Raw genomic sequence first — 260,361 nt, 5'->3', positions numbered from 1 at the left:
TCTATCTTACGAGTTGCCATGTCAGTCTTTTTTTATTAACATTTTATTATTTGATCCCAATGTTTTAGGATGCTTTTAAACTTTATTACTTCTCTTGTGGGCTTGTTTTTGGAATCTCAACCTTGTATGTTAAAACTAGGGTCACTGGCCAAGAACCAGTTCGTTAATTCTTTTATAAACATTCTGGTTTTAAATACCTGCTATCTAAACAGCAGTCAATCAGGAAAAGAATAAAAAGTCAATTAGGTCAATTATCCCTTTACTCAAATTCTAAATTTATACCTTCAGTTCTGATATTGGTTTTGTGTAATTATTTAAATCTTTGGCAACAGTTCTGATGAGTAGGAATGTTGATGTTGTCTTCCTTCCTTCCTTTCTTCTTCTCCTCCTCCTCCTCCTCCTCCTCCTCCTCCTCCTCCTCCTCCTCCTCCTCCTCCTCCTCCTTCTCCTCCTCCTCCTTCTTCTTCTTCTGCATTTCACATGGGTTTTCAAGATTTATTCTCCCAATGTCACTTATTGCATCAAAAGTTGGATATTCTGTTGCATAAAATACCACCCACCTAAGATAGTTATATTTCCACTTAAAATGACCAGATAAAGGAGTAGTTCATTGTAAAGCCCACATTCACTTTGAAATAAAAATTATGCCACCAGAGGGATATAAAGAACTGTAAATTGACTTTGGCACAGTAATAGTATCACTAGGCTGCCGAAGTATCACTAGGCTGGCCAGAGCTGGTGTTCAGGAGACTCTTCCTGTCCTGACTGTTGCTCCCACCCAGTGTTATCACTTCAGCTCCAGTCACCTCCACGAGGTGGGAAACTTGATCATCTAAAGAAGCCCCTCAGTTACTCACTGTCACATTATCTAATTCTAATCCCTACACAGCACTTATCACTCACTACTTGATATTTCCTTTGTTTTTTTGTTTTTTTTATTGCCCTCCTAGAATTTAAGTTTCAGAGACTTTATCTATCTTTTTTTTCCCTGCTGAATATCCAGCATTTAGAAGAGAGCCAGGAACACACCATATCCCATCGAATGTAAGATGACACCAACTGTAGGACACACCATAACTTTATGTATGCATACATTTTTTTGAACGCCACCATTTAAGCTATGGGACAATGCCTTCTCGTCACTGTAGACTTTTCATTTTAATTTATGAAAGAGCTCTTTTAGATTCCTTTAGAAAGAACATAAATTTATCATATATATTACTGTGCACTCTAAAAATGAGAATAGAAGCAAAATAAATTGGTTAAGCAATTGCGAAAACCACTTTTCACTCAGAGTCCAACTCTTCAGCATGGATTTTCAATGAACAGTTGACAATAAACATTATTTTCCACACAATGTCACTGTCCCATCAAGAGCATTGGTGAAGCAACATTTCTTAAAAGATTGCTCCATTATTGTCTCTGAGATCTTTCCCCAGATGGCGACATTCTCTCTGCAGGTTTTGATGTACACGGGCAGTCAATGTACAGCGACTCTTCTACTCACCCTGATTTCAGAGATGTCAAAATGTGAAAAATTACACATCTTAAAATCACAAAATTAGCGTTGTAGGTACTCAATAAATAAGTAATTGTTGAATGCTTGAAAAAATGACTGTTGTCAACTCTGTGTCCTAAGGCAAGCCATTTTATTTCTTTGAGCTTTATTTTTCTCATTCAGAAAACTAAAATGTTAGACTAGAAGTTTTCTAAATTTCTTTTTTTTTTTGCTAAAAGAAAAAAATTGTAGGTGCCTTGTAAATGGCTGAAGTTGTATAAATGTACGGCAGTATAATGTTAGTGAACTATTAAAAAAATACTTCGTCCAACCTACTTTTCAAGGGTCCAAGGTTTCAAGTCAAAAGGTGAGAATCCCACCCAGCTGTTCTGTCAGATAATTGGTGAGAGGTGCAAGCGCTCAGCTGAGAAGATACAAGTAATGTGAAGTGTGAGGATTTTTGCCACACTCAGCTGGCCTCTCTCTCTCTCCCCGGTTGTCGCTGATTACTAGACATCACAGGTAGCACTGCCATGAGAGAGAGAAAAACTAACCAGTGAGAGGATTTACAAACAGGAGGGAACATACGCTCAGCCTTCACACGATTCAGTTCCCAGGATGGAGAGAAGGATTACCTCTGGACTCTTTGCCCAAGTTAGAAAGCACTTGGAGACACCAAGCAGAGACCAGCTCCTGTTTGCAGCATGGTGGCCTTTCTTAGCCAACATGGGAACATCTGGCCTGGCTGCAGGTGAGCCTATGGGCAGAAGACAGAGAAAGGCAAGTGCCATGTGATTTCACTCATATGTGGAATTCAGTTAACAAACTGAACTACCAAGCAAAATAGAGACAGATTCATAGATAGAGAGCAGGTAGACGGCTTGGAGGGATTGAGCGAAAAAAAATAAAAAGAAGGGAGAAAACTCATGGACATGGACAAAACCGTGTGGTGATGGCTGTGGGAAGAGGGGCTAGTGGAAGAGGGCATGAGGGATTAAATGATGATGGGGAAAAACGAAACAAAACATAAGACAGGGCCCTGGCCAGGTAGTTCAGCTGGTGAGAGTGTCGTCCTGATACACTAGGGCTACAGGTTCAGTCAGGGCACATACAAGAATTATCCAATGGGAAAAAAAAATTCTTTTCTTTTTTTCTTTTAATTATTCCTCACCTGAGGATAATTTTCTACTTATTATCAGGTAGAGTGGGAGGGAGGGAGAGAGAGAGACAGAGAAAAACATTGATGTGATAGAGACACATCGACTGGTTGCATCCCGCATGACCCAATCAGGGCCGGGACAAACCGCACCAAGGTGTGTGCCCTTGACCGGAATTGAACACACTACTCATTGGTCCACAGGCCAATGCTCTAACCACTGACCCAACCTGGTGAGGGTTTTTTTTTTTTTCTTTAATGTTTCTATTGATTTTTTAGAGAGAGAGGAAGGGTGAGAGAGAGAAACATCGATGTGAGAGAGGAACATCATCAGCTGCCTCCTGCACGCCCCCTACTGGGGATCGAGCCTGAAATCCGGCATGTGCTCTGACTGAAAATTGAACTGGGACCTCTCAGTCCATGGGATGACACTCAATCCACTGAGCCACACTGGCCAGGTGAAAAAAAAAATTCTTGATTGTCAGGGCCCTGTATCTCCAGATGTGGCTCAGTTGCCACTTTGTAAATACAAAATCGCTCCTTTATAAACCTGAAGTCAATGCCTACAAATCCAGGGAGCACTTCCATGACCCACCAGTTAAGTTATATGTATGCACACCATCCAGCTAAAAATGGCTAGAGGCCCTGCCCAAGACTGCTGCCTACCCGTTAACCTCGATGGCCCGAAACCTGTTACGCATCTCACTGTGCTTCCAGAGGACTATATTGGATACAGTGACCTGCTGCACATCAGTGAAGAGAGTGAACTAGAATAAGAAAAGCCGGGATTGGTTTCTACTCTGTTTCTTCTATTACTGAAAGTATCTGACTCTCTTGTAAATAATTGCTTCCTGCTTTTTTTTCTTTCCATCGGTTATGAGATACTTTCCCAAAGCACCAAGGAAGAACCATGGAGTATATTACTAACTAAAATCACCACATACCTTTTTAAAGCCTGATCCTGGATCAAGTAAGTTATAGTTTGATGCCACAAGAAACATTTCATTTGGTTGCATGACACAGGGAGACGCTGTCTTTAAACTTCCTCACAGACTCGTTCAGGGACTTGGCATGATGCTGATGTTTCACACGGGTGTGGGAATCTTCTCTCCCCGACATAATTTGAATTTCTACTTCTAGGTCAGAATCAAAGAAGAAACAAGAAGAAGTCCATTTCAGGATTTAAAGACCACCGTATCCTGCCAATTATAAATGCATTACATTTACTAAAACTTGCTAAGTTCCCTGCCAATGTTTTGGTTAATGTGATAATCGAAGGTACATAGTTATTGGTATTTCTGCAGCCACTGAAAATGCAATACAATTATACAAAGAATATATTTTCTCCTTTGAAACAGCAAGGCCCAGAGGTTCAGACTAATGGCCACGCTCTTCCAGATATATTATCTATTATAAACTAGAACCCTACATTATGGAAAACTAATGACCTGTCACATTTTAAACCACAAGTATGCTGTTTTATATTAGGAGCATTTGGAACAATCTGGAACAGTCTTTCACTCCTGGTCAACTGTGTTTTTTTTTTTAAATAGTAAAAGCACTGAACATATTTTTGGTAAATTTTAAAACATAAGAAAAACAACAAATTAGGGAAATTTGACTAGCAAAGAATTTGACACAATTTATTCTAAGATGCATGATAAACAAGTAAAATGGAAGATGGGTATGGGATTTCTGTGCTGTATAAACTGTTAAAAGTCTTTATTACTTATGATTCTGTATAGGTGCTAGACCTGAAATAGAGGTACAGATGTGTCTCCTGATTCGGGAAATAAAAGACACCACTTGCCAGGTGCAGGCAACACTTAGAGAGGATCAGATGGGATGCTTTCATCAGATGCCTGCTCCCCACGTATGGAAGTTTCCCAAAGGATAATGGGTGGAATTATATGCCTGGAGGAGGCTCTTGGGTCACCCAGACCAGTTTATCCTTTGCTACAGGTTTTACGGAAAGATGGTCAGAACTGATCTTAAATATAAGTGTTCAAAAACCCCAGGAAATCCTAAAATGTTATCATATACAGAATAAATATAGAAAAAGGTTAAACAGCAGCAGCAATAACAACAACAACAAACGGGTACAACTGCAACAGTGATATCTAGAACACAGAACTGTCCCGCGCAAGCTCTTCCCATTAACCCCATCATTCTGCACTGATGTCTCATTATATTTAGAATGCAGTTAAAATCCTGCAATAGCCCTGGATGGTGTGGCTCGGTGGACTGAGCATCGCCCCATGAATGAAGAGCTTGCCGGTTCCATTCCCAGTCAGGGACATGCCTGGGTTGCAGGCTCCATCCCCAGTAGGGGACATGCAGGAGGCAGCTGATTGATTCATCAATGTTCTTCTCTCTTTCTCTCCCTTCCTCTCTCTCTCCCTTCCTCTCTCTCTAAAATCAATAAAAACATACTTTAAAAAAATCTTGCAATAGTCTATTAAGAATTGTCCCCGACACCCTCTCTGACATCGGCTGCTCACACTCTCCCCCAGTATTCCCAGCTTCCTCTGCTTCAACTACCAGAAGTCCCTCACAAAATAAGTATTTGATAAATATTTACACAACTCTACAAAAAATAGAAAAGTTATATATAAAATATGTTTGTATGCATGTTTATATTATTATTTAAATATTGAAGCTTTATAGTTTTTAAAATACCTTTACTTTTTCCCTTGGAGTCTCATCCTCTTTCCAGAAACTTTCCATCAGTTTCTATAAATTTTTAAAAACCTCTCATAACCTTGATATTAGATTATTAGGACATTAGCAGTTAGTAGAAATAATTGATAAAATAAACAAGTCAATCCATGTGGCTTGATGGGAGCATTAAACAAATAAATCAGTACAAAAACAAATGCATAAAGTGTGTTTTTTGCTTTCAGAAAAGATAAAAAAAAGTCAGTGGCTTCAGTTAGACTGAAAGTGAGAATTTTAGCACAGTCCTTCTGAAAGTGAGGTAGCAGAGAGCACAGATGTAGAAGGGAGTGACTCAGCTAGTCAAGATTCAATTAGTATAAGGTCAAGAAATTACATTAGGGGAAACCTAGTGAATCATTTATAATACCCTCAAACCAGAGCAAAAAATTTACACTTTCTTGGACTGGAAAATCTGTGGTGCCTGTAAGCCTTACTTATATGAAGGTGATGATAGCATATACCACTTAATGACATTAGAAAACCCAGGCTGGTGTGCTGTCAACAGGAAGAATAATTAACCCTGTTCAGATTTTGTTTCTGCTTCTGCCATGAATAGAAGTCATTTTCGAGGTCGAATGGAAACAGGTTAATGTGCTTCATCCTGGCTCCAGTTTCATCCTGCTGTGTGAGCCGGGTGTCGGCCACACCGGCCATGCTCATTGCTCAGCACTGAGCGTCCCCCTTCCTCACAGGTGATATGACAAAACATTACCAGAAAGTACTTATGTGTATTTTATGTTTCTCTGAAGTTGAGGTGTGGAAGTAAGTGGTTTAGTTTAAAAGCCAGATCGCTGTTTGAAGAACATTCAATGAAGAGACTATATGCAAACAGGAAGGAGGGTATACATCCTTCTCACCCTCCCTCCAAGTTTTTAAAAAGGCATTTGCCTGGCTCATCATGGGACTCATCTGCCGTGAGTAATTGTGTGGCAGATTTTATTTTTCAAAATCGACACTGTAATACTTCCAGTTCCACGTGCTCTTTAGAACTTTACCTTCTTCACCAAGAACTGGAGTATTTCTTTCCCACTTGAAATTAGAAATAGATTCAAAGAAGTAAAAAAAGTAGAAGAGATATTGCCCAACTTGTAAAAATACATCATAAAAAGGTGATATAGTCAGTTTCCACCCCCCGCCCCGCCACCTCCACTTTCTCTCTCGATACTCAGCCTGGAAACCAAGCCACAGTGTTTTGAAGACACTCTAATGGCCCATGTGAAGAGACCACAAAAAGAGGCTATCAACCCCAGACAGCCAGCATAACCCCCAGACGTTATGTGTTGATTCCAGATCTCAGTTTGTTATGCAGTCATTGATAACGGATACAGATTTCATGCTCTTTGCTCATTAACTTTCATTTTGGAAGCTTAGTGCAGTCAAATTCTACATCATTTGCTTTGAGCTTCTGAGTGTGCCACACACTCCACTTGGACTGCTCTTCTCTTCTTCTTCTAAGCAAATACATGTTCTTTATTTGTATTCCCTAACATAATTTAAAATCTGTGGGGACTAAGCTATTCTCTTTACTCTGCATATTCCTGTGCACAATGAACTCCTTTATACTGTATTTATTTTCATTCATGTGTGCTTTGTGTTTCTTTCTCTTTGTGTTTTCCCACAGGGCCAAGTCCTGAACAGTTAGTTCAATTGGAATTTACTTATAGGAAGGGCAGTGTGGGATGGTGGGTTAATAGCACTGGTTTAAGATCCAGACCACCCAAGTGAAGATAGTGGTTGGTCACTTACCAGCAGTGTACCCTTAATGTCTGTATCAAGCAGAGTCCTACCAGAGAAACAAAACCACTAGGATATATATCTCTATATATCTATATCTGTATCCGCATCTGTATCTGTATCTATGTCCATCTCTATATGTATCTACACACACACACACACACACACACACACACACACACACAGATTTATTTCAAGGAAATACCTAAGTGTGTGGTCTGGTTGGGCAAGTCTAAATAAAATCTGTTTTCTTGCCACATCAACTGACAAGATCCCAACCTTGGGCCTCTCTGGCTGTCCATACTTTTCTTGCAAATTGGTGCTGGAGCAATTTCAGCTGCACAGACAGCAATTCATTGGAGATCTCATCCTGTCTCTCCTTACCTATTCCTCTCTGCTCTGTCAGGAGGGGAATCCCTCCTCTCTTCTCACATTAGACTCTGTTTTTTCACCCTGAGTTTTAAGCCATGTCCATGTAGTTTCATCCTAAAACTCCTCCAAATCCTACTCTCTTTTATTTTCAAGCTTTCCTATCTACTTGCTCTTCATCTCAACATATAATATGTTCCCACTCTTCCCTATGTCAGTCTTTAGCTAGTGGGTCTTCCTTTGTCAAACAGACTTCTTCAGAAAATAGCCTATTTGGCTCTACTTTCTCACTTGCCATGCACTCTTTCATTCACTGAAGTCTGATGTCTGCCTCCGCTTTCCCTCTGAAACTGAGAAGCACAGAGAAATGAATGCTTTTCCTCAAAGTCCCACAGCTAGTAATGGCAAACTATCATTTCAATTTAAACTTTATCATCATTGCAATAAAGGCTGGGCAAAGCTCTATGGCTCCATTTCATCAATGTGAGTGATCACAGCTACCTCTGTTTTCATTTAATATTCTTTTCTATTGCTTTCTCTTTTACCACAAGAAAAAAACCAAAAAGGCAAGTGATACAACAGAACAAGCAAGTGCTTCTCCCCTGGGATACTGACTCTACACCCAAAAGGCAAAAAACAAGAAGTAACTGATGTTATTATAGGGGCATGAAGGAGGGGAGGGAGGAAGGAGGTGGCTGGCCTGGCGGGGGAGGGGGATGGACATGCAAGAGGTTGGAGGATTTCCAGGACATCTGTAGTTCTCCGGAATTAGTGGCCTTTCAGTTACCCCTAATTCCTTTAAATGAAAGACGTATGGTGGCTTCTATTCTACTTTAGGTCATTGGAAGCAGCTAAAACAGATTACTGTGAATGCTCAGCAGATGTAGAAAAAGAATCTTCTGATGGCCTTTTACTGGCTATATATAAAATACTGTCTTGTTGATACTCTTTGTGGTGGCCAAGGTGCTGTGATGTTTGTGTTTTTGGGTTATGAAAATAAAGAAGTTGGGAAATATTTGAGGAAATTAATAAGAGCACTTCCTAATTATTGAATACATTTTCATTCTTCAGAGCAAAATGTTTTTTTTAATTTATATATTTTTTATTGTTGAAAGTATTATAGATATCTCCCTTTTTTCCCCATTGACACCCTCCTTCCCGCTCCCACCCACCTACTACCTTCCTTAACATAGTGTCCATGTCCATTGGTTGTGCATATATGCATATAAGTTCTTTGGTTTATCTCTTCCCTCCCCTCCCAGCCCCCATCCCTCTGAGGTTTGTCAGTTTGTTCCCTATTTCCATGATTCTGGATCTCCTTTGATCAACAGCTTATTTTTTTCCTTATGTTCCATAAATAAGTGAGATCATGTGGTACTAGTCTTTCTCTGACTGGCTTATTTTCCTTAGCATAATATTCTCCAGGTCCCTTCAGGTTGTCTCAAAGGATAAGAGATCTTTCTTTCTTACAGCTGCATAGTGTTCCATTGTGTATATGTACCACAACATTTTTATCCATTCATCTACTGATGGGCACTTGGGCTGTTTCCAGATCTTAGCTACTGTAAATAGCACTGTTATGAACATACGGGTACATATATTCTTTCTGATTGGTGTTTCAGGATTCTTAGGATATATTCCAAGAAGTGGAATCACTGGGTCAAATGGCAGTTCCATTTTTAATTTTTTGAGGAAACACCCTATTGATTTCCAAAGTGGTTGCACTAGTCTGCATTCCCACCAGCAGTGTGCTAGAGTTCCTTTTCTCCACACCTTCACCAGCACTTGTTGTTTGAAAATTTATTGATGGCTTCAATTCTGGTAGGTGTGAGATGATATCTCATAGTCATTTTAATTTGCATCTCTCTGTTGACTAGAGATTTGAGCATTTTTTCATATGTCTCCTGGCCATTTGTATGTCCTGTTTGGAGAAGTGTCTATTCAGGTCCTCTGCTCATTTTTTTTTTTTTTTTTTTTTGCGGGGGGCCGGGGGTGGGGGGTGGTACGTGCCTCTAGCGGGAACCAAACCTAGGACTCTCTGGTTTGTAGGCCAGCGCTCAAACCACTGAGCAAAACCAGCCAGGGCCTCTGCTCATTTTTTAATTGAATTGTTTGTCTTCATTTTGTTGAGTTGCATGAGTACTCTATATATTTTGGAACATTAACCCCTTATCCAATGTATTGTTGGAAAATTTATTCTCTCATACAGTGAGTTCCGTCTTCATTTTGATGCTGGTTTCTTTTGCTGCACAGAAGCTTTTAAGTTTGATGTAGTCCCATTTATTAATTTTTTTGTTTGTTTGTTTCTCTTGCCCTAACTGATCTATCATAAAATTCCACTACATGTGATGTCTGAGATTTCTCTGCCTACATTTTCTTCCAGGGTTTTTATGGTTTCACGGGTTACATTTAAGTCTTTCATTCATTTTGAGTTTATTCTTGTGTGTGGTGTTAAGTTGGTGGTTTAGTTTCTTTCTTTCTTTCTTTCTTTCTTTCTTTCTTTCTTTCTTTCTTTCTTTCTTTCTTTCTTTCTTTCTTTCCTTCCCTCTCTCTCTCTCTCTCTCTCTCTCTCTCTCTCTCACATATATAGCAGTCCAATTTTCCCAGCACCATTTATTGAAGAGACTGTCTTTTCTCCATTGTATGCTCTTGCCTCCTTTGTCGAATATTAATTGTGCATAGTGGATCGATATCTGGGTTCTCTGTTCTGTTCCATTGATCTACATGTCTCTTCTTGTGCCAGTACCAGGCTGGTTTGATTACGATGACTTTGTAGTATAACTTGATATCTGGTATTGTGCTTCCTCCCACTCTGTTCTTCCTTTCCAAAATTGCTGTGGCTATTTGGGGGTCTTTTATGGTTCCATATAAACTTTTGGAGTATTTGTTCTATATCTGTGAAATATAGCATTGGTACTTTAATAGGGATTGCACTGAATCTGTAGATTGCTTTCGGTAGTATGAACATTTTAATGATGTTGATTTTTCTGATCCATGAACATGGTATATGTTTCCACTTTTTTACATCTTCTTCTATTTCTTTTTTTTTTTCCCATTTATCTTCAGATAGAGTGGGAGGGAGAGAAGAGGGAAGAGAGAGAGAGAAACATTGATGTGAGAGAGACACAGCAACTAGTTGCCACCCACATGACTCCAACTGGGGTGGGGACAAACTGCAACTGAGGTACGTGCCCTTAGCGGGAACTGAATCCAGGACTCTCTGGTCCGCAGGCTGACGCCCTAACTGCTGAGTCAAACTGGCCAGGGCCATTTTTTAATGTCCTGTAGTTTTCTGAGAGCACGTCTTTTACCTCCTTCGTTAAATTTATTTCTAAGTATTTTATTCTATTTTTAGTTGCAATAATAAATGGGATTTTTTGTTTTTGTTTTTTCCCCTTTCTGAGAATTCATTATTGGTGTATAAGAATGCCATCGATTTCTGGATGTTTATTTTGTATCCTGCTACTTTGCCAAATTCATTTATTAGATCTAGTAGATTTTTGATGGAGTCTTCAAAGTTTTCTATGTACAATGTCATGCCACCTGCAAATAATGACAGTTTCACTTCCTCCTTTCCTATTTGGATCCCTTTTATTTTTTCTTTATGTGTAATTGCTGTGGCTAAGACTTCCAATACTAAATTGAATAAGAGTATCAAAAGGGGGTTCTTATTCTTATAGAAAATGCTTTTAGTGTTTGCCCATTGAGTATGATGTTGGCTGTATGTTTTTTATATATGGCCTGTATTATGTCGGGATATAATCCCTCTATTACCTGATGAGTATTTTCATCAAAAATGGGTACTGGATTTTGTCAAATGCTTTTTCAGCATCTATTGATATAATCATACGGTTTTTATCTTTCATTTTGTTAATGTGGTGTATCACATTTATTGATTTGTGAATATTGTACCAGCCTTGCATCCCTGGGATGAATCCCACTTTGTCATGGTGAATAATATTTTTAATATATTACTGGATCCGATTTGCTAATATTTTGTTCAGGATTTTGGCATCTATGTTCATCAGGGATATTGGCCTGAATTTTCTTTCTTTGTAGTGTCTTTATCTGATTTTAGAATTAGGATTATGCTGGCCTCATAAAAAAAGTTTGGAAATCTTCCTTCTTCTTGAAATTTTTGGAATATTTGGAGGATAATAGGTGTTAATTCTTCTTTGAATGTTTGGTAAAACTCCCCGGTGAAGCCGACCAGACCCACGCTTTTATTTGCTGAGAGTTTATTGATTACATCTTCAATTTCCTTAGTTTTTATTGGTCTGCACAAGTTTTCTGTCTCTTTTTGGTTCAGTTTTGGGAGGCTGTGTGATTTTAGAAATTTGTCCATTTTGACTAGATTGTCCAAATTGTTGGGGTATAATTGTTCATATTGTTTTTAAACAATCCTTTGTATTTCTGTGGTGTCAGTTGTTATTTCTCCCCTTTAGTTTCTGATTTTGCTTATTTGGGTCCTCTCTCTTTGTTTCTTGGTGAGTCTGGCAAAGGTTCATCAATCTTGCTTATCTTTTCATAGAACTGGCTTTTTGTTTATTGATCTTTTGATTTGTTTTTGTTTTTAGTCTCTTTGTTGTTTATTTCTGCTCTGACTTTTACTCTTTCTTTCCTTCTTCTTGCTCTGGGTTTTTCTTTCTGGTTCTTTAAGTTGTAGGGTCAGATAGTCAATTAGAAAATTTTGTTGTTTCTTAAGGTAGATCTGTATAGCTATAAATGTCCCTCTCAGGACTGCTTTTGCTGCATCCATAAATTTTGTGTTCTTGTATGTTCATTTTTATTGATTTCCAGAAAGTTTTTAATTTCTTCCTTGATCTCCTTGGTGACCCATTCATTGTTTAAGAACATGCAATTTGGCCTCCATGTGTTTAAATGTTTTTGACTGCTTTTATTGTAATTAATTTCCAGTTTCAAGTCATTGTGATTTGAGAAGATGCTTGATATGATTTTAATCTTCTTGAACTTGTAGAGACTTAGTTTGTGTCCTAACATATGGTCTATCTTTGAGAATGTCCCATCTGCACTTGAGAAGAATGTGAATCCTGTAGTTTTGGGGTGCAATTCTCTGTAGGTATCTATTAAATCCATTTGGTCTAGTGCTTCATTTAAAGTATCTTTGTTAATTTTTTGTCTAGAGAACCTATTCAGTGATGTCAGTGGGGTGTTGAATCCCCTGCTATGATTGTACTGCTGTCAATTTCTCCTTTGAAGCCCTCCAGAAGTTTTAAAATATATTTTGGTGCTCCTATATTGGATATATATAGGTTCACCAAGGTTATATCTTCCTGTTGGATATATCATTTCAGTATTATGTAGTGGCCTTCTTTGTCTCTAGTTATGGCCTTCATTTTGAAGTCTATTTTTAACAGATATGAGTATTACTTCTCCTGCTTTTTTTTTCATTTCCATTTGCTTGGAAGATTTTTTTTTTCCCATCCTTTCACTTTCAACCTATGTAAGTTTTTGTTGTGATGTGGGTCTCTTATAAACAACATATATATGAGCCATGCTTTCTTTTTTTTTATTTAATTTTTTTTTATTTATTAATTTTTGTTACAGATGTTTTTCCTTTTTCTCCCACTGATCCCTCCTCCCCCTCCCTCCCTGCCCTTTCCCCAGTTTGTTGCCATGTCCACTGTTCATGCATACATGCATATAAGTTCTGTGGTTTATCTCTCTCCCACCACCCCCCTCTTTAGGGGATTGTCAGTCTGTACCCCACTTCTGCGTCTCTGGGACTACTCCATTCCTCAGACTGTTATGTTCATTATATTCCACAAATAAGTGAGATCATATGAAACTTGTCTTTCTCTGTTTGGCTTGTTTCACTTAGGATGATACTTTCAAGGTCCCTCCATGTAGTCTCAAAGGATAAGAGATCTTTCTTACAGTTGCGTAGTACTCCATTGTGTATATGTACCACCACTTTTTTATCCATTTGTTTACTGATGGACACTTGGGTTGTTTCCAGATCTTAGCAATTGTAATAGTGCTGCTACAAACATGGGGGTACATATATTCTTTCTGATTGGTGTTTTAGGCTTCTTAGGGTATATTCCTAGAAGTGGGATCACTGGGTCAAATGGAAGTTCAATTTTTAATTTTTTGAGGTAACACCATATTGTTTTCCATAGTGGCTGCACCATTCTGCATTCCCACCAGCAGTGCACTAGAGTCCCCTTTTCTCCACACCCTCACCAACACTTGTTTGATGATTTGTTGATGGCAGCCATTCTGACAGGTGTGAGGTGATACCTCAGAGCCATGCTTTCTTATCCTTTCAGCTACTCTGTGTCTTTTGATGAGAACATTTAATACATTTACATTTAAGGTTATTATTGATATGCACTTATTTATTGCCATTTCTATTTATTATGGCTATGTTTCTATTTATTATGTCTATTTTTTCTGCTTGTTACAGCAGTCCTATTAACATTTTTTGCATTGCTGATTTGGTGCTAATGCACTCCCTTAGCCTTTTTTTTTGCTTGGTAATCTCTTTACTTTATGTCCTATTTTGAACGATAGCCTTGCTGGATAGTATTGTCTTAGATTCAGATCCTTGTTTTTCATTACTTTGAAAACTTCATGCCATTCCCTTCTGGCCTGTAGTGCCTCTGTTGAGAAATCAGCTGAAAGCCTTATGAGGGGGCTCCTTTGTAGGTAACTTGTTGCTTGTCTCTTGGTGCCTTTAGGATTTTCTCTTTGTCTCTAATTTCTGACATTTTAATTATGATATGTCTTGGTGTGGGCCTATTTGGGTTCTTTTTACTTGGGGCTCTCTGTGCTTCTTAAACTCATATGCCTTTTTCCTTCACCAAATTCTGGAAACTTTCTGTCACTATTCCTTCGAATATATTCTCTAACCCTTGCTAATTTTCTTCTGGAAACTCCTATAATGCTGATGTTGTTATGTTTCATGTTTTCCCACAGTTCTCTAAACTGTTCCCCTGTTTTAAAATTGTTTTTTCTTTTTGGTTCTCTGATTGGTAATTTTTTTTTTTCTATCCTGTCTTCAAATTCATTGATCTGATACTCGGCTTTCTCTAATCTGTTGGTTATTCCTTCCAATGTGTTCTTTATTTCTGCTATGTCATTCTTAATTTTCACTTGGTGGTTTTCACTTTTAATTGGTTGATTTTTATTGTTTCTGTATCTTTACTCATGCTGTTGAGCTTCCTCATAATCATTACTCTAAACTTTACATCTGATGACTTGCTTAATTCCATTTCATTTATCCCTTCTTCTGTAGAATTCTCTTGTTCTTTCATTTGGGATTTATTTTTTTGTTTTACAATTTTGGCTGTCTCAGTGGGTTTTGGAGCCTGCCAAATTTTTCCTGAGGGTGTCAGTGTTCCGCTGATTGTGGCTCCTTCTGGTGGGTTTGGATGAGTATGGAAGGGATCATGCTAAATACCAATATCTAGTCTTACTTTCCTGGGTAGAGTTGCAGGCAAAGCAAAGTTTCAATGATCCTAGAGCTTTTACCTGCAGGCTATTAGTCTCAGTTACTTAATAAGCCTCAGGTTGTAGCCCTCAGCTCAATGAAAAATCCCTCAGGTGAACAGGGTAAGAGGTTTTCCCTGGGTTAAAGTTGTTTTGATAAGAAAGTGGTTTCTGCAGTGTGGGTTATTGCCTCAGCATAGGGGTCCAGAGCCACAGGGTGGTGTTAAATTCTGGATGGAGGAGCAGTTGCTTTTCCCCCAGATTAAAACTGCTCTGATGGGGCTACCTGACAGAGATGGCTACTAAAGCCATGGTGGGGTGATGCTTGGGGGCTCAGCATAGGAAGTAGTCTTCAGCTTTCACAGCTTAGTCCTTAGAGCCAGGACCCCAACACTGAGAGCCTGGTCCAAATTTTCAATCTTTTGGAGACACCCCCCCCCCACACACACACACACACCGCCTTGCTTGTTGGTATTCTCTAGCTGTTAATGAGCTTCAATTTGCATTTCTCTGGTTGGGTGGTGTTAAATTCCTGAGGGAAGTGCTGTTACTTCTCCCAGGGGCTCTGGGAAGGGGCTCTTTGAGTAATATTGCTACTGCCCCATGAGGGAGTGATTCAGCATAAAATTCCCAATAGCCTCCTTCCCATCTCTCTCTCCAGGGCCACTAACCTCTGACTCTCTTCACACAGTTCCCATCCAGTCCACCCTTCCTCTGCTGAAGCCCAAGATGAGTGGTTGTAACTGTAATTTAGTGCACTGACCCTTCAGGGAAGTGCTGGTATTCCCCACACCTCTCCCAGCCAGAAAAAAATCTCTGCTCTGGTGTTTATCTCTGCCAAGTATTATGTGGGCACCTTTACCTATTCCCACACTCTGTGCTGGGGAGCCTGCTTGGGGTTTTAACCCCTGACTGCTCTGTGGGCACTACTCCTTGCTAAGATAGCCCTCAGCTGCAGCCCACAGCTCCTACCAGGCTTGAGGTCCTCTTTATGTCCCTGGTTATAAGGGTTCTCTCCAGCTGCTCTTAAGTTGTTTTTCCTGATGACTTGTCTTTATTTTAGTTGTGATTCCAGTTTGGTCCTGGGAGACAGTCTGTGTAGCTTCCATTCACTTCACCACAACGATTTCACACAATTTCTCTTTTGTACATCCAAAAAACTTACATGGCCTTTTGGATTGAGATCCCACAGGACTATAGATCTTGTAAAATGTCAATTAACAAGAAATCTGTTTTCATATTTCAATAATAAACATCAAAAGACTCTGCTTGAGTACTTCTTATGACAAGAAACTTACTACTCAGAGGCAGCTTATTCTGTATTTTTTGTTTGTTTGTTTTTTTAGATAGAGTAGGAGGGAAGGACAGGGCAGAGAGAAAGAGAAACAATGTGAGAGAGACACATTGATTGGTTGCCTCCTGAATGACCCTGACCAGGTTTGGGATTGAACCCGCAACCCTGATACTTGCCCCTGACCAGGAATCGAATGCAAGACCCTTTGGTCCCTGGGCTGACACTCTAACTGCTGAGCCAAATCAGGCAGAGCAACTTATTCTATTTTAAAAGTACAACTCAAAGTATCAGAACATTGATATTAAGTAGGTGTCAGAAAATGTTTTTAAGATATATAAGTACAAAATATTCCTCATGGCTCGTGGCTGAGCAAATGTCTATCTAACAAAGGTATAGTGAGGATGTTGTTTTGGATTTTTATGGAGCAGTTTAAAGGACTTCTTGTCTCCTTCCTCTCTCCTCACAGCCAGCGTTTGACCCATGGTTGCTAAACACTTCTGCTCATCTGAGTCTAGGACCTGAATCTAGGGATATGCTTCAATGCAGTCAGCAACATCACCCTGCTGAGTTCTGGCACTGAGCAATTCTTCCCAAAGAATGTTCAGAATAGAAAACCTCTACAATTATATTTCCCGATTTTCTAACTGAAATTATTTTTTTCTTTTTAAATTTTGATAACATTGGTTAATAATGTTATATAAGTTTCAGGTGTACAAAAACAAACTTGTAGATACAGACAACAGATTGCTGGTTACCAGAGGGGAAGTGGGGTGAGAAGAGGGCTAAATGGGTAAAGGGGGTCAAATAGATGGAAGTAGTTTTTAGTTTTTCTGACATTTAGAGCCAGACTTCTAGCAAAAGAGAAGAATCATTTCAGAAATCCCATTAATAAATAGTGCTGGTAAACAAGCAAATTTGACCTTTTAATTGTAATACTGACACAAACAAGTTAAAATTCTAACTTATTTATATAGAGAGAAAATAGCCAAATTGATGTTCCCACCGAGACTCCAACAGAATGGACACTACTCAACACTTGTCTGGGAAAAGGGGCTAGAGAAGCAATTACTGGAGGTTAATTGTGTAATTTTGGATTTGAAAGTCATCCAAGATGTTAGTTAGCATTGTCCTAGAGTGGAAAGTTATAATATTACCAAATACTATAAGTAAAATTTCTTACAAGTGGTACTGGAAGAATATGTGTAGGAAGGAAACATCAATCTTTTTAGCAGTTTTTGTATGAGTGAAACAGATGAGCATTTGAAAGAGTGAAGTGATGTATTTTTCTTTCCTTCAGATCTTAATGTCCTGGGGCTTTCCACCTAACAAACCAGAGGGTTTCAGTGCTTCAGAGGATGGACAGAATAGCTATTTATTACATGAACACATTTAGGGCTCTTGTAAAAGCAGGCTTTTGAGAGGCAAGGCTTGTTGATGGAAAAAAGGATTTCTACATTTTCAAACTCCGTAAGATTGAGGGTCTGAAATTTATATGGTACTAAGGTTCACAGGAAGACAGAGAAGACAGGCTGTGATGTAGGAAGGCTGCTGTTTATGTAGGAAAGAACGAGAGATCTCCAGGGCTAAGTACAAAGAGAAAAGAAAGATGTGGTTAGATCTATGACCTCTTCCTCCCTGCTTCAGGTCAAACCCTGTTTTATTCTTAAAAACAAGAAAACGTCCTGGTATGTTTTTCTCCTCATTTCCCTGGGCACAGGCTGAGATTTCAAGTCCTGTCAGAGAAAACAACCAACAAGGAGCATCCCAGGTGACAGGTGAAAATGTTTGGGGGGTGGGGTGGGGGGGCTCTCCACAGAAGAGAGGAAGAGTCAGCTTTTCTTCGATCCAACCAAGACCAAGTTCAGTTCAAAACTGAAAAATATTAGATATCAGTGTTTTTATTTTTTGACAGTGTGATATTACAGAGAAATTATTCTTCTCTCACTGTTCAGCTCAATCATCATATATTCTTTTTAAAAATTAATTAATTTATTTTTTCATTTTTTTATGCTTTTTAAATTTATTTATTTTTGTCACAGATGTTTCTCTTTTTTCCCCATTGACACCTTCCTCCCCATCCCCCTCACCTCATCCCCAGCTTTGTTGTCCATGTCCATTGGTTATGTGTACATGCATATAAGCTCTGTGGTTTATCTCCTCCCTCCTCACGCACCCCCTCTTCTGACGTCTCTGGGTCTACCCTGTTCCTCAGACTGTTATGTTCATTATATTCCACAAATAAGTGAGATAATGTGATATTTGTCTTTCTCTGCTTGGCTTATTTCGTTTAGGATAATATTCTCCAGGTCCCTCCATGTCATCTTAAAGGCTAAGAGATCTTTCTTTCTTACAGCTGCATAATACTCCATTGTGTATATGTACCACCGCTTTTTTTTATCCATTTGTCTACTGATGGACACTTGGGCTGATTCCAGATTTTAGCTATTGTAAATAGTGCTACTATGAACATGGGGGTACATATATTCTTTCTGGTTGGTGCTTCAGGCTTCTTAGGGTATATTCCTGAAAGTGGGATCACTGGGTCAAATGGAAGTTCAATTTTTAATTTTTTGAGGTAACACCATATTGTTTTCCATGGTGGCTGCACCAGTCTGCATTCCCACCAGCAGTGCACTAGAGTCCCCTTTTCTCCACACTCTCACCAACACTTGTTGTTTGATGATTTGTTGATGGCGGCCATTCTGACAGGTGTGAGGTGATACCTCATTGTTGTTTTAATTTGAATCTCTCTGATGATTAGTGATGATGAGCATTTCTTCATATGTTTCTTAGCCATTTGTATGTCCTGTTTGGAGAGGTGTCTATTCAGTTCCTCTGCCCATTTTTTAATTGGATTCTTTGTCTTCCTTTTGTGGAGTTGTATGAGCACTCTATATGTATTGGAAATTAACCCCTTATCTGATATATCATTGGCAATTATGCTCTCCCATACAGTGGGTAGCCTTTTCGTTTTGATGATTGTATCTTTTGCTGTGCAGAAGCTTTTGAGTTTGATGTAGTCCCATGTGTTCATTTTCTCCTTTGTTTCTATTGCCTTAGGTGATGTGTCAGTAAAAATTCTGCTGCATATGATGTCTGATTTTGTGTATTTAAGTTCTCTTTGTTTCTTGGTGACTCTAGGTAAGGGTTCATCAATCTTGTTTATCTCTTCAAAGAACCAACTCTTTGTTTCATTGATCCTTTGAATTAATTTTTTGTCTCTTATGTCATTTATTTCTGCTCTGATCTTTACTATTTCCTTCCTTCTACTTGCTCCAGAGTTTTCTTTTTGTTTGCTTTCTATTTCTTAAAGTTGTGAGGTTAGATAGTCTATTAGAAATTTTTCTTGTTTCTTGAGGTAGGCTTGTAGTGCTATAAAATTCCCTCTCAGAACTGCTTTCGCTGCATCCCATAGATTTTGTGTTGTTGTGTGTTCATTTTCATTGGATTTTAGGAAGTTTTTACATTTCTTCCTTGATCTCCATGGTAATCCATTCATTGTTCAATAACATGTAATTTAGCGTCCATGTTTTCAAATGTCTTTGCATGTTCTTGTTGCAGTTGATTTCTAGTTTCATGCCATTGTGATGTGAGAAGATGCTTGATATGATATCAGTCTTCTTGAACTTGTAGAGACTTAGTTTGTGTCCTAACATGTGGTCTATCTTTGAGACTATCCCATGTGCACTTGAGAAGAATGTGAATTCTGTTCAGGATTTTGGCCTCTATGGTCATCAGAAATATTGGCCTGTAGTTTTCTTTCTTTGTAGTGTCTTTTTCTGGTTTTGGAATTAGAATTATGCTGGCTTCATAAAATGAGTTTGGAAGTCTTCCTTCTTGAATTTTTTGAAATAGTTAGAAGAGAATGGGTATTAGTTCTTCTTTGAATGTTCGGTAAAACTCCCCCGTGAAGCCATCTGGGCCTGGGCTTTTGTTTGCTGGGAGAGTGTTGATTACATCTTCAATTTCTTGTGTTGTTATTGGTCTGATCAAGTTTTCTATCTCTTCCTGATCCAGTTTTGGGAGACTATGTGTTTCTAGAAATTTGTCCATTTCGCTTAGATTGTCAAATTTGTTGCCATATAGTTGTTCATAGTAGTTGTTAATGATCTTTTGTATTTCCGTGGTGTCAGTTGTTACCTCTCCTCTTTCATTTCTGATTTTGGGTATTTGGGTTCTCTCTCTTTGTTTCTTGGTGAGTCTAGCTAAGGGTCCATCAATCTTGTTTATCTTTTCGAAAAACCAGCTCTTTGTTTCATTGATCCTTTGAATTGCTTTTTTTGGTCTCTATGTCGTTTATTTCGGCTCTGATCTTTACTATTTCCTTCCTTCTACTTGCTCTGGGGTTTTCTTTTTGTTTGCTCTCTAGTTCTTTAAGTTGTGAGGTTAGATAATCTATTAGAGATTTTTCTCTTTTTTTTGAGGTAGGCCTGTAGTGCTATGAACTTCCCTCTCAGAACTGCTTTCGCTGCATCCCATAGATTTTGTGTTGTTGTGTCTTCATTTTCATTGGTTTCTAGAAAGCTTTTGATTTATTCCTTGATCTCCTCGGTGACCCATTCATTGTTTAATAACATGCTATTTAGCTTCCATGTGTTCAAATGTCTTTGTATGTTCTTCTTGCAATTGATTTCTAGTTTCATGCCATTGTGATCTGAGAAGATGCTTGATATTATTTCAATCTTCTTGAACTTGTAGAGACTTAGTTTGTGCCCTAACATATAGTCTATCTTTGAGAATGTCCCAAGTGCACTTGAGAAGAATGTGAATTCTGAAGTTTTGGGGTGTAATTCTCTGTAGATATCTATTAAATCCATTTGGTCTAGTGCTTCATTTAGAGTCTCTGTTTCCTTGCTAATTTTTTGTCTAGAGGATCTATCCAGTGATGTCAACGGGGTATTGAAATCCCTTGCTATGATTGTATTGCTATCGGTTTCTCCTTTGAAGTCCTCCAGAAGTTTTTAAATACATTTTGGTGCTCCTATATTGGGTGCATATATGTTTATCAAGGTTATATCTTCCTGTGGGATAGATCCTTTCAATATTATGTAGTGGCCTTCTTTGTCTCTAGTTATGGCCTTCATTCTGAAATCTATTTTATCAGATATAAGTATTGCTACCCCAGCTTTTATTTATTATTTTTCCGTTTGCTTGAAAGATTTTTTTTCCATCCCTTCACTTTCAATCTATATGAGTCTTTTGTTGTGAGGTGGGTCTCTTATAAACAACATATAGATGAGTCATGCTTTCTTATCCAATCAGCTACTCTGTCTTTTTATGGGAGCATTCAATCCATTTACATTTAAGGTGATTATTGATTTGTACTTATTTATTGCCATTTTTGTTTAGTGTGGTTCTATTTTTCTTCCCATTTCTCCTGGTAATTACAGCAGTCCTTTTAACATTTCTTGCAGTGCTGGTTTGGTGCTAATGTATTCCCTTAGCCTTTTTTTTTGTCTGGGAAGCTCTTTATTTGACCTTCTATTTTGAATGATAGCCTTGCTGGGTAGAGTAGTCTTGGATTCAGATCCTTGTTTTTCATGACCTTGATTACTTCATGCCATTCCCTTCTGGCCTGTAGTGTTTCTTGTGAGAAGTCAGCTGAGAGCCTTATGGGGTTTCCTTTGTAGGTATCCTGTTGCTTACCTCTTGCTGCTTTTAGGATTCTCTCTTTGTCTCTATTTTTTGGCACTTTGATTACTATGTGTGTTGGTGTGGGCCTGTTTGAGTTCTTCTTACTTGGGGCTCTCTGTGCTTCTTGAACTTGAACGCCTTCTTCCTTCACCAAATTAGGGAAGTTTTCTGTCACTATTTATTTGAATATATTCTCTAACCCTTGCTTATTTTCTTCTTCTTTAGGGACTCCTATGATGCGAATATTATTCTGCTTCCAGTTGTCCCACAGTTCTCTTAAGCTGTCTTCCTGTTTTTTAATCGTTTTTTCCTTTTGGTTTTCTGATTGGTTGATTTTTTCTACCCTGTCTTCTAATTCACTGATCGGGTCCTCAGCTTCTCCTACTCTGCTTTTTAGACTTCCCAATGTGTTTTTCATTTCGATATGTCATTCTTCATTTTTTCTTGTTGGTTTTTCATTTCCAACTGGTTGATTTTCAACATTTCTATGTCTTTACTCATGGTGCTCATATCCTTACCCATGCTGTTGAGCTTCCTCAACATCATGGCTCTAAATTCTAGTTCTGTTAACTTGCTTAACTGCACCTCATTTATCTCATCTTTTGTAAAGGTCTCTTGTTCTTTCATTTGGCTTTTGTTTCTGTTTTTCACCATTTTGGCTATCACAGTGCACTTTGGAGTCTGCCAGATTTTTCCTGTGGGTGTTGGTGTTCTGCTGTGTGTGGCTCCCTCTCCTGGGTTTGGAGATGAGCCAGGGAGGCCCACTTTAAACACCACAGTCAAGTCTTAGCTTTTCTGGTTAGTGTTGCTAGCCCAGGGAATGATAGTTATCCTCTAGCTTTTTTCGCCTGGAGGCTATTAGTAGAGGTCACCTGAAGACTCTTGGTTTCTGAGTTGCCTGAAAAACTCCCTCAGGTGCTCAGTGTAAGAGGATTTCCCGAGGGTGGGACAGGTGCTGGTTGTTAATGGGCCTCAATTAACATTTCAATGGCCACCAGGTGGGGTTGAATCTCTGAGGGAGGGGCCGCCGCCTCTCCCCAGGGACCTGGGAAGGAGTAAAATGACCACAGACCTGCGTGTCTGCACTCAGCGAAAGCTCTTAGCACCCTTCAAAACCCGAGTGTCCCCACACAGTTCCAGTCCAGTCTGCCTTCCCTCTGCCAGAGCCCAAGGTGAGTGGGTGATGCCAATTTAGCCTCTGTCTAGACTCTGCATCGTGGAGCCACCTGGGACTTTTAACCCGAGGGTGCTGCTTCCAGCCAAGGGCAGCCGTGGCTGTAGCACCAGCCGAGGGTGTTGCACTCAGCAGAAGCCCCAGGACTGAGCTGCGGTAGCGGGACACTGCCGAGGTGGCAGCAGCTTCCAGCAGAGTCCCCTGGACCCAGCAAGTCCATTTGGCACCAGCCGAGGGCTTAGCACACAGAGTTCGCAGGGCTCAGCTGGGTCGCAGCCGAGGCAGCAGCAGCCTCCCGCCAAGTCCCCTGGTCCCAGCCAGTCCATGCGGCACCAGCCGAGGGCTTAGCTGGCAGCAGAGTTCACAGGACTCAGCCAGGGTTGCAGCCGAGGCGGCAGCAGCAACTTCCCGCCAAGCCCCCTGGTCTCCACCCAGGCCGCTGCGGACTGTGGGCCCCCAGCCCCCTCTGGCATCCTCACAAGCCTACCGAGATTGAATCGGTGTTCCTGGTTATGTGGTCCTCCAAGGTGTCTTTCGGTTGCCCCTTCCTGACGATTTGCCTTTATTTTCGTTGTAAATCCAGTTTGGTCCTGGGAGATGGTCTGTGTAGCTTCATTCACTCCGCCGCCATTTTTTCCTATCTGCCAAGTAAGTTCTTGTTTACTTTTTCATTTCATATAAGTGAGCTCCAGGCTCCACCACTCACACTGCTTTGTCAGCAGACAGGTGAATCCCAGATCACTGAGTCATGCTTTCTTATGCAATCAGGTATGCTGTGCCTTTTACCAGAGTTTCCAATACATTTACATTTAAGGTGATTATTAATATATGTTTATTTATTGCCATTTTTGTTTAGTGTGGTTATATATTTTTTCCTATTTCTTCTACTAATTATAGCAGTCCTTTTAACATTTCTTGCTGTGCTGGTTTGGTGCTAATGTATTCCCTTAGCCTTGTTTGTCTGGGAAACTCTTTATTTGACCTTCTATTTTGAATGATAGCCTTGCTGGGTAGAGTAGTCTTGGATTCAGATCCTTGTTTTTCATGACCTTGATTACTTCATGCCATTCCCTTCTGTCCTGTAGTGTTTCTTGTGAGAAGTCAGCTGAGAGCCTTATGGGGTTTCCTTTGTAGGTATCCTGTTGCTTACCTCTTGCTGCTTTTAGGATTCTCTCTTTGTCTCTATTTTTTGGCACTTTGATTACTATGTGTGTTGGTGTGGGCCTGTTTGAGTTCTTCTTACTTGGGGCTCTCTGTGCTTCTTGAACTTGAACGCCTTCGTCCTTCACCAAATTAGGGAAGTTTTCTGTCACTATTTATTTGAATATATTCTCTAACCCTTGCTTATTTTCTTCTTCTTCAGGGACTCCTATGATGCAAATATTATTAAGCTGTCTTCCTGTTTTTTAATTGTTTTTTCCTTTTGATTTTCTGATTGGTTGATTTTGTCTACCCTCTCTTCTAATTCACTGTTTCAGTCCGCAGCTTTCACTACTCTGCTATTTAGTCCTTCCAGTGTGTTCTTTATTTCTTCTATGTCATTCTTTAGTTCTTCTTGGTGGTTTTTTATTTCCAATTGGTTGATTTTCAATGTTTCTATGTCTTTACTCATGGTGTTGATGTCCTTACTCATGTTTTTGAGCTTCCTCAAGATCATGGCTCTGAATTCTACCTCTGGTGATTTGGTTAACTGCATTTCATTTACCTTGTCTTCAGTAGAGGTCTCTTGTTCTTTCATTTGGGATTTATTTCTTTGTTTCACCATTTGGCTATCTCAGTGGGTTTTGGAGCCTGCCAAATTTTCCTTGTGGGTGTTGGTGTTCTGTTGTTTGTGGCTTCCTCTACTGGGTTGGATGAGCATGGGAGGACCCACCTTAAATACCACTGTCAAGTCTTACTTTCCTGAGTGGATTTGCAAGCCCAGGAATGGTTCAGTTATCCTCTAGATTTTTGCCTGGAGGCTATTAGTCTTGGTTACTTGAAGAGCCTTGGGTTCTCAGTTGAATGAAAAACTCCCTCGGGTGTTCAGTGTCAGATTTCCTGAGGGTGGGGCAGATGCTGGTTGTTAATGAGCCTCAATTTGTATTTCAATGGCCCACCTGGTTGGGGTTGAATCTCTGAAAGAGGGGCCACAGCTTCTCCCCAGAGCCCTGGGAAGGAGTATAAGTTGGCCACTGTCCTGCGTGGCCACAACTCAGCAAAAGCTCTGAGCACCCTTCATATCCCGAGTGTCCCCATACAGTTTCAGTCCAGTCTGCCCTCCCTCTGCCAGAGCCCAAGGTGAGTGGCTGTGGCTATTTTAGCAGTCTGTCTCGGCTCTGCACTGTGGGGCCACTTGGGACTTTAACCTCGAGGGTGCCGCTCACAGCTAAGACCACTGCTGTCCGTAGGCTCCAAGTCCCTCTCTCATGCTTCCGCAATCCTACCAGGATTGATTCATTGTCTCTGGTTATATGGTCCTTGCAAGGTGCTTCTCTGTTGCTTCTTTCCAAAGATTTGTCTTTATTTTAGTTGTAATTCCAGTTTGGTCCTGGGAGATGGTCTGTGTATCTTCCATTGACTCCACTGCCATTTTGGAATCTATATTTTTAATCTTTAATCATTATTTGTATTATTATTTCATTTTCTTTGAATTATAGTGTCTGTTACTGGTTTCCAAGATCTTGTTTATGACTAAAGAGGTTAATCATTTTTCATGCACTGCCAATGAAATACCATGTTTTTTTCTTATTAGTTTGCTGTGCTATTTTATTTTTTGATTGTACTGAAGTTGTGTATTAAATATAGTCATGTTGTGCTTAAACACTAACAATAACAAAGACCAAATTCAGTTATCATAAAGGGATCAGCCCAAATCTGATTAGGAAAGATAAAAGACTACCAGTTTCCCTTCCTGTGGTTTCAGCATCAGGTACCAGAAAAAGGCCCAGTGTCTAGACAAGATGAGGAACAGCCTCACAGAGGTCAGGGACGGCCAGGAGCACCATGCTGTGCCCACGTCCAGAGCCCAACCCCAGAATCCTTTTCTCCTCACCTCCACACCCTGACACCCTCAGACAGGAGAGACAATCTCGTGAGTAATTACTGGAAATAAAGTTAAACCTAAATAGACTTCTACAACAGAAGGGGACCAAAGTTACCTTTAATTGGCATGTTTAAGTTCCTTTTTGCTTCAAGCCTTTACAGGAGAAGGCCTTCTTTATTTTCTAGAAATATAGAGAATGCTCCATCTTCTTTCTTATTTTCCTTGTCTGACAGTCTTGTAGGAATGCTGATTTCTCTACAACAACATTAAAAAAAAAATACCTCTAGAAGTATTTGCTAATGTTATTTGGTCCAGGCACTAACTCCCATTGAGTAAATTCTAATTCCAAAATGGATTTTGTATTTTACATATTATACCTGCATGATGAACATCACTGTATGCTTTCCAAGCCCTGTTTTCTTTTTCTCCTGGGCACACAGTTAAATTACATTCAAATTACATCTCAGCCTCTCCAGTAGTAAGGTGATATCATATGACTATTCTAGTTAATGGAATGTGGATGGAGGAATAGCTGCTACTCCCAGGCTTGGCCTCCAGAACTCCCTATATAGTCCATGTTGGTCTTTCCCTCACCTGTCAACGAGGGGTCTGTAAGTAATTATTTTTTTCATCAGTTTCCTCATGGCTATAGCTGAAGGCCATTTGTAATCCTAATAAGGACCACAAGGATCAGTACAGTGTAACATTGTTTTAGAAAGGGGAGAAGTCTTTGGGAAGTTAAATGGCCCAAGTGAGTGCCCCCCCCGGCATTTCTAACTGATAGCATTACTATCCATAAGCTGAGACCTGCACAAAATAGTAATGCCTTGGTCCATGAGTTTACAGCATAGCCATCACTAGGGGACAGGAATTTTTCTGCTCCATTTTAATCTTATGGCACCACCATGATATCTGCATTTGTTTGTTGACTGAAACATTATTGTGTAGCCTATGACTGTATTACTATTATTATTAACTTTAAAACATTTTTTTTTCTTTTACTCACAATGGAAAAGTCAAGTGCTAAAAATATTTTAATGAGAAGTGTTATGGAAAAGAACTCACAGTGTGAGGTTTCATAATCTAGTGGTCTTCACTTAGGGCAAGTACTGGAGGTGGTGTTTTTAGTGCCAGAGGTTTAAAGGTTTTTAGTGCCAGAGGTCAAGCCCGGTCTTGAAAATGGAATGTCTTCATTATCTCCTGCCACATAGTCCTCTCTGGAACCTGCATAATCACAGTAGCATTTGGAACTCCTTGGAATTTTTTTCCAGGTCAGCATTAGTGGTGCTACCTTTAATTTCCCCAAAACCCTCATTGGCTGACAAATGCCTTCAGTGTATTCCATTTCCTACTGAATTCATCTAAAGTAAAACAATAGATTAAATATCTCAAAATAATATTTAAATTAACCTTTTTCTCTGCTGATAGGAGTTGCAAGTATCTTCTGTGTTCATGATGACTGGCTCTCTTTGGTTCTAGAAATGATCCTACTGACCTGCCACCTGCAGAATCAGCCATTTGAGTAGCTTTCAAGTAACAGAGATTCATTGTTCTATTTGAGGGCAGTGTAGCCTGAAAACAAACAAGCAAAATTGGCCTATCAAAGGATTAAACACACAACTTTTGACCTCATTACTGCGACCTTAGTACCATTTTCTACTCAAAAGCATAATTCTGTCACAGATTCCGGGTACCTGCCACTGTAACAAATATGTTAATTAATTTTCTGTTTTGACAGGGTTCCACACAGCCTGCACTATGACTGCATCACACTGAGTTATATTTCCCTTTCTCCTCTTAGAATTGGTCATTCTGGGATTTTACATTTTACAAAAATAGGAATTTCCTATCAGATTTCTGGATGACTTAATATATGGTTATCCTACCAACTTCAATGACTGATATCTGCTGTGGCAAAACTAGTGACTCTATGATATATGGATGGATGCTGTTTCCTGAAGTGATTTGTTGATGTTTGTTTCCCCAGCAGATTTATGTTGTCTATCAAATCTTCCACCACCATCTGGTATAATTAATGACTTGTGCTACTTGCCTCTTGTAGCACAAAATCCATCACATGGCAGAAAATGCAGATGGGCATTCTATGAGATGAGCCAAGATTTTGAACACAAAGGCTTCCTCTGCCAGCTGAAAGCAAATCTATGAAAAGCCCTTGCCACCTGGAATGTTTCTTCTTCCTCATTCATTATCCCAGAACACAGGACAGAAGCTGGAATCCGACTATGACTGAAACTAAAGCTTCAGTTAGCAAGTGTGAGCCTAGCCCAAACCTATGTCACCATCCAGATGTTGACTTCAGACTTCATTCAGTACCTTTGTCTTCCTGTCCTTCATTCACAGCTCTTCCCTTTACTCAGCACTCTGTTCTGCCTTCTATCTCTTCCTTGACCTGAATCACTCTATTTTTCTTTCCACCTCTTTTTTGGTCAGAAGTAATACTTGCTCATGATAAAAACATTCATGCAATAGAAAAGTATTATAAAGCAAGAGTCTGATATGCAAAAAAGTAAACATTGTTAATAAGTTCTTTTATTTCCTTGCATAAATTTTCTATGCATAAATTATATATCTATCTATATCTATATCTATATCTATATCTATATCTATATCTATATCTATATCTATATCTATATCTATATCTATCTATATATCTTTGTTTACACAAAAGCAATCCAACTGTCCATACTATTTTGGATTTTTTCCTAATCAAAATAATGTTTCAACATCTTTTTGAATCAGTATATATAATTTCATCCCGTTTTTTTAATACAATGAAGGACATTTATTATGTTATGAACAAAAAGTCCTGAGAAAAGAAAGCGCCCAGACTCTGCTCAGCTATCATTTGCTTTCTCCTCCTGGTTACGAAATGGGCGTAGTAGGAGGAGGGATCATATTCTGACATGCCAAAGCACAGTATTAGAAGAAACTGTGTTCTTCCTGTCTCTGTACCAGGGAAGAAACCATCCCCACATGGCCTCTGGAAGGTTTCCCCTCACACATAATTGGCCAGAGCATATACCAAATGCCCATATCTAACCCAGTTACTGGCAGAGAAAGTGGGACCACAATGATTGCCTCAGATCAATTAAGATGTACCCTAGGAATGTTAAGAAATAGGGCATTCCTTTGGTCACACAGAAGGAGGTGAACATAATTGGAGTTCTCCTAACAGTGAAGAATGGGGAAATGGTTGTTGTGTAGGCAACTAACTATGTCAGTTATATTCTCTTCACTGTTTTTTCAAGACTGTCAGATATTCTTAGACATTTATTCCTTCATCTATATTTGAGAATCTGTCGTATTCTCTCTACATCCACCTAGATTTTGATTGGAACCACAAAGATTTCTAGATTATTTTTCTTTGTGTGTGTCTGTGTGTGTAAAAATACCTTTACAATCTTATGTTTTTTAGCCACAAACATGGTTATCTCTTTATTTGTTAAGGTCCTCCTTTAAATCCTTACTAGAGTTTAAAATTGTTCTTCATGACGTTCTATATATTTTTTGTTAGATTAGATCCTAGACATTTTTTAATAGTTTTGTTACTATTGTTCACAATATCATATTTCCTGATACATTATCTAGTTGTTTTTACTGTAGAGTAATATTGTTGATTTTATATGTTGCTCTTGTATCAAGTAAACTTACTGCAATTCCTTATTCTAATAAGATTATCTGTACCAATATTGGTTATTTTGTTTCTTTTTTTCCAATGCTTATGTCTATTTTTTCTTTTTCTTTTTCTTTTCTTTTTTTTGTCATTTTGTTATGTTGGCCAGGACTTGTAATAGTATTTCAAAGAATAGATGGGATATTAGATGGTGTCTTAGTTACAATTTTAAACAGAATGTATCTAAAATTTCTTTTTTTTATTTTTTATATTTTATTATTGAAAGTAATACAGATATCCCCCTTTTCTCTATTGACACCTCTTCCCACTCCCGCCCCCTTCCCACTTTCCCCAACCTAATGTCTGTGTCCATTGGTTGTGCATATATTCATATAAGTTCTTTGGTTTATCTCTTCCCACCCCTCCCAACCACATCCCTCTGAGGTTTGTTATGAAACCAGATGATTACTGTAGTTTTGCAGTAGGTAGCTTCTATTAAATTAAGGGTTTTTTTTCTTATTTTTTCTAAGAGAAACACATTTTTTGAACATCTGTATAGTATTTTTCTGCATGATACATCATAGTTTATTTAAGCAATCTCCTACTGAGAAATATTTTAGTTATTTGCAGAATTTTATTTTTTTCTGTTACAAAAAATGCTACAGTAAAAAAATCTTTGTAAGTATATGTGCCACAATTTTATAAGTATATGTGTAGGAAGACTTCTAGAAGCATAATTGCTGAAGTAGAAGAATGTGTTCTTTAATATTTTGTGATAAATGTAATTAAAGAGAGAAAGAGCTAAGTATTTATTCATCTTATTCTGCACACTATTTCAGGCTAACTAAAGAGACTTAGATGATGAGAATAAGTTGGTTTTATGGAAGACTTCAGATAAAAATATAGAGAAGGCAGTAGCTTTATAAATGCACCATTTTGCAACTTCTAAAGTAATAATCTACTTAAATAGGGATCATTAATGGATGTCAAACTTATCAAGAGGAAAGTTGATGTTATAACAGAAGGATCACACCACCACTGTCTGAAATTGTTAGTCTTAACATCAACACAGCTAAACAACCAGATTTAATAAAGTACACAGCACAACATGTTAAATATTATTGCAAGAAAGCTTGAACCTGAACCTTAGCAAGGTTATGTTATAGATCTAACTTCCAATTCAATGGGAGGAGGGAGAAGGAAAAAAGTTAAATAGCACCAGGGAGAAGCAATCAGACAAATCCAGCTGGGGACATTCTGCAGAGGAACTACCTCCTGAAGTGTAATTTTTTATTTCTTGTAATCTCTGTTTGGTAGTAGGATAATGTTGGTCTTATAAAATAAATTGAGATGTGTTCCTTCCTATTCTGTTTCATCCACAAGCCAATGACAAAAAGGATCACTTTGGTTGTGAATCTTGGGATGTATCTAGCATCCATAGCTCTACTGCTACCCTGCCCTTAGGATCAACAACAGAACACCATCCCCCCCAACTGGCAGCTCTTAGTGATAAATGGGTTGAATCACAGAATCCTCTCCTTGTTAAAGCTAAGTGAATTTCCTGGTTTGCTGATAGAAGTTCCCAACTTGAGAATGCAATGCAGTCTAGAAGTCTGCTCCATTTGATCAGTGGTTTGTAAAACCTTGGCTGAAGAAGCAAGGGTAAATTTGAACAATGCTCAAAATTCAGGGCAGTGTATCATATAGTAAGTACAACAAGAACCTTACCTTGCCAAGGTTTTTATATATAGTCAGACAGTGCTTTTTGGCAAATCCAATTATGGAAAATCATGTAGGAATTCCAAGGATAAATTGAAGTGGGTTATGTAGATGCCAAGCAGAAAAACCCAGTGTAGAGGCTGTCCTAGCCCAGCCCCTGGAAATAGCTAATTAGGTACATGAACCGAGTAGCATGAAGATGCTCATATTGTATGGAAAAACAACTGATTCCCTTGCCTCCTCCTAAAGTGGCTGATTGGGTAAAAGACTGTGCAATATATCGAGGAAAAAGAATCTCCTAAAAACGACTTTGGGTAAGAGTTTCTGAGTTAGCCCCAGCTGGCTTCAAATGGGTCCTGCCTGTAGTAGACATGTAATTTACTTTAGTTCACCAGGTTGTGCATTAATTGGTCTCCCAGAACAGAATTCATTGGACCAAGGTATACATTAATTGTCGGCAATGTACAAAACTGGACTGGAAAGAGTAACAATGCACAGACAGGTATCCCTAACCACATGCAGAATAAAGTTTGGTGGAGAACTGGGATCATGCAAATCCAATATGCAGATAAAAAAACAAGGTGGTACTTCAAACCATATTGCAATAGTTCTAGATGCACTGTTAAAACAGGCTTATAGATATTGGCATGGAATCACAAGGGGAAAGACCACCGTGGCCTGGAATGTTGTGGGGGAAAACAGAAATATACAGAAGAAACCTTCAAGGATGGGATTCAAAGATGGGTGAGATCTGTAGTATAGGCAAAGGAAGGGAGACAGAATTTGAAATGAAGCAAGCAAAAGAAGGGTAGGGACATGAGTAGAAGGACTTGGTTGGAAGCAATTGTTTGTATGGGGATATACGACTGAACATGATTTGCCTTCTCAGATTTTATACTACTTAAAAGCAGGCAACAATCAACTATGAATGATAGGCCATCTTTTAAAGCCAAACCACTATGATAGGTATAAAAATGTCCCTGTGAACAAGACAGACACAGTCCCAGTTCACACAGTGCTTACAGTATCCATCCTTTTCAGCACCTGTCAATCTTTTGTGTGTTAATGAAGATAACAGATAACCCTGTTTTCAGTGACTATGCCTACCCATAATTCTTGCTAGCACATCATAAAACAGACTTTTATGTTATACAAAGCGCCCATAGAACATGGAAAAAAAAGTTTAGCTAGACGAGTCTGTATTCCCAAATCCACAGTCTAAAGCAAAGAAATTCCTTCCTCTTCCACAACCAAAGACCTTTGCTCCTGTCAATAAAAATACTCAGAAGCAAACTTGGATTGACTCTCATTTCACTGGCCCAGGGTAGATTTATCACAGACCCAAATTCAAATAAACTCGTTCTGTACTTGATGAGGTCATCTATTTTATGAGACCCAGTGGAGGCTAAATGCACACTCCATCTGGCATAATATATTCATTGTTTTCTAAATGTCAGTATGTACATTACTTCACATTCTACCCACAATGGATAACAAAGTCACCTAATCTTTCTGGACCATGTTTCTCTCTTCTAACATCAGAGAACTGACAAAAGGAATTAAGAAAACTAACAGAAACAAGTGTATAGACAGACAACAGAATGGTGGCTACCAGAGGGAAAGGAATGTGGGAAGGATGAGGTGGGTCACGGGAGTCAAATATATGGTGAAAGATGGAAACTAGACTTTGGGTAGTGAGCACACAATACAATACACAGATGTCAAATTATAACCTTGCATATCCAAAAATTATACAATGTTACTAACCAGGGTTACCCCAATACATTTAGTTGAAAAAATAATAAAATAGTGTCCTAAATACTATCCTCCTTTTCCAGACACGAAAGGGCAGTCCCAGACCCAGGACATCTGCATACAGAAAAACAATGAAAAATTTTGTGAGATAGAAAGAATACAGAATTGCTGTGAAGAAACCTGACTCCTTTCCTTCTCAACTCTACATTCCAGAAACCTGTCCAAAGGTATCTCCCTTTTACTATTCATAGAAACAAATGAAACACATTAACTTAAGTGAGTCAGCCATCTGCCCTGGTCGGTTTGGCTCAGCAGTTAGAGCGTCGGCCTGCGGATCAGAGGGCCCCGGGTTTGGTTCCCACTAAGGGCACGTACCTCGGTTGCAGTTTGTCCCAGGCCCCGGCCTCGGTTGGGGTCGTGCAGGAGGCAGCCACTTGATGTGTCCCTTTCACATCGATGTTTCTCTCTCTTCCTCTCTCTCTCTTCCACTCTACCTGAGTAAAAATGAAAAAATGTCCTCGGGTGAGGATAAAAAAATTTTAAAAATAAAAAGTGAGTCAGCCATCTTTTCCTGCCTTATCTCCCAGATTAATAGATGTATAAGTAGTATAAAATCTGAGAAGGCAAATCATGCAAATCCAATATGCAGATAAAAACACAAGGTGGTACTTCAAACCATATTGCAATAGTTCTAGATGCACTGTTAAAACAGGCTTATAGATATTGGCATGGAATCACAAGGGGAAAGACCACCGTGGCCTGGAATGTTGTGGGGAAAACAGAAATATACAGAAGAAACCTTCAAGGATGGGATTCAAAGATGGGTGAGATCTGTAGTATAGGCAAAGGAAGGGAGACAGAATTTGAAATGAAGCAAGCAAAAGAAGGGTAGGGACATGAGTAGAAGGACTTGGTTGGAAGCAATTGTTTGTATGGGAATATACGACTGAACATAAGGATTGGTGAAATTGTGGTGTATCTTGCCTGCTAAGCTAGGGATTTTAGATACGTATATGTGGGTAACTGAGTCCTTTAAGTGCAAAATGGTATGGCTGAGAGTTTCTGAGAAAGATAAATATGTTAGTGGTACATAAGATGGATGAGTGAACAAATTGTAGGCAAGAAGTATGTTAGGAGACCAAAGGAAATCAGAAGCAGAATGGAGATGGTGACAAAAAGGTAAGATTTGGATTCTAAAGATACACCAAGAATTGGCAGAACTTAGCCCTGCGTAGAGGAAATAAATGTTTCCTTCTTTCTACCCATAATGTAGGGACTTAGGATTTTCTCACTTTAAAGTAATGATGAATATTTACATTCACAAAGCTAATCAATAATATATTCTTTTTAGTGTAAAGGATTAACACACTTTTACTAATCACTCTCTGCATATGTGGGAAGAACAATACCTCAAGCCCCTTTAGCGCTGCTGCTTAAGGTTACTCTATAAGGGAACTACCCATTTGTAAAGGGTTTTTCTCAAGATATTTTTAAGCAGGGCTTGAAAAAGAATAAAATGATGTAAAGTGTTTAACCTCTTCCTGCCTCAAATTGCTTCTTTGAAAAATTGAAGTAAAAACAGGTAGTGCCCCAGAGGGCTGCTGTGAGGATTGGAGAATTAAAACACGCTGTTCCATTGAGAGTCTCAGCAAGTATTTGCTTCCCTCCTCCTGCTCTTCTTCCTTCTGCTTAATGCATCTGACATAACCTCCTGTGAAATCATGGGCTATTGCTGTTCACCAAAGTACCCATTTCCTCCCTAACGTACTTTGCTAAAACTATATAGTTTCTAAATGAGTAACTATCTATTCACAGAATTTTGATATTCCAACCAGACCATGACCAGATTCTTGGATCACCTCAAAAATATATACCACATGAAGGGAAGCAATATTCTTCTTCTTTTTTTTTTTAATCCTCACCTGAGGACATTTTTTCCTTTTTTTTTTTTTGTTCAGATAGAGTGGGAGGGAGAGAGAAAGAGAGAAACATCGACGTGAAAGGGACACGTCGAGTGGCTGCCACCCACATGACCCAACCAGGGCCGGGGACAAATTGCAGCCGAGGTACATGCCCTTAGCTGGACCGCTGAGCCAAACTGGCCAGGGCAGCAATATTCTTCTTTATTTTTATACCACCGATCATGTCTTCCTCCATTCAATATTTTATTCTCTTACCTTCTGGGTCCCATACATTCCACCTCTGGGACCAATACTTTCCCAACTTGTTCACACATGAATTTTCTTATATCTGGACAACTGTATGCTGGGTATTTGTAGCTCAGTCTTGGGCCCTGTTCTCTCCTTCCTATGTTTTCCTCCATTAAACAATTTCATGTATGTCACCCACAACCTACAGGTCCATGATTTCTAAATATATATTATGCTCAAACCTCGCCTCTGTTCCAGATACAAATAGATTGCTTCTTAGGTGATATTTCGACCTGGATGTCTCAGAGACCCCTAAATCTGTATGTCCAAAACAAAACTCAGGTCCTCTGCTCATGTTTGCTGTCTCTAAGAATAGTACCTTTAATTATTTAGCCAGAAACTCTCAACACTCACATCTCCCTAATGTGTGTTTTCTCATTCTTTCTCTAAAGGCCATCAATCTTATCTCCTAAATGTTTCTCTTCAACCCTCCTTTCTTAATCTCTACTGTACGCTTTCCACACTTAATGATTTCCATGAATATCCTGTGGCTTCCCTTGCATGTTGTCTACTTTGTTCAGTAGGGCCTATAACATCTTTTTTTAAAAAATTATATTTTTTATTGATTTTAGAGGGAGAGGGAGAAAAATAGAGAAACATTGATGTGAGAGAGAAACACTGATCTGTTGCCTTCTGTATGTGCCCCAACCAGGGACCAAACCTACAACCCAGGTATGTACACTGACTGGAAATTGAACTGGCAACCTTTCGGTGCACAACCAGCTGAGTGGTTCAACCAGCTGAGCCACTCTGGCCAGACAGGGCCTTTAACACTTTAATCACAGTGATTTAAAATTCTCTGTTGGATCATATATTTTTGCTCTGTCTGGTTCTGATGCTTGCTTTGTCTCTTCAGACTTTTCCCTTCTATCATACAGTATGCCTTATACTTTTTTGTTGAAAGCCAGGCATGATGTTCCAGATCATAGGAAAGAGGTAAATAGGCCATTAGTGTGATGTTTTACGTCAGTTTGGCTGGGAGTTTGGTTGTTCGCATGAGCTGAAGTGCCAGAGGCTTCTAACTTCTCCAGTGCCCTTGTTTGGACTTATCTATCAACTTTAGTCTTTCCTAAGTATTTTTCCTCAGAGAATTTGTATCCTGTTGGTTTTTGTTTTTTTTTTTCAGCTGTAATCCACTGATACTATATTGGATCCCTATTAGTGTGGTGGCAAGTTGTGGGAGAGGTGGAGTAGTCACCGATCTTATGATTAAATTTCAGCTCTTTAGTGGGCCTGTGTCCCTGGGCTGTAACATTCACGATTGTTTCATACTTTTATTTCCCCAGCTTAAGTGAGACAGGGAGGCTCCTGGGGCTTGAAGTGGGATAAACGCCCTTCCTCCAAATGGGATAAGACAATTATAAGGTCTTTTTCCATAGACAGTAGGACTTCGTTAGGAAGACTCCTCTGGCCATATTTCACAATAGTTTCTTTTTCTCTACCCCTGCCAGAGCCCCAAGAGGATCTTGCTCCGTTTTTTACCCTGATAATCTGATGAGATTCATGGAGGTAAAACTCATAAAAGTGTGGTGTCCCAACGGACTGTGATGCCCAGAAGTTTCTCACTCTTGGGCTGGTCCTCTCTCAGCTTCTGCAAATTCTATTTTTATGAGTTCCAAACTACCACTGAACTGTTTCTTAGTTTATATCATCAGAATCATTTTCTGCTCCAGATAAACAGGTCTCAACCGTGACTCTGGATATGCCTATGTCTCCAGATCAGAGATGGTTGTTTGCCTTGTAACCTCAGCTGTTGATGTTCAGCTAGTTCAGCTTTCTTGTAAGATTGGAAGTTACAACTTTCAAGCTGTTTCTGAGCTGAAACCAGAAGTTATTTATTGTTCTTCTGATCTGATGTGCACCGGATTACCTAGAATTTCCTCTTGTCTCTCTCCTGCATGAAAGCCCTGGACTTTCAATCTCTAGCTTCCTCTTTCTTGGTAAACCTCTTATTTTAGTGGCATATAAACAACATTTTCTCAGGAAAAAGTCCATGGGTATACAGTTTTTAAGACTTTGCCTTTGAATGTGTCTATTCCACCTACATGTTTGAATCATGTTTTGGCTGGGCGAAGAATTTAAGGTTGGACAAAAATTTCCCTAAGAGTTTTGATGGTCTGTGTTGGAAACTCTTCAAATGTCTGGGGATCCTTGACTGCCCACTGCTATTTCAGAAGGAGGCATAATGAAGAGGCTAGCAGGGCTGTGTGAGTAGAGCTTCCTACTGCTGGGCTTCACTACAGGATGTTGGGCAGGGAGATGACTGTTTGATGGGAGACCTTCTGCACATATCAGAATCCGTAGGTCTTCTTTGTGTGTGTCAATTTCTCTAGAACCTCCTCCTTTTTTAAGGCAGGCTAGGGGATGAGATCTAGAGGCTTCACACCCTCCTTTTAGAGACTTTCAAACAAACTCTTCGTTCACTTCATCCATCATCTCTACCACCAGAGGCACCGGGTGCCTCTAACTTCTGATCCTTTCAGGAGCTCTGCAGTGCAAGTTAGCTTTATTCTTGTTAGTGTTAAATATAAAAACACTCAACTTCCAGATCTGAAGCCTTTTTAAAAGAATAGGTTTATCGAGCCATAAGACTCCCAGAAAAGGACCAGGTCCTGGAGCATGAAGTCTAAACCACCAGCAGCAGCACCAGGTGGAGAAGGCAACATGCCCACCATCCTGGAATTGATGAGCACCTTTATAATTATGTTTTTGGGAAGAAAGATGTAAATTGCTTTGAAAGAATTTACATCAACTATAGATAAGGGGCAGGGGGGAGAGGGGTGGCAAAAGGGTGAACCAGGGGCAGTTTTATGATAAAAGCACAGTCTTTAAAAAAGAAATATTTAGTACTTTTGATTATTTACAGGCTACAGTCCTGAAATTTAATGCATATGAAGGATGTGGTGGTTAGCTAATAGACTTATGGAGGTTGATTCAAAGCTCCAACATACATTCAGAAATGTGATCGGTCTTTTGTTACCTGCTGCACAGATATTAACTGGTTAATTCTTCCTGCCTTTTTCTCTCACTCTTCAGTGGTTGTACTTTAGTTTAGAACATCTCAAAATTTTCTTCTTGTCATTGGCTTCTGTCTATTCTACTCACCCAACACATACACCATCATTTGAAGGCCCAGAGTTTTCTCCACTCTGATACATTAGTTATCATCGTTTAATTGCTTACCTGCTTCTGAACTTTTTGACCTGTCAGTCAGCTTTTGTATTCCTTTTTTTTTCTCTTGTTCTTTTGAGTTTATGCCTCTTTATTTCTTTACTGTCCTTTTAGTGGGGTCACTAGAGGAAGTGGAGACAAGCAAATGAGTTTATTCAGATAAACTATCCTCATTCTGCAACACTGTTTGCTTTGGTGTTGTAACTGGTTGTGAAAATAGCATGTCTTTATGCTTTTCTCTCTCCATTCCAAGCTGTTCTGGCAAGAATTTGAGAGGAGAGTGAAGAAAGGGTGACATTAAAAATTTTGTTTATCTCAAATCATTGACAATTTTATCAATCTTTTAATAAGAGACTTCTATGTGACTATTAATGTTTGTTTTCACACCCGTTAGCATCCATGCTAACTTATAAATTGTGTGTTCCCTTTCCCTTCTGATCATTTTTCCACATCTTGTTTTCTCTGTGTTTCAATGAGAGGTGTTTCTTCTCCTCTCTTCTCCATTGTGTCGGTTCTATGGTGGTTCCGTCTCTTACACCAGCTTCCATTACAACTTGGTCGTCACAGATGTGCTGCCTATCAAGTTTACTTATGGTATAAAGTAGCTTTGCACATCATGTTTACTGGTTTACTAAATAAACATTTACAGAATTTTAAAGCTTGTTTAGTTCCTGAGCAAACCCTATATGTGTACTCAGATGCAGAAGTATAATACAACACCTAAACTATCTATTAAAAGTCTTATGAATAACTAGGTATCAGATAAAATATTTTATTTAAAACATTAAACCATGAGAGTTTATACTTTTTTTTTAAACAGCACTGCCTTAGCAACAGCCTGAATAAATTCGAGGCCCTCAAATGTATCAAGCAAACAATCAAGCAACAATTATTTGTTGAGTACCTATGCGCTCAAGCTCGAATTGGTACACTTGGAAGAATATGAATAAAATGTATAATATTGTATCTACTCTTCCCTCTGACATGTAGGCATGTCATGTGGAGTCCTCATTTGGATCAAAAACATAGGTTTGTCACTTGATATAAGAGACCAAATACTCTTACTGCCCTGTTGATTAGACAAAATTACACAAATTAGACAAAAAATGCTGGTAGCAGCCCTGGCTGGTTTGGCTCAGCAGTTAAAATGTTGGCCCTTGGACCAAAGGGTCATGGGTTCGATTCCTGATCAAGAGCATGTACCTGGGTTGCAAGTTTGATCCCTGGCCCAGGTAGGGGTCATGGGCAATCAATCAGTGTGTCTCTTTCACATTGATGTCTCTCTCTCCCTCCCCATCCCTCCCTTCCTCTCTGTCTAAAAAAAAAAAAATCAATGGAAAAAATATCATCAGGTGAGGATTAAAAAAACCAAAAATTCTAGTAACACAACATATCTAAATGTTTTCTCTGTCAGAACCAGCAAATACTATAGACATTCAGAACAGAAGATCAGCAAGGATAGGAGCAGAAATCACAAACATTTATCGAGTTCTTACCCCATAAAGCCTGTGTTTTTGTTGGTCTGGGAACCCACGGAGGGAGAAATGCCTGGCTAGTTGGGTTGGCCTTGAATGCTGCATTGGATTTGTGTGGAAGGGGAAAAAGCATCCCGTGGAAGGAAGAAGGTGTCCCCCAAAACAATGACAAAAGTGATGCCTATGTGACTCTGAAGGGGAAAGGCAATGGCTTGACTGGATTTGGTGTTCCTGCTAAGGATAAGCAGGGAATGAGGCATGAATTTAGGGTGGGGCAGCAGTTACCGAGGGTAAGAGAATTTTAGTTTTCAGAAGAAGGCTAAACAGCATATTCCATTACAGAAGTCTCTCAGTTTAAGGCACAACTTTGATGTATTTTTATAAGGTTAAATGAGGAAACATTTACATAGCCCCTCCATAACTGCAATATGTCTTATTTTTGGTTGTTGGATTATTTGTTATTTACTCTACAAGTATCCTTTGGACTTAGGGAAGAAAAGAAAATTGGAGGTGGTTTGTGTTTTATTTAAATTATAGAAACAAAGGAGGAAGATTATTTGTCCATAGCCCTGGCATCTATGCGGAAGGCTCCCCATATCTCTGTCTCTCTTCAATTTCCAGAACAGAAGAGGTTGGGTTGGTTACTTTGCAGGACTTTAGGTGATTTTCATTTCAAAGAATCTTTATCAGGCTCCATTGTGGTAAGAGGTAATTTTGGGACTTCAGGATCTCCCCTTTCTACTGGTTTACCTAAGAAAGAGATTTCTGGGTCATGCTTCAGGGTGGAGGACAGGGGGTTGTGGGGAAGGGGAAAAATTTCCCCTTCCTCTCTTGGTTCTTAAGACTGGCCCAACAATTAAAATGACATAAGGCAGATTGATGGGAGAAAAATCCAATTTAATACACTGGAATTCACATAAGCATGAAAATTCCAAAGACAATAAGGCAAAAATGAGCTATATATGTCATTCTAGACTAAGGAGAAGAAAGTAGGCGTCACAGGGAGATGAAAAATGTTAATTTTTAGTAAACAAATACTTCCTGGGACATGTAGAGGCAATGGGCCACAAAGGTTCATCCTCGTCTCCTGTACCTAGTTCAGATTAAACTATGTTATCTATGGTGGTGGTTACTACTGAAGCCCGCTACAGGCTTTCCAGCTTAAATTCTTTTAGCAGTTAGAGGAAGGTCAAAAGTTCTTCCTGTGCTGTGTGAGCCTTAAAATAATCAGCTTAAAATATACCCCAAAAAGGCATATTTTGTGGTTGCAAACTTCTGCTTTTCAGGGTTATGCTCCTAAAAGGGCAAGGTAGTGTTGGAAGAATGAGACTACGGTGGTGGTTCGTTTTGTGTGTGTATGTGAATAACTTTCTATCAACTTCTCACGTTTCATTTCTTTTCGGTGAAAGATGCTGGAGAAAGGCCGCATCGCAGTCAGTGTAGGTTGCACAGGGCACTGCAAACTGGTCCACTAAGCAAACGGAACTAAGGCCTTAGATTTTGGTTTCCTGATGACTAAGCCAACCCGGTTAGTAGGCAGCCGCCTTTCTTTGTCCTTGTACACTTTACGCTTGAGGAGATGCTTAAGCAAATGGCAATAAACAACCGCTAGGAGGTACCCGAGCTATGTGTGGGCAACCAAGGCAAGCATAAATGGCTAACATTGGGTCCCTCCGCTCCGCGGGTCCAGACGGGTGGCACTTTTCCAAGGTCGGGATGGCAATAGACCAGTGCGTGGAGCTAGAAAGACATCTAAAAACCAGGACCTTTAATCCAAAAGATGGAGTTGGCGAAGGCGCCTCCAAGATATTGTCACATCGGGAGGTCCCTGTGCTTGGGCACCAGCTGCCTACACATCTGGATGCAGTAGTGCCTTTCCCTGCAGGGCCGAGGCGAGGCGGAGGACCCCGTTGTGCACGCACCTCCTCGTGCGCGCGCGTTCGGGCCGAGAGCGTCGGTGTGTGTCTGTGTGTGTGTGCACGCGCGCGCTCACGGGTGTCGGTTGGAGCTGCGGCTCCGGGACCGGGTAACGGCGGTGGGACCCCAGGAAGGTAGAAATCTCCACCGGCCTTCTCTCGTCTCACCATGGGTTAACAATCAACCAGGTAGAGACAGACCAGGATGACTGCGGCAGGGTGACAGTTCCTGCACGCCGGCTGCGTGTGCCACGGTCAGGCTATCAGCCAGTCTCTTCCACACTGAGGGTGGTATATACATTTTTGGGGAGTGGGAGTGTTATTTTTTATTGTTCGCTTCTATCTTCAGAGAGCAAGGGCGGGAGAGAGGGGCGCGCGCTCAAGGCGAGCGTCGCGGATCTGAACGGGTCGAAGAAGGCAATTTTGCGAGTGGGGGAGGGAGGGGGACCTTGATTTCCACCAATCCCCGGGCGTTTGTCTGCGAAGTCGGAGCGCAGCGGAAGGCTGCAGCGCGCTGCTGAATTAACTGATGAGAGTGAGTTATTTTCTTCTCCGGGAGGGGTGGGAAGCGAGGGTCCTGGCGGACGCGGCGGAGAAGCTCGGGGCAGGATAGCGGTCCCGGGCCGCCGTGGAAATTTCCAAGGACTTGGCGCGGCGGAGAGCGCGTCCGGAGGGGTGCCTGGCGGCGCAGCTGCGAGGGAGGTGAGAGAAGCGGCTAAGGGCGCAGGAGCATCTCTCAAAAGGGGACGCCACGGGCCAAATGTCTGAGAGCGAGCCCAGCCGCTCCCCGGACCCACGCCGCGGGCGACAGTGATGCTGCAGAACCAGAGGGAGCGACTCGTCGCCGCCGCTCTCCGCGCTGGCGGAGAACCCAGCGCCCGCCTTCTTCAGGGGAAGCAACCGTGGCCATAGCTCGTGACTTGCCCCCTGAGCACTTACCCTGGAAAGAAATCCTTGAAAAAGTTGCATTAAAAACAAATCCTTGCTCTGACCTTTGGGGCCGTGAGGGCCGAAGAAGCGTTTGTGTGAGTGCAAGCAAGAAAGCGAAAGGTGTGTGTGCATGGGGGCCGCGGTGGGGGCACCCTCCGCTGCTACTTTGCCTAGCGCTGTGTGAGGCTCTGGGCTTCGCCCTCGGGACCCTGGGGCAGCGATGAGCCCCTGCTGGCGGGCCCGGCTACACATGTCCAGAGGGGCCATGGCTGTACTGGCGTGGAAGTTGCCGCGGAGCCGGCTGCCGGTGGGAGCCAGTGCCCTCTGCGTCGTGGTCCTCTGTTGGCTCTACATTTTCCCCGTCTACCGGCTGCCCAACGAGAAGGAGATCGTGCAGGGGGTGCTGCAACAGGGCACTGCGTGGAGGAGGAACGAGACGGCGGCCAGACTCTTCAGGTACTGCTGCCCTCGCGGCTCCTCCCCTCTCGTGTCCTTTCCTCCCAGGGCGCCCGAGGACACGGTTCCCCGCGAGGATCGCCTCGCAGAGGCATCCCTTCCATCCAGGCTTTCTTGTTCGACTCCCTTTTCTTTCCATTCCATTCCCAAGCTGGAGACTTTAGTCAGGAGCCCTTCCCATCCTTTACCTCAGGAAATGTGTGGACACCTGCTTTGTCCATGTAAAAAGCCTGTATGCATTTCTGCCCAAACCTGACATGTATTCAACGATATGGTGCGAAGGGTACCCCAGGTGAACTTTGTTCCTTGCACTTAATGAGAATCCATCTCTTGGGCTCTGCAGATCTCTGAAACTATAGAGAACTAGAAGCAGGTAGGTGATATCTTAATGAGGTTAGGTGAATGGTTGACAACATTAATCATCAATATGAGTGTAATGGCCAAGTCTTGGGCAGTGAAAATGTGCATACTCAACCAGGATCCAGTGGCTTTGTGCAGTATACCCATAACAAACACAGGGCACTTTCTAATGTCCGACCAAGAGCCGGGTACTGTGTTATATATTGAAGTCTCCACAACTTTTTAATAACAGCAATCAACCCTGCCTTACCAACTACAAACTCAGTCTTTAGGAGGATGAGATACTTCCCCAAGGTCGTGCACCTCCAGAAGTGTAGCTGCTGGGATTTTAATCACTAAAGCTCTAAAGCTTCCAGATCTTTCTCTTGGCTTAGACTGGGAAAGCCTTCTGAAGAATAAGAGATCGTTTTAGGAAGGGACTGGAAATCAGAAAACAAATGAAAACTATAACCAGGTTGGATCCAAGAACTATGAGGATCACTCAGAGGTTGTAGTTTTCCTTCCTCTCTGGGAATTTCAGTTTAGGTGTCTAAAAATAAGTTCTTGGCTGTAGAGGTTGTATGTGGATTGGAAGAAAGGGCAGAGTTGCTTCGTTTCCACTTCCTTGGGGGACACACTGGTGTTTCCACCACTGCCAGATGCCCCTTTCACCTTCAGTTCCCGGGCTTGTGATGCTGCGGTTGGCTCTTCCTGTGATTGTAGTGGTCTGGATGGGAAGTGCTTTCCTTTGCTCTGCATAGGATCTTTCAAGCAGTATATGGGCAGATGAGAGCCAATTTAAACATTTTCTTTACAGTTCCAAATGTTCAGAAACATCTATAAATTTGAAAAAACTTTCAAAACATATGGTTTTCCTCATAATCTCTCTCAGCTCTGCTCCTGGAAAAAAGAAGGTCAAAAAAATAATAGCCAAATTCCTTCAGGGAAGGCTGCTGAATTCTCCTTTAAATGGGGGCGGGCGGGGGGGGGGAAGAGGGGGGTGACTTTACTTTTCTCTTTTTAGAATTCTGCTTTTATTAAGGTTAAAATCACCCCACTCTCCTTAAAAGAATATAAGGACTAATCTCTCATCTGCACAGTATTGATTGTTGGGACTCAAAAGCACCCAAAAGGCATAGCATCCAGCAGTTGTCTCTAAAGACAGAAAGCACTTTTCATGTCAAGTAATATAAGGAAATGAGTTAGGAACTTCCCATTGGTTTGCAATGAAAGAGTCCTTTTTTTTTCTTTTCTCCCTCTCCCCCTCCCCCTCCCCTCCCTCTCCCTCTCCCCTTCCCCTCCCCTCCCCCTCCCTCTTCCCCTCCCTCCTCCTCCCCCCCTTCTCTCTCTCTCTCTCTCTCTCTCTCTCTCTCTCTCTCTGTATAGAAGGAGGAATAATGAAGCCCTGTTAGAAAATAGATTTCTTTTAGAGGACATAATGAAGTGGAAAATGCTTCATATGCTGAGACACAGGCTGATAGATTCTAAGACACATTTGTCCCTTGCTTGTCTGTAGCCTGGAGCAATCTTCAGTGTATTTGGCTGCCATTTGGTCTAGTCTCTATGTGTAAAGAATTACTTATTGAAATGCATACGGTATACAAACTGCCTAAACACTAATTCCTCAAAGTTAGTCCTGTAAAACAGTGTAAGATACACCGCTGTTTACTGAAAAGAGTTTGGGCTTCAGAGTAGAAGCCTGAATTTTTAGTCTGACTATGCCATGACTAGATAAACACAGAGGATCTTTGGCAAGTTACTCTATCTCTTAGAATCTCAGTTTCCTTATTTATAAATAATAACATCTACCTTGCAGGGTTGGTATAAGGTTTAAATAATAAAAGTGATGCTAAGTGAATGGTATAACCCAATCAGTGGTGTTATTATAATTGCTATAAATTACAATTTTCTGTATATGTTACAACATAATAAGAACAGCTTGCCAGCCCATATGAATTTGGAACGTTTCACCTGTCAAATTGTAGAGAAACTTTATTGGTCCATATTCTGCCCACTCTCCTTTACACCCCTCATACTTAAGCTAATAAATAAGGACAAGGAATGCCCTGGCTGGTTTGGCTCAGTGGTTGGAGCGTCAGCCTGCGGTCCAGTGACACCTGGGTTCGGTTCCCGCTAAGGGCACGTACCTTGGTTGCAGTTTGTCCCTGGCCCTGGTTGGGTCGTGTGGGTGGCAGCCATTCGATGTGTCCCTTTCACGTCGATGTTTCTCTCTCTCTTTCTCTTCCTCTCTCTCCCTCCCACTCTATCTGAACAAAAAATGGAAAAAATGTCCTCAGGTGAGGATAAAAAAACAAAATAAAATAAGGACAAGGAGTTTTAAAAGATAGGAAAAATATCATGGTCTGTTAAATAAAAAAAAAAATGTTTTACCTTCATGTTTATTATAACCCATTGTTTTTTGTTTTTTTAACCATCTGGGTTTTTATTGTGAGAGTAGTAGTGTATATTTGTTAAATATTAGATAGGTCAGACAGAATGTTCGAGGTGGTCTCTGTGCCCTCGGTTCTTGTCTTGCTTGTAGGAAGGAATTCAAACAAGAGAAAATACCAAATAGCAGCACAGCATGCAATAGTTTATTTGCAAGAAAAGGAAATATACTCAGATATAGTCTAAGTGGGCAGCTAAGCTAGTTGAAGTCAAACCAAGTGCTCCACTCACTTGGGCATTTGAAATTTTATACCTCAGAGCTGGGTTGTGTAAAAACAAAAAAAATATCTCCTCAGGTTTCAAGGCTGCCCTACCCAGATGTTAAGCTGTATATTAGACCATACCTTGGAGGAGGTTTCAAGTCTCCCCTTTCTAACTCTTGGGTCTGCTAATTCTTAGTTAATTCTTGTTTGTCACACCTTCCCCTTGATTTTTAGCCATCTGTCCCAGCTCATGTCTATCTAGCTACCTACTCTAACATTCCCCAGCTCAAGTAATATTGGCCAAATTTGTGTGGGAAGTTGAGGGATGATATTCTGGCTTCCGAATCTACTTGCAGAATTAGGATGTAGAGCTATATTGGCCCGATATCCCTTGCTCTCTGGGTGGGGTGGCTGGGTTGGAGTGGAGTGCAAGTGCTATGTAGCCTGGTCCAATGGATTTTGATATATAGACTGATAGCCTTGTTGAACCATTATTTGTAGATGCATTGCCTGTATCTGGGAGGAAATAGCCATTAATTTTCTTATTAGGCAGGGTCGAAAGGTGCAGATAAGTGTGAGTTATTAGTGGGCCTAACAAGGGTAAGAACCAAGTTAAATTGGGAAGTGCCTGCTTAATTTTATTCCAAATAGTATCTTCTATGCTTTCTTGACTAAAATCCTGTAACCAAGTAGCATGTTCTAAAATGGTCTGAACATCTGTTTCTATTTGTCCAGTTATATTGATGCAGAAACAGCATGAGGTGTTTGCTAGGGCACATACTCTTCCTTGGGAATCTAATAAGTAATATAATGCAATGTGGTTATCAATGACCATCTTGGCTAGCAAATTTATTGATTGAGATAATGATCTTAAGTCTCTGCCAATAGTGGTAGCAATAGTGGCCATTGAAGCATATATATATGCTGAGTGAATGGCATAAGCCAATCAATGTTGTTATAATTGTTATAAATTACAATTTTCTACTTCCAAGAACCGAGAGGAAGAAAGGGAGAGAGAGAGAAACATTGATGTGAGAGAGACACATCGACTGGTTGCATGACCCTGACCAGGGCTGGAGATGAACCGGAACTGAGGTATGTGCCCTTGACTGGAACTGAACCCATAGCTCATTGGTCCATGGGCCAACACTCTAACTGCTGAGTCAGTTATATTTTTGGCTGTAACAGCACTGTAGGTAATGCCCCTGGCTAGCCCAATTAGGCTTCCAATGAAGGCTGTTAGGCCTAGAACAAGTAAAACTATGGCCCTTTTGTACCTTTTGTGAGGATGATAAATCTAAACAGTTTGCTCAGGGGGCGTGGTGTAGCCTGTTGTCCATGTTCCTATGATTGTATATGGGTTAATGTATTGTTGAGCTATTCTAACTTGGGGTATTTTTCCTAGAAAAATAAGTCTTTTGGGTAAGTAAAGATATCCATTAGGATCATTAGGTTTAGTGAGATCTAGGGAGAAATGATTTAGCCAATTAGTGATTGACGTCAATGCCTGTGTATTGCAGCAGGATATTGGCTTCTTTTTCTCCCCTTATATGAGGGAAAAAAAGATTCTCTTCCAGTTTTGTATAATCTGTGCCTGCAAAGTTGTTTTGCAGATAGTGGAGCTATTGAGGGATTAGAGGGTACAGTTAGTAGCATTTGGTCCCGTTTTAAGAAAGGGATCCATTGCAAATACCTGCTCACGGTGTGTGTACCATTTCTATAGCAGTAGGTAGCGATTTGGTTTGTGTTACAATTATAGGAGGTTTAGTTCTCTGAGAAATTGCAAGTGAGGCCATCCTGGTCGCAGTTAAAAACATTTCTGTCTTCCTGATGGGAGAAATTCTTGTTAAGGTTTGTATGTATTATGGTAGTTAAGGACTGAAAACACCAAGGTGTTCCATTTGATTTTAGAGTAATTAAAAAAGTTGGATTGTGGCTAGACAAGTTAGCATGATAGAGGCTATGGGATAAGGTAATGCTAGAATTGGCCAGGAGTCCTGCTAGAGCATGCTCAGTCTCCACTCTGGGAGGCTGATGGCACATCAACAGGTTTCAGTTATATTGGAAACCTGTAAGGTTAGTCCTTAAGCAAATAACAAATAGTTGTTGTTTCTCCAGCCTGGGGACAGCACATGAGTAGAGGTTAGCGATAAGAATAGAAGTTTATTCATTGTGTATGACTGTAGAAAAGATCAAAACAAGCTTCAAATGACATGCCTTGAGGTGCACAGGTAAATGAGCCAATAAGGAGAAAAGTTATATTGAAAACCACTGACTCGAGGAAGAGCAATTCTGAGAAAGGCTTCCATGGGGAGAAAGGAGGCATTCTAAGACAATAAAAGAGTAAAAGGTGAATCCAAAAGAACATGAAGAAATTTGTTAGTAGCAATATAAATTGAGACATGGACTTAACTGGGTTTATGGGAACTATTGCCGCATTGGTTATCTGTAGGTCTTGAATGAGTCTGTATTTCCCATCCTTTTTCCTTATGGGTAGAACAGGAATATTACAAGGGGAATTACAAGGAATTAAGAGGCTATGTTTGAGGAATTTGTATATGGTTTCTTGTAAGTCCTCCCTCACCTCAGAGTTAATCAGATGTGTTTGTTTGTTTGTTTGTTTTATTCTCACGCAAGGACATTTTTGCATTTATCCTCAGATAGAGCAGGAGGGAGAAAGGGAGGAAGAGAGAGAGAGAATATTGCTGTGAGAGAGTCACATCGACTGGTTGCCACCCACACAACCCCAACCAGGCCCAGGGATGATCTGCAACCAAGGTACATGCCCTTAGTGGAAACAGAACCTGGGACTCTCTCATCCGCGGGCCGATGCTCTAACCGCTGAGCCAAACTGGCCAGGGCCAGATATTGTTTTTTATGGGGAAATTTTGTAGGATCTTATAATTTAATCATTGCAGGTTAGTATATTTTGCTTGTCCAGGGACACCCATTGCCCATATTTGAGCTTCAGTTCCCAAAAGCTTTCTGTGTCTAAAGCGATTCCCTCATTTGTTTTGTTAGCATCTAGTATCATTATTTGAATTGGATCTTCATGGCTGGAAAGATTATTTGAATTTGATCTTACTTAAGATGTCTCTCCCCAATCAGGGAGTGGGACATTCAGGTATTATAAGAAATGAATGCGCAAATATGGTGGATCCCCAAAGACAGTTCAAAGGAGGAGTAAAAGTGTCTTGGGGTTGGTTTTCCTCCACTTCCATTATCTGAGCAGCTTGTGAGGAGAATTTCCCGGAAATAGGAAGTTAGCCCAGAGTAGGCTGCTCCTGTATCAAGAAGAACATTAATGGGCTGACCTGCCACATCTAGGGTACCCTTGGCTCTATCCCGGTGGTACTGATGGTCTTGGTGGGAGCCGACAAAGATGGAAGGCCCCATCAGTTTAAAGCCACTAAGGAGGGAGAATACAACCTGGAGGTTTTCTGACCCTCGGGACAGTCCCCTTTTCAATAGCCAAATTTGTGACATATGGGGCAGGGCTTGTTTGAGCCTTCTTAGGGCATCCTCACTTCCAGTACCCAAGCTGCCCACATTTGTGGCAATTACCGGGAGAACCATTTTGGAGTTGTCCTTGGCCCGAGCCTTGATGGGGCTTTCCCTTCTGCGGCCGGGATCCCTCTCATGCAGCTAAAACTGTGCCTGCCTCTTCTCCTTACATCGTTCCTTTGTCTGGGCCCCCTCCTCTTCCTCTTGGTCGTGATTATAGAAGACCACATTGGCCATAGATTAAATATTGGCAAGTGGAGTGGAAGGACCCATGCCAATTTTTGTAATTTCCTCAGTATGTCAGTAGCTGATTGGGGGTATATATTTGTCTTGAGGACAATGGCTCCTCAGGCTCGGTGGGACCTAAATCAGTAAATTTAATAATTATCTCCCTGAGCTTTCCTAAGAAGGTGGTAGGGGTTTTCCTGTGGTCTCTGGTCAGTGGTAGCTAATTTGTTGTAGTAGGCAGGTTCTTTTAGGCTCTTGTGAGTCCATGAATTATATGATCCTGGTCCCATCTGCCCGACTGAGAATTATAGTCCCAGTTTGGATTGTTTGAGGGAACAGCCCTAGTTCCCCAGAGCTACTGGGGATTTTGAACATTTAGTTCATCAGCATATTCCTGTGCCATTTGATATGTGAATTCCCTTTAAGCTGAGGACATAGCTCCCAGTAGAAGAAAGCTTAGATGCCTCCAGGTTAAGTCAAAAGATATTGTAACCTTTCTCTATTCATTTATAAATTTGTCAGGATCATCAGGGAAACTGCCTACTTTGTCCTATATATTCATCAGGTCCTGTACAAGAAATGGAACCTGTACCCTAGTTCTACACCCTGCTGTCCTGCTGCCTCTTGCAATGGAAGGAGAACTTTAGGGGGGATTCCTGGGCATGTTGAGCCAGGACCTCTGAAGAGTAGGATGGTGTTGGTTCAGGGGACATTGCCTTCGAGACTTCTGGTGAGGTTCGTTCTTTCTCTAAGGGGGTTTTAGAACATGGGTCATTACAGCAAGCATGGCAGGATTTATCTTGCAGCCCTTGAATGAAGTTGGGTCATTCCTTAAGGCCACAAAGGCCTGGACATAAGAAACCTCTGTCCATTTGCCTTGTCAGTGATAGAACAGGTCAAATTGTAAGACGGCATTATTATTCAGGCTGCCATTCTCAGGCCATATCTCTTGATCCTCCGATTTGTATTGGGGCTAGCCATATTGCAGAAAAATACTAATTTCTTTCTCTTTAAAGTCTGGGGAGTCAAGTTTATTCCAGGTCTTTAAGGTGCATCCCAGGGACAAGTCTTGGGGAATAGAAGAAGTGTTCCTCATTTGTAAGAGAACAGAGGATAAAAGTGCTAGGGAATGTTTGGGCATCCCCTGACATATCCCTGCCTTGACCCTGTTGATGACTAAGTAGGCATCCGTAACTCCTAGCCTCCCTGGACCTTGGACTAGCCCGCCTTACCGCATGGTCTGCCTCCTGCCTCTTTCTCCTTAGGTACAGGAATCCTCCCTGTGCTTCCTATGGTGTTGTCGCCAGAGTCGCCAGCCCCTGTGGGACTTGTTCCTTTAGGACTCACCCCACTGTGTCTGATGTTGTTAAATTCCCACTTATTACATCTATAGCTCTGCCACTGCTCATGGCCTTTTAAAAAGATAAAGATAGTTCATCTAGCCAATTTACTCAGTGAAGGAATTCCCCCTATGTCTTGTGTCATTCTAAGATGGAAGAAAAAATTATGAAGCCTATCATGTTGATTGTATAAATGATCATAAATTTTCCATTCAAAATAGCTTTGTAGCCTCCCTGGAATCCTCTCTCCCAGATTCTACAGTTTTGTGCATGTTAACTATTAAAAGAGGTATGGAAATCCCCTTTCAGTGTTAAGAAAAATAGGAAGTCGGGACCCCAGGGTGTGTGCATATTTCCCTGAAGGTTAGAGAGGACATTCCTTGCTATGTCTATGAGGTTTTTCTAAACACCTAGAAAAATTTTTACAAGTGTTACAGTCAGGGATCAATCCTCTTTCTGGGAAGGAAAAGGAAAGTCCCTGATGTCATTTATGCCAGAGGTTGTGTCCTGCAGGCGTGAAGGTCAGGGGGCTCCATTGACAAGGCCCATAATAAGTGAATAAAAAGCCTCAGTATTAGGACCTCAACTTGCTCTCTTAGAGTTTTAGGCTGATGTAATTTTCAGGCACAAATAAAATGATGCTTATTAAGAGGTTCAGGCCAATGTGTCGCCCAACAGTGTCAGAGAATACATGTTAAAAGTGGAACCTCATCAGTGTTCTTAGGGAAGTGTCCTTAGAATCTCTCTGTCCCATGATGTTGTCTTCTAGCTCGTTGGCAGATGCAGAATTTGACATCTACATAGAGGGAGACAATAATGTAGATTCAGGAGCCCTGTCAGGTAGGCCCAGTGCATCAATTCATGTCAGTTCATATGAGCCAAAATGATATGCCAAGAATGTAGTCGTGAGGAAGTCATGACTGCGAGCATAGTGCTCAGGGCTCAGTGTTATGGGTCAAAGTGTGCTGCTTGCAGAGGGAGCTTCCTGAGACCATGGCACTGCTGGTCATCCCCACTCTTGTGTGTCTCAGTTTCTCTCGCTGGCTGTGTAGACCACCTGTGAAGACCTGTAGCACTTGGTGACCAGCCCTTATGTGGGCCCCCTGGATGGGTCAAAGTTTAATTAAAAATGTGTTCTAGAGTCCGTATGAGGCCCTTATCTGTCTCTAGGAAGACCCTTCATCACCTCCACAGAGACTCTCAGTCACCTGAGTGTCTGCTTGCACAGACCAGAGGGAGGGTGTGCCTCTCATCTTTGGCACCAGTTCATCACCAGGTGCTCATAATTACTTTGATTTTCTGCTCACAGTCATTTCTCCAAAATTAACTACTGCCTCACCCTACTGATCCTGGTCAAGAAGTGAAACCAAAATCAAAATCGCCCTCTTTCCAGCCTCGTGGCAGGAGGACTTACATTTGCGCAGTCCCAGCCACAGCACGGCACGGCACCAAGATGTGAGAGGTGGTCTCTGCGCCGCCCCTCCTCAGCCCCTGTGCTTCTAGGAAGGAATTCACACAAGAGACAGTACCAAATAGCAGCAAAACATGCAATAGTTTATTTGCAAGAAAAGAAAATACAGTCAGATACAGTCTGAGCAGGCAGCTTAGCTGGCTGAAGCTGAACCAAGTGCCCCCACTCATTTGGTCATTTGAAATATTTATTTTATACTCTGGAGTTGGGTTGTGCAAAAACAAACAAAAAATACCTCCTCAGGTTTCAAGGCTACCCCACCAGATGTTAGGATACCTGTGAGACCACATTCTGGAGGAGGTCTCAAGTCTCCCCCTTCCTCACTCTTGGGTCTACTAACTGTTAGTTAATTCTTGTTTGTCACATCTCCCATGTCTTCCTCTTGACCTTAACTCTGTATCTCAGCTAATGTTTATTTAGCTAACTACTCTAATAAGAAGGAAGTATTATGTTCAGGAGACCCTACTTTGGCAAACAGGTGTCTGCATTTTCCAGTTTGAAATATCTTTTGCACAAATACAAATATATGTACACAGATGTATAATATGCACTTAAGTGTGTGGATATCTCCACATTTATTCATAAACCATGGAATGATATCATGTGCAAGTATATATAGATATATACATACATACAAATGTGATCAATTGATCAATTTTAAATGAGTGACTGCTATGCATCAGATATGAGTTAGGGATCGTAGTGAATAGGATGGACAGATTGCTTTCTCTGAGACAGCTTTCCTCCTGCTAGGAGGGCGACTGATAAAAACAAATGAGTGAAGAAATGTGATGACTTAAAGTACTATTAAATGCTATGAGGACACAGGAAAGTGTTTTACTATGTTTATAAGCATTAGAATTTCCGATTATAGTGGCTCTCTGTGCTTCTATTTACTTTTGTGATTTTTCTTCTACCAGCTCACAACTTAAGTACTGACTTCTCAGAGGGGAACCTTGACAAATCTCATAGGAGAGGGCAGCCAGAGAGTAATAAACCTGCAAATAGGAAGTTTTCCTAATATCTTTAAGAAAGTTTCTATGCAACTCTTGTTGTTTCTGATGTAGTAGTCAAGTAGTGTGGGCCAATGCCCAACCAAAGTGGCATTGAGCTTTTCTGTTCTTTATCTATTTCATTTGCTTCTCAGACGTAAACCTCAGTTCAAAATTTATGTGTCAGGCGTTATTCTTGACACCTGACATGGTAACAACAACAAACACATTATGTGGCACTTATTATTTGTATGGCACTATGCTGAGTGCTTTAAATGTATTGTCTTCTTTAATTCTCCTAAGACTCTTGTACAAGTGGATACATTATGCATTTATAAAGATGAACATGCCCTGGTCCCTGTCATCAAGGGATTTGCTGCAATGCCATGGGACAGGCATACGTGTATCCAATGAACTAACCAACTGGAAGTAGGGCCAGCAAAGAGAAGCAACATGGCCAGTGAAAGACTTAGGGATTTGGGAGCTGTGAGAAGTGGTTGGAATTCTGGATGTATCCCTTTCTCATTGTGTGATCACTGGTAAGTTCAACTGAGAGCTTCAGTTTTCCCATGTGCAAAATGGGGTTTGCAATCACGTCATACAGATTTGTAGTGAAAATTACATGATAGCATACAGAAAGCGCCTACAATGATGCTCGCCACCTACCTCTGTTTATGGTAGTTATAATGATAGAAACAAACACCAGCAAAGTGTTGGGGAAATTTGTGGAATGTGGTGTTTAATTCTATCAGAAGGAGGGAAATCAGAGAGGAGGTGGTTCTTGCACTAAGTCTTGAAGGCTGGTAAATTGGGGTCGTGGTAGGAGGTGAGGGCAGAAGGATGCTCCAGGCAGAGACAATAGCAAAGGCCAGAGCAGGGAGGTGCAGACGTGCCTGGTGTGCTTCCTGTATGCAAAGTTAATAAGTGGCCCACGGAGAACACAGTAGAAGGATAGACTGGAAGGTGGGTGGAAGCCAGGTCATCATCTCTGAATGGTCTTAGGTGTGGCTCAGGGTAAAAGGGGTCAATATATGGTGATGGAAGATTTGATTTTGGGTGGTGAACACACAATGCAATATACTGATAATGTATTATAGAACTGTGCACTTAAAACCCAAATAGTTTTATTAACCAATATCATCCTAATACATTTAATAAAAAAATTAGTGAAACAAAAATAATTACCAATCCTTTACTTTGTGTGACGCAGTATGGTTAACCCATTAAATAAATTATTTTATTTAAAAAAAGAAAAAAGAAAAGAAATGAACAAACATTAAGTATCCATGGACACTGGCTGTGTGCCAGCTATCATCACTGTTATTGGTGGATTTGGGGACAAGGGTAACACACCAAAGTACTTTGAAAATCCTGTCTATTTCCTGGGTGGTAACCATTACTCTGAGCACCGTGTTTCTGTTTCCTTTCCCAAATTCTGAATGAAACACTATTATTCTAAGCAGCTCGAGAGTTGTGTGGCTTCTTTTCTGTCCCTGTTTCTTAATCTATAGATGCCAGAAGCTACAGGTATTTCCACAGTTGCCCTGGTGGCTGCAGAGGGCCCTGGAGGTCGAGGGGCTGAGATGTAAGTGTAGTCCTCTCTATATGTGGGATGTAAGCTTTAGAGTTGTTAAGTGGGGGGGTTTGTGGAATTTACTTTAAAATTAATTAAGAAAAAAGATGGTTTAATAGGTTGCGGTGCTTGAGACAATAAACTGCGATTACATTGTGGATTTACTAATGTGAAAAAACTTTATCAACAACAACCACAGTGACAAAAACAAATCATTCATATTTATTGGACACAAAATATACCAGGCCTGATTCTCTTAGCTCTTATATTTGTTATCTTTTGTTCCTACAGCGACTTAATACAGTAGATATTTTTATGTTCTTTGTTTTACAGATAAGGAAATTGAGGCTCAGTGAGATCCTTTAACAAAATGATAGGGTTGGCTTTGTAACCCAGAACTGTTTGATTCAAAGCCTTATGCCCCTTCCCTGGTAATTTTGGGTAAATGAAACTTTGCTATGTAACTTATATTTATATATCTATACCTAGATATAGATATAGATATAGATATATAGATATAGATCTTATGTTCTGGCCATGATTACTTCTCCAACATCATGTTTCAGCAGTTTTTCTCCTTATGCTCTATTAATATTGGTAGGGGTTATGGTTCCTGAAATAAACCAGGCTGTGTTGGTTTTCCTCATGTCATTCCCTCTGCCTGGAATGTTTTCCTTCAAGGCCACATCCCCCGCACTTCACCTCGCCAGGTCTCACGCACTTTTTGACCACGCAGTATAGAGGTTAAGAGCAAAAATTCTGTGGTTAGCTGTGCTCACCTCCTGATCCCACTGTGCGCAGTGTTCTTCAGCAAGTCAGCCTTCGTTGTCCATTTCCACATCTGTGAAATGTGGCTCCTTGAAGGATTGTTGTACATATTAGAATAGATAACACGTTAAAAATGCTTGAACTGTTTCTGGCATATAATTAGAGCTTAATCCATGTTCTCTCTCCTCAAGGCAATATCCCTTACGCCTTCCTTCCAACCCAGGCCGTGTTAGAAGCTTCTCCTTTCTTTCTCTTTCTTTTTTTAATGTTTTATAAAGATTATTACATTTCTTTTATTCATCCACAATATCTACTACTATGTGTCTACCACTAATACCATAAAAGATACTGCAACTATAATAGTGAACTTAGAATTCTTATTTTCGTGAAATTTATTGGCTAATGGGGGTGACATAATGAACATAAAAATATACAAATATGAAGTATCTGCTAGAGATAGGTGCATCTTTTATGCTGTATTAAAAGTACCAGTTTGTCTGCCTTTTCTATTGATTCATTCATATTTGCATTCCCAGAGCTGACCACGGTTCCTGGCACACTAATGTTTATTGAATTACTATGAGTGAATGTTTTAGGAGGGTGTGGGACCAGGTAGCCAGTCAGTCAGTTAACAGATACTTTAGTGAGGCCCAGCACTCTGCTTGGCGAGGTGGGGATCACAGGAGTCCCCGGCATCCTCTCTGTCCAGGAATTCTTCCCTTAGAGTGTTTCCTAGTCTCAGCACTGCTACATTTTGGGCTGGGAAATTCTTCCTTGTGTAGGGCTGTTCTGTACACTGTAGAATGTTTGGCAACATCCGTGGCCTCTGTCCACCAAATGAAATAACCACATATGTCTCCAGACTTAGCAGAATGTCTCCTGGGGGGCAAAATTGCTCTTGGCCAAGAAGCACTGCATTAGAGAATCAACACCAAACCAGTTGAGAGAGTTTTAAAAACTCAGAAAATATCATGCTATTAAGAGACAAATTTGGAAATGACAAAATATGAATGCTTTAACTACTGGAAAAGGAGTGAATGAATTGTACTTTGATTGATGGCCAAGTCTTGGTTAGGGAAGGGTAGCGAAATGGATGCATTTTGAGAGGTTTGCTCTAAGCAGCTGTCTCTGTTGAAAACGTGTGTGGGAGCCAGGTTGGGTTCTTATCAGTGCCCTCCTCAGACTCTGGTGAGGGGAGCCCAGCTTTGTGTGTTGAGGGCCCTCATTATACTCCTCCTGTGGTCTCATCCCTTCTTAAGAGGGCAGGGCATTAGTGGAGCCTTTGTAGACCCTAGAATTCCCTGCCCAAATGACCCAAACCCAGGTTCACAGCCTGCCTGCCTGCATGGGGCATTTCCCCCATCCTTCACCCTGGGGGCAGCCACCCCACTGCCCTGTGCACTCCGAGGCTCAAGGGATGGCCAAGGAACAGAATTTTGTGGGAAAGGAAGGCTGGGGAAGGAAGGTGGATTGGCAGGGGGGGTCACATGTACACTTGGTGGCAGTCTATCCCTGGGTTGCTATGTCTAGTACCAAACTTCCTGGAGTCTGAGAAGCCTAATTATGAATCTGGCATTCCAGCTTGTTATGCAGGTATATTTGGCCAAGGAAAAGGATAGGAGGATGGAACACATATTTTGCTTGTTGATTTGATTGCAACTTAAAAATATTCAGATACATATGTACCTTTGTCCTTTGCCTTGCAATGGGAATGTTTTTTTTGCAACTTGGGAGCCTATTACTCTTCATTTTGGAGAGGAGTGTTTAGGAAGCTAGTTGGATCGACTGGATAATTATATATGTCAGTGTAGAGTGTGGCCAGTTTGTCTTTTGACAAAGTTGTGAGTCATCTTGGAAGTGATGCTGTCTATATATAAATTAGTGCAGTCCCTTATTGGAGTTGATAGATCAATTAACAATACTTTCTAGTTTTTCATTCCATTTTGGTTCTGTTGGGAGCTGTGTGGCCTTGGGAGAGCTGCTTAACCTCTCTGTTTCATTATGTCATCTGAAAAATGGTGTAATATGCTAACCCACTTCACAGGGTTATAATGAGAATTAAGTGGAATAATTCGTGTAGAATCCATAGCCATCTGCACCTGACTGGGCGAGATGACAGGCAGGACGTTGATTCCCACCTAAAACGAGTTTGGACTTTTGGGCCTCAGAGAATCATGTTTTGATCCTAATTCTGTCGTTTATTAACTTTGTGGCCTTGAAAAATTTAGTTGGACTTTCTGGACCTTAGCGATGGATGGGCATTACTTACCTTGCAAGGATTAGGTGCTGAATAATTGGCAATTATTAAGCCACGGTGATAAGCAAAGCTGCTCCCTGGGACATATCCTGTGCCTATTACCTGTACCTTCAGTGATGGAATATATAACAGTGAAGCATGACCTTATGACACACCATCTTCTTCCATATGGTTAGCACTAGGATGTTATGAAGTGGCCAGCAGAATTTTAAGGAAGACAGCAGAGTCCAGCCATAAATCACCTATTCATTCACTCGTTCATCCATATTTACTGTGCCTGTTATGTGCTAGTTAGGTGCTGGGATACAGTGTTGAAAATAGACCATGGTTTCTGATTTTATAAAATTTACGGCCTAGTCTCGTGTCATTAATTAAGTCAGTAAGAAATTGAGTAATGTAGTGTTCCAAGGTTTATAATTTGTCTGTTTTAGATAACTATGCTGAGTTTCAAAGCTATTGATAAGTCCCCTTTCTGTCGGACTGCCTTGTAGCTATACCATTGTGTGAGAGGGAAGAAGCCAAGACCATAGGAGCTGTGTCACTCCTTTAATTAGGTGCCAGCAAGAAGCTGAGATGCATTCAGAGATACTGAGTTCTCCATTATTCAGGGCTTAAGTAACAGAGATTTACAAATGAGTGCAATGAGAAAGCACTTTTTTTTTTTTTATCCTCACCCGAGGACATTTTTCCACCTTTTGTTCAGGTAGAATGGGAGGGAGAGAGAGGAACAGAGAGAGAGAGAAACATCGACGTGAAAGGGACACATCGAGTGGCTGCCACCCGCACGACCAACCAGGGCCGGGGACAAACTGCAACCGAAGTACGTGCCCCTAGCGGGAACCGAACCCGGGTCTCTCCAGACCGCAGGCCGACGCTCTAACCGCTGAGCCAAACCAGCCAGGGCAAAAGCACTTTTTTTTTTAAGTGCCTGTTTCAATTATTGGTATAGCAAATAGATACCTGATTTTATGTTCCCTGCGCTTATTTAAAAATCCATAGTGTTTACTATTTGTCTGACTTTGGAAGTAGTAGATACTTACTGTAGAAAAATTTTAAATGTAGTAAAAAGGAGAAAAAAAGCACTCATAATTCTTCAGTGTGAACACTGTCTTTTGTGTGGATTCACAGCCATGTGTGTATTTCTCAGTTGTGTGTATTTTGTGTATTTGGTTGTATATCCTCGTTACATCTTTAATGTTATCTTGTATAGTTAAGTTATTTTTAACTTTTAAGTTTGTGATAAAATAAATTTACGGTTTTCATTTTAGAAAAAAAATATTTACAGCGAGTTAAAAAAGCGTTAATGTATTGGAACAAATAACTTCTTTCAAAAAGATCCTTAAAAAAGATATTGAAATTTGTATGTTAGATATTTTTTTCTTCAAAAAGTTCTCCATATATATTTGGTCAGTACTGAACATGAAAAACCAAACAGCCTCTTTAAAGAGTTCTGCTTTCTCAACGTTGTCATTTAAATGATAATGTTATGGAAAAGACTCAAGACAGAACACCAGAGGAAGCAAAAAGATTCCTTTATTTCTGTGGACCCAGAGGAGGCAGTCTCCAAAATCTGGGCCTGAGCTGCAGGGCATGCCTAGCTTTATAGCGGGCTGGGTGGACATTCTTTATTTTTATTTTTTTTTTTAATTTATTCATTTTTTCTTTTTCTTTTTATCTTTATTGTTGAAGGTATTACAGATGTTCCTCATTTTTCCCCCATTAACCCCCTCCTCCCCACTTCCACCGTCCTCCTGCCTTTTCCTACATTGTTGTCTTTGCCCATTGGTTATGCATATGTGCATATTGGTTCTTTGGTTTATTTCTTTCCACCCTCCAATCCCCCTTCCCTTTGAGGTTTGTCAGTCTAGCAATGAATTTGTACTTCTTAATCCCTTCACCTTTTTCACCCATTTCCCCAATCACCCTCCCATCTGGCAACCAACAAAATGTTCTCTATATCTATGAAAATATTTCTCTTCTACCTGTTCATTTTGTTTGTAGATTTCATTGTCAATAGATACGTATTCATTGCCATTTTGTTTGTTCATATATTTTATCTTTTTCTTCAAAAAGACCCTTCAACTTTTCATATAATAACAGTTTGGTGGTGATGAACTCCTTTAACTTTTTCTTGTCTGGGAAACTCTATATGGCCATCGATTCTCAATGACAGCCTTACAGGATAGAGTAATCTTGGTTGTAGGTTCTTGCTTTTAAACACTCTGAATGTTTCTTGCCAGTCCCTTCTGGCCTGCAAAGTTTCTTTTGAGAAATCAGCTGACAGTCTTATGGGAACTCCCTTGTAGGTAACTAACTGCTTTTCTCTTGCTGCTTTTAAGATTCTCTCTTTGTCTTGAACCTTTTACATTTTGATAATGATGTGTCTCGGTGTGGGCCTCTTGGGGTTCATCTTGTTTGGGACTCTCTGTGCTTCCTGGAATTATATGTCTGTTTCCTTCACCAAGTTAGGGAAGTTTTCTGCCATTATTGTTTCAAATAGGTTTTCAATTTTTTGTTCTCTCTCTTCTCTTTCTGGCACCCCCAAGATGTGAATGTTGGCATGCTTGAAGTTGTCCCAGAGGCTCCTTACATTATCCTCAATTTTGGGGATTCTTTTTCTTTTTGCTGTTCTGATTGGGTGTTTTTTGCTTCCTTGTGTTCCAAATCAATGGTTTGCTTCTTGGCTTTACCTACTCTACTATTGAATCTGTGTAAATTATTCTTTACTTCAGTTAGTGCCTCCTTCAATTCTGACTGTGCCTCCTTCATTTCTGACTGGTCCTTTTTTATGTTCTTGAGGCCCTCACTAAGTTCGCTGAGGTTCTCACTAATTTCACTGAGTATCCTTATAAGCAGTATTTTGAACTCAGCATCTGTTAGGTTGCCTATCTTAATTTTGCTTAGTTCTTTTCCTGTGGTTCTGTTCTGTTCTTTCATTTGTGACCTGTTTCTTTGTCTCCTCATTTTGGCTGCCTCCCTGTGTTTGTTTCTATGTGTTACTTCATGAGAGGTATGGGGCTAGCTGAGACCAGATACTGCTTGTTTGAAAGAATTTAGGAAAAACCTGAAGCAGGATCCAAGACAGACCAATCCTATGGTTAAGCAACTGGCAACAGCTTCAGGGTGGACCTGAAAGGTGGGTGGGTGGGACCTCAGGGAGTCTCCAGGGCGGGGCTACGAGTGTGAGCCAGGTTGTTGGAGTCCCAGATATGGCTTCTGTCTGCCACCCCAGGGAAGGGCTCATCAAAGGAACAAAGGCCTCTGACAGCACGTTTGTCCCTGAGAAAGCCCCCTCTCCAGCCCTCGCTCCAGTGCCAAACAGCTCAGTTCTTCCCTGTATGTCTCTGGTGCCCCTCGAGCTCCCTCCCCTCCAAGCTTAGAGGGAGAGAGTCCGATAAGTCCGTGCATGGGCCCTTTAAGGAGCTGTCTGGGGCTCCAGCTGTGTCAGCCTCCCTGAGCCTCAGTTCCTGCTGGTTTTTCCAGCCAGAAGTGATGGGGACTTCTCTTCCTGGCACTGGAACCCTGAGAGGGGCACCTGGTGTGGGACGGGGACCCCTCAGTCCTCAGGAAGGACCTTCCCAGCTGAGGTGTCCTCCTGATTTTTATCCGCCACACGTGGGTGTGGGACCAGCCCATTTGCCTCTGCCCTTCGTGCTTCTGCCCCTCCTACCAGTCTGGATGTGGCTGCTTCTTTAATTTCGTAGATGTAGGACTTTCATTCAGCTTGATTTCAGGCGGTTTTGAATGATGGTTGTTCTGTAGTTTAGTTGTAACTTTGATGTGGTTGTGGGAGGACGCGACACTGCGTTTACCTTGACCGGAAGTCTGTGCATACATCTTAAATGTTTATTTTTCCTTTATTTTCTTAGTATAAATTTCTAAAAGTAGTTTCTTGACAGTCTTTATTTTCCCTACCATCAGTTCTTAAATATGGTTTCTTTGGTTGTTAAGCAAAATCTTTGACTTTGGTTAAGGGCAGACTTGAGGTTTCCTCCATTTTAGTGTAAATAGTGATTATTGTATACATAGCAGACATACGACTGTTAACAGTAAGTGATGGAATTCCCCTTAGGGAATTTTCAAGAGGCCAAAGCAACTGAGAAAGATTCCCATACAACTGGATATGTATAGTGGTAGTCTCCCTCCTTGTGTATTGTGGAGACCTAGCTATGAAAAATTTACCTAGTACACTGGAACATGTGCTTTCATCTGTCACAATTATCTTCTCTGTTAACATGGTGTTTAATCTACATTTAAAAAGCAATGCCTTTATGGGATCATTTGCATCATTTTTCTAAGACTTCAACAATGAAATAAAACTGCAATTTAAGAAGAAAAAAATGAATTTTGCTTCATCATTATGAAACCAAGTGGCAGTGTTCAGGTCTGGGTTCATTGTCTTGCAAAATCGAAGAATGTGTTCATGGACAAAGGGGCAAGTGAAAGGAAAGTCTTATTTGAAAAACGGACAGACTCCCTGCAGCAGGGAAGGGACCCAAGTGGGTTGCTGGTGAGGCTCCTTTGTCTAGGGGTAGATATATGCCTTGCTAGCCTCCGATTGGTCCTTTCAAGAAATTCTGCCTTAGCAACATCCGTACATTTTAAAGTTTGTATTTTCCGCTTGACTGGATTTAGCCCTAGGTCATCTAGCTCTAAATTCACATTACACTTCTGGAAAAAGCATATGTAGGCATCACTGATTTAAAAAAGCTCACCCTTGAGAAATATCTGTAACAAAAATAAATTAATTAATGAAAATAAAAAATAAAAAAAGCTCACCCTATCAGGTGAATTGTGGTAGATTTGATTAGCAAAGATATACATTGTCCCATAACATTCCCTAGTTGGAAGTGGACAGGTTCTGACTTAGAAACAGACATTGATTAGCTACTCCTGACATTGCGCAGAAGCTTTACTCCCAGGGAAGAGACAACTGATTTAGATGTGGTTAAGAACAAATAAAGTAGCCCCAGGTATCTATAGGGGCCTTAGGGGTTTCCCTTTTTATGATAATTTCAACTTCTCCCAGACTATTAGTGAGGAGGAGGGGAAATGCCCTTAGAGTTTCCCTATGCTTGCTTTTGGTTCTTTTTCTAAATCCAGTTTGGTTTCCTATAATTCTTTTTAGGGTAACTGGGCTTTCTGCAATAGAAACACACTCTATAGTTATGCAGCAGAACTCATTCAGCAATCCTATTGCCTTGTTCCCATAAAAGAGTAGGTATATTAATTGGAATAGGTTAGAATTGCCAGTTCTACATTCTGTAACAGTAAATAAAATTTGTTTGCAAACCCAGAAAAAGGAACTATACAGTCAATCGCTGTTCCCCTCTTGCATTTTTTTTTGTTGTTGTTGTTGTTATGTGACTGACCTGTACTCTTTCCAGGAGCTTCTAGTTTGCATTTCTAGGAGGTTTCTGGCCTTGGAGGCACAATTTCCCATGTTGATTTTAATTTTATTTTGAGATCTGTGGAATCGGAATAAACCTCCAGATCTACTATATACAGGGTTGAGGTATGTATGCTGAGCTCCAAGTCATCTCAAACCTCCCCATGTGTCTCAGCCTTCCCTTCCCATGGTTCCATCCCTCACTGCCTAAACTGCCTCTATCTCCTCAGTAGGGTAGAGATTTCAAGGAAAAAGAAAATCATCTTAAATACAATAATTGCATTTTCTGACTCTGTTGTTTTAAGAGTTGTTTTCCTACTTACTGTAATTAAAAGTCTTGGGCTTAAGTCTGAAGCAGATCATAGCCCCCTGGGTGGAGGGTGAGGGTATGGTAAAAAGACAAAAAAAGCTCATGATGGTATTTTGTTGGGTTGGTTTGGGAAGGTAAAGTGTTGGTGATTGTGCTGACATAGACCTGTGTCATCTCTATCCAGTGTCCTTCTCCTCCCTTGCACCTGGTTAAGATCCCTCATCACAGTCTTACTAAGTTTCTAATATGTATTCGTTATATGAATAAAAACATTAGATTGTCAGACAGGCCTGCAGACAGCTGTCTGAACACCTTTCAGGAGTAGTTTCATTTATAGTCTCATACTGAAACTCATGTTATGCATATTCACTACCAATTCATTTATTTACTCCTTCATTCAGTCCTTTGTTTCACAAATATCTGTTCAGTGCCTTCAGTGTGCCAGGCACTGTTGCTAGGTGTGGTTAGCCAGGAGGACATGGCTTTCACTCACAGAAAATGTGAGCACACAGCACACATTATTTATAGGAGCAGCTATAGTCTCCAAAATGTCTCTCAACTCCTTTTTATGAAAGAAAAACAAGCCAAAGTTTAACTTCACACTGAGGATTTAGCTGTGTTTGTGTGCATTTAGTACAGTCCAGAGAGTCCCAAAGTGCCTCTGAGCCTTTCAGTGTTTGGCCTACATTGTGACTGTGAGGCCAGGTAGTATGTGGTATAACATCTTTTGACTCTGATTAACCTATGCAACATGTGAAATGCTAGAGGGGAAAAGCCCTTTAAAACACTGCTAAAAGTTACATGAGTCCATAGGGGAAAGCAAGGCTCAATTACCAGTAGAATAGAAGAGACCAAAGGCAGGCCGGCTTGGAAGGGGATTGCTGACTTTGTAAGCAACAGACCTCTACTCCATAATACAGCAAAGAAAAGGAGCAGGAGCTCCCCAGGAAAGGGAAGGGTGGGAAATAAGACATGGACACTGTGGACTGGAGTTAAAAACATGAAGTCATTTAATTTTTTCCTAGTAACTGCTCCAACTATGCCTTATCAAACCTACCTCTTTTCCCACATCCCTACTCCAGTTTGCTGACTCCAGTGGGTCTCTGATCAACCTGGCAGATGTCGGCAGTTTGCACCCACCTACATTATGGGGACAGTCTTATTCTGGTGTTTAGCTGTTTTCTTGATTTTAGAGCACAACGAAGACTCTTGGGTGTGCTCCTTCGGCACTGCCTGCATCCCCAGAAGCTCTGAGTGGAGGCGTGAAGAGCCACTGTTCCCAATCCTTTCTCCTGGTGATCGCAGCTCCTCAGGTGACGGTTGACAGGCTGCCCATGTCCTGTAAGAGTAAACTGTCCTGGTTCCTAAGCCTGGCAGGCAGCCTTCTAAGGTGGAGTACTACTAGTAAACACACGATCCTTGACATGCCAAAGGGATTTTCACATCCACTTCTCTCCAACTCGCCATCTGTTTCTAGTTCTGTTCTTTCTAAGTAGCACAGTGGATGATACAAGAATGAGATGCCCATTTCTCTTGATTGCAACCCTCAGGTCTTTATAGGTGATTGTTTTGGACTGTCCCCGACTGCCACTCCCCCCCTTGTTAGCAGAAAAGGAAAGCGCTTGTCTCCAGTCTCTGGGGGATGAACAAGCAACCGCCTCATGCACAAACGTGGCACACCTCAGGCTGCTCACACCTCCCTGTCCTTCCCCAGTGTGAATCACCTCTGTGGTGGCAGGGCTGGTTTTCTGGTCTGTTACTGGTTAGAAAACCTGTAGAGGTGGCTGGCTCTGACTGCTGGCAGCTTTCTGAATTTAAAAGATGAGGTACTTGGTCCATATTAGTCTCTGTTTTATCCATAACCATAATTCCAAGACAGAAGGAAAAAAAAACAAAAAACCTCACATTTTGTAATACATATCAGCTGTAGAAGTTTTGGACCCTTACAAAACTCAGTCATTGTATACTGCTTTTTAAAACATCCCTTTAGGCCCCAGAAATAGCAAAATGCTCAGCTGGGTCAGTTCAAGTTCATCTTGAGCAGGTGTTCAAGGTTTCTCATCACTAAAATGCATCTAAGCCCCCACTCCCTATTTTGGGGGCTTTAGCACAGATGTCTCCAACTGTTGCCCTGACATTTAGAGTCACTCTTCTACTGCAAATTCTTTCTCATTTCCCCTTTTTCCTGTTCGGGAAGCTTGGGGGCAAACCAGCAGGTGCTGACTAAACAGAGTCAAGCCAGGGGGTGACACCCCTCTGGGCAGGCATCTCAAGTCCTGATTCTTTTGGGTGTTGCCTCTTTTCATGGAAGGGAAGAATCCCCACTTCTCAACAGGTTCCTCTCTCCCAACTTTCTGTTTTTGTTGACCAGGGTTGGGGGCTGGACATGGTGGTTGTACTGGATTGCTGTCAGATTCCCTCCCACCCAAGCCCTGCTGGAGGCTGGCCACGTGTCCAGTGGCTCTTTCAACTCAGACTGTGCACTTGGCAGCCATGATTCCAGCTTCAGACTTAAACTGTAATTCTAGCATAATAGCCCACTGAGCATCCTGTTACAAAGGAAAGGACCTATAAAGAAGCCAAGTGATTGCTCCTGGTATATCAGATTTCAAGATTAATAACTTACAAGCAGTCCAAAAACATTTGCTTTGGATTTTTTTTTTTTTTTTTTATCCTCACCCGAGGACATTTGTGCATTTATCTTCAGATAGAGGGGGAAGGAGAGAGGGAGGAAGAGAGAGAGAAACATCAATGTGAGAGAGACACATCCACTGGCTGCCACCCACACAACCCCATGGGGCCAGGGACAAACTGCAACTGAGGTACGTGCACTTAGTGGGAACCGGACCCGGGACTCTCTGGTCCGTGGGACCATGCTCTAACTGCTGAGCCAAACCGCCAGGACTGCTTTGGATTTTTATTTTTATTTATTTATTTATTTTTATCCTCACTCGAGGACATTTTTCCATTTTTTGTTCAGATAGAGCAGGAGGGAGAGAGAGGAAGAGAGAGAGAGAGAGAAACATCGACGTGAAGGGACACATCGAGTGGCTGCCACCCGCACGACCAACCAGGGCCGGGGACAAACCGCAACCAAGGTACATGCCCTTAGCGGGAACCGAACCCGGGTCTCTCTGTACCGCAGGCCGACGCTCTAACCGCTGAGCCAAACCGGCCAGGGCTGCTTTGGATTTTTAAACTACAGATGCAATATGGAAAGTGAAGTTAATATTTAATTAGCATTTATTGGGCAGCTACTGTGTATAAGCACTGTGCTAGATGCTTTAGTGCTGAAAATATCAATCTAACCCTATATTTTATTGATTTTTTTAAACTATGTTTTTATTGATTTTTTTAGAGAGAGAGGAAGGGAGATAGAAACATCTGTGTACAATACATTAATTGGCTGCCTCCTGCACGCCCCCTACTGGGGATCGAGCCCCCAACCCTGGCACATGCCCTTGCTGGGAATTGAATGGGACCTCTCAGTCCACGGGACGATGCTCAGTCCACTGAGACACACTGACCAGGACTAACTCTAGATTTTAAAATCAGCTCCACCTTTCAGACAAAAATGATATTTCTAGTAGCATGGTTGTCATTTATTCTGTGTCCACCATATGCCAGGCGCGGTTTTTTTTTATTTTATTTTATTTATTTTTTATTTATCCTCACCGGAGGACATTTTTCCATTTTTTTGTACAGAGTGGGAGGGAGAGAGAGAGGGAAACATCGATGTGAAAGGGACACATCGAGTGGCTGCCACCCGCACGACCAACCAGGGCCGGGGACAAACTGCAACTGAGGTACATGCCCTTAGCGGGAACCGAACCCGGGTCTCCCCGGACCGCAGGTGGACGCTCTAACCACTGAGCCAAACCGGCCAGGGCCAGGTGCGGTTTTAATTACTTGACACAGTGTTATCATTTATTGTTCACCAATACTCTGTGAAGTAGATATTATTGTCCTTATTTCACAAAGAAATAGACTGTAATTATTTGCCTAAGGCTATTTAGACTGTAGGTGCCACTTATTTCTAGCATTGAATGAATGCTTACTGTGTGTCAGACCCTCTTTTAAATAATTTATGTATGTTAACATCATCACAGCAGCCCTATACCATAGTCCTTCTCTCTACCCCCAAACAACACAAATTTATTATTTTAAATTTCTGTAGGATAGAAGTCGAATGTAGGTCTCAGTTGGTTGAAATCAGAGTGCCAGCAGGCTGCATTTCTTTCTGGAGGCTCTAGAAAAAAATCTGTTCTCTGCCTCAGAGGGGTTGCTGGCAGAATTCACTTACTTGTGGTTGTATATTTCTTCCTTCCTTCTTGAAAGTTCCCAAGGGGAGGTTGGGTAATTTCTTTTTTTAAGACTTTATTATTATTATTTTTGAAAACAGTTTTAGATTCACAGCAGACTTGAGAGGAAGGTACAGAGATTTCCTATACAGTGTTTGCCCCTGCAACTACATAGCTACCCTCATTATCAACTTCTCCACCAAGGTGGCACATTTGTTACAATTGATGAATCTACACTGACACATTATAATCACCTAAAGTCCATAGTTAACATTAAGGTTCACTCTTGGTGTTGTACATCCTATGGGTTTGAACAAATGTATAATGGCATGTATCCATCATTTTTAGTATCATACAGAGTATTTTTATTACCCTAAAATTTCTTTGTTCTTTGCCTGTTTATTTCTCCCTGCTCCCTCAACTCCTGGCAACCCCTGATCTTTTTTACTGTCCTCATAGTTTTGTCTTTTTCAAAATGTCATTTATTTGGAATTTACAGATTGGCTTCTTTCACTTAGTAATATGCATTTGGGTTTCCTCCATGTCTTTTCATGGCTTGATAACTCATTTTTTTTTTTTTTTTTTTTACTACTGCGTAATCTTCCATCTTATGGATGTATCACAGTTTCTTTATCTGTTCACCTACTGAAGGACATCTTGGTTGCTTCCAAGTTTTGGCAATTTCGAAAAAAATCTGCTATAAACATTTGTGTGGACATGTGTTCAACTCTTTTGGGTAAATATCAATGAGCATGATTGCTGGATTGTATGGTAAGAGTATGTTTAATTTTGTAAGAAACCACCACACTGTCTTCTAAAGTAGCTATACCATTTTGCATTTCCACCAGCAATGAATGAGAGTTCCTGTCGCTCCCCCTCTTCACTAGCAATTTGGTGTTGTCAGTGTTCTGGATTTTGGCCCTTCTATAGATGTGTGGCGGTATCTCGTTTTAACTTGCATTTCCCTGATGACAAATGATATGAAGCATTTTTTTCATATGCTTATTTGCTACCTGGTGAGGTGATTGTAAGGTCTTTGGCTCATTTAAAAAAAATGAGGTATAATTGACATCTAACATTATATTAGTTTCAGTATATGTGTATATACTATGAAATGATCTTCATAGTAAGTCTAATTAACCTCCATCACCACATAGTTACAAAGTTTTCTTTCTTGTGATGAGATCTGTTAAGGTCTATTTTCTTAGCAACTTAGTTAATCATACAGTGCGATCAACTATAATTGTAGTCATCAGGCTGTACATTGTATCCTCAGGGCTTATTTATTTTAATACTGGTTGTTTGTAACTTTTACCACCTTCGCCCATATCACCCCCACCCTCTGCCTCTGCCAACCACCAATCTGTTCTCTGTATCTGTGAATTCAGTTTTTCCCCATGTTTAAATCGTGTTGTTTTCTTATTAAATTTTAAGAATTCTTTATATATTTTGGAGAACAGTCCTTTATCAGCCATGTCTACAGACTTTATATAGTCTGTCATTTGTCTTCTCATTCTCTTGACATTGTCTTTCACAGAGCAGAGTTTTAAATTTTAATGGAGTCTTACGGATCAATTATTTCTTTCATGGATTGTGCCTTTGATGTTGTATATAAAAAATTATACTTAAAGTCATCTAGATTATCTCCGTATGTTATCTTCTAGGAGTTTTATAGTTTTGCATTTTACATTCAGGCCTGTGATCCATTTGAGTTATTTTTTGTGAAGGGTGTAACGTTTGGGTTGAGATTTTTGCGTGTGTGTGTGTGTGAATCTCCAGATGTTCCAGCACCGTTTGTTGAAAGACTAAGACAGTTCTATTTTACTACTAGAAAAACTAAAACACAAAGAGCTTAAAGGACTTTGCTCAGAGTTATGCAGTTAGGAATTGGTCTCTCTGGCTCTGTGGCTCGTGGGATCTAGGGCTCTAGGCTCCTTCCTGTGCTGGGCTGCTCCTTTGTGACATTCAGGGCTTCACGCTACAGCCTGCTGCCTCCTTATCTGCAGTGTCTTAACACAAAGGAAATAATCTCAAATGGTAAAATTTCAGTCTGTGAAGGTGAATTAACACTTGCTGTATTTTACTATTGTTAGTATCCAAGGCTGTTTTAACCACTCACTCCTCAGTGATTCAGCAAATAAAGCGCTGAACTCAAGTCACAGGAGAGAGATCTCCTCACTCTCTGCCTACCGCCTCTGATTCATCCTAGTAGCTTAATTTTCATTTTTTTTTCTTTTTTTGCTCTCCTATCTAGCTGTCATAATTTGCTTGCTTAGTTCTCATTTATATTTGTGAGATGAATGCCAGGAAATGATACTAACTATGCTATGGTTCAGAGAATTAAAACCTGTACCAGTGGAGCCACCAATGCGTGGAGACTCGGGGTAGCTTGAAAAGGGAAGTTATTTTTTCTCTCTTCTCCAGTGCTGGAGTTCCAGGGGCTTCTCTTTTGTGGCCAGTCACTGTCTCTGACATGGAATTCATGTGATGATATGTTGAGTAATTCTGAAAGATAATCTAGATATCTAATGTATACGTCCTGCTTTTTTTGAGAACTCCTTATTCATGTAATGCATTTTCATTGTAAATGTTAAAACTTGATACAAGTGTGTATTAAGCAAATATACAAGTCTTCTCAATCTCATTTCTCAGGGGTAAACAATGTTAATGTTTTGGAGTGTATCCTTTCAGACATTTTCCTATTCAGAGGATAATTTATTATCCAAACTGGGATACTTGAGGTAAAATACTATCATTACTCCAGGACAACAGGCACAAACTAGGACTCTTAAACAAGCCAGAATGTATATAATCCTCCTGCTGTATGTGTGTTTTTCTATCTACATCTATAGAAACATCTAGATATTCTATCTATCTATCTATCTATCTATCTATCTATCTATCTATCTATCTATCACAGAGTTCTGGCCTCTAAGTTATCCCCATCTCCTATATCCATGTGTCATCCTGTCCATTTGAGTGTAGACAGGACTCAGTGACTCACTTCTAGAACAGAATGGAATACTGCCGAAGTGATGGGACGTCACTTCTGTGATTAGGTTTCAGAGACTGTGGCTTGCATCTGGGACACTCTCTTTCTCTCTCTGTTGGATCCCTTGCTCTGAGTGGAGCCAGCTGCCGTGTTGTGAGGAACCTTAGGCAGTTTATGGAACTGAGGTTAGGTACATGTAATGAGGAGCTGAGGTGTCTGGTCAGCAGTCAGCAAGAAACTGAGACCACGGACAACCATGGAGGTGGCCTGGGAGTGGATCCTCAGCTTTAGGTGACTGCAGCCTCAGCTGACAGCTTGTCTGCAACTTCATGAGAGACCCTGAGCCACAGTTGTCCAGCTAAGGCACTCCTGACCCTCAGAAACTACTGAGAAAATGTCTTTGTTGTTTGAAGTTGCTGGCTTTTGGAGTAATTTGTTATATAGTCACAAATAACACATATTTATTAAGTAATAATCAAATCATATTAAAATTGTCTTTTTCACCCACAACGTATCTGTCAGTAGTTACCTCATTTCTCATTTTAGTATGTGTAGCACAAAGCAATAATATCTCAAAGATGGAGAGAATATAAAATTCCATTTTGAGGCTGAACACGGTGTTTTACTTTTCCTTTTTTCTAAAAACCAAAACGACTTAACAAACATCCTGGAAATATGTTTTTCTTTTGCAGTTATCTCCAGAGGACAGCTTCCTAAAGAGAGTATTTCAGGGCCTTTCAGCATCATGAAGCAGCATGTTTAGTTCTAATTGACATTTACAGATTGTCTTCCAATTGAAGTCATCGTGACCAAGAGCACACGTGTTGGCTTTCCAGTGCTGAATATTATTAACTTCACAGTGTTTTGCTAGTATATAGGTGAAAAATGATAATTTTAATGACTGGTGAGATTGAACTTTATTTCTTTATTCCTGAGGACTTCCTACTTTCTTTTTGAGTTGTTTATCTCTCTCTCTCTCTTTTTTTTTTATCCTCACCTGAGGACACTTCTCCATTTTTTGTTCAGATAGAGTGGGAGGTAGAAAGAGAGAGAGAGAGAGAGAGAAACATCGATGTGAAAGGGACACACCGAGTGGTTGCCACCCACACAACCCAACCAGGGCCAGGGACAAACTGCAACCGAGGTACGTGCCCCCAGCGGGAACCGAACCGGGGTCTCTCTGAACCACAGGCCGACACTCTAACCGCTGAGCCAAACCGGCCAGGGCTTCCTTTTTGATGCCCAAAGTGTCCTATGTTTGTTAAAGGAATATACCTCTTTATCATATCTGGGGCATATATTTTTCCAATTTGTCTTTTGCTTTGCTTATGTTTAAGTTTAATTTTTTTCTGTAAAGACTTTAAAAATAACCAGGCAATCAACTTCATCACTTTTTTCCATGATGGTGTTTGAACCTTTTGTGTCATAATTCCTACAGCCCATCTGATATTTTTATGATTTAACTTTTTATGCATTTACATTTTAGATTTATCTGTGATTTATTTTAGTACAATTAGATAGAGATTACACATTTTCCCTATTTGTTCTAGTGTCATTATTCAAAAACCAAAACCAAAAACTTACCTTCCCCCAGTGATTTGAAATGCCAAGTTTATCCATGGTAGATAATCCCAAGTGTGGGTCTGTTTTCGGAAGTCTCACTTTTCTTCCAAAGCTTTGTCTCTTTAATTATATTCTACGGCCACACTGTCTCAATTACTGCAGCTTCATAGTAAATTTTAATATCTCATAAATCTATTCATTATTCCTTTGTCAGAAATTTCTTTGCAATCTTTTCATATTCTTCTTTTAGATGCATTTGAGATTGTTTTTCAAGTTCAAATGATTCCTGTTGATATTTTTATTAATTGATATATTAGTACAAAATTGAGAACTTCTGTTGGGGGATGATATATTTACTTATGTATACAATAGTTATTTTATTTCACTAAACAGCATTTAATTTTTTTGCTCACATTTTGTACATTTCTTATTGAGATTACTCCTAGATGTTTTATATGTTTTTGATGCTTCTTTTTTTATACCCAGTAGCATATTGTTTTCATAGTTGTTTTTGTGATTATCATTTATATATAGGAAAGTTATTAATCATTTTTATAACAAGCCACCTAATTTAAGTTTCCTCGGATACTTTTTTTGTTTGTTCAGTTTATCCTTTTGGATTTTCCAGATTTTCACTTGTATATTTATATATCTTATAAATAATAATAATTGTTCTCTTTTCTAGTATTTTATGTTCTTTAAGGGGCAAGCTTTTAGTGTTTCTTCAATTTATTTATTTTTTTAAAATATCTTTTCATTAATTTTTTAGAAAGAGAGGAAGGGAGAGAGAGATAGAGGCATCAGTGTGAGAAACATTGATTGGCTGCCTCCTGCATACCCCCTACTGGGGGTCGAGCCAGAAACCCAGGCATATGCCTTGGCCAGGAATCAAAACAGGACCTCTCAGTCCCTGGGATGATGCTCAATCTACTGAGCCACACCGGCCAGGCATTTCTTCAATTTATTAATGCTGGATTTTTTCTTCTCCTTCTCTCTCTCTCTTCAGCTGAATCTTACCCCTCATCAGTTTCTAGCTCTGTGACCCTCGGCAAGTTACTGACGTCAGAAGAAAGTGGAGCTTAGAGAGGTAGTGATGAGAACCAGGATGCAAACTCAGGAGTCTTTGACGTTAGGGCTCACCCTCTAAGCACTCTCTCTTATGGTTCAAACATGATTTTAGAAGCTTGCTTGTTTCCAATCTCTCTCTTCTTTTCCCTTGTCAGTCTGTCTATCTGTCTGTCTCTCTCCCTCCCTTTCTCTTATTTTAAATTTAATTTCTCCTTCCTACCCTCTCTTCTCCTCTTTCACCTGCCCCTCCCTCCCTCCCTCCCTCCCTCCCTCCCTCCCTCCCTTCCTCCCTCCTATCATCTCTTTCTTCCTCTCTTTTTCTCCCTTCTGCTCAGTCTCCCTGGCCTCTGCTTATTGTTTATTGATTCTCTAAATCTAGTTACCCAACCTCATCCCAGAATGCATCCTGCTTGAGTTATGGTGGTGGGAATCTGCAATGGATACAATAGGCATCCAGCTATACCATCATGGTGACTGGAAACAGGTATGGTAGACCTCTGACTGTAAGAATACTGGATTTCATCATAGAGCATTGCTGTCTGTGAAGGGATTATTATGTTGGGGGGGGGGGGGTTCCTGAATTGGTTTGTTTGTTTGCACTAAACACTTTCACCTCTTCCAGATTATTCCAAGTCCTTAATTCCTTCACTACTTCAAGAACTCTTGCTGCATATTCTCCTATTACTCCTCACTACCACAGGGTCTCCATTAGACAGGAAACACAGCTCACTGTGAGAGTCTTAAATCAAATGAATCTGGTTTCTGGAAATGTCATTATTTTATGAGGGAGCACAAGAGGGAGGGTAGGAAAATAGTTCAGATTTTTGTGGGGAAATGGAAAGCAAGGGGCAAAATAGAAGTTCTGTTCAGAAGACAGGACACAGTGATAGGTTTAACAATCCAGTGTGTGTTAATTTTGCTGTATTTTCTCTGCATGAATCTTCAGAGAAGGGTCGACTGCTCTAAACCCAGGTTTTAGTAAAGCACAAGTTTGTCATAGGTGGTTGCGATGGGATGGATAAGGAGTAGGGAAAAATGACAAAAATAGAAACATCTCACTTGCAAGTGATAGAATTTACAACTCTGCTTTGCACATCTTTTATTCAACAAATCATTGTTGAGCTCCTAGTATGATGATGACTTTGATGGGGGATACAAAGTAAGGGTAGGCATAGTTTACCTTCAGTGTTTGCACCCAGTGGGTCAGACAACTAAGTAAGTAATAGTGCTTGGGAATAGAAAAGAATGCTGAATTTGTTCCTAAAGGTTGAGGGGGAGTTGAATTGGCAATTCCTGGTAAGAGCACGAGAAATGGTTTGGGGTATCAAGTTGTCCTGAATGGTTGGTTTCAGCAGAACATGGAGTGTGAGAAATGAAAGAAAATCTTGGGCAGTTAGGATGAGATTTAATAAGAGTTTGAGAGCCACGGTAAGTTCTTGGGTATGGAAGTAACTTGGTAACTATGATAAGGAGCACGAACCTGGTAGTGGCATTGGGGCAGATTGGCAGAGGCAAGGACATGAATTAAAAGATAGTCCTGCCAAGAGCCGGATCCAGAGTACCCACAATGGGAAAAACATAGAATGGGCAAATCTAAGAGACTCAGCAGAACACTGTTCAGATTAAGAAATGATTTAGTAGGGCTGGGATGTGGAGGAATGTCACAGCCTCAGCTTGTTGATATGCTTGCCGTGCTTCGCCCAGCTTGCCTGGTGTCTGCAGGGCCTGAAGCTCACTGCCTCCCAAATGGCTAAGTAGTCCCAGGAGGCCATCAAGGTCTGCATCCTAGAAGAGATTCAGAAGCACAACCACAACGAGAGCACCTGCACTGCAAGGTGTATGATTTGGCTAAATTTTGGGAGGCACATTCTGGTGGAGAAGAAGCCTTCAAGGAACAAGTTAGAGGTGATGCTACTGAAAACTTTGAGGATGTTGGACACTCTACAGATGCTAGAGAATCCAAAGCAGATACATTGGGGAGCTTCGTCTGGATGACAGATCAAAGATAATTATGACTTCGGAAACTCATTACTACAGTTGACTCTAATTCCACCTGGTGGACCAGCTGGGTGATCCCAGCCTTCTCAGCCGTGGTCATGGCCCTGATGTATCATTTCTACATGATGGAAGAGTAAACACATCCTCAAAGCCAGTGCAAAAAAATACTTTGAATCAGGGAAAAACAAGCCAATGTTAACCACTCTAGTCACAGAAACCTTTACCTGAAAAGTAATTTTAGTAACACCTGTTCCCTTTTCTCCTACATTAGGAACAAATCAAACCCACAAGAACTGTTCTATTATCTCTACTCTTGAACTTTTGCAGTGTGCCTTTTTATTCATGAACTTTATTTTGATGTCCAATACATCTGGCTTTTCAAACATAAAAATGATTTAGTAGAGTTAATGAAAGAGAAAGAAGATACACAATAAATAAGGTTTGAGCCTCAAGTGCTACTATTCAAAACTGGACTGACAGGTAAATTTGACATTTATTTATTTACTCTTGTCCTGAGTCACATAATATGGGCTGGAATTGGGGTTTCTTCAGCCAATTGAGGCAGTTACCATTCTATTAAAAATTTTTTCCAGTTGTTAGATGGGAATCTTCATGCATTTCCATAACTCTTTCTTCAGTCCCATGTTGAATTGTCTTCAAGTGATCCTCCAGTAGATGCTTTAGTGAGTGAAAGTCAAAGCTATCACCATGATGGCATAAATACAGGAAGAGGAGAAAACCTGTATTAAGAGAAATACTGGCTGACTTCTTTCTTTTTGATAATACTGGGTAATTGTATTTGAGAGCTCTTTTATGACTAACGATCTACACTAAATGCTGGAACTAGAGAGCGGGGAGGAGGGAAGGCTCAACCAGATCCTCATTAGCCACTTTGTCAGTCCCTCTGTTCTGGCCCTTTGTGCAGTAAACTCTGGTGCACCTGGTGCACTTGAGCAGTGGGGGTTTGGATAGATGGGGGAGACAGGCTCCTGACATACTTATCCCCTTCTTTTATCTCTCCTCAGATAAACCAACTCAATGCTTTTAACAACCACAGAGTGCTTATTCCAAGTGATTCCTTGCCCTGCAACACACCCAAACATAGACACTCATAGTGGAGCAAATACAACCAAAATATTTTTTCAATAATCAGCCCATATGGCTGACCAGTCAGTGGTCAAATACCTGGCACCAGCAGATATACTCTATTTATACCTTGGTATTTTCTCATAGTACAAATTTATTTTCATTTAAAAAAAAAATATCCCTGCTGGTTTCTGTGCGGAAATAACTCTTCCAACATTTGTTCGGTGCTTTTTTATGTTTTCTTTGTTGACAAAACTCAAGTGTGTTTATTTGGCGGCTTTAATGCACTGACTTTTCTTGTCTTCCTATTTCACCTGTTTTTACTTTATGTTTACAATGAATTTTATATCAACAACAGCAACAATAATAATAATGATGGTAACGGCTAACTGAGAAATGTGACAGGTTTGATGCAATGGGATTTATATGTATGATCTTATTTAGTTGTCTCTGCCAACCTGAGGCAAATACTATTTTATCTCTATTTTCCATTTGAGAAAATAGGGCTTTGAGAGTTTATGAGAAACACCCATTCATCACTCATATGAAGTAAGAAATAGGGGCAGCACTCAAATTCGCAATAGCTTGTTTCCAAAGCCTACTAAGTATGAGCTAATATTATGCCAGCACATTTATGGATGGTTCATAGTTGAAATATAACTAACACAGATATGTCTCAAATGAAAGTTAGAAAATTATAGCATAAAATATTGTTAATGTAAATATTCATCTGTACATACCAAAGGGTTAGTCTAAAAATGCACAGGAAACTAAAAGTTTTAGTTTTTTTTGCTAAATTAATAAAAAAAAATATTTATTGTTTAGCGAAGTGTTTTGAATTTGCCTGTAATGACTACGTCCACACTTCTTAGGAATTCAAGTATAAAATTATTAAAATAAAAAAAAAATAATTTCTATGATGCCCCTATTCGGTTGGCATACCAAATGCCTTTTGCTTAATTCAGCAATGACTGAAGTACTTAATATTTACAAACAAGAGCAGTAGCAATACAAAATCACAGCCAATTCCCCCCAACACTAATGATGCGCTGCTAAGACATGTCTTTTCTTACAGTTGCGGGAATTTCAGAACCGCGTGTCAGGCACAAAGAAAGCTCTGTGATGCGGCCAAGTGTGGCGCGGCAGGCAGGCTTCTTTGTAGAATGTTGAATGAGACTCCTCGGTGAACTCTAAAAATGCGGTAATTCTAGTATCTGCATACTAACTTTTAATAATTCTTAAAAATTGAAGATTGCTAGTAGGTAGTCCTTTGTTACAAATAAAACTCAAGAGTCTGTGTGGAGACATGTTTTTATCTATTAGAAATCAGTAGGTGTCTTACTGTTTTCATCATTTCATGACCTTCACCAGCATCTGCTGGTTTAGTGTCCTGGCCAAAAGGGATGGGGGCAAAGAGTAGGAGGCGAGATTTTAAAAGTTGACTAGTTTTTATGTTTGTTTAAAGGAGAAGAAGGACTTATGAATGTTAACCCTTTACCTTTAGAGTATACACTGGAATTTATGGAGCAGTCCATCAAATCTTGATTTTGATTTAAGCACCCGTATGTCTGGTAGGTGGGATGGTTGCTAGCATCAGCATTTTACACACAAGCACCAGAGAAAGAAAGTGACTTGCTCAACATCAAACTTGCTAATTCCTCACCCTCCAGAATGTCCCTCTCCTATTTTTTGCCTCTGGGACAGTCTCAACATCTTCACCAGACATATAAAGTCCTTTATAACCTGGTCCCTGCCTACTGTCTGAATGTAATCTCCTTTGTAAACTATTGCGTGCTAAATGACCAGGTGTATTCTACCTTCTGACCATGTCCAGTACTGGTGGCTTTGTTAATCGTGCGCAGGGTTTTCCAAATTTAGGATTTAATGGGTTATAAAATTGCCCAATCAATTAATAAGTGGACAGTGTTGATAGTTTTTTATTTTGGAAAGTAAGGAAATTATAAAAGATAGCCATTTCATTAAAGGCTTTACATGTTAACAGCAAAATGTAGAAAGGACATAGTCTCAGGGGAAAAAGGCTACCCCAGAGTATGTGCAAAAGACATATGCTAAACTTTGACAATGAAGGTGAATGAGATGCAGTCTCTGTCTTCTACAATCTCATGGTCTGTGACCAGAAAGAACAGCAAATCAACAACCCCAGAACTGATATTGGTGCATGGAGGAGGATGTGCAGACCACCACCAAGCAGTGGTAACTGGAGGGGTGGGTAGTATGAGAGAGAACAGGTGATCCGAGATGGGAAAAGATTTTTAAGATCCATGTGCAAATTGAGAATTGAAAGACTTAAGAGGATTTGGTCAGATAGGCCAAAGGCCAGTGGCATGAGAGAATTCCTGTCCGAGAAAACTGTGTGTACAAAGACACAAAGTACCCAAACCCCACAGGCCAGTGTCCGTCCAGAAAAATCTCTTTCAACAGTCTGTGGCAAAAAGAGGAAAACACAGGCAATGAATGAGGTTTTTGTATTTTATTTTAATGAGCAGCCTTTTCTCCCTGAGATTATGTCCTTTCTACATTTTGCTGTTAACAGGTAAAGTCTTTAATGAAATGGCTTTTATAATTTTCTTACTTTCCAAAATAAAAAATTATCAACACTGTCCACTTATTAATTTATTAGGTAATTTTATAACCTATTAAATCCTAGGTGAATGGCTGAATGAGTGAATGAATGAAGGAAGGAATGAACGAGTAAATACTCGAGTGCCCCTTATGCCCTTTGTTTGTGTCTTGTATGTCTTCTGTGACCTGCAGTTTCAAGCACAGACAATTTATTCAAACAAATACACTTAACTGAATTGAATTAATTTATGAGTTTTGACCTCATCAGTGCTTCTATTTTTCTTTGTCAAGGAAAACTAATTATGTTCTCCATTATCAGAGTGTCTGGGAACAGTCTGCAGCTGCTGTCTGAAATACTGCCATGGACAATAATGCTTCTCTGGGCTCTTCTGGTCAGCCTGTGTTTTTATTTTTAGTCTGTTCACTTTTGGTTCACCATGTTGATTTTCACATTTTTATGGCAAAAGGAATGTTAAGACAGGCTAAAAAGTACATATGGAGAATAATCAGCATTTTGTTGTAGTCTGATCTTTCTAAACCCACAGAGGCATATGACATTTTGCCTTTCTAGTGTTGTTTCTTTAAAAAATATATGCATTTTTTTTGACCTTTAAGAAAATTTATCAAAACATCTTACCTGGAAAGAATAGCCACAGCTTTTCATAAGATTCAGTGGTGATACGAGCACCCTCACTTGGGGACATATAATTTCTAGGCAATATGAGTTATTGGTTCGAGCATTTTCCCAGCTCGCAAGACGGCGGTGACACCTGTTATTTCACCGACTTTAGCTCAGGCACAAGGGGACACACTTCCTTGCCTGTCTCACAGAGATGACCCGTAGACAAAATTGCTGAGGTTGTACAACCACAAAGCCCCAGGCAGCCTTCACTCTGGATTTAGGTCTACATCTTGGAAGAAAAGTTAGTTCCTCCTCCTGAAACTCCCTTTGCCTTTCGTAACATTCTCTTCTGTTAGGAAAGTAACTGGTTTTTTATGGTCAGAATAATAATAACCACAACTTATGAGCACTGCCTGTACTAGGTACTTTACACATCTCATTTACAATTCATTCATTTTTCATCAACCAATTTTGTCCCCATTTTATAAATGAGAAAGCTGAAAACCAGTGCTACGTGGTTTGGCCAAAGCCTCGCAGCAGTAAGTGGCAGAGCGAAGGTCATGTGAGCCCTAAGCCTCCGTTCTTCCCATTACACCAGGCTGCCTCCTCCTCAGGCAGCCTGGGCCACAGCTGTGTGGTTTTGTGTTGCTGTTTAACTCCTCTAAAGATAAATAAATACCTCACTTATGGGATTCTGTTGAGAACTAAATGGAGATAATGTATACAAAAGAGCCTGGCATAGTATCTTATGCATAGTAAGAAATGAGTATTTTTCTTAATTCTTTTCTCTTCCTCTGGTCCTCCTTTCTCCATTGACCCAATCCTACGCCCTCCCCCAGCTTTAGACGTCTCCTGACCGTCCATCTGAGGTCTGTTCTGTTTTGTATCTCTAGAGGAGACCTTATTAGTTCTCTTGGGTTAAATATAAGGAATGTGGGTGTGACTCAATCTTTCATTATTATTAGAGTAAAAAATGCTGAGAACCAAAGTTTGAGCCTCAGGGCATAATCACATTTAAGTGATGTGAGGATGAAGTGCTGTTTTGGCAGAAAAGAGAGGGGCAGTAAATAGAGCGGAGGTGGTTGGGCGGGTTGGCCCACTGCCATGGCTACCCCGGCAGAAGAGCTTATAAGAAGGAAGGACTTCGCCAACACTGTCAAATGCCAGAGCTGGCATGATGACTAAGAAATGCGGAAAGGCCATGCCATTTGATATGGTGATTTGGATGTATTTGAAGACCTTAGAGAAGGCAGTTGCAGGAAAGACCGTGCGCTGGAAGCAAGTGAAGAGGCTGACAAAGAAATAAAGGCAATAGTGCTTTAATATGTTTGGTTTGTAAAAGTCCTCGGAGAGATTTTTGATACCTTGAAGAGGTGGCATATTTGAAGGAATTTTTCTTTAGCTTACCACAAACAGAAGTAATTTCATGGACAGAAATTAAGGATTTAGTAAAGAAGACGACTTTGAGGATGCTGGAGGGCAGGGATCATTGATTGATAAATTTATATCAGTTTTGAAGCAAGCCTGAGAATATAACATCAAGGTCACAGGGAGAAAAAGTGGTTGTATTATTCTTTAACTTTTAATTTCTTCTTCATCCTTTTTAATATTTTTCAGATTTTCTATAATCATCTATTAATTTTTATTTTTAATAGCTCAAATTATTCAGATTTATAATATAAAGTAATACAAGTTCATGGAACTAAAAAGCTATAGAAACATAAAAGATGAAAAAAAATAAAAGTCCCTACATACCATAGTACCCCATATCCATTTTTAAAAAAAACCACCATCAAAGTTTTTCTTGGTAATCTTTCACACATATATATTTTGAATTGATATATAGTTGGCATATAATATTACATTAGTTTCTGGTGTACAACATAGTGATTTGACATTAAAATACCTTACAAAATGATCACTGCATTGAGTCTAGTAACCATCTGTCACCATACAAAATTGTTACAATATTATTGACTATTTCCTATGCCGTATTTTACATCCTTGTGACTTATTCTATTACTGGAAGTTTGTACCTCTTAATCCTCTTTATCCTTTTTATCCATTCTATCACCCCATCTCTTCTGGCAATCATGAGTTTATTCTTTGTGGTTTTGATTTGCACTTTTCTGATGTTTGTGATGTTGAGCATCTTTTCATATATCTTATAGCCATATATATGTCTTCTTTGGAAAAATGTCTGTTCAGGTCGTCTGCCTAATTTTTTAATCAGGTTGTTGTTGAGTTGTACAAGTTCTTTACATTTTGGATGTTAATCCCTTATCAGATATATCATATGTAAATGTCTTCTTTTCAGTAGGTTGCATTTTGTTTTAAAATCAGAAAACATTATCGAAAAGTCAGAGGTAAAGATGTTCAACTTGAAAATGATGCTATCACCTGGCATTTGGTTTTCTGACTCCTCTTGAAAGACTAATAAGATTATAAAAAGAAGAATATAAACAGGAATGAACTTGTAAGAATGAAGAGAATAGAAAGGAGACAATCGCCGACAGAAGACATCAACACAGTCTGAGGAGATGGAAAGCAGATGGCCCAGTGATGTCTGACTGGGAGAGGACAGAAATGGAGAACTTGAGTGCTGTGCAGCAGGGCAAGCCAGCAAGGAGCAGGCCAGTTCCCGCTGCAGAATTCCTGAAAGACTCGGCAAATAGAGGCGAGTGCTAATGAGACTAAAAACAGGAAAATGGTGTAGAAGTGCTCCAAATCTTCCCTACCCACTGACATAGGGAGTTGCCCTTGACCCTCTGTTAAAAGCCTGGAGATGAAACAGAGACTCTGGACTTGGGGCACGAGCTGAAGATGGGGGAATTAAGAGAAACATTGTGTTCTGACGAGTAAGACCTCGACCTTCGTTTTCACTTAGCTCCCAGGATGTTATCGACTAGGTTTATACCTTATCAAGACACTGAAAGGTTCCTCTCTGGGGAAACTGACCAGTCCAAGAGAAAAGGCTGTGGATACTGACACTTGGGGATCCTTCATTGAAAGGGCTGAGTCCCTGATGGGTCACACTCTGATGAGGCCCAGCAGTAGGTAATCCCTACTCAAACATAAAAAGCTTTCATTCAGCTGTCAGTACTTCATTCTTAAATGTAAAGGGACAGCTACGGATCTGTAAATATTTCTAGAAAGCCTCTAACATGAAATGAAAGACAGAGTTCAAAACAAACACACACACAAAACAGACAATGCAAGGAAGGAGAAAAATACGTAAGAAATGATTTAGTTAGATCGGAAAAAATGGTGGCGGAGTGAACGGAGCTACACAGACCGTCTCCCAGAACCAAACTGGAATTACAACTATAACACAGACAAATCGACGGGAAAAACCAACAGAAAAGCAGCTTGCGAGGACCATACAACGAGGGACACCGACTCGATCCCGGTAGGCTTGCGAAGGTGCGAGACGGGGCTGGGAGCCCACGGTCGGCAGCGGCCTTAGCTGGGAGCAGCGCCCTCGGGTCACACTCCCAGGCGGCCCCACAGCGCAGCCGGGACAGAGGCTGAAACAGCCACAGCCACTCACCTTGGGCTCCGGCGGAGGGAGGGCAGACAGGACTGGAACTGTGTCGGGACACTCGGGGTTTGGAGGGCGCTCAGAGCTTTGGCTGAGTGCAGCCACTCAGGACGGTGGCCACATTGCTCCTTCCCAGGGCTCTGAGGAGAGGCAGCAGCCCCTCCCTCGGAGATCCAACCCCACCCTGTGGGCCATTGAAGTGTTAATTGAGGCTCACTAACAACCAGCATCTGCCCCACCCTCGTGAAAGCCCCTTGGCTGAGCACCAGAGGGAGTTTTTCAATCAACTGACAACCCAAAGCTGATCAATTAACCTAGACTGCTAGCCTCCAGGCAAAAAGCTAGAGGATAACAGTACGTTTCCTGGGCTGGCAACTTTGACCAGGAAAGTAAGACTTGACAGTGGTGTTCAACGTGGGTCCTCCCTCGCTCATCTAAACACAGGAGAGGGAGCCACAAACAGCAGAACACCAACACCCACAGGGAGAACTTGACAGGCTCCAAAGCCCACAGTGATAGCCAAAATGGTGAAACACAGAAACAGAAGCCAAATGAAAGAGCAAGACACCTCCACCGAAGATGAGATCAATGTGGAGCAATTAGGCATGTTAACAGAGTTAGAATTCAGAGCCATGATCTTGAGGAAGCTGAACAGCATGAGTAAGGACATAGAGACACTGAAAATAAGCCAATTGGAAATTAAAAACCAACAAGAAGAGATAAAAAATGACATTTCCGAAATGAAAAACACATTGGAAGGTTTAAAAAGCAGAGTAGGGGAAGCTGAGGACCGGATCAGTGAATTAGAAGACAGGGTAGAAAAAATCAACCAATCAGAAAAACAAAAGGAAAAAACGATTAAAAAACAGGAAGACAGCTTAAGAGAACTATGGGACAACTGGAAACGTAATAATATTCGCATCATAGGAGTCCCCGAAGAAGAAGAAAAGGAGCAAGGGATAGAGAATATATTCAAAAAAATAGTGAGAGAAAACTTCCCTAATTTGGTGAAGGAAGAAGGCATTCAAGTTCAAGAAGCACAGAGAGTCCCAAGTAAGAAGAACCCAAACAGGCCCACACCAAGACACATAGTAATTAAAATGCCACAAATTAAAGACAAAGAGAGAATCCTAAAAGCAGCAAGAGATAAGCAACAGGTTACCTACAAAGGGAACCCCATAAGGCTCTCAGCTGACTTCTCACAAGAAACACTACAGGCCAGAAGAGAATGGCATGAAGTAATCAAAGTCATGAAAAACAAGAATCTGAATCCAAGACTACTCTACCCAGCAAGGCTATCATTCAAAATAGAAGATCAAATAAAGAGCTTCCCAAACAAAAAAGGCTAAGGGAATACATTAGCACCAAACCAGCACGGCAAGAAATGTTAAAAGGACTGCTGTAATTAGCAATAGAAATGGGAAGAAAAATAGAACCACACTAAACAAAAATGGCAATAAATAAGTACATATCAATAATCACCTTAAACGTAAATGGATTGAATGCTCCCATAAAGAGACACAGAGTAGCTGATTGGATAAGAAAGCATGACTCATCTATATGTTGTTTACAAGAGACCCACCTCTCAACAAAAGACTCACATAGGTTGAAAATGAAGGGATGGAAAAAAATTTTCCAAGCAAATGGAAAGCAAAAAAAAGCTGGGGTAGCAATTCTCATATCTGATAAAATAGATTTCAAAATGAAGACCATAACTAGAGACAAAGACGGCCACTACATAATATTGAAAGGATCTATCCAACAGGAAGATATAACCTTGATAAACATATATGCACCCAATATAGGAGCACCAAAATATATTAAAAATCTTCTGGAGGACTTCCAAGGAGAAATCGACAACAATACAATCATAGCAGGGGACTTCAACACCCCGTTGACAGCACTGGATAGATCCTCTAGGAAAAAAATTAGCAAGGAAACAGAGACTCTAAATGAAACACTAGACCAAATGGATTTAATAGATATCTACAGAGAATTACACCCCAAAACTACAGAATACACATTTTTCTCAAGTGCACATGGGACATTCTCAAAGATAGACCACATGATAGGACACAAACTAAATCTCTACAAGTTCAAGAAGATTGAAATCATATCAAGCATCTTCTCAGATCACAATGGCATGAAACTAGATATCAATTGCAATAAGAACATGCAAAGATATTTCAACACATGGAGGCTAAATAGCATGTTATTAAACAATGAATGGGTCACCGAGGAGATCAAGGAAGAAATTAAAAACTTCCTGGAAACCAATGAAAATGAACACACAACAACACAAAATCTATGGGATGCAGCGAAAGCAGTTCTGAGAGGGAAGTTCATAGCACTACAGGCCTACCTCAAAAAACAAGAAAAATTTCTAATTGACTGTCTAACCTCACAACTTAAAGAATTAGAAAGCAAACAAAAAGAAAACCCCAGAGCAAGTAGAAGGAAGGAAATAGTAAAGATCAGAGCAGAAATAAATGACATAGAGACCAAAAAAACAATTCAAAGGATCAATGAAACAAAGAGCTGTTTTTTCGAAAAGATAAACAAGATTGACGGACCCTTAGCTAGACTTACCAAGAAACAAAGAGAGAGAACCCAAATACACAAAATCAGAAATGAAAGAGGGGAAGTAACAACTAACACCACGGAAATACAAAAGATCGTTAACAACTACTATGAACAACTATATGGCAACAAATTCGACAATCTAAGCGAAATGGACAAATTCCTAGAAACACACAGTCTCCCAAAACTATCCCCGGAAGAGATAGAAAACTTGAACAGACCAATAACAACTAAGGAAATTGAAGAGGTAATCAAGACTCTCCCAGCAAACAAAAGCCCAGGCCCAGATGGTTTCACGGGGGAGTTTTACCGAACATTCAAAAAAGAACTAACACCCATTCTCCTCAAACTATTTCAAAAAATTCAAGAAGAAGGAAGACTTCCAAACACGTTCTATGAAGCCAGCATAATTCTAATTCCAAAACCAGAAAAAGACACTACGAAGAAAGAAAACTACAGGCCAATATCCCTGATGAACATAGACGCCAAAATCCTGAACAAAATATTAGCAAATCGGATCCAGAAATACATCAAAAAAATTATTCACCATGACCAAGTGGGATTCATTCCAGGGATGCAAGGCTGGTACAATATTCGCAAATCAATAAATGTGATACACCAAATAAACAAAATGAAGAATAAAAACCACATGATCATATCAATAGATGCTGAAAAAGCATTCGACAAAATCCAGCATCCATTTCTGATAAAAACGCTCCGCAATGTAGGAATAGAGGGATCATATCTCGACATAATAAAGGCCATATATGAAAGACCTACAGCCAACATCATACTCAATGGACAGAAACTAAAAACATTTCCATTAAGAACAGGAACAAGACAGGAATGTCCACTTTCGCCACTCTTATTTAACATTGTACTGGAAGTCTTAGCCACAGCAATCAGACATGAAGAAAAAATAAAAGGGATCCAAATTGGAAAGGAGGAAGTGAAACTGTCATTATTTGCAGATGACATGATATTGTACATAGAAAACCCTAAAGACTCCATCAAAAATCTATTAGACTTAATAAATGAATTTGGCAAAGTAGCAGGATACAAAATTAACGTCAAGAAATCTAGGGCATTCTTGTACATCAATGATGAACTCACAGAAAGAGAAACTGAAAAAACAATCCCATTTACCATCGCGCCAAAAAAATTACGATACCTAGGAATAAACTTAACCAAAGAAGTAAAGGACCTATTTGCAGAAAACTACAGGTCATTGAAAAAAGAAATAGAGGAAGATATAAAAAAGTGGAAGCACATACCCTGTTCATGGATTGGAAGAATTAACATAATTAAAATGTCCATACTCCCAAAGCAATCTATAGATTCAATGCAATCCCCATCAAAATACCAACGACATATTTCATAGAACAAGAACAAATACTTCAAAAGTTCATATGGAACCAAAAAAGACCGATAATAGCCACAGCAATCTTGAAAAAGAAGAACAAAGTAGGTGGGATCACAATACCAGATATCAGGTTATACTACAAAGCGACTGTAACCAAAACAGCCTGGTACTGGCACAAGAACAGGCATATAGACCAGTGGAACAGAACTGAAAACCCAGAAATGGACCCAAAGCAATACGCTCAATTAATATTTGACAAAGGTGGCAAGAGCATAATGTGGAGTATAGACAGCCTCTTTAATAAATGGTGTTGGGAAAATTGGACAGCTACATGCAAAAAAATGAAACTAGACCATCAACTTACACCATACACAAAAATAAACTCAAAATGGATAAAAGACTTAAATGTGACCCGTGAATCCATAAAAATTCTAGAAGAAAATGCAGGCAACAAAATTTCGGACATCATACGGAGCAGAATTTTCACTGATACATCACCTAAGGCAACAGAAATAAAGGAGAAAATGAACACATGGGACTACATCAAACTCAAAAGCTTCTGCACAGCAAAAGAAACAATCATCAAAATGGAAAGGCAACCCACTGTATGGGAGAACATCATTGCCAATGATGTATCAGATAAGGGGTTAATTTTCAATATATATAGAGTGCTCATACAACTCCACAAAAGGAAGACAAAGAACCCAATTAAAAAATGGGCAGAGGAGCTGAATAGACACCTCTCCAAACAGGACATACAAATGGCCAAGAGACATATGAAGAAATGCTCAACATCACTAATCATCAGAGAGATGCAAATTAAAACAACAATGAGGTATCACCTCACACCTGTCAGAATGGCCGCCATCAACAAATCATCAAACAACAAGTGTTGGCGAGGGTGTGGAGAAAAGGGGACTCTAATACACTGCTGGTGGGAATGCAGACTGGTGCAGCCGCTATGGAAAACAATATGGTGCTACCTCAAAAAATTAAAAATTGAACTTCCATTTGACCCAGTGATCCCACTGCTGGGAATATACCCTAAGAAGCCTGAAACACCAATCAGGAAGAATGTATGTACCCCCATGTTCATAGCAGCACTATTTACAATAGCTAAGATCTGGAAACAGCCCAAGTGTCCACCAGCAGACGAATGGATAAAAAAGCAGTGGTGCATATACACAATGGAGTACTATGCAGCGGTAAGAAAGAAAGATCTCTTATCCTTTGAGACTACATGGAGGGACCTGGAAAGTATTATCCTAAGTGAAAGAAGCCAAGCAGAAAAAGACAAATACCACATGATCTCACTTATATACGGAATATAATGAACATAACAGTCTGAGGAATACAGTAGACCCAGACACATGGAAGTAGGGCACAGACTGACATCCCTCAGAAGAGGGGATGGGGGGTGGGGGGGTGGGAAGAGATAAACCACAGAACTGATATGCATGTATGCATGACCAATGGACATGGACAACTAACCCCGGGACAGGGTGGAGGGGGGGGGTGCCAATGGGGTAAAAAGGTAAAATATCTGTAACAAAAAAATAAATAAAAATTCATAAAAAATAAATAAATAAATAAATAAATAAATAAATAAATAAATAAATAAGGAGCTACTTTGGGCTACACAAAAAAAAAAAAAAAATGATTTAGTTATGATCCTCACAAGAAAATGTAATGCATTCACGAAGGACAAGAAGCTGTGAAAATAAAAGTTTTTGAAGATATGAAAAAACTTTCTGATATTATAAATGTGGTAATGGAACTTTAAAGGTCAGTAGATGGATCTGTCAAATAATGTTTAGGAAATAATTCCCGAAAAGTAGAAAAGGAAAACGAAGTGCTAAACAATAGAAAAAAAGAAGTTCAGTTAGTAGGAATTTTAGAAAGAGAAATACTAAAGAAAGGGAGGGTAGAAGTTACTAACGAAAGAATAGAAGGCTGTTTCCAGCTGGCGGACTTGTTCCCTGTGTTAGGGACCACCAAGTGTCCAGCACCATGAATGCACAAAGACCTCTCCAAGGCATGTCACTGCAAAATGTCAGAATCCCTAATTTAAGACCTTAAAAGTTTTCAAAGATGAAAACTGATTATAGTCAAATGATTAGATTTAAGAGTGAAGCCAGATTTCCCAACAGAAACACTGAAAGTTAGAAAACAATGGACAATGCCTTCCAAATCTGAGACAAGTTCTTTCTAAACTAGAATTTTGTACTCAGCCAAACATTTAAGACTCAAAATATGTACTTTGCAGCCTTTCTTTCTTCTTCTTTTTTTTTTATCCTCACCCGAGGACATTTTTCCATTTTTTTGTACAGATAGAGTGGGAGGGAGAGAGCGGAAGAGAGAGAGAGAGAGAGAAACATCAATGTGAAAGGGACACATCGAGTGGCTGCCACCCGCACGACCAACCAGGGCCGGGGACAAACTGCAACCGAGGTACATGCCCTTAGCAGGAACCGAACCCGGGTCTCTCCGGACCACAGGCCGACGCTCTAACCACTGAGCCAAACTGGCCAGGGCGTACTTTGCAGCCTTTCTTACAAAGGAAATAGTGTATATGCTATACCCAAATGAGGAAGTATCAATAAAGAAAAAAACATGGATAAATGAAACTAGGTAATGCAGTACAGAAAAGAGGTGAAGGCAATTTCTAAGATGACAGGTGTTTGTGGAGGCTTGCAAGAGAGCCTCCCACGTTACAGCAGGAGGTAGAGAAATTGAACTGATTGATTCCTTGATGTGTTTGACTACCTTGAGAAAACTTTACAGTTCTTTGAAGAGGTAGAAAAGGAATTATCAAAAAGTATATGACAAATGAAGCAAATTTAAAAAGTTAGGCAATAACTAACTCCAGGAAGAGTAAATTTTATAAAGGCTACAGGAAAGGAAATGCAGTGATAACACACTGCATGACTCAGCTTTTAAACAATACTTAGAGACATCATATGATAAAAATAATTGCTTTAGCTCAAAGTTTTATGTAATTCTGCAGGGAATATGGGATGAAGAAAAGTCTGTTCATGTCTGTTCTGGGTAGGATTAGAAAGTGGTATCTTTACCTTTCATAGTAGTAAGATAGTACAAAAAATCGGAAAATAAAAACACCACTATTTAAATGATAATGAGAAATACAAAAACCATTGCCTTTTTGGTCTAGACACAGGGGTCAAGATATGAAAGGAAACTCTTGTTTGCGTTGACTTGTAGTAGTTTAAACTCTGTATCTGTTTTGCTTTGCTAAAAATCAAATATAAAAGAAATAAAAGCTGGTTTGACATCTTTTCTGAGGAACCCCATTAGTGTTTACTCTTTAATTCCGCAAACACTCCTAAAAATGTATCCCAGGAAAATAATCATGGATGTGTTCACAAATCTAAGCATGAGAATGTTTACCCCAGAGTTGTTTGCAGCATCAATAAATTATGAACAGACTGAATTGCCATTTCAAAGGTGCAAGCCTATCTTGTTTACTGCTGTATCTTCAGTTTCTAGAATTGTATTTGACACATACTATGTATGCAATAAATATTTGTTGAATATTTACTGACTAAGGAATTAATTGAATTAATGCATAGGAAAAATCTGTTAATAGTGGTTATTTCTGTGTGAAGAGATTATTGTGATATATATTTTTTCCCTATTTATCTAATTTGTATTTTTGAGAATTTCTAAAGTTAATATTTTAAAATTATAAATTTAAAAATAAAGTACACTGACATTGTACATTTTTTAAAATGTTTTTTATTAATTTTTTAGAGAGAGAGGAAGGAAGAGATAGAAACATCAATGTGAGACAGAAACATCAATAGATTGCCTCCTGCACGCCCCCTACTGGGGATTGAGCCCAAAACCCAGGCATGTGCCCCGACCAGGAATTGGACCAGGACCTCTTAGTCCCTGGGAAAACATTCAATCCACTGAGCCTCATCGGCTGAGCTAGGACATTGGCATTTTAAAAAGAACCATTAATAATGAGGAGAGGGTAGCAGTCTCTGGAATTGAGGCTGAGATAGTTTTCTAGCTGTACTGTATTTACCTCTGAACTTCCTAAAGACTCAGACCAGAGGGACACTTAATGAATGGGTTAAACTAATTTTTATTGTTTGATAAGTAGAAGTGTACATTTTTATGTAATTACAAAACCCTTTCCTGACACTAAATTCAAGAAAGAAGTTATCATGTAGATAAACAAGACTGTGGATACTTAATGAATATTATCTTCAACTTCATTTTTATGGAAAGCTGAATGCTATTCTTGATGTAGCTGTTTCTTTTACTGACCTTTAAGAAAAGCATAACTTTGTAATGTAACTTGGAGAAGGCATTTCTATAGGATGGTTAGTTAATTCAGAGACTTTTCAACTTTTATATAGGTTACAGTTTCAAAAGTTGTTTTTAAGTCTAAAATGACCAAAATAATTTCTAACCTTGCTTTCCCCCAATATATTTCCACCAAATAGAGTGTGAGGCTTTTTTTTTTTTAAACATGCTGTTCTGCTTTTTGTTCTATAGCCGATTAGATTCATTTCCCCAAATCATTAGGTTTTGTCTGCACCAAGGATTTTGAGGCAGCTAAGCGGTTCCCTTGATCTCGGGATTCCTCCCCAGCAGGTGCTCCAAACGCATTTGCCGCTGCCCCTCTAATGGGCAGACTCACAGTGGCTTTAGGGTAAGGGAGCATCCATGGCTCACTACACATTTTCATCAGTGGTACCTGTACCATCTCATTTGAATGTTTTCATGTCCTGCCATTACCCTGAATTATCATTGGGTGAATAGGCATTCGACAACTATTCTTTTTCTTTAGCAATAAGCTCAACGTTTTTGTGCTTCTCTTAGTCTTATTAGTCTCTGGGCACTGAATCCATCGTAGTAGGTTTATCTGGTCTCTAATTTTCAGCCTCTTCTAAACCTTCATTGAAAAACTTAAAAAAAAACAAAAACAACAAAACTCATTTCAACTGTCATTTTTCTTCTCTTTTGCTTGTCTCTTCATTTACTCTTTGCAGATGACTCACTTCATCAACACTTGCAGTAGCCTTTAGTTTCTCAAGACTTTCCATTTGGAAAAGTTGTCTCTACTTTTGTTTTCATTTCCAAGCCGACGCTTCTCGGAAACTGTTGCTGTCAATTCAATACCTCTGCACTTTTCCATCAGGATGGGGCTCCGTGATGTTTAGAAAGCAGTTCACAACTAAGTACACATGTAGCAAACGTAGTGACAGGTGAGGGAGGCTGGATGGACAAGATGAAATGTCTGCCTGGTTGTTTCCACAATATGTTGGTGGGAAGCTGAGCTGACATGTTCAACATGAAGGACAGCCCTGTTCTCATCTACGAAAGTTCATAGGGTGGACATTTAAAAATAGTTCCTTTATAGCCCTGGCCAGTTTGGCTCAGTGGTCAGAGCGTCGGTCTGCGGTCTAGAAAGACCCAGGTTCGGTTCCCGCTAAGGGCATGTACCTTGGTTGCAGTTTGTCCGCGGCCCTGGTTGGTTGTGCGGGTGGCAGCCACTCGATGTGTCCCTTTCATGTCGATGTTTCTCTCTCTCTCTCTCTCTCTCTCTCTCTCCCTCTCCCTCTCTATCCCTCCCACTCTATCTGTACAAAAAATGGAAAAATGTCCTCGGGTGGGGATAAAAAAAGAAAGTTCATAGGGTGGACATTTAAAAATAGTTCCTTTATTTAATGCAAATTGCTCACTTGCTCATGGTTTGACGGTATAGAAGAAAGAATATAATGCTCATTCCTTTAACCACGCATGTGATTGGAAATAGATTATAGTCCATTAGCGGTTGTTGACAACCCCAAATGCTGATATTCTGTTCTGAGTAAAGAGACACAGATATGTTTTAGACAAGCAGGTGGCACCGTTACTATTCTGTTAAGAAAATTGAGAATGTCTGGCTTGTGTTGTTACACAGAATCCCATTCTGTGGAAATGGGTCATAACTCAGAGCCAAAATTTTTCTCAGAAAATAATTTTGAATCTGTTTAAATACTGGAACAATTACAGAACTACCAAAAGTGTGTACCGTAAATCACGAAATTATGGTCTGGAAATTGGGGGGGCACAAATGCGGCTGTTCTGTGTCTGTCTAGTAGGTAGTGGAGCTGAGTTGGATCCAAGGAGCTTGACTCCTGGACTTCACCTTCTAAACTTTACCATGCCCCTGCTCATCTGAATGTCTGTGGGTCCAGCTCACCAGTTTAGAAAAACTGTGTAATTTGGAAAACACATAATGCAGTTTCTGTAATGTTTGTCTCCTCCTTTTATTTGCTTTGTCTTCCTCTAACTCCTGCTCATCTTTCACAGAAATAACCTCAGACCCTAGGTGTCCTTAGAACAGGGAAAGGAAAGATATTCCTGGACAGAGCTCTTAGTTTTGATGCACCGTGTCTTGGCCTCCCGTGCTGTTCAGGAGCACCATGATCGTGATGACATAGAGACATCTCGCTGCAGCCCACCCAGCTTGTGAACTTGTGCGCAGGATAAACAGCTCCCTTGTAAACCAGTGCAATTTGTAATTTGGTGTATCTGCCACTCGGGCACAAATTTGAAACTCAGTGGAGCAGGGGGGTTTCTGTGTGGACTGATGCTTCTGATTTGGACTTCATTTCCAGAACCTGGTGTTCTCATAGATGACTGCCCACCTATTTCTCTGAGTGGGTGCACCTGCCCCCTCCCTGTGCTCCTACCCAAGCCTCCCAAAGGGAATTTGTTGCATTCCCCCAAACCTGTGTTTTAGTTTCTGACCACTGGAAACATACTGTCCATAGTTGGTATGTATCCATTTAGCTGTTTTATTGTGATCCCGTGAATAGATCATGAGAAAAATAATTTTATTCATAAAGATTAAACATATATGATTTAAATGCTGTCTTTGTCTTTCAAATCCCTCCATTCTCCAAAAAAGAAAAAACCCCAAAGAGTTTGTGTAATGGGTTTTTTCATATGTAAGTATGATGTTAAATGATTATGGAGGGAGTCAGAATTAGAGAGCCTAATAGAGTAAAATTGCTCTAAGAGAGATGTGGTCGAGAGAGGGGTGTGGGGTGGTTGGAGGACATGATAGCATTGTGTCCAGGGAAGAGATGTCCACTGGGAGAGTCTGTGACGTTTCCGCCGTATAGTGACCCCACCACATTACAACCTCAGTAAAGTCCAAATGTCTCTGTATGATTTCTGGAGCGGGATTGATTCTCGAGGGCCTGTGGATGCTGCCACAAGAAGGCTGGTGATGAGCGCAGGTTCTTTTCCTTTCATCGGAGTAGAAGCACAGCACACAGCCCTACATGACCCTCTCCCCGAGACATCCGCCCCTCTCTACTCCAGCGTCACTGGCTTCCTCTGTCCTTTCAGGCATTTGCACTTGGCTGTTGGCTCCACCTGACTGCTCTTCTCCCAGATGTCCGTGCGGCTTGCTCACCTCCTGCTCTTTCCTAAACGGTCCTTACCCAGTGAGGACTTAGCCCCTGTTGAAAACTGTACCCTTGCCCCTACCCACATATTTGATTTATCTTGAGTCTCTGGCTTCTCCATTAGAATTTAAAAGAGCAAGGTATTTGCTGTCCATCCCCTCCTCTTCCCCTAACTCTAGTGCCCAGTACAGCACTGGGCACATAGAAAGTACCCAACAAATGCTTTTTGAGTGAATCAATCAATGAGCGCTGTCCAGAGGAGCCCAGTCACTTGCAGTAACTAAAACTGCAAACAGGTGATTCTCAAGGATAATATTAGAGTCATCCTAGCTATATAGACACATGAGCATAAGTAGGACGACTGAAGGTAGGCATTTATTAAAATCTTTCCTGGAAACATTTATGTTCTTCAATTCTAATAATCACGTATGCTTGTTAAGTACATTACAAAACAAATATGTCTGAGGGAAAACAAGATCATCCTTGAAATATTAGTGTTCTAAAAATGTCTCCTTTAAATCCGCTCTGCCTCTTGGAGGAGTGCAGACTGCACATGTACCTTTCTTTGGAGCATTTTTCTTTTATTATGCAGTCATTTCAAATGTGATAAATAAAATGCTGCCAAAGAAAACATTACTTGCTATCCTAAGTAGTACATAAGAGCTGCTTTTCTCTTTTTTTTATACTCCTGATAAATTATCCAGAAGATTAATCTTTGCAAAGACTTTTTATCTGTAGAAAACATTATTTTAACCAATAATCTAATGGAAGGACTTCTCACCATTCAAGAGAATTTTATAAAGAAGTCAAAGAAAGACAAATAACATATGATTTTACTTATATGTGGAGTCTAAAGAACAAAATAAATGAACAAAACGGAAACAGATGCATGGAGACAGAGATCAGACTGGTGGTTGCCAGAGGGAATGTGGGTGGGGGACTGGGTGAAAAAGGTGAAGGGATTAACAAGTACAAATTGCAATTACAAAATAGTCACAGGGATGTAAAGTACAGCATAGGGAATATGGTCAATAATATTGTAACAACTATGTACGGTGCCAGGTGGGTACTGGAAACATCGGGGGATCATGTTGTAAAGTATGATTGTCTGACCACTATGCTATACACCTGAAATGAATACACAATAAAATTGAATGTAAATGGTAATTGAAAAATAAAATAAATTAGATGAGTACAAATCTCTACCCTACACTGCATGTGTATTTTGAATCTTGTAAGTCAGTGATGTAAGCCGTTTGGGGGACCGTGCTGTGGATAGAAGGTGTTGCCTGTGCCACAGAGATGCTGCTGCCACCACTAGCCCCCGCCGCCTAGCCACGCACAAGAGCCTGTTCGCTTCAGGACCAATTCTGCAAGTTCTTGCTCTAGATTCTGGGCCCTCCATCAACAGCGACTTCTGACTTTGAAACTTCTTTCAAAACGGATCATTTAAGACACAGATTTCTTTAAGTCAGGGAGAGAATAATATTATGATGGCCCAGACGTTACCTTCCTCTGTTTTTTATCCTAAACCTGCCATTTAGAATAAGAAGCTTCTCTGATTTCATGTAGGCCACCATATTCTTCACTTAAAGAAATGCTCAAATCTCTACAATCATCAGAGAGAGGCAAATAAAAATGATTATGAGGTATCACCTCACACCTGTCAGAATGATAGCCATTAACAAATCCTCAACAACAAGCACTAGCGAGGGTGTGGAGAAAAGGGGACTCTAACACACTGCTGGTGGGAATGCAGACTGGTGCAGCCACTGTGAAAATCAATACGGTGTTTCCTCAACAATTAATGGAACTGCATTTGACTCAGTGATCCCACTTCTAGGAATATATCCTCAGAAGCCTGAAATACCAATCAGAAAGAATATATCAGCGCTATTTACAATAGCTAAGATCTGGAAACAGCCCAAGTATTTATCAATAGATGAGTGGCTAAAAAAAGTTGTGGTACATTTACACAATGGAACACTATGCAGCTGTAAGAAAGAAAGATCTCTTTTTTTTTTTTTTTTTTTTTAATCCTCACCCGAGGACATTTTTCCATTTTTTGTTCAGGTAGAGTGGGAGGGAGAGAGAGGAACAGAGAGAGAGAGAGAAACATCGATGTGAAAGGAACACATCGAGTGGCTGCCACCCGCACAACCGACCAGGGCCGGGGACAAACTGCAACCGAAGTACGCGCCCTTAGCGGGAACCGAACCCGGGTCTCTCAGGACCGCAAGTCGACGGTCTAACCGCTGAGCCAAACCAGCCAGGGCGAAAGAAAGATCTCTTATCCTTTGAGATGACATGGAGGGACCTGGAGAGTATTATGCTAAGCGAAATAAGCCAGTCAGAGAAAGACTAGTAACCACACGATCTCACTCATTTATAGAACATAATGAACAAAATAAGCTGTCAACCAAAAGAGATCCAGAATCATGGAAGTAGGGAATAGAATAACAAAACTCAGAGGGATGGGGAAGGGGGGTTTGGAATGGCAGGGGTGGAAAGAGATAAAGCCAAGAACTTATATGCATATATGCACAACCAATCAACACCGACATTAGGTTGGGGAAAGTGGGAAGGGGGCAGGAGTGGGAAGGGGGATCAATGGGAAAAAAGGGGGAACATCTATAATACAATCAACAATAAAATAAATAAATTACACCTTTATTTTAGTAGAAATGAAACCATGAATATGAAACATCTTTTAATCACTTGCAGATACAGCTTTTATCGAAGATGTAACAAAATATATAATTGAAAAATATCCTTCTAAGAATGAGGGCAGACCCCACTGACAGTTTATTTGTCCTGGGTCTGTTGAACATCCATGTAGTAAAGCATGAACGTGAAAAAGTGAAAGACAGTAATGGTATAACCTTGGGCATCTCGAGCAGAGCTGAGGGAATGCTGTGTTTCTAGTAGTCACAGTGGGTCAGCCTTCAGAAAACTTAATGTAGTGACTTTTCCAACTGGCTTTGTGAACTTGACAATTCAGATTTTCTGTTTCCTACTTGGTTCTACTGATTAGACTCTTTGTTATGGGGAAAAAATATATGTTGTAAAACTAACAACTTATTTGAAATGAAAGGGAAAGATAGAAATAAAATACATCTATTAAAAAAAAAAAAAAAGAAAAGCCCTCTTTTATTGGCCAACTGTTTAGCTTCTACTCTTAAAAGAGTGAACATATAATTTATCATTCAAATAGGGACATATTTGGAACTGGAAGGGGGCAACTATTAAAAATTATATCTAATAAAATGATAATAACTTAAGATTTTGTGAGGCGAACAGAGTCATATGGTTCCTAACTATTAAAGAGAATAAAATGAATGCTTATCAAGACCATACAATGTGCTTAGGCGCTTTATATGTCTTATTATCTCTATTTTAAAACCATCTCTGATGTGGAATGTGGGAACATTTTCAACAATAAATCTGAAGCTCTGATAGCATATAATAGTCTAAAAGGAATTTTACGAACTTGACTCAGGACAGTTTACAGTAAGTACTATTGATTTAGCTGTTTGGAGAAAGTGCAGTAGATACACATTTTGGCCAAAAGCCAAATGTTAAAATCACCAATTGACTGAAGTTACATATTAATGGAATAGAAAGAAGTTTTGGGAGACAAATTAAATCTGAAACCTTATCAACCATTGTAAAGTCAAATTTTGGAGGTTTGACAATATGGGAAGGAAATAATTTATCAGCACCATCAGCTAGTGGACTGTCCCTGTGGCCCCTGTTGCAGGTCTGTAATCCTAGCGGGATGCTTGCTTCAATCAGAATAATGTGTAATGCACAGTATAAGGAACTTGGGATTCGCCAGTCAGCAAATCTCAAAATCCTGGATCTGCTACCATGGGAAATGTTTACCAGTCTGTAGCAATTATTTTGACAATCTTTTGTTTTTTTGGTCTCCATAGACTAAAACTATAAGGAATTGACTTTGATTTGAATTTTGAATAGTGAGTACACACTGTGCATTGAGATTCTCTTGTTTCTCTAATACTTCCTCCTTTCCTTTCTATTTGTTATTTATTCTTTCATTAAACATGTATTAAACACCTGCTCTGTGTATCAGCCGCCATTTCAGGAGGTGGGGATGCAGAGGGACAAAAGTTTCTCTCTTCATGGAGTTTATATTCTGAGACTTGGAGAGACAGGCAATAAACAAAACTATGAATTAAACATATAACGTATAAATAGTGTTAAGTGCTATAGAGAAGAATAAAGCAGGTAAGAGGGATATGAGGAATTCTCTCTTAAGGCTGGATCATGATGATTTCTCATGGTGGTGTTTTTAAGAGCTTTTTTCCTCATGTATTTTTTGAGAGCAAATGTGACATTTAACTATTAATTCCTCATAAGATATAGAGAGTTCCCAACTAGGACATTTTCCCCTCTGAACATCTCACTATCTAAATGGAATTAAATAAAAAAAGTGAAGATAATTTTTAAAGGTTATTTTTTAAATATTTTGAGTGCTAGTACATCAAGTAATTCTATAAAGAATAGATTTATCATGTAATCTTAAGTTTTTTATTCTGCCTTATATTATTTAAGAAAAATTTTATAAACATTATTGGCAGAAAAATGTTATCTACCCCCCCCCCCCCCGCTAAACTGTATTCACTTCTTTCTATTTATTTAACAAATACTTGTAATGTACCACTTATGTACAATAGGACAGAGAGCCAGGCATAGTTCTAAGAACTTACAAATACTAATGCTTGGTTCTCTTAAGAATCCTATGAAGCAGGTGTACCATCTCAAGGATGAGGACTTGAGAGAGTTTAAGGAGCTTGTTCCAGTGTACATACTCAGGCAGCCTGGCTCCAGGGTCCATGCTCTTCATCAGGATACTACACTGCCCGAGATGCTTTCTTGGCCAGGCACATGGGTTAGAGTCTACTAGTTGACCATCACTTAGTAGAGTTCATCTACTCGACCTTTTCCTTTCAACAGATGTTTACAAATGGCTTCTTTATATGTTTCCTTTTCTTTAGCTTCCCTTTGTTTGACAAAACTCTTAATCTTATCTTTTATTTCTTCATACATATTAAGTACAATTATTTTTAAATTTCTGCCTGAAAACTTCATTATCTTTACCCCCGTTTTGCTCCTGTTGTCTATTGTTCCTCTTAGTTTGTAATCGTATTTTCTTGTCTCCTCGATATGTCTGGGTAGTTTTAACTATGTGCCGGACATTGCATCTGATAATTGAGAAGATGGTTGAAGATCAGGATGATGTTATCTTCGGGCAGCGAGGGGTATGACTGAATGATCTCAGTCCTGTCAGAGATTGAGATCATTCAAAGTGAGGCTTCAGTTCCTTCAAGGGCAGGTCTATTTCTGGTATTATCTATACTCCTAAGGTAAATGTGCCAACCAAAAGGCTAAGTGATTGTATCAGGGTGACATATCCTTGGCATTCTTTGAACTCCAGTTTTCATCCTCCCCGTTTCATAAGTCTTTTGGAAATTCTACTCAGCTTTTCAACCTTTCAGCTGCCTCTTCTAGAACCACAAGATGTCCTTGTCCTTAGGAATAAAGTGGTCCTAAATATGGGACTGCCTTCTCTGGGGTTTCTTTGTTCTCCTATGTCTTGACCTCAATTTTTTTTTACTTCTTGTTAGTCCTCAGATGCTCTCAAAGTGATTTTGTTTTGTCCAACTTTTCTAATTGTTTTTGATGGGATAGTTTGTCCAAATTACCTAGACTACCCTTAATAGGAACACTTTCATATAAACCGTATTCTAGGTGATGAACCAGAGAGTTCCTGCCATCAGAGACAGCCTACGAGAGAGACCGGCATGGAAATAGACAAAGTACAAATGGCATAGAGTAATAGGGCCATTTAATTTATTGGCTAAGACCATGGTCTCTGGAGTTAGATCAGGGTTTAAATCTGAGCTATACCACCAGGTGGCCTTGGTTAAGTTATTTATCTTACGATAAAGAGAATGGACTAGGTCGTGGAGGGCTCTGGGTGTCAGGATTCACAGTAGGCACTTGAGACCCAGGGAATGTTTTGGATATTTTTTTTTAGTTTTATTGAGAAATAATTTATATACATCACTGTATAAGTTTAAGGTATACAGCATGATGGAGTTTTTTGTTGTTGTTCCAATAAAACTTTATTTACAAAATCAGACAGCAGGCTATGGTCTGCCAACACTGCTAGTTTAAATTTGAGAGATAATTTAAAAACTTCAGGGGCATCTATTTTCCAGGAAGTGTTGTTCTAAAGAGATAGGAAGAAATATGTGGTGAAAGAATCTATCAACCTCCCCTTTTCCTTAAATGATAGTGAGTACCATTTCACATTTCTATAGCCCTTTAAACTTTTCAAGGCTTATTTAAGTCAAGTGTTATCTTTTGTATTTTTGTTTAAAAATGAACTATTTACATTTAATATTATTTTGTATTAGTTTCAGGTCTACTGCACAGTGGTTACATAATCATATACTTTACAAAGTATTCTCCCTGATATTTCTAGTACCCACCTGGCACCATACATAGTTGTTACAATATTATTGACTATATTTCTTATGCTACACTTTACATCCCCAGGACTGTTTTGTAACTACCAATTTGTACTTTTCAATCCCTTCACCTCTTTCACCCAGTCCCCCAATACTCCTCCTCTGTGGCAACTATTAGTCTGTTCTCTGTATATGAGTCTATTTCAGTTTTATTTGTTTGTTTATATTGTTATTTAGATTCCACATGTAAGTGAAATCATATGGTATTTGTTTTTCTGTTGCCTGATTTATTTCACTCAGCATAATATCCTCTGCAGTTGGTCTATGCTATTGTAAATGGTAAGATTTCATTCTTTTTTTATGGTTGAATAATATTCCATTGTATGTATGTACCACAGCTCTTTTATCCGGTCGTCTATTGATGGGCACTTGGGTTGCTTCTGTATCTTGGTTATTATAAATAATGCTGCAATGAACATAGGGGTGCATATATTCTATAAAATTAAGGTTTTGGGTTTTTAAAAATATATACCCAGAAGTGGAATTTCTTTTTCTGTGTCTGTTAAGATAAGATGATCATATGTTCTTTTCTTTCATTCTAATCAATGTGTATTACTTTGATTGATGTGCAAATGTTGAACCATCCTTGCATCCCAGGGAAAACTCCCACTTGACCATGGCAAATGATCCTTTAAATGTGCTCCTGAATTTGGTTTGATAGTGTTTTATTGAGAGTTTTCACATCTGTATTTATCAGGGCATCTGTAAAAGTCCTGTACTTTTCTTTTTTAGTAGTGTCTTCTTCTGGTTTTGGCATCAGGATAATATTGACTTCATAATATGAGTTTGGGGGTGTTCCCTGCTTTCTGATTTTTTTGGGAAGAGTATGAGAAGGATTAGTGTTTACTCATAGTTAAATGTTTGGTAAATTCACCAGGGAAGCCATCTGTTTCTGGGGTTTTCTTTGTTGGGAGGTTTTTGATTATTGATTTAATCTTCTTACTAGTAACTGGTCTATTTTGATTTTCCATTTCTTCCTGGTTTAGTCTTGGTAAATTGTATGTTTCTAAGAATTGGAGGGCCAAGTAGAAGAGTAGCCTGCACAGAAGGGTAAGGTGACTCAGGAGACCCTGGTGTTCCAGGCACTAAAGGAAGAGGAGACCTTCACAAAGGTTACAGTGCTCAGCTGTGTCGAACACTACTGAGAGTTCAAACACAATGAGAACTGACAGCCCCATGAGATTTACCAGTTATAAGGCAGGTTGCTTTGCTAGTGTCTGAAATCACATCACTCATTTTGTTTCTATATAGAAAGGTTTCCCATATGGCTCATGTAAAGTCTCTCATCACTGAACTTGACTGCCTGATTGTTAAATCACTGTAAAGATGTATTTCTGCTGCAGTTGAATATCTGTACAGTCTCTACAGCTAGCCACCTCCTAGAACTGGATGTTTAAATCAATCAATATATCTGCAGTTATGATTAGTTTTACCTTTGAACAGGTTTCACCTGCATCTGAGAGCTGATGTATTTTTCTTAAGCTTCTTTTTATTATTAAAAATTCTAGTCATGCATTCTGGTGGCTGGAAGAGTGAATTAATAGTAGTCTAATCACCCTGGAGACACAGATGCTTTTGTGAGTTGGCACTGAGGTAAGGCTGCACATCTCTGCGGGGATGACGAGTGAATGAGTCTGCTGCTCACTTAACCTGCTGTTCTTTTCTCTCTCTATTTTTCCTCCTAGGAAACAGATGGAAGACTGCTGTGACCCCGCCCATCTCTTTGCTATGACTAAAATGAATTCCCCCATGGGGAAGAGCATGTGGTATGATGGAGAGTTTTTATACTCATTCACCATTGACAATTCAACTTATTCTCTCTTCCCCCAGGTTAGTATAGAGTTTTTTGCCTTTCAATACAGTTTCTTATATGTCTTGATTTTATAGGAAAGATGTAATTGAATTTGCCCAACTAATCAGATGTACTTTTCATATTCTTTCTTCTCTTCTTAATTTTAAATGCTTTTTTAATAGTTGTCATTCTTTTGTGTATGAATCACATAATGTTTTGATGCAAGGAATCACATAATGTTTTGTGTGGGAATCACATAATGTTTTGATGCAAGGGAAGAAGTAGGATGCTATAGAGTAACGGTTTTCCTACCCTTTCTGATTTGAGTCATATGAACTAAAGGAAGCAAACAGAAGAAGACGCAAAGGCAGGGAATTGTGGGATTCCAGTGTTGTGAGCACTGGAACATTGTCTTCGGACTGATGTTGCTCTCAGAGAGTGGGGACCATATGGTCAGAGTTGTTAAGCCTTCTTGGAGTTGTTAAGCCTTCACCCTGTGGTTAGACTTACTGCTGTGAACTGGAGGCGTGATGGGTATGGAGAGAAAGAATTTGACCACTTTTGAAGTGGTCTAAAACAAGCTCTGCCCATTTAATATTTTTCTTCTTGATTTCTTGAGCATTAAAACAAATGTTTTACTAAAGTATATCTATGTAACAAGTAGGGGAAAGGGGAATCTTTCTTCCTGGGGAGCCCTCATTGGAGAGGGGCTGGATCTTAGGTGAAATTGCCATTAGGGAGAAATGGAGAAATGAATCTTGGCCTCCCGGGGTCTTCTAGCCACCCTTGATTAGGCCCAGATGGTTGTGTAGAAAGAAGTCATGGTCAGAGCTGGAAAATGGGACTGAACCTCTCATGTATCTGTAATAACAGCAAAGAGTCTTCACAGGGGGGATCCTGTGAAGCTGAGGTATAGGCTCCCCTGGATCCAAAGCCACACTCTCTATGAAGTAGCCCATATTTTCTATTTCGTCCTTAGGTGTTTTAGTCTAATTTAATTGTTCTAGAGTGTAATAATGAGTTCTTTTTAATTTTTTTTTCAATTAGAAATAAAAGGTTTAATTGTTGCTAGCATTTATGTGCTATTTGTTTGCCCTTGGGAGGCTTTCTTGTGTTAAAGGAAATAATTAAGAGTCATAATCACTGGGGGGGGGGGGGGGTGCGCACCTGAAACTAATATAATGTTGTACATCAACTGTAATTTAAAAATTAACAAAAAAAAGTCATAAAATGTGGGGTTGAGTTCTGTCTCCATTTGTTACTAAGTAAATGCCTTGCTAAGTCACCTAACTCTTCTGAGACTCGGCCTTCTCATCTGTACAATTGGGACAGCAGCCCCCTGTCCTGCCACCTCTCAGCTGTGGTCAGGATTAATGTAGACAGTTTATGTGCATGTACTTTGTAAGCTACAAAGCATTATAGAAATGTTAGGTATTAATGTTGTTCTGGTTCATATATGACATCTTCAGGTGGGGGAATGAAGAATATAATTATTTAAGTCAAGGTTTAAGGCAAGACAGAAATCTTCCTAGGTATTTTTCACAGAAAGATCTTTCATATCGGGAATTAAGCACTTAAAAAGCATTAGAAGAATAAAGATGCGGGAGTCGAGAGGTGGCGCCTGGAATTGCTTAGTTCAGGAACCTACAGCTCTAACTGTGGCTTAGGAATTAGAAAGCACCAGCTGCCGTTGCCATTCCTGAGGCCTAAACTGCCAAAACGATAGAAACAGGGCCAGGAAGGTGGGTTCCAATCCACACCATCCTTCCAAATCTTTCTCAAGTGCATCTAATAGATAAGCTTAATTTCCATCTGGAACAGTAGTTGCTTAGCAGTCCAGGAGAGGCAGCTTTAAATCAAGCCTCAGCAGGGAGCTAGAAGAAGGGGAGAATAAAGGGTGCGCAAGCCAATCCACAGTAACCTCTTTGTTCAAAACCTGATATCAACTTGCTATGAAATGAAGGGAGACAAGGAAGCAATCGCTTTAACAGCTCATCAAGTAGAAAATAATTTAAAGAAATCCCAAGTAGGCTTTGTATACATGAAGGCTTTCAGCCATATGAACTGACTTCTAACTTTGCGCTGGAAAACAGATTTGAAGAAAAGAGACAGTTCAAGAACTGCAAACTAATTTCCCATCTTATCTGTCATTTGTAGCAGTAGGATAGTAGCAAACATTTCCTATTTCAAAAGCATGCACAGAATTCTGTGCCTCTTTATGCCAGTAGAAAGAACGAGGAACTATTTCTTAATGATAAAGAAAAAAATGCTTTTTTCTTAGAAAGCAGAAATTATTACATCACTGTGTGTGTACTCACTGAACCAGTTTAACAAGGACATTTTTGCATTTATCTTCGGACAGAGCAGGAGGGAGAGAGGAGGGGAAGAGAGAGACAGAGAAACGTCAATGTGAGAGAGACACATTGAGTGGTTGCCACCCATACAACCCCAACTGGGCTGGGGACAAACTGCAACCAAGGTGCGTGCCCTTAGCAGGAATGAACCCGGGCCTCTCTGGTCTGCAGGCTGAAGCTTCTAATCGCTGAGTCAAACCAGCCAGGGCAACAAGTAGCTTTTTAAAAATAGTTGCGTGTTTATTTTTCTCCTGAGATTCTGAAAAGACAAGTTAATTTATAGAAATCTGGGAAAATCAGTTTGTATCCACAAAAACACCTCATCATTATTTCTTAGGGAGATATTTCTAGCTTATCAGGAAGCTAAGTGGCCAGTTCATTGACATGCTTCCTTCCACTCTCTGTGGGAAGAACACTGTGAGGGGCTCAGTGTTGTCCGTTGAACAGTGTCCCTCCTTACCTTGAGTTTCAGCAAAATTGGGCCATATCACTCATTCTCCAAATCAGATGTGTAATTTTATATTACACCTTTAATGACATATTTCAATAAACTTAATTATATATAACACTTCTCCCCTAAAAGCTCAACGTATGTTAGCTGTCATTGTTATTGTTTTTATTCCTTTGTCTATTTCTATCCACTGTTTTGCTGATGTTGTTGCCAACATGCAGTAGGAGATGCTCTGTGTGCTGCGGAAAGGCAGCAGGTCCTGAGTCAGCACTGGAGGGTCCAGGACCGTCCTATTGAGATGCTACACTGAGTCTCCTGAATTACAATTAATAGCTCTTATTTAGACCTCCCATAACTTCCCATAGCTTTGTTATCCAATGTATTCAATTTTGCCTCGTATGAAGTTATGTATATAATAACATATTACAATTTTCTTAAAGTCCTTCTCTGCTGGTCTCAATATCTTGTGCGCTTTTGAAGAACAAGAACAAGTTTTCATTTCTGTGCCTAGTGCAGTGCCTCCCACTCAAATAGAAGTTCATTTCCAGCTGCTCATTTGCCAAGGGCTCCCTCTTATGTCTCACCTGGGCTGGACCCCTGCAGTGCCCTCGCCTGAACCGCAGGAGACCAAGCAGAGCATGTTGATGCAGCTGTTTTCAAATGGCTCTACAACTATATGTTGATGAAATAATTGATGAATCTTATTAGGCGTGAAGGGTGGAATTTTAACCCTCAGCTAGGTTTTCTAGAATATTTTTTCTGTGTTTGAAGGGTGATGGTCTTTTCACTTTGAGACTCTCCCCATGCCCTGGGTTGTGGTAAGTTCCTTACTTCTTTGCCAAGAACTGTCCCTTTTAAGCCTACATGGTTTCGTGTTTGTAGATTTTACTGAATATAGTTGTCCCTCACCACTTCACACTTCGACTTTGGCGGTTTTACTGTATCGTGGTTTTTTTTCAAATATATTCATTAAAAAGTTGATCGAGTGAAAATGATACAGCACGCCCTCGGTTGTCTGAGTCAATTATATATCCCTTTATTACAATTAAAATTAAAATTACTGTATGTATGGACTGTAGGCCTATGGATTCGGGCACTCCAAGACTCCTCCAACGTCAGGTGCAACCGCTAGAGTCTGGAATGGATTGACCACGATAAACAAGGGATGACTCTAAATGCTATTTTGGCCTAAATCATTTATGCTCAGAAAGAGCATAAATTTTCTTAGAAATGAACGAGGGTGGAGCAGGAATGTTAGAAACCACAAGTGTGCTGGTATAATTTGAAAAATATTTCCTTTTGGTATAATAAAAACATGGTTGGCTCATCATTCTCCTACATTGTGCTGAATAGTCATGTGATATAAATCACAAACTAGACTAGTCATTTTCCCTCAGAATAGCCACCCAAGGCCATAAGTAAAGAATCACAAAACATCAGCCCTGGCGGTTCGGCTCAGCGGTTAGAGCGTCGGCCTGCAGACCAGAGAGGCCCGGGTTCTGTTTCTGCTGAGGGCACATACCTCAGTTGCAGTTTGTCCCCGGCCCTGTTTGGGGTTGTGTGGGTGGCAACCACTCGATGTGTCTCTCTCACATTGATGTTTCTCTCTCTCTCTTCCTCCCTCTCTCCCTTCCACTCTATCTGAAGATAAATGCAAAAAAAATGTCCTCGGATGAGAATAAAAAAAAAAATAATAATAATCATGAAACATCATTAATGCATCCCAAATGGACACTCATTTCCAGCTCCTGTGGTCGCCAGAAACTCCCTGACATGGTTCCAGTCAGCCTGGACCCACAGTGCGCTTGACCCTTAAAAAAAACCAAGCAGGACGTTTTGAAGTAGTTTATTCAAAGTGGCTTTGTTATGAGCATACACATTCCCCCTCCCCCTCATCAGAGAAGTGTGCTTAACAGAACCCTCTGAGCTTCTGGATATGCCTGAATTTCATAGCATTTTTTTTTTTCCCAGGAAAATTTGGATCATACTATGTAATCTATAGCATTTGGTAGCTTGTGTTTTAATTTATTATTGTTGTAATAATTTTCCCAAACACATATCTTTTTGATTAGAAGGAAACTAAGGAATATGTAATACAGAAGAAGAAGAAGAAGAAGAAGAAGAAGGAGAAGGAGAAGGAGAAGGAGAAGGAGAAGGAGAAGGAGAAGGAGAAGGAGAAGGAGAAGGAGAAGGAGAAGGAGAAGGAGAAGGAGAAGGAGAAGGAGAAGGAGAAGGAGAAGGAGAAGGAGAAGGAGAAGGAGAAGGAGAAGGAGAAGGAGAAGGAGAAGGAGAAGGAGAAGAAAGAAGAAAGAAGAAAGAAGAAGAAAAAGAAAGAAGAAGGAAGAAGAAGAAGAAAAAGAAAGAAGAAGGAAGGAAGGAAGGAAGGAAGGAAAGAAAGAAAGAAAGAAAGAAAGAAAGAAAGAAAGAAAGAAAGAAAGAAAGAAAGAAAGAAAGAAAAGAAGAGAAGAGAAAAGAAGGAAACTAAGGGGACTAATGTTTGTTAAAGATGGTTAACGAATGGTCTACCTGACACAGGGGCTTCACCAAATAGGTGCTTATTTATTTCAAGCAGTAACAAATTAGGAAGTGGGCATTTTAGGGCTGGGTGGTAACTACACACTGTGCCATCAAGCTTCTAGACTCCTACCTTTCTGCTCAAATATCCTTAGCTGATGGCCAAGGAACCTCTGGTTTGGGTCCAAGATTCTAGTAGGAAGAGGGAGGAAACAGAAGAGGAAATATGACAGACTCCTAGTGATGTGTTATTGGTCAGGACTGAACCACATGGACCCATCTACCTGCAAGGGAGGCTGGGACTTTCAGTATTTCCACCCTAGGCAAATGCACTATGTGAGTCGACCTGTACTATCTGGCTTGGTTTCTTCACATGTTACTCACTCTATCCTTACAACAGGTCTGTGTAGTTATCATTATTGTCTTCATCACATGGATGAAATTGAGACTGAGAAGGGTTCAATAACTTACTGAAGGTTCTAGAGCAGGAAGGTAGAAGGGTTGGGATATGAAACCTGGACTGTATGATTTCAAAACTTTTATTGTTATTTTGTTAAGGATGTGTGTTCTAGTGGACCAGTTGTTTACTTTTATCACTCAGCCATCTTGAAACCATTTTAAGGTTTTTCACTTCTCTTATGTGACTATACTTAGAAGAGATGGAGACATTTCTTTTGTACCTATTTGAGAGGAAGAAACATAGAGTGTAGATATGCAGGCTGTAGGATCCTCTACAACGTATAGTTTCCCTTTATATGAGATTCCTAGTGATCCACATTACAAGGACAAATAAGACCCATTACATCATTTTGATTTCTTTTTCTTTTCAGCATCTTTATTTTTTAAAGTTAATCATATATTTTTGTTATAGATGTTTCTCCTTTTCCCCCTCAGACACCCTCCTCCCTATCCTGTCCCCCACCCCCACCCTGTGAACATTGTTGTCTATGTCCATTGGTTATACATAATTGCATATAAGTTCTTTGGTTTATCTCATCCTCCCACCCCTGCCCCTCTCCTCTGAAGTTTGTCAGTCTGAACCATACTCCTTTCTATGTCTCTGGGTCCATTTTGTTCATCAGCTTTTTTTGTTCATTATATTCCACAAATAAGTGAGAGCATGTAGTATTTGTCTTTCTCTGATTGGCTTATTTCACTTAGCATAATTCTCTCCAGGTCCTTCCATGTCATCACAAAAGATACAAGATCTTTCTTTCTTACAGCTGCATAGTGTTCCATTGTGTATATATACCACAGCTTTTTTATCCTCTCATCTACTGATGAACACTTGGGCTGTTTCCAGATCTTAGCAATTGTAAATAGTGCTGCTAGGAACATAGAAGTACAGATATTCTTCCTGATTGGTGTTTCAGGTTTCTTATGATGTATTCCTAAAAGTGGAATCACTGGGTCAAATGGCTGTGCTATAAATTTCCCTCTCAGGACTGCTTTTGCTGCATCCCATAGATTTTGTATTGGTGTGTGTTCATTTTCATTGGTTTCTAGGAATTTTTTAATTTTTTCCTAAATCTCCCTGGTAACACACTTGTTGTTTAATAACATGCTATTTCGCCTCCATGTGTTTAAATGTTTTTGTGTGTTTTTGTTGTAATTGATTTCTAGTTTCATGCCATTATTATCTGAGAAAATGCTTGATTTGATTTCAGTCTTCTTGAACTTGTAGAGACTTAGTTTGTGTCCTAACATGTGGTCTATCTTTGACAATGTCCCATGTGCACTTGAAAAGAATGTGAATTCTGCAGTTTTAGGGTGTAATTCTCTGTAGATATCTATTAAATTTATTTGATCTAGTGCATCATTTAGAGTCTCTGTATCCTTGCTAATTTTTTGTCTAGAGGATCTATCCAGTGATGTCAGTGGGGTGTTGAAGTCCCCTGCTCTGATCATATTGCTGTCGATTTCTCCTTCATAGTCCTCCAGAAGTTTTTAAATATATTTTTATGCTCCTCCTATATTGGGTGCATATATGTTTACCAAGGTTATATCTTCCTGTTGGATAGATTGTTTCAATATTATGTAGTGGCCTTCTTTGTCTTTATTTATAGCTTCATTTTGAAGTCTATTTTATTGGATATGAGTATTGCTACCCCAGCTCTTTTGCCCTTTCATTTGCTTGGAAGATTTTTTTCATCCCTTCACTTTTAACCTTCGTGAGTCTTTTGTTGTGAGGTGGGTCTCTTGTAAACAACATATGTACGAGTCATGCTTCTTATCCAATCAGCTACTCTGTGTCTTTTGATTGGAGTGTTCAGTCCATTTACATTTAAGATTATTATTGATATGTACTTATTTATTGCCATTTTTGTTTATTGTGGTTATATTTTTCTTCTTATTTCTTCTGCTAATTACAACAGTTCTTTTAACATTTCTTGCAGTGCTAGTTTGGTGCTAATATATTCCTTTAGCCTTTTTTTTTTGCCTGGGAAGCTCTTTATTTGACCTTCTATTTTGAATGATAGCCTTGCTGGATAGAGTAGTCTTGAATTCATATCCTTGTTTTTCATTATCTTGATTACTTCATGCCATTCCCTTCTGGCCTGTAGTGTTTCTGTTGAGAAGTCAGATGATAGCCATATGGGGGTTGCTTTGTAGGTAACCTGTTGCTTATCTCTTGCTGCCTTTAGGATTCTCTCTTTGTCTTTAATTTTTGCCATTTTAATTAATATTTGTCTTGATGTGAGCCTGTTTGGGTTCTTCTTACTTGGGGCTCTCTGTGCTTCTTGAACTTATATACCTTTTTTCTTCACCAAGTTAGGGAAGTTTTCTGTCACTATTTCTTCAAATATATTCTCTAATACTTGCTCATTTTCTTCTTCTTCTGGAATTTCTATGATGTTGATGTTATTATGTTTCATATTGTCCTACAGTTCTCTTAGGCTGTCTTCCTGTTTTTTAATTGTTTTTTCTTTTTGGTTCTCTGATTGGTTGATTTTTTTTCTATCCTGTTGGTTATTCCTTTCAATGTGTTCTTTATTTCTGCTATGTCATTCTTCATTTCCAACTGGTTGGTTTTCAATGCTTGTATATCTTTACTCATGCTGTTGAGCTTCCTGATGATGATTACTCTGAACTCTTCCTCTGATATTTTGCTCAATTCCCTTTCACTTAGTTCATCTTCTGTTGAATTATCTTGTTTTTCATTTGGGATTTATTTCTTTGTTTCACCATTTTGGCTGTCTTAGTGGGTTTTGAAGCCTGCCAAATTTGCCCTGTGGGTATTGGTGTCCCGCTGGTTGTGGCTCCCTCTACTGGGTTTGGATGAATGTGAGAGGACCCATGTTAAATGCCACTGTCAAGTTTTACTTTCCTGGGTAGATTTGCAAGCCCAGGAAAGGTTCAGTTATTCTCTAGCTTTTTGCATGAAATCTATAGGCCTCAGTTACTTGATGAGCCTTGGGTTATAGCCCTCAGCTGAGTGAAAAAAATCCCTCAGATGTTCAGGGTAAAACGATTTCCAGTGGGTGGGGTAGATGCTTGCTGGCTGTTAATGAGCCCTCAATTTACTTTTCTCTGTCCAGGCTGAGTGGTGTTAAATTCCTGAGTGAGGGGCTGTTGTGGGGGTTCTGGGAAGGGGCTCTTTGAGTAATATGGCTACTGTTCCATGAGGGAGTGATTCAGCAAAAAACTCCCAGTGCCCTCCAAATCCTGAGTCTCTCCACACAGTTCCAGTCCAGTCTGCCTTCCCTCTGCCAGAGCCCAAGGTGAGTGGCTGTAGCTAATTTAGTGCTGTATCCTGGGCCTCTGCACTATGGAGCCGGCTTGGGATTTTAATCCTGAGGGAGCTGCTCACAGCTAAAATTGCTGCTGTCTGTGGGCTCCCAGCCCACCCTCTTGAGCCTCCGCAGTTCCTACCAGGCTTGTGGTTATGCAGATCCTCTCCTGCTGCTTTTCTGTTGTTTTTTTCCTGACAATTTGTCATTATTTTAGTTTTAATTTCAGTTTAGTCCTGGGAGATGGTCTGTGTTGTAGCTTCCATTCACTCCGCCACCATTTTGGAATCTGCCTCGTTTTGATTTCTATAGCAGAGAAATGTAGATTTTCAAAGGAAAGCAAAATTGTTATTTGCTCATTGTTTCTTTATTATAGGAATCCAGAACATGGTTTCACTACCATAAAAGAATTCAGGTCATTCACTCGATCATTCTTGGCCAAATGCCAACATTAGAGAAAAATACAGGGGATGGAGTGTAAAGATCTAGGTCTTAGACCTGCTTTCTATAGTGACATGTATGATCCCAGACAAGTCATGTAACTGTTTCAGCCTCATTTTTATAGTTTTTCTACTTAAGACTATTCATGCCTGGTCTTCAGATTTCAATGTTATGATAAACAAAGTTACAAGGAGATTATGTATATAAAAGTGCTCTGTAATGAATGTGCTGTACAGACATATAATAATGTTACTGTTATTATTGGTTTAAGCATTTGTGGCACTTAAGTATTTCCTTGGCATTTTGACAATAACAGAAACCAATGGAAAACAGAAAACACCACGAGAAGAGGGGTGAAATAAATTTTTTCAGGCTAATTAATGGTGAGAAGAGATAAGTCTCCTGAGTCTGGGAACTATAAAGCAGTAATGGAGAATGCCACAGACTCTGCCAGTTGTATATTTACATCATTATAGATGGAAAATAATTATGATCAACTCAAAGTGCAGTGTGAGGTAAATTATTAATGTGCAGTGAATTAAGACTATCTGTGAATAATGGATTAATATCTACTGTTCTTCAAATTGCTCTGTAACTGAGATGAGGAGAGTGGATCATCACAGAATTTCCAAATATTTGTTATCTTTGTTGGAAAGGAAAGCAAATGATTAGAAGTGAAGTGGTACATTGGAGTTGCTCATAGAAGAGCTGAAGGTAAACTATAAGATACCTTGTCTTTCAAACTTAGAAAATAATTACAAATCAAGACCTTTCTCTAATAAAAATTCACAGGTTATCTATGAAAAATGTAAGGACTGGTTTATCTTGCCATGGTGTAATCCTCTCTAAAATATTTGACAGTGTATAAAGTTTAGTACAGAGGCCCTGGCCAGTTTGGCTCAGCGGTTAGAGTGTCGGCCTGTGGTCCGGAGAGACCCGGGTTCGGTTCCCACTAAGGGCACGTACTTCAGTTGCAGTTTGTCCCCGGCCCTGGTTGGTCGTGCGGGTGGCAGCCACTCGATGTGTCCCTTCACGTCGATATTTCTCTCTCTCTCTCTCTCTCCCTTCCTCTCTCTCCCTCCCACTCTATCTGTACAAAAATGGAAAAATATCCTCGGGTGAGGATAAAAAAATAAAAAAAAATTTAGTACAGAGACTGATTAGGGCTTGGGCATGTAGCTCCCTGGGAACAATGGAAACGATTGCATGACACCAGTTACCCCTGGGTCACTTCTCACTCTGTAGGTCTGATGGAGTGATAACTTTTTTCAGGAGTTATTTATGTTTCATATAACAGTCTCTTCTTAGACTGTTTGGTGATGTGACAGGGTGTGTTCCTACAGAAAAAAACTGGTGTATCTTTATTGTTCCCCTTCAATTAGTTTCTTCATCTTGGTCTTTCTTACTGGCAAAGGTCCAGATGGAGAAAGGATTTTCCATCATATTTTTATATAGTTTTGAGCATTTGTATGCATACCAGAGGCCTCTATTTATGCTATTGGTTTGCTCATTTACAGTTCTTAACTCTATTAGAGATACCTTAAATACATAAAGATACAATTGATTAATTTATAGAGAAGTATATTAACAATGAAATTTTCTATGGCTTAATTTGAACAGGGAATAAAAAGATACAAATGAGTACAGAGAACATTTTCTTAATTTTTGTATCTGTTTGAATCAATTCACTTTTTTTCTCCTGCCCATTGACTTGTAATCCTTGGTGCACATAACAGCACAATATTCTTGTCATCCCTGTTGGCCTGACTGGTCATACACTGTTATTTGCAGGGATGAGAAGTTCCGGGTAGACTTGCCCAACAGAATGATGGCAGGTCTGATGGGAATAGCACAGAGGAGTGACCTGAGTTGTGGGTGCTAAAAGGAAATCCAGCCAGAAGGGGTATTTAGATTTTTACCGTAGGTCACTGTTGGCAGTAACCAGAAGATAATAAGGACTAACTGGATGTGCCAGTGGTGTACACAACTCGGAGATGAGGAATGGGAGAGGATGGAGCTATACCCAGAGATCCAGTGGAAACAGCAACTGACTTCGAATTCCGAGCCACTAGCCTGGTGGTTTTAGCAACTGATAGCTTCCAGGAGGTACTGGTCGGAAGAAGGCAGGGTGCCACCCTTCTAGAGGCATGGGAACTATTCGAGTTGGGGCCTCAAGGGAACAAGGACGGAGTCCCCAGCGTTGGGGTTAAAATTAGGGCATGGTTCTGGAACTGGGTATGAACTGGGCACCAGGAATCTGGAAGGGCAATCTGGGGCTGTGTTTTGAAATAAGACAGAAGCTCAGAAGCTCAGTTACCAGAGCCATACCTCAGAGCCAGGGCTAGAAGAACGCAGTTATCACTTGATGGGGATCCCCACAGCTTTAGGGGACCATTTCTCAAATCATTCCCCTAAAGCAGGATTGACCCACATTTCCAAGGGCTCAACCTGGATCCACATATGTCCCAGATTTGGGCTGAAGATGAATACAGAGGTTGAGAACTAGGCCTGATGAAGCAGAACTTCTTAAGACGAACATTAGGTTCTTACCCTCTTCTGCGTCCAGGTACATGGGGCCTGACAGTACGGAGGGAGCAGAAGCCAAGTGAAGGAAAGAATCTGGGCAAATGTTAATTAAGACAATATATTAGTAGCTTTTCAGCAAAATAGGATAAATGTGGTTGAAAAGTTTAGGATCGATGGGGTGTGAGTCAAGATCTGCCGACTGTAATGGAAACAATGGTTTTTGAGGATAATCAACATTTTATATGCTGAAAACTAAATGCATAGGATTTTTCTTGCTAAGTTTTATTTTTTCTGTCTACCTAGACTCAGTTTTAACTGTTTGCTAAGAAAAAAAAAGAAGAGTGCTGAAAAAGGCAATTGCAAATGAAATTTACTTAATATTATTTTTTAACCTGAGGTGATCTGCTGTTACTAAAGCACTGGCTAACAGCTCCTTATAAAATATAAACTATACATCATCTGATTATTTTGCTTATATTTGTCTCTTCCTAGGGTTCAGTCTAGTCTAATTTTATATACATTTTGGGTCTAATCTATTCCAGTGACAGCATATTCACAATTTATTGTCAATTCCTGACCCATTATTTATGAATTTCCTTTATTTTATTTTATTTTTTATTATAGCCTGACATAGACTTTGTAATATACCAGGGCAATAAGAACTGAAGTAACTACTGCCCAGCTGGTGTGGCTCAGTGGTTGAGCATTGAACCATGCACTAAAGGGTCGCCGGTTTGATTCCCAGTCAGGGCACATGCCCAGGTTGTGGGCCAAATCCCCCATCGGGGCATGCAGGAGGCAGCCAGTTGATGTTCTTGCTCATCGGTGTTTCTATCTCTCTCTCCCTCTCCTTTCTTCTCTCTCTAAAAAGAAAATCAATAAAGAAGAAGAAGATCAGAAGTAACTACAGTTTGCAAGTGTTTTCCAGGTATTTATGAACTCAGGAGAAAATATAATACTTCTGTCTGAGCCATAAAGTTTAGTTAAATCGAAAATCTACAAAATAAAATCAGAGTTGAAATAAATTAAAATAAGGACTTTATACATCAGAAATTCCCTTTCATATTTTTTAGAGTTGTTGACCAAATGAATATGTCCTGCTGCCAGCAAAACTGTGCTTTCCTAAAATTCTGATGAGTCTATATAAAACAAGTGTTCAACCATTCAATCATCAGGTGTTTATTGAGCAACTACTTCTGTGTGGTAGAGACTGTGCTGATTCCTGGGGGAATAATGGTGAGTGAAAACAGACCCAGTTTCTTCTCCCATTTCTCCCTTTGGGTATTGTCTTCATTGCCCCTGCTTTCAATGTTGTTGTTACACACATCTGTTTATTTAAATTCTCCTTGAGTACTCCTCACTGCCTCTTATGCAGAAACAGCAATGGCCAAACAGCACACTCACACCTGCTGGTGCTGTGTTCACTGGAGAAAACTTGTGGAGAAGGACGAGTAGCAACCAGCAGACATCTTGTAACCTTTTCATGGTCAGAAATCATAATCCTAGATGTTCCAGACTCCAGAAAAGGGATCCTAAAATTGGGTTGGGTTTTTTAGTTGTCTAATCAGGGACGCACCAACTTCTCCCCTGGTATAATTAAAAGGCTGTGATTTTTTAGTCCTAAGATATGGCAGGGCCTTGGCTTCTGCCTGGTTTATTAGTTTTATTACCATTTCCTCTACCATCGTATTTTAAATGACAGTGACCTCTTGCCTAGAATCCTGCCCGGCTCTCATTGGCCTTCTGTTTAATCTGGCCTCCTCTCCAGGCCGTTTCCACAGTGCAGCCCGTTTTAAATTGCAAATCGGATTATGCCATCACTTTGCTTAAAACCCTTGATTAGCTTCCCACTGATTTCAGGATAAGGCAAACTTCTTAAAGCCCACAAGGCTCTGCTTGGCCTGACCCCTGCCCACAGCTCCGGTGTTCCCTCTGGCCCTTTTCTTTCCCGCTTGGTCTTCTTTCAGCTCCCGGAAAACACTGGACTCTCTTTCTGTGGAGCTTTTCAATATTCTGTTCCTTTTCCTTTCTTCACCTATGTGAATCCTTTAGGTGCTGTTTCAAGTATGGTTTCCTCAGACAGGCCTTCCTCTCAGCACCCAGTACTTCTCACTTGCCACGTTGTATTCAATTGTTCAAGTATTTAATTCAGAGTTCGCCCTCACACTAGCTGGAACAGAGTTTAATTGGGGGGAGGGAGGAATAGGGAGCTCTAGTATCTCAGTTATTATTCAGTAAATCTGAGTGGAATGAGTGAACGAGTGAATGAATGGAGCCACTTGGTTTTGCTACATACAACTACCGATTGTAATCCTGGCAGACCCCACAGCCTATGCTTTAGTATAAATATAAAGAGACGTGGAGTTCACTGTTAGAAGGGAGGGGGAAGTGTCCACGGGAAACAGCCCACCTGGGAAACCTCAAAATGACTGTGTCAGACTGAAGCCTTTAGGGAGAGACTGTGGAGATGGTCAGACAGGGTTACAATGAGCCCCTTTGGTTACTGCATCTGCGTTTTACCCAGTGTGGTTATTAATCAGCACAGGGTCTCTGTGCGGTGTTGCAGTGAAATCAGTCTATAAGACACCACGATGGAGACATTGCTGCTCGTCCTGAAGATTTAAAATCACTGTCAGAGATGTCAACGGGGCCAGTTTGGGCCCTCAGCCCGACCAGAACTAAATGGCAGAGACTGCAATGGAGTCAAAGAGGGCGTGACTTGAGTCTCCTCCTTGCCATGAGGTGGCATCCAACACCAGGCCTCTGTGTTGAGGCCTCGATGCATAATTTCTTCGGTCTCCTAACTATCCTAACTATCAGATACTCCTGCACCAATCTTCCCACAAAATGAATTGCGGGATTTATATTTTGAAGTCACAACCATTATATAGCACCATCTTTCAAATTAACACACTGCTCCCCTGCTTGTTTGCAAGTTACCCTGGACCAGCTGCTCGAGGAAAAGACTTTTTCGTCTCTGCAGAATTTTGGAGCCAGTATGTTTAGTAAACAAGCCAACCAATACACCTCCCAAATAACCTCTTGCCAGAGACAGTCATACTTTTTTTTTAATACTTTGGAACTCTAACCAGGAAAAGGATTTCAGGCAGACACTAGACTTGTGTGTAGTGTGGGCAGTTAGAACAGTTATCCTTTGACTTAAAAACTTTGTGACTTTTCTGGAAATTCAGTGAGGGACATAAATCAAGTAATCCTCTGAGACTTCTTTTCCAGATTGTAATCACATTTCATAGAAGTGGTCTTGAAACAGAAGTCACAGAATGCTCTGCAGAATCCAGAAGGAAGACTAGAACAGGCCAGAAATTAAAAGTAAATAACAGTCGTCAGATTTTTACAGCATTGTTATCATTTCACTGCTGATCTCCTGCATCGGGAACGCAGAGAGGCGAGGAAGGATTTAGAAGTTGAAGATCTGAGTTTAGGGAAATAACTAGTTAGGAAGGATCTATAAGACACGAGGCAGACGAAGTGAGGGCTAGGAAACCTCGGAGAAAGGCAAACTATTATCATGTTAATCGAAATAGTGGTGATAAAATGTCATGGATGATGTCATGTCTTGAAAAAGGGAGTGCCTGGGGGAAACACAAATTTTGTGTTTTAGATTCTGTTAAAAAAAAATTCAACTGAGTAAGTTTGACGGTCTAACGGGCTTTATTAGGCAGTTCATGGGTCTTACAGCAGCTCTTGTAGCCAGTGGAAGGGCTCTCTGAGGGCCGGTGCAACCTGGCAGGTGTTATAGGAGGGAAGCTGTGGCAGAGGAGTTGTTTGCCCCAGAAAAGGCAGGATTGTTTTGACCAGGACATCTTTCTCGGAGGTGAAGGGAACAGTTGATTACCCTACTAGTTCTAATTAGGGAATTTCAGATTGCCACACCACACGTTCCTGGGATAGATTGAAACTGCCTTAAGTCTAGGTTAGCTGTCACGGGAGCAAATCACTCCATTCGGGGCCTGAGAAATCACTGTGGGTAGTATCTGAATATTTCTTAATGTTTTTGGGAACTGAAATTAGGAATGCATTTCAAGGACCCTTTGGTCTGTTCTTTGTCTCTTAGAATCCTGAATTTTTCACAAACAGCGTTATGAAAGGGCCTATTATTTAACTTGGGCCTGGAAAGGGGAAGAGCGTCTTTCTCTTTTTTTTTTCCTAATTTTTTTCTTTATTGATTTTTAGAGAGGGGGAAATGAGAAGGAGAGAGATAAAAACATTGATGAGAGAGACTATCGATTCGCCGTCTCCTGCATACCCCCCACTGGGGATTGGGCCCACAACCTGAGCATGTGCCCTGACTGGGAATCGAACCGGCGACCTCTTGGTGCATGGGTTGACGTTCAACCACTGAGCCACACCAGCCGGACGAAGAGGGTCTTTCTCAGTCTTTGGTTAAAAGTTCCCTAAACCATGTATTTTCCTACATGCTTTTGAAGAATTGAAGATTTACGGTCATCTCTAACCTCCCACTCCTTGAATAAATATAAGTCCTCCAGGGCTCTGCCTTAATTCTAGAGTAAAAAATGCCAAGTGGCTACCAGCAAGCCAACACTGGCCCTCAGATATATTTTGTTTGGTTTTTATTATGTTGAAAAAAAAATAATGTGAAGTATATTTGCCAATATTAAAAACTAGAAGATTTCATATAAAAATCTGTGTTTTTAGTATCACTTCGAAAGAAAAATCAGAACATCTAGCAGCCCTGGGTCCCATGCCCATCAACAGGGCATGAGCAGGTCCTGATCTTTCTGGTTTGGTCATGTGTCCTCTCTTAACCACGGGCCTTAGCTCTCCCTATTGTCTTCCTTCAACTAGCTCTGCTCTCTGCCTGGATTCTGTAGGTATTGGCTTTTGCATCTCTTGTGTTCTAGGCTCTTTTAGCTCAACTATGTATCCTTAACTTTCATACCAGTGGTCTGAAAAAGTGAACATATTTGCCTCATTTGCTTCTATTCCTGGCATTTCTGGGTCAATCAATTAATCTATCAAGAAAATACCTATGTACTTATTGTGGTCATAATACATAATAATTGAGGACATTAAGAGTTACTAGACATGGTTTATATCCTTGAGCAGCTTATTCTCTCTTTGTGGATGATGGGCACATACACAGAACAGTGGCTGGCAAAGTGACAGTTAGTGCTGTAGGCATTTTTGTAGCCATGAGCAAGGTTGCAGATGCCAATTCCAGAAGATGAGATTGGCCAGGAAAATTCTGGGGAAGGGAGGACCTTAGGTTGTATCTGAGAGTTGGTAGGACCTGGTGGGTCACTAACTTGACTGTGCACATGAATTGTGTAGGGGAGCTTCAGCCTTCGGGGCTCTACCCAGAGCTTCTGTTTCAAGAGGGTTGAAGCGGGACCGAGAACATAAATCTTTAATATACATTTCAGAGTGATTTTGATCTACATGGGTCATGCTACAAAAACAAGGGGATAAGAGAATCCGTACAGATAGGCTGAAATAAATAGAGGCAGACGTGTGAGTGTGGGATTTAGAGGCTATGAAATCCAGCTGATTGGAGGCTCGCATGGCAGAGTCCTGGGAAATGGTTACGAGAGCAACGCTGGGAAGAAAGGGATGCTCTGGAGACTTATTTTCCCTTAACTCACGAGAAAGGATCATGGATACTTTTTATACAGTTGGCAGGGGGTGGGGGCTGTCGGGGGGAAGCAGCAAGAGCCAAGTATTCTCAAAGAGACTATTCTCTGTTTAATTTCTTCATTTTAATATGGAATAGTTATGTATGAGATAGTACTTTGTGTCTTAATGGAATAGTCAGTAGGTGGTCGATCCTGGTCCTGCTAGTTCAGGTGTTTCATCAGTTAAGTTGGAGTAACAGTTTAATAGTATGCTGCATTCCTGAGTATTTGCACACTGTTATAATAAAAAACAAAATACATATCTTAATTCATACTACATTTTAGTCAAATACACATTGAGCTGGGGGTCAGGGTTTTTGCCCCAACACCATGTATAGTGACTAGTATGTGGTTGGTTGTCACTCAGTAGATACCTGCCAAATGTTCTTAACTGAAATGTGTTTAGTGTTTGTAGTTCTTAATTTCTGGGGGTGGGGGGGGAGTTTGATTAGATGAATGGTTTTCCTGCACCATCAAATTCCTTGGTGTGTCTAAGTATCACTTTCAGAAATAAGAGAGAGACCAAGAGATGGGGGAGAAATGCCCTCCTTCTACGTCAAATATTATCTTCTCTTTTGTTTTTCCATTTTTGTTGTTTAACAGGGTTTTTCTGTATATGATCTTGACATCTATTATGAAGCAAACAAAATAACGTCAATGATAATAACTTTGAAAGTCTCTAAAGTATTGAAGAAATGATTTGATTCAATTCCACGTATGTTTATAAGCCACTGTGCATGGCTAATACATAACTCTCATGTCTCATTGAGCATAAATGATGTTAATGTTCCTCTGATCTGTTTCAATTTTTGAGCATTCTTTGAACGTGTAGGTGATCCTACTCAACACAGTACCTGCAGACACTTGACAGATCTTAAGGGTGAAGAATAATTTGGTAGGTAGATAAAAGAATTGGAAAAGTAAGGGGAAGAAAGGGAGGGGGCATTGTAGCAGCCTCAACAAAAATAGGGAAACAAGGAATTCAGACTGTGTTGGAGGAAACACAGATAAATAAAATGGTATGGAGGGGATACCGGGTGTGAGCCTCGATGATATATTGTGAGAAGAGAATGAGCAGGGAGTTTAGAGTGTTGGTGGGTCCTGAGCACCTCAATGAAGATTGCATTTGTTTTTCTCTGTGGAAAGGGGAAAACATGGTACATTTTGTACATTTTTAAAAATAGAGTGATTTGCACTAGCCGTTGTTTATTTAAAGATGTATTGAGGGATAATTGGTGTATAAGGAACTACATATATTTAATGTGCATAATTTTATGCATTGGGACATTTGCAAATACCTGTGATACCATAACCTTCATTTTAGAAGAATAACTAGTATATGAGAGTATGAAGAATGAATGATAGGCAAGAACTAGAAGCCGACTAAGTTGTAAGCCACTTTTAAAATACAAGATGGGGCAAAAGTGGGTTTATAGTGGTTCACTGGAAAATAATACAATAAAAACAATACAAGAATAAGCTCTTGTGTTTTATGTGCTCACAACTGTACATGTAATTTTGCCCCACCCTGTATTTACATGGAGGGTGGAAAGAGAACAGAAGAGCCTCTGTAGAGGTAGGTGTTAGGATAAAAATGAGAAGCAAAAGTGATTCCAAGATCTCTGGGCTGTGTTGCTGAGAACGTGTTGGTCCATTGAAAATAACGATAACGGTTATTGATCACTTACTTTGTGCCAGACAGAACTCATTTAATCCTCACAACAACTGTACTTGGTGGGTGCCATTATTACAAATGAGAAGGCTAAGGCACCAAGGTTAAATCATGAAGGAAAGATTAAGTCAAGACTCGTGCATGCAGGCAGGCTCTAGGCTAGTGTTCATCAACAGAAAGACACACTATCTGCAGAAAAGGATCTCTCAGTAGCACTTCTGTCTCTGGAGTTGCAAATGCAGTCTAACAGTGTCACGAGGCTTAGTTCCTGCTGCTACTGTGGCCATTTTCTGCCTCACTACTAGGAATCCCCGGCACTACCTTGGAGATGTTGTGCATGTCCTTCATGTTCTTTTTCTTCCCACCATCTAGTTTGGAGAACTCTTGAAATGTGGCCAACCTCTGGCCTAAAGTGTTACTGTTTGGGCATTCATGGGTCAGAAACTCAGTAACGAATGTAAGTTAACCAGGAATGGATTATGAAATGTTTAATAAATCTGCTGAATACTCACATGAACTGATGTTATAATTGACTTGCACAGGTTATATACAGAATAACAGAATATATGTGAAAAACACATAATACTCCTTACAACACTTGTTTTTGAAATGAGTAAACATTTTAATAGGGAAATAGTACCCATTATATAAATACTCACAGTGTTCAGTTTTCAGAGCTGCATCCTGTGAACCAAGAATATTAATACTACATTTATCCTTTTGAAATCCCAATTTTATTAGTGGAATGAGGAATGCAGATCTGAGCAGCAGCGTTCGGGAAATTTGTTTCCATGCATTTGAAGAACAGTTAAACTTCCTTGAATAGTAGGGATGTGCAAATATTCTATAATTAGTACTTATTAATTATAGAATAAATATATATCTCCAGGCAAAATTTTGAGTAATTTTTTAAGGGTTTAATAGTATCTATAATGAGAAGCATTTGTCTCTGAAGTAAATGACTTTACTGGATAGTTTCATCATAAAAATGCTTATACATAGAAATAAGAAAAACAGCTGAAATTTTAATTTGGACTTCCAAGGGGCTAGTTAAATGACTGAAAAAGCAAGTACATATTTTCTTATTTACGGGAGAGGACCAAAACTGCTTTAGATTCAGCTGCATCTTGTCATTATTTGACCTGTTTAGCTAGCTGGGCACGGTTTTCACTAGAAATTCACTTGTGGGAAGTTGCCAATCCTTAGTTGAAATAAGAAAGGGGGGTTCAGAGATAGAGATGTGCCTCTGAAGAATATTGGTAAAGCATTGGGGGCTTAACTGATGCACTGGTTAGAATGTAAGCAGGTCCTTGAGCAGGGCATTGCAATTAAATAAGTCAAGGAGGGCATAATTAGATGGGTGGCTGAATGATGTAATTACATTCATAAGAGGGGGGTTGTAATTAGATGTGAGGCAGGGGGTGTATTTAGATGCCTGGGTGGAGGATATAATTAACATATGGGCAAGAAATTAAATTATGTGTGTGGGTGGAGCATAATTATGTGTGGGAGTTCGTGTGGATACGTGAGTGAGGGTACATAGAAATGGATGGGTTGAAGTGCAATTGGATGTGTGAGGTCATGTTCTTATGCACAAAAACTTGAGATTTTCATCAGTAAGGGCAAGCATGTGTTTTGACATTGTGACTAATGGCGGCTGGCATTTAGTGACAGCTTTTCAGGCCACTCTGAAGGATTGCAAATCAAAATCTCTGCTTTTCTGTTAAGACTTGAGACCCACATCCAACAATGACATTGATCCCTCTTATTAATAGTGGCACTTGGTGGTGTTCTAAATACTGAATGGCTTGGTAATTTCGCTGGCTTTAAAATACAACTGCAAAACAAAGAAGACTTACTCCCCCTACCTGTCCAAGAAAAGAGTTTGAAGGGTGTAGTAGGGCAAAACAGACACAAAGAATTGTTCTTTAAATTGTGAAGTGTGAAAACAAAAATGCTAACTCTTCTGGCTAAGAGATAACGTTCCATGTGTAACAAAATCAGCAAAATTTAGCTTGAAAGCCTCACTTTTTTTGTTTAAGCTGTGAAACAATGTTTATTCAGAAATATTTATGGCATTTCTCCTTTCCCCCCAAGTATAAAAGCACCAAGGCATGACATGTAGGTTACACATCAAACTACAGCACGGGGTGGTAGATGAAGCTAGAGGAAGAAGAATCCAGAACAAGGTAGGTGAAAAAGTTATTTGGTGCATTTGAGAAATATACAGTGAGGTATGGTGAGAGTCACATCTGCTATAATCTGACACATCCTGTATTAACTTTAAAACACGGAGTCTTTTGTTGTCATCTTCAAAAGCAACAGGGCATTTAAAAGGACAAGTTTGTTGCTTAGGTAAGTTTCTGACATGAAAGGTATTTAATTGGCCAGTAGTCTGCTTACTCTGACTTAGTCTATTGTTCAGTTCTCATAAAGCTGTGTGCCTGAGCGCCTCCTCCCATCTGTTCAGGACTTAGATTGTTTCTAGCAGAGGTTCACTATAGATAGAATCCTAGTGGGCTGCTTCTGGGATTTCAAACCTTTCTGGCTCCCTTGTGCTCCCAAGAAGCCTAGATTTAAGGTTGACTTTTTATAACTTGGATGCAGGGACGTGGTAGCCTGCCTCCTACCTCATCTCTGTTCTTGTTCTATTGTGGTTCTATACAATATTTTCTATCCTTTGATTCTGATTTTATATCAGTGCATGATGCTAATACTTTACATTGTAGACATGCCTCAAAGGTATCCTCTTTCAAAGACTATTGTAACTTAATTTGTAATCAGAGGTGCTTTTGCTGAAACGTGTGTATTCCTGTGAATATAGTTATATTGGTATTGTTTAATCCAGTTGTCTGTCTACTAAATGGTTTACACTTTTCTTTTTTTCCATGCACCTCCTAACTTCTCTCCTTCCCACAAGGCAAGCTCAGACTCTAGCACAAGCAGTGCTTGATGGTGGTTAACTCTGTTGCGTAGAGAGGCAGTGTCGTCATTCAAGACACCTAGTTATGTCTACGGGATGGGAGATGAACAGGCATGACTGTGCTGGTGGTGCGGTCACTGGCTCTTAGTGCCTTGTTGTCTTATGTAGATTGCACGTGAAGAGGAAGACAAAGTGAGGTATCTGGCTTTGGAAATGACGCCGGTAAATAATGCTTCATTCATTAATAATAAACACCATTCTGGGATGCTCAGGAGCTATTTATGTATGGCACCAAAAAACGAGGTTTAAATTCTTCAGATTTTAATAGCATTCTTCCAAAAGTCATACTGTCAACCAGGAATGTTTTTGCGGTTGGCATTTGTGATTTGTTTCCAAGAAAGTCTCCTAGTCTATATATAACAAGTCTTTTTACCTTCACTCATGTCATAAAACATCAAAGACCCTAATTTTTTGGTCTTTTTTAAACTTTCCTAAGGTTATCTAATAGCATAGAAATCTCAACTACTTTTCTTATGCCTCAAAACTTCTGATCTCAGAGCTCAGTGTCACTTCCTCAGAGATATTTCTTAACCCTGCCGCACTCTGCCCCTCCCTTCCACGTTTGTTAAATCCTGTTTTTCCTCTTAGAATGTGAGCTCCACAAGTGGGGTACATGTCTGTTTTGTTCACCAGCATATTCCCAGTATTCATAACAGGTCCTGGTCCATAATAGGTGCTCAACAAATAGTTGAATGGAAAGGAACGTTAGGCATCAGGGCTATTTAAGAAGAGGCACAGGTGATTGGAGGCTGTGGGTGATGATATGAATAAGGGGTATCTCAGAAGCAAGATTCAGAATGGCTTTATTAACTGGCTCATCTTTAGATAGTGGTGGGGCTTACATTTATTTTTTAAATTTGGGAATTCACTTATACATCCATTATGACATTAAGGAAATGCCACTTTAGTGAGGTCTGTTATTGCTGAAAATTGATTAGATGCTCAACATAAATCTGCTGATTAAAAAATTAGCTTATTGAACAAATGGTGATATATGAAAACATTTGGATAAAGATTCATAGTGAATTAGTGCTCAAGCAGTATTTTGAGCTCAGTGCTATAGTCGATCTGCCTAATTTGACCTTCCATTTAGAGTAGTATTTTTTTAAGATTAGCAGGGAAACTGTACTATATTCTCAGATCCAGTAGTTCTTTTCTTGCATGGATGCATGAAAGTACATTTGAAAAGAAAGGATGGAGTGTCGTAATAAAAGTGCTTTTTGCCCAAATCATAATATTCATGTGGAAATGGATGGTCAAAAGTTCTTTCTATGTAATATACCCCAAAAGAACACCTTGTTCATACATTATTTTGGTAAGCATTGACCATTGTCAAGTTGAGGTATTGTGTGTTCTAAAATAGAATGATACCATCTCAATTATTTCAAAAAATTTCAGTATTTTCCCAATGAAACATTTCCTCTCTGTGAATCTTCAGTGATCTGTTGTCCACTCATGTATCGCCAAATGCCCGGAAGAGAGCACTCAGGAAATATTTATGGAAATGGAATTGCTTGTGTGAGGGCTGGCAGTTGACCAAATGAAGTAGCAAACAAACATTGCTGGGAAAAAAGTCAGAGATGGCTTTTGTTTTTCTCACTGGGCTTTTGTTGGAGTGCTTAAAATTGTTTTTTGTTTTTTTTTAATGGTTCCTTGGTTTAATAGTTAAATGTTCTGCTAATAAAATAATTTCAATTGTTAAAATAGAGTTAGATAAATCACTGTTTTACCATGTTTCCCCAAGCGCATGGAATCTGGGTATTTCATGGCTTGCATAAGAGAGTGGACTCTTCTGGGAGGAGGAGAGGGAGGAGGAAGTGAAGGCAGATGAGCGGATGGCCGTGCCAGAGGCTCTGAGAGGGGCCTTATGGACATCATCTCATCAAATCCTGTGCAATTTTATCCCCCTTTAGAGACAGGAAATGAATTCCGAGGGTCCCGACAGCCTGCCCACAACCCCACAGTCTCACCTCCTGGAAGATAGGGGCCAGTGTTTGTACCCAGGTTATGCGGCTGCCTCTGGCGCTGCCGCTCCCCAGATCTGCTGTTCTGAGCCCACGTTCTTGCCGGGAAACCTGGGACTGCCAGTCAGCCTGGTTCTGAAACCTCTAGCAACAGTGAGGGCGGTTTACGTTGGCTTTTACAAAGCAAACTGAGTATTAGTTGAGGAGGCGTGAACTCACACTTTTCAAATAAACTATAGTATATTCATATAGATAGCACGTATGCATGTATAACTCTCTGAACTCAGATCAGTCTTCTGTCCTCACTACTGAACCCAATCTGTCCTTTATAAGGTTAGCACTGACCTCCGCATTGCTAAATCCAGTGGCAATTTTCAGTTGTTTTCTTAATCTTTCTGTAGTATTTGATGCAATTTTCCCCCTTTCTTCTTGAGATATATATATATTTTTTAACCTAGCTTCTAAGACACCACACTTGGCTGTTATTTTTTCCCATTCCATTGCTCACTCTTTCTTAGTCTCCTTTATGGATCTCTCCTCCTTCTCCTGAGGAATGCCCCAAGATTTGCATCTTAGACCCCTGCCCTGCCCTGCCCTGCCCTGCCCTGCCCTGCCCCGCCCTGCCCTGCCCCGCCCCGCCCTGCCCCGCCCTGCCCCGCCCTGCCCTGCCCTTCCCTTCTCTGTCTACACTCATTCACCAGCTAGTATCCCAACTTTAAATGTGACGGTATTCTGATCACTCCACATTTCTATCTGCAGGAAAGAACAGTTTTGTAATTGTATTCTCACGTATCTAATTGCCTACTAGACATTGCCAGTTAAATGTCTAATGGGCATCCCACACTTGACACATTTAAAATTAAGCTCCACATCATTCCCCTAAAACCCGTTCGTCTCGTAATCTTCCATATCTCTGTAAATGGCAAGTCCGTCTTTACAGTGGTTCAAGCCAAAAACCTTGGAATGATTCTTGATTTCTCTCTTTTTCTCTCACCTTATTTCCGTTGCATCAGCAAATCCAGCCAGCTCTTCTTACAAAATATCTCCAGAATCTGCTTACTTCTCACTGCCCCGCTGCCACTCCAGTCCAAACCACCAGCGTCGCTGGTCTCTTGTTACAAGAGCCTCCTTACTGGTCTTTCTTTCCTCCTATGCCAACCCACAGCCTGTTCGCAAAGCAAAAAGTGATGGTCTCAAAACACGGCCCAGAGTCGTTCCTTTCCTGACTCTTCAGTGACTTGATTCTCATCTTAGAATAAGATTCCAAGTCCTTACTATACCCTCCAAGGCCCTGCAGAACGTGTTCCCCAACCTCCCCAGGTAACTCTGTGATCTCTTCTCCTACTTCTGTCTCCCTTGCTTGCTCATCTCCAGACACACTGGGCTCTTGGCCGTTCCTTTCAAACCCAGGAATGTTCCTTCCTCAAGGTCTACACCAGCGGTTCTCGCCGATATCAGGAAGGCTCACACCTCATCTCCTTGCCTGATCCTCTCATTCTAACGATTTCTTTCTCTCCACAGCCCGTGTCACCACCTGGTTTATTTTACTCACTTATCTTTATGTATCATCCATTTCCCCATTAGAACGTAAGCTCCAGGGGAACAGGGATTATTACTTAGTTCCCTGTTATCAGGACAGTTCTGGAATAGTAGGCACTTAGTAAATACTTGTGCAGTAAATGGACAGCTGACTTGAGCATAAATACTTAAATCTATATCTAACAATTTGTAGATCTAATGTGTTTCGAGTGTTGATTTCAAACCCTCGTCTTGAGAGTGAGAAAAATGCCACATGTCACCCTGGATGTGAGAGTACTGTCCTCTGCCCATCCCTCCGCTGTGTGTCCTGCTCTGGAGGCCACTGGACTGCTCTCTGCTGTGGTCATGGAGGGCATTCTTAACTCTCTGGGGGCAAATGCTTAGACTTTTTACACTTTAGGGCTGTATCCTTTTGCATACTAGAAACCAAGAGTGTGAAATTGTCCTCTGTGCTGCATTAAGAGCCTACCTCAGCTATTAAGGAAGGCAAAGATTTCTCTAATTTGTTTTTTCTGGTTTAACTTTTAATGCCTAGGCAAGGATTTATAGTATACATACTTTCATGTATTTATTCCATTCATTCTTTTGGTATAATCCATATTCTTTACATCAGATTCATCCAGGATGGCCTACTTAATATCACTATAGTTAGTTTACATGTCAGTTATGTATAGTAAGGTCACCCAAAGAACTCCCACTATTATGCATTATTTCAGTGAGCAGGAAATTCTGTACCTGGGTTCTTGCTGATCTAGCTTAAAATAGGCTGAATGATGCATTTCACTTCCAGGGGCTATTGCTGGGTTTGGATATTCCCTGGTTCTATAAATAGCACTCCAGGGAACACTCAGGCACAGTGAACGTTCTCTTTGCAGTCCAGTTCAATGTTTGCAGAAAGAAAGTCACATGCTGTCTGGTTCAGTTGTAAGTCTCACCGCTCAGTGCCTCCTAAGTTCTAGACAGGCCCACCCAGTGGGTTTAGGTGCTCATACACTCAGCACACTTTGGTGCCTTTTTGTGTACTGTACTTTCTCTGCCTGGCCAAACACTCATCCTTTAAGATTTAGCTCGAGTGAGAAAGCGTTCCCTGAGTCGACTTGGTCGAAATGCCTTCTTGCTCTTCTATAGGATTCTCCACAGCATTGGGAGTTTACCTCTCCTATGGCAATTTCAGCATTACTTTAGTGTCTGTTACATACACACACACGTCCACACTTTCCTCACATCCTGGACTGAGAATTCTGAGACCGTGACTTCTGTATTTTTGTACCAATCCTCAACAGTTAGCATAGGAAATGCTCAGCAACGTTTGTTGAGTGAATATGACCGATTGTATGAATGGATGAAATTGCATTCAAATTGGGGAAGAGAATTCATTTGAGTTTGTTCCCAGTTTAATGCCTTTAAAAATATTTCTGTGTGTACCTTGGATTTCTCTTTTTTTCCCTAGCAGGCACTACTAGGTGTATGGACAATTTGATACAGGGGACAAAAAAAGTGTTCATTTAAATATACTTCAGAGAGTGCATTTTATTTTATTTTAAATTTCAAAGAAACAGACTAGTTTGTTCCTTACAAACTTCTTGCATCTTTTTTTCTCCATGTTCCCTTTGCTCTGCCCAATCTTCGGTCAAATTCCTCCAGAGGGTCTGCTGTAAACAATGATTTTGTTAGCAGTTGTGTGTTCTCTGTAGTGAAAACCCGCCTTGTTTTCTGTTGCTAGGCAACCCCATTCCAGCTGCCCTTGAAGAAATGTGCGGTGGTGGGAAATGGTGGGATTCTGAAGAAGAGTGGCTGTGGCCGTCAAATAGATGAAGCAAATTTTGTCATGCGGTAAGAGAGAGCACCCACAGCGTGGCCTCTGCCTTTTCTCCTTTCCCCCACCCCTCCCACAGCCCTGGCGCCTTTCAAAACTAGTCACTTGTGATTAATCAGTTGTAGCTGCTCTTTGGCTTCCCTTGAAGTTCATATACAAGTGGGTTTAGGAGAGGGCCAAGGGAACGTGCCCCAAGAAAGTACAAAGCCAAGAGAGGGTCCGAGGCCCTGGGAAGATCCCAGACTGGAAACATGCAGATTTTATTTTGGGTTACAGCAGTCGGGCGACTAAAACTTTCAAACATTGCTCTGAAGACTACCTCTGCATAAATGGATATTTTAACTTATTCATTTCATTCTACGCCGTTTTCTTCTTTTTCACAAAAGCATTTGTAATTGGTAGGTGGGATTTGAAGAGGGATTTGATCTGTGCCCAGGGAGGAAAACTGGAGGGAAGGAGAGGGAGTGAATGCGAGCAAGGAGTACGCTTGGAGCAGAGAGCTGAGCAGAGTGGTGACGTACGCGTCACTTCAGCAGCCGCCGCCCCGTGAGGGAATTGCTCAGACACATCCAGCCGACAGCACAGACCATCAGACTGTAGCGGCACCACCTATACTGCTGGGTGACTGTGACCAGGAGTGAGGACAGCAGTGGACTGGATTGACACGGGCTGGGGATTGAGTGGAAGGAAAGAAGCAGGGGGAGAGTGACAACGGGGAGGGTCCTGGCTGGAGAGCGGTGCAATCACAGGCTTCGAGTCTGGCTGGAGGGGGGGTGGGGGGCGAGGAGCATGAGGAGAAAAGAAAGGAGCCAAATGGGGCCACATGATAGATTCTTTCAGAGCCTAGAGCGGGTGCGTGGTGAGGATGATGTAAGAGAATGTAATTTTGGAGCTTACCTTCTCTGGGGATGCTCAGATGCGTTGTAGAAAAAGGAGACATTTGTTACTGAAAAAAAAAAATTGAAGGAACTCAGAGAATGGAAAACTGAGCAGAAGAGGGAGGGGGATTGGTTTTCATGTTCATTTTAGTTTAATAGGTCATGTTCTAAGTGGGGAAAGGTAGCTAAGAACACTAGTCCACCTCTGAGCTGTGAGCCAAGCAGAGTAGGGGAAAGTAAAGACGGTATCTGAGAGTGTTTATGGGGTTTCTTCTCAGAGAATGGCAGTTGGGCTTCCTGAGAATTTTTTATGGCACTGGTGAAGCCTGCGGCAGAATGGGGAAATCCTGTATCTACCTTTCCTGAGGCAGATGTCCTGCCATAGTTTTGCCCGTGTAGGAATGGCATTTTCCTTTTCATTGCAATTACTATTTTTTTTTTTTGGCAATATATACAAACAGTAAGAAAATGGAGAAGAAGATAAAAATAATGTTCTCTTCATTCAAGTCCATATAACTTCTGTTTATCGGGCACCTACACTATGAGGCCTTAGCCAGATCTGGAAATGTTATGTTGAACAATTCTCTTGTGGTTTTTAAAACCTGGAGGTGTGCTAGTGCTGTGATGGGGTAATTCAGGGATGGACAGTGGCAGGGTGGGCGAGCGGGGAGGTGGGCGGACTGGGACTTTCTGAGGACAAGTGGTGTCCGGGATGAGCCATCCTACCCTGGGCACAGGAAGAGCCTTTGGCAAGGCTTCAATGTGGGAAAGTCACCAAGGACTGTCGCAGGGTTGCAGTGTCAGGAGTCAGGAGAGTGGCCCCAGGTGGGGCTGGAGACATATTTAATCAGTAGAAGTGGAACCGGTTGCCTGCAGAGCACAGACAGAAGAACAGAGACCCTGGGTCAGATTCAGGTGCTCACTTCAATACGTTGGCATTTCCTGGGCAAGAAGCCAAGAAGTAGGGAGGTAGGAGGATAGGCCCTGGCCACACACCAGCTCTGTAATCTACAGCAAGTCATGTTACGTTGGCTGGGGCTCAGCTTCCTAGTAGGTATTTGAGGAGGTGGGTGCAGACAATTCTTCAGGGCTGTCCACGGTAGAAACTTCGATCCTACCTGTGACTATATCATACTGTGTAACTGTAACACAGTTCGCATAGTCTAGTTTAAACTTTCAAATTGCTCTCGATTCTAAATCCATTTGCTCTTTCAAAAAACTATGTAAGGAAGGGGGAATGGGTGATATTATACTCACAGATTCAGGGAAGGTAAGTGACTTGAAGAGTTCTTAATGCAATGTAGAAGGAGGCAGTACAATAAATGTCTTTTTTATATTATTCCTGAGTGTATATGTGTGTATGAGTACATTTAGGAAGATGGATATGTTAAAGGTAACATGGAAGACTAGGCCTCAGCAGAGGGGGTTATCCAGTGGGGCCATAAACCAGTAAGTTTGCCTTGTATAGTCTGGTGTTGATATATTCAAGTTTAGAACTAATGAGTTCCTGCGATTAGAGTGCCCAGCACAGTATGAAGAAGCATAATGTTTGCAGACGGATGGGAACAGCGAGGGTTGAAAAGAATTAGAAAAAGACAGTATCATGACTATAGGTATGTGTGCATGTGCCTTAATTTAAAGAATAGTGCTAGTTTCTTAACATATTTGAATTTTTCCAAAGTCTTAGTTGTGGTTTACAATATGGAAGTAATTAAATGTTGATACGTTATTTTAAAATTATCTTTACTTGACCATTTATGGATCTATTTATAAATGTCTGGCTGTTTAACATATATTTTTGGGTACCCTTAGAAAATCGAGATAGTAGCATATATTCAAGATTAAACATTTAGTAAATATGATTAGAAAGGACATAGTATGTCTGGTTGCAGACTTTAGGGTGTGTGGACAGTTACAGTTATGGCCTTACCTGTACACAGTGGTGTACCAGAGGACAGTTCAAAATGTCTTTCAGGACTAGAGTATAACAATGTCATAATTTTCTTTGCTTAGACATCTTCAAACACATCTTCTAACGCTAAAAATCAATTTCCCATTTTTCAAAGTAAACATCTGCTCCATAACCAAAATCAAAACTTTAAAAAATAATATTGTAGGATAAAATTTATCTGGAAAATCTGTAAGACAGAGATAAGGGTGACTGCATCTTAGAGAGAAATTGGGTGGCTCAGGCACAAGTGAGGGCAACATAATTTTTGTGTCTTCGAATTATGCTCAAGTACGTGTTTTGAATACTTAAGTATACATAAAATTTAAAAAGTAATTTTATGATTTTTTTTTCAATTTAAAGATTTCTGTCCACCAAGCCTATTCCCTACCCACCTCCACTCCCCAATTCAAAGAATGTTTCATTTTTCATCAGTTCTGTGATCACATCTCTTAGGATCATGAATACAGCTACTAAGACTCTAGCCATTAACATCTGTTAATTGTGCCAACAAGCGACAATACAAATTTCGAAGCACTTTTAGACAATTATGCCTTATTAGAAACAATTTGACTGTATTAAATGCACCTTTTACATAAACCTATGTAATTACCAGTTTAGCGGTTGAGGTGCCAAAATTACAGTGTGCTTTTTCAAAGAAAGGAGCTACAGGGAAGTGTCACAGACTTTTGCACTCAAAGAGAAGATTTGCCCAGAAGAACTTAAAGCAGATATTCACACCAAAATATAACTTAATTATTTTACAGAAAAGCATTGATAGAATATTATCTTTATTGTTTTAAGCATTTCCCTCTGCTATAGAATTTGGCAGTCAATATCTGCAAGTTTTTTGGAAGCTTTTACCCTGTGGTAGAAGGTACGAAGGCACCTAGACTTATGAGCCATGGATCTACCCACAAGGAATTCACAGAAAAAAACAAAGTATTTGCTTTGTTTAGCAATGACAAAGTCGATTGACAGCACCCCTTAGCAATAGTCAGAGTTTTATAGTTTGAATGCAAACTGGTTGGTTCTCAAATGTTATGAAGGACCAGCAAGATCAAAGCTTCTTCAAGAGACAAATGTCCAAATTTTAGCTTGTGTTTTATCCTGGAAGTCATCTTCATATTTGCAAAGATCAATTGCATCACAAGATCGCAGTTCGAGCCACTGCCAGAGGAGCCTGCTTGCTAATAAGCGCTGTCCCTCATAAGGGTCCTCAGAAACCACGTGGATGTCTTGTGACCACTTGGCTATAGACGCTTCAAGAGTAGGCCTGGGACTTGACTTCTGGGCTCCCCACAATGGCCACTGTGTTTGTTCTCAGTGGACACTCAGCAGAAGTCACTGACTAGCTGCCTAATTTGAGAGTAGCTGCCACAAGAACCAATATCTCATTACCAAAGAATGGATGAAAGGAAGATTCTAAATGAACGGAGACAGGTTTCCACCTAGGATGCCTGGATGTGGTAGGAGTCACCGGGTGAATAAGAGACATCAGGGAACTTGAGATGATAAGCTGAGTAGGTGCCTACACAGTTCCATGTTCTGGGGAAAGTTTGTAGGAAAAATGTATTAGTTGGGGAACTTAAAATATATTAATATTTATAAGATCTCTACCTACAAATAAATAATGCTTTAGTTTGTCGAAGTAATAAAAAGTTAGTGGTGCTTTGATGTGGCAGATGTCAGGTTAGAGATACGAGTGGAGAGGAGAAATTAGAAATTAGGACATAGCAGTAAAATGAAACCTAATGGAAACTGGAAATTTATTTGGGATTGTCATAAATAATAGGTGTATATTGAATAACATTGATATACTATTTCTGATATCTGATATTTTTGAGCTTTTATTATGTGTGGGACATAAAGCTAGAGACTGTTTATACATTTCTTCCTTTAATCTTTACAACAACCTTATTAGAAAGGAAAAGATACTATCCTCGTTTCGTGTAATGGGAAAACTGAGGCCAGGCAGGTGAATTAACGTGTCTAATTTCCACAGGCAGAACGCCATGGGATTTACAATGGCAGTTGCCATATTTTCCATTATAAATATTCATAAGACAGTGTAGCCATGGAAAATAATTGTGTGTGTGTGTGTGTGGGGGGGGGGGTGTTATTTCTGTCACCAGGAAAATATCACCTATACTCTCTCCCTTGACTGAACTGAGATGGTGGAGAATCATTGCATTTCTTTAGATGACGTATCATCATGACTTCAACAATAGTCAATCCATACATGGGTTATGTATGAAAAAGTGGGGCATGCATTGATTTAGTACATTATAATAGTACATTCAAGGCAGAATTTGCCCTGAATGTACTATTATAATTTAGAATTTGGAAAAAGAAGAAAAAACACAAATACAAATTCCTCCTTGTTTCTTGAGGTTTATAGGTATGCAGAATACAGTGTAGGCCCTGTGTCCCGCACCCTCCTGAGCTCTAATGTCAAGTCTAATATTCCCTGTTCTCCCTCCTCAAAAATAGTTCGAATGGAATAAATTAATTCTAGTAATGTCTCTTTCCTTTCATAGATCATTTACCTCTCCAGCTGGTGTTTTCCTTTCTTTTTTTTTTTTTAAACAGGACTAGTTATTATGACAGTGTTTTGAAGATGCTGATAGCCATCTGATGTCCATTAAAAGGGAGAGGTGATAAAAACCTCTTTGTGAATTGAGCTCTATTTAGTAAAATTCCTATTTGTTGTGGTAACTGATGATGTAAAAGTAAGTAAATCTTTCTAAAATGTCTGTTCTTGTTTCTCTAGGTGCAATCTCCCTCCCTTGTCAAGTGAGTATACTAAAGATGTGGGAACCAAAAGTCATCTAGTGACAGCTAACCCCAGCATAATTCGGCAAAGGTAAGCATTTATGACTTTTGGTGTTAGGGAACTAAAGAAGAAGGCTTTTGAAGTATTTAGCATCTTAAAGGCAGTGAGCATAACTCGGCTTAGGAAACAGAAGAAAACCACCTGGACAGGCAGGAAGGGTGAAGAAGGGAATTGTAAATAAACTAGGTGTAATTATGGGAATCCAAACACTATTTCATGCTTTAGCTGGGATTCTGTTTCTTGCCTTCAGAGATGGTAGAAATAGCATGAAGATCCATTGTTTTATTCAAAAAAGCAACACAATATCCTGCTGACTCATTATGACTACTTTCCAGTTTGGTGGCCTCAGTCCCAATTCATTGATTGGCATGGACTGTTGAACTGAATTAATATCAGTTTTATTAAGAAGAACAATTAATAACCAAACTACTGCATATGCATGCATGAAAACAGCAATATTGTCAGAATGTATAGGAATGTATGATTATGATATTATATCACATTATCTAAAATCAGATTTGGGAAAACATGAAAAAGTCTTGTGCTAGTATTAAACCTTGAGCTGCTGTGGGAGCTTCTGGGTGTCTGTCTCTAGTTGATGAAGACCATCAGTAAGCTTCATGGTGGAAAATGACTCAATCTCTGTGAAAGGGGAGTCAGATGTGGCCTTTAGACTCTCGTGTATAGCTAGCAATTAAGAATGACATCTCCAGACATTCTTGGCTGTGGTGCTTGTCATCTAAGGAAGCCCTATCCAAGGGAACAGCCATTGTGTGTCACTTTTTAAACAATGTTGCACTACTTGTTTTGGTTCTTAAGTAAATGTTCCCATAAAATAGATGTCTAGAAACACAACCACACAATTTTTAATTTTGACGGACATTGTGAAATTACTGTTCTAAATGTAGCATTTACTTCCTCTTCAGTAATGGATGGATAAGACTGCCTATTTCCTAATCCTAAAAATAACACTAATCTTTTAAATTTTTGTCAGTTTGTTGCACAAAAAATGATACATTCTATACTTACTAAATATGTATTTTTTCTGAAAACAAGAAAGGCTGAGTGGGTGTCAGCTATTAGAACTTTTGTGAATTGCCTATTTGTATTTCTGTTCATTTTTGTGCTTTAAAAAATATTTTCCTGTTGATTTATAGGAACTGTTTATATTATCGATAGTAAGTCTTTGTTTGCTATATATGTAACAAATCTTTTCTACATATCTTTTAACTTATATCCTATCAGAATTTAACATTTTTTATGCAGTGAAATTTGTTAATTATTTTCTTTATGCCTTCTTTTTATTAAAAAAAAAATCTTTAGATGATTTTTCTTATCCACATTTTCTCCAATGGGAAAATATTATACTTTATAGATCTAGTACATTTACAGTTTCATTTGTTCATATTTAAGAAATTTAGTCCATGTAAATGTATTTATTTTTATAACAATTTTATTGTTTTCAATAAAAACATATGTTCTTTAAGAAGCGAAAGATTTATGCGATCTGAAGAGAAACCAGAGTATGAAAACATATGTTCTTTATAAGAATTTAAAATAAAAGATAAAAGTACAAAAAAGAAGGTAAACAAAAGATCACCACAAACCTCACCATTTGAAAATAACAGTAATTAATATTAGATAAACTTTTTCTAGATATTTCATGTTCTTTAGAACCTTGAAGCGATTGTTCCATTATCCTCTTCGATTCCAGTGTTGCCAATTACAAGTCTAATAGGAATCTATTTTTTGTTTGAGGGAAACCTTTCTTCTATTAGTTGGAAGGCTTGAAGGTTTAGTGGTGAAGATTTTTTACTCTAAAGCGAGATGACTAGGGTTTTACTCCATTTGTCCACTTATGGGCTGTGTCTGTGTGGGATTGGCTACGTCACTTAACACCGTCTCCTTCAGTTTCCTCATTTGTAAAGCAGGGGTAATACTTTTAGCATAGTGAATTACATTACATATATATATGTGCATATTTGTGTATGTATGTATATCTCGCTACCTACTGTAATTATATACAATGCTTAGAACAGTGCCTGGTAGACTGTAAGCACTATATAAGTATTAGCAATCATAGTATTATTTTTTATCTCTGAACATTCTCTCTCTTAAGTGTGCTGCATGCGGTTGAGTCAGCTTCGAGACCTTAGGAATGAGTGATGTCCATGAAGTCTTGTCCTCAACAGCCCTGCCCAGCACCTGTAGACCCATATTTGGTCTCCCCCTTTTCCTGCTGCCGCCTCTTTTTCCCAACCCTGTTGTCTTTTCCAAAGAAACCTGCTTTCTCATGATGTGCCTGAAGTAAGGCAGATAGACACTCTCTCATGTGTCTGATTATCTCCTCTTACCCACTGTATTTGCTTTCTCATTCTAGTCCTCTTACTAGGTGGCTTTTAGAACCTCTGGATTATCCAAGACTTCTCACTCTTCTTGTACCATATAGGTGTGTGTGTGTGTGTGTGTGTGTGTGTGTGTATGCCGATAGGGCGCATGCAGGAGCCAGCTGATCAATGTTACACTCTCACATCAATGTTTTCTTTTTCTCTTTCTCCGTCTTCCTCTCCCTTCTCTCTCTAAAAGTCAATAAACTGTTCTTTAAAAAAATGTCACTGAAAAACCAAGTAGACAAATTTGTGAATCAGTAAATTAAATGAATGACCAAAGATTAGATTGATAATTAATTTTTAGTATAATTTGTTTTTGATGTATCAGCTAATGTAGAACAAGAAAACAAAAATATTATTCTCACAGTTTAGTTATTGACACTCACTCAATTCTTTTTATTATTTAATTAATTAATTTTTAAATTAATTTTTGTTACAGATGTTTCTCCTTTTTCCCCTCACTGATTCCCCCTCCCCCTCCCTCCCTGCCCTGTCCCCAGTTTGTTGTCCATGTCCACTGTTCATGCATACATGCATATAAGTTCTGTGGTTTATCTCTCCCCCACCACCCCCTCTTCTGGGGATTGTCAGTCTGTACCCCACTTCCACATCTCTGGAACTACCCCATTCCTCAGACTGTTATGTTCATTATATTCCACAAATAAGTGAGATCATATGATACTTGTCTTTCTCTGTTTGGCTTGTTTCACTTAGAATGACACTTTCCAGGTCTCTCCATGTAGTCTCAAAGGATGAGAGATCTTTCTTTCTTACAGCTGCGTAGTACTCCATTGTGTATATGTACCACCGCTTTTATATCCATTTGAGCACTGATGAACACTTGGGCTGTTTCCAGATCTTAGCTATTGTAAATAGTGCTGCTACAAACATGGGGGTACATATATTCTTTCTGATTGGTGTTTCAGGCTTCTTAGGGTATATTCCTAGAAGTGGGATCACTGGGTCAAATGGAAGTTCAATTTTGAATTTTTTGAGGTAACACCATAGTGTTTTCCATAGTGACTGCACCAGTCTGCATTCCTACCAGCAGTGTATTAGAGTCCCCTTTTCTCCACACCCTCGCCAACACTTGTTGTTTGATGATTTGTTGATGGCGGCCATTCTGACAGGTGGGAGGTGATACCTCATTGTTGTTTTAATTTGAATCTCTCTGATGATTAGTGATGATGAGCATTTTTTCAAATGTCTCTTAGCCATTTGTATGTCCTGTTTGGAGAGGTGTCTATTTAGTTCCTCTGCCCATTTTTTAATTGGGTTCTTTGTCTTCCTGTTGTGGAGTTGTATGAGCACTCTGTATATATTGGAAATTAACCCCTTATCGGATACATCATTGGCAATGATGCTCTCCCATACAGTGGGTAGCCTTCCTGTTTTGATGATTGTATCTTTCGCTGTGCAGAAGCTTTGAGTTTGATGTAGTCCCATGTGTTCATTTTCTCCTTTGTTTCTGTTGCCTTAGGTGATGTATCAGTGAAAATTCTGCTGTGTATGATGTCTGAAATTTTGTTGCCTACATTTTCTTCAAGGGTTTTTATGGATTCATGAGTCACATTTAAATCTTTTATCCATTTTGAGTTTATTTTGGTGTAGGGTGTAAGTTGATGGTCTAGTTTCATTTTTCTGTATGTAGCTGTCCAATTTTCCCAACACCATTTATTAAAGAGGCTGTCCTTACTGTATGCTCTTGCCACCTTTCTCAAATATTAATTGAGCATATTGCCTTGGGTCCATTTTTGGGTTCTCTGTTCTGATCCACTGGTCTATATGCCTGTTCTTGTGCCAGTACCAGGCTGTTTTGATTATAGTGGCTTTGTAGTATAACCTGAAATCTGGTAATGTGATCCCTCCAACTTTGTTCTTTGTTTTCAAGATTGCTGTGGCTATTCGAGGTTTTTTTTTTGTTGTTGTTCCATATGAACTTTTGAAGTACTTGTTCTAATTCTGTGAAGTATGCCGTTGGTATTTTGATGGGGATTGCATTGAATCTATAGATTGCTTTGGGTAATATGGACATTTTAATGATGTTAATTATTCCAATCCATGAACAGGGTATGTGCTTCTACTTTTTTATATCTTCCTGTATTTCTTTTTTCAATGACCTGTAGTTTTCTGTGAATAGGTCCTTTATTTCTTTGGTTAAGTTTATTCCTAGGTATCTTAATTTTTTTGCCACAATGGTAAATGGGATTGTTTTCTTAGTTTCTCTTTCTGTGAGTTCATCATTGGTGTATAAGAATGCCATCGATTTCTTGACGTTATTTTTGTATCCTGCTACTTTGCCAAATTCATTTATTAAGTCTAGTAAATATTTGATGGAGTCTTTGGGGTTTTCTGCGTATAGTATCATGTCATCTGTGAATAATAACAGTTTCACTTCCTCCTCTCCAATTTGGATCCCTTTTATTTTTTCTTCCTGTCTGATTGCTGTGGCTAAGACTTCCAGTACTATGTTAATAAGAGTGGTGAAAGTGGGCATCCTTGCCTTGTTCCTGTTCTTAAGGAAAATGCTTTTAGTTTTTGCTCATTGAGTATGATGTTGGCTGTAGGTCTTTCATATATGGCCTATATTATGTCTAGATATGATCCCTCTATTCCCACATTGCTGAGTGTTTTTATCAGAAATGGATGCTGGATTTTGTCGAAGGCTTTTTCTGCATCTATTGATATGATCATGTGGTTTTTATTCTTCATTTTATTTATGTGGTGTATCACGTTTATTGATTTGTGAATATTGTACCAGCCTTGCATCCCTGGGATAAATCCCACTTGGTCATGGTGAATAATTTTTTTGGTGTTTTGCTGGATCCGATTTGCTAGTATTTTGTTCAGGATTTTGGCATCTATGTTCATCAGGGATATTGGCCTGTAGTTTTCTTTCTTTGTAGTGTCTTTTTCTGGTTTTGGAATTAGAATTATGCTGGCTTCATAAAACGAGTTTGGAAGTCTTCCTTCTTCTTGAATTTTTTGAAATAGTTTGAGGAGAATGGGTATTAGTTCTTCTTTGAATGTTCGGTAAAACTCCCCTGTGAAGCCATCCGGTCCTGGGCTTTTGTTTGCTGGGAGGGTCTAGATTACATCTTCAATTTCTTCTGTTGTTATTGGTCTGTTCAAGTTTTCTCTCTCTTCCTTGTCCAGTTTTGGGAGACTGTGTGTTTCTAGAAATTTGTCCATTTCGCTTAGATTGTCAAATTTGTTGCCATAAATTGTTCATAGTAGTTAACGATCTTTTGTATTTCTGTGGTGTCAGTTGTTACTTCTCCTCTTTCATTTCTGATTTTGTGTATTAGGGTTCTCTCTCTTTGTTTCTTGGTGAGTCTAGCTAAGGTTCCATCAATCTTGTTTATCTTTTCGAAGAACCAGCTCTTTGTTTCCTTGATCCTTTGAATTGCTTTTTCGGTCTCTATGTTGTTTATTTAGGCTCTGATCTTTACTATTTCCTTCCTTCTACTTGCTCTGGGGTTTTCTTTTTGTTTGCTCTCTAGTTCTTTAAGTTGTGAGGTTAGATAGTCTATTAGAGATTTTTCTTTTCTTTTTTTTTTTGAGGTAGGCCTGTAGTGCTATGAATTTCCCTCTCAGAACTGCTTTTGCTGCATCCCATAGATTTTGTGTTGTTTCTTCATTTTCATTGGTTTCCATGAAGTTTTTTATTTCTTCCTTATCTCCTTGGGACCCATTCATTGTTTAATAACATGCTATTTAGCTTCCATGTGTTCAAATGTCTTTGTATGTTCTTCTTGCAATTGATTTCTAGTTTCATGCCATTGTGATCTGAGAAGATGCTTGATATGATTTCAGTCTTCTTGAACTTGTAGAGACTTAGTTTGTGCCCTAACATGTGGTCTGTCTTTGAGAATGTCCTATGTGCACTTGAGAAGAATGTGAATTCTGTAGTTTTGGGGTATAATTCTTTGTAGATATCTATTAAATCCATTTGGTCTAGTGCTTCATTTAGAGTCTCTGTTTCCTTGCTAATTTTTTGTCTAGAGGATCTATCCAGTGATGTCAGTGGGGTGTAGAAGTCCCCTGCTATGATTGTATTGCTGTCGATTTCTCCTTTGAAGTCCTCCAGAAGATTTTTAATATATTTTGGTGCTCCTATATTTGGTGCATATATGTTTACCAAGGTTATATCTTCCTGTGGGATAGATCCTTTCAATATTATGTAGTGGCCTTCTTTGTCTCTAGTTATGGCCTTCATTCTGAAATCTATTTTATCAGATATGAGTATTGCTACCTCTGCTTTTTTTTCCTTTCCGTTTGCTTGGAAGATTTTTTTCCATCCCTTCACTTTCAAGGTATGTGAGTCTTTTGTTGTGAGGTGGGTCTCTTGTAAACAACATATAGATGAGTCATGCTTTCTTATCCAATCAGCTACTCTGTGTCTTTTCATAGCAGCATTCAATCCATTTACATTTAAGGTAATTACGATATGTACTTATTTATTGCCATTTTTGTTTAGTGTGGTTCTATTTTTCTTCCCATTTCTCCTGGTAATTACAGCAGTCCTTTTAACATTTCTTGCAGTGCTGGTTTGGTGCTAATGTATTCCCTTAGACTTTTTTTTTGTCTGGGAAGCTCTTTATTTGACCTTCTATTTTGAGATAGCCTTGCTGGGTAGAGTAGTCTTGGATTCAGATCCTTGTTTTTCATGACCGTGATTACTTCATGCCATTCCCTTCTGGCCTGTAGTGTTTCTTGTGAGAAGTGAGCTGAGAGCCTTATGGGGTTTCCTTTGTAGGTAACCTGTTGCTTATATCTTGCTGTTTTTAGGATTCTCTCTTTGTCTTTAATTTGTGGCAGTTTGATTACCATGTGTCTTGGTATGGGCCTGTTTGGGTTCTTCTTACTTGGGGCTCTCTGTGCTTTTTGAACTTGAATGCCTTCTTCCTTCACCAAATTAGGAAAGTTTTCTGTCACTATTTCTTTGAATATATTCTCTATCCCTTGCTCATTTTCTTCTTCTTCGGGGACTCCTATGATGCGAATATTATTCCTTTTCCAGTTGTCCCACAGTTCTCTTAAGCTGTCTTCCTGTTTTTTAATAGTTTTTTTCCTTTTGTTTTTCTGATTGGTTGATTTTTTCTACCCTGTCTTCTAATTCACTGATCCGGTCCTCAGCTTCCTCTACTCTGCTTTTTAGACCTTCCAATGTGTTTTTCATTTCTGATATGTCATTTTTTATCTCTTCTTTGTGGTTTTTAATTTCCAATTGGCTTATTTTCAGCATCTCTATGTCCTTACACACGCTGTTGAGCTTCCTCAAGATCATGGCTCTGATTTCTAGTTTTGTTAACTTGCTAAACTGCACCTCATTTATCTCATCTTCGGTAGAGGTCTCTTGTTCTTTCATTTGGCTTTTGTTTCTATTTTTCACCATTTTGGCTCTCACAGTGGGTTTGGAGTCTGCCAAATTTTCCCTGTGGGTATTGGTGTTCTGCTGTTTGTGGCTCCCTTTCCTGGGTTTGGATGAGGCAGAGAGGACCCACTTTAAACACCACTGTCAAGTCTTAACTTTCCTGGTTAGAGTTGCTAGCCCAGGGAATGGTAGTTATCCTCTAGCTTTTTTTGCCTGGAGGCTATTAGTAGAGGTCACCTGAAGAACTTTGGTTTCTGAGTTGCCTGAAAAATTCCTCAGGTGCTCAGTGTAAGAGGATTTCCCGAGGGTGGGACAGATGCTGGTTGTTAATAGGCCTCAATTAGCATTTCAATGGCCACCAAGTGGGGTTGAATCTCCTCGGGAGGGGCCGCCACCTCTCCCCAGGGCCCTGGGAAGAAGTAAGATGACCACAGTCCTGCGTGGCTGCACTCAGGAAGAGCTCTGAGCACCCTCCAAATCCCGAGTGTCCCCACACACTTCCAGTCCAGTCTGCCTTCCTTCTGCTGGAGCCCAAGGTGAGTGGGTGCTGCCAATTTAGCCTCTGTCCAGAGTCTGCGTCGTGGAGCCGCCTGGGACTTTTCACCTGAGGGCGCTGCTTCCAGCCAAGGGCGGCTGCGGCTGTGGCACCAGCCTAGGGCATAGCACCCAGCCGAGTTCGCAGGACTCATCCGTGGTTGCTGGATGCAGCTGAGGCGGCAGCAGCTTCCAGCTGGTTTCCTGGACCCAGCCAAGTCCCCTGGTCCCAGACCAGGCCGCTGTGGACCGTGGTCTCCCGGCCCCCTCTAGCGTCCTCGCTAGCCTACCAGGATTGAGTCAGTGTCCCTGGTTATGTGGTCCTCCAGGCTGCCTTTCGGTTGCCCCTTCCTGACGATTTGTCTTTATTTTCGTTGTAAATCCAGTTTGGTCCTGGGAGACGGTCTGTGCAGCTTCCATTCACTCCCCTGCCATTTTTCCAACTTGCTCACTCAATTCTTGTATGTATGTATTTACTTATTTATTATTTTTATGAGGATCTCATCTGGAAGATGGTAGAAAATCACCAATGATAATGGTGTTTATTTAATTCAATTAAGTGTATTTGGGTTCTGAGAACCCTAAGAATGTGCAGTTTTTAAATTTGTGATGAGTTTATCTCAGGTTCAAAAGAGTGAACAAAAGGGCAAGAGAACTTACAGAAATATTTTTTGATTATATAGAAATTTTTTATTTTTAAATAAAGATACACAAGAAGTTGCAAAAAATGTATGGGAAGATCTTATGTATTCCTCATCCAATTTCCCCAGTGATAACATCTTGCATAACCGTAGTATAATACTTTATTACTTTACCTTGAGACTAACTTTTAAGAGGGAATAATTGTTCTTGTGGAGGGAAATGAGACATTCAAGGGCAAAAGATTCTGTTTTCCTACTTGAATATGTGGAATTGGTGGTGAGATTTTAAAAAGGGAGGTGAAAAAACTATAGGAGAAATGGTAAAATATTAAATACTTCAGAGGAGAAGAAAACCTGTTGATTAAGACTTATGTTCAACATAAACAATTAATACAAAGGAAGCAAGAATAAGTATTATTAATATTGCTCAACATTTCAATGTGCCAGGTTATGTGCTATTTATATACATTGTGACATTTAATCCTCAAAGCAATCCTAATAGGTAGAATATGTTAATTTGTATATTTATAGAAAAAGGAAATGTGATGTGGTAAGCTTAGTCACTTGCTCGTATTCACAGCTGCTAGTAATCATTCTAGGACTTCACCCAGATATAGCTCAGTCCAAAGCCCTCGCTTGTAATCAATGATCATCACACCAGGTGGTCTTCCCAGGTGATCCATGCATTGTACAAGGAGACAATCAAGTTTTCACAAGTGATAAGTTATTTTGGGAAAGTGAGTGAAACTCTTTTGTACTTAAAAAATGTATTCAATGTAGCAAGGTATTTGGATTCAAAATAAAAATGAATATAGCCATTCCATTTTGTGAAATAAGGAAATATGCCATTTTTAATAGCATCAAGTAATATGATGCATTTAACAACTAAACAAAGTAGCAAGCTCTCTATAGAAAAATTATGAAGATTTATTGAGATAATTCAGATAACCTGACTAAATGTCCTGATGTACCATGTCTATAACTGAAAGATTCAGTAATATTGTTAAAGAATTAGTTCTACCCAAACTGATCTATAGTTTCATTGAGATTCCAATAAAAACCCCAATAGTGATGTGCGTGTATTACTTGGCAAGTTGATTCTAAAATTCATGTACAAATACAGAGTCACAAATATCAAAGAAGCTCTTGAAGAAAAAATGGTTGGAGGAGTTGCTATACCAGATTATAATATGGGACCTACATATACCTACTATAATTAAGACAATGTGGTATTGGTGCAGGGATAAAACAAACTGACCGGTTAAACAGAATACGGACTCCTCAATCAGATCCACATACATAGAGACTCTTAATATATGACAGGGGTAATAATGTAGATCAATGAGAAAAGGACAAATTTTTCAAACAATGTTGAGACAGGTGTCTATATGGGAAAAAATGAGATTACACCTCTACCTGATACCTTATACCAAACATTTTTTTCAGATGGTTAAGACCTAAATTTGAAACGCAAACCAATTAATTTTTGAATTAGTTTTTAGAGAGAGAGAAACATCTGTGTGAGAAAGAAAACATTGGTTGTTTGCCTCTCGTATGCTCCCCAACTGGGGATTGAACCTGCAACCTGGGTGTGTGCCCTACGAGGGATCGAACCCAACACCTTTGGGTCTATGGGATCATGCTCCAACTGAGCCACACCAGCCAGGGCCAAAACAACAAATCTTATAGAAAACAACACAGGCCTTGTGATTTCTTAAGTAAATAGCACTAATTAAAAGGAGAAAGACTGATAAATTTGATTTATTAAAATTAGGAGCTTTTATTTATAAAAAGACATGCTAAAAGTAGAGCAAATGCTACATTGTGGAAGAAGACCACTAACAAAGGACTTGCATTCAGAATATATAAATAACTCTTTCATATTTAATTTAGAAATAAATTAATATGAAAAACAGAAATCCCAACAGAAAAAATAAATCAGAACCAGACTTCAAAGCACCAGTCCAAATAACCAGTAAATGAATGAATATATGTTCTACCTCATTAATAATCAGAAAAATGCAAGTAAAAATGCTAATGCGATATCATTTCATATCCATGAGGTTAGCAGAAATTATTTCAGCTGTTGGTGAGGATGTGGAGCAATACAAAGCATTGTATATGCTCGGTGGAGTGACTATAGTTATAACCACTTTGGAATGCATTTTGACATTATCTAGTAGAACTGAAGATGTTCATCCCCCATACCTTAGTGGTTCCCCTCCTAGGAATATACTCTAGAGAAAAACAACAGTCATTATAAGGGGAAAATGTATAATAATTATTTATAATAGCTAAAATCTAAAATAGTTAATTGTGCATCAGTGGTAGAATGAATAAATAAATTGGGATATGCCCTGGCCGGTTTGGCTCAGCGGTTAGAGGGTTGGCCTGCGGTCTACAGAGACCCGGGTTCGGTTCCCGCTAAGGGCATGTACCTCGGTTGCAGTTTGTCCCCGGCCCTGGTCAGGTCGTGCGGGTGGCGGCCACTCGATGTGTCCCTTCACGTCGATGTTTCTCTCTCTTCCTCTCTCTCCCTCCCACTCTATCTGAACAAAATATTGAAAAATGTCCTCAGGTGAGGATAAAAATAAATAAATAAATAAATAAATAAATAAATAAATAAATAAATAAATAAATTGGGATATGTTCACATATGGAATGCTTTAGAGCAATGAACTGTAACTGCTCACAGTGAAATGCTTGAATTTCACAAGCTTAATGTTGGGGAAAAGAAGTGAGTCATACAAAATACAGTAGGATTTAGTATAAAGGTAAAAATAAAACTAATTAACAATATGGGTTAGGGACACATAGACAGCAAGTCAAACTATGAAAAGCAACAGTGGTCCTTCTCAGGGGAGGGAGAGTATTGGATTCGGAAAGTTTTTTATACCTTGTATAGTCTCTTCTCAAAACTGTTCAAACCTAAGATGTTGTCTGTGTCTTGCACTTTCATGTGACTAAAAATTAAATTCACTGGGTAAACTGTGCAGTAGAAATGCTAAGTACCATTAATTTTCATAGCTGTCCTTCAAACCCTTGATTCTTATAAAAATATTTCACTGAGATTTGTAGGCACTATTAGTTTAACTACAGAATTCTCTTAGAAAATATTATCAAAATAAAACGGGCTTGAGAAAATTTAAATATATTTGAGGCATACATGATTGTAGTACCAAAAATAAGGTTAGAGAAAGTAATATTTGTTGACGAATTTAACAGAAATTGCTATAGCTGTTGTTAGGATATATTGTTTAAAGTACATTCTTATTTTTTGAAAAACAGCTTTAATTGAGATATAATTTATATACAAAAAACTGCACATTTAATTTATACACTTCAATGAGTTTGGGTCTATGCATACATCTGTGATACTGTCATCACAATTAAGGCAATCAATAATCTATCACCTCCAAAAGTTTCCTTGTGTCTTTGTTTGTGTGTTTGTGTGGTGTGGTAACAGCACTTAATATGAGGTATACACTCTTAATAAATTGTTATTTAGTTGGTGTAAAGCACATTCTTTTTTTTTTAAAAACCTATCTTTATTGTTGAATGTATTACAGATATTTCCCCCTTTTTTCCTCATTGACCCCCTCCTCCCCAATCCTGCCTCCCCCTCCTGCCTTCCCCACACTGTTGTCAGTGTCAGAAGTTTTTTGGTTCATCTCATCCCGCCCTCCCTCCCCCCTCCCTTTGAGGTTCATCAGTCTAACAACCAATTTGTACTTCTTAATTCCTTCATCTTTTTCACCCATCCCCCTAACCCCCTCCCATCTGGCAAGCAACAAAATGTTCTCTATCTATGAGTATGTTTCTGTTCTGCTTGCTCATTTTGTTTGTAGATTCAGTTGTTGATAGATATGTATCAACAATGTGAGCCAGGTTACTGGAGTCCCAGATATGGCAGCTGTCTGCCTGCCCTGTGAGGGAAGGGTTCAAGGAAAAACAGCCTCTGACAGCACGTCTATCCAGGAGAAAGCTGCCCCTCCAGCCCTCACCCTGAGACCAAACAGCTCAGTTCTTCCCTGTATGTCTGTGGTGCTCCTCACGCTGCCTCCCTTCCACGCTCAGAAGGAGCAAGTCCGAGTAAGTCCCTGCTTGGGCCATTTAAGAGGAGCTGCCTGGGGCTGTAGCAGCTGCAGCCTCCCTCAACCTCAGTTCTTGCTGGTTTTATAGCCAGAAGTGATGAGGATTCTCTTCCTGGCACTGGGACCCTGAGCTGGGCACCTGGTGTGGGATGGGGATCCATCACTCTTCAGGGAGGACCATCCCAGCTGAGGTGTCCCTCCTGATTTTTATCCACCACATGATGGTGTGGGACCAGCCCAACCATCTCTGCCCCTCCTACCAGTCTCGCTGTGGCTACTTCTTTAATTTCATACTTGTAGGATTTCCATTCAGCTCGATCTCAGTTTTGAATGATGGTTGTGTTGTAGTTTCATTGTCACTTTGATGTGGTTGTGGGAGGAGGAGATACTGCATTTACCCACACTGCCATCTTGACCAGAAGTGCCAAATGCACTGTTTTGGACAGCACCCAGAACAAAAAGATTAGTTAGGATGCCTGGGACACAAGACGAGAAAGGGCTCTGCAGTCACATTTACCCTCTGATTGCATTTTTTTTTTTCTTTATTGATCTTAGAGAGAGAAGGGAAGGGGGAGGAAGAAAGAAAGAGAGATAGAAACATCTGTGAGAGAGAACACAGATTGGCTGCCTCCTGCATGACCCCTATTGGGGATTTGCCCCACAACCTGGGCACATGACATGACCGGAATCAACCATTGATGTCTTGTTGCATGGGCTGATGCTCAACCACTGAGCCACACCAGCTGGGCCTCTGATTGCATTTTTATAGGCTAGGGGCGAGAGGCTGTTCTAACACAGCTGCATAGTCTGTTGGATGTTCAATTATGGTTGCCCTCTTCTTTCTTTACTGGGTCTTGTAGTGGATGGCAGCAAGGATCCATTCATAAGATTACCCTTTATCAATATGCCAGATCTAACCTCATGGATTTTGAACATTTTTTTCAAATACCTTTTAAAAGAATGTTTTAAATCCATCTGTATCTCACTGGTCTTTTTTTTTTTTCATTATTTAGAGAATACTTTATTAATTTCTGTAATCAAACCCATGTAGATTAAAGCTTTCCATATTCATACAGTGTATTACCCCTGTACAAATGGAAAACAATCTGTTGAATGTTTCCAGTGTTACATACCCTCATAGCAATGTCAGTGATCTCTGTCAAATCAAGTCATTAATATGAGTTGACTTTCTGTTAGGAAGAGACAGACTACTTTTTAATTCAAGTAAGTGTTAAAATGTAACCCCATGTAATCATCTCATTTTTAAATTCTACGTATTCAATATATAAATAAGGTGTGGAAATTGCTAAGAGTTTGTCCCCTGAATAAAATAAGACACAGGCTCTTTCTATTTCTTATTTTTAAAAAACCCTTTTGCTTTCTCTCAGGGGACACTCCTTCAGGAACTGTGTGTCTTGGAAATATTTTTTTTGTTTGTTTGGTGGCTGGGTGGTTTTTACACTCTGGGGAAATGCATTCTTGTAATATTTGAAATTATAAGAGGTATGCTATTTTTTTTAAATCTAAAGTGGATAAAGGAAAATTATGAAAGTAGAATTTGGAAAAGAGAAAGTTGTTTAGACTGTCAGGGTAGTCCCAAGTAGGTAAGTTTTAGAAAAGGATCTATGTGGAAGTGGAGGATTTGGAAATCCCTTGGGGAAGAGGGAAATTAAGATGGAAACTTCACCAGAAGGAAGTCGCAGAGGCACTTATTCAACTAATGACCTTCCAAAATCCGCTCTGGAAGAGGGGACACAAAGCTGAATGAGACATGACTCACACTGAAGTTGCTCAGTCAGCAGACATTCCCAAGGTCTTAGGGTCTGTGGATTTTTTTCCATGGGTCCCATTACTCAAAAAAAGTTTAAAGTTTACTGGCCTACACTGAGTGATTATATGGTAGCATGATGTAGAAGTAGAAATTTGAGTTCTCAAAGCTTATTTCTCAGTTTTGCAATAGAGTTGAATCCACAATTAACCATTTTGCTCATAACAGCAGTTCAATATATATTTGGGCAAATTATTGTTAAAAGCTAAAAATTGGGACTAAGTTGATCATCCTATCATGACATCAATAATTCACATTTAAATATTAAGACCCTAACTTGGGAAAGATTGCTATTTGATTGTTAAAAGCTAAAAATTGGAACTAAGTTGAGCATCCTATCATGACATTAATAATTTATATTTAAATATTAAGACTAACTTGGGAAAGATTGCTATTTGCAGCCACTAAAAAAGAGCTGTGGGATTCTGAATGTGTGTTTCCACGTAGGCATGTTAGAGGCAATGATATGGGTGTGAGCGCCTTGGGGTAAGAATTCTTTATCTGTGCCCTTGCGATCCCAGCAAGTTGTTTGGCACACAAGGACATGCACAGTGTGTGTTTATGAAATTGATGATTAAGTAAATAAGTATATTTTAAAATCTCCTCCAAACTGAATTTCTGGTTTAAATGGTCTTATAAAAGGAAACTCAGTGGATTTTTTGGTATCAGTTAAAAGCATTTATTATCTTAAGCTGAGGAGAGGAATGTTTTAGTAACAGATATTTCAAAACAGTATGAGTGGAATTTCAGAAGGCGTTCAGAGAACTCCTAAAGCCCATCCATCCACAGACCCTAAGACCTTGGGAATGTCTGCGGACTGGGAAAACTTGGTTACTCTTTAAATAAAAAGTTGACATGAATTAGGAAACAAAAAAGCTTTTAGATCAAATTAAGTGTAAATCATGATGGACTTAACCTTTTAAAACTTATACGTGTGTAGCTTTTAATTCACTGGGTGAACTTGATATGAGACTCTGATTCTTATTTTGAGGTTCCTAATATCAAGTAGAGTCTGGGTAGTTTTTCTTATACAAGTGGGAGAGACTTGATCCAATGGTTATTGCCTCTATTTACTAAAGGCAATTGGGAACATGGAGATATTATTAGGGAAAATAATTGTTTATTTTATTTGTGTACTTTTTTAAATTAAAAATTTTAAATGTTGACACTATTGCAGATATATCCCCCGTTTTCTTCTCCTTTGTCCACCTCCATCTACCCCTTTACCCCCTCCCTTGGCCCTTACCAAACTATTGTCCATGTCCATGGGGTATGCATGCATATTCTTTAGCTAATCCCTTCACATTCTTTATCCAATCATGCCCTTCCCCCACCCTCCGGCATCTGACAGTCTGTTCCATGCATCCATGCTTCTGGTTTCATTTTGTTCATTAGATTCCACATATTAGTGAAATCATATGGTATTTGTCTTTGACTGGCTTATTTCACTTAGCATAATGCTCTCCAGGTCCATTTGTGCTGTCACAAATGGTAAGAGTTCCATGCTCAATGTCACTAATCATCAGAGAGATGCAAATTAAAATAACAGTGAGGTACCACCTCACACCTGTCAGAATGGCTACTATCAATAAATCAACAAACAACAAGTGTTGGTGAGCATGAGGAGAAAAGGGAACCCTAGAGCAATTTTGGTGGGAATGCAGACTGGTGCAATCACTGTAGAAAACAGTATGAAGTTACCTAAAAAAATTAAAAATGAAACTGCCTTTTGACCCAGCAATCTCATTTCTGAAAATATATCCTAAGAATCCTGAACCACCAATCAGAAAGAATATGTGCACCCCTACATAGCAGCACTATTTACAAAAGCCAAGATCTGGAAATAGCCCAAGTGCCCACCAGCAGATGAGTGTGTACTTTTAAGAAAATAATTTAAGTGTTAAGGAAAATAATTTGGGTCCAAAGACTATAGTAATTTGTCTTTAAAATTCTATATGACTCATGTCTCAGCTTATGTTTCTAAAACTCCCATATGTATTCTGCCAGCTGGCTCTCTGCTCTTCAAACTTGGAGCAGCTTGTCAGTGTTTGCATCGAGGCTTGGCATTCATTGATAGCCATTCTGTCTAACATCTGCCACAATATAAGGGAATTGAGAGGTAGATGCTAAAACTGGAACTAGAGAGAGCAAGTAGAAGATCCAGAAGGGATACCTCTAAAAGGGAATAGATCTGTACAGAGTTTGTTTCTGAAATGCAGTATTACATAGTGGTGAAGAACATGGGTTTTGGCTTTAAACAAATTTGTGTTCAAATCCTAGTGCCAGTGCTAGTAAGTGCTGCTTCTCCTTACTAGCTGTGTTGCACTGGTTGCTTAACTTCCCACCTGTCAATTGAGAATTAAATCGAGGGCTGTTGAGAGATATAAATGAAATGATGTGGCTGTGTCCAGTAAAGCAACTCTCATTGATAATCAGAATGACTACTCAGGAAAACTCTTCTGTTGAAATACATTTTGTTCTTGGATAAAACATTTTAAAATGCATTGATGGACTCATCAAATTGAGGAAATCTCCAAGGTTATTTGCATACTTCTTCCCCAAACAAACAAAAACCCACAAAACAGAAAATCATGGACCTAAAACCAGACCAAACATTGTGAACTATAAAATTTAGCTATCAAAGGTGAGAACAGGAGACGAAGCCCCAGATTTACCATGTTCATGTGTGTCTCATATTAAACCATGGTAAAGGACCTAATATGGTCTCAGGTCATCAGCAGCCCCTGGCTTCCAAAAGAAGCAAACACATTTCTTATAAAGGAAAGCTCTAAGAATTCCCTTGTATCACTTTCAAACAAATGTGAATTTCATACAAACCATCAATATTGAGAGTCTTCAGAGACAAAAAGCAGACAAAATATTACATATGTAAGTGCCTAAGAATATATTGGAATTGTCAGATGCAGTATATAACAAGAATGAAACTATTATAAAATATAAGAATAAGTCAATAAGAGAATATCAAAACTAACTAGGTAATTTTGAAAAAGTACCAAGCAGAATTTTTAGTAATGAAAAATGTAGTTGTTGAAATGAGCATGTTATTAGCTATAACTGAAGAGAGAATTGGTATACTGGACAATAAAGCAAATAATGTTCCAGATACAAGGATATAGAAAATATGAAGACAAGATAAAAAAACATAGAGGATAGAACTAGAAGAACTACATTAAAGTATAATTATAGAATTATAAAATAGAAGTAAAAGTTGAGACTTTTTCAGAATTAAACAATAATGTATTCCATAATTATGGGAAACACAAAGTATCAAACATAGTTCATTTTTTAAATGGCAAACTTAGACCATTTTAGTAAAATAAACTAAAGAAAATAAAATGCTGTTGAAAACAGCCAGAGAGAAAAGACAGATCACTTGCAAAAGATTGATAATTAGACTAAAAGCAGGCATCTTCCAACAGTAAAATTGATTGATAGAAAGCAGTGCTAATATATGAGAAACTATCAACATTGAAATAGATCCTCAGCAAATTATTTTTCAAAATAAAAAAACATTTTCTAAAAAAAAACAAAAACATTATTTACCATCAATAGACTTTCATTGGAAGAAATTCTAAAAAATATATCTCAAGAAAAAAGTTACTTCGGAAGGAAAATCTGATATGCAAAGAAATCAGTAAGCATATAAACAAATCTAAATAAATCCCACCTGTATAAAACAATAATTATATTTTATATATCTATATCTATATCTATATATCTATATCTATATCTATATCTATATCTATATCTATATCTATATCTATATCTATATCTATCTATCTTTACATATGATTTGTAGTGTCACAATACAGGCACAACTAAAATACTGGAAAATAACGTCACATATGGGGAGACAGGAGTTGAAGTGTTTTAAAGTTCTTATTTCAGTTATTTATTGCTCAATAACAAATCTCTCTTCGGAGCTTACACAACAATAATCATTTAGTGTCTTTCACAGTTTCTGTGGGTCAGGAATTCAGGAAGGACCCGGTTGAGCAAATCTGCCTCATGATCGCTCACACAGTAGTTAAAGTTGAAATGGTGCAGGGTTGGAGCAGGGGCTGGCCAGGCACCTCTCTTTTTCCATGTGGTCTCAGAAAAAAACAAGTATTTTCTTTGAAACAGCTAAGTTGATGTATTGGAAAGTTGATAAATAAAAATTATTTGAAAATAGATTTTTAAATGATTTTTCTATGCATCTATCCTATAAACAAAGGGAAAAAAATCATAGTATATACAAATATACATATCATGTTATGGATAATTTGAAAAAAATGAAATGGTTTTATAGCTTATGTAATATGTATTGATGGAGTAATATGCAGTGATATTTTGGGATAATGTTCCTGAATAATTTTAATAAATAATAAATTGCTCATATTATAATATTAAGTGAAAATAAGTATATAAATGTATATGCTTCAACTCTGCATAGAAAACCTCTAAGGAAAAAAATCAATATTTTCCAAATTTGCTGCAAAATTGTATAATAGAAAAAAAAATCATTTAAAAAGCAAGCCTTCCTGTTTTACATTTTCTTCTAATAAAAATTCATTTTGACAGTAACTCTGTGAGTTAGAGGAGCAGACAATTTGAATGAAGCCCCAATTTTGTGTGTATGTGTGTGTGTGTATGTCCTGCCCCTCCAGATCTAAGTGAGATTAGCTTGGACCTCAAGTTTAGTGTACTGAATTTAGTGTACTGAATTTAGTGTACTGAATTCAGAAAGTCAGACTGTTCTCTGCATCCTTCTAGTAACATCGTCCTGGGAGCAGAGGAAGTGAGCATGTCACCAAGAACTCAACTCCTGGCACAGAACAGTTATTACGTCAGTGCCCATTTGTTTCTTTTCTTTTGCTTTCCTTCTGTGACTTTCTTTCTAATCCTCAACATTAAATAGCAGATTAGATCAAATGACTCTGTAAATGCATAATTAGTATATAGATATTGAAAGAGACTAAATTTTTATGGTGCTTTCATGGAGGTCCATTGAGAGTGGGTTGTGCCCCTGTGAGAAAACATTAGGGGCTGGACTCAGCAAGGGTACCGGGTTAAGAATCTCTACCTGAGATTTATATTGATATGCAACATGCTGAGACCACTGGACCAATCATAGTACCCGCTTTCTCTGACCCACCCCTCTTTTGTCTTCTTTTTAATGTTTACTTTGGTGATATATTATTCCTGATCAGCAGAATGTCAGTGAGTTTTCATTTCAGTGGAAGGAAAAATGTGTGGAAAGATTTCTGGAAATCAGTAAGGCAGCATTGGCTGTGTGATCTAAGATAAGTTACTTTACTGTCTGCATGTAACATGGTAGGAAATGATTTGTTAGCAGTTGGCACCAGAATTCTGCTTAGAGAGTGTGCTGTTTGTGTATGGGACTATTTCTTGCTCTCTTGTGGGGGTCAGGGAGAGACCAAAGGGCCTGCTGTTGTTCCGAAGTTGGATCTGAGTGATAGCAGAGGCTAGAACTGTTGGGATGAGCCAAAGAGAGGAGATAAGAAAGCAAGAAGAGCTGGGAAAGGGAGAAGCAATGAAAGGCCAGGAAAGATTTTGAGAACTTAAGCAAGTTTGTTAGAAAAGAACGGAGATATCTGAACTCAGTTGTAAATTATTTTTCAGAAACTGTGTTCTGAGATTATTTTCCCTTGGTATATATACCTCTCATCTTTCTTGCTCTTCAAATTTCTTATATATCTATGCATATGATATCTGTCTGTACACATGTGTGTACATATGTATATAAATGGTGAAGTGACTCTTTCATCTTTGATCAATATGGTTTATGCTGTGAATAATGGCACTTACCAGGCAGAGAGGGCCTTGAAAATGTAACCCTCCTGGGAATGTTCAGATCGAGACCCTGCATGGCAAATGCATGCCCTGGAAATTTTGTGACAGTCCAACCATGTGTGCCCCAGATTAACTGTGGGAGGAAACCTTCAAAGTGAAGTCTGAAACTCGTTAATTATCTTACTAAACTCCCGTGCTCAGAGCTTCTTTGGGCAAGATGGTTGGTACCCATCTGTGAACACTTCCATTTCACAGAGTTCATCTTATATTCAGTGACTTCAGATTGTTCAGCTATTAATGAGCTTTTCTAATATCCTCGTAAGAAAGGATAAGACAGGCCCTGGCTGGTCTGGCTCAGAGGTTAGAGCATCAGCCCGTGGACCAGGGAGTCCCAGGTTCAGTTCCCACTAAGGGCACGTACTTTGGTTGTAGTTTGTCCCTGGCCACGGCTGGGGTTGTGTGGGTGGCAACCACTCTATGTGTCTCTCTCACATCGATGTTTCTCTCTCTCTTCCTCCCTCTCTCCCTCCTGCTCTATCTGAAAATAAATGCAAAAATGTCCTTGGGTGAGGATTAAAAAAAAAAAAGAAAGGATCAGATAGGAATAATTATTAGCCTGTATATGAATATTCCTATAGTCTGTGAAAATTACCTTACTGTTCAATTTATATGTGTAATTAATTTTTTTTTTTTTTTTTTTTTTTTGGTACGTGCCCCTAGCAGGAACTGAACCTGGGACTCTCTGGTCCACAGGACGATGCTCCAACCACTGAGCCAAACCGGCCAGGGCATATATGTGTAATTAATTTTAGTGGAGAATAAGAACCAAGTTGATCATCACTAATCATCAGAGGGGTGCAAATTAAAACAACAATGAGGTATCACCTCACACCTGTCAGAATGGCCAGCCATCAACAAATCATCAAACAACAAGTGTTGGCGAGGGTGTGGAGAAAAGGGGACTCTAGTGCACTGCTGGTGGGAATGCAGAATGGTGCAGGCACTATGGAAAACAATATGGTGTTACCTCAAAAAATTAAAAATTGAACTTCCATTTGACCCAGTGATCCCACTTCTAGGAATATACCCTAAGAAGCCTAAAACACCAATCAGAAGGGATATATGTACCCCCATGTTTGTAGCAGCACTATTTACAATCGCTAAGATCTGGAAACAACCCAAGTGTCCATCAGTAGATGAATGGATAAAAAAGTTGTGGTACATATACACAATGGAGTACTATGCAGCTGTAAGAAAGAAAGATCTCTTATCCTTTGAGACTACATGGAGGGACCTGGAAAGTATCATCCTAAGTGAAACAAGCCAAACAGAGAAAGACAAGTATCATATGATCTCACTTATTTGTGGAATATAATGAACATAACAGTCTGAGGAATGGGGTAGTCCCAGAGATGTGGAAGCGGGGTACAGACTGACAATCCCCTAAAGAGGGGGGTGGTGGAGGACAGGTAAACCACAGAACTTATATGCATGCATGCATGAACAGTGAACATGGACAACAATCTGGGGTAAGGGCAGGGAGGGAGTGGGAGGGGGGAATCAGTGGGGGGAAAAGGAGAAACATCTGTTACAAAAATTAATTAAAAAAAAAAAATAGAACCAAGTTGAGTAAATAGAATACAGTTTTAGAAGTAACTAATTGTAAGTGTTTTGATTATATATTGGTTAATCAATTATATATTCTTTTTTAAATTATTTTTTATTGATTTTTTAGAGGGAGAGTAAAGGAGAGAAAGATAGAAACATCGATGTAAGAAAGATACATCTATCAACTGCTTTTTGCACACCCCCTACTGGGAATGAGCCCACAACCCAGGCATGTGCCCTGACTAGGAATCAAACCAGAACCTCTCAGTCCATGGGACAATGTTCAATCCACTGAGCCACACCGGCTGGGCAATCAATTATATATTCTTATTAAAAAATGTTTGCTTTCCAACTTGAAATATACGACATTATGTTAGAGAACATTGTGTTATAGAGAAATATAGAGACATGTTCTCTATGAGTTTCTATTACTAATTGTTTTAATTTGTTTAATAGGAAGATTTGTAAAAAAAAAAAAAAAAAAATGAGAGCCTTAGTGTTTGGTTGAATCTCTAAATTGATATGCATTTTAACTTGTTTTCACTATTATCTTTCATATCTATCTCTCTATATGAAAAAAGTGCACACACAGTAACAACCAACACAAAAAATCAGTCTTGATATAAATATTTGAAGGGAAGAATATAAAGTGCTGAGACAGATAGCATATTTGATAAATACAGTTGTAAGTACTAATGAAGGGAAAGGTAGAAGGAAGGGATGCCCAGAAGATAAAATTACATATTTTGTTGACTATGAGATGTGCAGTTTTCACAATTTAACATCTATGAGATTGGGCTGCCTCTTACAGTCTATGTTGACCAAGTAGAAGCTGAGGCTTGGTTGGTGCTGCCTGAGCAACAATGACCTTGGTCATAGCTGTTCCTATACTGTCATCTCAATCGAGGTTTGTGCATCATTGGTCCACATAGTGAGTTTGATAGGCATTTATAATATCTCTGAAAAGATGGAATATCTATTGTGTATAAAGAAAGACATGGAAATACAGCAATGGGGTGCCAATTTGATTTATAAGCAAATTATTATTTCAGAGAACTGATGGAAGCAATTCTATATGTTCGTGCGAAGCAGCAAAATAAGGATAAAACTACCCACAAGTAGATGAAGCCGTATTAGAAGTAGATACTAAATTGTGTGTAAAATAATATCTATATCACATGCCAAACAATGCAAGTGAAAAAATCTCTCGTTTCCTTAGAATGGATGAAAGAAATGTCAAAACAAGAGGTTTGTGTAGAACTATCCATAGTGTTATCATAAAAATATTGACTCATAGTTGTACTGGCTGTGTTTTTGTGTGTGTATGTGTGTGTGTCTATTATTGGCAAATAATATGATAGCATCTTATATTTGATGAAATATGATTTCTTGTAAATAAACAATACCTGAAAATTACTTGGAAATAAAAATGATGGGATAGAAAAGAATGAAAGTTTGGAGGAACACAAAGAAAACACTAAGTGTTGCGTAGCCATTAGGTACATGGAACTGACACACAGAGATGCAAGTAAGGTAGGTATTAGCATTGTCCTAACTTTTCAGGGAAAACATTTGTGGTAGATAAGGTAAGTGATTTGCTTTGATCAGATATTAACTGGAAGAACTGGCTGGAACCTAGATCTCCGGGCTCTTTTCTAGAAAAGTCTTTGGAGAGATACCAACTAGGGGTTTAGAGTTGGAATCACAACTTAGCCAGGTCTCCCTGGGAGGGAAGAGAAAACTCAAGAGGCCAAGAATGAGTTTACCACTTAGAAAGGAACAGGAGGATTGATTGATTTAGAGATAACTTGGTGAAACTCCTGAAGAGGCAAACAAGAGTGATTTTATATTATTGTATAATCACTTTGTAATACTATGTTACAAAGACTGTGACAGCAACAGGAGATAAGAAAGAGTGAAAGAATACATGATCAATAAATGTTAAAAACACCAGAGGAAGCCACAAGTTTTCTGCTTAACCACAATGAGCCAGTAGGAAAAAGATCATAAGACACTACTGAGTAATACACAAAATCTTTTTTATTAGAGTGTAATTCACATTATCTCCTATTTCCACCCATTTTCTGGAGCTGTTTAAAACTGAAGCATCTTGATACAAAATAGTTGTTTGTAGTGGAATCCTTAAACAACCTCTAACCATTTTCCATCTGCATAAAAGGTCATTTCCTCCAATGTGCTCTGGAGCAATACTCTTGCATTGGGCCCTTGCTCCTCTCGACCACTCCTGCTATTCCTCCACTGGAGTGGACCTCTACCTGGTTAGTGACCACAGAGGCCACGAGCCACACTCTGCTTGGTCTTTCTTTCTCATACTGGAATAGCTTATGCTCTTTATTGCTGCCATCACCTTCCTTTAGCCGTGTTGATCAGTCTGAAGAGATGGTAGTTGGCAAGCTCTGCCACTAGGCTCTCGTATGCCCCTGGATTGGCAGGCAGCCCCACAGCACTTCTCAAGTCCCTTCACTCCCCCACTTTTATGTGACTATACTGCATCTTCCCTTTCAAACCTCCAACACCTTCTCATCCCCCTTCTCCCAGGTATAACCTTGCTTTCTACTTCCCTGAGAAAATAGAAGTGATAAGAATGTTGTAGACCAATGAGACAGACCAGACTCAGACTTCGAACTGGGTTCACATTAAGAGAGCTTTATTAGCCACGCAGCGACTGTCTCATCCCACGCAGAGGAGAGGGCAGCCCCGAGCTCAGGGAGAGGGCTGCTTATATAGTTAGCTTAATGGCGCCTGGCAAACAAGCATGTACCGGATATCTGCGTTTAGCATTCTTGCTTAGGGACTAAATGACCTTAGTCTCACAATGGGGCAGTTATTCTTGCAGGACATTGACAAAATTGAAGGTTTCTTCTTCTTTCAAGGTGTCCCTGGTTTCTAGGGGTCAGTGAGCAGAGAATTGTAACTGCAAGTTCTCACAGTACTTTAGCTGCATGGTTTTTTTGTTTTGTTTTGTTTTGTTTTGTTTTATTGCCCTGTCACTTGTCCTTCACAAGAAGGCCTTGCATATTTAAAATAGTTTATTCTACCCTCGCACTCGATTGATATTTTTACTAGATTTTATTTCTAGTTTGGGAAATCTTTTCTTTCAGCATTTTGAAGACATTCTTCCAGCATTTTCTAGATTCCAGTGTTGCTTTTGAGAAAACTAATGTCATTCTGATTCCTGATGTTTTATTTTTTATTTTTTTGCATTTATCTTCAGATAGAGCAGGAGAGAGAGAGGGGTGAAGAGAGAGAGAGAAACATCGATGTTAGAGAGACATATCGACTGGCTGCCACCCACACTACCCCAACCGGGACAGGGACAAACTGCAACAGAGGTACGTGCCCTTAGCTGCAACCGAACCCGGGACTCACTGGTCCACAGGCCGACGCTTTAACCACTGAGCAAACTGGCCAGGGCCCTGATCTTTTATATATAATCTGTATTTTCATTTCCCCCTGCATTCTAAACTGGTTGTCTCTTTACTCTCTCCTCACCCCCCACCCCCCAACACCCTCAGTATTTTGAAATTTTACAATTAGGCACCTTATTATTGGCCTACTTTTATTCATTGTGCTGGCACTCAGTGGACCTTTTCAATCTACCAGGTCATGTCCTCCCATTTTGGAAAATTTTATTGAGTTATCTCTGTAACTCCACATTGCCAATTACAATGGTCAATTGTCATCTTACTTGCCCTGTTTGTACCAATGACACATTTCATCCTTTTCTTTTAATTCACTTTCTTCACTTAGGTTCCAAGTCAATGCTGTTTTGATTCGCCTGCTATTTATTTATTTTCCCCCGGTTTTATTTTTTTTTTCTCTTTATTTTTATTGTTGACATTATTACAGATATTCCCCTCTCCCCCTCTTTGCTCACTTCCATTCAGTCCCTGCCCCTCTTCACCACACTATTGTCTATGTCTATGGGTTATATTGTCTATGTTTATGGGTTTTTTGGTTAATCCCTTCACCTTCTTTCATCTAGCAACCCCTCCTCCCCCCATTTAAAAAGCACAGCTACTTAGTAGCTTTTTCTTTCTTATTCTCATCTCCTAAGCCTATAAACATTGTAGTGGCTCAGGAATATATCCTCTAACTTTTCTTTTTATTCCCTTTATTTATTCCTCACAGGGATTTTCTGGTCTTATGGCATTAAATACTACCTATGTTCTAAATAACCCTAAAATTTCTGTGGAGCCACAAAAGACCCTGAATAGCCAAAGCAATCTTGAGAAAGAAGGACAGAGTTAGAGGTATCACACTTCTGGATTTCAAACTCTATTACAAAGCTATAGTAATCAAAAAGCATGGTACTGGCACAAAAACAGACACACAGATCAATGAAAAGAATCGAGAGCCCAGAAATTAACCCTCACTTATATGGGCAATTAGTCTACAACAAAGAGGCAAGAATGTTCAATAGGGAAAAGACAGTCTCTTTAATATATGGTGTTGGGAAAGCTACATGCAAAAAGATTAAACTGGATCACTTTCTTATACCATATACAAAAATAAACTCAAAATGGATTAAAGACTTAGTGTCAGACCAGAAACTATAAAACTATTAGAATAAAAATTAGGCCCAGCCAGTGAGGCTCAGTGGTTGAGCTTCAACCCATGCACCAAGAGGTTGCCAGTTTGATTCCCGGTTAGGGCACAAGCCCAGATTGTGGACCCAATCCCCAGTGTGGGGCATGGAGGAGGCGGTTGATCAATGTTCTCATCGATGTTTCTATGTCTCTCTCCCTCTCCCTTCCTCTCTCTCTAAAATCAATTTAAAAAATTTTTAAATAGAAAAAATAGGCAATAAACTGTTTGATATTGGTCTTAGCAATATTTTTCTTGATATGTCTCTCCAGGCAAGGGCAACAAAAGCAAAAATAAAAAATGAGGTTATATCAAACTAAAACACTTTTGCACAGTGAAGGAAACCATCAACAAAATGACAAAGACAACCCACTGAATAGGGGAAGATATTCTCAAATTATATATTCAATAAAGGGTTAATATTCAAAATATAAAATGAACTTATATAACTCAACATAAAATAAAAAAAACCACAAAATTTTATTTAAAAATATGCAGAGAACCTGGATATTTTTCCAAAGAAGACACACAGCTAACCAGCAGACACATGAAAATATGCACATCACTAATCGTCAGGGAAATGTAAGTCAAAATCACAATGAAATATCACTTTACACCAGTCAGATTAGCTATTATCAGAAAGGCAGCAAATAATATCTGTTGACAAAGATGTGGAGAAAAGGGAGCACTTGTGAACTATTGGGATTGCAACTTGGTTCAGCCACTGTGAAAAACAGTATGGAGCTTTCTTTAAAAATTAAGAATAGAACTATTATATCACCCAGCAATCTCACTTATGGTATCTATTTGAAGACAATGAAAACACTAACTTGAAAAAATATATACACCCCTCTGTTCATTACAGTATTATTTGCAATAGCTAAGAAATGGAAGCAACCTAGAGGTTCATCAGTAGATGAATGGGTAAAGAAGTGGCAGACATATACAATTGAATATTGTCCAGCCATAAAAATAATGCAATATTGCCATTTATGACAGCTTGGATGGACCTAGAAGGTATTATGCTAAGTAAAATAAGTCAGACAGAGAAGGACAAGTACCATACGAGAGCCTTCTCTGTTATTTGTGTAATCTAAACAACAAACTAAATGAACAAAACAAAAACAGACTCATAGACTTAGAGAACAAACTGGTGGTTGCCAGAGGGGACGGGGAAAGGGTGAAAAAAGTGAAGAGGAATAACAGGGACAAACTTCCAGTTGTAAAACCAGTAAATCATAGGAATGTAATGTGCAGCATAGGAAATATAGTCAATAATATCTTAATAACCTTTTATGGTGTCAGATGGTTACCAGACCTTGTGGTAATTACTTAGTTAAATATATAAATGTTGAATAACTATGTTGTACGCTTGAAAGTAATATATTGTATATTAACTAAATTTAAGCAAATAAATACTTCCTGGCTGGTGTGGCTCAGTGGATTGAGAATCGTCCCATGGACTGAGAGGTCCCAGTTTGATTCCCAGTCAGGGCACATGCCCAGGTGGCAGGCTCCATACCCAGTAGGGGTCGTGCAGGAGGCAGCCAATCGATGTTTCTCACTCACATTGATGTTCCTATCTCTCTCTCCCTTAAAAAAAAGTCAATAAAAACATATTTAAGTAAATAAATACTATTTATGTTCTGATGACTCCTAAATTTGTCCTGCATTCAGTACTTACTTATTTCCAGACTCATATACTCAACTCCTAGCTTGGCTAACCCAGTTGGATATCTAATATGAGTATCAAACCTAAAATAATCAGTACAGAACTATTAACCCCCTGCTAAAACCTGTGTTCTGCCCCCCCCCTCCATCACAACAAATGAGAATTCCATTTGTCCAGTTGCTCAGTTAAAAAACCTTCCAGGTCTCCTGACTTACCTCTTTCTCTCACACCTCACATTTGACAAACTGCACTGCCAAATTATGACGAACCTACTTTCAAACATTGTAACTACTTCTCACCTCCGCCACTGCCACTATCCTGGCCCAAGCCACCGTCCTCTCCCTCCTTGGTTATTGCAGTCATCTCCCCCCAAAATGTTGTACTTCCACCCTTACCAGTTTTGCCAGAAACCCTGACTGTCTTGGAGGTGGGGACAGGAAGGTGTTCTACGTGAAAAATTGGAAAGGGAGCTTTAGTGGTATTTATATTGCTAGTTGTCGTAGGGCTGGCCCTCTGCCAGGAGGTTAACAATGGCTTTTGGAGAACTGATGGGAACGGCCTCCAGTTTCTGTGTTACAAAGCCCCACAGAGGGCAGATGCAGAGGTCTACTGCTGTCCTCTAAGACCAGAAGCTCTTAGGAGGTGTCTCTGTTTGGGATTACATTGCACTGCAACGAATCTGTGAAACAGAAAGCCTGCATTTTTTTTCAAATATTTGCTAGATAACAACTTGTGGCTGATATCACTAAAAAGCCCAGGAGGCAGAGGTTTCATAACACAAATTCTCATTGGATAAAAATGCTGTCTGATTAGAAACATCGGTGTTATTTTGCCAAAGCTTTCGGTTATTATTTGTTCAAACACAGTTCTTATTATTAAATAAATGTTCACAGACAGAGATTTCATGGAAAACTGAAACTAGTGGTTATTAGTATTGTGCATTTCTTGACCTGCGCTGCACTTAATACTGTTATTTCATGCTTCCCTGAAGATCCTTCCTTCCGAGTCCCAACACACTTGTGGTCGCTTCCTCCGCTGTTTGTTTCGTAATCTACCCCTTACTGTCAGTGTTCTCCAGTGTTGCCTGTCAGCTCTCTTCTCACTCCATTTGCCTTGCCTTGGGGAAAACATCCCAGGCTTTCTCCCTCAGCCATCAGCACCACTCCTGCAGGTCACCCCCAGCCTGGCTTCTCTGTGCTGCAGCAGCTGTGTGTCTACTGGCTGTCTGCATTCAGAAGCCCCGCAGGCACAGCACATTCATTGTGTCCCCAAAGTGAATTGTCTTTCTCCCCAAACCTTCCTTGCCCCTGGAGTCTCTATCACAGTTATGAGCACCATTCATTAAGTCATCGAGGTGGCTGACTTTTAAGTCATCCTTGTATCTCCTCCCTTCATCATCCACATCTACTCATCTACAAAGCTCTATCTGTATTACTTTCACAATATTTATTAACTTCATATTATCTTATTATTTCCACTGCTGTTGCCTTTGGGAGGTCATAACGATCCCTTGCCAGGGTTCAAACATTACCCCAAGATCTTCCTTGAAGGCTGCTTTTATTCCTCCTATAGTACAGGTTTGTCTTCTAACATCCAAAATTAAAATTTGTCACTGGCTCCCCATTACTTTCTAGATGAAGCCTCCGCTTACCATCGCTCACCACACTCCCTCATTTGCCCCAGACTCCGTCTTCACTCCCCAAGGCCATGCCCACAGCACCTCTGCACACATGCTGTGCCCTTGGCTTAGAGTGTCCTTCTCCTCAGTGTCTCATAAGGCAGAGCCGTCCAAAGGCAGTGATTCTGTCTTTTTCATCTTTTTATTCCCAGCACCTGCCAGAGTCTTTGATCCAGAGTGAGTCTACAGCAAGTAACCTGGTCAGTATGTGCCATTCTGGAGAAATGCTTTATTCCAACTTTTAAATTAAATCACCATAAATGAGTACATGGTCCAAAACATTTACAAGAGAATGAAAAACAAGGATAAGAGGAAGTCAAACGCTAGACTCTTCAGGGAATTTCCACTAACTGCAGTGAGGAGAGAGGTGAGAGTCGTAATTCTAAACTAAACCTGCTCAGCAAGAATAGCACAGAAATCTGGGAAGATGAGGAAGGGCTAGGACTCAACCGTGTTCTACCCACTGGCAAAGAAACAGAAAATCTCCAAGTCATAGGAACTCTCCTTAGCTTGATGAGGCCATGCCTTCCTTCATCAGTTTCTCTCTTTCTTCATTCACTTGGAAACTATCCTTCACAGTACATAACACTGCCTGGGTAATGGCAGAGAGAGGCAGTAGCTCTTTGCCGGTGAATTTGTGTAAAAGCTGGAAAATGTTCCAAAGGGGAAGATGAAGATGAGAGAAAGAGGCCTGGGAATGTCAGTGGAGATACAATTTTTACTTCTCTTTCTGACTGAAGAAGAACTGAAGCCTACACATGACTCCCTAGCAGTCGGACAACCAGCCAGTCGGAGTAGAAGATCCTCCCTTAGTCCAGCAGAAACATAGATGTATGCTTGCCAGTCACTGGAAACCAGGCTCAGGGCTCAGCACTTCAGCACTTTCTCTTGGTCTAGTCCCAGAAAAGAAAACATGCAAACACATAAGTGATCAGTAACTGTATGAGGATACCATTCGCCCATACTGGAGGCAGATATTTTCTGGATCAGGGTGTGTGTGTGTGTGTGTGTGTGTGTGTGTGTGTGTATACTATTTTAAAAAAATTAAAAACATTTGGTATAGGTCTTCCAAAACATTCTGCAACGCAAGGGAAAGCGACTTAAAGACTCAGAGGAAAAACACAAATAAACATTCTTTTCCAGAGGGAATAGAAGGGAAACTTTCAAAGACTTAGTTTGATGTCTTTAAAAAGAACTGACCCACTGGGTGCCAGAAATGTTTAGAAGAACAGAGAATAGCTGAAAGTGGAGAGGCAAAGGGACATAACCGAGAGCAGGCAGAACTGCGAAGAAAGCAATACATAATGAACGCAACAACTTCACGTCAGACGCAGCAAAGAGCTGAGTTAGAGTGCAGGAATTACGGTTTCCACTTTAGAAATGTAGGGGGAAAAGGTACTTGAAATGAAATAAGATGGAGGAAAGATAAAAGAAATTCAACTTATAAGTTACAGGTTTTCTGAAGAAGAATTAAAAAAGAATAAAAAATAAATAATCATCAGACCCAATCAGAAAAGAGAGTTAATAAACTAAAAAACTATCCAGATACAGGACCTGGCTCACCGATTGAAAGCTCTCATTATATTCTGAGTTAAGTTAATGGGAAAAGAACCACATTAGACATATTCTGACATTTTTTACATTTCTTTTTGATAAAAAGAAAAATTCGACAAGCATCCAGTCAGAACAACATGGTTTACTTATGAAGGAGGAAGTTTTAATCAAAGTGGCTTCAGATTTCTCCAAATTGTTAAATTTCAGGAGAAATGTCAGTAGGTACAGAGGTTTGAAAAGCAGAATTCTTTATCCAGCTAAGTTATCATTCATATATAACACGGGCTCAGAAAATGTCTTTCTCAAGTACCCTTCTTGAATTACGTATATGTTCTATGTATATATGCATTTTAGCTGTGAGCCAAATACGGAAGATTAACAAATTTGCTGTCTGAAGTGCTAAGAGCAAAATTCAAGAGCAATAAAAAGTGTATGGATTGAACAGTGGTGTACTGGTCAATATTTTTAATGAAAAAAAAATTTTTTTTTATTGATTTGAGAGAGAGAGGAAGGGAGAGGGAGAGATAGAAACATTGATGAGAGAGGACATGGCTTGGCTGCCTAATGCATGCCCCCTGCTGGGGATTTGGCCCACAACCTGGGTATGTGCCCTGACCAGGAATCGAACTGTCAGCCTCTTGGTGCGTGGGTTGACGCTCAACCACGGAGCCACACTGGCTGGGCCATAACCTAAATTTAAAAATCCAACAATAATTTAGAAAAAACATTAGATATAAAGAGAAAAAGAGTAAATGTCTTTCATATACAAAGATAGTATTTATAAATAGATATGAAAACTGTTTCAGTCTCAGGAAAAACTGGACATAGAGGGAAACAGTTATGAAGGAAGGAATATAGATAGCTCATGAAATTCATAAGTATTCAACCATATTAATAATTAAGTAAAGTTATATTAAAACAGCAGCAAGCTATTTTTTAACTATCAAAGTAGCAAAAATAAAGAGAAAAGATAATGATGGTGAATATTGTCATGGGAGAATAATAGGAGAATAAATTAGGACAGCCTTTCTTCTAGAGAAACAAAAGAATTGACATGTATCAAGGGCCTTTAAAATGTTCCTACCTTGTGAATTAATAATAACACTTCTGAAATCAATTCTAAAGTAATAATCTTGAAATCTATAAAGCATAAAGAATTAGAAAGCGAAAACATAGTATTAGAAACATTCTATTGTTGAAGATTTATTTCAAAGAATGTAATCCCTTCTAGTTGGTTTAAGCACAAAGGGATTTATATAAACGGGTTTCAGAGTTGGTGGGAGGGTGATGAAGCATTGAGGGAATGGAACACAACTCCGAGAGCCACGAGGAAGAACCTGCTGCAGTCATGGAGAGCAGAGTCAGGAAGCCACCTGCCACACTTGGAAGCTGCAGCCCCAGCTGCTGGCTCCAGAATCTGTCTTTGGAAACAGCTCCCCCACCACCCATCTCTCCTCATTTAACTCAATTCAGATTTCAAGACACAGTTACACTTCACTGGGTGAAACCTGCGTCACACTGGGACCCTAGCTGTAAAGAAGTTGGGGAGTGCAGTTGTTAGCTCTCCAGCTTCCTAGTAGATGACGTCACAGAAGGAGGTTGGAATGGACATTGTGGAAGACTATCCATGTTTTTGACATGCTCCAAATATCCAACATATAAGAAATGCATTTAGTGTCTTTAGATGACTTTGAAAATACATGTGAGAGAGACACAATTGATTGCCTCCTACACAACCCTGACCAGGACCGGAATCGAACTGCAGCCAAGGTATGTGCCCTTGACCAGAATCGAACCCGAGACTCTTTGGTCCATGGGCCAATGCTCAAACCACTGAGCCAAACCAGCCAGGGCAACTTTGGAAATACTTTTGATTTAACATTTATTTAAGGAGCATGAAATGCAAGCACATATGATGCATGATCTCAGCTGTGTAAAAAATGTGTAAGGGACAAAACAGTGTAGAGAAATAGGCCAATGCATTCAACACTCACAGGAAACTCTGGGAGATTTTCTTTCTCATAAGTGTACCTTTTACCTTTTCTACAATGATCATAAATTAATTGTAGAACCCCCATATCTCATGAAATCAAGCAATTGCATATTTGATAATTAAATGCAGGAATTAGTGACATGAACAGAAAGTGAGTTTCTATTGCTATTTGTTTTGCTGTTTTAGGGTTTAAAGAAATCCCAAAAAGGCTTGTTCATTTCCCTTTGAACTTGGCTTTTCCATGGCAGCCCTGAGTTGTGGCTGCTGAGATAATAGTATAGGTAGCACAGTTTAGCCATTCACATATACGTTTAGGCATTTTTGTGTATGTGTTAGGCAATATATAAATAAATATATGTAAAATCAATATATAATATTTGTATGTGTAACATGCAAATGTATAATTTTATATTAATATGTGCATATATAAATATAAATATATAATGTTTATGTTAAAGTATATGACTAGTATATTAGTTACGGTTCTCCAGAGAAGCATAACCAATAGGAGATATACAAATAGACAGAGACTGAAAGACAGAGAGACTGATTTGTTATAAAGAATTTATATATGCAATTATAGCAGATAGGCAGTCCCACCATCTACTGTCTGCAGCGGGGAGACCCAGGGAAGCTGGCAGTGTAGTGCCAGCCTGAGCCCGAAGGACTGTGAACCAAGAAAACCAATGGTGCAAGTTCTAGGCAGATCCGAAGGCCTGAGAACCAGCACTGTAAATTCTAGTCCGAAAGCAGGAGACTGGTATCCGAGCTCAAGTACCCAGGTAGAGGAAGTGTATTCTCTTTTTCTCTGATGTTTTGTCTTGTTCAGCCCTCAACAGGTTGGACGATACCCACTCACAGTGGGAGGGCCATCTGTTTTACCTAGTCTACCGATACAGTGCTAATCTCATCTGGGAACACATCTCAGACACACCCAGAAATAATATTTAACCAAATATCTGGGCACCCTGTGACTTAGTCAAGTTGACACATTAAATTAACCATCACAACTATATAGAATGTTATTTAATATTAATATATAAAGAAACTAATTTCCTTTATCAATCATAATTATAAACCAATGAATAAAATAATTGCTTGTAAAGAGAACTGAAACCCAGAAATGCAGTATATATATGGTCTTTTCCTAGTTAGCCAGCAATAATATTATATACTTTTCTTTCTCAAAGAATGCTGCTTTGAATTAAAATTCCATTGGTAGTTTGAATGGATACTTTTTTCTGTTTAGCAACTATGACAAAAATCATACGTTCTTCAGTGTCTTTTCTCTCTGTTCCTTAAATATTAGAGATTTTCTTTTTGGAAAATTAGCAATTTACTAATTTAAATCAATTCCTGCAATAAAACTACCTAAGTAGAGCAACGGTTCTTTTTCCTATGATTCTCCCTCATGAGGCAACTTTTATCGCAAAACATCTGTCTGGACCATACTTTCCTACTTAGCATATGACCTAGCACATTACTTTCTTCAGAGATTCTGGAAGATGACTTAACTGCCCCACCTTGTTACAAGACACTCCTGCAAGGTGATACCAAAAGGTGTAGACTAACATGTAAAAATGAAATCAACCCAATCACAGATATAAATGAACATTTTTCCTTAATTCATCGTTCCAATGTAGGCACTGTTCTGTTTCTTGTTTCTTTTTTCACTTTCTTTTCCATTTTTGAACAGTGGAAGAAGAATGGTGGTATTAATTATATTTTAGAGAGATAGGAGAGTGACTGCTGTGTATATATAGCACACAAAATTTGTTACTCAAAATGCTTTTTAGCATAGGCAGACCGTGATGGAAGACAGACAGAAATGGAAGCAATCGCCACGTGCCCTGCATCTAATATTGGTGTAAGTAGGGAAAATTATTTACTTTAAAAGCTGATGTAATCTATTAACACTTGAATCACAACCTGAAATGAAAGTAGATACTCTGTTCTCAACAACTGTAATATAATTAACTCTTAGGTTCTGTTTTTACCTAGACACAGAATCAACTGCTTTGCAGTCTCCTGAGGTTTGTCAGGGGCTGTTTGCAGTTCATGATTTGAAAGGATCAGAGGTGAGATGAAATGAGTGTCTAATTAGTCTTTAAAGTTGAAGGGAGCAAGTGAGACACACCTCACCTCCTCCTCTGTTATTTTCTCCACTTTGCTGTTTCCCTCTCCTTCTTTGTTCGGTGTGACAGAAAACAATGGGCTCAGTGGCAGGGAGGAAAGTGATTTTTGTTCTTTTTCTCTCTTTGTATCTCCAACTGTATCACACAAGCTTCTGATTGCCTGATTTTGTCTTCTTTTTCTGGGCATTTTTAATTCATATTCTGTTCCTTTTCCCCCTTTGTTTTCTATTCTCATGTTCTCTGTCTCTTTTCTTTTTTTTTCCACCTGCCCTCACATTTCTTCTTTTCCCCAGGTGATGGGATACATTGAAGAGTGAGGGTAGTAAGAGTGTGATGAGCCGAGTGTGTGTCTGAAAGGCTTGTGTGCCTCTCCAAGACCTGCTGCTGAGGTGGAGTCCATCTTGGTTCTGGGAGGTAAATTAAAAGTGACTGAAGGGAGTGCCCAGGGGTAGGTTTCAGATGGTATCTCCGGTATGTGATATAGCCTGCATGTGATATTTTGGCAATCGTGAAATTTCTGTACTTCCAGTAGGAAGATACAAAAACACTAGAAGTACTGATAGAGAAGAAAGAGCCTAGCTTGGAAAAAGGCAACCATGAATTACTGGGACAAGAGGTGGGGCCAGAGACATCAGTAGGTGTGGCCTGCTTGGTGTCCAAAGGACCAGAGGTACCTGCCACACCTCACGGACACCAGCGCTGGACCCCAAGGATAAGACAAGATAACCACACTACATTAGAGACAGCCTAAGATCCACCATTTCTAGGAGGAGCCCAAAGGCGAGGATGAGGAGAGATCTCCTGAGACAGAAAACCAGCTCTGGAGTTTTTTATTTTAAGTAGATGTACTATTACCCCTAAGACTGTCTCACTTCAAAGACATTGAATTACTTTTAATCGACAAATGTAAAGTTTTCTCCTGCCATTAGCAAGAATGAGAGTACCAGTGTCAACTGTAAGGGGGAGAAATGCTAGACTTTCTCACATGTGAGTTGTGTCAATCCTGCTACCAGGGGTGTGTGTGTGTGCACGCACGTGCGCGAATGAAAGATAAAAATCAATATGTTAATAGAGGTCAACTCTCATAGAATTGGGTGATTATTTTATTTTTTTCTCTCTGTCTCATATTCAATATTTATTAAATATTTACTATATGCCAAAGATACTTAGTTGTGCTTATTTTATTTTCCAATTTCTCTAGAACTTTACAAGTACAATTTTTGCTTTTATAAAGAGGAAAATAGAATTCAGTGCTATTTGCAAGGGAGTCTATCCAATTTCCCCACTGAGATATTTGAATGATGCGTGTCCTACCACGTGAGTTACATACCAGGACTTGGAGCTGACCTTCTGTTCTTGAGTATAAGCTTTTGTGATTGGTTAATTGTAAATTCAAGCTTTCCAGGAATCACTTTGTAGAGCTTATATAGAGCTTGATTCCCATGAAGTCCTTTTCAATTACAATTTTGGACCTACCCTGTGGTGATTAAATACAAACCAGCATTGTCTTGATCTTCAGAAACAGAGCACGTTTGCCAGTTAGCGTGATACCCTAGTACTCAAATGATTCGAAGGTTCATGTGCAAGTCAAGCCTAGTCATTGATTCTGTTTTTCAAATGATGATCTCTGTGCCACACCAAATACAGTGGGTTTCTTTGCACATAGGCCGTGGACACCCTGATTATCTTGTGACAGCCTGCAAAAGTAGCCTTTGCAAGGTACAGGTGACACATACTAGTGAGAGATTTCCATCTGATTTCTCATGAGTATCAGATAAACACTCTGGTGGCTTTTGGGAAATGATTAATGATGATTTCTTTTTTTAAAAAATTGTCATCAAGAAGTCTCCCCAAATTAATGATGTCTTTTGGCTTGCAGTAGCCAGCGTTCAACTTGCCAAGCCACCAGCCAAAGGCAACCTGGTTGGAGCAATGGGTCCCCCTTTGTTTCTCAGACTTAGTCAGTGGGCTTGATGTCAAGCATCTTCACATTCGACTCTGTCCTGGCTCTTAAGTGCAGCTGGCCTCCCCTCCCATTCCCCAGATACCAAGGGGAGAAGGAGCCCTGCCTTCACACTCCATTCAAACAGATTTTCAGTTTGAATTCAGTTTATGTCACAACAGAGATATTCAAGTTACTTTCTAACTTTTTAATTGAGAAATAATCAAAGAAATAGAGACTCTAGAAATATAACAAATTTAAAATACTATGTGATTTAGATTTATAACAAAGATTTATTTTTTTATCTTCACCCAAGGACATGTTTTGCATTTAACTTCAGATAGAGCCGGAGGGAGAGAGGGAGAAAGGGAGAGAGAGAAACATCGATGTGAGAGAGACACATCGACTGGCTGCCACCCACATGACCCCAGCCGGGCCAGGACAAACTGCAACCAAGGTACGTGCTCTTAGTGGGAACCAAACCCGGGTCTCTCTGGACTGCGGGCCAACGCTCTAACCACTGAGCCAAATTGACCAGGGCTTTAACAAAGATTTTTACAGGCAAAATTTTAAATTAAATTATAATTGAGTAATGGAATATGTAATTAAATAAATGTGATACCTAGAATAAATGTATATTGAAAATGTTTATGCAAGTAGTTTCATTAATTGCTTTAAATTACATTAGGGAGGGCACAGATACACTTTTTATAATGAAACAGATGGTGCATTTTATAGTAATTTGGAGAGATTTTATTTCATTAAGCTTTGCTTATATTTAGCTTTTTTATTATAGAAAAGAAATTCTTTGATATTCCCTTTCCGCTCTAAATAAATCTCTGACAAGCTCCATGAAATTGATTATTTTCACTGACCTCCTACACTTATTCTTTGCTTGTTGTTTCTAAGTGTTTACTGAAAGCTTGAAACATCAGTCACATATTTAAATTTTTTTCAATAAAATAATGAAAAATAAACATACAGCTTTACTCATCTCGGTATTCCAGTAACATCTGTATAAATACATGCCAACTGCATCCTGCCTAGGAAGTATTTTTTAAAATTGTTGTTTATTTATAACTTGCATGCTTGGAGATAATGCTTACTTCCCTAGAATTATTTAAGAATTGGTTTCTTGCCCAGCCAGTGTGGCTCAGTGGATTGAGCATCATCTCATGGACTGAGAGGTCCCGGTTTGATTCCTTGTCAGGGCACATGCCCGGGTTGTGGGCTCGATCCCCAGTAGGGGGCATGCAGGAGACAGCCGATTGATGTTTCTGTCTCATTTATGTTTCTATCTCTCTCTCCCTTCCTCTCTAAAAAAAAAATCAACAAAAACATATTTTTTTTAAAAAAAAATTGGTTTCTCATCACTTGTTTGCTCAGAGAGGAGAGGACTGGTGATGGAAATGGTGGTGGTGAAATTTGAGATGAAAGCCAAAAATTATAAGACTTCTTATTCTGATGTGTCAGGCACTATTCTAAGTGCATCACACATATGAAGTCGTCTAGTCTTCACAGAGACTTTATAACTAGGTGCACTTAGTACCTCCATTTTTTTCAGATGAGAAAATCGAGGCTCAAAGAGATGAAGTAACATGCGGACGATTGTTTGCCTGTGAAAGAGGCTGAACATGTAGTCTTTCTTCTCCAAATACCACATTTTGAGACCATCTATATTAGAAATTTTTGTAAAACACTATATAGTAAAATCAGTGGGTTTCTAATATGCAATCTATTTTTTAAAACACAAGATTATTGCTTTGTATCAAAATTGACATCATTTTTTTAACTTAAAAGGTAAAATTCACAGATTAGAATATACCTTACTTTTATGTCTGAAAATGAATAAATATATGTTTTTTAAAGTTTAGTATAGCTTTAATTTTATAATGAAATTTAGGGAAATGTATATAATTCCTATTTTGAGAACTGCAAAAGTGAGAAACCATAAAAGCATACCTATGATCAGAAAAACAACAAGCACAATTTTACTTGTCCTGGAAAAAAATGAAATTTTTCTAAATGGTACCAGAGATTAAAAATGATTCTTGGATGTTTTTCAGAAATTACCATATTCTGTTTACAAGAAAATGAACTAGTGTCAAATGAGAGATTTGTATTTCAGAATGCTATTCAGTTTTTAATGATCCATTTTCTGGTTTAAGGCAGGGAAATAGTTCACATAAAAACCATTGGAAATAAATGTTGTTTGACAAACGTGAAGGCAATCAGAAGTGTCTCATATTATCTTAGTATTCCTGAAAAAAATCATTTTGTGTTTTTTTCCTGTAGCATATTTAGGAATGAATTAAATGCATTTTGTGAAAAAATTACAAAGATCCTTAGAAGTTCACTCATTCCTTTATCATTTATTTATTCCACGGTAAATGCCTACATGGTGTCAGGTATAGTATTAGGCTTAGGGAACACAAAGATAGAGGACATTAGCTTTTTTTGAAGGAACTCAGTGAAGGAACCATAGAAATTAATGATATAATTATATGACAAGGTGATAAATACCTTGATGGAAATAAAGTACACCGACTTAAGTACCTAATGTGGGTTTGGGGTTAGGGAAGACTTTCTACAGCAAATGCTGTCCATGGGTGGAGTCCTGAAAGATTAGGCAGGGCAAAAGTGCCTTTCACTTCAGACAGAAGGAGCAGCATGTGCAATGGCTTAGAGGCGTAAGTGGGCATGGCCCATGTGAGGAACCTCAAGTAATTTGGCCAGGCAAGGGTAGACAGTGCTAATGAGCCATAGCAAAGAAAGAGGCTAGAGTTGGAGGCAGGAATTATATCACAAAAGACTTCAAATATTCACATTGCTTGGACTTTATCTAAACAGGAGGACAAGGCATAGAAGAACTACCCTTAGATGGGGATGACGCAGTCAACTTGGGGCTTGAGACAGTACCTTAGGGACCCTTGAGAAGTGTGTATTGGAGACTGAGAGATCAGTTTGGATGATGTCATGATACAAAGGAGGACTGGTGATGATTTGAAATAAAGCCACCGTACTGAGGATATGCATTAGTTAGGGTGGCTAACTGCTGTAACAAACTACCTCAAACCTTAATAGCGTAATGCAATATAGTATTGTTTCTCATTCACACACAATTTGAGGGTGCACAGGGAAGGGGAGGTTTCTGCTCCACACTATTACTTATGGACTCAAACTTCTTCCATTCAGTGGTTCCACTGATCTCCTGGGGCCACATAATCCTTGACCATGTCCTCTTTATTCTATGTTGTTGACAGAGGAAAGACTAGAGCAAATATTGAACACTGAGGGGAGATTTTAAGGTTTAGGCCTGGAAATATTATACAGCAGTTCTGACTAGAATGTAGTCTTAGTTCTATTTAACCACAGGGCATTTGGGAAGTAGTCCTTCTGCATGCCCTGGAAGTAAACAAAATGGATTTGGTGAGCACATGCCAATATTCAACTGTTTTGACCTGAGGAATGATCATTTAATGTGGCTCAACCTATAAGAAATAGGTGGAGAGAAATGGATGGAAAAATAGACTCAAAAGATGTTATTAAAGGGGAACTTAGTAACCAACTGGATATAGAAGCTTTGCGAAAGGGAAGAATATATGTTTATAGCTAGGTTGAGGCATTGGTGATGATTATGCCATCTGTTCAGATAAAGAATAATGGTGTTCCATTGATCTTGTCTGTGAGGCTGAAACCTGACCTACCCAGCACCACACAGAAATCTAGGCCATACATACCAACACTCAGATCATATTTGATCCCCAGATTGATGTGTTTCTGGACCCCTAAACAAAGTTTTTGGAGGGAAGACACTGAATTTTACATGTTTCCCACAGGTCTCCACAGGACTTGCTCCTTTAGTTTTTTCAGACCTCTGCTAAAATGTCACTCTAAATAAAATAGCAGCACCTCCACCTTCTATTTGCTATTACCCTATTTTCTTTATTTTCTTCATGGCACTCCCCATGTATGGTTCATATTTTGGGTTGATTATTTATTGGTTATCTTCTCACTCGAATGGAATTTCCATTTGTCTATAGTGTTCATCGCTCTATCCTGTAGTGCGTACACTGGTGAGTACTCAATAAATAGAGTGTGTTAGTGAATCCAAATAGAAATTGCCAGTGGCCTTTTGATATTAAATAATATTTTTGAGTACTTACTATGGAACAGATATTGTTCTAAGTACTTTGCAAGTATTAATTCATGTAATAAATCATTCCCATGAGCTAGATACAACTAATATTTCTAATTTACAGATGAGGAGACTAAAATACATACAGACTTAGAGACTTGACCAAACTTGCAATGTTAGCAAGTATTAGAGGTGAGATTTAAATCTAGCTGTTTGGGTTTTGGAGTTCACACTCTAAACCATTTGACTACTCTGCCATGTAATTTGGGAATGTTAGAGAGTAAAACTGGAGACAGAGAATAGGAAGTCATCAGTATTAGTTTAGACACGAGTAAAGATGCCCCTGGAGGTTTTCTTCAAATTGAGTTGGAACTCCCAACCTGTATCTGCCAGAGAAGTCTATGCTCTCTCCAATTTTTGGAGAATTTCATAAGATTAAATTTATATGGTCATTGTTTATTCCAGTTACTTTTAATTACCTTCAGTTTATTTGCCTTCTCACATTACCTTCTGTGGCTGCTTCCCCCTCTCTGCACCACAGCAATGTAGACGTGAATCAAAGCTTCCTTTCTTTGATTTTTCCAGAAGACCATTCTCAAAGGCATTGTAACAAAATTTATAGAAATTTTGAAATGAGAGAGGGGGAACACTGAAAAACTATCATACAAAGAATATAAAAATTGAAGATCAGACATCTCTATTCTTAGAAGCATTTCAACCACCCTGTCATTGAGAATGTCCCACATGTTATGTTATATCTAGTCTCTAGCCTCCCAGGATGTTGTTGCTACTAAATGTTTTCTCTTTCTCTTTCATCTCACCCTTTGACTCTCCAGCCCTCAAATTCCTGTTAACTACTTATGCTGGAGAGGTTAGTTATCACTTACTGCCCTTTCTGCTCCCAGGACAGTCCCTTATAATTCCACATTCAACACCCAAAGCAACTTGTACACCTAAGCAAAGAGAATTCTCTTTCCACAGGGAACTCTGGTATCCATTGTTAAAATAATATTCCTAGATGAGGTCATGAAAGTGAATGAAATCTCCCAGAGAGTATGGGTGACTTGAGATAAAAATCAGCAATGGATGGAAGAAAAGAGATCAAGGAAGTAGCTAGAGAAAGATGTACTTTTGAGAAAATTTTTGTTAGTTTGTTTTCAGTTGGGGAGACTTGGGCAAGAGCCCATGTGGGGAAAGGGCCAATGAAAGGGACTAGATGAGGATAAAGGCAGTAAAGAGGAAAAAGTGTACTTGGTTCTTGAGAATGTGAGAAGGGGTAAGAACCCAGATCACAGGTGAGTGACTTCGTATAGGACAGGAGTGATACATCTTCCTCTCTGAGAAAAGATACCCGGTATAATGAAAGAGCGTTGAATCTAGAGTCAAATTGAGCTTAGTTGGAATCCACAGTCTGCTACATTCCAGTTATGAAACTGGAGAAAAGGGATAATTTCATAGAGTTAGTTCAAAGCTTAAATAAAATAGAGTGCTAAGCAGGAATCTTATAATTTGTTGATATTTCTGTAATTTGATTGTGACCTTCCAATTCTTATCCTAGACTATTACTTGTGTCATAAATAAACAAGAGGCCTTGTTTATTACAGTTTTTTTTTTTTCTGCTCCAAAAGGATTTGTGATTCCATGATCTCATTGTCATTTGGAATTTTGAGTAAGTTTTGAGGGTTAACATCAACCTTGTTGCCTGCATACTTGTTTTGCTTGGCTTTTACTTTCTTTTTAATTTGAAGTTTTTTAGATGGCACATGTGCATTCCGTTTCCAGGTCCACACCTTTTTGTCTTATACCTGGCCCCCTGACATATTTTTGTCACCTGCTTGGTCCCTGTACACAATTGAATTTCCAACCAGTAATATTGATAGATGTCTACTGTCATGCCACTGAGAACTTTCATGTTGCTAAATCTCCAAATAACATTTTGTCTTTATTTCATTTGATCTCTTCTCAGCATTTACCATTGTTGATAAACTTCTTAAATTCTTTTATCTTTCTTTTATTGAACACTATCCTGATTTCTTCTTAGCTCTCTGCCTGTCTATCCTGTGCTGCAACTCTGACTCTTTGCCCATTGTTTAAATGCTACAATTTGTCAGTGTATTGTATGTTGGCCCACTGTTCTTCTGGGAGATCTCATGTCTATGGGTGGCTTAACATGTCCAAAATTGGATAATAAGCTTTCCCTTCAAACCCTGTCTCCTTTTATGTTACTTATCATGCTGAAAGAAGGCAACTGAAATCCAAGCCACTTAACCCCCCAACATGAAACTACCCTCCCACCTAGAAGGGATATATATATTTAACAACATACACAGAACTGACACTAAATCAGAGGAGCACTTCTCTGTATACTTCACCACTACTTCCCAGCTGAAGATCAGCCCTGCTCTTCCCATTCACCAAAGTTTACTACTACTTCTTCCCCTCCACTCCCTGTGGTAGGACCCTCGTCATTTTCCCCATGAACTAATGCTTGCTAATTAGTCTCAATTTTTCCTTATGGGTAGAATCTCAGCCTTGATTGGCAGTAGGTCATTCTTTTATTCTGCTGTGTGCATGAAGCTTGCTTCATCTCTAGCTACTCCTAAGGCTGTAAAGCTTTACCATGCTAAATTGTTTTCATTTTCCTGAACATCTCCCTCTCTCATCTCTATGCCTTTGTCAACACTGCTCTCTCAGCCAAGAATGCTCTTTCTCTTCAACTCCATTTATGTAGCTAACTTCTATTCATTCTTCAAAATTCAGTTCAGATTTGTCCATCTCTGAAAGGATTATCTTAAATTTCTATCCTCTTAGAAACATCCCCAGTCTAGTCTGGAATGCCCGTTCTACAAATATTTCAAAAATTTGCATTCTTAGGACATATTTTAACATGTACTGTGTATGAATGGAATAGCTTGGTATGGTGTGTTTTGTGCAATCTGGTAAAATATTTTCCTGTGGAAGAGGCACTCTCACAGGATAAGAAGGTACAGAGGAGGAAATATTTGTAAATCAACACAAAATTAATTCATTGACAGAGGAAAACGAAGCAACAGCTGTGCAAACAAACAACTGTGCAAAGAGAGAAAAATAACTGCACAACCATTGACATGGCAAATGGTCTAAAATATTAGAAAAACAAGTAAATAATATGAGGAAATGAATTAAGCCACTGGAAACTTAACTGAAAGATTTGAACAGGAAGTAAATAATAAGGAAAGTATTCAAATAAAAGTTAGAGAGAAAAAATTAGAAAAATATTTTATGTAGAAGTGAAGTTTTAAAATGAGATATAATTAAGAGATAAATGAACTTGAACACTTGTGACCTTTTTGTAAATGCATTTTATATGGTACAAACAACATTATAATAATATTAAAAACTTCAAAAGAATAAAATTACAACATAGTCCTAATTTATTGTGTTGAAAAAAGTAAACTAGAAACTCACAATTGTTTTTTACTTTGCATTTATGTGATTACTAAGATGCCAGATCTTTCAAAGGGAAATTTTTTAATAACACAAGTAACACATAAATGTACTCACCTTCTAAAAAAATTAAAGCATTTCAGATAAAGCTAAAGTTTTTCTTGACCAATCAACCAAAGAACATATATGCATAACCCATGGACACAGACAACAGTGTGGTGATGGCCAGAGGGAAGGTGATGGCCAGAGGCCCAGGGGCTGGGTAGAGGGAGGCAAAGTGGGCAAAACAGAGACATCTGTAATAGTGTCAACAATAAAAGTAAAGAAAATAAATGAAGTTCCCCTTGACCCTCTACCTCCACCCCCATACCCACTACTTTCCCCAGAGTTAGTCATTATTTTTAGCTTAATGTGAATCCTTCCAACATTTTCCCATGCATTTACATGCATATATATAACTCTAGAAAATATATATCTTTATCCTGTATGATAATTCACTATACAAATTACAGTAGTAATTATGCAATTTCTTTGTTTTTTATGTAATGTTGTCTTGGAAATGTGTCTACGTATTTTAATACAAATAGAGCCGTGTCATTAAAAGAACTGCCTTATATCCATAGTATAGACATAACTGTTTGTTTTGCCATTCCCTTTGTCATAGACTCCTGGTTGTTTCTGATTTTCTGCATACTCCAACAGACATTCATGAATATTCACTTAGTGCCATGTGCCCAGCATTCTTCCTGGCACTGTGGATTTAGTAGTAAACAAAACAAAGTTCTCGTTGTGGACATTCAAGAAGAGAGAAACAATAAACAAAAACATATATATATATATATATATATATATATATATATATATATATAAAATAAAATGTCATGTAGTGATAGGTACTATGAAAAACTGCACCAAAGGTGAGAGATGAGGTGGGTGGTCAGGGAAGACTTCTCTGAGGTTCTTTCATTTGAGCCAAGACCTAAGAGAATGAGATCGCTCTGTGAATAGCCAGGACACCAGCTGAGAATTGGAAGTGCTGGGACAGGAGGTGTGCATATTGCAAGTGCAAAATCACCTTCCAAACTATCTGTAACAATTCATATTCCCATTCGAAACATGAAAGTACCCCCATTTCTCACACCTTTTCTAATAATTAACACATTTCTTATTATTTATCAATTAGATATGTAGAAAACTGTTCCTTGTCTGTAATTTTAATTGGTATAAATTTAATGTTTGTGATTGTGCATATTTGAATGTGCATATTGAATTTACTCATCTCTGACTTGGCAGTTCTAATTTTATAATATATATTTAATTTATTATAGTTTTCTAAAATGTGATTGCTGTTGTGTAAAGAAGCTATGATGGTTTTTTTTAAAGACTTCTTTTTAAAGCAGTTTTAGCCTTGCAGCAAAATTGAGAGGCAAGTACAAAAATTTCCCATATACCTCCTACCTGCACATGCACAGCCTCTCCCGTTATCAGCCTCCACACCAGAGTGGTACATTTGTTATTAATTGATAAACCTACATCAACACATTATAATCACCCAAAGTCCATAGTTTATATTATGGTTCCCTCTTGGTGTTGTACATCCTGTTGATTTGGATAAGTGTATAATGACGTTTCCATCATTATATCATCTTACAGAGTATTTTCACTGCCCTGAAAATGCTCTGTGCCCCCCTATTCATTCCTTTCTCCCCTTCCAACCTGTGCAACCACTGATCTTTATACTGTCTCCCTAGTTTTGCCTTTTCCAGAATGTCATTTAGTTGGAATCATATAGTATGTGGCCTTTTCAGACTGGCATCTTTAACTTAGTAATATGCATTTAAGGTTCCTCCCTGTCTTACCATGGCTTGATAGCTCATTTCTTTTTAGTGCTGGATCATAATCTATTGTATGGATTTAGTGCAATTTCTTTATCCATTCACCTACTGAAGGACATCTTGGTTGCTCCAAGTTTTGGCAATTATGAATATGCTTGTGCAGCTTTCTGTGTAGATATAAATTTTCAACACCTTTGGGTAAATACCAAGGATTGTGATTGCTAGATTGCATTGAGAAAATCTGTTAAATTTGGTAAGAAGCCACCAAACTGTCTTCCAAAATGGTTGTACCAATTTCATTCCCACTGGCAATGAATGAGAGTTATCAGGGATCTAGATTTGGGCTATTCGCATAGATGTGTAGTGTTATTTTATTGTCATTTTAATTTGCATTTTCCTGATGGTATATGATGTGAAGCATTTTTTCATATGCTTATTTGCCATCTCGTGAGGTGTCTATAAAAGTCTTTGGTCCATTTTTTAAATTATTATTTTTATTGTGATAAGTATTACAGATTTTCCCCTTTTTTCCCCCACTTGACCCCCTCCTCCCTGCTCCTGTCCCTGTCTGCCTTCACCACACTTTTCTCTGTGACCACTGGTTATGCACATATGCATGTAAGTTCTTTGGTTTATCTTTGGCTCCCAACCCCCACATTCCCTCTGAGGGTCGTCAATCTATTCCTTACTTCCACGTCTGGATCTATTTTGTTTGTCAGCTTACTTTGTTCATTAGATTCTACTTTAAGTGAGATTACATGATATTTGTTTATCTCTAACTGGCTTATTTCACTTATCATAATAGTTTCCAGGTTCATCTGTGCTGTCTGAAAGCATAAGATATCATTTTTATGGCTGCATAGTATTTCATTGTGTAAATGTACCATAGCTTTTTTATCCACTCATCTACTGATGGGCACTTGGGCTGTTTCCAAACCTTAGCTATTGTAAATAACTCTTCTATGAACATAGATGTGCATACATACTTTTTGTTTGGCATTTTGGGATTCTTAGGATATATTCCTAGAAGTGGGATCATAGAATAAAGTTTTTAAGTTTAATTTTAATGAAGTTCAGCATATCAGTGGTATCTTTCTTGGGTCATGCCATAGCCAAGATCATCTAGGTTTTTGCTGTTATATTCTAGGAGTTTTATATTTTTACATTTAGGTTTATTATTGATTTTGAGTTTATTTTTGTGAAGGATATAAAGTCTGTGTCTCGATCATGTTTTTACATGTGGATGTCTAGTTGTTTCAGCACTATTTGCTCCATTGCATTGCCTTTGCTCCTTTCTCAGAAATCAGTTGGCTGTATTTATGTGGGTCTATTTCTGGGCTCTCTGTTCTGTTCCATTGATCCATTCTTCTATTCTTTTGCCAATACCACCTATCTCAATTACTGTAGCTTTATAGTAAGTCTTAAATTCAGATAGTGTCAGTACTCCAACTTTGTTCTTCTTCTTAGATATCATATTGGCTATTCTAAGTCTTTTCCCTTTCCTTGTAAATTATAGAATCAGTTTGTTGCTATCCTAAAAATTGCTAGGATTTTGATTGGGGTTGCATTGAATCTATAAAAAAGTTGGAAAGAACTGACATCTTGATGATATTGAGTCTACCTATCCATGAACATCTCATATTTCTCAATTTATTATATTTAGTTCCTTGATTTTATTCATTAGAGTTTTACAGTTTTTCTCACATAGATCTTATACATATTTTGTATTTAATATTTGAAGGTGCTAATGTAAATGGTATTGTGTTTTTTATTTCAAATTCCATTTGTTTATTGCTGGTATATAGAAAAGAAATTGACTTTAGTATATAAACCTTGTATACTGCAACATTGCTATAGTTATTTATTAGTTCCAGGGGTTTGTTTTTGTTGATTCTTTCCGATTTTCTACATAGACAGTTGTGTTATCTGCAAAAACAGTTTTACTTATTCCTTCCCAATCTGTATGCATTTTATTTCCCCGTTTAATTGTTTTAACAATGACAATTACTAAAATGTTGAAAAACATGATCTTAATGGGAAAGGTTTAAATTTCTCACCATAAATATGTTAGGTGAAGGTTTTTTGTAGATATTCTTTATCAACTTGAGGAAGTTCTTTATTCCTGGTATAGTTGTAGATTTTTTTTTTTTTTTTTTTTTATCCTCACCCGAGGATATTTTTCCATTTTTTGTACAGATAGAGTGGGAGGGAGAGAGAGGAAGAGAGAGAGAGAGAGAGAGAAACATCGACGTGAAGGGACACATCGAGTGGCTGCCACCCGCACGACCAACCAGGGCCGGGGACAAACTGCAACTGAAGTACGTGCCCTTAGCGGCGGGAACCGAACCTGGGTCTCTCCGGACCGCAGGCCGACGCTCTAACCACTGAGCCAAACTGGCCAGGGCTAGTTGTAGATTTTTAAAAGTTGATGTTGTCTAAGTATTTCCTGGTTCCAATAAATAATTTTTCAATTGGTTCTCTTGTATATTCAAGATTTTATCTTTTACTAATATTACCTTCTACTAATTTTATCTTTTACTAATATTGACAGATTTCCCTTATAAACATACTTGAAATATGTTTTTAAATTTTTCGTAGTATATTGTATGTATTTTTATGTTGCTGACTTTTTATTTTTACATTTCTGATTAGATGATATAGCCTATGTTATGATCATTGGTTTAAAATATGTACATTTTTATTTGTTACATAATATATGGTCATTTTAAAATTCCTATCTATGTAAAAATGATAGGCTTTTTAGATGAAGACTCTCGCTATGATTGCGGATTTGTGAATACCTATTTGAATTTTAATCAGTTTTTGCTATATATATTTTTTATTAAATTATCTTGTTTTAATAAAGTCTCTTGAGTATTATATTTTTTGGTGGTATTATTCATTTGATCAATTTAAATTGCTTTATGTTTTTTATGATCTAAATTCAATTTCCATTTTTACCAAAATAATACATGTACATAGTTTTAGAGATAAGATAGTATTAAAATGGAAAGCTTCAAACAGAAAGCAGCAATATCCTGTCCCACATTTCCCCAAGTAATGTTCTAAGACTTCCAACTTCAGCTGTTTTCCCTCTTGTTACATTTTAAAGCATCATGCTTGATTGAAATTAAAAATTTTTCCACTTCCTACTAATTTCTTATAGAAAAATAAAGATATATCTTTCTTAAAGTGTTCCTCACAGCATTCCCCCACCATACACAATAGACTTTTTTGACCTCTCAATTCAGATGTATCACAATCCAAATCAACAGTCAGTACTTATCTTAGTGTCTATTCAGGTACTGTTCACATCTAGACAACAGTCTATAACAGTTATTTCATATCCTCCTTCAATGTTTAATTTTTCCCCAGAGCAAATGAAGGTTTTCCATGAAACATTCATAAATTTATCTCCAGACTCCCATTAGAGCTACAAATCTTCCATTACTGTCAACATGTTAGTCTATCAGGAATACTTTTTGTTGTTGTTGAGACATTCTTTCAGAAACTGCTTGTTTGTCTTTTTCACTAGAATCTGACTGATGGCTTTCAAGGCCTGCTGTGTAGCTGTTTTCCTGGAGCTTTTAGCAGAATCCACCTGTTGTTACATGTTTTATTTCCAAAAGCTCTTTCTTTTTCTCTCTCTTTTTAAAATTATTATTAAATTTTTTTTTCTTTATTGACTTTTAGAGAGGAAGAGGGAGAGAAAGATAGAAACATTGATGAGAAAGAACATCATTTGGCCGCCTCCTTCATGCCCCCCACTGTGGATTGGGCCCACAACCTGGGCATCTGCCCCTGATCGGGAATTGAACTGGCGACCTCTTGGTGCATGGATCGATGCTCAACCACAGAGACACACTGGCTGGGCCCAACAACTCTTTCTTATTACCTAAATTTCCTTTTTCTTTTTATGGTATAGTCCTCTTAGTTTATGGATGCAATAACTATTAATATTTCTATACAGAATAATTATAGATTTTTAAGAAGGGTATCTTTTTTCTTCCCCTTGAATAATCTTTCTTTCTTCTGAATTATTTTTTCTTTGGTTTTGTTCTCTGACTCTTGTATTAGAGACTTTCCTTCAGTGTCTTTTGACCTTGGATATGTTTTTGTTTGGCAACTAGACGCTCTCTGCAGAGACTAAACTTCTTGACTTTACTCTCTGTTGAAGAGAAGGTGGTAAGATGTCCTTTGGGTGACTCCCAAATGTCATCATATACAGGTCTTTCTTTTGGCCTGTCAGAGTCAATATTCTGCTTGAATACTATGAACCTGGCTTCCAATATTGTATGAGTTGAAAAACATCCCCAGTTTCCCCTGGGCTTTGCTAGTTATTTGGGTGCACAGTCGCTGTTCCTTCCTAGAGCCTGATATACCATATCCCTAACCCTACCCCTGCCACACACACAGAGTGTTAACTGACCAATGCAGGATTGTAGGGTACAACCCACCTGGATGACCCAGCTGCTCCATAATTTTAACGATAACCGTGTTGAATGTTCCAAAACACCCACTTTCTCCAGTTTCTCCTGCCTTTGAGCGCAAGGCACTGTTACCATTTAGAGCAATGCGTGGCAAGTTAGTCTATGCTGTGATTTCCTGCTGTAAGCTTTCTGTTTTTCAGTAGTAACCCAGGTTTGGGGATCCATTAAGAGTTTGCCTTCTTTTATTTTATCAAGTTGGATGTAGCTTTTTAAAAACATCTTTTCTCTTATTTTTAGAGATTTGTTATAAGACCAGAGAGCTAGATCTTTATTTTTTCTAATTCTATTCAGTTTGCACTTTGACTGGCAGCTTGAAGCTGAACATTTTAACATTTGTTATTGATTGCAGTTCCTTTTAGGTTAATTGTCTTATTTTTATCCATTTTTATATCAATATATTTAGAATCTATATTTTTATCAATATTAACCTTCTATTATATTTGCTGAGTATGTTTTTCAGTTATTTTAAAATTTTTAGTTATATTTTTCATGGGAATGAAATTTCATATCTTAGTATAATCAATTTTTCAATCCTTTTCTTTGTAAAAGATATTTTATAAATGTCTGAAAACTTTGATTATTTTTAGTTTTTCTTGTAGTGTAGACTTTAAATATTTATCTTATTATAAAATTATTTTATAATTTTCTCAAGTATGAGTCTATTCCCCCTAAAATTTCAAAATCGTTAACTTTCTTGACTGTATATTAACTAACTTGTAAATTTCCATCAGTTATTTCTAATATCACATATTTAGTTTATTTGCAAAATGTGCTATATTTCTGTGCTTTCAACTCTGTTCTATTGATATATTTTTTCTATTTCATGCCCATATTCACTATGTTAATTTTTATTTTTAATAATTTATTGGTTGATCTGATTTCATTTGCTGCTTTTTCAATTATTATTTAATAGTTTTTTTCATTCATACAGTATACAGTTATTCTGACCTAGGTTCTAAAGATTAAAAGACGAGTAAGATTTTTTCTGTCTTCAAGGAGTACAGATTCTCAGAGGGCGTGATCAGTTCATATTGAGGAGTTTCAAGAAGACTCCTTTGAAACATCAAGTTGGAAGTAAGGAATAAACTTAAGGAAAAGCTTAAGTTAAGTCTTCATATATGGGTAGAACTTCACAGTGAATGATATATTTAAAAATACATGGAAAGGTGCAGATTCAGGGATGGCTGGAGCTAGGGTAAGAACATGAGGAGTAGCTGAGTATGAGACTGGAGAGCTGGACATCACTCATTTATAATTCTAATTAAATTTTGTAATAATTTGGTAAAGTTCAAAACCATTCCTATTCAAATCTTGATCAGGATAACATTAAATATATTAGGTATGCCATAAATAATTACTGAATTGAATTAAGTGATGTCATTTGTTGAAGAATGGAGTAGATAAAAGTAATAAAACATAATGTACAGTATGTGCTGGTTTTTTAACAATATTAAAAAATTAAGAGTACAGTAAACTCAAGATGTATGTTCCTTTTCAAAGTTACAACTCCAGAAAGGAAGACCACCCTCTTCAAGAATAATCAGTCAGCTTTAAGACAGGGAACACAAAAATCAATTGCCCTGATTTTACTGGAGCTGTCTACAGTTCTCATTAGTATGTGGCCTACTATAAAAATAGGGAAAGTTCTATCAGCCAGTAGAGCCCCGTGGGATAGGAGTCATTCAACACAGCAGTAAGGAAGGAATTGTCTAAGGGAAACAAAAAGGAACAGCTAGAAGTATACTAATTGCTTTAGAATGTTGCTGGTAAAATGAGACCTAGAATGTAGCTCTGAGAACAGTATGGACATCGGAATAATTTTTTATTATTAAGTTCTAACAATGTTTAAAAGACAGAAGGGGATAATTCAGTAAAGGTGGAGAGGTTGAATGTTTTAAAGAGAGGAACCTACTCTGAACAAGAGTTCTTTAGAAAATGTGAAGTAGCTTGTTCCATGACACAGGGAGGAAGGGGGCACACTTCTTAGAATTGCAACAAGGATAAAATCAGAAGATGTAAAGAAAGAGATGTTGAGGGGCAGATGCAGAGAGCTAAACAGATTACACTGATGACTTCAATCTTGTAAATAATTGCATCCCCTGGACACTTACATCACAATCACTGAGGGGTGCTGGATAACAATTCATCTCTCTGGACAACTCTCCTTAGAAAATGATATCAGGTTAGTCCAGCTATAGTTTGAGAACCACTGATCAAACAAAGTAGAATACTATCTGCAGGATGTGTCTACATTATTGAGAAAGAATTACTGTTTAGGAAAAGAGCAAAAGATTAGGGTGGACAATTAAAAAGGATAAAAGAATTTAAAAAATTTCTGAGCAGAGCCTATTTGGAAGTTGGGAAGTGAGAATTTCTGCCAGAGAAGCTGGCTCAGCTCTGGAATATGGCTCAGTGTGTCTCCATGACTTCTTCTACAGTAAAGTGATTCCACCTAAAAACACTGTGATCACTTCTCTACTTGTCAGGGCCTAGGAAGACTTGCTAAAGCAGGCTGCTGAATCAAAGACATGAAGAAAACTCGAACAATTTCTCTTCCTTTGGGCCTGAGAAACATACCTTTCTTGGCAGGCAGAGTTAATAACGCTGATTGCTGCATACACCTGTGGGTGTGTGTATTCAGAATTTTGGTTTCACATATTTCTGATGAGCCCAGCCAAAATGTGAGGCCAGACTTCCTCTGCTAGGTGTGGCTCAGTTCCCTTCTCAGATGCTGCTGCTCCTCTTGTGCATAACCTCAGATAAGCGGCCCACCTCCTGTGCAAGAAAACCAAAGTTGCTAGGCCCTGGTCTACTTCCTCATCTTTTTCTCTTTGTTTTCCCTTGAGTTATGTCAGCAACCTCTTAACTGATCTTAGGTCACCAGCCTCTTCCTTCCCCAGAACACCTTCAGAACTGCCAGAGTTACCTCTTTTGACATAGACTGACTACTAAACAAATGATGAAATATTTGTAATACGAATAGTAAATGCTGTAAGTACGTGCTGATGCTAAGGTTCCCCATCCCCACAGAGTGAAGTCCAAACAAATGAGAGATGCACAAGCTTTTTGCAACATGCCTTGTCTTCAAACACTTCCTCCTCCGTTCCTACCTTGCTCATTACCGGAACGCTGCATCCTTCTTATGATTTTAGTACACTGTATGCCCTTGTCCTTGACCAAAGTGGCCCTTCCAGTTTAGTTGCTGTTCTTCTTGTTGTTCCCCTGAGGATATGTACTAAATATCATCTCCTCTCTGAGCTTTTTTGGACCCTATGTTCTCTACCAAGGCATAATTAAATTTTCTTTTCATCTGAATTTCATAGTTCTTTATACAGATATCAAATGTTGCACTTAGAGTATTATAGTATACACTTATATTTTTGTTTCCACAATCTCTTGAATGTTGTGAGGCCAAAATTGGATTATTAAAATTTTAATTCTCCAATGCCTGACACATAGGATGTGTACCATCAATTTTAGGTGGGTATATTTGAACTTTTACTTTATGTAATCCAGAATGAAAGCACACAGGAAAGAAGCGTTCTTTGGTGCAAACAACATGGGCAACTCTTGGCATCATTTTTATAACAACAAGTCTTTTTTCCTATGTAATATTATATTTACAGTATAGCATTGATTAATTGGAATACTCGTAGAACCGTACAATTTCAATGGGAAGAAGTATTCTACAAGAGGTTCCTTTGATTTGCAGATGAGGAAACTACTCCTGTGCTTATGTCAAACCACACAAATAGCTTTCTTCAAAATCCTATTCAAAAATATTTTAAATTCATAAGTGTTAAACCATCCTTACATTCCAAGCAAATAAATCTGGAAGAGAACAAAATGTACACGGCACTTTAGTTCAGAGGAAATCCCAGTAAGGGCTCCTAACATGAGTTTAGGATGTCGAGGTGGGGGAAAGTCAAGCTACGTGATGAGAGACAATTGGAAGTACAAGGATGTATGAGCTATCAAGGGCATCAGAAAAACAACAGAGTGGGCATTGATTAATTTCTTTTCTCCAGAGTAATTGCGCCTCTTTTTCTCTTTAATAGGTTTCAGAACCTGCTGTGGTCCAGAAAGACATTTGTAGACAACATGAAAATTTATAACCACAGTTACATCTATATGCCTGCCTTTTCTATGAAGACAGGAACAGAGCCATCCCTCCGGGTTTATTACACACTGTCAGATGTCGGTGCCAATCAAACAGTACTCTTTGCTAACCCCAACTTTCTGCGTAGCATTGGAAAGTTCTGGAAAACTAGGGGAATTCATGCCAAACGCCTGTCCACGGGACTCTTTCTGGTGAGCGCAGCCCTGGGCCTCTGCGAGGAGGTGACCATCTATGGCTTCTGGCCCTTCTCTGTGAATATGCATGAGCAGCCCATCAGCCACCACTACTATGATAATGTCTTGCCCTTTTCTGGCTTTCATGCCATGCCGGAGGAATTCCTCCAACTCTGGTACCTTCATAAAATCGGCACACTGAGAATGCAGCTGGACCCATGTGAGGACACCTCGCTTCAGCCCACTGCCTAGGGACGGTGGGAAAAGAAAGAACTAAGCCAGGGTATTTTTGTTAGGTTTTCTACGTGACTGCAAAAGGAAATGGTGACGTCATTTTATGGATTTGCATGGGCCACTTGCAAACAGCAACCACCACGAAGGAAACTCTACTTTTAATGTTGTCTTGGAGGACAAATAAGAAGTGAAACGTTCTATGAAATATTTTATAGCACATTGTGGATTTGCAACTAGTAACAGTCTGATGAAATGATGTTGGTGAAGCACATGTACGTGGTTTATGTCAAGAAGGGACAGTTCACAAATAAGATGAAACTCTAATTGTTGAAGATGAAGAATTAATCAAGGTTAATAAAGGAAATGCCAGGGCAAAGTGTTATTGATTACAATACTAACTGGCTTTAAAAAAAAACAACTATTCATGAAGACTGACATTAGAACATAGGTTTTTTTTAAAAAGTATTATTTATTTTTGCCCTATTTAGGGGCAGTGATGGGTGATGGGGTAGATTTTATTTTATTATTATTTTTTAAAATATTTTTTTCTTTATTGATTTTAGAGAGGGGGGGAGGGAGAGGAATAGAGATAGAAACATTGATGAGAGAGAACATTGATTGGCTGCCTCCTGCATGCCCGGCACTGGGGATCCAGGCTACAACCTGGGCATGTGCCCTGATAGGGAAATGAACTGGTGACCTCTTGATGCATGGGTTGATGCTCAACCACTGAGCCACACCAGCCAGACAGATGAGGTCAATTTTTTAAAATCCCTTATTTGGTATTAAGGATACAAAATACTATAGCTGATATTGTGATTTGTTGAACCAAGTCTATGTCAACTGTAGTTCCCCTCCATTTAAAAATGTTAAATAAGAATGCTTTCTTCCCTTTTGTCAAGTCTACTTAGACAATGTGAAACATTGTTGAATTTAGACTGTGTTGATTCACAGTCTGGATAACATGAACCACTTTTCCTCCTCCTCAGAATGTAGGGCATAAATTCAATTTTAGGTCTGCATTTTGTAAGTCTGCATCATTTTTATTTTAGTGCAAAAAGACTACAAATGTGAGTACATTATTTATTTGCAAATTATCTGCATAATTATCTTTATAGTTTAATGTTCAGAGATGAAGTAAAGCACAATGATGTAAACTTAGTCTCTGGAAGACAGATTGAGAGGCTCCTCCCTTTTTTATCTGCCATGGTATATTCACTCGGAGATAAAGCATATGCACACACACACACACCACAACTAAACAAAACTCATTCCCATGCAACTATGAAAGCTGAAACCACATGGTCTGGTATTTCAAAAATCTGTAACCAATGTTAGAGAGCTACAGAAGTATTATGTACTACTCACTGCACCCTGGTATAAGACAAACCAGCTTAGTGGTTGCTGCTCATAATGCTTATACCAGCATGAGATGCAAGCCTTGCCCCCAAATGCTTACCCCAAATGAACAGAATTATTTTACTCATTCTGACTCTTCCCCAACATCTCATGAGTGGACTGTGTTGAGTATGAGCATACAAGGCACATTGATACAAGTAAAAGGATGTGAATTAGTAGCTGTCTATTTTCTTATATATAGCTGAGCTACTTAGAAAGCCGAACTCTGACAGACTGCAAGAAGCCAAACGTGTTTACATATAAGAGAAAGGTAAAGGAAGCCTTTCATTGTCTTTATTCTTTGGGATGCCTTAATCGAAAAGGAGAAACTAGAAATCACTATCGTTATTTTTTTTTAAGTACCAACAAAATTTAAGTAAACTGTGCCAAAAAGTTGTTTCATTTTTTAATGGTAGAAACTTAGTATGTACTCATTATAGATGAAAACAAGTGGTGTTCTGGGTAATTTAAGGGGTGTTGTGCGTAATTTAAAAGCTGTCAAGATAGCAATGCCCTTGGAAAATATATACATCATTAGAAAAGGCAATTTATAAATGCGATTGAATATTGAGGTTATTATAGAAATCAGCAGTTGAAATACGACTGGTTGACATAACACAAATCATATTGATACTTAGAAAGTTAAGAATTTGAGAGTATTGATTCTGTGTAGAACTGATTTGCTATTTTGATTCTATATGGCAGCAAAAATGAGAATATACTAGTGAGTGAGCTGTATTAAATATTCACTATGTGTGCAATCCTGAATATGTTCCATCTTTGGAGCTAATGGTATTATTTCATAATTATCTTAGAAAGGAATACATTTTAACCTATATACTTCAGTGTATGAAAGGGCTAACGAAAATTATATACAAATGTTAATAAAATGTGTCACTCAAATTACTGTTTTAATTGTTAAAATAGTTAAAATGTAATTAATGAGCTCCATAAAGCCAGAGAATCAGAGAGTTCCATTGAAAGTACTATCTGGAAATGCCTCATCTTATAATGATTCCTGGGACAGATTTGTGCAATAGATTTGTACAGTGTTTAGTCTATAAATGTGTGGCTTCTACAAAAGCAAAACCGATCCTAAACTGATAATGTTTACTTAGACCATTGCTTTTCAAATGGGGTAATTCTCCTCCTCCATCTGGTGGCATTTGGCAATGTCTAGAGACATTTTTGAAGGTCATGATTTGGAGGGTGCTGCTGGAATCTAGTGGGCAGAGGCCAGGGTCCTGCTGAGCACTCGCAGTGCACGGGTCAGATTCCCCACAGGAAGGAATTACACAGTCTAGAATGTCAACAGTGCCGAGGTTGAGAAACCCTGGATTAGACCAAAATATTTTAATCCATATTGTTTTCACTTAAGGATACATATTCGTGTCATTTAAAGTGTGACTGCAAGTTAACGAGAATATTTTCTTAGAGTAAATTAAAGTTTGGCATTACTTTATAGGTATGCCATGCATATTTATGTGGTTGGTTAGATGTGTCCAAACCTAAGCTTGTGAGTGTGTGTGTGTGTGTGCATGTGTGTGTAGAATAAACATATGCATCTCTCGCCTTATTAAAATATACTTGTTCCTAAGTGAGGATCTCTCTAGAATTATCTTTAAGAGTATTCTGAAATACTCTATTACCATTATGAAGTTGAATTCTAAATTCTCAGTCTAATTTTTAAAGTTATTTAGTGACAAAAATTAGTTGCCTCCAAGGGGGTCAAAGAAGGGGTTAAGGACTAAAAATGAGTTCCTGATGAGACTTTTCTTATTAGTTCCAATTTGAGAATTTCACTGAGGCTAAGGATCATGAATGAGGATGAATTCTGTTTAGTTTTGATTATAGTTCATAAAATTAAGATAGGTGAAGAATTAAGTCATTCCATAGAAAGAAAAATAATTTTTTTATTTAAATTTTTATTTTTTATTGAATTTATTGGAGTGACATTGGTTAATAAAATTACATAGGTTTCAGGTGTACAATACATCATCTGTACATTGTATTGTGTGTTCACCACCTCAAGTCAAGTCTCCTTCCATCATCACTTATCCCTCTTTAACCTCTTCTACTTCCTCCCACCCCCTTTACTTCTAGTAATCACCATGTGTCAATGAGTTGGGATTAAGGAAAAACATTTTTATGTGTTGTTTTTTTTTAATCCTCACCCAAGGATATTTTTCTATTTATCTTCAGTTAGAGTGGGAATAAGGGAGAGAGAGGGAGAGAAACATTGATGTGAGAGAGATACATCGACTTGGCTGGAATGGAACCTGTGACTCTTTGGTTCATGGGCTGACACTCTAACCACTGAGCGAAACTGGCTAGGGCATTGATTTTTATTTTTTATTTTTTATTTTTTAAGCAGGAGAGAAAGGAAGGGGGAGAGAGAGAGATAGAAACAGCAATGAGAGAGAAACATTGAGTGGCTGCCTCCTGCATGCCCACTACTGTGGATCGGGCCCACAACCCCGGCATGTTCCCTGACCAGAAATCGTACCTGGACCTCTCAGTCCATGGGATGAACTCAATCCACTGAGCCACACTAGCCGGACAGGAAAATAATTTTTATATGAAAGATTTTTATATTGAAGAGGACATTGGACACATAAGCTTTATATAGAGTATTTGACCAGTAGTTTATACAACATGGTGCATCTAAACTGCAATTAACACAAGAAGTGAAAGAGTGTTTCCTGGATATTGTTTCTGTTTAGTTCACTTTAGCTATTTTTACAAAAGTAAATTATCCAAAATGATCCAGACGATGTCGCATGGCAGATGTTCAGCTAACACTCTGTGTTTGGCTTTGTGATGTCTCATGCCCTTCTTTTGGCTAAAATCTTTGTTTAAGTTAAATATAAGTTATACCTAAAGCAATGGATAGCATGGCTTAAAAAATCTCCTTGCAAAATAACTAAAGAAATCCTAGAATTCTAAATTTGCCAAAAATATTTTTAATTAGTCAAAAGCTTTACAGGAGAATTATAGATGATTCCAATTGGAAATGATATCAATAACAATCCTCTTGTCAGCAATGATGGTAGTTGTATTCTTTATTATGAACAACCTCTTATTTTGTGTGGAAAATCAGTCACCGATCTTTTTAATTTGTATGTTTAAAAATATTGGCTTTGTGAAATTTTTTTAACTGACAAATCCTTGCTAGGAGGGACCTAAGAAGAAAAAAAGTCACAGTCCATTGAAAATGTTATGAAATCCTTTTAGTGTTGTATGAAAACTTTCTCACCACACCCAGGAAATATACAGGTTCTGTTTGCAGAATTCCAAAAAACAAAGCTGTAAGAATTTTTTTGGGAACTTTGAGGACAAGGATGTGGAGAAATAAGAACTGAGAGCAAAGCTGTGTTTTGTATTTCTTCATCTTCCCAGTGTAGATAGAGGTTAACATATGAGTTCTGGTGGGTACATATCAGGGCTGGAAGTGGTAAACAACTCCAGGCACCTTCTACTTAGGTCAAGCTTCTAATAACCATCAACAGTAACTATAAATATGACTAGCAGGTTTTTTTTTAGAATTAATTTATGTATTTTTATTACAGATGTTTCTCCTTTTTTCCCCACTGATACCCCCCTCCTCGCCCTCCCCGCCCTGTCCCCAGCTTTGTTGTCATGTCCATTGTTCATGCACACATGCATATAAGTTCTGTGTGGGGGGAGAGATAAATGACTAGCAGTTTTGATGACTTCAGTCCACTGTATGCTAGGGAGTACATGAGGCTAGTGGAAAGGAGGAGACAACCCTGCTGTCAAGCTCTCAGCATACAAAAAGTGAGAGACGTCTTTGCCCTTGACCTTGGCTTTGAAGTACTAGTTATCTCTGTCCAATTCCATGGCTTTGCTATGGAGTGGAGCTAGTAGCCTTGTGATTAGAGAGCTGGGGTGGAAATTTGCTGAGAAGCTTAAAATTTTACACTGTCTTATATAGAGATTTTTTTTTTCTTAAATTTGTGCTCTCTAAATTTGGGTGTCTTGTGACAGAGTTCTGGTCACCCTGACCTAATTATGGCCCTGACAATGATTATTAAAAGTGGAGCTTTTTCCTCATTCATATGGAATTTTTGAGTCCTTGAATAGGGAGATGGTAATAGTCCACTACTTCCTATAGAGCCTCTTTTAAAGTCCTGGAGATGACCTCAAAGTAATCCTGAAGCCTATGGTATCTGTCTGTAAATTCCTAAATATGAGGCCATAATATTTAGGTTGAGCAAGTGAAAGGAGATTATTTTATATGTGTGTGTGTGTGTATAAATTATATATATATATATATATAATTTCCATAACCTTTTCTTGTCCTTTCTTAAGAAAATGGTTACTATCAGCATTATCCTCAGCCTAGTTTTGTTGTCTGAATTTTTTACATACATCTTAGCGGTGAGAGATTGAAGCAGCTGCATGAATAGAAAGCTCATTCAAACACAACATAACCTCTGCTTGCCATTGCAATAGGAAAATATATGGTTATGTTTCCTATGTTTCTTCCTTCTGGTGCCAGCATTTCTGATTTATTGCATCTGTAATAAATAAGGAATACATAACCTATTATAAATTGGCTTATAATACTTGTGAGCATTCGTGTGATAGCCAAAGCCTATAACTATAACTTTTTTAAAGCACAAAAGACGAATTATATTTTGTTTATGGTCACTCATTTACCTACCTCCTCTGTGTTCTTATTGATCTGTACATTGTGCTGAAATTCTTTCTGATTTGCTTTCCTGTTCAAGCTGTGGGATATAATCAATGTTGCAGAGCAGTCTGGAGTTTTATAGAATAATACCCCAATATATTGATCATGCTTTTTCTGCTTTTATGTAATTATATTTTCTCCAGATATTCATCATTTTAAAAGTGTGTGCTTTACACAATACCAATAAACATTTACAAGATGTGATTTTATCCAGGGCAGAGAAAGAAGTCAGATATGTCTGTTTTTCTCTGCACAGTAAGAGAAATGGAGAACTATAATATTAAAAACAGTTTAGCCAAAATGAAAAGAAAAAAGGAAGATAAAAAATCAGAGTTTTAATTGTGAAGGACCATTCGGAGGATCTTAAAAGGTAGCTAAACAGAGAGTACAGAGGCTTTTGTCCTTGAGTGCAGTTCTCAAAATAGAACCTTTTCAGACATTTTAAAGGAAATACACTGTCATGTAGTTGTTATGACTAACAATGAAAGATGCTGGAGGAAGCAGTGTGAGAGCCAGACAGGGAGACACTTAGGGGAGAAAACAGAAGAGGGGAACCTGTTTGCCTACTAGGACCCTCACAATCTAAATACCCCCCCCCCTTCTCCAAGTTGTTCTCTCCTTGGTATTTGAGCCTAGATATGCAAACATTCCTGTTTTCATATTCTTCTTTCATTTCCACATACTTCCAAAGTAAGATTATTATTTTGATCTCCCGTCATGGTGAGGGAGCAGTAGTAGGAAATGTCACCTTGAACTTAATGCTTTGAAACATGGTCACATGGTCCCCTTGTGCTATACATAGAGTTTAAAAGCTTTAGTCTGCTGTTCCCACAATTACTTCAGTAAGAGGCTTTTTTGTATACATTATTCTGTAAGGAGACTTAGATGCATTTTCTCTCCTATGTTCTATGTACACACACACACACACACACACACACACTTTGCATTATTTATGCCCACTGAAAAGAGAAAGGTGGCTGACCTCATGGTGGGTGGCAAAGGGTGCCTTAACTTCTTCTGGCTTGGCTCCCACTTTCTTATCTTTTTCATGTACCTCAGTCACTTTAGAGGTGTAACCATGTCTGTTCCAAGTTGTATGTTTGTCATCAGCATGAACACTTATAAATGTAGTGAATGTGACTATTTTATATAAATGCACAATAGTATATAGGCCTTGGAGACCTCTGATAACAGTATGTAAATATCCTTTGTTGAAGCTATAGAACCTTCTCATAGGGAGCTCCTTAGGTGATAGCTACAAGAATGCATAGATGAAGAATGCTTTCTCCAGTGAATTCTAGCATTTGTGGAAGCAAAGAATCATTTCACTTCTGTTTCTTGTTCATTCGTACGCATCGATCCCTTGGGCTTTCTTGTTGGTAGGTTAGTGTAGACATCCCCTCATAATATACAGGATTCACAGTTGGGAATGATTGATGGCCACCGGGGTACATCGGAGTCAGAGTCACTAGAGGGAAGATGGAGAGAACAGACAAGGATGGCTCCATTGCAGAGCTTGCCTAATTTTTTAAAAGTCTGGAATATTCTAGAACTCTAATTGCCACACAGCATAGTTGGTCTGAAAAGCTTTGAAATAGAAAGTCTCTTTGATCTCTAATTCAGTTGTTACACATTATATATTATTCCACAGGTGTGCAAGATGTTTTTCAAGAGCACATTTGCAGAGGTTGGAGATAAGAGGCAAAGAGAAAAATTCAAATCTTCTTTTTCATACATTTTAGTCTGACTGCATCTGTAGATGCAATTATTCTGGAATGAGCTTTAGCTTAGAATATAAAATGAAATCATCTTTAAAGTGTACATGGAAATCCTTCTTCTAATAAAGCCACAGTCTGCTGATAGGAGGTATGGGAATCAGTGCTCTTCACTTCTTTTTCATGTAAAATAGAGCAGGTTAAAAAAAAAAAAAAAAAAAAACACTTTAATTGGTACTTTTTATAGTGTGACTTGAAAAAACAGTACCTATCTCTGTTGGTTCTGCTGAAATTTCTTTCCACAGAATCTAAATGCAATGTCATAGGAGGAGGTTTGCTGTAAAAACATGTCTTTTTCTTTGGTGTGTTCATTGTAATTATGGCTGGTAGTGAGAAGGTTCAGTAAGTCTCAATTTCTCTACCTCCCTTACTTGGAGAAAATTTGGAAATGTACCCTGTGAATAAAATAATTTTTTAAAATAGTTTGTGAAGTCTTTTTATTCCCCGGAAGTGTATGGGTAATCCTTTTCTATTCCCCCTTTATTTTATATCTATATCAGTTACACTGATTTTTTTTTTTTTTCTGGATGAAAACTCATGCTGCTTAGTAAGAAAATTACTTTAGAAATACAGAATTATAGAGGCCATAACTAGGACATAAGAACAGTATTGGCACCTTTTATGTGGATGAAAGGAACTATCTATTGGGCAAATTAAAATTGAAAGGAAACTGAACATTTATTTAATATGACATATGTACATGAGCCTGCTTTTACAGCAATACTTTTCCTTTATGTAATGAATCGATATCAGTGTGTGTCCTAGAGATACTTTAATAAATTCCCAATAAGATTTAAAACATTTAGATTCCCCCTTTGCTCACATGTGTGACTTTGATGAGCTCAAGTATGCCTACTTGTCTGAATTATCTAGATAATTGCTTCAAACTCCCATTTCCCTTGGGCTCTAGTGGCCCAGTTCTAACAGATGCTTTCTCAGAGGGAGGAACATCAGGAAGAGTGACCTTGGTCCATCCTTGATCATACATTTCTCCTCAGAAATTGATCAAGGTGCTTTATGCTGATATTATTTATTCTTTGACTTTATTCTCACATAACAGACTTTTGTGCTACCGCTATTTTAGGAAAGGACATTCTATTACCTAATGTTAAATCTTTATGATGTTTAGCTGAATCATTTGGAAGGGAAGGCAGAACTCTAATATAAATGTGGATACTCTAGACTATTATCAGACCATGTGAGAGAAACATTTAACTTGTTTTCAACAGCTGTCATTAAATTTAAAAAATCTAAATATTACTGAGTCCTGCTGTTCTACTTTATTTCAACTTAAGCATTCAAAAACAGATATTAAGAATCCAAAGGCATTAATTACTCAAGAATTCCTAAACCTACAAGGAAGGTAATTACAAGTCACAGACTATATTTTTACTTGAAAACTTATTATTTTGGATACACAGTCAGGTTCTTGATGATATGAAGAGCTGAAGATGTAGGCTGATTGAATTAAATCTATATCAAGAGACCATGGCTCTAAAATAGAGGCTCTATCTAATTATGCTTAACATTTATAATTTTAAGACATATTATCTTGTTTCTGGGATTTTGAAACTATGAGGAAACAAGCCCTTTGTTATTTACTTTACATAGGTTGGATGAAAGTTATTTCTTTCCTTCACAAGAGTTAGAGTTTCCAGACATGAATTAAAAAACCCTCAATATTTGGAAATTTTTTTTATAATAAACAATGCAATCAAAAGTTAGATTACAAAGCAATCAAGAGTTTATTGGTCTTAAGATAGACTTCAATCGAGACGATTCCAACTTTTTGTGTGGGGAAAGTGGGACAGTAAGAATGGAGAAGGAGTATTTCTTGGGTAGGTCCACCATAATCAACTTCCCACCAGGTGGATTGCTGATATCTTGGAAAATGGTGTTCAGCACTGGCCTTTGCTATTATTCATTGGGCACTCAGCCGTGGTGGAAGCCAGATGATTGAGTCCATGCATAACCTCCTTACCTGTACCATAACCACTTTGTATAGAAGCCCATTGAGAAAGTAATGGAGTGAGAAAAGAGATTAACTGGCATCCAGTCAACACACCAGATAGAGTGATCAGTGCCTTGAGAGTGGTTATCATGGAGCCTGCAGCAATTTATTCTCATGAAAGTAGTCATTCTGGATTTGCCTTCCCTGTCTTCAATCTTTCTGCTAGCTCCACCATCTGTGAACTTACAGAATGACTTATTTACCATATTGAGATCATATTATAACATGCAACATCCTTACCAAGGGACACACTTTATAGCAAAAAAGAAGCATAGAGAGGAGCTATGCTTATGGAATGCACAAGTATTGTTCTTTACCATATCATGTAGAGTATTTATTTTCAATGGGTGTGACATTGCCTCCAGAAGAAAAAAATTGGTTTTAGGAGGCAAAAAAACAAAACAAAAACAAAAAACCTCACATATTACAATGATTGGGGGGGGGGATCCTAAAAATTTTCTTTGGGGTAAGGGTAGGGGAATAATAAAAAGAAGAGAAATGGGTGAAATTTAAGAAAAAATAAATTGGATTAAAAAATTTTTTTTAATCCTGTAAATTAGTAGTTAGGCCTAGGAGGTTGATCAGATTCAGGTTCAATATTTTGGTCAAGATAACTTCATAGGTGGTGGTCTTTAATTTGGCAATCTTAAATTACAAATTTATAGAGTGAACAGCTTGTATACAACGGAGATTTGTGTTTTTTTTTAAACTTCAACTTAAAGAAACAAATGGCACCAAAAGAACTAAATTTGTTGGTTTCTTCACTTCCAAATTTCTTTAACAGCGGAAGCATGATTCTATACAAAGTGTATTGAAATGGGGTCTAGAGACTGTATTATCATGCTGGCTGGGTCAGATCTTTTCAAGTTCATCAACTAGAAAATTCATTAGAATTGATGCCAAGGATACTCCTACACTCATGTTTTCATTCACTCAGTGATTTAATTCATTGAATAAGCAGTTTTGAAGCTTCTGGACCCCTCATTTGAACAGGCCTTTGGAAGTCTAGGAACATATTCACAGAGTCACATGTTTTCTTCTTGTAAGATTTACACACAATATTTTAATCACAACCAGTTAACAACTGCGTCTTGTTCATTCCATTGTGCCCTCTGTCTCACTTTCATGTGCTCAGCAGTGTTGAAGTAGTCACAGGCACTTTTAGGATGTGGTTAAGGGGAAGTTGAATTGGAAGTTAATGTAATTTAGTGAGGGCTTCTTGAAAGAAAGTTAGAGAAATGCTGATCTAGAAGCAGCTGCCTTATAGAAAGTTGGCAAGGCCTACAGAGACTCATTTTATGGGCCATCGGAGAGAGAATGTCTTATGAGGTTGTGGTACGATCTTATAAAATCTGGTGTGTGTTTCAGACAGTGACCTATTTCTCCCATATTTAGATATTTGGATCATATTTAGAATATTTGGATCTAGGACTGAGGGATGGCAGTAGAAGTGACTTCCACAAATTATGATATTGTGCTTTTATATTGTTTAATTCAAAATATGTTTGAATTACCTTGTGGTTCTTCTTTAACCCATGTGTTTTTAAAAGTTAATATTTTAATTTCCAAATACATAGGGGATTTACTATTATCTTTAGATTCTCATCTTTTTATCTCTTTCTAACTTAATTCTGTCATGAAAATATACTATGATTTTAATTTTTTGAAATTTCTTGGAACTAGTTTTGTGGCCCAGCTTCGATGAGTATGTCAAAGGGATGTACATTCTACAACCATCGGCAGCAGTGCGCTGAACACCTTCATTGGGGCATGTAAATCCTCATTGACATTTTATCTATTCTCCTATCACTTACAGGGAACAAAAAGTTAGAGTCTCCTAATATTACATGTCCACTTCTCCTTTAGTTCTATAAATTTTAGCTTTATATACTTTGCAATTCTGTTACAAACTACATACTCTGAGAGTCAGTCTGACTTTATGCCAAACAACTATGTGTGATTCTTCATGCCTGACCACAGGCAATTACAAGGCTTTGCCTGGCAGGCCTCGTGGGGAAAGCTGTCCTGCCCATATCAGATTTGCACACAGCCGATGGATTGGTTTTCTGGAGTGAATTGCAGTCAAGACCTCAGGACCACCTGGGGCAGCCATTCTTCTATGCATGCCCGCATTAGTTTGAAGGTCTTTTCATCAGGGATCTCAGCTGAGGCAGATTTTTCTACTTTGACTCAGTACCTTTTCACTCCCAGCCCTTTCCTCTCTCCTTCCTCCTAATGCACATGTCCATAAAGATGCAGGAGCCTTTTGTTTAGGGCTCCTTTTTGGTATGATGATTCCCCCCTCTATACCGCATCTGACTCTCGGCCAGTACCATTCCATGAGGCACTGTTTTTTCAAATTTTGTTTTTCAATTACAGTTGATATTCAAGATTATTCTATTAGTTTCAGGTGTACAGCATAGTGGTTAAACAATCATATACTTTACAAAGTGTTCCCCCCCGATATTTCTAGTACCCACCTGGCACCATAAATAGTTATCACAATATTATTGACTATATTCCCTATGCTGTACTTTACGTACCCGTGACTATTTTTATTTATTTATTAATTTGAGAGCAAAAGAGAGAAATATTGATTTGTTATTCCACTTATTTATGCATTCATTGGCTGCTTCTTGTATGTGCCCTGACTGGAGATTGAACCAACAATCTTGGTGTATCAGGAGGATGCTCTAACCAACTGAGCTACCTGGCTGGTAGCTACCACTTTGTAACTACCACTTTGTAACTACCACTTTGTACTTCTTTAAAAAATTTTTTTCCTTTATTTGTTTTAGAGAGAAGAGGAAGTGAGAGGGAGAGAGAGATAGAAACATCGATGAGAGAGAACATCGATTGGGCGCCTCCTGCATGCCCCTCACTGGGGATCTGGCCCACAACCTGGGCATGTGTCCTGACTGGGAATCAAACCAGTGTCCTCTGGTGCATGGGTCGATGCTCAACCACTAAGCCACACTAGCCAGACCACTTTGTACTTCTTAATCCTTTCACATTTTTCACCTAGTCCCCAAACCCTCTGCTCTCTGGCAACCATCAGTCTGTTTGTTCTCTGTGTCCAAGAGTCAGCTTCAATTTTGTTTGTTTGGTTATTTTGTTCTTTACTGGTGCCTATTTTTGCTTCTTGCTTGTAATATCACAGTAAGTGAATGAAGCTTGATTGTTACCTTCAATTTTTTTCATCGTCCTAATTGACCACCTCACACCTGATTGTCTGAAATATCCAATAAGGGGTTAATTTCCAAAATAATGAAGAACTTATACAACTTAACGCCAGGAAAACAAACAATCCAATTAAAAAATGGGCGAAGGATCTGAATAGACACTTCTCCAAAGAGGACATACAGATGGCCAATAGACATATGAAAAAATGCTCAAGGTCACTAATCATCAGAGAGATGCAAATTAAAACAACTATGAGGTATCACCTCACACCTGTCAGAATGGCCGCCATCAACAAATCATCAAACAAGTGCTGACGAGGGTATAGAGAGAAGGGGACTCTAATACACTGCTGGTGGGAATGCAGACTGGTGCAGCCACTATGGAAAACAATATGGTATTTCCTCAAAAAATTAAGAATAGAACTGTCATTCGACCCAGTGATCCCACTTCTAGGAATATACCCTAAGAAGCCTGAAACACCAATCAGAAAGAATATATGTATTCCTATGTTCATAGCAGCAGTATTTACAATTGCTAAGATCTGGAAACAGCCCAAGTGTCCAATAGATGAGTGGATAAAAAGGCTGCGGTATATGTACACAATGGAACACTATGCAGCTGTAAGAGAAAGATCTCTTAACCTTTGAGATGACATGGAAGGACCTGAAAAGTATTATGCTAAGTTAAATAAGCCAATCTGAGAAAGACAAATACCATATGATCTCATTAACGTGGAATCTAATGAACAAAATAAACTGACAAACAAAATGGAACCAGAAGCATAAATACATAGAACAGACTGATTGATTCTCAAGGGGAAGGGGTCTCAAGGCGGGGGGGAGGGTGACTGGATAAAGAAAGGGAAGGAAATAGCTAAATAACATATATGCATACCCCATGGACATGGACAATAATTTGATAAAGGCTAAGGAAGGGGGAAGCAGGGGAAGGTGGAGGTGGGCAAAGGAGGAGGGGGTGTGACTCCTACAATAAAGTCAATATTACATTTTTTTTATTTAAGAAAAGAAAGGATATTTTCTTCATGAATTGCCCATTTTGTTATTAACATTCATGAGAATATAAATATTATAATATAAATAAATATTATGATAAATATATAAAATTCCCCTCTTCTGGTAATGCTCCTTTCGAAATCTACTTCACATGACATTAATTAAAACTTAGGAGATTTCTTATGATTAATGTTTTTATGGTATGCATTTTTTATCTTTTTACTTTCAACTTATTTTTGTATTTATTTTTTAAATGCATCTCTTGTAAACGATATACAATTGAATCTTGTTTAGTTTGTATCTATTTTGACAATGTCTATCCTTAATTGGACTGTTTAGCCCCTTTATATTTAATATAATCATTTATATGGCTGGGTTTAAAGCCATCATCTTGCTGTTTGTTTTCTATTATTTACTCTGTTCCTTTTTCTTTTAATCCCACTTTCTGGCTTTCTTTTAGATTAATCATGTATTTTCTTAGTATCTTATTTTATCTCCTCTGTTAGCTTTTAATCTATGATTTTATTTTATTTGTTGCTCTAGCAATTATAATAAACATCCTTTTTTAAAAAAAAAAAATTGCCTTTATTGTTGAAACTATTACAGATGTCCCTTCTTTTTTTCCCCATTGACCCCTTCCTCCTGGCCCTCCCCTCCCAACTTCACCATTTTATTGTCTGTGTCCACTGGTTATGCATATAAATTCCTTGGCTTATCTCTTCCCAACCCCCACCCCCACTCCACTTCCTCTGAGGTCTTTGATCACAGTGTAACTCGAATTAATATTGTACCTCACATGTAATAAAAGAAGGTAACAATTGGATAAATTACTTCACTCTGGTCCTCCTGTCCTTTTCTCCTATTGTCATGTGTTATGGACTACGTGTTTGTATCCTCCCAAAATTCATACATTGAAACTCTATCCCCTAACATGGTAGTGTTAGGAGGTAGAGCATTTGAGAGATAATTAGGATTAGATGAGGCTATGAGAGTAGAGTCCCCGTAAATGAGATTAGTGCCCTTAGAAGAGTCACCAGAGGTCTTGCTTCCTCTCTCTGCTCTCCACCAAATGAGGATACAAGGAGTCAGAAGTCTGCAACCTGGAAGGCAGTCCTCATTACAACTCAACCATACGGGCACCCTGATCTCAGACTCCCAGCCTACAGAAATGTGAGAAATAAGTACCTATTGTTTTTAAGCCACCCAGTCTATGGTACCTTGTTATAGCTGCTCAGACAGACATGAAGACATCATGGATATTACTAGCTTATATTTTATAAAACCCATGATATAATATTGTTGGTTTTGCTTTAAATAGACAGGTATATTTTAAGGGAATTAGGATATTAAAATCTACTTTGGCATATTTACTCCATAGGAACTAATTTCATGCTTTATAATCCTTCCTGTGGAACTGGTATCATTTCTCAACAGCCTGATGAAATTCCACTAGCTTTTTTTATAGTGCTGGCAGTAAATTCTTCCAGGTTTTGTTTATCCGAAAATGACTATAGTTGATCTTCATTTCTGAAGTATTTTTTACTGACTATAGAAACTTAGCTCGACAGTTTTTATTTTCAGCATTTTAAATAGCATTCCATTGTCTTCTGATTTGCCCTGTGTTTGATGAGGATTTTGCTAAAATTATTATCACTGTATTTTATGTAATGTTTGCTTTGTTTTGAATCCTCGAACTTCTTTTAGGATTTTTTTCTCCATCTTTGGGTTTCAGCACTTTGAAGGAGGCTTCACCTTTGTTTTTAGCAGTAGCAGAATCCCCAGTTCTAGGTGTCATCAGAATATGCAAAACCATGTGAGTTCTTGTGTTTTTCAGATCAAGCTTAATTAACCTTTTCACATCAAAATAGGTATTGGTGGTAGTTTAGGAGGGAGAAAGATGTCAGGCCAAGTAAATTGTTGTTATCTTTGAGGCTTTTTCTAGTTCCTTCTACTCCAATTGCCAGTAGTTTGACTAGAAGCAAATTCTCTTCCACCTCCTCCTTCTATTATTATTAGTAACATTCGTATTCATATTAAATAGACAAGCTACCTAATATCTGTGTGGGATATGAACATCACACTTTAGTTAAAACAATTGGGGTGCCAATAAAATTTTAACAACTTTATTTAGGGATTATAAATCTATAGTTTAATGACTTTAGTAAAATTTACAGTTCTGAACTATTATCAGGGTCCAGTTTTTGAAGGCTTCTATCATCTTCCAAAGTCCCCTAGTTCCAGTTTATAGTCAACCCTTGCTCTTTGCCCTATCCCCAGCCAACCAAAGATCTGCTTTTAGTCTCTATAAATTTGACTTCTCTAGAAATTTTATATAAATAATATCCTATGTAGTCATTTGTGCCTGTCTTGTTTCACTTATAATTCTCTGGATGTTCCTCTGTGTCATTGCATGTATTAGTAGTTTGTTGCTTCTATTTATTTTAATTTTTAATTTATTTTATTGTTGAAAGTATTCTAGATCTTCCCCCTTTCTTCCCCCAGTGGCCCCCTTCACCTTGCTCGCATCGCCCCAGACCTTCACCAAAATACTGTCTGGGTCCATGGTATATGCATATATGCATATACATTCTTTGGTTAATCTCTTCCTGTCCCAACCCTTTCTTCTGAGATTCGTCAGTCTATTCCATGCTTCCATGTTTCTGGATCTATTTTGTTTGTCAGTTTATATTGTTCGTTAGATTCCACATATATGGGAAATCATGTGATATTTATCTTTCTCTGATTGGATTATGTCAGTTAGGATAACACTCTCCCGGTCCCTCCATACTGTCCCAAAGGGTAAGAGATCCTTCATTTTTACAGCTACATAGTATTCCATTGTGTACATGTACCACGGCTTTTTTATTCACTGATGTACTGATGGACCCCTGAACTGTTTCCAGATCATGGCTATTGTAAATAGCATTGCTGTGAACATAGGGATACATATATTCTTTCTGACGTGTCTCAGGATTCTTAAGACATATTCCTAGAAGTGGGATTATTGGGTCAAATGGCAGTTCCATTTTTAATTTTTTAGGGAATCTTCGTACTGTTTTCCATAGTGGCTGCACCAGTCTGCATTTCCACCAGCTGTGCACAAGGGTTCCCTTTTCTCCATATCCTCATCAGCACTTGTTGTTTGTTGATTTGCTGATGGTAGCCATTCTGGCAGGTGTGAGGTGATAGCTCATTGTCATTTTAATTTGCATCTCTAATGATCTGTAACTTTGAGCATTTTTTCATATGTCTCTTTGCCATCTGTGTGTCCTCTTTGGAGAAGTGTCTATTCAGGTCCTTTGCCTATTTTTTAACTGGATTGTCTTCCTTTTGTTTAGTTGTATGAGTTCTTTATATATTTTAGAAATTAATCCCTTATCAGATGTATCCAATATTGGCAAACATGTTTTCCCATATGGTGGGTTTCCTCTTCATTTTGATTCTGGATTCTTTTGCTGTGCAGAAACTTTATAGTTTGATATAGTCCCATTTGTTTATTTTTTCCTTTGTTTCTCTTGCCCTATGCAATGTATCAGTGAAATTCTGCTACATGAGATGTCTGAGATTTTGCTGCCTATGGTATCTTCTAGGATTTTTGTGGTTTCACAACTTACATTTAAGTCTTTTATCCATTTTGAGTTTATTCTTGTATATGGTGTTAGTTGGTGGTCTAATTTCATTTTAGTGCATGTACCTGTTCAATCTCCCAACACCACTTGTTGAAAAGACTGTCTTTACTCCATTGTATACTCTTGCCTTCTTTGTCAAATATTAATGGAGTGTAATGGCTTGGGTTGATTTCTGGGTTTTCTGTTCTGTTTCATGTTGCTTTTAATTGCCATATGGCATTCTATTGTGTGCATTTACCACATTATGCTTACTAATTCAACCGTTGATGTACATTTGCATTCATTTCAATGTTTGGCCATTTTGAATAATGCTGCTATAAATATTTGTGTGCAGATTGTTGATTCACATGGTGCGATTTCCCTTTTAAGAAATTACTAAACTATTTTTTGCAAAGTAACTATTACCATCTTACACTACCCGATATAAATGTATGATTGTTTCTTCACAGTCTCAGCAACAGTTGGTATTGTTGGTCTTTTAAAAAATATCCATCTTAGAGAGTATGTAATGACAACTCTTTGAAGGTTTAATTTTCTCTTCCCTAATGATTAATGATGTTCAATATATTTTTGGTGCTTATTAGCCATTTATGTATCTCCTTTGGTGAAATATGTATTAAAAATTTTTGCATTGCACATTTGTGGAGTTTTTCTTATTGAGTTCTTAGAGTTTAACAAATATATTATGTATGCATGTCCTTTTTCATATGTAATATTTGCAAATAATTTTTTCTTGGTCTATAAATTATTTCTTAATTTTTAAATACTGTCTCTTGAACTCAAAAAATTTTTGATGAAGTTCATTTTATGTTTTCCCAGAAAGATAGTGCTATTGACATAATTTGCAAATAAAGACATGTTTTTATTTTCAATAAGTATGCTTTTAATTTTTTTTTATTTTTGCCTTATTGAACTGGCTTTAGCAACAAGCACAATGTAGAATAGAAATGCTGAGAATGAAAATTTTTGCCTTGTTTCTCATCTTAAGTAAAAATATTTTATCTTTTGGGATTAATATGATGCTAGCTGTATAGTGTTATTGTATAAGCTCTTTATCAGAATGAGAAATTTGATTTTTTATTCCTAGTTTTTTGAGAGTTTTACCCTGAATGACTGTTTGCTACTGGCAAATGTATTTTTATGTATCTATTGAGATGATAAATCTATAATTTTGTATTCTATTAATGTGGTGTATTAAATTAATCAATTTTAAGATATTAAACCAACCTTATATTATTGTAGTAAATTGCAATTTCTCGTGTTGCTTAAAATTTTATGGTTTCAGGATTTTGTTTGCAGTATTTTAGTAAGGATTTTACATCTCTGCTCAAGATATTAATCTGTTTGCTTTCCTTGTGATAGCTTTGTCTGACTTTGTTGTTAGGGTAATACCTCATAAAATAAATCGGGATGTATTTTATCCTCTGCTTTCTGAAAAGATATGTCTGGGTGAGATTAATATTACTTCTTCACTAGGTTGTTGATCTTAGAATTCATTAGTAAAACCATCAGGGCCTTGGTGTTCTTTTGTGGGAAAAATTTTAATTACTCATTCAAATTTCTTCCCTTAATATAGGTCTATTCAGAATTTCCACAAGTGTGTTTTGTTAATTTGTATAGTTTGTGTAATTTCTTCACATACAGTTGTTAATATTCTGTTGTTATTCTTTAAATTTCTCTAAGGTCTCTACTTTTATTTTTGAATGTTCAGTTTATGCCTTTTTTTCTTTATTGTCAGGATAACTAAAGTTAAGGAATTGTTTTTCTTTTTTAAAATAAGTGGCTTCATAACATTTTTTAAAATATGATTTTATTGGTTCCTGCTCCGAGCTGTATTATTTCCTTCCTTTCACTTTTCTTTTGGTTTGCTTTGTCCATGGAGAGGTAAAGAAGTTTAAACAATGATTACTTCTCACTCTTGAATCAGGGAATTCTTGAAGCAGATGGTGGAATTCAGGCTGGACCTTGTAAAGGAAGGGTAAATTGTGATTGTGTGTAAATGTAAGAAGGATAAGAGCTGATAGGAAAATACATTCCTGGAGGAGGGAATGTAACACAAGCAAAGGTAGGCCAAATGTAGAGTACATAGGAAAAATGGATAATTCACTTTGGGAAATACAGAGAGACAATATATCAGTAATAAAAATTAATTTAATGTACTATGGTCCTCAGTTAAAAGACAAATATCCCATCCAGCCAGTTTGGCTCAGTGGTAAAGAAAATCTACATTGAGAGACACAAGTTTTATCTTAACGATGTCATTTTTCCTGTTCAGATGGTGTTGCTCACTAGTTGTGTTGACCCATGCACTAAGAGGTCACCTGTTGGATTCCGAGTCAGGACACATGTCCAGGTTGTGAGCCCAATCCCCAGTAGGGGGCATGCAGGAGGTGGCCAATCAATGTTCTCTCTCATCAATGTTTCCCTCACTTTCTCTCTCTCTAAAATCAATGAAGGGGAAAAAAAGACAAATATTCTACCTTTGTGATGGATTTTTCAAATGGAATTTTATCTAATTTTATTTAATATTTTTTCAAGCTGTATCATTAGGTAAAGTTTTAGAATTGTTGTATCTTCTTGGTGAATCACTAAATTGAATTTATTCCAGAATACAAGGAGGTTTCAATGTTAGAGAATACATTAACATAATAATCACAGTAACCAGATTAAAGGAGAAATGTCATGAATATATCAGAAGATTAAGAAAAAAATTGTAAGCAAAAATTTAACAATCATTTCTGCTTTAAAAAAAAATCTCATTATAATAAAACTAGAAGATAATTTTTCTTAACTTTATAATGGTATCCATGTAAATATATATATATTTAATCATTCTTACTGGTGAAAAATTAGAAATGTGTCTTAAACATACAGGGCAACCCCTGGCTGTATTAGCTCAGCGGTTAGAGTGTCAGCCCACGGACCAAAGGGCTGTGGGTTTGATTCCTAGTCAAGGGCACATAACCTGGGTGGCAGGTTCAATCCTCAGGCTAGTCGGGGTCATGCGGGAGGCAACCAATTGACACATCAATGTTTCTCTTTCCCTCCTTCCCTCCCTTCCACTCTATCTAAAAAAAATCAATGGAAAAATAGCCTTGGGTGAGAGTAACAAAGAAATAAAAAACAAAATAAATAAATAAATAGTAAGAATAAGACGTTATATTATTCAACATTGTTCATGGCACAATGAGAAAATAAAAAGAAATAAAATTAAAGAAACTGAAAAATAACTAAAAATCTTCTGTTTTGAAATCATCAAATTTACTACCCAAATTACCCAAATTTTGTAAAATTGGCACAAATTTAGCAGTGTTACCAGATATAAGATCAATATATGAAAGTCAATTTTATTTTATATTATAATAATATACAGTTAGAAAATGCAATTTCAAAAGTGAAACTATTTACCACAGCAATAAAAATAATGAAATGACAATTCACAATAAACACAACCAAATATGCACAGGTCTTTTACTGAGTACTTATAAAATTTGTTGAAAGATGGTAAAGAATATCTACATTGAGAGACACAATTTTTATCCTAAAGATGTAATTTTTCCTGCCCAGACAGTGTTGCTCAATGGTGGAGAGTCGACCCATACATAAAGAGGTCTCCAGTTTATTCCTGATTAGGGCACATGCCCAGGTTGTGGGCCTAATCCCCAGTGGGGGGCATGCAGGAGGTGGCCAATTGATGTTGTCTCATTGATGTTTCTGTCTCTCTCTCCCTTTCCCTTCCTCTCTCTCTAAATAAAGAAAAAATAAATAAAGAAAGAGATGGCATTGCTCCTAAAATTAATCTAGACCTGTAGAATTTGTCATGTAACTTAACTTGTAACTTATGTAGAATAGGAAAATGTCGAGAATAGCCAAGACACCCCCAAGTTATGATAGTTTTCAATGAGCTTCTCCTTTCACTGTTGAGATACATGAGAATGAAATGCATCTGAAATCAAATTACTATGTGCATATGTGAAGCTGTTGGATATCAATCCCAAGTGACTCTCAGCCATGAACCATTAACTCAACCATTATCTGTCCAATTTTTTTTGCCATGTATAAAAATGGTATTTTTGGAGAAGATCTCATTCTTAGATTTCATGTTGTGGCTTAAAATTAAAAATATGGAGATCATTGTCTTGCCATCAATAATTACGTGTATTGTCATAGTGATATGCTGATTTTTATCACTTGTGCTCACTATCTTGATCTCCTTAACATGTTTAACATTGTCAAGATAATTTTGAGGAATGTTTTTAACTTAGAGTTTCACCAGAATTTCAATTTACCATTATTACTGTTTCTCTCTCTCTCTTTTTTTCTCAAATGAATCATTTTTCCTTGTAAGTAAAGAGCTTCTATTCCAAATTGCTAGGAAGGTGCTGACAAGTTAACATCTTATTGATAGTCTTGCACAATGCATATATAGATTACATCAGTCTCTCATTACTGTGCAATTTCTTTTATCTATTCAGAGGGACAGCTGCAAATTTTCCTGCCTCTGGTTGCCTTGCTTGGCACCTGATAAGCATTCTTTTTGCATGAATCTCAGTAATAGAATATAATAATTCAGCTCTATCGATTTCTGAGTATCTTCCCTTTTTTAGGCCTTGTAAAAAACTTAGTTGTTTTGCAGCAGAATCTTGAATTTTTCCAAAAAAGAATCAGTTTATACTAATCAACTTATATCCCACTGCATAATTTTCCTGCCTTTTTGCATAGACAATAGCTTTATGTTTTAATGCCAAAGTATAGCTCTCTTTATATATGCATATGTATATGCATGTATATCTATATATGTAGATATGTAATTGTTAGTGTATCTTAATACATATTTATCATTTCAAAGATATTCCAATGCCAGTTAAAGTTAACAAAAATGGTACAAATAATGCCCATAATTCAACTGATGTTAGATGAGAGATTCAGAAGTGTTCTAAGTGAGTATGCACATGTATATAGGCAAAGACAACTGTTATGTTTACTGCATAACTCAGAGTAATAGTGAGAGGCATCGGTTGTAAGATGCAGTTTGACTTCAGGAATGTGAACATGTGAAAAGGTGTGTCTTACAGTCAACGATGCTATCTTCCATTACCCGCGTGAAGGGAAAGGCATTTTGGAAGGTAGTTCATGCACAGGGCAGTGCTGCAGTCATGGAGAATTAATGGGTTCTAATATTCCAAAACAAATTTTTTGTCTCTGAAGAATAAATCAGGGAGATGAGAAAAGAAGGACCTTGAATTAAAGGAGTGAGTCAGAGAACCGGTTCAAGTTCCTGTGCATCAGGGCTCTTTCAGACAGCTGCTTTTGCACACTAGGGGGCTCTAAAACACAACATGTCAAAGGAAAATACTGAGAGTCTGTTTTTTTAAAATGTCATTCCCTCAACAAATATTTATGGAGCATAAAATTTGAGGCTTATAATAGTCCTTTGTGAGGAATATAAAATTACTATAATCTGTGCTCAGCCTATAAAAGATTTACAATTTGCTACAGGAGATAAAGCATATATAAAAATTAAAATAAAGGGAGACATGAAACAAGTGGAAAACTAAAACCAAGAATTATAAAAATTCCAAAGAGTAGTGACTCCTTGGCCAGATCAGTTCAAATTTTCTTTGACTAGAAAAAAAATTAAACACCTCTCTAATGAAGTGGCAGGACTTATATTTCAGGGATCCTGAGCGGGGTTTGTGGGAGCTGTAGGAGCAGAAGCAGCCCCTCTGAGAAATGCCCTGGAGGGTAGCTGGGGACACAAGCCTTTTCCACACCTCGGCACTGCTGGCTTTTTCCCATTTTTCTCTCCCTCCTTCCCTTCTCTTCACAGACTTCCCTTCTGTCTTTGTCTTCTTTCTTGGGGTGTTCCAGACCATAATGACTTGGCAGTGACCCTCGTGTATGGTCTTCATTGTGCAGGTGGCATTCTGGACTAAAGAAGTTGCTCATCCCGGTTTCAAGGTAGATTTTGGGACATGTCTTTCTGCCCAGGAAATCACTGCGGCCATCAACACCTCTCACTAATGTTACTGTGTGCATTTTCCAATGGTGCCAAAATTCCGATGGAATGTTCATAGCTGTCTGAATTAGGGAGGCAAGTTGGCAGAGCAAAAGCAGAAATAAGGCTGCAGAAATACACACCTCTTTCCTTTACCATCACAAATACAGATTTTTGCCCACCTCCTGCCCAGGTTATAGTCTAGTCTTTCTGAGTTACTAGACCACCCAAAGTTCTAGTCTTTGGGACATTTTGAAGTCTATCTCAAGAATCCAAGGACTGTCCTCAGTTCCAGGATCCCAAGGCAAAAAAAATTCTCTGCATTCTCGTTTTGGCTTTCCTTCTTAATTGAGAAACAGCTATTTGAAGATTCATTGTATTTATTTGTTTAAAGTTATTCATTTAAAAGAACCATCACACTAAAGTTATTAAAATTATACTCCCGTATAATCTTTACTCAGAGCCAAACATCATTAATGTTTTGCAGTGTTTGCTTTATCTCTCTAATCATTATTATTATTGATGTAATATTTGAAAGTAAGTTGCAGACACCATTATATTTTACTCCCAAATACTTCAATGTGTATTTCCTCACAAGGATATTTTCCTGCATAAACCCTAGTATAAAAATAATTTCAGAAATGTAATGTTGATATAATATTATCTAATGTAAGCACATAATCAAATTCTATCAATTGTCCCATTTACATCATTTTTAAATTTTTTAATTTTCTATTTCAGTTGATATTCAATATTATTTTATATTAGTTTCAGGTTAGACAACTATATAATTTACAAACTGCCGTTAATATTCTTTATAGCTATTTTTTATCCTGTACCAGGATCCAATCTAAAATCACATATTGCATTTAATGTCACATCTTTAGTCTCCTTCAATCTGGAACAATTTCTCTGTCTATCTTGATCTTTAACAGTGAAATTCTTTTAAGAGTTGAAGTCGGTAAATTGAATGTCTGTAAATTTGGGTTTGTCTTATATCTACACATGATTAGATTCAGTTAAAACATTTTTGGCAGGAATGCTACATATTCTGAGAATGTTATAAACTGAACCATTTTTTATTCCCAGCAATATGAGTGTGCATTTCCCCATAGCCTCACCAACACAGTGTGTTGCCAAGATTTTTAATTTACTGCTGTGATAGGTGCAAAATTGTATTTTGATATCATTTTTTAAAATTACCTTTATTGAAGTAGAATTTAAAAGCAATAACATGAATCCATTTAAGTGCACAGTGTGATGAGTTTTGACAAACCATGTAAGATATAGACTATGTCCATCATTCCAAAACATTTCTTGTTCCCCTTTTCTGTAAATACCTCCAAATTCTGGCTCCAGGCAACCACTACCTGCTTTCTGACACTATATGTTTGTGTACTCTAGAATTTAATAATTTGAATCATATGGTATGTGCATATCTGTGTCTAGAAAGAAGAGGATACTGGTGGTATCCATAGGTAGGTTAGACAAAGGAAATTAGATAGATTATTTTTAATATGGTCCTATATGTATGCACAAGCTAGATGGCCTTAATATACATAGATTATAAACGAAACTGAAGTCCTCTAATGCTAAATAAAATATAGTCTCTATTCTAAATTTTTTATTCTTCTTCTTACTAAACCCTCAACAATGGCAGAATTGTAGTATCTATATGAATCTCATTGTTATGAGTTTAACCTTGCTATCAAATAACTTTATAAACCTATATGACAAGGATTCTGTATCTTCCAAAGAATTTACTTTCTATTTTAGCAAAAACTTCCCATACCATCTTAACTTTTACCTCTGTCATGTGTCTCTTCCAATGTAGATGAGAAAACAATGAAACTTAGCATCTTGGATACTTCAGTTCGCACTGACCTCACTTGGTGTTGGCACTGCATCTGACAAGCTTTCAGGGAGAATGAGTGTGAACACAGCGTACAAACTGAGTGATGCAATAAAGCAGATTCTACTTGATTGAAACATCTAATTCTCTCTCCCAGTTCAGTCCCTATGGTACTTCATATTCATAGATAAGCTTCTTGGTAACTATGAATCACTATGTGTGTGAGATTCAAAAGAAGAAAAGCAATTAATCTTCAGTACCAAAGAGAAACACCCACAATCCAAGTATAAATTAGTTTCCAAAACTGAACCTCATTTGGATGAAGAACATCTCTGAATCAACAGCTAAATGAGGAAATGAAACCCTGATTGTTAAAGTCAGTAATGCTTTGGTTCAGTTTGCCTTTTGATATGCTACCTTGGTTGGTTGGTAGGAAATGGCACACAGAAAGGGCATGAGGGAGGAGATGGGAGTGGCAGGTACTGAGGGTGGAGAAAATAAGTACATGTTTAGCCAACGAGAGGACAAACATAAAAATAAATAACTTTTGCAAGAAAGACACCAAAACCATTACATGGTATTCCCAATAGTTTTTCCTTATTAAGATGACTCATCAAATTTCTAACGAAAAAGACTTCTAACAATTTATAAAGATAAGTAATTCATTAAATAATTTCAGTAACGTTGTTCAAGACCCACCCTATCTTGAACACCAACACACATTAAATAGCAGTGTTGCATGAACCTCTGACTGTCAGGTTCTGGAATTGCAATATTTTCCTCAGTAATCTGAACAGCTTCATTGAAGTGTAATTGGAATACAATAAACTGTCCATATTTAAAGTATACAGTCATCATATGTACACACTGTGAAATCCTCACCACAGTCAACACAGTGAACATGTCAATCACACCCAAGAGATTCCTTGTGCCACTTTGTATTTCTCCTTCCTGCTTCTCCTGGCCTCCTTGCCAGCCCCAGACAACCTCTTACCTGTGTTCTGTCATTATAGACATGTTTACATTTTTTAGAACTTTATATAAATAAAATCACACAATATATACTCTTTGTTCTCTGTTGTTGTTGTTTTTTTACCCAGCTAAACTATTTTGAGATTCATCCATGTTAGTTGAATGTATTAATTGTTCATTCCTCTTTTTGGTGAATACTATTCCATCAGATGGCTGTAACATAAAGTATTTAGCCATTTGCCTGATTATGGACTCCTTTTTCAGTTTTTCCTATTACAAATCAAACTGCTATGAGCTTTCAGGTACAAGGCTTTGTGTGAATGTTTGTTTTCATTTCTCGTGTCTAAGAGTGGAATGACTGGATCATGTAGCAGGGATATGTTTAATATTTAAGATATGTTTAACATTAGTACTATTTTACTTTCTCTCTTGTAGTTATCAGAGTTCTAATGCTTCCACATTCTCACCAAAACTGGGTATGGTTACTCTTTTTAATTTTAGCAGATAAAATTTAGTCATTTAATAAGAAATAAGTGGTAGCATTGTCAGGATAAACTAACGGTGCCCAATGTCCAATGTCTTGAATACCATTGCTCCTTATATTTTCATATATAGTTTTTAATTTGTTTGTTTTGGTTTTTTTAGTTGTTTCAAGTTGAAAAGTAAGCAGCACACTATTACTCCATCTTTGCCAGAAACGTCCCTCAACTTACAGCAAAGGCAAGAAGACACTCCCTGAGATAAAAATAAAACAATGAAATAAACAAATTCAATACAAAATTTTACTCACCCACACTGCATTTTAATCATGGCTATATATCTGTGTGTTCAGCTGAAAATCTGCTCTCCTGGTGAGGACAATTTAACAGTCTCAGAACTCTCTAAGCAAATCCTCAGTATCTTTTCACTTGCTTCTACAACGATACATGTTAAGACTCTCGATGAGAACCAGCTCTTGTGGTAAATGAAAGCCAGTCGCTCATCAATGAAATCTTCCTTCGCCATTCGAATTAAAGTAGCTTCCAGTTATTTTATTTTGTATCACCATGGTTTGGCTTTTTGCGATTTTACTTATCGTTACTAGACATTTTTTATCTATTTTTTATTTTTTTAATTTTTTTTTATTTTTATCCTCACCCGAGGACATTTTTCCATTTTTTGTACAGACAGAGTGGGAGGGAGAGAGAGGAAGAGAGAGGGAAACATCGATGTGAAGGGGACACATCAAGTGGCTGCCACCCGCACGACCAACCAGGGCCGGGGACAAACTGCAACCGAGGTACGTGCCCTTAGAGGGAACCGAACCCGGGTCTCTCCGGACCGCAGGCCAACGCTCTAACCACTGAGCCAAACTGGCCAGGGCTATTTTTTAAAATTATGTCTCCCTGAACTCTTTCTTCATACCCCCACCCCCTTCCCTCTGAAGCTGGTCAATCTGGCATATGACTTTTCAGTGAAAAGTTTTAAGCAACCCCTGTCCATTATTCTGGTGCATCTAGGTTAATACACCTTTAAAATGCCAGAATACCCCTCAAAGGCATAGCAAGTATTCTGTAGTCCACTCCCCCTTGCTTTCCCTCGCTTTCATGTAATCTTCCTTAAATTCCCTCCTAATTCCAGTTACTTAAAACAATCAAACAAACAAAACTGCAAATTGTGATCTCAGAAGAATTTGCAGTCTTGCTTCCCAGCAATTGATATCAGTTTGGGCTCAATAAACTTACAAAAATTCCCTACAGGTTTGAACATTTCTTACGTTAACACTGCCCTCTTTATGATTTTATTGCTTGCATTACCTATGAACCTTTCCTGACATTGCCTCCTTATCTGATTTCTTTTCTGTCAGTTATTATTCTTATTTTTTTCACATTTCCTGATCTGGAATCTGTTTTCTCCTGGCACTTAAAGTTACCATAAAGAAACTATGGGGAAAGATAAAACATTCTTTTCTCGAGTTTATTATTTCTATAAACAATAACTGCACTTCGTGTTGGGGTGTTTTTTAAATTTTATTTTATTAATTAATTTATTTTTGTTACAGATGTTTCTCCTTTTCCCCCCACTGATACCCCCCTCCTCCACCCTCCCCGCCCTGTCCCCAGCTTTGTTGGTCATGTCCATTGTTCATGCATACATGCATATAAGTTCTATGGTTTATCTCTCCTCTCACCCCCTCTTCTGGAGATTGTCAGTCTGTACCCCACTTCCACGTCTCTGGGACTACCCCATTCCTCAGACTGTTATGTTCATTATATTCCACAAATAAGTAAGATCCTGTGATATTTGTCTTTCTCTGCTTGGCTTGTTTCGCTTAAGATAATACTCTCCAGGTCCCTCTATCTCGTCTCAAAGGATAAGAGATCTTTCTTTCTTACAGCTGCATAGTACTCCATTGTGTATATGTACCACTGCTTTTTTTATCCATTTGTCTACTGATGAACATTTGGGCTGTGTCCAGATCTTAGCTATTGTAAATACTGCTGCTATGAACATGAGGGTACATATATTCTTTCTGATTGGTGTTTCAGGCTTCTTAGGGTATATTCTTAGAAGTGGGATCACTGGGTCAAATGGCAGTTCAATTTTTAATTTTTTGAGGTAACACTATATTGTTTTCCATAGTGGCTGTACCAGTCTGCATTTTTTTTTTTTACACCTATATCCAGATCTCAAATCTCAAACTTTCTTTCTTCATAGTCCTATATATGAAAACACCTTTCTATTTTCTTTATTTTCTTGACTTTCTACTCAGTTCAAGCCAAGTTTTTAGAAAGGTGCCTTAACTGGACTCCAAATGAGAATTTCCCTGCTGAGCCCACTAATATTATTATAAAATTATGGGAGGTAAAATACATTACTGTCTTAAGACACTTATTCTTTAGGAGTGGTTTGTTATTCAACAAGTAAATAATAAAACAGAAATCGGTACGTGTATTTGAGGTGTTTTTGTAACAAAAATAAAATGTGTGGACAAAAAAAGGGATTCTATGGAAATCACCAGGTAATCTGATCATAAATTCCTAACTGGGCAGGTCATGGTGGGTAGTCACGCTCCAGGCACATAACTTTTTAGTAAAATGTTCATCTTTGCCTTAAGCAAGCCCTGTCCATTGCTTCTGTGCAGCTATGTTCACACACCTTTGAAATAAGCCCTACCCACCCCCAAGAGAGCACACAATCCTGTTAACTGACCTGTCATGCTTTTCCCCACCTTTATGTTATCGTCTTAGTTCCCTCCTTAATTCCAAATGCATAAAAGAAGCTGCAAAACTATTATTCTCCAGAGCATTTGAGAGCTTGTTTCCCAATATGTATTATCAGTTTGGCTCAAATAAGCTCATAAAATACAGGTTTGGACATTCTTATGTTGACACATGTCAGACTGGCTTTGGGAGTGAGCAGAAGCTTGACAGGTAGTGAGGAGACTTTTCAAGTTCTTAAAGGTCACCGAGGAAGTGATTATTGGAGGCTGGATGAAAGAGAGTGTTAGGCCCAGCTGGTGTGGCTCAGTGGTTGAGCGTCAACCCAAGAGATTGGTGGTTCGATTCCCAGTCAGGACACATGCCCAGGATGTGGGCCCAATCCCCAGTGGGGGGCATGCAGGAGGCAGCCAATTATTGTTCTCTCTCATCGATGTTTCTATCTCTCTTACCCTCTCACTTCCTCTCTCTCTAAAATCAATGAAGAAAAAAAATTTTTTAAATAAAAAAAGAGGGTATCAGGTGTGGCAGAAAATTAGCAACACTAGCCCTTAAATAAGTATGAAAAATAGAGAGTACCTCACAAGCCTGTGACTTTGCTAAGGAGATTTCTAGGCATATCACTGAAAATGATAACTGACTTCTAGTGCCTATCATAAAAAATAGAAGAAGAAAGAGTTTGACTAAAGAGGAACTCTTAAGTTTTTTAAAATTAGAATTTAGTGGAAATAGGGTCCACAAGTCTTTCTAGCTAACAAAAAGTTCTCGACATAAGAAATGGCCTCAGAACAAAGATCACATCCATAGCATCACCAGCAAAACATGGTTTCAGGGCAGGGATGAAGTCAAGAATGTGGCCACAAGATCCTTTGCTGACACCTCAGGAAAATTAAAATATGTACGTGTTTCATAGATCTCCTAGGGGACAATAGGCTTTTAAGAATATTAAGGGCATGTCTGTCAGACCATATCTGCTAGGCAAAAAGCTTCTAAGAATCTCAAAGGCATCATCAAAGCACCGTGATGATCATTCTGAAGGAGAAGGTGACCTAAAATACAGAAACACAAGTTATTTTCATTTATTGACCTCATAATCCAGCAACCATACTCAATTTACATCTTCATTCTCATCTTTTTTAGATTCTTTGGAATTTTCTGTGTTGTCCACATAACAGATGTCAAGGCTGTAGAGCCGTTTTATAAATATTTATTTGAGTTAAACAAAGGATACTCCTGGAAGCAAGATCTCAACAGATTGAAATAAATGTTTCTGAGAATAGCATTTTCTCTTATGCATTTGAAATTAAGGAGGGAAGGTAAATTAAGATTACACAAAGCAACAGGATAGTTAAGATTATGTGCTCTCTTGGGGGTGATTATGGCGTATTTCAAAGGTGTGTGAACATAGATGCACAGAAATAATAGACAGGGCTTGCTTAAGACAAAGATAAACCTTTCACTAAAAAATTGTATGCCTGGAGCATGACTACCCACCATGACCTGCCTAGTTAGGACTTTATGATCAGACCATCCTGTGAGGTTACTTTCCATAGAACTTTCTTTTCTGTCCACGGTGTGTATATAATCACTATAAATATCATTTCTGTCACTGTTATGTATATCTTTCTTCTTTAGTTACTTCTTACGCAGTAGAACACTACTTTTTTGTGCTCAGTTAAAATGCTGATTATTTCTTTGTTGGTATACTTTTATTTTAATGGTTAGACAGGAAACAAAAAAATTCAACTGTGGTTCACTGAGTAACTGGGTACTTTATTGTCACGTCTAATTGAATCCAGAAGATAATATTAGTGACAAAAATTAAGAATGACTCAGAGAAGTTATTTAGCTCACCACAAACTTCCTGTGTGCATCATAGCTGTGTACGTGTCTTTTCTGGCTTGGGTTTCCTGATTCGCATAGTGTCTTTTGTTGACTATAAAGTTTATGTTAGTCATAGATTTATCTACTAATTCTTAGAAGAATTTTCTTTATTCTATTCCTCTTCTCTTCCCGAAATGCAATACTAGCTACTTCCTCTACTATGTGTTAATATTAACAAGTTCAGTTTTCCCAATCATTTCCCCACTGATATAATCCATTATAGCCACTAAAAGTCTTTCTTTATTTAGGCCAAGGGATTTGATTTATGTTAGTCCCCTAAATGATTACATTTTGAAAGCTTGAAAACTTCATATGTAAATTACTCTGAGTGACACAAGTAGAGGAAATATTTTGTGATATGTATTATCAGTGAAATTCAGATAACATTTTCACAGTAAACTTTGGCTCGGTTATGGTTCAAAAATTATTCTTGTGAAAATTGAAAAAGGTATATATACATTCCTCTAGTTGGACTACCAGCACAGTAATTCTAAGATTACATTGCTACTGGACTAGGACAAAAAGCAAGGACCATACTTGCTCTGCACCTCGTGTAGTTAGTGTTTAGTGAGTACTTTTTTATTGATTTGATGAAAGATGTCATCCCTGAACCAGTCAAGTGTTCTTCATAAATTCAAGGAGATCCTCTTTTCTACTATGTCTTCAGAAGGACTTCTAAATTCCCTGGATTCCTTCAATGCAAGAGAAGATGATGTGTTTCTGGTTTCCTATCCAAAATCTGGTAAAGTTGGTTTCATTGTATTTTGTAAATGTAGGAATACAACAACAATAATAATAAATATAAAAATAATTTTTATAAAATATTTTTTTCAGAATCTCTGTAGGAAATTAAGATATTCTAAATGCTTATTCTAATGAACAAAAATTGACAGGAGAGAGGCAAAAAACTGTGCTTTGAAAAAAATCCAATTAGAAAAATTTTAGATCTTTACTATATTCTTGTTTCTATTTTATTCACGAAGACATACAAATGTTGACATATATAATAAGCATATCTATAGCATTATAAAGTTTTCCTCATACTTTGTGCCAGGCATGGTGATAAACATGAGTTTGTTCCATTTATACTTAATGATTGATTTATAAATAATTTTTTTTCTTCTGGGTTAATAAAAACGATAAATACTTTTATTATTTAAGTTTATGTCTTATTACTTAAATTAGTAATATATTACTTTTTATTCTTAGAGATTACCTGGATATATAATATTCAAATGCCTGTTGCTATGTCCAGAATAGTGTATGTATGTGGTTGACCACATACCTGCTATCCTGGATTCAGCAAGTAAGAGCCAAGCTCCCTTTGAGTTGTGTGTGTACTGTAGTCCTCTTGTTGACTTATAAGTCAAGCCCACGACTTTGGGTGATGCAGAGCTGACATAGGTCCAGAATTCCCATGGTGTTTTTGAGAACAAATATAAAACATATCTGTATCTCTTTTTTAGAAAGTATTGCTACAAATAGAAATGAAATGATTGTCTCCAGAATACCTCAGTATTCTTGCTACGCAGTAGGTTGCTCTATGAATAACTATATCTTATTTTAAATTGATATGTTAGTCTAGAAAGTAACTAATGTTAAGTTTAAGGTTCTTGGAACAGGTGGCTAATTTATACCATATATAAACAACCATACATAAGGCTTCCACTGTACCAATTGGTGCCTATAAATGGACATATTTCTATCAGCTGCCAGGAGGTCTCCTTTAGCAGCACAAAACTGTGTGTTCTCTCTTTTTCATGAGAAGAAATCAATACATTTTTTAAAAATAATAAAACTATCACTACCATATGAGTCACATTTATATGAACATTATAACCTAAAAGTCTTAAATTTAAAACATATAATGCAAATGAGAGCACTGTTTAAACTATGAATATTTATTTGCCTGTAAAACTGTAATTGCAATAAAATAAATGGAAACTAAGGCTGATTGAAATTCTTCGGGGACATTGCTTTCAAATTAGCAAAAATCTTTTCTTCCCAAACTTCTGCTTCACTGCTTCTACTTACTAGTGTCCACAACATTGGAACACATCCACGTTTGCTTTATGTAAACATACAGTGGTATTCCTTCCAGACTTCAAGGTTACAGGCATGCATTTCTATGATGTTTGAACATACTATTTGTTCATTGTTCTAATGCTTTGTGTGCACAACTACTCTGTATTTATACACAAACAAAAATAAGATCCATTGTCTGTCTTCAAGGGGGAAATGGGGAGAGAGGCATAAATTCAAGCAATGGCAAGTACACTCTGGTGTGTGTTACTTTGGAGGGACCTAAAGGTGAACAATTATTCCAGGGGAGTAGGCACTCAGAAGACAGTTTATAAAAGAGCAAAATGCATGAGCTTGCAGGACCAATAGGAATTATGTGTGGGAAGATCTGTGTATTTGTGAATTGGAGAAGGTATTAGAAGTGAGTGGTGGCACAGAAGAGTATTTCAAGTTGAGGAAACAGTATATACAGTTCTCATACCTCTTCATGTTTTTAAAATGTAATTTTTCTGGCCTGGCCAGTGTGGATTTCTGGTATAATGAATTAACATCTTAAGTGTTTCTACAAATTTCAATGGGTGTCAAGAGGTAAAACTAACTATTTATAATAAAACTAATGCATTCATTGCCTTATAACTTAGTGCTAATTTTCTAAATTCATTTCATCAAGAGGGCCATTTAATTAAAAGTGAATTTTATTTTATTTTTGTGTGAAGGCACACACTGGATTGCAAAAGTCATTGAGAACATTCCCAATGCTGAAATTACTTTAACATCTCCAATTGAACTGGGATACATTTCTAAATTTGAAGAGCTAAAAATGTGTTGTAAGAGAAGAGTTATTCCAACTCATTTGAACTATAACATGCTACCAATGGACATCAAACAAAAACAATGCAAGGTAAGTTCAATGGTGAGGGGTGAAAGCTTGGGGATACCGCACAACCAAACTTGGATTCTTGCTCTGCCACTTTCAAGATGTGCGACCTTGGAAAACTGCTGATGCTTTCTGATACAGGAATTACGGTATCAATCTCATACAGTAGTGATGATTAAATAAGACAATGCATGTACAGCATGACCATAGTATTTAGCTTATAAAAATTATTTTAATAATCTTTCAGTGATAAAAGAAATATGAACTATCTAATTACACTACACAATGTCTTACTCTACTCTGAATCTGGTTTTTATCTTTTTACTTTAAATATTGAAGTCTAGGAAAGGAAAAATTGCCTTAATATTATTTTAATTATTCTGTCATTTTTGCAAAGGATTATCTAGGAAAGGAATAAAAGATATTGTATATAAAATGCTAAAGAATAGTTACTTCAAGCTATTTTTAAAATGAAGTCACCATATTATTATTATTTTAAAACTATAATTTAAAATAATATTTTCATAAATTTTATATTCAAATTTATGTTTTAATGGAGAAATGCTTACAGAATAAGTTTAAGTAGAAAGCATGTTTTAAATATATATACAGAATAATCTCAATATAATTAAAATATACATATACACACATAGAAAAAACAAAGTCTAGATAAAAATATAACATGCCAAGTGGCTTTCTATGGTATGACTTTAGGGTTGGATTTTACTTTCTCTATAAATGTCTGTATAAGGAGCATTTTAAAAATTCTCTTTTGATAAAAAAAGAAAAAAATTGAAAACCAAAGGCAAAATACATGTTTATTATAACAAATTCCCAGTAGTGAAGCCTCTTTAAACAATGTCAACCATATTCCAAAAATAACAAAAATAACCTACCAGTTAGATGTGCACAAATCAAACCAGATCTTCCTATGATTATAACTCTGCAAGAACAATGTCTCTATGTGCACCTTCTATTCTTCTGTCCAAAGAAAGGTAAACACAGTCAACCAGAGGCAAATGTCATAGTTTTGCCTTGATCCCCAGCAAATCTATCAAAACAGGTAAAGGTGTACTAACTTGATTACACTTTCACTCAACCGAGCATTTCCATTTCAGATCATCTCTAAGACAGAAAGAGAGATCTGGGGAGAAAAGGAGTCTGATGAGGTCAATAACCCTCACTCAGGGCAATGCAATCACTTTAATAACAAATGGCTACTAGAAATTGAGCTGTGTTTTATAAACACATTACAAAAACGAGAGGAGTAAGTATATTAGTTTTCATAAGCAAAGAAACCTGAAGCTCAGAAAGGTTAGGGGGCTTCTTTAAACTAACACACTAACGGTACAGTCTTAAGGTTCAACTCTTTTCTCCTAACCTCTAATGGGGACTGAGACTCTGGTTCCCCCTGGTCTCCCAAGGGGCGAGCTGCCTGGGTTGCTGATGGCCTAGCCCTAAGGGCTTAAGGGCTGGGCAAACCTTTCCTGCTCCAGTAGGGCCTGTCAATCAGGAAGTCCCTCCTCCAATCTTTCTCTACCAGCTCGCAGTCCTACTAGGCCTCCTGTATTTTCTTCTAAACCTTTGTCTCTCCATTTTTGTTCCCAAATTTTCTTACGGGAAATTTATATTTTAGACTCATTTCATGATATTTAATTAACATATAACTTTTTTCCAGAGTACTATTCTGCCTTGCCTTTATATTCCTCAACCTTCCACTAGTATTTCTTATAATTTATGAGAATACATCCTTCTCATGTGTTTTTTGAGTATAATTGACATATAGCATTACATTAGTTTCAGATGTAAAACATAATGATTCAATATTTGTATATATTGTGAAATGGTCAGCACAGTACAGGAAGTCTGCTTAACATCCGTCACCACACAGTTACAGAATATATTCTTCTAACTTTTTTGGCAAATTATGTATTAATGGTTTGCATTCACTGTCTTTTCCACTAGATACTACTGACATGTAATTTTGGGGGGGTTTTCAAAGACCCTAAAATACTCTTCTCTCTACCCCACCCCCCTGGAAAGTCTGCCCTGGCTAAAAATGCTGACATTTTATCATTTTTTATTAAGGCAGTGGGTTTTTAAACTGCACTCTTTGAGCCTTGGGGTTCTGTGAGTCTGTTCAGGAGGCCCAGAGCAGTTAGGAAAAGCCTGTGGTGTTTGCTGGGTTACTCCACGATTACCTTCTGGGGCAAAGAGAGGATAATGGCGGGGAGGGGTTAAGGTGGCTCTTTATTCCTGTGCACAGTGGCCTTTACCCACCTCTCAAGAAAAGAGGAGCAAGTGCTGTTTATATGGGTCATGCACAATAACTGTGTCATGACCACACTACAGGAAGATAGTGAGGTACTGAAAATGACTCAGTAAACACTTTCTTATCCAACTAAAATGTGTCCACTCTGACTGTCAATGGAAAATCAAGCAGAACATCTGATACTCATGCAATGTTGACTGTAACTGAACAACAGTCCATTGACACCCAGCTTCTCCCACTGGTGTCCTAAGTATGTGCTTCTGCTGCACGCCACACTTCCCTATCATAACCCTCAAATACGCACTGTCGAGAGCTTTCCTGACCTGACTGCAAGTTTTGAGAGGACTAGAGACATTTCTGTCTTGCTCATCATTATATTCCTTGGACCTGAAACATTGCACACTGCCTGGTACATAGTAGATATTATGTAAATATTTATCAAATTGAAGTAAATTGCAATTGCAGTGTTTTTGTAAATTGGTAGGGTATCTTAGATTCCCTACGCTTTGGGTGTTTAGATTGTAAAAAAAGGAAATTCCAAAACATCGATCCTCTTATGAATAAGAATAGACAATTTGTAAAAAAATTTACTGAATTCAAGTCATGTATTATAATACATGGATATTTAAAAAGTAATCTCATTCTACAAAAGAACAGGGGTTTCTCATTTCTGCCCCTAAAAAGAAAGAGCCACACTTAGCACACCCATTGAAATCGCGTGGTTGACCAGCTGGTAGCATCAACATCCCCTGGGAACATGTTAGACGTGTAGGCTGCCAGGCTTCATCCTGAACCCCTGAATCAGAATCTGCATTTTAACAAGATCTGGTGATTCATATGCATGGTAAGTGCTGAGAAACACTGGCTTAAGTCTGCATTTAATAATTAACTGAAACTGCCAAAAAAAATTGACTGGCACAGGTAAGTTTAGCTTCTACTTTCTTTTTTTTTTTTTATGTTAAAAAAATGTTTTTTTCTCTTGCAGTTCACATGTAATGTGGTTTTGTGTTAGTTTCAGGTGCACAGCGCAGCAGCAATCGTATACTGTACAGTGTTCTTCCCGATGTTTCAATACCAGCACCCACTTTCCTATAGGAAATGTTTCACGTTGGGGCTATTTCCACCCAAAAATAATTGATTTTTTTTAACAGATTATCTACATCATTAGGAATCCGAAAGACACAGCTGTTTCTCTATTCCACTTCTAGGCAATTCTTATTGTGCTTCTTCATAGTCTTTCTTATCACCGGTAGGTAGTATATGTGAGCAATTTCTTATTATGCTTAATGCTGATGAAGCATCTTTTTATTATTAAGTCATTTCAGGAAATAATTATGCACTAACTGGAGTACAGTGAAATATAGCTGAGACCTAGACAAGTAGCCTAAACATGTTTTACATATACCTGCATGAAAAATAAAACTACGCAAACAAACAAGGCACACACAAAAAACTAAAATCCCCCAATTAAAATAAATGTGAAAGAATTAGCCTTGACATTTGATTTTATAAAAACTAACCAAGTAATTTATCCTGAAAATAATACAAGGGTCCATCATTTGATTGAGCTGGATAGCACATGTTGGTCTTGCTAACGTGCATGACCTGTGAATTTTTTCACTTTTTCTTGTGAATATATTCAGTGGTGTCTGGAGCATAATAAAAACAAAACAAAACAAAACAAAAACTTCTAATTTCCCAAGTTCTATTCAATGAAAAGAATATACCAGGACAATGCAGAATTTAAAAGAGACATGATTTAGTAATGGAGTGTACCCAGAAGATTTTATCTTTTACTGGGCTTAGAGTAGATCTTAATTGTTAGTTTCACTATTTTACATGTAAATTGTTGTGCTTTTGCTTAATTTAAGAGAGGCCACAGCAAGTGTAACCTTAACATGGGGCCACTGGGAAGTCACCAGCAACAAGGTTTAATACTTGGTTTTGCTTTACATATTCCCTTTGGAAGAATGTGCTATTCTCCTACTAGTTCACCTCCTCTATTTTCTAATTTAATGGCATGCATTTAGTAGAATCATAAAATTTCAGGAATGACAGACACACGAAAGGTCATCTGTTTAAAACACCCAGCTGCTGCTTGAATCACCTTTACAACATCTCCAGGAATTATAGAGGTGAAGGTTCAACTTTTCAGCCTTGACAAGAGGTTTACACTCCACACTCCAGCTCCAAAGGAACATGTTTCATCTTGGTACTGCTAAAATTTTAAAATATATATATTATATATGTATATACATTATATATATAATATAATATATATAACATATATATAAATATATATATTACCATGTGATACAGACACTTAGCTAAGTGCTAAGCAAACATGATCTCTTTTCATCCTCACTAGGCCACATGAGGTCAATGTTATTATACTTGTTTTATAGGTAAGGAAAATGGAGACCTTGGGAGGCCAAATAGCTTGTCCAGAATGTATAACTAATAAGGAGTAGCCAAAATTTAAACTTAAATGTCAGCTCCAAAATCTTTGCTCCTACCACTGTGCCATAACTCATCCAGCCAAAACAGTGTGCCCTGATCATTAATTCCTCTTCCACATGTTAACCTTCTAAATATTTGAAGATAGTTAGCATGCCTCACTCTGCCTCAGTTCCATTTTCGGAATAAGCAACGTTTAAATACATAAGTTATTATTTTTAAACAGAACTTGAGCCTGCTTTTTCTCAAGAAAAAAAGTTGTGTTTGTCTGCCATTATCTCACACTGTGGCTCACCCTTCCATCCTCCCCACTGATTAAGCTCTGATTTGGCTGTGTCTCTATAATTTTGCAATGCACAGAAGAAAAAGCAGGCCCAGGGCATGATCTGATTGATTCTGTTCGACAGATTATTTTTCTGTCAATGCAGCCACAGAAAGGCCAACCCGGGTCTTACACAGGCAAGCAAACTAGCATCATGGAGCACTTGTCTTTGTTATCAGAGGATCGGGAGTTCTAACAGAGTACCCATGAAGGGCAGGGTGTAGTTAGAAAAAAAATATTCCAGGTGATTTTTGACACCTTCTTCAGTGAGTTAATAGATTTTTAATTGTAAAAAGATTTGACTTGTAAGTATTCTACAACTGGGTAATCCAGCCTGGGCAAAGCCTGTAGACACTGAGAATAGTTAATGAATCACAAAAGCTTTTTAAAAATTTACTCGAGTGGAGCAGTCACTTTACATTTTATTATTTATAAGACAGGGTTTTTTGTTTTGTGTGTGTGTGTGTGTGTGTGTGTGTGTGTGTGTGTGTGTGTGTGTGATATGTATATGACTGTGTTTCAGGGGTTTTCTTCAATGACTGTTGGAGGAAAGAATTATTTCTCTTGCAAATGACGACATGTATAATAGGAAGAACAGGCTATAGGGGAGGAAGACATAGGATTAAATATTGACAATAATTTATTCTCTGTGAGATTTTGGACAATAACTTAACCTTTCTAAGGTTCAGACTCCTAATATAAAATAGGACTAATAAAACCATCTATTTTGTAGGATTATTTAGAGGTTCAAATTAAGTAATGGCTAAAATTTACTGTAAAAATCTACTGACATTCTATTATACATAACTTTTAAAGACACAAAGACTTATAAATAACTTCACATTAAGGTATAAATGTTACAAGTAGATATTTATCTAGAGGAGTATTTTACAAGCGAGGCATCATTATATCCAAAACCCATCTTCAAACCATAGACACAATTACACATTGCATAACAAGACAGTACAATAAAGATAAAGATAGTGACACATTTACCTAATTATCTAATTTGTCTTTCACACAGTTTACAAATGCACTTTAGGTTTTCAATTAAATAATAACTATAAATTGTATTCTGGCAGATGAATAATATTTCAATGAAACAATATATTAGCATTTCCTTTTTATTCTGTTTAGCCCCTTCTCCAATTTTATATTAGAACCCTACATTTCCTTGGCCACTTCATCCCAGTGAGTTTGTTTTCTGCACAATTATCATCAGAGTGCTTTCTAGAAACTAGGCACTAAAATGCTTATTGTAACTGGATATAAGAGTGAGGCAGAGAGTGCAGAAAGTGTGGGGGTTTTGAAACAGTGGAAGCATAGGAGACTGTGTTAATGCAGGACAAATCAGTTTGCCAGGCAGCCTTGGGGCCCATGGGACTGAAAATGAATTTGCAGTGGTAGAAATACAGAGTGGTGTGAATTTCTTCAGCAAAACTCAACAATAGTAGGTGAGATGGAAAGAAGGTGACGTGTTTTGATCCAATACTGTTTTTTGGGTTTTTTTGGTGATTACAAACTATAAGGGGGCAAGGAAATGAAAGGTATTTGTAGGAAAATTTTTGATATGTACGAAGGGAAGAAAGTAAAGGTGGAAAGGGACAAAATATTAAGAAGAGGGCATTGCAGAAGCTGTCCATTAAAGTTGCTACAGTTGGTAGCTAGACCTGAGATAACACAGGAGACTGTAATATAAAAATCAGAGTGTTCAGTGACTATAGGGAGAGATCAGAAGGTCAACTTTCCGCTGAAACCAGAATAGAGAGAGCATTATAGTCAAAGGACATGTTAAAGGAGCCCGGGTTGTCTGGGAGGGAGGAGCTCTGGAATGTCCATAGAGAGCAGAGATTGATGACTCACACTCCAACCCTAAGACACATGAGTTGGTCGAGAAAGGGCAACTTGTATTCAAGGCCGTTTCAGGGGAATGAGTAATTTGTGGATAACAGAAGGAAGACCATCCAGGCATATGTTAATTAAGACCAGGAAGTGATAGAAAAATGTTGTAATTAATTGAAGGAGAAAAGCATTTTCCATGAAAGCAAAATTTCAAATCTTTATTTGGGAAACTGTATTTTCTTTAACGCCATAGGTCTACTCATGACCCGGACAATGAGGATTCTGATTAAAAAATTAACTGAAACTGTAATTTCCTACATTAATGAGAAAGGCACAGGCAGCTAATTTCTTTAGAGTCTTTTGGCTAGCTTGAGTCCTTTTGGAACAAGGAGCAGTATAAATTAATTAGTTAATAATAGAACAGCTGGCTTTCAAATTATGATCAGGCTAGTATCCAAAAGTTTCTTCTTAAATCTATTTTGAATATGTTGGAATACATTTCGTACTGAATAACCATAATGGGCAATGTCAATTACACTACTCTGTTCATTCTCCACCCTGCCCACAAAGTGTGGCTCTGGGTCTCTATCCCTACCTAGCCTTTGGCCCCAGAAGCATGAGCTCCCCCAGACAGCATCGAGGCTTTGTGTTATCAACAACTCTAGGCAATGACATTACCTCCAAGGGCTGGGCTGTGGCTGCTGGAGAGAGTTGGCAAAGTGGATTGAGACTGTGAGGTAGGTAGTTTGGCAAACTAGAGACTTGGTTAACTTCCTAAATTCGTGTGAGAGAAAAATTAGTCTTCCTTCTGCCATGTGTTTGTGTTTGCAAATGTTGGCCATTGTGAGAAGATAAACCTTTATCACTGATATGGTAATTTGAATATTTCTAAGACAAAGTATTGAGTAAGGCACTGAAATAGCAGTGAGATTGCTGATAACGGAAAACAGCTCTTCCAAGGACCAGTTCTTATTATACAGCCCTTATTAGACAGTCCAAAAGGTAGTAGAAAATTGAGCTGACTGTAATGATACCACTGTAGCCCCAGAAATTTTTGTTTCAAAAATACATTAGAGTTACTGTCTTGCCCTTTTCCTTCCTCAGGAGTTGAAGCCATAAAAAATTGCATTTAGTTTGGAGTTAATTGTACTTTAATTTATTCAAAGTTTGAATGTTCAAAATGTATATAGCTCAGTGTCTGGCTTAATAAATGTGTATTAAATGAATCTATAGTCAGCAGCTCTTCAGGAAATCGCTGGTAGAGTAGCTCTTTTACGACTGGGGCACTAGCTACTATTAAACCTTTGCATAACAAAGATGCGTGGAAAGACCTAGATGTAGTATTTTAAATGATTGTATTATTCTTTAGATTGTCAAGCTAGTCAACTTTTTGTGGTGACAAGAAGTTGTTCACTGTTTGCTTTTGGTCATCACAGCTGTAGAGGTTACTTTGCATGATGATATTTTACTTTTATATAGAGGTTACTTTGCATGATAATATTATACTTTAATGCCCTGGAGATTTTTAAATCTGTCAAATTAACAAATCATTAAAGAGTCAATATCAACTACTTGCAAATCCCTTAGTCTGTATTTCTTAACCTTGAACTAAGATACCTGAATAGAATTTTTTTTTTATACTGGGGGTGGGGGATATAAATTTTTATAATTATGAAAATCATGTCATTTTACAAAAAGAAAAGGACAAATTCTCAGTGTTTCTCTATTTCTCCCAAGATCCAGAGCAGTTATCAAAACACAGTTATTGGGAAAATGCTGTCACTTCTCCAGATGATAAAAATAAATTACTGAAAAAAAGAAAAAACCCCACAGAGCCTTACTTTAAAAAAAATTACTGTCCAGCTTCATTTTTCAATATTGTATTTAGTTGAAACAATAGTGAAATTGAGCTCTTCTAAGGACAACTTTTTTATTCCTGAGTCTAAGATGTATGTGCCTTGCTTTAACAATTTGCTGAAGAGGAAAGAACCCAGGTACCTAAAGCCATAATGTTTAATATTAACACAACAATTCATTTTTCTTCTAGTTGTGTATGGATCCTGGTTTGATCATGTTTTAAGCTGGGAAGACCACAAAAATGATAAAAACATTCTATTTATATTCTATGAAGAAATGAAGAAAGTAAGTCTTTCCTAACATTTCAACAATCAAAATTTAAGTCAAATTAAGCTAATACAGAAAATCAATCCATGAATTCATTTTCACGTTTGAGGGAATGAATTTAGTGTTTTGATGAGTAACGCTTGTTTTATTTATTTGCTTATTGCTCAGGATCTTTCTAAAAGCATAAAGAAAATATCAACAATGTGAGTGAAAGTGAAGTTAATCAGATTGCTTCAAAATCATCATTCAGGGAAATGAAAAATGATGCAGCCAAAGAAAACGGTGATCCGAATAAGACCATCTGTGCCCTCACATCCAATAAGAACCTGGTGTTTCGGAAAGGTAAGTCAGAAAGGGAGGTGGTGCTTTGCCTAGGCTTATGTTTGGAATTAGTTCTATTTTATCTTTTTAAACCTTCATTTCACCATTGTGTACTCCATATCGTGCACAACAGATTGCACATTGTCATCCATCAGTGAATATTTATTAAATGAAATTCTTGAATTTCACTCTTTCCAGACTTTGATATTTCCATGCCTAGTTAGTAACCAATTGAGAGGAAAACACAGGTGTCAAATAGATAGAAATGATACAGTTATTGAAGAATGCGTCTCAGATCTGGAGACCAGTTTGCTTGCTAATAAATTACCCAGAATTTTATAAACATAGTCTTAGTCACAGTCAATGAAAGGCAGTCCTGTCTCCCCACTCCAGCAAGTAACTTAGAGTGTGGTTCATGACCTGTTTCCTTCAGGAGAGAGAAAGGAGCTGATGAGTGTGGACAGTGCATTTTCCCAAACTCACCAATCAAATAACTTAATCTTGCAGAAGTAAGTGAAGGGTGGAGAGAGAGCAAGGATTGTTATCTAAGGATGTCCTTCTGCATAGAAACAGAGAAGGAAATAAATCTCTGCTAATTCCTAATGTGTAACTTAGAAGCAGGTTGAGTAGTAAGAGCTAACAGCAAGAAGAGATGCTCAGAACCAGCATGGAATTAGATGGTATTTTCTAGAGAGCAGGTTGTCTGTCTCCCATGTGCTAGAATGATAATATGTGAAGCAGAATGAGAGAGATGAAGAGATTGGGGCCAGAGAGCAAAAGCTTTGATGGACATCGTACGCAGGTCTTTTGTTTTTTTCCTGGTCTGTTTGCTCTTTTAAGAAGGGACCTAACATGGTCAGACATGTGTGGAAAATTGATTTAAAAGTATGAAAACAGCAAAAAGTCCAGTAAAGAGGTGGTTGCAATAGTCCAGGTATGAAATATTGATGATGGTAATTTGGGCAGCGACAGTGAGTGACTGTTGAATGGAGCTCAGCTTAGAAGTCCGTTTTGGAGCCGTTAGTAGGTTGTGGAATTTGGTAAAATCAGTCAGGGTGAGTGGGAAAGGCTAGTGGAAAAGGGGACAGAAGGGGGAACCCTGCAATCAATGAGAATGAAGCAGCCCAAGACAAGCCAAGGAAAGAGATCAGCCAGAATTGGTAGAAAGCTTTGGTCAAACATAACCATTTATTTATCATTTGTGAATTCTGAGAGATGGGGTGGAAGCCAGGTTGAGGGGTTTGAAGAGATTAGAAATAAAGAAAGGAGCAGCAAAGAAGGAGCACTCTTTTAAGAAGTTTGATAGTGGGAGCTTGAAAGAGAGGCAGGGTCAAGAAAAAGGCTAGGAGGGATGGGAGAGAGAAGATAAGGGGAAGACAAAGAACTTAGAAAAAAGGAAGGTGAAATAAGCCAAGGGGAGAGAAACAGAAAGAGATTGGGAGGGGCCACGGTAAAGAGGATGATGAGGAATTAAGTTCTGATGGTTACTGGAGTCCAGTGGTACTGTTGACATCTTTTATCATGGCCCTTTGAGATCTGATTAGTAACTTCTCAGTATTCACACATCTTATAATACAAAGTTGAGAAATTTTACTCTAACGATAATAGAGTTCATCTTTGACCTGCCATATTTTTGATCCTAGCAAATATTGCTAGGTAAAATCCTATCAACATAGTTGTAGCTGACAACATTCTTTCTAATGCATTTAAGTTCTATCCCAAAGTGGTTTCTTTCTCGTGTATCTAACAAAGCACAGAAAGTTGAGTAGAAACACCTTCACCGATATTAGTCACCACAAACACCAGTTGGCTGGTAAATTTTATTTTACGTGAGGAACTAAACTTAAGGATGTTTGCTGGAGGCGGTGGGTGTTGGGGGATCCATCCTCTGAAAGTAAGAGTTTCACAGAAACTACTGACGTCGTTGATACAGAATCCTTGGCACGCAGAGATATTCCTTCACTTTACAGAGGAGAATTTGCCGGCAGCTGTCTTCACTTTAACTCAGAAATAGTGCCGATGTTCTAGAAAATGGCTGCGGTGGCCAGGGAGATAAGGTGATAATCAAGGGTGGTCCTCATAAGTGTCAGAAGTTGTAGGGCTTCTGACACACTAAAATCTAGGGTGAGAATTATAGAAGTATGGAGAGGTGTATGGACAGGATGTATGTAGCAATATTGCTTGTAACAGTGAAAACCTAGAATGCACTGAAAAGGTCACTGATCAGAAACTGTTAAACATACTAAGTCACATCCACATAAGGGTTTATGTCATGAAAACTCTAGAGTGAAAGCAACCAGCATTCACTGAGTGCGTTACTGTGTGCCAGGCACATTACTTGGTTTGTCTGGATTTTGACAGCAGACTTTTGAGGATGGTATTTATGGTATCCACACTTTACCGAGACACCAAACACCTGAAGAACTTGTCCAAAGACACATGACTAGTAGCTGGTAGGGTCAAAACTTGAATCCAAAGAGTCTTATCCTACTCACTATAACTTTCATTGTTGGTATATGAATACTAAAATGGGAAGATAATCAAAGTATACTAAGTGGAAAAAGAGTAGGTTATAATTGTGTAGCTTAAAATGCAGTGTATATGCATTTTTGTTTGCAAAGAACATCTGGAAGAATGCATGCCAGCCAACTTGTTAGCCATGTGAGCTGAGTACATTTCCTTGATTTTTATCTTCTTTTGCTTATATGTGTTTCCTCTAGCCTGCATGCACAGCTATTTTATTTTTTAAAAGAACATTTTTAAAAAGGTAAAAGAAAGTCAGAGTGAAAGAATAAATCTGAAACCAAGCAAACAAATGCCAGTGAAATGAAAGAAGACAGCATTGGTCTAGGTGAACTGATAACAGAAGCTGGAAGGGAGAACCAGAGGACCAAAGGGTACTGAGACTGACCCTGTGCCCCGAGTCAGGTGTTTTAGAAGCAATGTCATTATGTCATTTCCTGACTCTGGGACCTTCCCTCTGGTACTTTCTTTCCTGTTTTCTTTTTTTTTTTTCCAAACAGAAGAGTTCCACTTTACTTATTTTTAAACTCCGTCTTTTGGACTAGGAATCAACACCAAACATCTCTTAAGTTATACTATAAATACATTTCTTTGCTGTAGGTGATGTTATCTGACATTCAATCAAACCACGAGTTTTACTGAGTATCCACTATCGTCAGCACTGAATTCAGTACTGCAGGAATACACATTACAGTCCATCACTTGAAAGAGTCTACAAACTAAATGGAAAAGAAAAATAATAGGGAATGGTATATGATGTCAGTAACAGGGGGATAAAATGATGCATTGCTGGCTCCGGTGCACCCAGACCACAGGGGTGAAGTGTAGGGCCAGAAGCAGCAAAAGACCATGGTGGGCAAGACCTAGGGGTGGGATATGGCGCACTGTGCATAATGGATGTGAGAAGGGCAGTCCTGGGGGGTTGATGCTGTGCCAAGGCTGACAGTGTGACTTGTAAGAACAGGAGAGGCTAATGGACTGTGGGAAGCACAGCTGCCCCTTGAATAACAGGGGCTGAACTGAGCAAGTCCAGTTACACACAGATTTTATTCAATATTTACTGTAATTATTTCTCTTCCTTATTATTTTCTTTGTATTCATATATTTTTATTGATTTTTATAGAAAGAGAAAGAGAGAAGAAGAAAGAGATAGAAACATCGATGTGAGAAACATCAATCGGCTGCCTCCTGCACGCCCCCTCCTGGGGACTGAGCCCACAACCCGAGCATGTGCCCTGACCAGGAAGCAAACCTGCAACCTCTTGGTGCATAGGACGATGCTTAATCAACTGAGCCACACCGGCTGGGCTATGATCTTCTTAATAACATTTTCTTTTCTCTCTACCTTACCTTATTGAAAGAACATAATATAAACACATATAATATACAAAATACATGTTAATCAACAGTTTATATTATTGGTAAGGTTTCCAGTCCACAGTAAGTAGACTATTGGTAGTTAAGTTTTTGAGCAGTCAAAAGTTATACATGGATGTTCAACAGGGGAAGGGGTGGGTGCTTCTAACCCTCCCTTTGTTCAAGGGTCAACTGTATTTATCTTATTTCCATTTTATTTCCAACTCCCTGTTATCAACATTGTAAAATAAATTTCCTTAAAAGGAGGCCAGTCACCCACTGCTGTGATGTGTTCTCAGCACAGCCGCCGTTGTGGAGGTGCGCAGACAGGGAAATGAATGAAACATCATTATCTCCACAGTCGGCTTTAGATTTTGATTAGGTTCAGGTGCGATACTTTTTTGCCTGCTACCGTAAAACCTAAGACATTTGTGCATTTTAAATCTTCCTTTTTATTTTTTAAGAAGTAACTTTTCAAACAATGCAAATTGACAGGCAACTATGACTAAAGAAATTAGAAACAACAGATAAGCAAATGAAGAAAAGAAAAATTCCCCCTTCATCTTATCACGAAGAGGTGAAATTGTCCACATTTCATTATAAATCTAACAGATTTCTTTTATGACTACTATACATTGAAATTGGTTCTTGTCTGATACATTTCCAATTTTTCCAGGAGCTGTGGGTGATTGGATAAACTACTTTACTTCAAAGCAGAAGAGAGTATTTGATGAACTATTCACAGAGAAAATGAAACACAGTGAACTAGCAAGACACTTTGAAGATTACTCTTAATATAAATGGAAAATGAAACCAATTTCCATTTTATGCGATAGAGTGCGTGTGGAATACATAAACATTTTTTACCCATGTGGAAAGCAGATATTTCTTTCAATGAGAAACGAACTCTTTATGAATGCGTCAAAAGTGCCATGTGTGAGAGACTATTCTTATTATATTTGATGGTAGCAGAAAATTATTAATAAAAGGAAGTGTATAATTTTTGAATAGCTGAATTATATATCTGCTTTCAGGATATTTATAAGGCAAGGAAATTATTATTATTCAGACAGTATATTACTGTGGATGTCCTATAAACTGCTTTAATGTACAACAAAAGAGGTGAGGGATTATCTAAAATAACCAGTGTCTGAGAAGAATCCAAATTCTGCCTATTTGGATTATCATGACCTCTAGACAAACATTTTATTTCAACACTCCCTGGTGTCCATGTAGAAATGTTCTCTAGTGTCATAGCAATGACAAACATAATCTTACTAAGGTGAAAACACCTAAGAGGTAAATTATATCACAATCTGGTAGTTGAGTGAAATGAAGAATGAGAAGATACCCTTTCACATTAAATTAACACTGGTGTGGCATTCAAGTATGTCCTTTACCTTAAATAAAGTGATTTAACTTAAAAAATTTCTTATTTTCCAAGTTTGAAAAGTATAATTTCCCTGAAGTGGTTATTATTATTTTTACAGTATTTGAATATGTAATCTTTCTCCCAGTAGCATGTCTAGCTAATCAAATCTTTCCTATAATGACTATTATTCTGTAGCTTTAGCCTAGAGGACATTGTAATGATATTTCAGTGAACTTATTATAGGATTATTGCCTTAATTACAATACACTGGTTTATAAACATCTGTGTAATATTGTTTACATCTGTGGCATAGTATCTAACTCAAGGCTAATGGGAAACCAAAACTGTATTGTATATGATGCTGAGCCACGAAACCAAAGCAATGGGCTGAGTGAGTTAATTCAGCCAAACACCAAAGTATTGCCAATCTTATTTTTAGTAGCACATCTGGTAGAGTTTTTTGTACCAAGTTTATCACAATTCAGTCAGTATTAGATCATCATGAATCTTTCATATATACATATTTGTTACAAATAAAATATATTCTTGACTTCATGCAGTTCATGTTGTGCTTGTCTTTTACTTTCTTTCTTTCTTTTTTTTTTTTTAACAAAATTAACATACACTGAGACTTACTAAGACATCTCCCTTCCCTAAATAAACGAGGTTAGTTAATGAGAAAGGCAACTAGGTGAGATCTTGGTCAAGTCCTCATTTTCATGTTGGAGCTAAAATCACACTTAACTTTCCCCGATGTTGATGTGCAGAGAATAAGAAAGCCCAGAGCAAGGGGAAGGGGATCGGATGAGACTGGCAAGTGAAGAAGACAATGACTATTGTGCTAAAGGCACCAGATCCTATGAGACTACATCACCTTCTCACAAGATTACAATGATCATTTAGGTCAAAAGAACAGAAAAAGGACTTTATTTGATGGCATCATTGTACTTAGATCAGCGAAGTACCTTTGAGGTCATTGCAATCTAATTTAATAGGAAATTGCTTAAGGTCAAAATCTCAAAGTGTAACTAAGAGCCTTAGTTCCTGGATTATTATCAGTCATTCAAAAAATATTGTATCTATATTCATGGCAGAATTACTCACATAATCCAAGAGGTGGAAATAACCCAAGTGTCCATCAATAGATTAATGGGTAAACAAAATGTGGTATATAGAAACAATGGAGTATTATTCAACCTTTTAAAAGGAAGGAAGTTCTGCCCTGGCCGGTTTGGCTCAGCGGTTAGAGCGTCCGCCTGCGGTCCGGAGAGACCTGGGTTCGATTCCTGCTAAGGGCATGTACCTTGGTTGCAGTTTGTCCCCGGCCCTGGTTGGTCGTGCGGGTGGCAGCCACTCGATGTGTCCCTTTCACATCGATGTTTCCCTCTCTCTCTCTTCCTCTCTCTCCCTCCCACTCTGTCTGTACAAAAAATGGAAAAATGTCCTCGGGTGAGGATAAAAAAAAAAAAAGGAAGGAAGTTCTGACACATGCTACAACATGAATAAACCTTGAGGACATTATGTTAAGTGAAGCCAATCACAAAAAGACAAATGCTGCATGATTCCACTTATGTGAGTTATCTAGAGTTATCAAATCCACAGAGACAGATTGTAGAATGGTGGTTGCCCGGGCTAGGGGGAAGGGAAATAGAGAGTTGTTTAATGAATATAGCATTCCAGTTTTTCAAAATGACGTTCTGAAGACAACAGTGTGAATACACTTGATGCTACTAAACTGTACAATTAAAAATTAAAGATGGTAAAAGTATACATATATATTTCTGAACCCTTAATATGTGCCAGGTGTTATTATAGACTGTAGGGACACATGTATCTGAAAGAATCCCTTTCTCAAGAAGCTTCCATTCTACTGCAGGTATATGAAAGGGTTAACAACATTTTAAAGGGTAAAGGCAAAAGCTTGCAAAAGGAAGAAACTGTGAAAAATGTATTGCTTGCATGACGTTTGCTCAGCCTTCTGCTGAGTACAGATTATTGGATTATCCACAAGACAATGAATCACCCCGCAGATACAGGATTAAATACCAAACCAGTCCAACTGCAAAGTGGAAAATGGGCCATGCAGAGTACGCAGCAGGAACTGCCAGAAGCTAGAAGCAGAGTAGATAACCTACACCCCAACTGTTATTCAAGGCTGACTCTTTTTTCAAGTTCAGCCCACCTGCACCCAGGCACATGCAATAAAATAATTTTGCTCTACATTGGCCTTGTGTTGTGGATGTGATCTCCTGCTGGCTCAGACCTTTTAGTAAATCTATAATTTTTTAATAAAAATTTTTTAATAAAGAAAATATCTAAGATATGACAAGTATCATATGTGGTATAAAGGAAATAACATAAGGTCATGTGGTGGATGTGATTAAAGAGCTGCCTTAGCTGGACTGAGGAGGTGATACAGGAGTTCCAAAACAATTGATGAATGGGGCTCCCTGGACTTGGAGGCAAGACAAGGAGTTTGGCTTTCATGGTAGCTAGGGAGATTTTCCACAGGGGGATGAGACATCCTGGCAGACACTTTCACAGGCTCGCTCTGCCCACTAGATAGAAGGGTGGGCCTGATATAGGGGAGGGGCATGAGGCCTAAACAAATCAACTGAAATCAAACAAAGTGAAGTCAGGGGCCTGCTACCAGCTGCTGGATATGGAACTCAGCTGACCTGAGAGGCAAGCAGACACGAATAGCCTCTGGACAAAGAAATTCCTGCAAAGATTCATTAATAGCTACTCACCCATCCCTTACCATTTACCCATACCATAAAGAGAAAACAGAGGTAAAGGTTGTAAAGTTAATCCCAATTTTTTTCCCACTCTATTTTCCCGTACCAGCAATTTTCTATAGAACTACAAACAGTTATAAACTCAGGCTCTGGAGATTGTTGGGGTCTCTCTTCCTTCTCTTGTGAGGAGAGTCCAATACTCTGTTGGAGTGGCTTTCCTTGCTTGTCCTCTCTGCCCCGTGAAACTTACTTTCCACTTCAACCTTTGGTCTGGCCCACGTCTTGAATTCTTTCCTGCGTGGAGCCAAGAACCCTCTTAGGTACTTGCCCCTCTGCATTACTCTAGGGCTCATAGGAGGAGGAGGCAGGGATAAGTAGCTGTAACAGTGTGTAAGTGAGGAGGAGGGCCCGGTGAACAGTGGTTGTAGCAGCGGAAATGCTAACACATGGCCAATTTCAGGATGTAATATAGATGAGCCAGCTAGACTATCAATACAAGCGTGAGAGACAGAAAGGAATAAACAAAGCCCAGATTTTTGGCTAATCAATTGAATATCTGAAGATACCATTTATTTAGATGTGAAGCTTGATAGAATGATTTTGGGGGTGCGGGGTGGGGTGGGGTGGGCTATATGGATCAAGACTTCTGCTATGGCCATGCTGGTTGAAATGTTTATTTAGACAACGGTAATTGGTTGGATTGAAGAATGTCTCTGATGACTGCTGTGTTGTTCCCTGGCATCCCCTGGGAGGGTTCAAGAAGGTGGAGAGGTGTGGGAGGTTGAGGCAGTTTAGATTTATAGAGCACGATGGGAATGAGTATCCCCGAGAAGATGGTAATGGCTGAGGATGTGCTGCAGACTAATTGCCTGAATATCCACCCAGCTGGGCTTTCCCCTTTGCAAGGGTAAGTTCTGTATCTCTTCACCTGAACTCTAACCTACCACACTGCACCTACCACTTCCTCGAAGGTGCCAAACAATTCACATGCATGTCCTCATTTCCAAATTGCCTCCCGCTATTCCCTTAATGATTCACCTGTTACTTATTTTTTACTCTTCTTCCTCTTTCATTTCTCTGCCCTACCCCTCCTGTCTGTAGTCAGCGAGTGACTGCTAAATCCTAATGATTCTTTTAAGGTTTCATTAGGCAGCACTTTCTAACTTCAGAGTATGTGTTTGTGCATTAAAGGCATTTCATTCCATAAGTAGTTTAAACCAGCTCAATAAAAACCTGCTCTGATACTCCCCATCCCTTGCCCCCATTATTTTTTATTTCTTCCTCATTGGCTCTCCAATGACTCCACTTGTATTTTATTTCCCCACAAGTAACCATTAGGGTCTTGTATTTTTATATAAATGTCTGACTCCTGGTCTAGTGTGTAAGGTTCTAACCGATGGAGTCCATGTCCTGTTCGTTTTGTATCCTTCACCATACCTAACCCAGCACAGCACTTTAATAACTAGATGCTTTACAAGTGTCGGGTGTGAATTGAGTTTATGCATCAGTTTAATTCTATGGTTTCCAGAAAACTCAGTTCCAATATCCATTTTGATCTGAGTTTTGTATTCTCCCATTACTTCATGTCTCCATTAATCAATTCTTTCTTTTTTTTTAAAAAAAAAATATATATATTTTTTTATTGATTTTTAGAGAGGAAGAAAGGGGGGAGAGAGAAACATCAGTGAGAGAGAGAAATGGATCTGCTAACTCCTGCCTGCCCCCTACTGGGAATTAGGTTCATAACCCACCAGGGCATGTGCCCTGACTGAGAATCAAACCTGCAACCTCTCATTCAACCAACTGAGCCACAATGGCCGGGGCACATCAATCATTTCTTAACCTAATTACTTACTCCCTTCTATTATTACTTAACTGTTTCACATTAGGCAAGGTTTTCCTTCCCAGTTTTACTGTATACCTAAATGGAGAGCTTGTAGGGAACTTCTTCAGTGACTGATGCAGTGTATTGCCCTCAGAAATTGTTCAATAAGGGTGTGTTGAATGGAAGAATAAATTAGTGAAGTAATGATTTAAAGAATGAATGAACACTTCCCGGTCCATCTACCAGCTCAGTTCCCTGGCCCTGTAGGTATGAATGCTTAGGCATATTTAATTTGTTTCCAAATCAAACCACTGATTTGCAGTACTTTTAATCCATTATGTGTGTAATGGATGACTATCAATCTTCCCTCAGACATAAAGGTAAGCAAAGATCAATTTTAAATGAGAAGAGTAGCCTGTAGCTAGCTACCACCTGTAGGGTGTATAAATATGATAAATCTGTGTGTTCACACAATGTGTATGTGCCTTTATCTTTTCCATTTTTTTTTTTTTTTTTTTGTAATTTCTCCTTGCAATGTGTAAGATTATAAAATAGAAATGCTTTTTGGTCTTAAGCAGATCATTCACACATTTAGAAAATGTGAATTAAAGTTAGATCATTGAAAACCAGTGTCAAAGAGGAATAATATAGTTTTAAATAACATTCACATTGATTTTATTTATTTTTACATTAATTTTATTTAAGAATTGTTGATCTTCTTTCTAAGTGCACATGTACAGACCCAGGTGGAAGTTTCTAAGGAGTTAGTAAATCAGGAAGTAGGAAAGGGCCTTCCAGCTACTTCGCATGAAAAGCTCTAGGACAAGGTAAATAAGGAGTCATCAATCCACCTCCCCCTCCTCCCCACACCCTGATGCCAATTAGGAAAACTAATTACAGGGAAACACTGTGTGCCTCATTTGGACAGTTTGAATTATTACCCTTCCAAAGTGTGAGGAACATAATCTCAAGTTCTTACTACATATATATGGGCAAAAAAAATGTGGGCGGTTCTTGCTTTTGTTTATTTGTAGTACAATCATTAGTAATTTAAATTCTTTGTGGCTATTGTATATAGCTATGAGAATTTACTACTCCTTAAGTGTTTACCAACTAGGTTGTCATTATCCCTGGGATAAAAAGGGAAATCTCAAACTATAATTGATAATAAGAGCACAAATCTGAGCCAATCTATGTCAGTGATATATATGTATAAATGCATATTTCTAAAGATGTGATTTTGTTCAATTCAAATACGTTATTTATGTCAATGATTTATATTACTTTATGGTATCAAGTATGCTCTAATAGAGACAAGAAAATATAGGTCTTTAGATGCTCTCTGTTATTTAGATTGTGTCTTTATTTTGTGAAAGTTTCATAGTCTGCCAGGATCTGCATAAATGACACTAAAGGGAGATGGAGGCAGGCAGGCAGGGCAAAATGTTCTTGTGACAACTAGCTAGATTTAGGGAGAGATGTTATGTTTCTGAGTAATTGGACCAAAGAGAATTTTGACATAAATTAGTATTAGTATGATCAGCTGAATTTCCTGCTAGGTTGTGTACAGCTGAGCTGGAAAATGATCTAGAGAAGTTTATTTACTCCAGACAGAAATATTTAAAAAACATCAGGTAAACATGCAAATTAATAATATTAATATTAATTTTGTTCCAAACAGCAGTTCTAGCCCACCCAATCAATATCTCATTTCATTCTTCTCCTGTTTGCATAATGAAGGTCAACGATATCCTGTTTTGTGAGTGTTCAGCTTCTGATTGGTAACTGATTTGACCCCTGAGGTTATAAGACTTTTGGTAGCCAGTGGGGTGAAGTCCAGTTTCTCCCCTGAGAGACATGAACCCTAAGTAGGAATTCCTTGAGGCATCTACGGAATGAATAAAACGGAGGCCTGAGGGTGCGGAGGCTGCAGTGACAGGCCTTGTCACAGTGTTTTTTCTAGGATGTCTATTAAACAAAGGGCCCAGTGTCCCAGTCCTCTAGTGGGGCCTCATTTGTTATCTGTGGTGCCGAGGCCAGCAGTCTGCTGGCTCAAGGACGCTCAAGGACGCTCCTGCTTCCATCAGAAAGGGGGAGGAGCGTGGGTGCTGGCAGAAGAAGGAACTGGACAAAGAGATGTCCTGTCCCCAGTCACCTTGGGTCCTGTCTTGACCAGGCTCCCTGCGCTGTCGCTCTCCCCCTGCTGGTTCTTCAGGCTTTCTGCTGAGCAACCACCAAAGGCTTTCATTGAGGAGAATTAGTTCACTGTTTTTACAGGAGGAGGATTGGGAACCCCCTAGAATAGACTTCAGCTGCTGCACCAGACTCTGAAAATACTGATGAATACACCGAAGGCATTGCCTCTTCAGAGTTTATGGCCAGAAAATGCAAAGAAGAGCTCCTTAGGCCTGAATCTCGGTGTGCGGGATGGGGAACGGTCCATAAAGGAGCTGCAGGGAGGGGCTGCAGTTGGGAGGCTGAAGTCTCTCACCAACGATAGATAGACCTAACATGCAGGTGTTCTGGTGGAAGGGTACCCAGAGTGCCCACATAGCCAATCAGCTCTCCACTTTTGCAAAACACAATTCTCTGTCCAGGTGGGTCAGGCATGAAGGGAAAGAGGCTAAGGCTGAGCTCCCGGGCCCCTCGACAGAGCCCTTGTGCTCAGTCTCTGACGTGGGGTTCAAGACTGCCTGGTCTCTGGATCTGGAAAATCAGCCATACTTTAACATTGCTTAGAAGGGTCTTGATCTAACCTTTTTATTTTTTTCCCTTATTTTCTTGACATTCTTTTCTTTGCTCTGGCTTCTTATTTTTTAAGACAGTTTCTCAAAGTGTATTTTGCATAACTGCATACAGATCACCTCCAAGTTACTTGTTAAAGATTCCATGTGAGACCTATTGCTCAAAAACAGGAGTTGTTGCCAACTCTGGCTGCAGGTGAGACTCTCCTGGAAAAAAGCACCTTTGTAAAAATACCAATTCTGTGGGCCCCATGTCCAGGGCTTTTGGTTTGATCGGTCTGGGTTAGTTTCAGGCGTCTATATGGTTTTAAAGCTCCCCACAGGGACCCGGGAGTGCAGTCAGGGTTGAGAGCCCCTGAGGTGTATGTCCAGAGGAGTGAGGGTTGGGATGGGACCGGACCACTGAGGCCCGCTGGTCATCAGGAAGCAGGTCTCCGGGGCACACGAGTGTCTACTAGAGAGGGGAGGGCATGGTTCCCCGCCCCAGACGCCATCCTCTCACTTCCCTTCTCAGGGAAGGAGGTCTCCCCAACTCCAGTCCCCTAATTAAAGGATTCTTGAACTTTAGTGTGCATGAAAGTAAAACTTTTACTAAAATGCAGATTCCATGTTGTCATTCGGCCTTAGCCTCCTGCCTCATGTCCCCGCTCACTCAAGGTCCACTGCAGTCGTTGTTGGAAGAAACTTTATCTCCATGAGATTTGTTGTGAAGAAAAAAAATACTGAATTTGTACTTTACACATAATTTCTTCTCGTGGATATTAATGTTCAGTGTGTAAAGGTTGAACAATGAAAATATGTTTTCAAATTTTATTAGACTTTACTAGTTATTTCCAATCAGTGGGCTAAAACTCTTTTTGAAAACTAGATCCATGATGACACCCAGTGGCCAAAATGTTAACCTCTGAGATTTTAAAATATATAAAGTATTTTCCCCAGCATACGAATACTTAACATTGCATCTATCTTAGCTTTACAATTTGAGAGCTGTTCAATGACGAAGCATGGCAGTCCTGCATGAGGAATATCACCAACAAAATGTGGGCAAACCAAAATTCTTTAGAACTATTTTTAGTAGTACAACTTTCCAAACCAGTTCAGGCAGAGAAGAGCACCAGGTCATCAAGGGTGACACTTCTAACAGAAAGTTTTAAATTTAGAGAAAGCGATTTGTATCAGTGTGTGGTAACCAAACAAAAGACCAGACACACAGAGACTATTAAGATTTTACAAAAGTCACACATGGTCCTTTAAACAATCAGGAAATAATGCACGATTCAGGCAAAAGTCATTACTTTATCGGGTTGCTACATGATCTACTCTTCTGTATATTCATTTACTTACTCACTCAAGAAAAATTTGCTGGTGTCCCAGATTGAGAAGTAGACTCTGAGAGGGACATTAGGGTCCAGAGTTTTATGAGGAAGTGCTCTTGGGAAAGGAGGGAAATAGGTTTGTGGTAGACAGTTTATAGCAGTTGGGTCTAATTTTTTTAAATTGAATTTCATAATCTCTGTCTTTTAACTGGTATGTTTAGACCATTCATATTTAAAACGATTATTTACCTAGTTGGATTAAAATTCACCATTTGTGCAACTGTTTTCTATTCATTGCACTGTTCATTTTTTCTCCCCCTCCCCCACCCCACACTCTGTCTGGACTTGCAGGCAGCAGCTGGTACAGCTGGTGAAGTAGGTAGTTAGGTCCCTCCTAGGGAGAAACTGTGAGATGTTGTTTTTGCCTGCTAACCTCTGCATCAACCCTGGGGCATAGCCACGGCAAGTGTCTGAGTGCATATTAACAATTGCTTCTTTGTTTGCTATACTCTTTTGTGTCTCTGGTATATATAAACCTTGTTGGTTTTCAGAGTTACATGTTTTGGGCTTTGGTCTCTTGGGTGGGAGTCTTAAAAGTTAGGGCACTAGCCAGGCTGGTGTGGCTCACTGGGTGAGCATTGATCTATGCATCAAGAAGTTGTCAGTTTGATTCCCAGTCAGGTCACATGCCCAGGTTGTGGGCCCAGTCCCCAGTGGGGAGCATGCAGGAAGTGGCCAATTGATGTTTTATCTCTCTCTCCCTATCCCTTCCTCTCTCTAAAATCAATACAGAAAAAAAAAAAAAAAACTAAGGCACTAAATATAAGATCCAAATCCTTTACTCCTTAGGGAGAAGCTGGGAGTTGGGAGTTCCCTCCCAATGAAATGGTGCTGTTCTGGGGGTGAAGTTTATGGCCAGTGGGTCTCAGCCTTTCCTACCAGTTTCAATGTGGTAATTTCTCATTTCTCCGATATGTAGGAGTTGCTCAGCTAGTTTCTGGATTTCTCTCAAAGGGAATTAGTTTATGTGAAGCTGTACATTCAAGTAGGTCTGTGTCTGTGAGGGGACTTCGGGAGTCTCCCATGTTGACATCTGGGACTACCCCATCTATCTGTGTTTCACCCAATCAGTGTTAACTTGACAAATTCATGATGAATGAAAATACTCTAAGTGTCCGTCAATAGACACACACACACACACACACACACACAGAAATATTCAATCATAATAAGGATGAAATCCTGTCATTTTTGACAACATGGATGAATCTTGGGAGCATTTTGCTAAGTAAAATAAGTCAGAGAGAGAAAAATACTATATGATATCACATAGTGGTATTTTAAAAAACTGAATTAATAAACAGAGAGAACTGTATATTGTTGGTTGCCAGGGACAAGGGGGTAGGGGAAATAGGTTATGGTGGTCAAAAGGGCCAAACTTCCAGCTGTTAAGTTATTGAGACCAAATGTACAGCATGGTGACCATAGTTAACAATACTGTGTTACATACTTGAATATCTCTAACAGAGTAGATTTTAAATGATTTTACCACTTGAAAACAAATAGTTACTGTGTTGTGAAGTAATGGATGTGTTGACCACCTTATTGTGGTAATCATTTTGTAATGTATATGGTTAGTTGTATTTCAGATCATGATTTACAACTTAAACTTACACAATGTTCTATGCCAAATATATCTCAACAAAGCTGGAAAAATGTATTAAAATATAATATGTAATTCAGAGGTAAAGAGAAAAAATAAAATTGACCAATATTTAAGTTTACTTATTCTTTCCTTTACTGATACACCATTGAAAATATTCTTCATTTCTGCTGCTGATTTCTAGCATTTTCTTCTGAGACCTTCTTATAGTTACCGTCTTTCTATTGATATTACTTATCAATTCTTTCATGTTGTGTACTTTTTCCATTACATCCTTTTACATATTAATCATAGCTATTTAAATTGCTGTCTGTCTGTGTCATATCTGAGTCTGGGTCTGATGATTGCTCTATCTCTTCAGACTTTGATTTTTGTTTTTTTGCTTTTTGTTATGTCTTATCACTTTTCTTTTTGTTGTTGAAAGTCAGATATGTTGTTGGGTAATTGGTACCAAGACAATTGGTCTTTAGTCTGAAAATTCATTAATCTTACTGGCAGTTGGCTATATTTGATGTTTCTTGTACCAGAGACTTCAAATTCCCCAAGTCCTTGTTTTTGAGTTTGGAACTTTCTTTTGTATTATCGCTCAGTAAGTTTGTTGTATAGCTTCTTCAGCTGTATGACACTGTTATTGTACTGGCAACATATTGATGTGGTGCAGGGTATGCAAGAGAAGGAGCCTAAGTCTTGGTTTTTATTGGGCTTGTCTTGGGAGTATGGCCTTCACAAGTGTTTTGGTCCCTCTTTCCGGGTACAGCTTTCTTCCCATCTGCTCCTTGTCTTTCCTGCCTGCAGCGTCCAGTCTATTTCCTTGGTGTCCTGTCCTTCCTGTTGACTGTGGGTTTTTCCCCCTTTAGATGAGAGGAAGGCTGGAGTGGGTTGGAATGGAGCAGAGCTCCCTTTTCCCAACTGAGTACGTTTTCAGTATTGCCCTCTGGCCCTACCAACACATGACTACAGCTTCCAGGAGTTTCTCGCTCTCAGGATAGTCCACACTCAACCTCTAGTAATTCACCAAAATTACTAGTTAAGTGTTGATTAGCTACAGCAACCAGCAGCTTTTGCTCCAGGTAAACAAGTGCCAGACGCTGTATCTCTATGTGTATACCTGTCTCTTCTGATGTTGGAGTGGTTTTTTGCCCTCTTACCTCATTTGTCTGCCCAGTCCAAGAAAAGATACTGAGTTTTAGTTTTTCCAGTTTTTCTTGTTGCAAGGAAGGGGATGGCAACTTCTAAGTTCTTTACATATCGAAGCTGAACATGTATTTTTGACTCAGATTCAGTACTACTGGGAACACAGGAAATAGGAGTCATAGTGAGAACTTAACTGCCTTCTTGTACATGGCTTTGGGTCACTGAAATGAAACAAAGACTCCAGTATAATTTATACTATGCAGAGTATTTACGTTGGGAGGTATTTTGGAGTTTTTGGAGGAATGAATGATTTATGTGGTGATTAAAGGTAGGACTTGAGAAGAATAGACTAATAGAGGCATTGTAGGGAGTTTTACACAGAATAGCTCAAGGGACCCACAAGAATCGGCAGGAACTGAGCTGAAAATATTAGGTTGTGTACATTTGGACTGGGGAACATTTTACCACATTCTGTGGTCAGCATGGAGCCACTAAAAGGTTTTGTAAGGATAACAGCAAACATGGACAATTAAACCTAGCGATAACATTGGATAAACTGAAAGGACACTGGGCTAGTTGGATCAAGATCAAGATTTGGTGTCTGACTAGAGATGAAAAACAGAAATTGTGAAAGACTGTGATGTCTCAATGATAAAATCAGAAATTTGAGAGGTGAAGTCCAGGAGTCTGGTTTATAATATGAGGAGTCTGAGATGCAATCGGAACTCACAGCAGAGATTAGATTTCGGAGTCATTAGATTTTGGAGTCATCTGCATGGAGGCTACAGCTGAAACTGAGACGTGGTCTCTGGGAAGAATAAGTACTAGGGTTAGAACCTTTGGGATGTGTAAATTTAAGGGATAGGAGACAATAGTCAGCAGTGGAAAAGCCATAAAGATGGAAGTAAAGCCAAGACAGGATGTTAAGAAAATTAAGATGAAAGATAATCTTTATTTTCTTCCAACTTGTCTGGCCTATAGGGGCAGACTCTGAACTTTACAAATGTATCTAGCCCCGACACAGGAGAACAGCTGCTCCCATACAGCTTAGCCTGCATGAGTTGCTTTTTGACAGAGTTCTACATGAATTGTTTTGTTTTTAACTTGAAATAGATGCCAATGTTCCACAGAAAATTGTGTTTATTAGCTAAGTGTCCATATTTGTGAGATAATGCCCCATTCCCCACTCTTAGAATCTAACTAGTTTAGATGGTAACTTGTGGTAGCTATAAACTGTGATGGGAGCCAAATTTAGTACACACAAACACCACGAACTCAGAGGTAACTGCAAACAAGTTATCCAAGTCAATATACAACCTTCACAACATTTCCTTGGATTACCTCCATTGAGCACATGTGCTATACGTATACATGTAGAGAGGATTACCAGGAGTTCTATACCTGGTATTTAGTGGTTTGTTTCTCACACTCATTGCACAGTCAATGTTTAAAGGAAATCAGGGCATGTTTGATAAATTTTTTCTATAGCAACAAGGCAGTTTTCATCAAGTCTGTGAAATGTAATTTTATTAATTAATAGAAGAACATGTCTTACCAGATACACTATCCCCAAATAAATAAAATATCAGCATCATTAAAAGCACACAAACACACACGTTTTACAGGGCACAATACAAAGTCAATTTTGATCATGTTCTTACTTGCATTTACTAAAAATGTGAGAAAGACTGTAATCAATCTCTAAATAATTATTTTGCATAAAGAGAAAAGTACTGCACAATTATTTCATAGAAGGTTTTGGAATGACAAGTTGAGACGACTTTGCTTTAAGATATGAAGATGTATCACAAATCAAATCACACTCTCTATAACATCAGAACATGGAATTGTACTTAATAAAAAATAAAAGTAAAGTAGCTGGAGAAAGCTGTATACTTTCTTTCCCCACATTATACTGTTTTCTATTTTGGGCAGGAATTAACAACCTTCTCCATCAGTAGGAAAATGTGCTCTGCAAACTCTCGAAGGGCACCTCGGCCACCATTACATTTGCAAATATAGCCAACGGCCTTCTGGGCAGTGGAACAGGCATCAGCAGGAACGGCACTCAGGCCCACTTTCTTCAGGCACTCCTCATCAGACACTTCGTTTCCTATCAAGGGAAAGAAATACTGGTTGAATATTTAAAGAGACAATGGATATTCTTTCCAAATAATGCAAACAGAAACCAATAAATATTTCTGATAACTTTAGTATAAAGCATTGTAAGTAATACCACAGATTAGATGGAACAAAAATATGTGAAAGTACTTAAAAGTATAATTGAGGTACAGGGTTTTTCTTAAGCAATTCAAAATAAACTCTTATTAGTTAAAGAAGGAGAATAGAGTATACTTTCTGCTTGCCATGCACATTACAATTACTACGAATTATTTAAAAGTTCGAGTATATAAGAACCCCAAGTGTAATGCTTTGGATCACTTACCAATATTTTTCTGTTTCCTGCCACCTAGTGTTTTGGGAGGAAGAAGAACCCAGATATATTTTGCCCCCCAAACTCTTCAGCATCTATCTCTAATAGATACATATATTTTTTTAAAGTGACACAATATCATCAAACAAAATCAACAATTCCTTAATATCATCTAATAATCTAGTATGTATTCAAATATCCCCAGTTGTCTCAAAATTGTCTTTTTATAGTTGATTTATGTGAATCAGAAACCAAACAAGGTCCACATATTACATTTTGTTGATGTGTATCTTAAGTCTCTTTTAATCTGTAATAGTTGTGATTTGTATAGTCCTTATTTGTTGAAAAATTAACATTACAACATAACTATATCCTTTCTCTCCCTGACTTGCTTCTTGTCAACTCCCGCCCTCAGCCTCGTTTCTGATAGGATGAATTTCAGAAGCTCCCAGTACCTTAGATTCACCATTCTGAGTATAACTATTACCACACTGTAGGGCAAAATTAATAATAAAATGCTATTTAAAAGAGTTTATTTGTTTTATCTATTTTCTACATTTATCTACTGGAATTTTTTCTTTTATTATTAAATGTACTGAAATTTAAATTGTTTTCACTAAAAAAACAATGAAAATTGAGGGATTTCTTTATATTATCTGTACCCCAAATTAAGCTTTACTTACTAAATTTTACTTATAAAAATGTCAATATTTTAAAGAAATACATTGTTATATGTTTATGTGGTCCATACAAAACACTGCTCTAATTTTAAAAATAAAAATCTGGAGTCTATTCTCTACTTTCCTGCTTTTCTAACATCTACTTTTTAGTTTTTTCTTATGTTATATAAGTAATGCATATCTTGGTAGAAACATTTTTTAAATAAAGGCAAAAATATTCAAAGTTATCCTAATTATCACTATTTATGGATAGTCACTACATTTTGACATATATAATTCTACAGTTTTACCTATATAAAAAATAACAGTTATTATTGCTATATATAGGCACTATGTTATGCATTTTATATTATTTCTGATTTTCGTTGCAATGGTCTTATACAGTTTGATTTTTGTTTATATTATAAATAGGAAAACTAAGGTTTAGAGAAATTTGCTTAAGGTCACACAGATCATAATAATTATACCTGGGATTTGTTATATGTTCCAATAAAATTGTTTTCTTCTTACAAAACCTGGATCATTTTCTATCAAAGGTTCTACAGTATTTTTCTCCATAGAATCTTCACATGTAGTTCAAAGGCTATTCCTGAAGTCCCCAGATCATATGCTTCTAAAATATTCTGTGATGCTTTTGAGGCCTGTATTACCCTTGTACATATTTATTTCATATATAGTTTATAATTAGTATGTTTTAATAACTTTCAATTATCAATATTTAAAATATTAACATCGCCCAGCCAGTGTGGCTCACTGGCCAAGCATCGACCCATGCACCAAGAGGTCGCCGGTTAGATTCCTAGTCGGGGCACATGCCCAGGTTGTGGGCCCGATTGGTTGTGGCAGCCAATCGATATTTTCTCTCTCTCCCTCTTCCTTCCTCTCTCTCTAAACCTTTCTCAATAAAGAAAAATAAATAAAATATTGACATCATTAGACTGTATTAAGTCCCAGAAACCAGTTCAAAGCCTGCATATACTAGACATCTAATAAATATATTTGACTAATACTAAAGTGAAAAACTGTGACATCTGACCATGTCAATAAATATATGTTACAGCACTGATTTAATGGTTGCATAGTATTCGATTTTACAGATATTCTATTTTTGTAGGATAGTTAGGTGATTTCTTTTTTCCTCCATTATTGGCACATTTGTCCAATTTCTTTCCTGGAATTGGAATTTTGGGATCAAAACTATGTACATTTAATAATAGTTAAATATATTCAGAGTGTGCATTTTATATATTAGGAATCTGCTAAATGCTTTACCTACATTATATCACTAATACCTATTTAATAGACCAATGACAACAGGTACTTTTAACAGTTCGTTTATAGATAAGGAAACCTAGGCTTTCCTTACAGCGTTGTGGTCTGACTCCATAGCATGTGTTGGTAATCATTCCAATAGTCTACACTTGATAAATATTATCGTGACCTCCAGAAAGGCTGACCCAATTTGATACTTTTGTCAGTAGTGTAAGAGACTTTCTATTTCCTTACCATCAAGCTAATCTTGAGAATTTTCTTTCTTATTTTGCTATTTCTTAAAAAAAAAAAATCCTGGTTCATTTTATTATGGCTGAATAAAAAAGATACTAACCAAGATATGCCACTTCTTTCCAGCAAAGGCCCATTTCTTTTCTCCATTCATCTACAACTGCTAGCTTGTCTGGTACATTGACTTCCATCTTACAATCCAGTTTTAAGGAAGAGAGTGTCTGCTTTGAACAGGCCCTTTCTGAGATTAATCTCACCTTAAAAAAAACAAACAAAAAAAACAGAGGCAAAATGAGAAAACAAAGGAAACAGATCTTTCAGAATAAGATAATACCCTGTACATAATATAAGTCATAACTGCGTAGTCCTTTGACAAATTCAGTAAAATCAACTATTATTTTGAAACAAAAAAGCTTTAAAACATTTTATATCTAGTAGTCCCGTAAAGGTGAAAGTTTTCTACAGCGGAAAGGATTCTGTCATTCTGTCTAAGGTTAAAAAATACAGCATACACTGTCTGAAGCCAATCTAAGATTTTCTTATAATTCAATTTATCCAAAGGAAAGTCTATAATTTGTCTCCTATGATGCTTAGGAACACATATGTAAGAGTTCTAGTGAATTATGAGAAATCATCTTAGCCTTCATTTTTAAAAACAAATATTAAGCTATTTTGAATTAAAAGTTTTAATCATAAGAATAAGCTACAGCCTGACTAGTGTGGCTCAGTGGATTGAGCTTTGTCCCATGGACTGAGAGATCCCAGTTAGATTTCCGGTCAGGGCACATGCCTGGGTTGCGGGCTTGATTCCCGGTAAGGGGCATGCAGGAGGCAGCCAATCGATGTTTCTCTCTTACATCAATATTTCTATCTCTCTCTCCCTTTCTAAAAAAAATCAATAAAAACGAATAAGCTACATTTTAAAGTTCATAAGATATCTGCTTGTTTTCCTAAACACTGACACCTATTTTTTATTAAATATTTATTGTTGCAAGATCCTATGACAACTAGATAGCACCTATTTAAAAATATGTCCATACTTTAACTCAATTAAAAGTAAATAGTATGATCATTTTCTATGCATGTAAAGGCTAAATTTCAGATATTTTAATAAGTAATACTAAAAATGTATATCTCATGTCCCTCACATATTCCTTGACCCTGAATCATAATCTTAAAAAACATTGCTATATTCAGGGGCACATACCTCAATACCACTTTTCTTTAATAAACTTATGCCAATAGCATCTTTTACATCATAAGATATTATTTCTTTTTGGTCTCCTGATACATAAATGTGGCCATTGGTGAGACATCCATCAATACTGCAAACCAAAAGTTTTATCTCCTTAAACTTCTCTTTGCCAAAATAGCCATATCTAAAAGAAACCAAATAGACCTTTGAATACAAGTGCATTACTAATCACTCCCTCTCATCTGGCTAATGCCAGTAAATTTAATAACCCATTCCCATTCAATTATTCAAAGTTACCCTTCATATTTACTTCACATATACACTTCAACTTACTGTGGAGACTAAGTAGTGTGGCCTATGTGTTTCTCAATGTATTGAATAAGTCATCTAAAGGAATATTTTATGTATATGTCTTCCTCACATTAGCAAACAAATTATACAGACCCTTAGGTGGTTGGAGTGTCACAAATCAGTGTTCACAAGTACAATTAAACATATCTACTAAAAATAATGTAGGGTCTCGTGCAATGGCTATATAAGTCTTGTTTTTACCTTAATACTCGTTGTTCCGCAATAGGCCAATCAATGTCCACATCTATGTCCACACTGTACTCAGCTCGCATTTCGTAGTAGGCCATTTTCCCACCCTAAACACAGTAAAAATGCCATGAGTACTGTTTTCAAACATTTTTTCCCTTTATTGATTTTAGAGAGAGAAAGGGAGAGGGAGAAAGAGAAAGAAACACTGATGAGAGAGACTACTGGCAGCCTCCTACATGCCCCCCACT

At 38.6% G+C, this 260,361-nt stretch overlaps 2 protein-coding genes and 2 pseudogenes across 2 annotated transcripts in view; 3 read left to right on the top strand and 1 right to left on the bottom strand.

The window, feature by feature from the left end:
* The first annotated feature begins 42,640 nt into the window (after nucleotides 1-42,640).
* ST8SIA1 (ST8 alpha-N-acetyl-neuraminide alpha-2,8-sialyltransferase 1) lies at nucleotides 42,641-193,739 on the top strand. Its single transcript, XM_036251987.1, has 5 exons — nucleotides 42,641-43,323; nucleotides 103,521-103,665; nucleotides 131,180-131,289; nucleotides 136,872-136,964; nucleotides 192,753-193,739. The coding sequence occupies exons 1-5, from the start codon at nucleotides 43,088-43,090 to the stop codon at nucleotides 193,237-193,239; spliced, it is 1,071 nt and encodes a 356-aa protein (XP_036107880.1). The 5' UTR covers nucleotides 42,641-43,087; the 3' UTR covers nucleotides 193,240-193,739.
* On the top strand, nucleotides 75,816-76,204 carry LOC118624047 (annotated as a pseudogene).
* Nucleotides 193,740-225,450: 31,711 nt separating the features above from the next.
* Nucleotides 225,451-241,764, top strand: LOC118623377 (annotated as a pseudogene).
* A 13,504-nt stretch (nucleotides 241,765-255,268) lies between these two features.
* Nucleotides 255,269-260,361, bottom strand: part of CMAS (cytidine monophosphate N-acetylneuraminic acid synthetase) — a 17,937-nt gene continuing 12,844 nt past the window's right edge. The window contains exons 5-8 of the mRNA XM_036252863.1: nucleotides 260,126-260,220; nucleotides 259,586-259,757; nucleotides 258,482-258,635; nucleotides 255,269-255,874 (exon numbers count right to left, since the gene is read on the bottom strand). Coding sequence (XP_036108756.1) covers nucleotides 255,684-255,874; nucleotides 258,482-258,635; nucleotides 259,586-259,757; nucleotides 260,126-260,220 — 612 coding nt within the window. The 3' untranslated portion in view covers nucleotides 255,269-255,683. The remainder of the gene's footprint in view (nucleotides 255,875-258,481; nucleotides 258,636-259,585; nucleotides 259,758-260,125; nucleotides 260,221-260,361) is intronic.

The sequence above is a fragment of the Molossus molossus genome, unplaced genomic scaffold, assembly GCF_014108415.1.
Source record: "Molossus molossus isolate mMolMol1 unplaced genomic scaffold, mMolMol1.p scaffold_m16_p_10, whole genome shotgun sequence".
Lineage (NCBI taxonomy): Eukaryota > Metazoa > Chordata > Mammalia > Chiroptera > Molossidae > Molossus > Molossus molossus.
Note: the sequence above shows the minus strand (reverse complement) of the source record. Positions and strands in the feature narration are given on the sequence as shown.

Bases quoted from the DNA above. Each gene is read 5' to 3' on its own strand.
- ST8SIA1 (XM_036251987.1), top strand. From the start codon at position 43,088: ATGAGCCCCTGCTGGCGGGCCCGGCTACACATGTCCAGAGGGGCCATG. The intron at 43,324-103,520 runs GTACTGCTGCCC...TTTTCCTCCTAG, and splicing joins ACGGCGGCCAGACTCTTCAG to GAAACAGATGGAAGACTGCT. The intron at 103,666-131,179 runs GTTAGTATAGAG...TTCTGTTGCTAG, and splicing joins CTTATTCTCTCTTCCCCCAG to GCAACCCCATTCCAGCTGCC.